Source organism: Vipera ursinii (genome assembly GCF_947247035.1).
Source record: "Vipera ursinii genome assembly, chromosome: 1".
Lineage (NCBI taxonomy): Eukaryota > Metazoa > Chordata > Lepidosauria > Squamata > Viperidae > Vipera > Vipera ursinii.
The window spans coordinates 152,853,334-153,095,933 of NC_139512.1; the positions used below are offsets into that span (position 1 = coordinate 152,853,334).

The following is a 242,600-nucleotide window of genomic DNA, read 5'->3' on the forward strand; positions in this document are numbered from 1 at the left end:
GGGCGATTATCTGCGGACGCGATGAGGGTGGAAAAGTAGTTGGATTTTGCCACCCTTATCGCAGCGAGATAAGACATGGTGAGGATTCTTAATCGCAATCGGTCGGATTCGGATCGACTGGATCTCCAACGGCTCTCTAGGCCCCGTCTCCGACGCTTCATTTCCCGGAGCTCCGCGGTGAACCATGGGGCTCGCTGGGATCTGCGCCGGGTCAGAGGCCGCAGGGGTACAACTCGGTCCAGAGCCTCCGTGGCTGTCTTCTCCCAGGCTTCCACTAAGGCATCCGCCGAGCTGTGAGCAGGGAGTGCATGTGCGTCCCCAAGCGCTGCCTGGAACCTATCAGGGTCCATTAGGCGCCTAGGGCGGTACCATCTGGTTGGCACCGCGTACCCACGGCGGGGGGTGGCAAAGGGGAAGTCTAGCCGCACGAGGTGATGATCGGTCCATGACAGGGGCATAACAGTCGTGGCACCCCCACCGATATCATCGCGCCACCGTCCAGACAAGAACACCAAGTCTGGGGTGTGGCCTCTCTCATGAGTCGGTCCAGAAATTATTTGCGACAGGTCCATGGCCGCCATGGAAGCCATGAACTCCCGAGCCAGATCGGACGATCCTCCCAGGGACGGTAGATTAAAGTCGCCCAAGACCATGAGTCTTGGGAATTCAACCACCAACCCTGAGAGTACATCGAGTAGCTCGGGCAGGGCTGCCGCTGCACGATTAGGTGGTAGGTATGCCAGCAGCAGGCCCAACTGCGCCCCCGGGCCGTATCTCAGTAGGAGAGACTCACACCCGACCATCTGAGGGACGGTGATCTCTCGCGGGCTAAGGGATTCCCTGATGATAACTGCCACTCCCCCGCCCCTCCCATGGGTCCGAGGCTGGTGCAGCACCTGGAAACCTGGCGGGCAGAGGTCAACCAGAGGGACACCACCCTCTTGGCCCAGCCAGGTTTCCGTGATGCAAGCCAGGTCCGCGTGCTCGCTCTCCACTAGGTCACGAACAAGGTGTGCCTTGTTAGCTATGGACCTGGCATTCAGGTAGACCAGCCTTAGCATAGGAGGCTGCACACCTTCGCTCCCAGGTCCTCCGGGGAAGTACAGAGGGTCGGAGCGTCTCACCACTTGTACAGAGCGGAGATGACACTCCCGGTGACGATACGGCCCTCTGTTTGTGCACCTTCTGCCGTTCCCCACCATCCTGGGAATAGGATGTTCGACAGTACGCCATCGGTTATTGTCGGCGACTGGTCCTCGTTTCTCACCATCGCGAATGGTCGTAAGCCTGGCCTGCGTTATGGCACCCGGAAGGCCTGCCTTCCCCGAGCAGCCATACTCTTTTCCCGCCCCCCTCCCTAACCCGACAAAAAACTTAACAAGAAACTTAACCAGGGGCCTCTTGTTGGTCTTGTGATGGAGGCCCCTGACCCTGCCTGGCCATCTCTCAGAGGCCCAATGGTCGGGCCCGTCATCGAGGTTTGATGTATTGAAGGCAGGACGAACCCAGGAGAGGGGGGAACTCCTGAGGGCGAGTAGATCTATGCAAGAATATTGAAGACGCATAGGGAGCATTGGGGAGCATTGGGAAGGCGGTCCCCTGGGTGGAGCATTAGAAGGAGGGTCTAGTCGGGTAGGTGGGTATCTGGACCGTCACCCAGCCACTTGGTTGCAAGGAATGAAAGTTTATAAAGAGAAAGAAGGGGTTGGGCCCACTTTATGGAAGTGAGAGTTGGCTCTGTCAGGTGATATGTGAAATTAAGTGGAAATGGTTTACTTCAGGGGTGTTCAAACTTGGCCCTTTTATGACTTGTGGACTTCAACTCCCAGAATTCCTCAGACAGGCATGCTGGCTGAGGAATTCTGGGAGTTGAAGTCCACAAGTCATAAAAGGGCCAAGTTTGAACACCCCTGGTTTACTTAAAGTAGCATGTGTAGTAAAACACAGAGATAGGATTGATAATGAATAAGTGCTGAATGAATGTGGACTGAATAAGAAAGTGAGTGACCAGTACAGAAGATACAGGTTGGGGTGATTTGGTCATATGGAGAAAATGAAGCAATCGCAAAACAAACAAGTGAAACTGTCAACCAATGGAGAGGAAGTGAAAAGCTGAGAAACTCATGGGTAATGGAGTTGCTGAGATATTCAAAAAGAACAAGAAGAAAAGTTTAAGGAACAAGACAATGTTAATTAGTGGCTTATGGTAGAAGCAGAGATGTTTCACAGTTTGTCGGGATAGAAAAGTAAAAGTGCAGTGAATGAAGTTGCTGTAAATGGATTTCCAGCTATATTTACTGATCACCTCTTTCGTTTCTGCAGCTTACTGCTTTCTTACACTTTTTCTGTGCTGTTCCTCATAATGTCGCTTACCCTAAAAGGGAGTAGCCTAATGTAAGTTTATATGTTTACAAATGCCGTATTTGTCACTTTCTCGTGATCAGCGTCTCCTTAATGAATAAATGCAGCTTGGTAGGCTGTCTGTGATCAGAGACTGTAAACTATTTGGGGGAACTTCACACTCCTGTGTGATTCACATCCTCGAATGTGGCATCGCTGTTAGAGCATTTAATTTAGTGTGAGATACAACTATGAAAAGAAAATCCAAATTTAGGTTTCATGAATTGAGTTCTTCTCCCTGCTATGCTTCTTTCGGAAATGTGTCAAAAATGCAAAAAGCAAGTTCCTGTCCTATTTTGTGCTCTTTGTGGTGACAACGATGAGAAATTTGATTGTGCCCTTCTGAGTTCACTTTGTTCCCATAGACATCTAAAGAACACAACTGTTAATATTTGCTTGGAATGAGGTCCCCACACGGCCGTCTCAGGACTTAAGAGCCAGCCCCAGAGAGCTTGGTGTCGTTCATCCTTCCATTCCCCAACATCTAGTCAGAGCTGAAGAAGCTTCTTGGATGAGAAGCGAAACATCTTCAAAGCAAAACAAGAAAGTCCAGTTGCCACCTTTGGGACCCCATTTGTTGTTGGCTGCAGAAGTCAAAACTTAAATTTGTTAAATTTGTATCTTCAGAGATATTTATCTCTGTAGTGCATCAATATTTCACTGAATTTCTTTGAAAAGAAAAATGTTACACCACGCTAGTATTTGTGAGCTACCATGAGATTAAGATGTATTAGTGTCTTAAAACAGGGCTTTTCAACCAGTGGTACGGGTACCACCTGTGGTACATTGGCACCTGGCAGGTGGTACGCGACCATCCTAGGAAAGCGGTAGCGGGGGAGGGGAATGAGCTGAACCGGTGGCAGCACCGCACAAGCCTGAGCGAGAGACGGCTGGAGCTGCAGGGCTGTCAGGGCTCAGCGGAAGCGCCAGGATCCAGCTGGATCTCGGCGCTGATCCTGGCGCTTCTGCTGAGCCCAAAAGCGCTGATCAACTGGAATGTTGCAGCATCTCCAGGGTCTTGATTCAGATGCTTGGCAACTGATTCATATTTATGATGGTCACCGTGTCCCATGGTCATTTGAAGTGACCAAAACCTGCTGCAACCACCCAGCAGACGGGGGGGGGGGAAATAAAAGCCAAACACCCCCCACCCCACCCCCACTGCCAATCCTCAACAGAAATGCTTACAACAATGAAAACCTCGGATAGGAGGAAAAGCGTCGCCGGGCAGGCAGGCAGGTGTCTTCCTCGGCTGTGGCTTGGGGGGGCACTTTTTTCAGTGCCATTGTAAGTTCGAACAGTCACTAAGCGAACTGTTGTAAGTCGAGGACTACCTGTACTTCATCACTTTTTTCGCTTTTTTTTTTTGACACCTTGCTAGGCAACTGGTGGTACTTGGATGTTGCCATATCCTAAAAGTGGTACAATGGGTGAAAAGATTGAAAAGCCCTGTCTTAAAATACATAGAAAACATAAAATGTTTTTGGATGGTGGGGATAGCAGGGTAGGGCAGTGTATTGTGATAGAGTCAGGGAATGGGAAATGTGGTGGGAGACAAGAGGCAGGCCCCTCAGTCTTCAGTACCAATCTTGTGCTCCGGCCCCCTTACACTCAACCCACTTACCTGGTCAGCAGATCTGTGGGGGCCTGGGTTTTAGGCTTTCCTGCTTTTAAATGCCAAGTCAGTCCTTTCTTGGCCAATAGACCCTCCTCACAATTATCCACACCCTAGTCCTCTGCAATATGCTGTACGTGGAGTTGCCTTTGAAAAGCATCCAGAGCCTCTCATTCAAAATGTGGCGGCTCGTATAGCTCTGTGCAAGTTTAGATTTGCACATGTCGCCTCTCTTGCGGGAGGTGGCTTTGGTTGCCAATTTGCTTGCAGGTACAATCCAAGGTGCTGACTGTCACCTTTAAAGCCCTACACGACTTGGGGCCAGGCTATTTGAAGAGTTGTCTTTTCTTGGTTACCTCTACCTGATCCATCAGTGTGAGGAGGTAAGGTGTTTTCATGGATCCCCTCCATTAAGAAGGTCCACCTAGTCTAGTAGGACCAAGAAGAAGGGCCTTCTCTTCTCTCCCTGAAGAAAGAAGACTGGCCCCCGTATCGATACACTTGTAAAAGGCCCCGGAGACATGGTTTTGCCAGCAGGCCTGGGGAGCCCAAGGTAATACAGAGCATCAAGTGGCTTGTCTGATTGTTGACAAGGGGGCTGAGGGTGTACTGGGTTTTGAAATTGGGCTCTCATTTCTGCAAGCCGTGTACATTTTCTAAATAAAATAAAATGAAAATATTACTACTAGAAACAACTGAAGCATCTCATGCAATTAATTACCAAAACATTTCATCAGTTCTTAAAATTCAACCAATCAATCACAATAGAGCTGGAAGAGACCTTGGAGGTCTTCTAGTCCAACCCTCTGCTCAATATACTATGCTATGCTATGCTATACTATTTCAGATAGATGGCTTTTCTTAAAAACCTCCAGTGATGAAACACCCACAACGTCTGAAGGCAAGCTGTTCCACTGGCTAATGGTTGTCATTGCTAGGAAGTTTCTCCTTAATTCCAGGTTGCTTCTATCCTTGATTAGTTTCTTGTCCTGTCCGCTGGTGTTTTGGAAAATAAGTTGACTCCCTCCTCTGTGTGGCAGCCTTTCAAATATTGGAATACTGCTATCATATCCCCCCTAGTCCTTTTCTCTAGGTCTAACCCAACCCATATCCTACAACCGTTCTTCATATGTTTTAATCTCCAGGCCTTTAATCATCTTAGTTGCTCTTCTTTGCACTTTTTCTAAAGTCTCAACATCTTTTTTGTGATGTGACCAAAACTGGATGTAGTATTCCAAGTGCGGCCTTACTAAGGCTTTACAAAGCGGTAGTAATACTTCACGTGATTTTGATTCTATGCCTCTGCTTATACTACCAAGGACGGTATTAGCTTTTTTGGCTGCTGCTGCACACTGCTGGCTCATGTTTAAGTGATCGGCCACTAGGATTCCAAGGTCCCTCTCACAGTTGCTGTTTTTGAAACATAAAATAAAAATAAAAATAGAAGTTTGAAGCCTAAAAAGTATTCCGCCTCCTTGTTGAATATTACAAGATGAAAATAGGTCAGCTTCGAAAGAAGAGACTTTAAGAAAAGCTATCATTGAATAAATTAATCAGGTAATAACTTAGAACAAAACAATTGATTTATGCTTTGTGTTAAAGCAAATTCATACAACTAGTGTATTATTCATAGACTAATATAAATTAGCCATATTTGGACTAGCAGATTAGTTATGGTTTCATTGTCTTAGGATTTATGGGTTCCAGAAAACTTCACAGTCTCTGCAAGGGAAAAACATCAAATTTCATGGTCAGATCTAAGGTAGCCAATTGTTCTTGCCAAACAGCCTGTAGCTCAAAACACGTTACAACAGGTTTTCCATTATAGCACAACCACTTTTGGAAATCAATTATCTTTCCTCTTTGGAGTGCAGTTTTCCGTTTGTTTTATGAGTGTGTAGCCCTCCCTTCTTTTCCCACCAAGGCAGGCAACTGGAGACGTCTCTGTATTATTTCTCCATTCAGAAATGAAATGAAACCCCACAGGAATCATGCCACAGGAAGGTCAAGCAATCCAGTATCTCTGTCGGTGGCAATTAAATTATAGCCGTGAGAACTTCAGAACCATTTGGCAAAGTGGCATTCCTTCGCCGAAGGTTGAAATTTAACATCTTTTCTGTCTGCAGCCAGTCCCGTGTTTGGCAGAGTGAGCACTACCACTTACGCTTATGGTACATTTTGCCCAAACTCGTGCGACTAATTTCTGACTGAAGAGGCTGGGGGTCAGGCTTTAAATTACATAGTGTAATTAGAGATTGGCTTTTTAAGTTCATGAGTTACAACAACTTGAGTAAAAAGCTCCTAGTTACCCCACCCCCACCCCCTGCCTTCCTCCCAGCATTTTCAATACGAGAAAGCTCATTCCAAAACCACGAAGCGCCATAGCGATGGGTGGTTCACACAGAACGCTCCTTTCATCCAGTTGGACGATTACAACAATTTTGTCTACTCTTACCAGCATTATTCCTTAGGTTCTTTGACATGACAGGTTTTTTTCCAACTTGCTTCAAGAGAATTTTTACGGAGGGTAATAAATGTGTAATAAATGGAGTATCTTGATTTACTTGCATGGTTTCTAAACCAAAAGGATGTTGGAAAGAAATTGTGGAAAGAAACTCAGGGTTCTCTCCAAATGGAATGGAATCTGGTGTGGAGAGAGAAGCTGGGGAAAAGTTTTGGAAATAGACTGGATCAAGCTATGGAGAAAAGAAGAAAAAAAAATAACCCAGAAAAATGTTCTCCAGCACCTTCCTGTGGGAGAGGCAGCTGAGAATAGTGTTGACTTCTCAGTGCGTTCTTCCTCCTGGCAACCCAGAGCTGGACACAAAATGGCAGAGACCACCCTGGGCTTCTAGCATGTGCAGATGCATGCAGAGTCCCTGGGGGTGGTCGCAATTGTGAACTTAATAAATAAATGTACACATCGCATTACTTTCTACAAAGAAAGATCAAACACCGTGTACGGCCACTCCTGGTAAAGGGTTGGAAAGAAGTCCAGATGCCATAGTCTGTATTTTCTTTCTTTTTTAAAAGAGGGTTTTCATTCCCTATATTTCCTAAGATGACCTAGGACAGGGGTCAGCAACCTGAAACAGTGAAAGAGCCACTCGGAACCGGTTCCCTCACAAAAGGAAAAACTGGGAGCCGCAAAAAATGTGTGCGCATGTGTGTACATGCGCACATGCACAGAACAGGGTTTGACTGAAGAGTGGAGCCAAGGCGAGATATGCACCTACCCTCCATATTTGAATTGATTGGTTGAACTTTTTTAGTCCCACTTTTTTTGGGGGGGACTGCACATGGCAGAGGACTGGGAGCCGCAGGAGACGGCTGAAAGAGCCACGTGGCTCCAGAGCCGCAGGTTGCAGACCTGTGATCTAGGAAAACAATACATTTGTTAACAAATGCCTATCCAGTTGCATTTTTTTCAGCATATACTTTTTCTCCCCACTGAATTGCAGTTAGTGTATTTAAATAGTATAAAAGTGTGACCACAGGTTTCCATTAAGCTAGTACCGGTAAGTGACCTTCTTGGATGCTGGGACTTCCCTCCATTCTCCCTCCATCACCCCATCTTTCTAGGCATATCTAAAATCCAATGCAGAGTGTCCCCCATCTCTTGACCAGGGATCAAGAGGATCATGGCAGAAGGTGGGACAATCTGTTCTGCTACTAGATGCTGCTTGAGTGTTGTCTCCCCCAACACATCGAGATTCCTGAGTAAGACGAGATATAATTTGCCCCCTTCCCTGTATATCTTCTCTCTGCTCCTCGGGAGGAGGTCACACTCTGACTTTGAACAAATCATGAGCTGAATCAGGAGAAGTCAGATAAATTCAAGAGATACACAAACTTAAAACAGATCAAATTGTAACACTATTGAAACTTTAGAACCGGAGAACTCAAAATCAGAGAGATTGCAATCAATTTACTGTAATTGCAAAGATGGATAAATTTCTTTTAAGCTTTCTGTGTAAGAAAATCATCTGATGTGTTACGTTTAAAATCCATGGTGGTTTTATCAGAGAGCTATATAGTCAGGGCTTTGGAGAGAGGCTTTGCCGGTGTTCAGCGTTCTTTGCCAGTTCTCTCCAGGGAGCGAGAGAAATAGGATCTACTGTATTGATTATTTTTCATTATCTCTAATTTCTACAATTATGGAATTTTAAAGCCCATGTTTTCTAATAACTTTCATCTAATTGTAAAATTTGCTTTCCAGAGAGGTGATTCTACAAGCAAATTGCTTGGCATTTCCATGATAATGAAAGCCCTTATAATATCGAGACATTTTAAAATTCTGTAGACAATTGGTTTTCATTCTTTTATATGTTTCTTATTCTGAACCGTCTGGCTGTGTTTTCATGCCATCCAATTTAAATACAGGTAGTCCTTGAGTTACGAGCAGAATGGAGCCTGCCCATTCCACTTGTAACTTGAAAACTCCTGGGAGTGAATCTTGTACCCCGAACAAGATCATTCCCTTGCTCATTAAGATGCACACGGCTCATTAAGTGAATATGAGGTATCTCAGGGTGGGGAAGGCCATGGAGGGCCTAGTGATGGACCAGGCCCCCAAGGCCTTCCCGACCCACTAAGAAACCTCATCCTTCCCCCTTCCTTCCTACCGCACCAGACTCACCTTTAAAAGTTCTGTCTCCTTTCTGCTGCGGTTCCTGCTGCCACCCAGATCTGAGGTCAGGGGATGCTTCCACGGCCCTCCGGCAGCCAGATCCAGGAGCCGGATGCCTCCTCCAGGCTGCTGCCACACGGATCTGAGGCTGGGGGACACTTCTGCAGCCCTCTGGTGGCCCGTTTCTGGGTGGCAGCGGCCTGGAGAAAGCCTCCGGCGCCTGGATCAGGCCACCAGAGGGCTGCGGAAGCATCCCCCATCCTCAGATCCGGGCGGCAGCAGCCTGGAGAAGGTGTCCAGCGCCAGAATGCCACAGAAGAATTCCCCGGCTTTGGTTCCATTCTCTGTTGCAGAGAACAGAGGTCTAAAGTACCATGAGTTCACACGAGATCAGAAGCGTGAGATCTTGTCACACTGATCTTGCGTGATCTTGCGTTACTTTAGGTCTCCGTTCTCTGTGAATGCATGAAGGCCTGGAACAGCCAAGAAAGCGAAGGATCTCGATCTTTGCAGGGTATTGAAGGTCTGGTTCTTAGGGAGACCTGGGGCGGGGGTGGGGAGGGATAACCAGGGTGACTGTTGCAGTGCCACTGCAGTCACTTGTAAGGGTGAACGATTGCCATGGTGCTGCAATATCCATAATTTCGGGACTTGCTCATAAGCACTAGAGGGTGCTTATCATGTAATTTCAAACAAGTGTTAAGTGAATGCTCATAACTCAGGGATTACCTGTATTTATTTAAACTCTATGTTCATATTCTAAAGCTTTCTAATTTTATTCCTTTGTTGCTTCTTTTGTTCTTGGAAAAATAAGTAGATAAGCTAGATGAAGGTAGGGATTATATAGTGGATGCATGGATAGAATCTGCATCCATTTGGTGATGTATTTACATGCTTTAACTATAGAATTGGATTATTTCGCCTCTGTTGTTTTAGATTTGTATTCTCAACAGATTAGGTAAAAGTAATCCCAAATTGCTTTCTTTCTGTAGTTGCTCAGACACCGTGACAGATGATGATGAAAACATTGGCGTTATACTATTGGATCACTGGATAGGGTGTTTTTTATATTATAGTTTGTAAAAGTATTAGTATGTATCTTCTAGCATTCTATACTTAATCCTGAGACTCATTTTACATGTACTGTATATATCAAGAGCATTGGTCATGTTATTTTATTTTCTGGCACAGTGGTATGATTATTGTATACAAATCTAGCTATATGTAGGGCAGAAAGAATGATGTGTAATCAGATTAGCAAAAAAGCAGCTATATCAGTGAAGAGATAAATTATGGCACTTTCCCAATTTTGCATTACATAATTTTTTTGACAATATTCATTGACCCATTCAGATCAATACAATGCAACTCACTGCATAGAAGATTTTGAAAATGTTTGGAAATCTTTGTTAAAAACTGATCTGATCAAAACTTTTTTAAAATATCAAAAGTTGATGGTTTTCAAAATTATAATTCAATATGATTCAAGAATAAAACTAAATACCATTGCTTTTATCTGAAAATACCATGAGTTATTTAAAAGTAAATTAAAAATATTCCATTATTTGCAATGCATATCTACAATTTATTGCTTGATCAGAACTAGGGTCACAAACAGATTTTCAACATAGAAATGCAACATCAGTAAGTCAAGATTGGAAGAAAAAGATGGACAGACAGTGACAAAGCAAAACATCTATTACTGAGGATTTGGTTTTCTGCTCAAGATAATGTTTTTTCCATAGTTGATTCTTAAATTCTACAATGTTAGAAATACATACTCACAGAAGTAGTTGACTGACAATATTTCTAAAACAAATTTGAACTGGAGAAATTGTAACCAATACCTCTTCCTTAAGAGAAAGTGAAGCCCATTTCCCCCTATAACCATATACTGAATTTCCTGAATGTCAAAAAAATATTTTAAAAATTAACAAACATAAAAACAGCTTGCTTTCATGAATATTGAAGAAAAACTGCATAAAAGTCTGCATTCAACTCCAGCTTATCTATTTTCAAATACATTATGGCTACTCTAGGACACTGCGACTTTTGCTTGAGATCTCCTCAAGCTATACCTGATCCACAGCTCAATGTCTTGAAAATTTATATTCAATGCCAAACAAATACCCAGAATCTTCTGTCCAACCCAGAGCTGGATTGTGAATGCTTCATGTCATCTTAAATAGATTCCAAATTTATTTCCAAATATATGTCCTATGAGTCCGTCTTTGCCAAAGATCCTTTCCCAACATCTGCTTAGATACTAAATTTACAAAAAGATGTGGGTAGAAGTTACTGAAGCTCAGTACTGGTGAATCAAATCCATAAAGGACTTTGAATGAGGATAGGAATGCTGAATTATATGCCTATTTTTGAGATATACAGTTCAGAGACTACATGGACCTGCTCTTTGATACCACCCTAGAACAGGATGGGACATCTGTGACTTTCCAGATGTCCCTACACTGCCCAATTATTACTATCTATCCTCATTGGCCATATTAGCTAAGGTTTTGGGGACACCCATCAGCAGCATGAGTGCACTCCAAAAGTATTCACGGGTTGCTATTTTCTATAATTTGGATATGGATTTACAGCTGCTTTTGGGAAAAAGAGATCTGATCTCACTGGCGGCATTGTTGCAACACATCACAGACAGAAGCACTCTAGCACTGAGACTAAACATGTTTTAAATAAGGAAATTCACATATAGTGTTAATAAGTAGGTGCCAGGAGATTTCTGTTTTATTATTATTATGTTTTATTATTTTTCACTTTGATACTAGAAGCAAACATCAACCTAAATAGGCATGATCCAGCCAAAATTAAGCACCTTTAGGTTCTACTACTTTAAGTAAGGACAATAAGCAATTAAACTGATTTAGAAGTATATCTTTAGATGTATATCATCTACATGACTTTTTTACTAGAAAACCTGCCCATCAGAGTTTCTAGATAATATTTAGCTAAGTGCAATAATTAATTTCAAATTTAACATTCAAGGCAACAGGTGAGAAGAACTACATTTAAATTCAGATATTTCTGAACATAATTATTAAGCAGTTACAAACATTTAAGATGAATCTTAACATTATACAACACATTGCTACTCATCATTTGTTATGGATGAAGTGGAAATTAACATATCTGATTATTACAGCAGCAAAAATCTACAACTGTTCTGCGTCATGGAATATGTTCTGAAGCAGCATTTTTAGTTTTAAAGAGAAAAGTCAAAAAAAGCCATAAATTATATATTTTAAGAATTCTTTTGAGGCATCCATTAAATGTCTGTGCTTTACTCTTGACAATATATACCCACACAATCCTGCATCTATACATAAGTCTTCAATAATATGCAGGTTACTGTGAAGTAGATTTATGCAGTAGATCTATGCAGTTGTGATTAAAGTGCAAAATATTTGGTACAAAGTCTTAATGACTACTGTATCTTGTTTCAATGGACACTGGAGAACTGAGACTGGATCTTCCATTGATGGCAATAGTGTTTGATGGAGGTGCAACCTGGAAAAGAAAGTATTGTCAGGATCATAGAAAAAAACTAGGCCTGGATATCCATCCGCCATTTCAACATGCATCCGTCTTAAAAGCTATCCCTGAGCAACATCTACCGTGTTACCCCGAAAGTAAGGCCTATCCCGAAAATAAGCCCTAGCTTGATTTTTGGGGGTGGACCTAATATAAGCCCTACCCCCAAAATAAGCCCTAGTTTTGGGGCAGGGCATACGCTTAAAAATCAAGTGGGGGTGCGGCTGTGGATCTGCCTCATGTGCCCCACACCCACTTACCTTGCAACCAGGCCTCTCCTCGCTGGCCCACTTCTTCTGCAGCCAGGCCTACATTTCTCAGTCACAGGCCTTTCTGGAAGGCCTCTGCAGCCAAGAACAAGCTATGGATTGAATCCATAGCTTGGTTCTGCAAGACCTCTGCAGCTGAGGACCGACCTATGGATTGAATCCATAGTTTGGTACTCGGCTACACAGGGCTTCTGGAAAGGCCTGACTGCAAAATACAGGCTGGACTGCAACTGCAGAGTGAAGCTGCTCCTTTGGCTGCAGAAGAAGTGGACCTGCTAGGTGGGGCTGTCAATGCCAGAGGTGAATAAGACATCTGCCAAAAATAAGACCTGCTGCCTCTTTTAGAGGCAAAAAAAAAGAAAAAAGACCCAGTCTTATTTTTGGGGAAACCCAGGTAATTATCAGGATGAGATGTCTACTCCCACCCCATTCAATAAAGAAGTGTATACAGGTTTGATAAAAGACAGCAATGTAATATGATCAGCGAAGAGTGAGAAGATTAATCAAACATTAATCAATCTTGACATTCAGTGGGTGTCTCTGGACATTATTTTACCAAACAGCGCAAAATGGTAGGACAAGATGAGATGGAAGAAGCATATCTCCAAGATTAAAAAAACAGGAGACCAAGAGGTTAAAATATGAAAGTACGAGATCAAACAGAATTGAAGAATAAAACAGGTTTTAAGATCGAGAAGAAAGCAAAAGATTTGGGTATCGCCATGACAATTCTGTACAGTATGCTGCTTCAAAATAGTTATGTAAAAAACATGGAGTGAAATTAAAAAGATGTGTTAAAGATGGAACAAAATACAACTGTCATTTTTGAGGAATGAGTGAAGTCAAGAGACACATGGATAATAATAATAATAATAAAGTTGGAAAGGACATTGGAGGTCATCTAGTCCAACCCCCCCCTGCTCAGGCAGGAAACTTATACCATTTCAGGCAAATGGCTGTCCAGTCTCTTCTTAAAAACCTCCAGTGTTGGAGCATTCACCACCTCTGGAGGCAGGTTGTTCCACTGGTTAATTGTTCTAACTGTCAGGAAGTTTCTCCTTCGTTCTAGGTTGCTTCTCTCCTTGACTAGTTTCCATCCGTTGCTTCTTGTCCTGCTTCCAGGTGCTTTGGAGAATAGCTTGACTCCCTCTTCTTTGTGGCAGCCCCTGAGATATTGGAACACTGCTATCATGTCACCCCTCACTCTTCTCTTGGTTAAACTACACATACCCAATTCCAGCAACCGTTCCCTATATGTTTTGGCCTCCAGCCCCTTAATCATCTTTGTTGCTCTTCTCTGTACCCTTTCTAGAGTCTCGACATCTTTTTTACATCGTGGTGACCAAAACTGGATGCAGTATTCCAGGTGTGGCCTTACCAAAGCATGAGGTATACATTTTGCTTTTTAAAAGGAAATGTTTTAAATAAAGCATTACCTTAATGGGGAGAGACTAGTCATATGATGGAAACATTCTGGAGAGATAAATAGCTTCAAGCCTTACCCTCTTTTGATCCCTTTGATTAGCAATTAATGAAGGCTTAATTCAACAGAAATAAAACTGCAGCACAACAGGCCACAGAGTTTGGCTCTGCACCCAAACAAGATATTAAAAAGGAGGAAAATGTTTGGCTGACAGAAGAAACAGTTTTTCTGCCTCATTTCTTAAATACTTGGCAGTTAGTGAGAGCACCTGACAGACCTTTTACCTGATTTACTAGAGTAAAGCATTGGCCCAACATCCCTTCTCCTTGCTCTCCGTACACAAGGGAACCGAGGAGCCTGCCAGCCTGCTGACATTCTCTCACATGCAAACATCCCTTGTTTTAAAAAGCTAAAGTGACATTTTGCAGCCACAGCCTGACATCATCTTCACAAGAGGCACAAAAATAAAATTTGATACTGTGATTTTCTCATCCAAGTTTCACTTCCTCACATTGTTTGATAGTGCAAAAGTCTCATCAACAGGCCATGCTTTTTCCGGGGGGGGGGGAGAGTGGGGAGGATGTCTCTCTTGAATGGAGAACAACTGAGGAAAATAAAAAAAAAAAACTTCTAAAAATGAATGGATCTAGGTCCATCCTGACCATATTAGTTAGCCTTAGAGCCCATTCTCTTTTCAACGCACAATTTTAAAAAAGAATGGAGGCATGCCTTAAGTTACTCTTCATTTTTCACTATTTACTTATTTAATCAAACCGGCAGAGGGCCTCAAAGCAGTCAAAGAAAAACAAGTGACAATAGAAATGCTAAATACCCAGAACTTCACAGCTCATTATAAGGACAACAGAAAACATGCAGGAAGCCAGTTCACATTCCACGCTTCCACAGAATCTGCTGGAAAACCTTTATCTTCAAAAAAAACCACAACAGATTTGGGGTCACACAGACATGGGAAGGAGAGCCGTTCCAGAGAGCAGGTATGTCTACAGAGAAAGCCCTGCAAGATGGCACGGCTCTACCAGGAGGACTTGAGAGTGAGCAGACTTTCCAGATCTTATCAGATGGACAGAAATAACAAAAAGAGGCCAACCCAAAGGCATCCAAGCCCCATGAAATGACAACCAGCCTTTTGAATTGCAACTGGAAGCTAAATAGTGGTCAAAATAGTGGTGTAACACAGTAGGAGTATGAAACAATGATGTTACACAGACACAATGAGTTATGACCATAATTACCTCCATCCCTGTATTTTGGACCAATGCAGTTTCTGAGTAGACTTCAAGGTAGCCAAATGTAGAGTGCACTGCAATAATCCAAACAGGTGGTGATTAAGGCCTCCCAAGTAAAAAATAGGTAAGGTAAAGGTAAAGGTTCCCCTGCACATGCGTGCTAGTCATTTCCGACTCTAGGGGCCGGTGCTCATCTCCGTTTCAAAGCCGAAGAGCCAGCACTTGTCCGAGGACGTCTCCGTGGTCATGTGGCTGGCATGACTGGACGCCAAAGGCACACGGAACGCTGTTACCTTCCCACCGTAGTGGTCCCTATTTTTCTACTTGCATTTTTATGTGCTTTCGAACTGCTAGGTTGGCAGAAGCTGGGACGAGTAACAGGCGCTCACTGTTACGCGGCACTCGGGATTCGACCCGCCAAACTGCCAACCTTCTGATCGACAAGCTCAGCATCCTAACGTTGTAATTGGAGTACCAAATGAAATCTCTGGCCGTGGCTGCCAACTGTTTGTTGAGTTAGAACGTAGAGTCTATGGACCCACCCCCACATCGCACAGAGGTTCTGCCTGGAGAAGTGCAACCCCACTGAGAACAGAAGTTGAAAAATACTTGAAGCCAAAGCCATTTGGTCTTGCTACGCTGGAGCTGGGACTAGACCTTAATGGCACTGCCACGTTGGGATTAACACGTAAATCTGGGTGTCACCTGCATGCTGATGTGGGAAGTCAGCTCCCCAGAGAAGGAAATATTAAAAAGGCAGAAAAATATATTTCCTAAAAAGAAATTGAACCAGGAAAGTATGATGAGTTTTCTTAATAGCCCAAGTCTCCCTCCCCTCAAGCAGAAACCAACTCTATAGAAATGCAGATGTAAACCATTCAGGAAGGTTGAAGCTAAGAAGACTAAGACATCTAAAAATCTACATACCCCAGCCCCAGGGAGGTGGGCTGGGATATACAAACAGCAAAATTCCTAGAGAGGAACACCTAGACTAAGGACACACAGAAAATAGCCCCAAACAGGAACCGGAAATCACTCCAAACAATAGAGTCCAGGGGGTATAAAAACCCACTACCCACATGCGGTCAGCCCTTTTTTTCTCTATTGGATCCATCTTTATGTCTGGCTTTCCTCTGCAATAAACTACAACCTTCTTCCCAAAGCAGTTGCCATGTTTATTCCCCGTTTGGAGGCACCATGATGAAGACTTTTCTTCTTACACTGATAATACCTGAATCTGTGTTAATGTAGATGTTAAATACCATTGAGAAGATGATGAGCTATTCCAAGGAATCCTGTCCTGTCCCACTCTCTACCAACTCTGGCTGGAACTGACCCTGGAGAAAGAAGGGTCACTACAATTCAGAACTTCCCATCTCTAACCCCTGGAAGTGAAGGGCACAGAAGGCTACCGTGCCCAATGATCCTGAAAGCTTCTATCAGCTGCATTAGGCAATTCAGTCCAGAAAACTTACTCCACTAGAATTACATTCTGTTAAGATTAAGATTTATTAAGCTATAGTAACAGAACCTTGCAAGTTTGATTCTGCTGTCCTTCCTCTCCATCTTATATCCCAGTGAACCAGGGAGCATCGGCCTGTGCCACTTCCACATAGTATCTTGCTTTCTAGGACTTAAAAGAGTGTTTCAGTCCTCTTTGTCTAGATCTGGTATAGTTCTGTCAAGGTCATCTCTTTTACTTTCTACAGCTGCTGAGAGATTAAGCAGTAACAGGAATGGTCCCGCCAGAAGTCACCCACAAGCACAATCAGTGATGTCTCAATGCTATATCCAATCCCTGCCTGTTAAGATTTCAGATAATGCTTTTCCTCCAGAGTCTGCTTTAGTTACAGCCAAGAGAAGCAGGCAGCAGCAACAATTAAAACCACAATGGTAGACTTGTTTTAACAACACGAGAGAACACTGGAAAAAATATATCTTAGAATGGCAAGCTGTGCAGTCGCAAAGCTTGCGTGAGAAAGATGAGTTCATCTACTCCAGGCATGTCAAATTCACGATGTCATGTGACATTGCGCGACGTATACCAACTTTTTCCCCATTGCCGGCAATGGGGTAGGCACGGTTTCGGTGTGATGCATCCGGCCCGCGGGTCAGCAGTTTGACATGCCTGATCTACTCACTTAAGTTCTCTGTATATAGATTTTGTCCTATTAAGAACTAGAGCAAAAAAAAAAATCTGTAAAACATATGCAAAATATTCTGCTGTATATACATGAAAAATATCCAGTACGGTTTTGAAACCTGAAGCCTACAAAACTGATGCCACAACCTTTCTGCTTTACTGACTTGATTTTTAAGAAGTTAACCATCTGATTCGAAGGCTGAAGAGATTTAGAGAAGGTGGAAGTGCAGGTATGAAGCCAGATTACGAAAGACTTTAACTTGGAAAGTACAAATGAGCAAGGGAACTGAAAGAGGTGATGGAAGAAAGGAGAAAGTGACCAGGCAAATAGAAAGAGGGAAGCTAAGGGTACAGAGCAACCTGATATCCTTTAAAATGGGTTAGTTGATTACGGTTTCCATAACAAGAGAGTAATGAAATATACTAGGTTGAGGTTAACCGGATCAAGGTCAACAGTTATGAACACAGATCTATTTCCTATTGGCATAGTTAAAAATAACAATAACACATTCACAAGATTCGCTCATGGTATTCTGATTACTAGGCTGACTTTGAAAGAAGCCCTGTAAATCCCCTGCTGTTGATTCAATGCTAAGCGGGAGAAGGGAAGATAGCGACTCACCCGCCTCAATTTGGCAGCAGCCTCTCCAGAGCGGATTGCAGCCAGCAAGCTCTGGTGGATCTGTTCTGGGTCAGGGTGTTGGACTGCTGCAGCAAGGCCTCTCTCATAGACAGCGGTGGCTGGATGGTTGAATAAAGGGGGTGCCTGCCTGTTTTGCTCATAGCTTGCATCGTTAGTCTTCTGCTGGGTTAAAACATTGCCCAAGTAAGGTTAGCTGAGTGTGTTACCATCATTCTGAGCACATTCTCAAAGAGCTATACGTTTCTAATGACAAAGCACTGTAACCCCTAACACATTTATTAAGCTTTCATGGATCCAGAAAAATAAATCATTAATTTATTGTTATCGGAGGAGGGGTGGGGTTAGGGTTGCCACAAAATTCAGGTAACACACGTTTGGATAAATAAGTTAAGTCAAATATTCCAGTAAGACGAGATGGAAGTGGGGGTGGGGGAGACGCAATGCCATTATGAGTGCATGTTAAATACAAGTTTTACCTTGTCTGTCAGGATCTGCTGTGTCGGAGTTGTGGGACTCGGTGTAGGTGAATAATCCTTTACTTCGATGTTGGATGCTGATGAGCTGAGGTCAAGAGAAGATTGTTCTTTTAATGGTCTGGTTGTGTTGGCGCTTTTTTTACTGAAGGACTGTGACCTTTTAACTGCCGATGATACAGCAAGAGCAAAAGGTGAAGGTTTAGGGGAAGAATATGGTTGTGGCAAAACAAAAGTCCTCAAAGTTTTCAGTTGTAATGGAGAAGGCAGGGATGAAGGAGAATTCAATGGTTGAGATACTTTTACGGGAGAAGTGGTGACTTTTGTCTCTTCTTCCTTACATCCGTTTTCAGTAGTTTTCTCAGGCAACTGAGAAGGAACAGCAATTGGTTTAGGTAGTGGAAAGCCAGGTTGCTCTGGAGATGCCACTATTTTCTCCATCTCCATAGTCTTAGCTTCACTCTGAACAGGAGAAGTGGTGACTTTTCTCTCTTCTTCCTTACATCCGTTTTCAGTAGTTTCCTCAGGCAACTGAGAAGGAACAGCAATTGGCTTAGGTGGTGGAAAGCCAGGTTGCTCTGGATGCGCCACTTTTTTCTCCGTCTCTGTCATAGTCTTAGCTTCACTCTGAATCGGGCTGCTTAGAGAACCACTTCTTGCAATTGCAGAAGTTACATAATGATCGGTGGTCCTCCTCTGTATCTGTAAATAAAAATTGCTCGGCCTTATTGGGGGGCTCAACATTTTTGGTTTTTCTTGCACTGCAGGTGGAGAACTTTTGTTTCCTGAATTTAGAATTAAAGGAGGAATTGGGTGGTCTTGATGAGGCCTGGGATGTTCTACCTCCATTTTCTGGCCTTTGGCACTGGAGAAGGACACTGGGCTATGATCAGCAGCCGGGTATGTTTTAGGCGGGGAATCCCTCCTTACCTCATATAATGTAAATTCATTCTTAAAATCAGGTTCCGTTTGATACGGTCTTTTTGAGATATCAGCCGTCTCTGTTTGTGTACCAAATTCTTGGGAATTGGGAGATACCGCTGCTTCTTGGTGTTCCACAGGATCCAATTCCCGATTCTTCGCTGTGTCCAAAAATTTGGGAGGTACTATTTTGTAAGTAGTCATTCCAACTTTGGGTATGTAGTCTCTGGTAATTTCATTGGAAGGCTTGGGCTTAGGCTTTGAACCTTGTCTGTAAAGTGGGTACGTTTTTGTAGAACTAATTGGGCTTCTGACGATTGTCTCTGGGAGAACTTGGTTCTCATTTACCAACGCATTATGGACGCCATTAGGATTCACACTGCTTTGGTCTGCTTGTCCTGTGGGCTTATTCACCATAGTCAGGGCTCCTGAGGAATGGTTTTTCTGTACTGGCTTGTGTACATGAGTTGAATTTTTGCCAGGGCTCAGCGTGCGACCCTGATGATTGCTGTTTTCACTTAATGCAGTCTGACCAAAATTATCTTCAGATGTGGTCTGAATTGCGACATCCTGAGTCTTTATTGCATCGACATTGATCTGATCACGTTTTTGATCGTGCACATTCAAAGACAGGTCCCCATTTAGAGAGGTGTCCTCCAGTGTCTCAGGCTTGTTACTTTTTCCTATTTCTTCCTTACTGAGTTTGTCAGAAGGCAGAGGATATGTTGCTTCTTTATGACCTTTTTTTAAAAAAGGGAAACATAATTTTGACATTAGCACAGAGAAGAAAAATTCTTTGAATCACACATCGCTCTTCTGCATTAAAATGGTACTAAGCAAAAGAACTGCCCTAATATAAAATTCCATTGATTATACCGAACTGCCACGTGTCGTGCTGATTTCACAATCTACGCCTGGCAGACCCCAAATGGCTTATTAACATGATAAAATGGTAACTGCAGGCAGGACTTTATGATTGCTGATTTATACGGCTTGAGAACAACCACAGGGAGAATCAGAAGAATTCCTCGGTGCCAATAAGCTTAATTAGCATTCCCATAATATTAAGAGGGAAAATTTCCTTGCATGAGATACTGCAACACTCTCTACATGGGGCTGCCCTGGAGGACCACTCGGAGGCTTCAACTGGTGCAGAATGCGGCCGCGCAAGTTGTGATGGGGATTTCCCGATACTCCCATGTAACACCTCTACTCCGTGAGCTGTACTGGCTTCCGGTTGCCCTCCGGGTGAGATTCAAGGTGCTGGTGATGACCTATAAAGCCCTAAATGGCTTGGGTCCGGGATATTTAAGGGAACACCTGCTGCCAGCATCAAGTTTCCTTCGTCCATTGCGCTCGCAGAGGGAGGGTCTTCTCAGGGTGCCGCCGATAAAAGATTGCTGGCGGATAGCACCCAGGGGGAGAGCCTTTTCTGTGGGTGCGCCTGCCCTCTGGAACCAGCTGCCCATGGAGCTCAGAACTGCCCCTGACCTACGTTCATTCTGCCGAGACCTGAAGACTTGGCTCTTTGAGCTCTCTGACCCAGGCTGAGAATTTTAACTGGGGTTTTATTTTCAGGGATAATTTAATCTTTTATTTGTCTTTTAACTTGTATTTTGTATTGGTATGATTTTAAAATGCCCTGTAAACCGCCCTGAGTCCTCCGGGAAAGGGCGGTATATAAATCTTATAAAATAAATAAATAAATAAATATTCAGAGAGAAAAAACTGCAAGGATCATTTCCTGATTTTTCAAGGCATTACATGAAGGACAAGATAATAATTCTGATTAAGAGAAACTCACCAATATTTGTGTTTGGCTGCAATGTACTATGTGCTGTACCATTGGGAATGCTAATTCTTTCACTCAATATTTCACTATCTTGGGCTCTGCAAAACAAAACAGAAATAGTAGGGAGAGGACTACTGACAAACAGATGAAGAAAGCCCCACAAAGAAGAGACAATTCGTTTTGACAGAAAAGGAGCCAAAGGCAGAATAGAATACAGGTAGTCCTCAGGTTATAACAGTGGCGAATGAGGAGGACTTACAATGGTTCCTTGGAATTCTAGCCATTGCAGCATCCCAGCAGTCATGTGATCATGATCCCAGTGCTTGGCACCCGGCTTGCAAATATGATGTAGCAACGGGCCATGATTATGTGTCTGTGATTTCCAAAGTTTCCTGCTGAGTTCCCACAGGTAAAGTCAGTGGGGAAGTCAGCAGGAAATCAAAACTCACTGTCACATGAGGTCCTTGTTTAGTGACCCTTATCATCCTTGTTTATGACAGCACAACAGGTCTGCTGGAATTACTGTCACTAAGCAACTCAAGTCATATGATGCTCTGCTTTCCAACAATGTCACTTAACAATGCAGTCCCAATAATCCCATAATTACCCTATGGTAAAATGGGCTGCCAATAAATCAGATGGTTAAGTAAGTAAATAAGTAAGTAAGTAAGTAAATAATCAACCCTAGGATTACCTGTAATGATAATAACAATGAATCATAAAATAATAATATGGTCTATATGCTAAAATGTAGACATAAAAATCAAGAACTAAAGAAAACAATGAAAACAAAAGGACTTTAAAGACTAATATATTTTTATAGCTTAGGTTTTTATTGGTTGGAGTTATTCTAGCTGGCAGATATATAAGGATATTGAAAAGACAAATACAGCTAAAGAAAATCAAGAAATGAAAAAATACAAATTGCAATAAGATATATTAAGCTTTAAATTTAAGTAAAACAAGCATAAATAAGTAGTGCTCATTGAAGCCCAAGCCTTCTGGTATAGATAGGCTAACTAATCATCCATGGTGTGATAAAAAAAATTACTTTGAGGACATAGGTGAGAGAATCAAGCTTCTGGAAAGCTTAAACCTGCATCTCCCTTGACCAAATCTTTAGATGATACTGGTAATTGTGACTATGTGGGGTCCTTGGTGCTGTTTTCTTGCAGATGTTTCATCACCCTAACTAGGAACATCATCAGTGCTAGTAAGGAGTGCTGTTTGCTGTCTGTTTATATTCCGGTGTCTTGCCTGTCTTGGTGGGTGGGGGCGGTCTTAGGGATTCTTTGTTTGGGCTGTTTACTAATGGCTGTTTGGCAGTTTCTTGATTGGGGTATTGCTTACTTGACTGTTGGTCTGAAGTTGACTATCCATGGTTTGTGAGAAAAGTAAAAATGCCCAATCCTGAAAACTTGTGCTATCAACTCCTGCAGGCATCGCTTCAGTACATTTCTTTTAGGTTCTTAAGAATGTAAACTGTATTAGGTAACTTGGTAGAAACACAGTATATAAATGTAAAAAGTATATAATCTTAAAATTTGTTGAGATTTTAGAAATAAATTAGAGCAAGAGTTGTATATACTGGGGACCATAACGATTCGTTACAAAGAGCTGCAGATAAGTTTTATTTTTTTGAACTTTTTATGGGTTTGGGTCTCAGATGGCCACTGGAGGTATGATGATGATAAAGGGGATACACTTGAGATTCCTGGCATGTTTGATAAGGAAGGTTTGTATTTTGTTTATATAGGTAAAGGTAAAGGTTCCCCCGCACATGCGTGCTAGTCATTTCCAAGTCTAAGGGCCGGTGCTTATCTCCGTTTCAAAGCCGAAGAGCCAGCGCTTGTCCAAGGACGTCTCCGTGGTCATGTGGCCGACATGACTAGACGCCAAAGGCGCACGGAACGCTGTTACCTTCCCACCATAGTGGTCCCTATTTTTCTACTTGCATTTTTACATGCTTTCGAACTGCTAGATTGGCAGAAGCTGGGACGAGTAACAGGCGCTCACTCTGTTACGCGGCACTCGGGATTCAACCCGCCAAACTGCTGACTTTCTGATCGACAAGCTCAGCATCCTAACCCACTGAGCCACCGCGTCCCTAGTTGTTTATATAGGTAAGACTTAGTCCTACGATCATTCATTCAGTGACCATTCAAAGTACCACTGTACTATATGAATGATGGCTGTGGCTGGTCCTTGGAGCCCCAGTCATCTCAACACACCTGCAGTCACATGATCAAAATCTGGATGCTTGGCAAGCATTCCCTGTTACAACCTTGCCACATCTCCCTTCCACCCATACGCAACTTCTTGCCTTCATCTGCACCACATCGACTCCTCCTCTCACAACTTGGCAGCCAACTCACAACTCTCCCCACTCTGCACCACTTCTTACATACCCCCCTTGCATCTTTGCGCACCTTCCCCAACCCTTCCGTGTATCCCCATGCTCCCCACCTGAAAACAGTTCCCACCAACTTTGGTTGTGGAAAGCCAACAAGAAGGTGCCTCACCTAACCACACCATGGGATTTGGTCAACAACTGGAACTGTAGAGATTGCATTGCTAAGCAATGCAGTTGTGCTTTACAATCGTACTACTAGGCAATGGAAATTCTGGTCACAATTGCTGTCATAAATCAGGGCAAAATAGCTGAATGGAGTCGAATGGAGGCTTAAGCATTTATTTTAGTGTTTACATGTTTTTTGGGGGGGAAGGTAGGTTAAAAACAAAAACATTATAATGCCATCCAAACCCAGAACTAATTTTTCTACCAAGCGTCAGTGGTCTGTTGCTGGGGGCTCCATTCCACCCCACAATGAACTGGGGAACTGAACCATAGGCTGCCAATCTTTGATACATTCACCTGCCGCAACACTTTTCTTTTTTAAGAGAAGCACTGATTAAGCCTTATTTTGCTACATGAGGCATTAACAGTACTGTTGGTAGAGAATGTAACTTTTTAGCCCTAGCTTTAGAACTCCCATCCCAACAGTGACAGTAATGGCAAAAGCACTTAGACTTATATACCGCTTCACAGTGCTTTACAGCCCTCTCTAAGTGGTTTACAGAGTCAGCCTATTGCCCCCGACAATCTGGGTCCTCATTTTACTGACCTCAGAAGGATGGAAGCCTGAGATGGTCAGGAACCAACTGGAATCGAGCTCCTGGCTGTGTGAGCAGTTAGCCTGCAATACTGCATTCTAACCACTGCACCACCACGGCTCCCTACAGTAATGTGAGATGGTGGAACCCAGCTTGGATGAATTACTCAGTTCCTTACTCTGATATACACATAAAATTGTACTAAACGTAGCTTTACTTACTTATCTCCTGCACTCATATTTTCTGTTTTCTCTTCATTAGACTCTTGTGCATTGTCTCCAATATCAAAACCTGGATCAGAAGCAGTTTCATGTTTTTGAACATCTAGTGGAACCTCAGAAGCACAGAGAGAGTCATCATGTATTTCTTCCTTCTCATCTATTTCCTTTAGGCTATATTCAGAACCCATGTCAGCTGTGCAAAAAAAAAAAAAACACCAAATACACACAACACACACAAGGAGTAATCTTTGGAGAGTTTCAGTATACAAAAGTATATTGCTTTTTTAAAAAACGTTTGAATGCTTGCTTACTAAGGCATTTGCTATGCTGGTAGGGGAACTTTGCCCTATTATTTAAAATCACTATAAATAAAGTAGGGAGAACGTAATATAGGAAACACTTATATATTAATAGGAGATGAGAGTTTGGCAAATATATTTGAAAGTACCATAAAAGCAATGTTGTCTTCTTTAATTAAACACATAAGAGAATAAACCGACAGGAACATAGGGAACTGCTTTATATAGAATTTAATATATTTAGACATTCTGTGGAAGAAAACAGAAAATTATCTAACTGTATTACCATAATCAGAGAAAATGTCCCTGCATATCTTAGTTTCTTCTTGGCTTCATTAATAAACTAACATTATCATATGACTTCAGCATAAATGTGCTGTATTATAGAGTTATCTTAAGACAAATACAGCAATGGCATTCTTCAAATCATCAAGAAGAGAATAAGTAGGCTACACCATAAGCCGCCCTGAGTCTTCGGAGAAGGGCGGGATATAAATGGAATTTTTTTTTAAAAAAAGCAGGCACATGAAGCTGAACAGAATGGAAGATCTTCCTTTCCTCCCCAAAACATATATTAAACGGCATTTATTATTCTCAGAGAGCTTATGTTAAATGAGACTAGTATGTATAATTTAGTAAATTAGTTCCAAAGAGAAAACATGACAGCCACCTACATTTGAGCGACACTTCAGATTCATCTGGAGTATCAGTATTAACCAAAACTCTACTTTCATCTGCGACTTGCCAGACATTGTTTTGATCATGATTGGTTGGATCAAAGCTGGATGAGGTACCTGCTGCCACTGGGGTCCTGGTTAGATCAACTACATTGCCTAAGAAGCAGGTTAGGAAACAATGTGTGAATTAACTTGATTAACGTGAGAATAAAACAAACACGAGAAGGAAAAAAGCAGAGGGGGACAATGTTAGTCAAATCAAAATGTTTTCAAGTCATTTTTGGTAATATTAATAGGGTTGCCGCACTTAGTTAACAAACGCAGTCTAATTAACACCTTTCTCTACTCAGCACTGGAAAGAATTGCAAATGTGTCTGATCATCAAGGTATCAGTTCAGGAGGTCCTCAACTTTTTCCCTCTCATACAAACAGAACTGCTATCTCTTCCAAAATACTGTCAACTGAAATTGCCTGTGCTTCATTTAAAAACAAAACGAGGGCACTTATTTTTTCCTTTGAAATTATAACTTATTCATAGCCACCCAGATGCAAATGTAACCAATTAATCAATGAAATCGATGTGATTAAGCAATTACCAATTCTTTTTCCCCCTAGAACCATTAATTGTACACTAAGTTGTAGGGCTCTGCACAAAGCCAGTGAAGCACCATTCTGAGCCCACATTTAAGTGTTCCCTTTCTCCAAGGCTCAAGGTCACCAGCCTTCTCCCACTCCAGCAATCCTTTTTCCATCGGCACTGCTGCCCAAATGAAGCGAGCTGTTCTCTATGCTTGCACGCTCGTGCCGAGATTAAGTGGAAAAGAACCTCAGAGCTAGTAGCGGACCTTGAAGAAACAGAGCCACCTTGACACTCTTGAGGAGTAGATTGGGGACGGGGTGAATATTGGTCCCTTTGGAAAGGCCAGGCTCTAAAGTGGGGACGTAGAATGGTGAATATATTTTAATATGCAAAAATGCAAAAAAAAAAAGTCAAGGACACCTCTGACTTGATTAGGGAGAGAGAAATGGAAAGAAAGAAAACACAGCTCTGCTGAAAACTCAAATCAGGAAGCCAACAAACTGAGCTGCGGAGATTAGCTGTAGTTGTAGGAGGAGCTGCGTGCCGAGCAGTCCCAAGTTATTTTTCTTTTTATTTGTAAATAAAGAGATTGTTTTTGCTTCAGCGGGTATCATCTTCCTCCGCATCGCACAACTATTTAAGCCCTTCTCAGCCTTCATAATGGAAAGAGGACATGTGACTGGACCCTTTTCCCTGAACGTTTCACAGCCGTCACTCCTATAGTTGATGGGGGTTATGTAGACTATTATTCAATCACATACTCTATTAACCTAACATATTGAAAGACCGGGACTGTGGTGTACATAATGGGAACAAATCACATCCCTCTTTATCTCTAACAAGGTATCAAATTATTATTTGAACATTATTTCCAAGAGGAAACTAATGCAGAATATAAGGCTTTAGTCCCCCTTTTCAGAGTATTGATCTGAATGATATTTCACTGTAGTTGCCTTTCTTAGCTTTATAATTAAAACACCAACTGTAGTATAAATCAGTGGATTTACAGATATTTCAATATTTATGTTGTCTCTAAATCAACGTGTCTGCTTAAAATTAGGGGGGAGGGGGGGAAGATTGCTAATGATATGCTTGTATGTATGTGCCTTGAAGTCCGTGTTTATTTCTGGTGACCGGACAAAAAATATTGACACAATTTAATAATGCTTGATTTTATACATTTTAAAGCCCAATTCAAGTAAATTAAAATGAAAGCCATTGTTTTGGGTTAATTTAGAATAATATACTAACAAGGGCAGAGAAAAGGATGAGAAAGGGGCAAAAAGAATTTTGTGGCTATACTAGCAGATATAGCTGGGTTTGTTGTTTTTTTTGTTTTAGTAAATGTTGCATTAAAAATACCTGTTAGAGACTGCGCTTTTGAGTATTTTCCTTTGTCAATGCTTTCTGTATGAATTGATTCTGCAGATTCTGATCCTGAAAAATAAGATTTTGGATAGGCAAAAATGGGCATTTTGGAAATACTTTCTTCTTCACGGCAAAACTGAAGCAATGCCCAAATATCTCTTACCCAAGGTATACAATTGTCAGACTATTATCTTTCTTGTAATACTGTTTCTTTGGCAACAAAGCACAGGCTGCATGCAATCTACAGCTAGTCCAGCTGTTGACACAACAGTTCATTTAGTGACCATGACAAGCTACAACAGCATTGAAAAAATGACTTATGACTGTTTTTCTTATTAGCAACCATTGCAGCATCCCCAGGGTCACGTGATCAGAATTTAGACACTTGGCAACTGATTCATATTTATGACGATCGCAGTGTCTCGGGGTGATGTGATCATCTTCTGTGACCTTCTGATAAGCAAAGTCAATGGGGAAGCCAGATTCACTTAACAACCCTTATACTAACTTAACAACTGCAGTGATTCACTTAACAACCGTGGCAAGGAAGGTCACAGAATGGGGCAAACCTCGCTGAAGAAATGTCTCAGTAACAGAAATTTTGGGCTCAACTGTAGCCATGAGTCAACTGAGTAATAAATAGTAACTTTCCCATCAAATTTCAGTGGTAAGAATAATACAACAGGCCACACTGCTGGGGTCTGCAGATCTACCACAAGGATCCATTACAACAGCCTAGATTCTTGGGAAGACCTTGATGAAGATCAAAACCAGAGCTAAACAGGAGACAACAATGATTTCACATTTGGGGGTACAAAGTAATAATAAATAATTCAGTGAGCCGATTCTGACTAGACGTTAAAGAGAACAACTGCTCCAAAGTCATTACTTTACCTGAGGGCAAAACTGTTTCAGGTTTTGGGTACCCAATTGTAAAATGCCGTGTTTACCTGTGTCAATGCTAGGGTCACTTTGGCCTTGCAGTTTTCTGCAAGGTGGAGAAGGGGCCTTGCGCTTGGTGCGCCTTAAAGAAGAATTAACTGAAGAGGTGCCACTGAGATGAAGAGAACCGGATCTCTCTCTTCCCACGCCCGAGAGTCCCTGGGGAGAAGGTCAGAGCAGAAATGAAACTAAAACAGAAACATTCAACAACGTAGCCAGACAGTAATCATTCACTGTTAAAATACAAAAACTCTTTCAATATAATCAAGACATAAATTCAGCTGCACCAACAACTCCATGAAACGATGTATGTATTTTGTCCTTCCTGAATCAACTGATTATTTCCAACGTAACACCAACCCAAGACTAAGCATTAATTTGGAGTTACGAAAATATGAATATATTTCCCCCACAAACATAAATAATTAAATTCTAATGATACATTTAAGTGACTGTAACTTAATCCGAGGGCTTTGTAGACATTAACATCTGTTGGGGATCATAAACCTTCCCAGTCTAGACACAATGGAAAAGTTGCTAGCATTTGCTGTAAAAAAAAACCCTGCCAAAAAACGGCCACCTATATTTTTATTCATCCTAGATTTTATTCTACCAAGCTATATTTAGCCGAGGGAAAAATCTACTTGCATGTTGTTCAGAAAAAAATAAACCTTTAAATGTTACCGTGAACTAAAGCTTTAAAATTTATCTGCCAGAGCAGACCTCGCTCATTATTTAACAGTGAAGTGGCAGTACTTAGCAGACCTTGGATGATCTTGAAAAAGCTTGTTTAGTACTCAGATGGGAAAGCATCAGGAAATCCCAGGGTTTGTAGGTTAGCCCGGAAAGTCAAAAAAACATCCCAGAAGCCACCAGGGGCAAATGACTTCTATACTGTTACCAAGGAAACAATATGGACATGCCTGACTCATCACCAGATGTTGACTTAAGGGAGACTTCATCTTCAAATTCCAAATTAGTAAGTTCCTAAGCTAAGAAGCAATGTTAAACAATACAACTGAATAACTAGTCAACCGTAGAACACACACACACACACACACACACACACAAACAATTTCTCAGTGTCCTCAGTGTCATGCAACAATTTCATGTTATTATGAGACCGAGAAGATGGGATTCCAACTAACTTCTTCATGACTTAAAACAAAACAAAACACAATCTCCTGCATTTAGAAAAATAGCATGTCAGGCAAGCACCCCGTCTTCCAAGTTGTACAGGCAATCCAAAATTACCTCTGGTTGTTCTTTGTGATACTTGGGGGGGGGGAGAAACTGTGTGTAGTTCTGAAACCACCTGAAACTTTCAAGATCTTAAAAGCAGCCTTTCAGATGTACTGGATTATAGCTCCCCAAATGTCTGGGAATTATGGTAAGCGTAGTCCAACACATCTGAAGAGCTATAGCTGGTAAAGGCTGATTCAGAGCAATTTTATTTTGCATGTCTCATTTGCTTCTCAAGTAAGATGAGAAAATTCAAAGAAGATAATCAAATTCTTATATTTTCCATTTAAAATCAAGAAGGCAGACTATAATAAGGACTGCCCCCAACCTCCATTCATTCCGCCGGGACCTGAAGACCTGGCTCTTCGAGCTCTCTGGCCCAGGCTGAGAATTTTTTAATTTTTAATTTTAATTTTAACTGGGTTAAAATTTTAATTTTTAATTTTAACTGGGTTTTTAATTTTTTCTCAGGGTTTTATTTAATCTTTTTTAATTTGTTTTAACGTTTGTATTGATTTTCTTTTAAATACCCTGTAAACCGCCCTGAGTCCTTCGGGAAAGGGCGGTATATAAATCTAAATAAATAAATAATAAAATAATAAGTGAAACTGTGGAGGCAGTTAGCTGGCTTCCCTTGCCAGTGTCTGACATTACCACTTTAGCCTGGATAAATGCTTTGCTTTGTCAAAACTGTTCAGCTGGGACAAAGGTGTTTCAGTTTAGTCTAGTATTAAGATAATATAACAAGTCACTTTGTATTTTCCTTTTAAGTTGCATCTCAGCAATTGCTGTATGAGACAAGAGCACAGCCTCAACACTCTCTGAAATACGGGACACAAAGACACAGGGGTCAGATAATCAATCCACTGAATTTTATTAGTCCCCCCCCACTCTAATTAGCAAGGAAGAATGCTGAACTTTCAATTTTTTCTCAGGGTTTTATTTAATCTTTTTTAATTTGTTTTAACGTTTGTATTGATTTTCTTTTAAATACCCTGTAAACCGCCCTGAGTCCTTCGGGAAAGGGCGGTATATAAATCTAAATAAATAAATAATAAAATAATAAGTGAAACTGTGGAGGCAGTTAGCTGGCTTCCCTTGCCAGTGTCTGACATTACCACTTTAGCCTGGATAAATGCTTTGCTTTGTCAAAACTGTTCAGCTGGGACAAAGGTGTTTCAGTTTAGTCTAGTATTAAGATAATATAACAAGTCACTTTGTATTTTCCTTTTAAGTTGCATCTCAGCAATTGCTGTATGAGACAAGAGCACAGCCTCAAAACTCTCTGAAATACGGGACACAAAGACACAGGGGTCAGATAATCAATCCACTGAATTTTATTAGTCCCCCCCCCACTCTAATTAGCAAGGAAGAATGCTGAACTTTCAAATAAGAAAAGGGACGATTTAGCTAGTAAAATGTTACAGGGAAGTCCCTAGCATTGACAAGAGTTTTTTACATTTTAGAAATATATTTATAAATTGCAAGTTTTAGGACAGGAGAACTTGGATGGATAGTAATGGGCAATTTTAATTCAGATGTTTCTATGTAATTTTCAGGATATGAAACCAAGTCCTAGACAAGGATTTACCATTGGATTTACAAAAGAGGCTTCCTAAAGACTTGCAAGAAATCCCTTGAGAGGAGGGAAAGAAAGTTCGAAAGAAGATTCAGTCCTATGTAAGCAACTTGAGGAATTAAAGATAAGACTGTCAGAAGTAAAAGAAAGGAATATAAAGTTGCTTGTCTGATCCAGGTTAAAATATGAAATATTTCTATATATTCTATAAACACTTGATGGGACTTTTTGACAATACTTGGACAGAAATGATAATTTTTGGACTTGTGAATGGATAGTGGTATCGTAAGAAGCTAATTATGTACGCAATCTTATGGGGTGGGAAAATTAAATATTAAATTCTCCATCTGTTTCAAGGAAGACTGAGAATCACTTCTTTAAATATTCTATATTCTATTTCTTTTCTTTTTATATATTGTATTTCTTTAAACAATTCTTCTCTTTCTGATTTCAGTTTGAATTATCTTTTTAGTATTATTAAACTCTTTAACAAAAAGTATTTTTAAAAAAGGATATGAAATCATATGAGGGAATGGAATAGCCTAATACTCAAGGAAGAGTACATGTTCCATTACATCTCAATGAACAATAAGCATATTTAACAACACTTGTGGATATTCACTTAGCATCTATGTTATAGAATGTACAATGTTGCACTTAACATAAAATGGAGGCAGGCATAGAAGAATGTTTTGGCAAATTATAAAGTGTTTTTAAATGAAACATCTAACGAAGGTGTAATAGTACAAGTCAGTAATTAGAAAACTGAAGCTGGAATTACTTAGGGCAAGGTCAATAATGTAGGAGCTAAGTTTATAGAGTTTTGGGGAAGAGAATTTTTTTATTATTGCAACATCTCCTGCAAGGAATATAAATACAAATATAAATGTTGGGACATTAATGAATAAACTACATTGGAATTAAATTTACTACACAATAGGAAATAGAAAACTAAGAAGTGTAATCCAGTCAGCCAGGCCAATTCCAGGTGCACATTGTGGAAGAGACCATGAATCACTGACACCGTATATTTAGGAAAGTAGGTTAAAGTAAAGAGAATAGCAAGATTTGATCTGCAGAACATTCAGTCGGAATGTGAGATCAATCTATGGAATACACTCAGTGACCGCAAAAGAGTAGCTGAGGAGCTAAAGAAAGGGATAAGAGACATTGTGAAAACCAAAATAGAAAGTAAGCATTTCACAGAATAAAAATTTCAAGTGGCTTTCAGAACCAAAGTATTATGATTTTATATCCCACTACTGTATGATGGGGAAATCATCATTCTGAATGTGACCTACCAGCAACCCTTGTCGGAAAGCAGTGGTTAAGTAGAGACTTGACTTGAAGTCCCTCACAGGCTGCTAACAGTGTGGGCCACTGGCTGACTGCACCTTCCAGTAGCTAGTAATGAAGAGAAGAGGGCTAGGGAGCTTGCATAATTTGATGGAAAGCAGATCAGAGGAAAAAAACACGAACAATTTATTGTGGAGAAATATATAGAGAAACAACTGGAAAATTGGGGAGAAGTGTAAAGGAATTTGTAAAGGATAGAAAGGAGAGCAATGGAAGTCAAAGGGCAGAAATATATGCATGAAAATGAAACAGTGGGAAGCAAAGAATGACAAAATAGAAGAAATGGGGAGACGTGGACAAATTAACCAGTTGGAATGGCCGAAACAGACATAAAGATGATGAATGAAGAGAGAATGTCCTGTTGAGAGGTTTTGCATTAAGAGATGAGGTTGAAGATAATCAAGTAACGAATCAGCGAACACTTGGAGGTAAACAAAGTCATTACTGAAAACCAACATGGGTTTGTCAAAAACAGATCATGCCAGACAAATCTTATTGCATTCTTTAACCAAGTGACAAAATTAGTGGGCCAGAGGAATTCTGTGGATATAATTTACTTGGACTTCAGTAAAGCATTTGATAAAGTAGATCACAACTTACTACTTGATAAGATATAAAAATCTTATCCATCACCACCAGATGGATTCGTAGATGGCTGACCGGCCGTACTCAGCGTGTGGTCCTCAATGGAACTGCATCTACATGGAGGGAAGTGAGTAGTGGGGTGCCCCAGTGCTCTGTTCTAGGCCCAGTGCTCTTTTACATCTTCATCAACGATTTGGACAAGAGGATAGATGGGGAACTCATCAAATTTGCAGATGACACCAAGCTGGCAGGACTAGCCAACACTCCAAAAGATAGGCTTAAGATACAGGAGGATCTGGAAAGACTTGAACATTGGGAGCTACCTAACAAAATGAAATTCAGTGGTGAAAAAAGTAAGGTTCTACATTTAGGCAAGAAAAACCAAATGTACAGGAATACTGTAGTATAGGTGGTACCTTGCTCAATAGTAGTGACTGTGAGAGGGATCTTGGAATCCTAGTGGACAATCAGTTAAATATGAGCCAGCAGCGTGCTGCAGCTGCCAAAAAAGCCAACACAGTGCTAGGCTGCATTAACAGAGGGACAGAATCAAGATCACGTGAAGTATTAAGGCCACACTTGGAATACTGCATCCAGTTTTGGTCACCACAATGTAAAAAAGATGTTGAGACTCTAGAAAGAGTACAGAGAAGAGCAGCGAAGATGATTAGGGGACTGATAAGGAATGGTTGCTGGAATTGGGTATTCTCCAAAGTGCCTGAAGGCAGGACAAGAAGCAACAGATGGAAACTAATCAAGGAGAGAAGCAATCTGGAACTAAGAAGAAACTTCCTGACAGTTAGAACATTTAACCAGTGGAACTACCTGCCTCCAGAAGCGGTGAATGCTCCAACACTGGAAATTTTTAAGAAGAGACTGGATAGCCATTTGTCTGTAATTGTACAGGGTTTCCTGCCTGAGCAGGGGGTTGGACTAGATGACCTCTAAGTTCCCTTCCATCATCATCATCATTAGACTTGACCTTGTGTCTGGAGGCTGTGACCGACTGGGTCGAGGAAAACAAACTGAGAATGGAAGATGGAGCTGCTATGGGCACAAATATTATCTGGTTCTACGAATGCTTCATCTATTGTTCTAGAGTTGGTGCGTTTCCCAGGACATAGCTTTACCAGGAGTCTGGCGAAGTATAAACTAGACTAAGACATCTGGACAGGCATAAATGTATACCTGCTTTACACAGATGCTGCTTACAGATTCTTAACTGGCATAACCAGTATACTTTGATATTATTTGGAGAATGCACTGAGATGGCCGCTGACTTTTCCCAAAGGAAGACTTTTTTTTTAAGATAGATACAAATTTCCAAACCTCTGTTAAACAGCGCACTCTTGTGGTTAAGGCTTTATAAAAAATAGAAATAATATACTTTAAGAGAAGAAAACTACTATTCACTGATTGCACTTATGTTCCATTCATCTACTGGGCCTGGCTTTCCTTTGCTTCTTTTCCCCTCTCTTCATCTGTATAGCGTGCTCATATATTCTAGGATATTAGAAAAACGCCTTTTATTCTAGATTCAAAGTGTTGTCTCAGTACACATATTCCCATTTACGCTGATACACTTAGCTTTCATTTTTAATTGGAATTCACAACTGACAAATTTATGCTTTACTAAGATATTAGTAACTGCATTAATTTCGCCCCTCAAACTATGCTGGAATAAATTCAGCATGTATGGGATTTATATAGATAGATTTGACCTGGCAGCCTCTTTTATAACTTCATTAAAATGCTTTATTATAGAAGCAGGCAAGGTTATTAAGATAAAAACATTTTAAACATCCCATGTTCTCCCACTAAGTAAAATTTGATTTTCTTAAGGATTGAACATGTTTCTAATAATGCAGTGGTTTGAACTGCTTGGGAAACCCTTTCCCAGTAATGTATTTAACTATATTTTTCATAAAGGGATGAGAAAGACAATCTGGAAAAGACAGAAATGGTCAAATGTTTCTTCATTTTATACTTAAACTATACTTTTTCACATTTAATGAAAATACAGAAACTATCTGTTTTATAGGGAAAGCTGAATTTGAATTGCAATTTAATATTGCTTCAAAATACAATTTTTAGCAACCAATGCAACTAGCTAAACTTATGATTACTGAACTATTTTGATCACATTAAGCTTTTCCAGCCTTTAATATTAAGATTTAACTTCAATCTACAAATTAAAGGTTAATATCTAAAGCCACTGCTTTAGAAGTCTGATAATAAATGCTAGTTTGAGTGAAGGGGGATTCTATGAATAATGAATTCCTCCCTAAGCACAGTTATCAGATGTCCACATACTTCACTTGAAAATATAAGAATATACACTTTGAATTGGAAGTTCTTTTTTGAAGGATTCTAATAGGAGCAAAGTTTTAGCATGTTCCTCCATGTCTTATTACCATACAGTAAGTGTAAAAAAACCTGAAACACAGGATTACATCCTAAACTCATACAATATATTTCTGATGATCTACCCCAGGGGTGTCAAGCTGCTGGCCTGCAGGCTGGATGCATCATAGTGAAACTGCGCCCACCCCATTGCCGGCAATGGAAAAGAAGTCGTGACACGTTGCAACATGTGACGTGATGCTGCAAATTTGACACCCCTGATCTACCCTGTCTGCATGTCTGATGTGTTTATCATCATCATCATCCTTGTCTATCCATTGCAGGATGAAGGCCTCTTCCGCATGTTTCCAGCCAATTCGGTCCTGAGTTTTCTTTTGTCAATTGGGCTGGCAATACTTGATGTCGTTGATCCCTTATACTCAGTGTGAAATCTGAACATAAAGAAGTAATTCTGTGGCTATGGTTGATTTCAGAAATATCTAAATGTGGCTCAAGTCAACTCTCACAATTTAATTGGAAGGTATGGTGGTGATTATTCTCATTAAACTGTTTCATAGGTATTCAGACATTATTTTAAAAATTATCCCCAGAGTGAAATAGAGGTTAATGACTAACCTTATCGGTTTCATCTACACTACTGGATTTCAGCATACAGATCTTAGGTTTGTCCTGGCTTTGAGCAAGATCCTGGGGCACACTTTGAGAAGCAGGCATGGGAGGCAAAGGTGCTCGGCGCTTTTTGGGCATCTCAGAGGGCAAAGTGCTTGAGTCATACTGTTTCGAAACAGAGCTGGATCTCACAGAAAAGGCTGGCCTTGGCTTGTTCATGAGTGGTGTTGCAGGAGCACTGGTCGTCTTATTGGGGTTGGGGTGGAGATAAGGGAAAAAAATGATTTGATTAGATCTTCAACCATCCGGCTTCTTTAAACCAAGGCTCATTCACATTTATTACAAGACCAGATTCAAATGTAGCATACATAGCCCAGGAAGTTCTTTTCTTGTAGGAAGTTCCCCAAGAAGCTCAATGCAGAAACCATAAGGAGATGGACTAATACGAAATATTGTGTGCTGCCACCACGTGGCTGTTTTGGAGAAATTACAATGTGGGCAGTCAGACCCTCCTAACCTATGATGTATTTCCTCTTCCCTCCCTTTCTGGGATGGACTTCCTCCTCCTTTGTCCCTGGGAGAATCCCATCCTCCATTATTCAGCTAACATGTGACAACAGCAGACTTACACAGACGCTGGGAATATTACTATTTTCTGACTTTGGGGACACCTTGGAAATATCTTGGAAATGCTGTACAATCATTATCTTAATGCACCCCACCTGCTGTATTCGACTCTACAAGCAATAAAGGTATTTCTATATGATAAAAGGTGTTTTCACGAGTTCAAACTATCTGAAGAGAGCTGTTAATGTTAAGGAAATCTGCTTATCTAGACCATAGAGGTCTTAGGTAAAGGTAAAGGTTCCCCCACACATGTGTGCTAGTCGTTTCCGACTCTAGGGGCCGGTGCTCATCTCCGTTTCAAAGCCGAAGAGCCAGCGCTTGTCCGAGGACGTCTCCGTGGTCATGTGGCCGGCATGACTGGACGCCAAAGGCGCACGGAACGCCGTTACCTTCCCACCGGAGTGGTCCCTATTTTTCTACTTGCATTTTTACGTGCTTTCGAACTGCTAGGTTGGCAGAAGCTGGGACGAGTAACAGGCGCTCACTCTGCTATGCGGCACTCGGGATTCGACCCGCCAAACTGCCGACCTTCTGATCGACAAGCTCAGCGACCTAACCCACTGAGCCACTGCGTCCCTTATAGAGGTCTTATCAAGAGATTAATTAATACACAATGGCTTGGATTCAGAATAGTCAGAAAATGGTAATATTCCCAGCATCTGTGTAAGTTTGCTGTTGTCACATGTTAGCTGAATAATGGAGGATGGGATTCTCCCCAGGGACAAAGGAGGAGGAAGTCCATCCCAGAAAGGGAGGGAAGAGGAAATACATCATAGGGTAGGAGGGTCTGACTGCCCACATTGTAATTTCTCCAAAACAGCCACATGGTGGCAGCACATATTGTTTATATTTCATCAATAAAAAAAATAATGCTTTTGCTATTCTGGGTTGGCCAAAATGAAATTGGAATGAACGGGGTAAGGTGGGGCATTGCAAACGTCCCCCCATTTTGTCTATTCTTCTTCTCTCTCCTCCCTATTTTATTTCTAGCAATGTCCCAGCGTAGTATATCCTTCTACCTCACCTGTTCCAGATATTCCTAGTACATTCTATCCTTCTATTCAGGTTCTTTGCTGTCACCAATGTTGCAATGGAGCCTATCCCATTGACTCATCGGTCCTCCTGTATCTTCCCTACCATCTTCCCTCAGCTGCCACTGCTGATGCTTATCTGCATATCCCATTAGCCACTCCATCTCCTCAATGCCTTTCTTCTTCTTCTCCTCCTCCTCCTCCCTTAGGCCTCCGTCCTAATTGCTATACGTTATTATGTATTTCAGCAAGCTATCTCCCACTTCCCAGCATCTTACCCTATCTCCTTTTCTTCCTCTCAAGATGCCAATATCCCATGCTCCCTACACACGCCACTTCAACCAAAATAGCCCTACTTCAGACTATGAAGTATGAATAAAACAGCCTCATTTCCCTCCATTCTTGGATCAAAATGACCAAACGTGTGTTTTGATTTGAGCCCCAAACCTCCCATGAATGCACAGAACATTTGATTATCCCTGGGCTACCATAACAACCTAAAAATCTACATTCACTATCTCATTTATCGAAAGAAAAATGGGATTAGATTACAAAATCTTGAAAATAGGAGATGTGTGGTTTTTTAGCCCAGGGGTCCCCAGCCTCCGGTCCGTGGACCAGTACCGGGCTGCAGCATTCCAGCAACCGGTCCACACAAACAAGCAAAGCCCCATCCACAGGATGCAGGCTGTACATAAAACCACGTCCCCTCTGGTCCATGGAAAAATCTCTCTCCCTGGTGCCCAAAAGTTTTGGGACCTCTGCTTTAGCCTCTCTTTTATCAGTTGAAGCATAAAAGCAGGCTCATCCTTGATGCCTTTGACCTTTTCACCCCACCTTTGATCTAAGGGCTAGGACACAACTTTTAACACCCATCTATTCTTATTTATTTATAATTTAAATTGAATTAATGTAAATCTCCACCTATCAACAATTTCCACTGCTTCCTTTTGTCAACAATTCTGTTCTATTCTGATTCTGCAATATTTTGCGAACATTCTTATTCCCAAGCTCAGACAATCCATTACATCAAATAGGAAGAGTAAGACAGAACCACAGCCGGGCTTAATCTATAGGCAAGGGGGAGATGGCGATAGTATTAACATTTGCACAATGCTAAAAAATTTTTTTAAAAAAATTAAAAACATAGGGTCATCAGAGCTTGGATGGAATAGGTTCCTTAGGTTGCAATCTTAGGATAATAAGGAAGAGCTGAGATTGATATTGTGAGGATGCATGTATGGGCATTATGTGTGTAAGAAAGTAATTCCTGGAAGCAAAGAAATAGGGATACTCCATGACTTTTGATCAGGAAAGATCAGGAAATATGGGCCTGTTCACTCTATGAGAGAAACTGAAAGAAAAAATAATCCTTTGTTAACCACTCCAGTTAACTTTAACAGGAGAAACTGTCCAGGCCAGCAAAAAAAATAACCTACTCAAGCTTACATTCTACCTTACCATAATTATAAACATGTATATGTTTATTACCTGTTGTCGTTTCTTTTTGCTTCGTTGAAAAATGCCAAAGAATCCTTTCTCCTTCAAATTCTCAGAATTTTGGGCGTTCTGAAAAGAGTCTTTAAAAAAAAAGTACTTTCATGTCACAACTTCTAACTCCTATTCATATTTTCCTCACTGAGTCTCTCCTCTTTCTATTATATAATAGATCTTTGAAAATCAGTACGATATTCAGTAGCATCAATGGAAAACTATTTCATTTATTTATTATCTATACAGATAATAAATCTTGAACAGGACATTTTAGTCTGACACATTTTCTGCAGTTTTAGATTCAAACTATTATCTATATCAAAGCAAGATGTAATCTGCATATCTTTTTCTGGTTAATATATAAAATAAAAGCTGTTTAAAACTCAGAGTTGATTTGTTCTATGCATAATTCTCAAAGAATTGTCCTTAGCAAGATTTATTGCAAAGAAATGAATGGGGTTATATGAATCTGAGCAAATGAATTAGTTTGCATTTTTAAAATCAGACATGATCTCAGAATGATTGAACTATATCTTTCAAAGATCCTGGAGCACTGGGAAACTACCAGAGGACTGGAAAAAAGCTGATGTAAGTTCTATCTTCAAAAAAGGAAAAAGAATAGATCCAGGGAAACTACAGACCTATCAGCTTGACCTCAATACCTGGGAAGATTCTGGAAAAGATAATCAAGCAATGAATCAGTGAACACCTAGAACTAAGGAGAAATTTCCTGACAGTTAGAACAATTAATTAGTGGAACAACTTGCCTCCAGAAGTTGTGAATGCTCGAACAATGGAAGTTTTTAAGAAGAGACTGGACAGCCATTTGTCTGAAATGGTATAGGGTTTCCTGCCTGAGCAGGGGGTTGGACTACAAGACCTCCAAGGTCCCTTCCAACTCTGTTATTCTACTCTATCAATGCATCAGAGCAGAGGCTTTTTTTTAATTCTAATAGCCTTCCTGTGAGGTGGTGGGCATTTTCATTGATAACAGAAAAATGTTCAATTACCTGTTTATCTAATAGTCTCCTCAATTTTCATTAGTCTGGGAAGTAACTATTATACCTATATCATAATTCCTTCTAAAAGCTGATTACTGGGTATTTTTTCATTAGTGGATTTTTTTTACAATAGGAATAATTTTTAAAAAATGAATAAGTCAATTCAGGCTCTTTGCAAACAAAGAGACAACGGGTAATAAATAAATGATCTAGCACAGCAAAAATTACTTCCCATTGCAAATAGCGCTAGATAGATAACACTGTCCAAAGTTGACAAACAGGCATGCTGCATTTACTCTAAAGGAAGCTGGCTCTGAATGAAAGCCATTCCAACAGAAAGAAAACATAAAAGTCGGTAATATCTAACATCCCCATTTTGTCATGGTAGGATTATCAATAGCAACTAAAACCAATCCTGAATATCTCATTTCTCTGGGCCCAAATAAATGTATGTCAATTTCTATGTGCTATATACAGTATATTTCCCTAAGCCCCCAAATTAAAGCAATAAATACTAATTATAACTATATAATATTTTATCTAACTTATACAGACAGACATATACACATACACACACACATACATATACACACACATTTATATGTTCATTTCTATATATAAAAGAAAGCATAGTGTGGAAAGATGAGCAGAATGTCAAATAGCTACTAAATTAAAAACATACATAATTGTGAAGAATGTTATGAATGCTAGAATATAATTTGGGTGTTGCTGCAATCTAAAAGGGGTCTGGAGTCTGATTCAAATCACTGATCAAAAGCTTATTATACACATCTTGAAAACAGTTGTGCATAATTCTGGAGAATCTGTGATCAAGCACATAGATTCAGGAGTACCAATTGGTCATAATCAAAGAACAGTCTTTATTAAAAAATCTTTCTTTAACAAACATTTTAGAAAATCTACTAATTAAAATGGCAATACTTCCTTCGTGTTTAGAGTTGTTACCTACATGAACTTTCATTACCCAATCTTCCTGTAAAAGCTAGCTATTTCTAGGTAAAATATGAGTCTCCTCAAAAAGTAAGCAATTTCAGTTCCCATCTCTTTATAATAACCAACACTTGATTATCCTTAGCTGGAACCCTACTTTTTAATATTACATGATACAAAGGAGACTCCACTGTTATTAATATTTTAAAAAGTAAAAATATTATGTCACATCTGTCCATGTCCTACTTCGGTTCTACTGAAACAAACTGGGAAAAAAGTGCCATCTGTCAACATTTGAATTAGGATTTGTTTTTCCAACAAAGGAACAAGATAGATTTTTGAGCAAACAAATCCTAATCTTCAGAACAGTAAATAATAAGTTTTCTGGATACGTGTTTCTCCTTTCTCTCTTTCATTTTTAATCATTATGATTATTCATTTTATACAAATACATGCTATTTATTACACTTTTTCACATTTATTAATTTGTGTGAGACAGGTCAAAAATTAATCTGAGTTTCTCCAAAAAAGATAGGTACTTCCAGTGATATAGTAGAAATTTTTAAGAGTGGAAGGTCATGTATTTTTTTTCCTCCTCCATTCTTTATGCCACTTCTCAGGTAACTCCAAAGAAAGAATTAGGCACAATTACTCTATCATTGTACAACAGTTATCTGATCATTGAACAGTAATCCTATATTAGATGTACTACACGAGTTATGAAATACAACTCAGTGTTATCCCATTTAGATAACTGCTAATTAGTATTGTGGATTCTAACATCATTAAACAAGAATAGTTGTGTGTCTCAATATTTTATTGTTTGTATCTCTATGTTCAAGGTGACTCACCTTGTAATGAAGACAAGCTGTGTTCAGCAGTTGGCGTGGCTAGAGACACAAAAAGAAATGCAAATTTAATTCTATTTGAAATGCTTCTTTACAAAGTTTCAGCAGAACATCTGAAGGCTACAGAGGCAAGATGTAAAAAAAATCTATTTGATCATATCTAGAAAGAAAAGATTTATTGTAAATGAGTGGACAAAACTACTGGTGCAGTATACAATGTTCCAGAAGCATATAGCCCAACCCACCTCGCAGGGTTGCTGTTATGGGGAAATAGGAGGAAGAAGGTCTGTTGGAAATGTTCATTGCCTTGAGATATTTGTTAAAACAATAAAGGTGGGATAGAAATGAAATATTCCTTAAACCCACTCACGGAAGCCTTAGGAAACAAAAGAGTATTTTCTTAAGATTCTCATATACCAAATTTCTTCCAATATATGCGATAAAAACAGCCAAGAAATAGATTGGGCTGAGAAAGTGGATGACGTTAGGCCAATCATTCTGAGAATCTTTGGCAGAGGAAGGAGTTGAATCTTGTTTCACCTGGGTCCAATTCCAATACTTTAACCACTATACTATGTTGAGATAGTCCTATTTTATGGCTTATCTGACACCACTTGCACTGGTTTCCCCGTGCCTTTTATGGTCAACAATCCCAGGGATGGGGTTTTACCAGAAAGCTGAAAAGGGAGAAATAGAATAGAATGCGAGTTAATAAAAATAAGGGAAACTGTCTGATTTGGATTCCAGAATTAGCAAATATGGACTACAAAATATTAGAAAGTTACTTGATCTAGCATGATATAATGAGGACAATTTAGCAATGTAAATGGAAAATGAACTTATCATATTATTTATGCTATTTTTTAAAAAAATCAACCTTTTATTTTAGAACATTAAATACTTGGAATGCAGAAACAGGATTATAGCAAAAGAAGTACTATATTTACAGCTATACTTCTTTACAATATATTTCTTTCAGCAACAGCTTTGTAGACAGACAAACCTTAATTAAGCCTTACCTCTGCTGACATCCATTGCATATAATTCTCTGAGTCCAAGGACATTAAGGGACTTTGTCAGGTCAAGGGTCTCTCGAGATTGATAGGTCTTTAGCAAAACAGTGTGTAAAGGATCAAAATCACATTTGCTGCTGATAATATGCACAATTTCTTGAAGTGGTGCATGAGGACTAACTCGGACAACTGTCTTCTGTGTCTTCTTGTAATTCACCACAACTCTCACAGTTTGCTAAAACAATATAATTTTTTAAAGAGTTTAACACACTTGCACTATAGCTCTACAGAGCCCATTAATACAAAACATGTTTGCAATACTTAACACACAAAAAATATCATAGAATAGTAAATAATGGCTGCCCTTGAGGACCACTCGTAGGCTTCAGCTGGTGCAGAATGCAGCCGCACGAGTTGTGATGGGGGTTTCCCGATACTCCCATGTAACACCTCTACTCCGCGAGCTGCATTGGCTTCCGGTTGCCCTCCGGGTGAGATTCAAGGTGCTGGTAATGACCTATAAAGCCCTAAATGGCTTGGGTCTGGGATATCTGAGGGAACACCTGCTGCCAGCATCAAGTTCCCTTCGTCCAGTGCGCTCCCACAGGGAGGGTCTTCTCAGGGTGCCGCCGGTAAAAGATTGCCGGCGGGTAATGCCCAGGAACCAGCTGCCCGTGGAGTTGAGGACTGCCCCCGACCTCCGTTCATTCTGCCGGGACCTGAAGACCTGGCTCTTCGAGCTCTCTGGCCCAGGCTGAGAATTTTAATTTTAATTGGGGTTTTTATTCTCTCAGGGACTATTATAATCTTTTTAATTGTTTTTAATTTTTGTATTTCTTGTTTTAATTCCCTGTAAACCGCCCTGAGTCCTTCGGGAAAGGGCGGTATACAAATCCAATTAAGAAATAAGAAGAAATAATTCCCATATTTCTTCAACTCTTCTAAGAATATAAGAAAATTCCATTACACTTTACTGTTTCCTATAAGAAGGAGCAGGGTTATTTTTAGCTGTTAATATTCTTTCCCCTCAGGAAAAGGAGAAACAGTCATAAGTATGACATCAGGAGCAAGTTGCTCTTATTAAAAGGGAAAGGCTGCAAGTATCAATTTTTAGGATATAATGGAGAAGATGCAAGCAAACAGAAGCAGCATCCATCTTCTCTAGGTAAGAAGAATCCAAATCAAATAACTGCAGCCTGAATAGATATGGATAAAATATCCATAAAATATGATCAATGGATTTTTTTTATGCGTCAAATGACGTGACTTTTAATTTTGTTAGGTGTCTTGATGATCTGCTTGAGTAGTATAAACTTTACAAATAAATAACACATTATAGGTCAAAATATTTTTAACTGCATATAATATTCCTGTTATTCTTGTGAGATTTTACAACTGCATCTCAAAACTTTGCACAAGGATATAACATCCCACATGATTACAGCACTCTTATCTCAAATAATGTGGTAAGGCCACACTTGGAATACTGCCTCCAGTTTTGGTCACCACAATGTAAAAAAGATGTTGAGACTCTAGACAGAGTACAGAGAAGAGCAACAAAGATGATTAGGGGACTGGAGGCTAATTGGGTATGTGTAGTTTAATGAAGAGAAGGACGAAGTGTGACATGATAGCAGTGTTCCAATATCTCAGGGGCTGCCACAAAGAAGAGGGAGTCAAGCTATTCTCCAAAGCACCCGAAGGCAGGACAAGAAGCAACGGATGGAAACTAGTTAAGGAGAAAAGCAACCTAGAACTAAGGAGAAACTTCCTGACAGTGGAAAAACCTGCCTCCAGAAGCTGTGAATGCTCCAACACTGGAAGTTTTTAAGAAGAGACTGGACAGTCATTTGTCCAAAATAGTATAGGGTTTCCTGCCTGAGCAGGGGGTTGGACTAGATGACCTCCAAGGTCCCTTCCAACTTTATTGTTGTTGCTGTTGTTGCTGTTGTTGCTGTTGTTGCTGTTGTTGCTGTTGTTGCTGTTGTTGTTATTATTATTATTATTATTATTATTATTATTATTATTATTATTATTAAATGTTACGTATGTCACTTCAGTTCATCTGAATTTAAAAAATAATTTTGTGGAATCACAAATGTTGACTGTGCAGTCTTTAGTTGACATATGGCCTAAAGCAGGGTATTATTGCTTGTAAGTAATATATAATGAAAAATATGTGAAGTAGAGGAATGATAATAGTAAGACTTTACGGATTCTCTCACCTCAGGGATGATAGGAATAGGCTTTTTCTTATCCATTTGTTTTGGCTTTAAAATCACTTGCTCAACTTCAAGCATCCCAATAGGTGTATTAGGTTTGAATTTGATTGGTTTCTTCTCAGCTGACATCAGATCAATAATATGGCTTGCAGGATTTAAATGGTATTGTGCACAAAGGTATACCAATAAGTCCATCATTGGTTTGCTAAAATAAAAAATGATAGATTATTATATGGAAATATTCAATACACTACATCTTTTATTTCAGCCAAGTTTATGGATCAGAATATAGACAGCAATTCAATCTTTTAATTTTTCTAGAGCACAGTATATTCCTGCAGCACTGAAGTTATACTCAGCTAAGACTAGGACCTTATTCCTCTTTTACTCCTCTGGAACAGGCAATCCAAATTCCTAAGAGCATATTTCAGGTATTCCCAAATGCAGTACTAAGTAGGGAGGCAGGACTAGCCAAAACTGAAACAGATGCATGGATTCACATTTTTGTACATTGGTTAAAACTACTCTTTTACCCTTAGATTTGAGTTCTCTCCTTATACAGGTAGTCCTCAACTTACAACAGTTCATTTGGTGACCGTTCAAAGTTACAACAGCACTGAAAATGTGACTTATGACCATTTTTCACACTTTTGACCACTGCAGCATCCCCATGGCCACATGATCAAAATTCAGATGCTTGGCAATTGTCTCACATTTATGATGGATGCACTGTCATGCAGTGTCCTGACAAGCAAAGTCAATGGGGAAATCAGATTTACTTAACAACTGTGGCAAAAAAGGTCGTAAAATGAGGCAAAATTCACTGAACAAATTTCTCACTTAGCAACATAAATTTTGGGCTCAATTATGGTCGTAAACTGAGGACTACCTGTATAACACAATTTTAAATTAGTATGGTTCAGGACCAAACTCCAGTATTTTGGTTTCTCCAGGGAAGTGCTTCTTCTTCCTTTTTTATGTTTTATTGATTTTTAAGAATTACAGTGCTTAGTAAGCAACATGTTGTCTGGGTTCAGATATTTAACATTTACTTCTTCAATATAAATCTGTTCAGTACTACACAATCCATTTTTCCCTGATCCTCCTTTCTTCCCCATATTTTTTCCATTTTACCCTCATTACACATTTACAATTTTTGGTACTGTTGATGTATACAAAGTTAGATATAAGCATCTTCATCATATTTTACTAATGTCATACAAATAATATCAATTATAAATCAATATCCTGTTTTTTATGCTCTTAAGGTTTGATTTCCCATCAGTATTTGAAATATCTTTGTCAGTTATAATTTTCTCAATATTAATTATATTTATATAGCTAAGTTTTATTCATACAAATCCTGTTATTTTCATATTTCCCATATCAAAAAAGAAAGAAGGAAAAAACGCTATTTTAGTTCAAAATCATATATTTCATTATAAGTCTAAATATATCTAAGGGTCATCCGTTCTTTTAATCTTATTCAAGCAAGTATTTAAACATATAATGCCCCCTCTAATAGGTCAAATCTTCCATTTTTTAAATCTAACTTTTGCTTTCTTTCTTTGCCAAATAGCTTTCCAAGCCAGGGCAATTAGATTGCCCATGAATTTTCTATTTTTGTGAAAATTACTTGGCATGAGGAAGACAATTTAGGTAGGGTATTTTGGGGGGGAAATTCTGCCCATTTATATTCCTTAAGCAACTCCTAGTTTCTTTCTCCCTCGATTTCTCTTTTCATTCCCTGTGTCCGAAGTTGTGACATTTCCCCTAACAACTCTATATTCCATTTTTTAAAATCTTCTTCCTTGCCATCAGTTGTATTTTGTAGACCTAAGGCAGGGGTCAGCAACCTGAAATAGTGAAAGAGCCACTCGGAACCGGTTCCCTCACAAAAGGAAAAACTGGGAGCCGCAAAAAATGTGTGCGCATGCACGTACATGTGCGCATGCGCAGAACAGGGTTTGACTGAAGAGTGGAGTCAAGGCGAGATATGCACCTACCCTGCATATTTGAATTGATTGGTTGAACTTTTTTAGTCCCACCTTTTTTTTTGGACTGCACATGGCAGAGGACCGGGAGCCGCAGGAGACGGCTGAAAGAGCCGCATGCGGCTCCGGAGCCGCGGGTTGCAGACCTGTGACCTAAGGGTTAAAGGATCTTTTGCATTTTCATTGTTATGGCTAAGTCTTGCAGTATTTTGTTTGTGTATGGTCGTTTATATTTCCCTTCTTTTATCTCTTCCGTCTCTAAATCCATTTCCTCAGTTTCGTCTTCTTATTTCTGGTTTATTTGTTCATACTTTGTGGTCATTATATGGGAACTTTCTAGTTGTAGATTTAATTTGGAGATTTGCTCATTTATATTATCTAAATTGTTTTTAGTCTCATTATGATTTCTTTTTATGTCCTCTTTGTATGCAACAATTGTTTGGTGAATTAGTTGTAGCATAGAGTATATTTCCTTCTAAAAAGTGTTTTTTTTTTCTTGAGGCATCGTTCCTGGAGATCTTCTAGTATCACCAATCTCAGTAAGAGTAGATCAAATCTTCCTCCAGTTTTCTGGTCTTTATATGTAGCCTTTATAATCCAATAGATTTCAGAGTATAGGTCCAGTCCTGAAAGGAATATTTTATAGTGATCCTTTGTCTCAAGTATCGAAAAATTGTCAGGCAAAGTTGTAATCCACAATATTCAAAATGTTCAACCTCCCTGAAAACAGCTCAAAAGTCTCTCCCATCCAGGCATAGTCGAAGGTCTAATTTTTCTCTCTCCTACTAACTCCTGAGGTTAAAAGTCCAAGCTCAGTAGGTATTATAATCCAAGGTCAGGGTGATAAGTCATACACAAATCCACCACTAGGTGTCATTTAAAGTCTATTTTCCACTCTTAAGACAAAGGATTGATTTCTTATATTTCGCCTCAATGTTTGTTTGTTTTTCCAAAGAGAAAATCTTAACAGTTATCTCAGTTTTAAAATTTATCATAACTGTAGGTTTATGTTACTTCCACTTCAGTGTTGTTTGTTTCTGTCCCTCATAAAATTAAAACACCGCTTTAGGAGGTTTTTAGCTTCTTGGGAGTCTTTCCCAGTAAATTCAGTTGTAAAATAGTAAAGAGAGGATCAGTATTGTCACCCAGTCCCAAACATGCTGTTTACGATGGGTTAATTGGTGCTTTTTCTTCTTCGGTTGTCAGCAGCTAATGGCTGGCCACTAGAATGTAGTCAATCTTTCTCCTGCCAGTTTGGAGGGCTTTCCTTGGATTGAACAGAAAGACTGCTGTCTCTCTGTGATTAACAAGGCACCCCTCCTCTTCATCGCCTCTTCGGGGCAGCTTTAGGCACTTTTTAGGGCCCTCAGCAGGGTGCAAACTGGCGCATCCCACCGCAAAACCGGAAGTCTCAGGAAGTGCTTCTAAGGATAGGGTATGAGTGTGCACTTAGTGCACTTACACAATGTATTGAAAATCTGGAAATCCGACAAGATTGGGCTGCTCTTCCCAAGAATGTTTATTTGAGCAAACTTCCCCCTTTAAAGCAGTGAGATATTTATATCAAATAACCATTCCAAAAATCCAAAGGGTATTAACCTTAGTGCATTGAAATGAACTTCCCACAGCAGTTTTGGAGGGCCAATACAAAAAAAATACCATGTGAGCCGAGATTGTGCTCCTGTGGACAAGGAGCCATTGAAACTGTAGCTCACATCCTGCTGTACTGCATCTTCTATAAGGACTCACAGACTCAATTTATAACACCTTACCCACAAAATATCCAGGAAATCCTGATCTGCTTTACGTGCAACTATCAGATTAGTATGAAGTAGTTTCTCTCAATGTGGCCAAACACTGCTGTCTGTAAAAATTAGGCAAAATTTAACTGCCCACTGTTAATCCACCACCAATCACTATATATTATTGTTTTATTTTTATTTTTTACTATATTGTTTTAATCCTTTTATTTGCTGGTCTGTGACCATAGTAAAATTGATTGATTTCATTACACCGTGACAGCATTAATGTGAAGACATCAGTACATGCATCATTGTGGTGGAGCAGTGGTTAGAATGCTGTGTTGCAGGCTGACTCACTGCTCACTGCCAGGAATTCGATCCTGACCTGAGTCAAAGTTGACAAAGCCTTCCACCCTTCCGAGGTTGATAAAATGAGGACCCAGTGTCATGGTTCCAACAGACAGGGATGAATAAAGCAGAACTCCAGAAAGTTGAAAATTCCTCAAAGAACATGTTTATTAGTTACAAAGAATTGGCACGGTCAAAAGTGAAACCACGTCTGAATACAGAAGTAACAATTGCCAAGTTACAAATTACAAAGTTCAATGTCCCACCCACAAAATCATGCAAGCAACTACGTTCCCCAATACTTAATTGGTGGGCTTTTTATGGTCTTGGCAGCAGCATATGACCTTGGTTCCCATGGGACAGAAGATTATTTTGACTAACAAAGGACCTGGGCAACCCTCCTCCCTCCGTTCTATGTGGCAATCTAGAATGAGAAATAAAAGTGGCTGCAGTCATGCTCATTGTAGAGTTGACACCCAGATTGTTGAGGGCAATATGCTGACCCTGTAAACTGCTTAGAGAGGGGCAGTAAAGCACTGTGAAGTGGTATGTAAGTCTAAGTGCTATTGCTAAGTGCTATCACTCTAGCAGCACTGCCATTTGCATTGGAAGCCACTGCATAATAGCATGCTGCCTTGACTAGAAAGGATTATTTTTTCAGGCATGAAGCTTCTTACATTCCTAAACCTTTAAAGCATTTGAAAGAAATTGATTGTATCATTCATAAAGAAATTCCTGCAGTGCAATCCCCACCCACATTAACAATACTTACAAATTACTACACTTCTTGTTTGTCAGAAAGGTAACTAGCATTGTTTCAGACTGGGGTTGATGTCATCTGTGCTTTAAGTTCTTCTATCAGCGCCTCTTAAGAGATTAGTCACTCTTTTGCTTTTAATCTGTTCAGGTGTTTGTTTTGATAAAAGTGATGATTTATTTCCAACAGCTGGGTACTTGCAGACAAAAGCCAGCTGCCTATATTGATATCCCAAAATGCAATTGTACAGAGGTATCTGAACATCTGGGCAAGAAAAAAAACCTTTGTAGAAATGTCAGTAACTATTTTTTGAAATAGGAAAACCTTTCTGAGTTTAATTTTCCATATATAATACTGATATTCAGTACAGAGGTTTTTTACCATAATCTGTAACTTTAAAGTAGTGCTTGGCTCAGTCCTGATAATGAATAGCAGAGATGATCATGAAATCCATTTCTTACCTCCTAAGAAAAGCTTTCACCCACAATGATAAGGGCCTTACTTTAAAAAAAAATCTGATTAATTTGGCTTTGCATCAACTAATTGCAAACAGAACTGGTATTCCTGAATATTTTACTCACAAAATAAACATTCATAATTAGTAAGCCTTTTAAAAAAATAAACAGGGATCTATAGAAAAGCAAAGAATATACGCAAATTGAAGCATTTCCCTAGAAAACTATAGAAACTATTTAATAGGAATGAAAGATGACTTCTGACAGAGTCCAGACAAGGATCAACTAACTCGAGGAACTAATATGGAAGGGCTCACATTTCAACACATCAAAGTGGCATCTACAGCAACAGCACGGAAAAAAATGTGTCAAATGTCTACTCAATCCTTGGTTAAAGACATATGGCAAGGAACTGAATCCGTTATCTCTCCAGTGTAAGGAGATACCTTGTGTGGACAGAAGCTGAACTTGTTTCAGTCTGTGCAAGAACCAAAGGTTGGAAAGAAGTATTGGTATGTACAATAATATCTGTAAATTTTCTTTCAAAAGCCAAATTTAGAAGGGAGAGCATCAAAGTCAATGGCATTCAAGGTGCTGGTGATGACCTATAAAGCCCTAAATGGCTTGGGTCCGGGATATCTGAGGGAACACCTGCTGCAGGCATCAAGTTCCCTTCGTCCTGTGCGCTCCCACAGGAAGGGCCTTCTCAGGGTGCTGCCGGCAAAGGATTGCCGGCGGGCAACACCCAGGGGGAGGGCCTTCTCTGTGGGCACGCCTGCCCTTTGGAACCAGTTACCCGTAGAGCTCAGGACTGCCCCTGATTTTCGTTCATTCCGCCGGGACCTGAAGACCTGGCTCTTTGAGCTTTCCGGCCAGGACTGAGAATTTTTAATTTTTAACTTATTGTAATTGGGTTTTTTAATCAGAGTTATAGGGGTTTTAGATTTTTAATCAAGGATAATTTAATCTATTTTAATTGTTATTAACTTTTTGTATTGTAATGTTGTTTTAATTGCCTTGTGAACCGCCCTGGGTCCTACGGGAGAAGGGCGGTATATAAGTTCAATAAATAATAATAATAATTTCTCTCAGCAAATATCCAGCAATCTGGTCTAACGGTTTTGTCAGATTCTCTAAAGTGAGCCAGTGTGCCTCCAAACACGAGGCTGTGAACAGGAAGGGGGTGATAAGACTAGTTAAAAATAAAAATTTAGATTTGACCTCAACATCTCTATGGGGGAAAAAGAACAATTCTTGAAAGAATGAAAAGATCATACAGGTTTCTGTCTAACAGTTTACGGTGAGCAGTAAGGCTGAAAGCATTGCTTAGAACTGTACAGTTGCAAGAAAAAGTATGTGAACCCTTTGGGATTACGTGGAGTTTTGCATGAATTGGCCATAAAATGCGCTCTAAACGTCATGTAAGTCACAACAATAGAAAAACACAGTCTGTTTAAAATAATACTACACAAACATTAGCTGTTGTCATGTTTTAATTGAACTTAAGATGGAAACATTCACAGTGCAGGGTGGAAAAAGTATGTGAATCTTTGGACTTAATAACTGGTTGACCCTCCTTTGGCAGCAACAACCTCAACCAAACGTATCCTGTAGTTGCAGATCAGACCTGCACAACGATCTGGAGTAATTTTGGACCACTCCTCTTCACAAAACTGTTTCAGTGTAGCAATATTCTTGGGATGTCTGGTGTGAATCTCTCTCTTAAGGTCATGCCACAGCATTTCAATCGGGTTGAGGTCAGGACTCTGACTGGGCCACTCCAGAAGGCGTATTCTGTTCTGTTGAAGCCATTGTTTTGTTGAATTACTTGTATGCTTTGGGTCATTGTCCTGTTGCATCACCCATCCTCTGCAGAGCTTCAGTTGGCGGACAGATGGTTGTACGTTTTCCTGCAAAATGTCCTGATAAACTCTGGAATTCATTTCCCATCAATGACAACAATCCGTCCAGGCCCTGAGGCAGCAAAGCAGCCCCAAACCATGATGCTCCCTCCGCCATGTTTTACAGTGGGGATGAGGTTTTGATGTTGGTGTGCTGTGCCTTTTTTTCTCCACATATAGTGTTGTGTGTTTTTCCCAAACAACTCAATTTTGGTTTCATCTGTCCACAGTATATTTTGCCAGTAGTGCTGTGGAACATCCAGGTGCTCTTTTGCAAACTTCAAACGTGCTGCAATATTTTTTTGGGACAGCAATGGCTTCCTCCGTGGTGTCCTCCCATGTACTCCATTCTTGTTTAATGTTTTCCTTATTGTAGATGTGTCAACAAAAATGTTAGCATGTGCCAGAGATTTCTGTAGGTCTTTAGCTGACACTCTAGGATTCTTCTTTATCTCATTAAGCATTATGCGCTGTGCTCTTGCAGTCATTTTTACAGTACGACCACGCCTAGGGAGAGTAGCAACAGTGCTAACCTTTCTCCATTTGTAGTCAGTCTGTCTTACCATGGACACATGAACATCAAGGCTTTTGGAGATACTTTTGTAACCCTTTCCAGCTTCAAGCAAGTAAACAATTCTTGATTGTAGGTCTTCTGAGAGCTCTTTTCTGCGAGGCATGGTTCACATCAGACAGTGCTTCTTGAGACCAGTAAACCCAAAACAGGTGTGTGTTTTTAAAGGGCAGGACAGCTGTCAGCAACACATCCAATATCATCACACTGATTGGAGTCAAGGTTGGCTCACTCCTGGCTCCAATTAGCTCTTGGAGAAGTCATTAGGCTAGGGGTTCACATACTTTTTCCACCCTGCACTGTGAATGTTTACATGTTATGTTCAATTAAAACATGACAACAGCTAATGTCTGTGTAGTATTATTTTAAGCAGACTGTGTTTTTCTATTGTTGTGACTTACATGACGTTTAGAGTGCATTTTATGGCCAATTCATGCAAAACTCCACATAATCCCAAAGGGTTCACATACCTTTTCTTGCAAATGTATCTGTAGTTCCTGCAACAATGCTTAGAAGAGGAGGAATGCTGGTTAGTTGATGACATAGAGTAGTGTTGCTCTCTAATATTACAGTACAGTATTCTCTCCCCAATATTGTTTCAAGGTTGACTTCCGGTGGCTGCGCGGCGCCGGAGACAGCCTTCCCGGGCTGCCCGCGGCTCAGCTGAGTAATTTTCGCCCGAAACAGCGCCGATCAGCTGTTCGGGCGAATTTGAAGCCCCCTCCTTGGGAGAAGAGGAGGGGGTGAGGCCCCAGGTAGGGGTCGAGTTCTCCGGGGCCGCCTGAGCTTCTAGCTTGGGCGGCTGAAGGATCGAACTCCCCCGTAGCCTGGGTCGCTCCCAGCTGGTCAGCGTCTCTGCTCCGGATTTCTTGGAGCAGAGCCAGGCGTCTGCGACCACCCCTGCCTGAAGGAAGGACTATGGAATAAAGGGAGCAGGCAGAGCGGTACAAGAGGAAAAGGTGAAGAGGATTATTTTATTTTACTCTCGAGCTTGATGAACTTTTTTAAACTTAAAGTGAAAGTGCGTCACAATTGAAAGTAAAAGATGGCGGCTAAACCTCCCCCTAAAACTCTTCGGAGTGCTGGAACTTCTCCGGTGCAACAATCATCATTGCAGGCGTTGCATCCTCCTGATGTATTGACACCGAAGGATTTACAAGATGCTCTTGAAAAACATGCCCAGGTAATTTTGGAATCAATGGGTGATAAATTTGCACAGATGGAGGAGAAATTGGAGAAATTGGAGGAGAGAATGGAAGAGAGGATGGAACAGAAGTTCAGTGTGATGAAGGTAGACATTTTGTCTTCAGTGCATAAAGTGGCTGAATGTGTGGAAGATTTGGACGAAAAAGTGGAAGATCTGACTCAAAAGAATGCCATATTAGAAGCAAAAGTTTTGGAGAATGAGGATTTAAGAGACAAAATGGATAAAGAATTGAGTCTTGCTCAATATTACCAGATGCAGTTTGCTGTTAGAATCAGAGGTTTAAAAGAGGATATTAAGGAAGATCTAAAGCATCTGGTCTCTGAGGCTCTCGAAGTGGTATTGAATCAGCCAGCATCTGAAATAAAAGGAGGCTTGGACAAAGTGTTTCGTGTGAATTCATGGATTGCCAGACAGAGAAAGCTGCCTAGAGATGTGGTGGTTTATTTTGCAAAAAGGGAAACTAGAGATGAAGTTATACAAGCTGCCTATGATACTAAAGTTGTGATTGCTGATCAAGAAGTTTTGGTTCTAAAAGAAATTCCTCCAAAGATTTTAAGAAGGAAGGATTTTACATTTCTTGTGCAAGAGCTCAAGCAACGAGATATAAGGTTCAGATGGGAGATCCCAGTTGGGTTGATGGCGATGCATGAAGGTAAAAGGTACCGTCTGGTTACTGTGAAGCAAGCGCGTGATTTTTACAATAATGTTTTAAAAGCAACCCCATTATCACTTTTGGAAGCTGCAAAGGGATCTGGAAAAGGAGAACATCAGGAGGATGAAGATGGGCAGACAGAGGAGATTGGTGCTGGAGGAGATCAAGCTACAACTTCCTTGGATGATCCTAGAGAGCAGAGGGTGACGCGTGCTGCTTTAAAACGATCAAAAAAGACAAAAGAACAAGATCAGCAGAAGTCTATGGAAATTCCACAACGTACTTACAGCCAAGCAGTGGGAGGAGCACGGCCTAAAAAAGATAGTCCTATCAAAGCAGTGCTCCAAGAGCTTTGGGATGACATGCATGGCAACTAAATTCTTAACTTGGAACGTTAATGGACTAAATTCATCACAGAAGAGGAAGAAAGTTTTTCAATATCTAAAACAATTCAAGATAGATGTTATATGTTTGCAAGAAACGCATATTAGGGTTGTGGATCAAAAGTATTTATCGAACTCAAGGTTGGGTACGCAATTTGTCACTTCTGCAATGAATAAGAAAAATGGAGTGGTTGTTTATGTTAAAAGTGCTCTAACAGCAAACTTAATCGAAGCAGATAAGCATGGAAGATACGTTATGATAGAGTTGCTGCTAGAAGGTAAAAAGACGCTTTTAGTTGGATTATATGCTCCTAATCAACAACAAGCTGACTTTTTTAGTTTACTTCATACAAAGCTTACCCAGTTGGATTATAAATCTTTTATTTTTATGGGGGACTGGAATGGTGTTTTGGATGTACAGATGGACAAGGCTGGAGCTTTTAAGCGCATTCCAAGTCATGCTAGACTGCCTAAATCTTTTTTTGAAATGAAGGATGACTTGGAACTGCGAGATATTTGGCGCGAGAGACATTTGCAGGAAAAGGATTATACTTTTTATTCCGACAGACATCAATCTTTTTCCAGGATCGATTTTATTTTGTTGACTAATGATTTTTTTTAAGGACTAAAAAGGTGAAGATTTGTGCAAGAACTATTTCTGATCATAGTCCAGTTTGGCTAGAGATTGATAAGGAGAATAGAGACAGGCGCTCGTGGCGCGTAAATGAGAATTTGTTTAGAAATCAGAGAAATGTGGAAGAATGCAAACAGCGGATGAAGGATTTTTTTGAAATTAATATGAATAAGGGCACTTCTATGGACATGGTTTGGGATGCTAGCAAGGCCTATATGAGGGGGGTGTTGATATATATGAACAATAAACATAGACGTGCTGTGGAAGCTAGGAGGAAAGAACTGGAGAATGAAATAAAGGAAAAAGAAAAGGCTTTGATTTTGAATTCAGAGGATGTGAAGACTAAGGAGGCTATTAAACTGTTAAGAGGACAATTTGATAAATTAATGGCTGACCAAGTGGCAACCAATTTGCGGTTTGCCAGGCATAATACTTTTTGCAACGCTAACAAACCAGGTAGATGGTTAGCTTATAGATTGAGGAAAAAACAAATGGCTTCTAATATAGACAAAATTGAGTATAAAGGAAGGGTTGTGTTTCAACAGGATCTTATCAAGGATGCTTTTGTGGATTTTTATTCTAAATTATATGCTAAGGAGAAGATTAATGAAAAAGATATTGATATATATTTGGAGAATGCTAGCATCCCGGTTCTTACGCAAGTACAAAAAGAGGAGATTAATCAATTAATTACAGAAGAAGAAATTTTTACAGCAATTAAGGAATTGAAGGTGGATAAAGCACCAGGTACGGATGGTTTGTCTGCGGCTTACTACAAAAATTTACAATTAGAGATGTTGAAACCGTTAAAGGAACTGTTCCAGACAATCCAGAGGGGGGGAAAGGTGCCACCGTCTTGGAGAACAGCTTTTATTTCTTTGATTCCGAAGGAAGACCAAGATGCTACTCAAGTTAAAAATTATAGACCGATATCGCTTTTAAATACAGATTACAAGATATTTGCTAAGGTTTTGGCTAATAGACTGATGAGGGTTCTGCAACAGGTGATTCATGGGGACCAAACGGGGTTTATTAGTGGTAGGCAAATGAAAAATAATGTGAGGCATATAGTTGATGTGTTAGAGTTTTTGGAAAGGAACAACCAGATCCCTGTGGCGCTAATTTTTCTAGATGCTGAAAAAGCTTTTGATCAACTGAATTGGCAATTCTTGATGAAAGTTTTAGACAAAATGGATTTTGGGGAAAAATTTTTTACAACCGATTAGGGCATTATATCAAAAACAAACTGCCCGAATTATAGTTAATAATAGTCTGACAGAAGCATGTAATATTGAGAAGGGCACAAGGCAAGGGTGTCCGTTATCGCCCTTGTTATTTGTGTTAACATTAGAGATATTATTGGTTAAAATTCGGAATTCGGAAAAAAATAAGGGGATACAAACGAGAGATCAGGACTATAGATTGAGAGCATTTGCAGATGATCTGGTTGTTACAGTGACCCAGCCAGAGAATTCTGTTGTGGACCTGATGGAGATAATAACACAATATGGGAAGGTTTCTGGATTTAAAGTTAATGTACAGAAAACTAAAATTTTGGCTAAAAATATGACAGCATCGCAAAAGGCCCTTTTAGAAGGGTTAACTGGATTTGAGATTGTTAAAAGGGTTAAATATTTGGGGGTGTTTTTGTCGCCCTCTAATACAAAATTATATAAAAATAACTATGAAAAATTATGGGGGAAAATTCAAAAAGAATTGGAGAGTTGGGAAAAATTGCAATTGTCTTTGTTGGGACGGATCGCAGCAGTGAAAATGAATGTCCTTCCTAAATTTTTATTTTTATTTCAAATGATACCGATTCTTAAGAAAGATTCTAATTTGGAGGAATGGCAGCGAGGTATCAATAAATTTGTTTGGGCAGGGAAAAGGCCACGAGTTAAACTTAAGATTATGCAGGATACTCGTGAGAGAGGTGGTCTTAAAATGCCTAATCTTAAACTATATTATGAAGCTGCTGCGTTAGTAGGAATAAGTGATTGGATTAATTTGACACAAGAGAGATTATTAAATCTTGAGGGCCACGACTTGTTGTTTGGCTGGCATGCATATTTGTTGTATGACAAGAAGGTAGACAACGTGTTTAGAGTGCATACTTTAAGACAGGCATTGTTGAGAGTTTGGAAGAAGTATAGACATAAGCTAGATTGTAAGACACCACTGTGGGCAATTCCAAAACACGCAATAGAAAATATACATGCTGGATTCAAACATGAGGTGACTACGTACAAGGAGATCCTAAGCTTGGAAAGAAATGTTTGGTGTTTGAAATCATATAGCCTCTTGCGAGAAGAGAAGGTTGTTCAAAATTGGTTTCAATATACTCAGTTACGGGCCAGGTGGAAAGAAGACCAGAAAAATGGTTTTACAATGACTGATGAGAATTTGATAAAGCAAATCAGAAATCAGGGACCAGCACATATTAAACGGATATATCTTGCGTTGATAGAGATTGACTCAGAAACAGAACTTGTTAAGGATTGTATGATAAAATGGGCCCAAAACATCCAGGAAGTTATTACAATGGACACGTGGGAAAAGATTTGGGTGAGGAATGTAAAATTTACACAAGCTCAAAATCTAAGAGAGAATTTTTACAAAATGTTTTATAGATGGCATTTAGATCCTAAAAAGCTTGCAAGTATGTATCCGAATTATCAGCCTAAATGTTGGAGGTGCGGTGATGAAGACGCAACATATTTTCACATATGGTGGACTTGTAAAAAGGTTAAAGCCTTTTGGATAAAAGTCTGGTGGAACATGCAGAAGATTTTTAAACAGAGGATAAAGTTTTGCCCGCAACTTTTTTTGTTGGGAATAATTACAGATGCTACAGTTGTGGACACTAAGTTGATGTTGAATTTAATTACGGCAGCAAGACTTTTGATAGGTCAGTATTGGAAGAAAGAGGAACTGCCGACTATAGAAGAGTGGACTTTAAAGGTTTCCGACCTGGCTGAGATGGCGAAGATTTCGGCCTATTTGAAAGATCACTCGCAAGAACGCTATATTATGGAATGGAGAAAATGGATTGAGTTTATCCAGAACAAGTATAGGGTTAAGAAATTTCATGTAGCATTTGAATAAGTCTTCTTTCTTTTTTTCTTTTTCTATTTTGGTTTTTCTATATATATTTAATATTACTAAGGTTTGTTTTATCCTATATAAGCTAGAGAGTGATGGATTTTAGAGTTTATGGTTGTTAGTATATGGTTGTTTATGATTGTTTTTTTTATATATACCTTGTATTTAGCTCTGGGAAGTCCGGGGGGGGAGGGGGGAGGGGGGAGAGGTAGGGGGGGAGGGAGAAGGGAGGGGGAGGAGGGATTTTTAAAGAAAAAATTGTATGTTAAAACTTTTCAATAAAAAAAAATATTGTTTCAAGGTTCACTGATAGACTATAAGCATGATTTTTCAATGCCAATATATTAACAGCAACCAGTATTTTGAAAAACATGACCTACTCCTCAGAGAGACAGCATGGTAGACTCCAGCACTCAAAAATGGTTTGTATGCTATGCATCTTGTATTACAGGGGTCCCCAACCCCCAGTCCGTGGACCAGTACCAGGCCGCAGCATGCCAGCAACCGGGCCGCACAAACAAGGAAAGCCCCATCCGTGGGATGCAGGCAGCACACAACACCAGACCCCCTCCAGTCGGCGGAAAAGCCTCTCTCCATGTAACCGGTCCCTGGTGCCCAAAAGGTTGGAGGCCTCTGCTGTATTAGATGTATTAGCCAAAGCCAGGGCTTGTTTTCTCATAGAACGTTCAGAATGGAGTTCCGGCACCTTTTTTGGACGGAACCTTTTAGGGTAGGCAAAGTGGGTTGTATGACGTGTGAGAGTTCCGGCACCTTTTTCTTTTACAAAAAAAGCACTGGCCAAAGCCATACTTGTTTCTGATCCTCCTTATCATTAGAAACAATCAGTTTCCAAGTGCAAACTTGAACTTTGACAAGTGGCCATCACTACTAAGTATAACTTTGTATTATTGTTAAGAGGGGATCATCTCAAAAGATAGGAAGAAGATTTTATATCTGTTTCAAAGTATTGAACCTGTACAGTAATTGTTCACATAAAGGCAGATATCCTCAAAAGGGAAGCTGATCTTCTTACAAGTCAATCAGATGAAGGCAAAAAAAAATATATGAGTTATCTAGAGCTTAAGAAATGAATCAGTCCATTAATGCAATCTCAAGATCCACAACTACCAGTATGAAATCTGAGTGGATTACAATAATCAAAGATTGGTAAGAAATATCAATGAAAAGATTAAAAGTATTCTGAAGGGGGAAAGAGACCCAAAGATGATGTAACTGTAGCAGACTTGTGTAAAATTAAGTTCTGCGCTGCCATATCCAAAGGCAGCCCAGGAGTAGCCTGTATTATGGGGGCTAAAACAGTATTTGTTGGGAGGATCAAAGGAGCTGGTCTCAAAAACATTGAAGGAGCTTTCATCAGTAATAAAGATTCTCTATGCACCTAAGAGAGTTTCTCTAGATCTTGAAATTATATAAAAAATAAGAGCTGCTCAATTGGGGTTTATGAGGCAAAGGCAATCTTATGGTGCGAAACCCCAAGAAACCTACAATGGCCCCAAGGCCTGAATCCTGAATAATAATAATAATCTTACAAGGTTGGAAAATTAAATGCCAATAAGATGATTTCTACGGAAAGCCTGGGTGAAGCAAACATTGGTCCCATTCCTCAAATGATGTTTGAAGTTGTCGTATATCACAAAATATACATTTTGAAAAGAGACAAAAATGGAACAAGTTCAACATCCTTCCTCAGAAATTTCCACATCTTCGTCACTGCCCAAAGTTAACTCTATAGATGTTTTGCCCAACTGAAAATGAAGTTCGTTTTTAATCTTTTTGCTCATTTCTGCTGAAGGTGTTTGATGTAATGCAACTCTGATTAAACTATTCTAACCATCCTGAATACAGAAGATGGCACTTTTGGTCAAATATAATTCATATCGAAAAAGCTAAATAGCGTAGCATTGGAGCTGGTTAGTATCTGGATGGAAGAGTATTAGGAAATCCTCCAGTTGTCAACTAACCTGGAAAATTTTAAAATCTGTAAAGGTGACAATCACAAATGTCTTCCATATCACTGACAAAAAAACATGGGCTTGTCAGGTGTGAAGTTTAATGTGAAAGATTTCCACCTTGGCACTAGTACTGAAAGTCTTAGAACCTGTGTGTGAGATGGGCAGCTATGTAAATCATTTAAATAAATTATAAGTGTGTGTATATACACACACCCTTCTGAAAATCCAGTTTTCATCCACAACACAGCTTCAAATTTTTGTTCAACATACCTGCCGTTAACATTAGTAGTCTTGATCACCTCTCCAGGAAGAAGCACAGACAGCTGAATGTCTCTGTCAATCGCATTTTCTTTTTGGTCCATAGTGCAGTTAGCTAGTTCTAGATCATCAAAAGATGAGCAATCAGTAATTTTAGTTTCAGGTGGAGGAAGGGGAGCTTTTGACTTGGCTTTCCGCCTATAATAAAACAAAAAATTGAAAAAGAAAAAAAATTAGACAAAGTAAATTCAATGGGAAATATTGGATTTCCCAATACTGGGAAATGAGACACTAGTTGGATACTTAAAATTAAAAGAAACTATATAAACAGAGAAAGAAAAGCAAGTACATAATCAGTAAACTTTACCATGTATTATCAAACAAACAAGACAATGTGGCCAAATTAAGATGGCATCCAAATATCACAAATGTACATCCTAAAAAGACTTTTACTTGATTACGCAGTGCAAGCATGGGTTCCCCACCCCCATATCTGGGATTATGTTTAACTAAATGCTGAAATTTCTAATTCTCTCAATCATACATTTTAAATTATGCGATGAAAACATTTAAGGGTGTAAATAATTTGCTGCCGTAGTTTACTTAATAAAGCATTCTTGTTTTATTAACATTTTGCCATCTACATTTAAATTTCAATTGAATATGTTTATTCAAACATTGCTGTGCAACCTTTTGGGGTTCCACAAATCCTTTTTTTTTTTTTGCAACTCCTGGAATTCTCTCTGCCTATCATTGCCAAAATTAATGCGTAGCATGATTTCCCACTATTTTGAGACCTGAAATACACAGCAATTTTAGTATAAGCCTTGTTGATAGAGAAAACTAGAATTCCACAGGCTTAATAGGAGTTGGAAAGGGGGAATCCTGCTTTATATTTTTCTCTAGGCCGGTGTTCTGCAAAAAAGCCCCTTCACTCTTCTACAATCACCAACCAAGCCCTCACTCACAATGCACCTTCTGGTGCCTCATGGCTGATAAGTTTATATATAAGCTGGCTACATCTCCTTCCTGCTCTTCCCTTGACAATTCCCATACCAGAATGTTTTTTCCCTGTCTCTTACACGATACTTCTTAACAAGAGAGAAGCCGAAAATTGTTGCCACTCTGTAAGAAAGAACAGAAAAAGAGCACTACTGGGTCTGCTCCAAAGCCCCTCTAACTGCATCATTTTATTCCCACAGTAGCAAATATGACACCCATAAGCTTACATGTGAGGCACTCATACAACACCACACTCTCACAAAGTGAGAGTAATGGGTAATCAGGAACATTAATGCCACTAGGCCAGGGGTCAACAACCTGAAACAGTGAAAGAGCCACTCGGAACCGGTTCCCTCACAAAAGGAAAAACTGGGAGCCGCAAAAAATGTGCGTACATGCGCGCATGCGCAGAACAGGGTTTGACTGAAGAGTGGAGCCAAGGCGAGATATACACCTACCCTGCATATTTGAATTGATTGGTTGAACTTTTTTAGTCCCACTTTTTTTTGGGGGACTGCACATGGAAGAGGACTGGGAGCCACAGGAGACGGCTGAAAGAGCCGCATGTGGCTCCGGAGCCGCGGGTTACAGACCTGTGTACTAGGAGAAACAATAAATAACTGTGGTGACTAATAGCCATTGACAGCATTATCTTCCATGAATTGGTTTAAAATGTTCAAATAAACAGCCATTGCTATATTTTAGACAAGCTAATTCCACACTAAGATATAACTATGCTCTGGTCAAAATACCATTTTTTCTGTCCTCCCTCTCCAATCAAGGAATGTTATTGGTTGATCCTGGATTCTAGCATCCAACTACATCATACATGTTTTACATGCATCCAGCATGTCTGCCTCACCTCTCTGTCTTCTTGCTTGAAGCTAAAATCCTCAAATGTTGTAATCTTTCCTCACAGGATAGTTACTGCAATCTCCCAACTGTTCTGCAAAACTGCTCTTTTCTGTGGAATTTCCAGCTCTACAATACTCCCCTTGATGTATGTCAGCAAAAACTCAACAGAAATTTCCAAGTCTGTTCATGCCAACGTGTAACTACTCTTTTCTACTAGAATTAAGTATAGAATTTGCATTTCCGACATTCCTTCAACAGTCAACACTCTATGAGCAACCTAATTAAGATATTTGGCCTCTAAAATATGGGTCCGATGTTCCATCAATCTCATCAAATGAAATTTTAAGTAATGAATGGCAACATAAAAGGAACCAATAAGGGAGGCTCTCATGTTCAAAAGAATTTAGTCTATTCGCATTTATAACCTGCTAAATAAGCTATGGGGAAAAACAGGCTAACAAAGCATTTACAATAGATGTAAAAGTATATTTAAATTCCAATAGAGGCATGAATGAATGTTATGATCCAGATTAAATATTAGTACATAAAAACAGCAGCATTTTGGATTGTACCTAGAAGCCTATAGGCAGCCAATGTGGGACATGAAACATAGGTGCTGTATACAGGTACGAACCTAATGGAGCCTGTCTATTAGGTTGGTAAGTCAAAAAAATTTGTCAAATGAATCAGACTCAATTTTACAAATTTTTAAAATCAAATTCGTTAACTGAATTTGTTAAAGGAATGAAGATCTGACTTACCATTTCCTCCAATTTGTTAACTGATGGCTGCCACCAGGCTTTTACAACCATCCATCATCAGCTGTTTCCACTGCAGCCCACTCAGGAACTAAACTGCCTCCCAAGCAGGGCTTGCAGCCATTGCAGTTGCTTTTAAAAAAAAAAAAACACAACTGTTGCTAGTTAGCTCAAGCATCTTCAGCTGCCCAGAGCAAGTGCTTTTAAAAAAAAACACTTGCCACTAATTAGCTTAAGACTTTCCAGCCAAGCACCCAGAGGGAGATGTGGGAGGGATTTGCAGAACTCTCAGTTTGCAACAGTAATAGAGATGGAATTGACCTTGAGGTCATCTAGTCTAACCCACTGTTCTCACAACAGAGTATTTTTTATAAATGCCTATTCTCAGCCCTGTCTAAAAGAGCAGGAAATAACGCAGCCTGAACGAGTGCTGAGTGCACAGGAAAGGTTTATTGCAAAGCAAACAGCAGTCCAAAGGAAAAACGAAGTAAGCGATAGGCCCGACACCTATCCAGTCTCTTCTTAAAAGCTTCCAGTGATGGGGCACCCACAACCTCTGGAGGCAATTTAAATTTAAAACCTACAAACTACAGTAATATACACTAATCTCCAAAATAAAAGCAAGGAACACATTATAGAATGCTTTGTGTAGATCCTGGCTATCATTTCCACAAGTAGTTTCGAGGAAAATGTAATATTTTTAAAAAAAAATTAGAAGCAGTCCTCAAGCCCAGGCAGCAGCAGATTCTCCACGCAGCACACACAAAAAAAGCAAAAACAAAAGCAAAAACAAAGCGGTGTGGGCTCTGCTCTTGTTTAGCCGTGTGACCAGGGGAAAAAAAAGAACAACCCTTCCGGTTTTAGGAAATTGTATTCGTAGCCCTACCAGCCCAGGCAAGAGAGTCAAAAATGGCCGCCGCTACAGCAGTAACCAAATCCAAGTCACATGGCTACAAAGGGCTCTTTTTGTTCACAATTTTGAATTTCTAATGTAAGTACCCTTTCTGAAGAAATACGTTTTTGTGAAAACTCGCTAAATGAACATTCGTACCTGGGGGATTACCTGTACTTCTGGCGGCTAGCACATGGCAGTAAAAGCAATCACCTTATTTTAAGAAGACTTCATTGGTGTATTAAGCAACAAACATCTAGAAGTATGTGTTGGGCTAACCCTGTCTACCCCGATGGTTATAATCCCTTGAGTTGCTATCCTTCTCAATGTGTGGTTATGTATGACTAATAATTTTGTGGCCTTTACTGCTCTTGTGATCGTTTAAACACTTTATGTAAGACACTCAAGCAAGGGTGTCCATGGGGAGGGTGACAAAAAAAAATCAAGATGGTGGCCACAGTCATGCTATTGAAACCCTACCACCCTTTTTTATATATGTGTCAGGATTTGACTGTATATTTTTACTTGCCACCCTGCCATAAAGGATTGCTTTTTCTGACACCCTGCTTGCAGACACCCTTTCATGTTCTTCTTCGGGGATCTCAAAAATAGAGATATTGGACCGGGAGCCAAAGGAAAAACAATAGACAGCAAAGTCAATCAAATTAAGAACTTACCATCAGAAAAAGCTCAATTAAAAAGGAAACATTTATCTAGTGAAACAAAGGAACCAAGGGCCCGGTGGATTTCTCTTGTCAGAATATTATGGAGAAGGCCCTGCATTTCAGAGCTATTTCTCCAGCTTTGGTTCATACAAGAATAGGGAGCAGGCCCAGCCTAAAGCATTAAGTGGAGAATTTTCAGGTGAAGCCCAACCAGTTGCTGTGATCGTGTTCAGCCTTCTTTTCAGGAGGCTCTCTCGAACTATAATCAGGTTTTATTAACAGTCAGCTGAGCGGAGACTTTGAGGAACTCCTTTCTGCAGTAGGCGGATACCTGGGGAAAGGACTGCGCAATAGCAGTGACACAAAGAACTGGAGCTACGTGGTATAACAATGTCTACACTGCAATTCTCCTTCGCAAGCTGTGGCTTTTTGTACCCCTAAACCAGGCATGTCAAACTCGTGACGTCACGTGACGTATCGGAACCTTTCCCCCATTGCTAGCGATGGGGTGGCCATGGTTTCAGCGTGATGCATCTGGCCTGCGGGCCGGCATTTGACATGCCTGGCCTACTTCTCATTAGGGGCAAAAGACAGAGTTAGCACAGGATTCTTCACTTTTATCTCCTTTCCTTGTCTAAAAAGCTTCTTTGGCTATCTTTAGGAAAGAAGCCCCTTATTAGTCAGATGGCTATTATCAGGACTCTTATCACTTCCTTCCTCTTTCACTTCAGCTTTCTCCTCTTACCCTGAGCTGCATAGTTCAGGTTCTCACCCAATTCCCACTTTCCCTCACCATAACTCTTAGTTGTAAGGTAGATTAAAAACAACTCAGGCTTCCCATGTTAATTCCTAAATAGAACAAAAGCTCCAGTTTCAAGAATATTTTCTTATAAACTGCACTGCTAACTTTAGTGGGAGGTTTTCCTACATTTTGTATAAAAGTCTGGAGATCCACCAGCCTAAGTATTGTAGAAACCCTTTTCAAGTAAGCTTGGGTAGGGTTTTTGGTAGGTTTAGACCAGGGGTAGGCAACCTGGGCTCTTTTATGACACATGGACTTCAACTCCCAGAATTCCTGAGTCAGCTGACTCAGGAATTCTGGGAGTTGAAGTCCATGAGTCATAAAAGGGCCCAGGTTGCCTACCCCTGGTTTAGACAGAAGGGCAGTAATAGCTATTTAAATAAAGGTCAGCTGTGAGGGATTTTATGCTCCCTCCCTCTCTTCTAAAATGTAGTGCATTGGTAACTATCAGCTACTCCACAAAAAAACCCTTGCAAAATGGCTTTTTTTAAGGCTTTGACTGAATATATTTTGGGGGGGGGAATGCAATTTCTTCATTCTTTCATTAGACATTTTTTAAAAATGCTAAATATGTAAATACTTGTACAAACATCCCTGGAACCCTACAATAGTAGAGGAAGTGCTACAAGGAAATATATACATAAAGTTAAAACCGCACAATAAAAGTCTTTGCAATGCCTCAAGGGGATTTAAGTCTAGAATGTAGCAGCACTTAACAGTTTAATTTCTTGGGGGGGGGGAGAAATTAAGTGGTTCCTGGAATTAATGAGCTTTATTACAAGACATGGCCTAATAGAAATTGTGAGAAAACTGCTTTTGCAAAAGTATTTTTTGCTGAAACAACCATGTCAATAATGGATTGCTCCTGGTCATGGGTGAACCTTCAATAGATTTCATTGCAATTGTTAACATGTCAGACATATTAAAATTACCACATCTGAGTAGAATTCACTACTAATGACAAGACTAATACGAATGTATTGCCAGTTAAATCACCTAAATAATCTCAATTATCTGATCCCAGTAATGTAATCTCTGCAAGTGAAGCAGGAACTTTTGTAGTAGAATAAAACACACACACACACACACAGTTCCCATTCTGCATCGGTGCTTACTTGGGCCTCAAAAGTAAATAGGGAAAGTGGTTGGGAAAAACTTCATTTCTAAGAGAATTAGAAGAAAAGCAAGAATCTCAAGACATAGAGTTTCCCAATGTCTTGCAAATTTTGAAATTTGTCCATGATTTATAAAAAAAAAAATTAAAAAGCAAATTTTTGAAAGAAAAAAAGTTTCTTACTTACATTAGATTCTTGCTGCCAATAATATTAAATCTACTAAAAAAATAATTAGACATACAAAGTTTAAAAAGGGTATTAGAATAGAATATGTACATTCTCCAGAACAACCTTCATTACATAATTTATAGTAATATCATTCATCTACTTACATTTTCATACCATCACACTCTGTCAAGACCCCCATATTAAAATAAGCCAATACATAATAAACCTAATAAAAAAATCCACCATATGAAAGAAATATTGTTCATCTCCCTTCTAGCAACAATCTACGTAGTAAAAATGTTACAAAACAGCTGTTTTCACCTGTTCCTGAATGTCAAGAGACTGGATCCCATCTGGAGTCATACTCAGGTGGGATCTTCACTTCCATGAGGGATGTCCAGATCACATGTATAGGTTTTATTTGAAGCAGGTTGACCTAAGGACTAACTGCTAAGGCACCCAAAAACCAAGCCATCTAAGACTTTATAGATCAAAACCATACACAGACAATTTTGTACATAATTACATATTACCTCTTAAAAAATAACCTAGAGATCTGTTCTACAAGAAATATTTTTGCTTATACTTTTTGTTTTTAACTTGTTGAAGCAACAGCAAAGCTTAGGATACTTTTTCATCTTAGACTTATGATAACACAGAAATGTGGCAGCAAGCATTAAACTTGAATTTCGGCAAAGATGATATGAGGCTTGGTCAATAATGTTAGGAATACCAAGGATAATTTTATCGCTAGTTAAAAGTTTCCATTTGTGCACGGCAAGGCAGTAGATTTTTATAAGGAGAGGACGAGAGATCATCAAATTATGCTCTGGACAGCTGCTCCTTGCAAGGAGAGTGGGATAGCAGTTGGTCCCAGTAGTGGGATTCATCTGGTTCGCACTTCGGCAGAACCGGTAGCTAATTTTTTGTTGCCCAGGCCCAGAACGGACTTCCGGAAGCAGCATCCACACAGAGAACCAGTTGTTCACATATTTGAATCCCACCACTGGTTGGTCCTATTGGTCTGAGCACCGGGAGACGAGGAAAGCCATCAAGCTCTCAACCATGGTAGAGCCTTTAAGGACACTGGGTTCAAGCATCGCAATTTCCAACCACTTTTCGATTTGCAATTATTTTACAGTTAAATGAGACTTTCCAAACAACAGGTCTGAAAAACTACTTAGTGAGTAAAATTTCATCCCATAATAGAAGAAAAGTTAAATAGTATTTTTTAAAAAAATTGAATAAAAATCAAAAGGCAAAAAGCTGCATAAGAATTTTATTTTAAAAAAGTTTAAAACAGATTAAGGGACCAGACCAATTTGGAATATTAAGACTTTTGTTAAGATTTCTGAAAAGTTGAGTAAACAAAACAATATTTATGTGAGAATACAAATTGTTTTGTCTACCAGGAAACAGATTATTGTCTGAAAGCAAAAACAAAGTAGCAGTGAAACCTGAGACTTCATGAATATAGAAATGGGCCACTAGAGGGACTAAAGTTCTAGGCAGGAAGAAGAAAAATTAAATTGTAAGTAAGATCAAGTAAAATGACAAGTAAAGCACACAATAAGATACTTGAGACATTTCAAAGGAATGGGAGAGAAGCTTATAATCAGCAATTTTACCTCTGTACCAGTAAATGCATTCTTTGAAGGACATTGCAAAGTCGTGAAAGATGTGACACAAAAATACAGAAGAATTTATGGAGAGACAGGATGAAGAGGGGGTACAAATCCTAACTCATGAAATATTGGAAAAATACAAGAAATTGAGGATTAGAAAAAGAGGCAACAGGGTGGAAACACAAATGACAAATCAAGAGTTAAAAAGGACTTAAAATTGGATTTTCAAAAGAGGGTTTCTAAAACCTTGAAAAAATCTTAGAGGTGGGAGAAAACAGTCTGCACGGACATTCAATCTTAAAACACCAACTTGATGAACTAAAGGTTAAGATTGCTAGAAAAAAACAATAGAATATAATGTTGGCTTGCTTGACCAGGGCTAAAATATGGAACATCTTTGTAAAATTCTGGGAACTCTTTATCAGTTTTTATGACATATGGACCAAAACGACAATAATTTTTGGATTTGTGAATTGAATTGGGAAGAAGTGAGGTATGCATATGACCACATAATGGGTAAGGGAACTATTAATTTGCCTGTATTCGTTTGCAAGGAAGATCAGGAATTGCTTCTTTATTCTTTTTTTCTTTCTTCTTTTCTGTTCCTTTTTGCATTTTGCATTTCTTCTTTTCTATTCTTTTATTTTTCTTCTGATTTCAATTTGGGTTATCTTTTAGAATTGTAAAACTGTTTAAAATTTTTTTTAAAGATAAAACCCGAAATGTTGGGTGCAGGAGAGAGAATGAGGGAGGATCTGATGAAAACAAAGTGGTTTTTTTTCACTAAGTGCAAGCGAGTGCAAAACCATTGGCAATAAACCACTTATATTTGTAGTAATCTGTACTTTATGGGTGATACTTCCTGATCTTGCAAGCACAAAGATAAATGTTTCATAAATTATGCGGCAGCCTTACATAGCAATAAAATAATCACTGATCTTTAAGTTGCAACCATTACACTAAAATATTTTTATTTAATCCTAAAGATTTGTATCATGTATTCCCTTTAAGGAGTTAAATACATCTGAAAGGAAGAGCGGGTTAATTTCATCAATATAGAAATCAGTCCCGTAACTATTTACTACTGGATTTAAACCACAGGGTTTACCAAAATCCTGGAAAACATTTTTTGTATCCCTCTGGAACTTGAAGTCTTTCTCTTGAAACAACTGTCTTCTGTAGATCTGATAAACTGACCTTTGCACAGCAGCAGTCTTGGAAACCGAAAATCTTTTCAGTCAGCTCCAAGTCCAAATGACATTTTCTTACTTTAAAAGGCCAAAAACCATCCTTTGAGCTGTAGGTTGTAGCCAAATCTGCTACAGATATTTATGCTTTGAGCCAGGGTTGTTACGGCATTTCAGGAAAGCATGTCAATCAGCTGTTGATGTAAGAGTCTTTCTTATGTTATCTCATTGCTGAAGGAAGCTCTAGCTGCTCTATCTTGATAATTTAACACAAGCACTTTTTAAAAACACTTTTTGAAAAGCATCACTTTTGCAATCGTAATAAAACCGTTTTGCAAATGCCAATCCTTATATAGTCATAATGGCATCATCCACAAACCAAAGAGGATACAGAGGCAGATCTGAAGGGGAAAACAGCAAAATAAGCCTGGAGTGACTTGGAAAAGGAGAGGGGGAAACCATGAATTGGAATATTATAGGAAAGGGAAAGTTTGGCTCGTAACTGAATCCTGCAGCATATTGTTGCAAGTCTCATCTGCATCACGTCATTTATTACCAATAAAGAAACCCATTTCAAGGATTCACCTGTATTTCTTCTCAACAGTTACAAGGGCAGGGGAGGCTACAACATCTTATGAAAGAATACATTCCTCCATATATTAATACCCAGGGATAAGATTTCAATCATCTCCAGCCTATCGGTAACAACAGTCACGATGAACTATTATGTTAGAATCAACTGGACACAACCATTTTTCTTTTTTATTGATGCCCCAAATAGTTACAGCTGTTTTTCAGAAAGGTAAAATTGGATATACAATTAAAATGTGAGGTAAAAGTTGCAACAGAACTGACAGTTGCAGAACGGTTAATTAACAGTAAAAAACTGGAGATGACTTTGCCATTAAAATGGTCACAGAGACTTGAGTTCGGCAGTTTTATAAATGTGAGAGTCGTTTGTATTCTTGATTAAATAAGACACTGCTCAATCAATTTCTCAAATTATACATAATCAGGTACTGTTTGGAAGAGGGGTTGTTTATCAGTATCATCAGGGAGTCTCTTAAAGCTTTCTGAGGAGAGGGAATAAGCAATTAATGTTCGGTCCTCCACTTTTCAAAATATAAAATCAAGCAGTTACCAATTTCTATCCTATGAGAGATACAGAGGCCTCTTCTAAGAAACAGCAAATGAATAAGCATTCATTCATTCTTTGTGAGAAATCAGTGCAATATAAATATGTCTTATTCTGAACAATTGCCACTGGTTGGATTCAAAAGGTCTACCAACTTTAGGCTTAAAGGAGAAAACGTCAATTGGAAAAGTCCCCCCCCAAATAATAATAATTAAATAATAATAATAATAATAATAATAATAATAATAATAATAATAATAATAATAATAATAAATCTACCTCTGGAAAATTAATAAAAATGAAAAACTAAAAGCACAATCTTGGGGCACATTTATGAGAAGTAAAGCTTATTGATTTCAGTCAGGTTTATGCTTATAGGAGCCTAAGAGCTGAACTTCTACTATCTTGTTTAATGCACAATTCCTCAATATTCACAACCTATGTAGGTTCCCAAGTTAAGACTGCAGACAACTGGTGAACTTTTCCTTAACACCTCTCTTCCTAAAAATGTTTTTTTTCCTCTCGAAAATTCACCCTGGGCATTGAGATTGTTCTCCAAACCAGAACTAGATTAAGGACATTTTTATCTGACAAAGCATCTTCCACTGCATCTGAAAGGTGTACGATAACTGAGCTACATGCTCTCTAGTTATTCCCTCCCAGCATCTGCTGCTTCACAGTAGAACCAGTCCTGTGTCCAAGTGGTCACCCTCTTCAACTCTGTGGTACTTACTTTCATGTACACTGTCCTGAGGACATGCCACATTCCTCCTATAAACAAGAGCATCATGGGATGAGGGCCTGCACTGTTGACTTGCCAAGAATACCAGGAATACTTGTCAGAACCCATTCCTTTAGTGGGGGCTTAGTTCTGTTCTTTTCTGGTTTCTTCCTATCGATTCTGTCCTTCTCCTGGGGGGAGCAGGGAGGCTCTGGGAAATGTATGTATTCTCTCTGCCTTTTCTATCTGCTTGCTCTGCTTGCTCTTTGAACTGTTCCCCCTTGTTGTCAACCTGAGGTGAGAAAGGAATGTGCCTCCGGCCATCTGGCTTATCTCTCACTGCGGAAGGGAAAGGTGCAAAGTCCCAACAATGTCTTCACAGGCATGGGAACGAACTCCGTTATCAGCTTCGTTCCCATGGCGGATTTAACACCTAGGGATTGGCTAGTTCAAACTGACCAGATGAACTGTTGGGGTGAGGTTTGTTTGATGCTCCTTTAACCTATTGATCTGAACACGAAACCCTCTGATCCTGCATTCTTTACCTGCTGTCAACTTCTCCTAACAAAAGTTCCTTTTGGAATGGAATTGCTCCAAGAGTCCTGATTTCTTGGGATGAAGTTTTGAAGCGGGTCCTTAAAATACTGTTGGATTGTCTAGGAAAAGCTCATTCTTCCCTCTTTCAGAAATTAAAAGGTGAGTATTATATGGCAAACAGATTATTAATAAATACAATAAGGATTATAACTCACAGCAGAACACAGAGTAAGAGTAGAAAGGATTTCCGGTACATCAAAGAGGTTTTGTTTTTTTAAAAGGAAGCTTATACAAAGTAGTAAATATCATTTCACATAATTGAAAAGTCCCTATTTTACACATTCTTTTAGTGTCCTGATTGGAAACTGATTTTGCCAGCTACAACATTTTTATAGAAATTGCATTTCACCCCCACCCTCCCATATTGTAAAGAAAGTCTGTGCTACTGAAAAGTAGCACAAAGCAATTATATATAGTAAAAAAAATATTAAAGATGTTTGTTAACACAATACAATCAAACTAAGCTTGAGTGTTACTTTCCTGAGCTTTACCAACAAGTAACATATAAAATGATGCCACACACACCCATGTGATCTTAGACCAAAGGCTGAGAAGTGATAATAACTTGTGAAGCATAATAACTATTAAAGAAGAACACTTTTGAGCTTAAAAATTCCACCACAGACAGCAAACTGCTCTTACTCTGAATACGTGGCTAACCTAAGTAGGATAAACTAGTGCCCAGTTGCTCTATCTATCTGTCTATCTGACAAGTGATGTAGTAGTCATGGAGTTAGATTAGGAGATTCAGAGTTATGGTTATTCTCAGGCATAGAAGTTCACTGGGAAACTTTGGGTTAATTAATCTTTTTCACTCCATTCTACCTCACAGGGTTGTTGTTATGAGCACATAACTCTGAGCTCCTGGATGAAGGGCAGAATATACATCTAATGGGAGCATTAATAGATGCAGCATTATAATATTAATACTAGGGCTGTGCTGCAGGGAGTCTTCCAAGCCAGCCACACAATCTTGAAAGGAGACACACCTGCTTTAATGAGGCAACAGCTACTGCATTCACACTCTAGCACATTCCAGAGCACTTCCTACGAAATGAATCTGGAGCTCTGCACACCCCTACACAACACCACAGGTGAAGAAACCCACAAGTGCTAGAATGATACCCAAAGAACACAGCAATTTTTCAATGTTGATCCACCCCGAAACAATGAATTCACTGTTACTACACAGAACTGGTATACACGCAGTGTGGGCATATCTATGCAAAAAAAACAAACAATGAATCATTGATTAAACATACACAGTACAGCTGGGGAACGCCATAATATACACAGTATATTTTTGCCACCTTCGCTACAAAAAATGATGCATGTTTCTGTCTTATTTAGAGCTAGGATTAAAGGTTTTCTTGCACATCACCCTATGGAAAGGATACTGGATGGTAAAGGGAGTAAGTATATCTGTATTACAATACGCTGCTTATAAACTTGAACGGGGAAAAGACGTATGACTGCCACTTTGTTTTATTCTCTCTCCCATGCTCCTGTACACCAGAAATGGCAGAACAAGACAAAGGAAGCACCCAAAGTTGTAATGAATACCACATGCATCCAAAATATAGTTTCCAAGTTAGCTAGTAATCCAACAGGTTAGGTACTCTCAATATGAACCAATTTAAATGCATTTGCAGCCTGAGCTGAAGCATGTTTCTTCACAATCCATTTGTGGAGCTTCCCCCAAATGAGTGCATTGGGTGTGATCTAACAGCTAATTCTGGGCAGAAGGCCACATCTGAACTCTGAGTGATGTGCTGCAGGCAGACATGTACAAACATAATGATGGGGAGAGGCGAGATAAAAATGAAATTTCACCCAATTCACATAGATTTAATTATTAATAGATGTTATTGCACTCCAGTCCTCTTACTGTCACTGTAAAGCTTACGATTGGAGGATTCTGGGGCTGCCTCCAAAGTTTTCTGAGGAACATTCCAGTTTGTGCCTCTCTGCTCAAATTAGAACGGACTGGTCTGATTGCTATGCAAAGTAGAAAGTCCCTCCGTGCTTTAAGTTCCCAGTAGCTGGAAATGCCTAGCTTAGAGTAGAAGTGTATCTTTTATCAAATGGTACGAACTGACGCTGAGAATGTTCAAGAATTATCAGTTGTTTGCATAATGATAGGTTGGCTGGAATAAAGTAATTCAGTATACTGCATGTATCCTCTATAGCCTTGCGTACACAGGCACAGAACAACCTTTCAAGGGCATCTGTGTTGCCTTTGGTGTGCTTTACACAGCCTAACAATGACGTAGGAATCCAGCTTCATTCCATGATGCTGCTATTTTTTTTATTTTAATCCCATTTATATCCTGCCCTTCTCCAAAGACTCAGGGCGGCTTACAATCTAAGCACAAATCAATGTGCTTAGCAATAGCCTTCATTCTATGTATATGCCTGATTATTAGGGCTTTCGCCCCCCCCCCCAAGCGGCATTATTACAAAGTCAGCTTAATTGCCCCCAACAATCTGGGTCCTCATTTTACCTACCTCGGAAGGATGGAAGGCTGAGTCAACCTTGAGCCTGGTGGGACTCGAACCTGCACTAATTGCAGGCAGCTGGTGTTACTTAAGGAGGCATTAGCCCACTGCTCCACCAAGGCTCTATGCTATAACATTAAAAGTCCCAGAACTACCTACGAGAAACCCCAAAGGTGCTTTTCAAAAGGCAAATTGGTTTTTTCCCCCCTTGAAAACGTTTTGCTTCTCATCCACGAAACTTCTTCACTTCTGAAGAATGTTTATCCCAAAGTGCATGGCTAAAAGTCTATGGAGATTCTCTATCATCCAGGTCATGGTTATCCCAAAGATGCTTTTCAAAAGGCATCTGGACTTGTTGTTGTTTTTTTCCTTGAAAATGTTTTACTTCTCATCCAAGAAGTTTCTTCAGTTTCCTTCTTGGACGAGAAGCGGAACGTTTTCAAGGAAAACCAGTAAGTCCAAGCCTTTACACAGGCTCAGCTGTCACCAAAATCTTGGGTCAGGCAATTATCATAGGCTCTAGGACAGGAGAACAGAAAAACAGTTTCTAGTTTGATCATTACTGAAACACTCAGTGATCACTTGTAAAACTTTAGACAGGTATATAAAGCCATTCATTGTATGGAAATTAATTTTAAACACAATAACAAATCCTTGTCTCGACTGGCTCCCTAATGTTTGCAAAAAAAAAACCAACAGAAAAAAAACCCTCAGACTCCTTCACATTAATATAACCTGCAAGTGATACATGCCAAAACAAACAATTTCTGTAGGGTTTCAGTCGTGGCGCATACAATTCAAAGTCTGCAGAATGAGGCAACTACTTCAAAACAAGGAGATCAAACCTTTTTACCTTACTAAAAAAGCATGTGTTTAGACCTGACCAATTGTGCCCCAGATTAATTAAAAAGACTGTATTATTTTTACCTTTAGCTCCTGCAAACTAATTTTTATCGAGTATCTGATACCATAACCCAGTCACCAATTACTCTGTTTTCCAAAGATAGGTTAAACCTGTGGAATTATTCACATATGAGTAACACAGAGAAAACTGTATAGATTTTAAAAACTTACTATTAAATTTATACTCGGAAACCAAGGAAAGAAGATGGGGCAGATACTGACCCTTCGTTAATCTTGTTACTATTTGGCTCCTGCAAATGTCAGCTAAGAGAACTTTGTAAGCTCTTAAACTGAAAACTACAGAAGAAATCATGTGTCTCCCAGTACACGATTAGCTGGAAAGTGTGAAGCTGATCTACACATGGCTGAAATTAATCAGGAATTCCTACAACATGACAGATAAGAAAAAGTATTATTTTATGCAAATTATGTGCATTTGCAGACACCACTGCAAAAGGTGAAAGTCATTTCTTGTGTTAAATTCTTGCTCCATGTTTTGGAAAAGAGTATAAGCAGGCTTGCTTTTACTCAATCAGCACTCTCTGTCTAGGAGACATTACTAATGAACGGGCGACTTGCAATCAGGAGCTGCGTTGAACAGGCTGTGTCAATTGTAGTAACCTATGATGATTCTGCATATACTATGTTTACCAGTCTTTCAACATTTCTTACTTAATTATCACTGCAGAGGTATTAATCGCAGTAAGGTGATTCTCCAACAGGAGACAAGATTCTTAAAAATTCATGTGACTGTGGAAGCTGGAGCCCCTTTCATCCATGGCAAAAATGGTGAGTTTGGGGGAAAAAGGAACTGGCTGAATGTTTTGAAAAATAAGAGAATATACCAGCAAGATATATGGGCTTCCATTTACTTAGCCCAGGGGTAGGCAACCTTGGCTCTTTTATGACTCGTGGACTTCAACTCCCAGAATTCCTGAGCCAGCCATGCTGAGGGGAAAGGGAGAGGTTTCCATGCTTGAGCCATGCTGGCTCAGGAATTCTGGGAGTTGAAGTCCACGAGTCATAAAAGAGTCAAGGTTGCCTACCCCTGATTTAGCCCATTGGATGTAGTGGTTAAGGCACCAGGCTAGAAACTGGGAGAGTGAGGGTTCGAGTCCAATCTTAGGCACAAAGCCAGTTGGATGACTATGGGCCAGTCACTCTCTCTTGGCCCTAGGAAAGAGGTACTGGTAAACCACTTCTGAAAGACCTTGCCAAGAAAATTGCAGAGACTTCTCCAGGCATTTGGTAGGACTTGAAAAAAAGGTTTATTCACTCCTGCTTGCATTTAGCTTCTTCCCCTTAGTGGTATAACCAGCTAAAGCACTGAAATTGTTTGTTTACCACAAAAGTATATAGTGTGTGACGTTCTAAACACTGCTGAACTACCTCCCAAAATCTTTCACAACTGGCCACACAGACTAGGCCTCCTGGAAGTTGTAATTAAACATCTGGAATGCAACGTATTTTGATTTAAGATTTGGTTCGATCCTGGGCTCCTAGCTTCTTACTTTTCTCTCTAGATCAAAGTGTGAATGTTCAGCGACATATAGAAATCTCTTCTTAACACTTAGAACACCTACACGTAGAAAGGTGCTATAGAAAAAAATCATGCAAGGTTTGAGGTATTGCCATCTACTATTTGTGTTTCTCAATCCACACAACGCTGTCAATGAACATATTTCAACACAGCTTTCTTACAACACTTGGTGAATTACTTGTTTATATATCAAAGTTCTGGGGTTGCACTTAAGTATCATCTGGATAGCATTTGAGAAATAAGCTTTCTCAATATTCATGTATGCCAGTGGCTTTTTATCTCAAGTTAATTTGCTTCTTAAATAAATGGGACTGGTGTTATTCTTAAAATGTAGTGCACACAGTTCTATAATTAAGGTAATTTAGAAAAATACTTATCCACAAAGATTATACACTTGGGATGGCTGTTTTTCTCTTGATTTTCTGGCTTTCTGAATACAAGGAAGAAATACATCTGAAATCTGAAAGGGTCAGTTCAGTGTAGGACAGTAGTTAAACTATTGTACTTAGAACAGAGAGATCAAAATTCAGGTCCATGCTCAACCATGGAGCTGACTGGGTGCTTTATCTCAGTCTATCTACTTTATAGGCTTATTATTGTAGGAATACAATGTACACTCCCACGTGCACTCAAGAAGAAAGAAAATATAGAAATACATTATTAAAATGAATACCTCTGAAAATTGGCATAATCCCTATAACCTCAACTAAACACAGGAAACGTAAGGATTCTATCGATACCATCTGGCAAGGCTATCATTTCCCATACCTGGTGATGTCACTGGTAGCATGTCAGTTAAACTACAATCCCAAAGATATGTCTACTGTGTTTTTTTAGACTACTACTGTTAAACATCACAGTGCACAACAACAACAAAAATCTTTCTCCTATCTGATCTTACTTAATATTATTTGTCAAATAACTTACATTGTTCAACTGTGGCATTCATTCTACAAATCCTATCATTTATCAGCAATGTATTCCAACTATTATTCATCGCTTGTTGGCAGACATTCTAGCTCTGACTGCTACTACTGTATATATTGGTTGATTGAAATTTTTTGTCCTGTGTTTAGTTCCATGGTAGGCCCACTATTTCATAGGAAACTCATAGAATATAAAATACTGCTTAAAATTAGGAACATCCTTGAAAATTTATTTATTTATTTAGTTAGTTAGTTACATTTATATACCGCCCTTTCCCTGAGGACTCAGGGCGGTTTACAGGGAATTAAAAAATCCACCATACAAAAGTTAAAAAAACCAAATTAAAAAATATTAAATTGACCCTGTACACTTAAAACCCCAATTAAAAATTTCTCCTCAGCCTGGGCCCGAGAGCTCAAAGAGCCAGGTCTTCAGGCCCCGGCGGAATGATCGGAGGTCGGGGGAAGTTCTCAGCTCCACCGGCAGCTGGTTCCAGAGGGCAGGCGCTCCCACTGAGAAGGCCCTATCCCTGGGTGTCACCCGCCGGCAATCTCTCACCGGCGGAACCCTGAGCAGACCCTCCCTGTGGGAGCGCACTGGGCGAAGGGCGTTTGATGCCGGCAGCAGGTGTTCCCTCAAATAGCCCGGACCCAGGCCATAAATATTTTAAAATGGTATTGATTAAGTATGCCAATACGGACTTCTAAAAATGTGCTTATAAATCAAGGCCATGTTAATATACCCTACTAAATACCTATAAATCTAAAAAGCAAAAATATACATCTAATATACCGTATTTTTAGGACCATAAGACACACTTTTTTTTCCCCAAAAGTGGGGGGGAAAACAAGGGTGCGTCTTATGGTCCGAAGGTGATCCGTATGGCCAGCCCCAACCTCTGCAAGTGGAGTACGAATCGGCACGTGCTGAGAAACGCCGATCTCACGCTCCTGCAATCTGCCTCGCTCGGTTTCAGCTTCCCTTGCTACAAGAGAAAGCAGTCTGAAACGGAGTGAGGGAGATTGCCAGGAATGCGAATCGGCTGATCTCGCTCTGCTGCAATCTCCCTCGTTTCAGCCTGCTTTCTCTTGTAGCAAGGGAAGCTGAAACTGAGCGAGGGAGTTTGCAGGAGCGCGAGATCGGCCGATTCGCATTTATGGCAATCTCCCTAGCTCCGTTTCAGCTTGCTTTCTGCAAGAGAAAGCCGGGCCACAGGGCCGCCTCCGCGGGTACTGCTCTAATGCAGAGAGGGAAGGACAGGGAGGGAGGGAGGGAGGGAAGGAAGGAAGGAAGGAAGGAAGGAAGGAAGGAAGGAAGGAAGGAAGGAAGGAAGGAACAATGGGAGAGGGAGGGAGAGAAAGAGAGAGAGAGAGAGGAGAAAGAAATAGGGAGGGAGAGAAAGAGGGAGAGAGAGAGGAGAAAGAAAGGGAGAGAGGGAGAGAAAGAGGGAGAGGAAAAGAGAGAGGGAAAGAAAGGGAGAGAGAGAGAAAGAGGGAGAGAGAGAAGGAGAAAGAAAGAGGGAGGGAAATAGAAGGAGAGAGAGAAGGGAGAAAGAGAGGGAAAGAGAAAAATAGAGAGAGAGAGAAAGAGGGAGAGAGAGAGGAAAAAGAAAGGGAGGGAAATAGAGGGAGAGAGAGAAAGGGAGAGATAGAGGGAAAGAGAAAAATAGGGAGAGAAAGAGGGAGATGGAGAGAAAGGGAGAGAGAGAGGAGAGAGAAAGAAAGAGGGAGGGGGAGAGAGGGAGAGAAAGAGAAGGAGAGAGAGAAATTAAATTAGTAACATGATTGTTAAGTGAATCTGGTTTCCCCACTAACTTTGCTTCTCAGAAGGTTGCAAAAGGCGATCACATGACCCTGGAACAATGTAACCATCATAAATATGAATCAATTGCCAAGCATCCGAATGTAAATCTCATGACCCTGGGGATGCTGCAATGGTCATAAGTGTGAAAAATGGTCGTAAGTCACTTTTTCAGTGCCATCGTAACTTTGAACAGTCACTAAGTGAATCATTGTAAGTCAAGGACTACCTGTACTTTATCATTTTTTTTTCTTTTTTTGGTGGGGGGGTCAAGTTTTTGACACCTTGCTGGGCGACTGGTGGTACTCGGACATTGCCTTGTCCTAAAAGTGGTACAATGGATGAAAAGGTTGAAAAGCCCTGTTTTAGTATACCGGTACTATTTGGTTCAGAATTTTTTTTTCTTGTTTGCCTGCTCTAAAAACTGGGTGCGTCTTATGGTCAGGTGCGTCTTATGGTCTGAAAAATACGGTACTCCTTTCCTACCCACAATAGGAGAGTCAGAATAGCAAAAAAGAGCACAGAATGTAGATGAAGAGATAGCTAAAAGGAAATAAAATGATCATGTGCAAGCAAGGAAAAGATAAAATGAAACTTATGACACTCAAAGAAAGCACAAATGCTTCGATTTATAGCCCAATTTTATACTCGTAAATCAGTTTCCTCTATCCCAATATGCTTATTTCTATCTGAGCTTGAATGACACAAGCCAACACAAAATTGAAATAAGGTTTCTTTGTTACTGAACTCAAATAGATAATAGCTATGTTCTTCTTATAATGCCTGTAAAACCTACTATTTTATTTATGACTTTTCACCTTCATCAGTAAGAGTAAAGCACTTAAAACACGCATGCACACACACACACAAAAACAGAGAAAGACAGGGGTACGTACCTTTATAGTTTTAACATCTGCACATCTAGTCTGACAATAGGTATTTTCCCAAAATAGGTATTGTACCAGCACCAACCCTGACTGACGTATGGCTCTAGGGACGCATTTCACTGTCACTTTACTGCATGTGGTTCAGAGCACAGTTCAAAGTCCTATTTAAATAAAACTCCACAGCCCCTTTTCTGAATTGATGTTTTTGCCTTTATGCCAGTTGTTCTCCTTCTCTTTGCTGTTACCCTTGCAAAATAATCAGAAAGTATTTATGAAAGGGGCACAGTCCTTTTTTATTTATTGCCTATCTTGCTTGACAAGATGAAAAAGGTTTTTCTCTGTTTACTGTATGCAAGCATAGGAGCACCCAAATATTTATTCCCTGCTTCTGATTAGACACTTCCACACCCCTCCCACTCTTAGCTGAATTCCTGTTGAAAAGGGGTGAGTCCTCCCCCCAAAAAATCCCCCACATGATTCTCCAGTCACACAAACCTTAGCAGCCCTTGGAAACTATGAAAGTGTCAAAAGCCTATCCCATTCTGGCAAGACACACTCCCAGCGATCTGCAAAACCTGTCTCACAGCCAAGCTTTGAGAGAAAAAAAGAGAAGTAACAGACCATAAGAATCTGAGGATCAGGCAAGTACCATAACTGTAATCTGCCATGATAATACAGTTGGCTAATTTTCCAACCAAAACTTCTATGCTGGTTTAACAACAGAGATATGCAAAATATGAACAGGATAAATGTATTTTAAATGATTTAAAACATTTTGGGGAAAGAACCATTTCATCAAAAAGTACATACACACGCAATAGTAATTAGAAATGATTACCACTGTGATGTTTTAGATAAAACTTTAAAAGTGAGAAAAGTGTTTATATCAGTATGAAACATGTCTGTGTATGTGTGTGTGTGTGTACAGTATGTATGTATGTACAGTAAGTATATGTGTGTGTACATACACACATATATACATATATAAAAAGGTAAAGGAAAAGGTTCCCCCGCACATGCGTGCTAGTCGTTTCCAACTCTAGGGGGCGGTGCTCATCTCAGTTTCAAAGCCGAAGAGCCAGCGCTTGTCCGAGGACGTCTCCGTGGTCATATGGCCGGCATGACTAGACGCCAAAGGCACACGGAACGCTGTTACCTTCCCACCGGAGTGGTCCCTATTTTTCTACTTGCATTTTTATGTGCTTTCAAACTGCTGGGTTGGCAGAAGCTGGGACGAGTAACAGCCGCTCACTCTGTTACGCGACACTCAGGATTCGAACCGCCAAACTGCCGACCATCTGATCAACAAGCTCAGCATCCTAACCCACTGAGCCACCGTGTCCCTATATATATGTATATATCAATCACCAAATTCAGTTATTAACTTACAGATCATCTTTGCTTAACAACCATTCATTCAGTGACAATTCAAAGTCATGATGGCGCTGAAAAAAATGATACTTACATCGAGCCCTGCAGTAGCCTGGCAATTACATGAACAAAATGTGGGTGCTTGGCCACCTAGGACTAGCAACCTGCTGCCAGCTTCCTCATTGCCTTTGCTTGTTGGAAGATGGCAGAAAGTCATGAGTAGGTCCTTGTTTCACAACCTGCAAGCCTCACGTAAAATGGCCCCATAAATGATGAGGTCATATGACATTGCATTTTATGACACCACTGTTTAATAATGGAAATTCTGGTGCCAATTACCATTATCAACCAAGGACTACCTATAATCTATATTATTCACATTTTAAGGCAATAAAACAATTAATGATATCACTTTTTCAGAATGAGCATCAACTGGCTACATCACTTTGATTTACGGAAGATAGAAACATCAAAAATTATAACACAATTTCATAAATTCAAGTCTGGAACATTTTAGTTCTTTGAACAAAAAAAAAAGATAATTGGGGTCCCCCTATCAAAAATATTTCTACTCATAGTTGTAGTCATCATGGAACAGAAGCCCTTAGATGTTATTTGAGGTTTTATATTTTTTAGAAACAATAGTGAATGAGCAATATATTTATTGTCTATTAGTGGGCCTCCAGCCAGCAGCTTGGTCCAATTAAATATACAATAAAACTGACAGAAAATTCCTCAACCTAGTATTTAACATGGCATTCTGACTAAATAACAAACAACATATAAGTCTACAGGCACAAAAAAACCCCAGAACATTATTTTCCAATTAACTTATGTAAATTCAAAAAAAAAAGAAAGAAAAACAAATGAATTAATCTGAAGTACCGCAGCAGTCTTATGTACTATTCAAAATTAGATATTCAATTTACCGGTATATTGTTGGGACTCCCCCACCCCTTTTTCTCTTTTTAATCAGCAGAAGGGAGTGGTTTGAAATATACACTGTCATTGCACCAAATATTACTATCCCTAGGGAAATAGATTGACTCTGAAACAAAGGACACTTGCATTACATTGAAGTAGTCTGATTGTATACAATTCTGCAACCTGTGTTATTTTAAGAACAAGCTTTTGTTTAAACTGGGTGTTTCTTTGGCAAAGTCATTTTTTGTTATTATGGTGAGATTCTTGATAAAATATGTCATTTGTTTGCAATGCTTTGAAAAACTACATTATTTGAAATGTTACAATGCTGAGCATATATATTTAGATGGTGCAGTCCAGGCATCATTCATATATATTCTTAGCATATTTTTTTAAAGCACATTGTTTCCATAAGCTGGCTCCATAATTATGGAATCTTAGGCTTGTATTATCTACAGGTTGGGAAAGACTGATATTCCCAAAATAAGTCTGCAACTGAAAACTTATATAACCTAATAAATTTTTTTCCTGTAACTAAATATGAATGTAAGGTTGCCATATTTATTATGTTTCTATGTCATAAAACTAATAAAATCAGTGGCATAGAACTAACAACATTTTTCAAGCCAAAAAAAATGAAACATCTGTAAATTAAAAGGCTACCTTGCAATGGTTCATCGCAAAATTATTTTTGTGCTGTCTACAGTAATTTACTTCTCGGTTGGATGTATATCCCACCTTTCCTCTAGAAATCTATGACAGTATACACAGCACCTTCTATTTTCCCCAAACAACAACCCTGCAAGGTAGATCAGACTTAGAGAATGACTTGCCTGAAGATACCCAGTTAGCTTCCATAGCCAAGCATGGAGTTGCAATCTGGATTTCCCTGATAACTATCCAGTGCTATACCACAATGATTCCCTGTGACTGTTTAAATCTACTGATAAATCATGGGCTGCAAGAACTTTAATGTTTGTTTCCCAATAATGAATACATAAGGTCTTGCACTTTAAAGGAACTTCAAAATATTGTAGTTCGTATATAAACTGTAATTCAGAATATTTTCTTTATCATATAAGCATAAACTTCAAAGAATTAAATGTTAGCATTAAAACAATGAAAAACAAAAGTTCAAGAACATGTACTCGTACAAGAGTCGTAACTAGGTATGGCACAATTAAAAGTATCAGCCCTCTGTAGCTATTAGACAAAATCTGTCTTCATTACCAATATGGATGCTCTGTTTAAAGTATTAGTATTCCTAATCATAGCATGTCTTCTGCTTACCCAAATGTTGAGACACAGAATGTTTTCTCTATATTGTAACCACTCAAACTCCCTCTATAGCACACGTATATTGAAGGAGGCGGTGGTGAGACCCCTTCTCAAGAAGCCTGCTTTGGACCCAGCTGCTTTAAACAACTATCGTCCAGTCTCCAACCTTCGCTTTTTGGCGAAGGTTGTTGAGAGTGTGGTGGCGCATCAGCTCCCTCTGTTCCTGGAGGAAACTGATTATCTGGACCCGTACCAATCGGGTTTCAGGCCCGGACACAGCATGGAGACGGCATTGGTCGCGCTGGTGAATGATCTCTGGAGGGCAAGGGACAGGGGTTGCTCCTCTGTCCTGGTCCTATTAGATCTCTCAGCGGCTTTCGATACCATCGACCATGGTATCCTGCTGCGGCGTCTCAGGGGGTTGGGAGTGGGAGGCACCGTTTTACGGTGGTTCTCCTCCTACCTCCAGGGCCGCTCGCAGTCAGTGTTGACGGGAGGGCAGAGATCCGCCCCGAGGCCTCTCATTTGTGGAGTCCCTCAGGGGTCGGTTCTCTCGCCTCTCCTGTTCAACATCTATATGAAGCCGCTGGGCGAGATCATTCGTGGCTTCGGGGTGGGGTATCATCAGTACGCTGATGATACCCAACTTTTTCTTTCCACCCCGAACCAACCGAGTGATGCCCTCGCCGTGATGTCCCAGTGCCTGGAGGCGGTTCAGGTCTGGATGGGGAGAAACAGGCTTCGTCTCAATCCCGCCAAGACTGAGTGGCTGTGCATATCGGCATCTCGGGCTAACCAGGTTATTCCACCTCTAACGATGGGGGTTGAGGTGTTACGCCCCGTTGATAGGGCTCGCAACTTGGGCGTCCTCCTGGATTCACGACTCAATTTTGAAGATCACATAGGAGCCGTGACCAGGGGGGCTTTTGCACAGGTTCGCCTGGTGCGCCAGTTGCGTCCCTATCTGGACCGAGACGCCCTACGCACAGTTACTCATGCGCTTGTGACCTCCCGTTTGGACTACTGTAACGCTCTCTACATGGGGCTGCCCTTGAAGACCACTCGGAGGCTTCAACTGGTGCAGAATGCGGCCGCGCGAGTTGTAATGGGGGTCTCCCGATACTCCCATGTAACACCTCTACTCCACGAGCTGCATTGGCTTCCGGTTGCCCTCCGGGTGAAATTCAAGGTGCTGGTTATCACCTATAAAGCCCTACATGGCCTGGGTCCGGGGTATTTGAGGGAACACCTGCTGCCGGCATCAAGTGCCCTTCGCCCAGTGCGCTCCCACAGGGAGGGTCAGCTCAGGGTCCCGCCGGTAAGAGATTGCCGGCGGGTAACACCCAGGGATAGGGCCTTCTCAGTGGGGGCGCCTGCCCTCTGGAACCAGCTGCCAGTGGAGCTGAGGACTGCCCCTGACCTCCGATCATTCCGCCGGGGCCTGAAGACCTGGCTCTTTGAGCTCTCGGGCCCAGGCTGAGGAGAAATTTATTTTAATTGGGGTTTTTAATCGTACAGGGTTGGTTTAATCTTTTTTAAATTGGTTTTTAACTTTTGTATGGTTGATTTTTAACTCCCTGTAAACCGCCCTGAGTCCTCAGGGAAAGGGCGGTATATAAATGCAATAAAATAAATAAATAAATAAATAAATAAGTATAGTAAAGTACTAACTACATTGTAGCTGCTCTCTTTCTGTTCAGATAGTACTCTATCATTTAAGCCTTTCTATTTATAATTTCCCTGTCAGACCAAAATAACCTTGGAAGCATGTATATATACATCTGTTATCATTGTTTTAGCTTGTTTCAAATAAGTCTGGTCCTCATTCTGTAATTGTATTATATTGCTGTGTAGGTTTTTCTCCCCTCTCAGTGTAGATCCCTTTGAAGCCCCCCCCCCAACTTGACAAAAAGCATCTCAATAAATTAACTGCTGGTAATCCTGACATATCCACTTCAGCTAATTTAAGAACCTACATTAAGCAGCTTTACCATTTTTAAAATAACCTAATTCAGTAATGGAATAATCTGCTCTACACAATGGAAGTCCGCATTCAGATCAACTTAATTGCAGTGTTAGATATCTCAATAGCAAGAAGTAGCAACTAGAGATATTGTTGTTTCAGTGGTGTCCCCCAGTTTCTGCAACTCCAATTCCACTTTATTGGCTTTTAAATGGATTTTTTTTAATGTAAATTTTATTGGTTTTTATAAGAGTGGGGAGGAAAATGAAGGGATAGGGTGTGGGGTTGGGATAGCGGGAAAGTTGGGGGAGGGGGTGGGGTTTCCCCCAATTACATTCAATATTTAGCAAATAGCATATTGTTTGGGTTGATATACATCAATAGAAGTAGTAAGAATAATAATTGATAACAATAATAGATATGGCAAACTATAGTAAACAATGTTAAATTTTCAATCTATAATATTTTTATTAGTAAAATAAGGTCAAAAAATAAGTATCACATTCCTTTCTCTCTAATTCGTTTATCTAGCCATTGATAAAATTTATTCCAGGTTCTACAGTAGACTAAATGCTCTTGTTCTTTAATCTGTAAAGTTAATCTATCCATTTCTGCACTGTCTAATATTTTCTTGATAAGCATTTCTTCAGTTGGTAAACTCTCATTTTTCCAGTATTGGGCATACATAATTCTCCCTGCTGTTAATACATGTAATATTAAATACCCAGTCTCTTCATCATAATTGGGATCTATCATTCCTAACAAAAACAATTCTGGTTTAAGTTCTATTTGTTTTTTAACCATCTTCTCCAACCATAAATGTATCTTAAGCCAAAACCTTTTAGCTTAGAACATGTCCACCAGAGACATGTCCACCAGAGTGGCTGTTCGTGCCGGCATCCCAGGAAATTCCGATTATTCCATCTCTGGCCATGGGGGGTGAGCTATTACCCCCCGTAGATAGGGCTCGCAACTTGGGGGTCCTTCTAGATTCGCAGCTCTCTTTGGAAGAGCATATTGGAGCTGTGACTAGGGGGGCCTTTGCCCAGGTTCGCCTGGTGCGCCAGTTGCGGCCCTATCTAGACCGGGATGCCTTGCGTACAGTCACTCATGCGCTCGTGACTTCTCGTCTAGACTACTGTAATGCTCTCTACATGGGGCTTCCCTTGAGGTCCACCCGGAGACTTCAACTGGTGCAGAATGCAGCCGCGCGAGTTGTCTTGGGGGTTTCCCGATACTCCCATGTTACACCTTTGCTCCGCGAGCTGCATTGGCTACCGGTTGCTCTCCGGGTGAGGTTCAAGGTGTTAGTGATGACTTACAAAGCCCTTCATGGCATGGGTCCGGATTACCTACGGCAACACCTGCGGCCGGTGTCAACTTCCCTCCGTCCAGTGCGCTCCCACAGAGAGGGCCTCCTCAGGGTGCCTCCGATCAAAGAATGCCGATTGGTGGCCCCCAGGGGGAGAGCGTTCTCTGTGGGCGTGCCAGACCTACGGAACCGCTTACCGGTCGAGCTCCGGATGGCCCCCGACCTTCGCTCCTTCCGGTGCGATCTCAAAACCTTCCTTTTTGAACAAGCTGGCCTGGTCTGACGGGATGGGGTTGGGTTTTTATAATTAGTTTTAATTTTTAATATGTATTAATTACCACGGGCATAGTTATTTAATCACTTTTTAATTTTTGTATTCTGTTTTTTATTATGTATTGCCCTGTTCACCGCCCTGAGTCCTTCGGGAGAAGGGCGGTATACAAATTAAATTATTAAATTATTAAATAATAGGTACCTGGTCTTTGGCAGGCTTTAAAATGGATTTTGAAAAGCTTTTTAGCTGCTTTTAACTAATATCCTGGGCTGAGTATTCTACATTTTAACTGCCATTATACAAGATGTTTATGTTGTATAAACACATCCTTTCAAATCAAATAATGTGGAGTTGCAAAGCACTGCTGCTACAACTAGTTTTCTTAAAATGAAAAGGTACTAGAATACAATAAGTAGAATGAAGTAGCAGGATGAATAAAGGTGCAGCAAGAACTGAAGACACCTGGGTTGTCTAGACTCTAGTCTAGAAGATTGACATGTCGGGAGTGTCTTTGCCAAGATTAGTTTAAATCCTAGCACATAATAGCAGATTTCATCTATTTGGACACAAAAGGCCATGGTCCACTTCAGGGCAAATCTATCACTTTTTGCAATGGAGATGAGTTGGTATTCAGACAGCATGAATAGTAATAATCACAATAATAGTGAAGTATTGCATAAAGGAAACTTCAGCTGCTGCCTACAATGTTTAAATTACTCAGAAGCATAACAGCAGACAACATCCAATATTATTTAGAAGAAAGTAACAGAACAGAAAGGAAATAAAAGGAAAAGCAGGACATTTTGTATATCAACTTCTGATTGATAAAATCACCCTTATTATTTGCCATGTAGCTGCAATGTTCATCTTTGGGTGATTTTGAAGAAAACATATATTGGTTATCAAACAGTGAAAAATGCTTATAAAATCTTAACATTTGCTTTGAATGATTTGAAGCTTTATGGAAAATTAGAAATCAAAATTCAGTCACTGACCAACACTGTAAAACTTTTTAGCACAGATATAGCAATCGAATTTGACCTAGAGAAACGTCCTACATTAGCAATAAATTGAGGTAAAATTACAAATACTAATGGAATTGAAATATCAAATCGCCGAACCATCAGGATGAAGCCTACAAATATCTAGGGATTTTATAGTTGGATAACATTAGCATGGGTAAGTTAAAAACATGATTAGTAAAGAATACATCTAATGAGAAAATTGCTAAGGACAAAATTGAATGCCTGGGCCATACCCGTGATACAACTCATTATTTGAATTATTAACTGGGCACAAGCTGAACTGGACAGCTTGGACTGAGAAACAAGAAAACCCATTACTATTCACCATGCATTATATATCCCATAGAGCAGGGGTCTTCAAACTTGGCCCTTTTACGACTTGCGGACATCAACTCCCAGAATTCCTCAGCCAGCGTGCCTGGCTGAGGAATTCTGGGAGTTGAAGTCCGCAAGTCGTAAAAGGGCCGAGTTTGAAGACCCCTGCCATAGAGATATTGACAGATTATACCTGCCCCAGAGAAATGAAGGCAAAGGTTTGCTTTAGGTCAAATAAACTGTCGAACAAGAAAAGCATGAATTGGCTATTATATCAAAGACAGCCAAGAACTAGTCAATTTCTACAAAAGATTAAGAGGAAAGTGGATAAAGGTAAAACCTGGCAATGGCTTATAACTGGAACATTTTTTCAAAAAAGGCCTCCAGTATGAGGGACAGGGTGAGAGATAAGCAGGGAGGAAGCACTGCGGTATACCTGCAATCTTTCATAAAGGCAAATGACCATGGGGGTGCTGCTGTGGCCATGACTGTGGAACCTGGTTCTAAGTAGCTTTTGGGGGGGGGGCATCCATAACTTTGAATAATCGCTAAGTGACCTGTCAATAAGCAAGGACTATACCTGTATCCTTGTGTCTGCCTTCCCTTTGCATTTTTTACTGTATATTGGCAGAACTTTTGTATATTTTATCAATATCCGTATAAGTTATGATTCCAAATCAGCTGACTGAACAGAAAGCAGGCTGTACTAGTTGTCCACCCAGCCATCCCAATTCATAATTTTTAATTCCATCCTAATTTCAATTCCACGTGGGTCTTGCCAGCGTGAATATATACCCCAAGGCTTCTTTGTTTTGCCCTCCCGCTCTCCTCTCCTCCTTAACTAGGAGGAAGTCAAGAACTTTTTTAAAAAAAAACACCCTATTTTTTATAAATTAGGAAAGGATCTACTTTTACTACATCTCTGGGTTTCATTTTGGTGATAAAAAAATTACGAGAGAGAATAAAAATCTCGTCTGAAAACCCTGAGAGCTTCACTCAGTTTCTGTGGCTATAAGGCAGCGTTATACAGGTAGTCCTTGATTTACGATCAGGTGCTTAGCAGTCATTTAAAGTTACGACAGACCTCCCCAAGTCTACTTATGGATTTCCCCCTGCCATCACATGATTGCACTTTGGATGCTTGGTAACTTTTCAGCTGTTTGTAAAATTTTGTGGTCACAGGATCGTGAGTGATGATTCCCCCCCCCCCCCGGAAACTGGAGTTTACTTCCAGTTTCCAGCAAAATACACCCATTGTGAACAATGAATTTGCTTAACGACTGCCACAATAAAGGTTGTAACATTGGATGCAATCACATAGTGACCCATTTAATGACCAGCACAACTTAGAACCATAATTCCTGGCTCGATTTACAGTTGTAAATCAAAGACTACCTGTATCAAATCATACTATTAGTACATTTCACTGGCCAAATGCCATCCCTGCAACTGTATAGAACAGGGGTCTTCGAACTTGGCCCTTTTATGACTCGTGGACTTCAACTCCCAGAATTCCTCAGCCAGGCACACTGGCTGAGGAATTCTGGGAGTTGAAGTCCACGAGTCATAAAAGGGCCAAGTTCGAAGACCCCTGGTATAGAAGCTAGGAAAAGACTGAATTAAATTATACTAAAGGTCTGACTGCATATATGAACCATTTGTACATCCCAAATTTCCAGTGTCCAACTATAAACCAGCATCTAGCAGACCTTAGATAAGCAGTTAGAATGGTGATATTTTTATGGGAAACTCCTTCGGAACCCCAGGACTTCAGAGTAGACTAGAAAATCAGAAAGCTTTCTAGAAAAAAGGCAATGGCAATCTATTGATGCTAAGAAAACTATTTGGAAATATCTATGAATTCCTGAGGTTGAGTTGAACTCAACTTTACCTTTACCAGCAGTTAATTACTATCAATATTAACAACCTACACAAATGTCTAATCCAGTGTTGCTTTATTCTTCAATAATATAAATCAGTTTATTTGGTGTCTGAAAATATTCTGCAAAGTCTCTAATACAAACTTATAATTTTTGTCATTTTTACCCTCAGAGCTTGAAAAAAACAAAGGCAGAAAAACAAAATAATGAATTAAATAAAGTGTTGTGCCAATAGTGACTACAGATTGTGAGAGCCAATTCACAGAAAGTTGCCCTAATTAACTTGGTTAGACATAAATCTGAGATGAAGGGTTTTGCCCCTGATTCTAGCCCCCAGACCTGTTAAGGTACACTTCAGAATGAAGCACCACTTTTGTTTTCCAAGAATTATGACAGCATTGGGAAACAGCCATGCTTCAAAGCAAACTGCAAGCTTCCAGCACAGGAATTGGCACACTGCTCTGAAATATGCCAGAAGTATTTCCCTTTTCTGTTTTTGATCTAGAACAGGGGTGTCAAACTCGCAACATCACGTGACGTGTCACGACGTATCACGACTTTTTTGCCATTGCCAGCAATGGAGTGGGCACGTTTTTTGCAATGATGCATCCAGCCCGGGCCAGCAGTTCGACACCCCTAATCTCGAATAATCTCTTTAAAAAGTATGAATTGATAGACACTAAGAAAGATAACCACAAGTACTTAACACTCATGGATATCAGAAGCAACGTTCTGAAGTATGACTATCAACAAAACTGCTTTTTAAAATATTCTAGTGTGTGTGTACTCATAGAAAATAAGGCAATTTTCTAATTTGTTGTTTCATGCAAAAATGGGGTTTGCTGTATGCATACATAATGTCATAGTGTGTGTCTGCTTCTTTTAGAAGTGCCACACGTGATCAATTCCATTGTGGATGTTAAATAAGGTAAGTCTGCATTTCATTGTATTGTATGTCAAAAACATGGCTTAATATTAACCATAATATGGCTTAATGTTAAATAAGGACTAGAATTGGATATCATTTGGACCAAAGGAAATTGGTTTTTTTTATTAATTGTATTCATTTGTAACATAAAATGTGAAAATACAAAAGCAAATAGTAGGGGACAACAGTAGAAAAAGGGAAAACAAAAAAGGTGTGAAGAAAGGGAGGGGAAGAGACAAAAGGCATTGACTTCCGACTCTCTCTGTTGCAGTAAAATCAGACGTTAAAATCAGATCTCAACTTTTTATATTTCTATAATAGTATGCACTAGCTATTTCTATATAGGGAAATCAGTCTAATCAGTTAAACCCAAAATCATGATATCATTTTTTTCTCACCTCAAGCACAAAGTCCAGAAGGGGTTTCCAAGCAGAAACAAAAGTACTTGCGTTCTTTTCTTTTTTCAGCTCAGTCAATTTGACCATCTCTGCTAATTTTATCAGCTTTTGTAACCATAGTAGGAATTGAGGCATCCTTCTACTTTTGTGCATAGAACTGACGTCCCCATAAATAAAATCAGAGTTCCAATTTTTATTTACAGTTCTCTTTCCAGTAGACAGATCTTTGGTAAAACATTCATTTTAATTACTGAAAATCTGCCCAGCAATGATAAATGTAGTTTGTCCCATCTTTGTAAATCCTTTTTTTATATCATTCCAAAGAGGTACATAATTATTTTGAAAGAGCTTTGTATTTGTGTTTGTCACCATAACCCCCAAATATTTCACCTTTTTCTCAACCTTGAAACCAGATCTTTTACTCAACATGTCACCATCCTGGGAGGATATATTCTTGATCAACACTGTTGTTTTCTGTTTATTTTAAAAGCTGCTAGAACCCCAAACTCATTTAATTTACTCAACATATATTCTATCTTATTTTTTTGGGTTCTGCAGGAATATAACCAAGTCGTCAGCAAATGCCCTCAATTTGTAAATTTCCTTCTTGATATTTATACCCATTATTCTCTCATCTTGCCTAATGTCTCTATTTAAAACTTCCAACACCAAAATAAACAACAAGGGAGACAAGGAAAATGTTGATAGAAAGGAAATTGCTTTATTTGCTATTCTATTTGAGCTGGAGGGTTTTTTTTTTAAAAAAAGAAAACTCTAGTCATATACAAATTGCTGGAACATAATGGAAACGTTAAAGGATTCAAGACAAAGTGCAAATGTTGACCAAGAAATTAAAGTTATCAGGAACAGTCAAGAGTTTATTCACTTTCACTACTCCTTTAGAAGAGTCACTAAAATACAAATTATTGGATGTATTTAAAAAACTTCTAGTTCAAGACTCCTAGCATGCCAATTGCATAAACTCCCATTCAAAATTAAATTATGGAACGTGTGGATTTATAATGGATCTAGTCTCACCATTGTAAAGGTTTCCTCTATCCAGTCCAATACACAGCCAACCACAACACAAAAACAAGTCCTGCCCATACATCAAAGGAACATTCCAAATGGCTGCCAGAATACTGCAACCCTTAGGAATAATGATAACTCACAAACCCACATTTATATTCAAAAAAGAGCTATCTAAAGACAAAATACAGAAGGAAGACAACAGCAACATAGAATACAAAATTAATTACAACAATTGTAACCAGTTATGTGGTACAAACAGGAAGGCAATTGAAAACAAGAGTTCATGAACATCAACTAGCAGTTAAACGGAACGACCAAAAATCCCTCATCTCAAACCACATTGATAATGAACACCAGTTCAACTGGGAAGGAATAAAAATCATTGGGCACGCCAACACCCACCACACACACGAATTAACTGAAGCCTGGTATTCTACCAAAGGAGTAATTAACAAGCATATTGATTAAGACCTAGCATACGAATATGAAAGAAACCAGACCATTGGAACTACCAATCAACAAAAGGACCAATCAGCTGCTCAGAATTTAAATATAGCCAGGCACACAAGACATTTATAAGCTAAGAAAAACAGGACGAGAAAATCTTGCTGATGATGTTACCTAGTCTGGTAAGTTCAGAAGCTAAAGTGAAACCAGCTTTGAGAGCAAACCACTGCCAAAATGCTCGTCTTCATTTTTTCACCAAGGGAGCCGGTCTTGTCCAAAGACATTTTCTGTGGTCATGTGGCCAGTAAGATTATACGTTGAGGCGCACAAAATGCTGTTACCTTCCCAGTGAAGTGGTACCTATTTATCTACCCTTATTTGCATGCTTTCAAACTGCTAGGTAGGCAGGAGTAATGGGAGCTCACCCCATCGTGCAACACTGGGGTCTTGAACCCTGTCAGTTTTCCAGCTGACAAGCTCAGGGTCTTTAACCGCTGAGCCACCGTGTCCTCCTCACCATTATAGTGAACAGCAATTCTTTTCCACTTTAATCAAATGGATGCTATGCAAACCTTCATATTTACAAAAATGACTGAATGTCATTTTTATCTGATTTATACAGCTACTAATCTCACACAAGTGGCTCTGGAGGCCCTACCGAAAACCCACCACATCTCATGCTAGGCTCATTTTAGGAAAAATGGGGTTTTGTTTTTTTCTTCTTCCTAGTGCAGGGTCTGCTTACATTGCTTATGACCACGAATTGACCAACCACCATATTGTCAAGTCTCACGTCATGGGTTGAATGAGTGGCCCAGAATCACCCAGCTGGCTTTATGCCTAAAGTGAGGTTAGAACTCAAGTGTTTCTGGGTCTCTAGCCCGCTGTCGTAACCACTAACCAAACCAGATCTCTTTAAGAAACCAGAATCTATGCAGCTTTAAATTGATAGGTTTAGGTTGCGATATAGGGGATTGAATTCTCCTTTATTTTAATGGGCAAGAAAGCTCTGAAGTAATTTGCACAAGTTCAACTGTAAATACCAGAAATCTTGAGAATAAAAAGTGACAGTTTTACCCAAAACACTGCCACTTGCAGAGCCACAAAGAACTTTACACCAAAGTGTGGAAGAAAATGCGTTCTGTGAAGTTCATGAAGAGTATCTAACTCTGGAATTTTCCTGTTGTGGAAAAACTGCATTTTTTTTTGGTAATCTGTATAATTGTTTGTTTCAAGCTTTTATTATATGAAATTAACAGTTTAAAACAGCAGTAATCCTTCACTCCCATCTCATGCATTTCACTTACACGCTAACTACAAACACATTCTTAACATTCCTTATCCTGGGTAAAACAGAGCATGTAGGTATACTGGGGGGGGGACTAGCTTAAGGGTTTTTTTTTTGCAAGCACCTGGTCAGAACCATCCAATCAATCAGAATAATCAAAAATCTTAAAAACTGGTAAACTGCTGATTTATGCAAGGGAACCTGGTTATGCTGTTCTGAAATATGAGTACTTGACCTTTCTTTCTCATTAGCATTTTGTTAAATTGCAGTAATGGCAGAGCATATTTTGAACATAATACTTCAATATGTCAGAATAAGGGAGTAGAAAGGTCACACACTGATTGTTTGTGTGATAATTCTATTCTGATTGTCACAATCATCCATGTCTACGAAAATCAACTTCTCACATAAAAACAGATTAAAAGACACAAAATGGCACCTGCTTTCAAACCTGATGCTAGTAAATTAAATCTAGACAGGCTTTGGGCAAGCCTGTTTTCACTCCCTACTATAAATAGATGAAAAACAAAACTAGTTAAAGAACTTTGCAAAGACTTGCATAGTTGTCATTATCCGAAAGCAGAGGAGTGTGTAGCAGTATGATGTAACATGGCACCAATTTTAGATACTAGGAACAATGGACATTATGCAAGTGACCTTTCAGTTCTGCAGGCAGGCCTTCCTTTGATCTTCTCTCAAACTCCATGTGTACAAGCCAAACCAGTTCAAAAGGAAACCTGAGGACTTTTCAGGGATAGAAAAGGGAGCAGAATGGCCCATTTGATGCAATTCATGACTAGGAGAAGGGATTAGGATTTTATTCTCTTCTTTTTGAAGCTAAACATGTTGCTGCAAATACTAACCCAGGGTTCGTAAGTAGAGCCAGAAACTGATTTACTAATCATAATTAGGTCTAATGCTCAGAAATTCTTAATGTTGGTACTATATAATAGTTCACCATTGTTATCTGAGAAAAGGAAATAAAAAGGGAATCTGAACACAATATATTAGCCTTAAGGCAAATTAATATCAAATATAATTCAAAGCAACAAACATTGTTGGAGAGGGGCATATTGGCATTCTGAATTCCAATTATAATGCTTAAACTCTTTCTTATTGGAAACTTAGCCTTTAACATGCTACTCCGAAGAAGCCAGAACTTCAACTAAAAGCATTCAAATCCAGAGATTAATGGTACCATCTGCTAACAATTTTTCTGCCCTAAATAGACCTTGCAACCCTGCCAAACCTATAGAATCAGTTGCCAACTGATTCAGAAATGTTTACTATGAGGTTTGTAACCTATAAGTACGGTACCTAAATCAACTGAATTTTGCTACAGTGTAATCCATTTCCTCATTTCTTTCTGGTGTTATGATTCTTAAACCTATCCATCATTTATTTATTTAAAAATATTAATAGCCCACCTCTGGGCAGAGAACAAGTATAAGGTCAAAAAAATATAAAAACAAAGCACAAAAGCTAGTCCTCATTTCATGTCTCCCTCAGGTAGCCTCTACTTACAGTTATGATGTTGGGGGGAAAGGGTCAGGTATAGGAATGGAAGCTACATCTGAGAAGACCTGTAGTCTGGACCATGCCCTTAGGGCAGGGGTAGGCAACCTCGGCTCTTTTATGACTCATGGACTTCAACTCCCAGAATTCCTGAGTCAGCTATGCTAGCCGAGGTTGCCTACCCCTGCCTTAGGGAAAGGTGTGGTTTTCAGGAGCAGGCTCCTAGAAGTAATATGGCATATTTCCTTCTTGAGCATCTAACTGGTCATTTTATGTTTCAGCCACAAGAAGCATTTGAAAATATTTAAGGCTCCAACCAACTGCACCATGAATACATAACTTCAATTCACCAATTTGCTAGAAGCTGGGGATAATGTAATAAGGCCACTGAAAAGCTAATTCACCAAAATGCTTAAACAACATCTTAACAAAGGGGAGAAAGGGTTGAGAAAATACAAACATAAAAAAACACCCCGCGAGTACCTACTGTATGTTTCAAGATACAAACTTTAATTTCAAACTACAACTCACTCATGCCAACAAGAGACTTTTCTTGAACTCTTGAGATGATCGTTGTTATTCTGGGAATTACCTTATTACTCATCACAGAGTTAATGGAAATGATCGCACAGCAGTTTCATAGAGACAAATGCCTGCAGTTTTGGAAAACTTAAAAACTAACCCATTGCATTTATTGTGAGCGGATGATATGTTGCATCGAAGTATACATTTTCTCTCACTTATTAAACTGCCTTAGGTATGGGAAGACACTTGATTTATTTCATCTTATTTAGCATATTCTTGACACCCTAGAAGGACAAAGTAAACCAAGCTGTGATTAACATGCTTTTCCTAATCTCATTTTCCATGGGGCCTCCTAAAGAGAAAAGATCACACGCCTTAAGAATTTCCCCCACAAACTCAGGGAAGTATAAAGATGATTGTTCCATTTTTCAAGTCTTTATTGGGGTGTGTATTTTCCACACATGGTGGCAAAGGAGATTTAGATTATTATTAAAATCTATAGAAAGCTAATATGTGGACAGGTAACTATATAGTTATTTTTCCTACCCTTCCACGCACATAGTGCAAAGCTGAAAAAAACGGCTCCTGCCCTTTATTTATCTTCAGAACAATTTTGGAAGACTGCAAATTGAGACAGACAGACAGACGGACAGAGATCCCAGTTGGTGTAGCCTGAGGTTGTTGTATCAAATGTAGGTAAATTTGAGTCCATCAGATGGTTTAGATTTCCCCCCCCCAAAAAAAAAGATGATCTGCACTTTGTAGCATAACCAAGATTCAAAGATTCATGTATTTATCAAATTTATATGGCTTTTTATCTCATAAAAATATACTGTGCAGCATATAATAAAATAAAACATTCTATAAAACCAGCTAAAAGTAATAAACATAAATTTGGGCTGGTGGGTAAGGTACCAGGCTAGAAACTGGGAGACTGAGAGTTCTAGTCCTGCTTTAGGCATGAAAGCTAGCCGGCTGACTAGCCCAACTCACTTTACAGGGTGGTTATGTGGAAAATAGGAGGAGGAAGGAGTATTATGTATGTGTGCTGCTTGAGTTGTTAATAAAAATAAATAAAATAGTAAATCATGAGAGAGGGACAATATTACATGCAATATAATACAGCCAAAAATCAGGCTCCTCATTACTAGGGGATGCTCAGGCTTGCTGGAAAAAAAAACAACTTTTGTAAATATCAAAGATCCCTAGCTCCAAACATCTAGAATACATTAGATCAGACATGTGAAACACAAGGCCCGGGGGCCAGATCCGGCCCGCGAAATGGTTTCATGTGGCCCGCGAAGCCATCCTGGAAACAGTGAGGGAACGGCCCCCACTGCCTTGGCCCTGGCCCAGAGACCCTCCTTCTGCCAGAGACCCTCAGATCTGCCCCACTCCTGCCCAGGCCCCCATAGGCACCCTTGATGCGAACGATGTAGAGCTGGCCACACCCACCCAGTAGGACATACGCACTCTAGCCACGCCCACCCAGTAGGCCACGCCCACCCAGCCCCTTGAGGGCAACCGCAATGCTAATGTGGCCCTCAATGAAATTGAGTTTGACACCACTGCATTGGATTGTTTTCCCTACATCTGACCATATAGTGTAACCACAGAGCTGATCATCAGCTAAACACTATCCAATATTCAAACTGTAGGAGAATCAATCCAGACTGTAAAGGAATGTATCAACAATTGGTTTCAAAAAAAATTAAGAGCAGGTAGTTTCCTTTTCAAATGGAAAGAAAGAGCTCTTTAAACATTAATGGCTGTGAAAGAAAACAAACGTTTTCAGCAAGAATCTAGCTAACCTGTCACCTGATGGATCCATCAGCATAATTCTACACAACCCCACACACAAACACTACATCCAGATACAAAAACCTATGTCCAAACCCTCCATAACTATATATCACTACGGCCTAGGTTTCCATTTTCACAATCTGGGGAATGTCCCTGCATCTTTTAACAAATGCACAGTAAGGCAGTTTTCATCAAGGGCTATTACTTCCTTCTCAACAAGACTAGGATGGAAGCGTGAGTTAACTTTCTTTCTGTGCAATTCTTAAAATTACAACCACTCTCTGAACGAAGCCGGAAAGATAAGTAAGAGACACAAGTCATTCTACGCAGAGGCATCTTCAAAGGAAAGCAAATGCCAATGTTTATATTCGCTCCTTCCGGCGCGATCTAAAAACTTATTTATTCGAGCAATCTGACCTGGTTTGATGGGTTAGGGTTGGGGTTTTAATATGTTTTTAATTACTGTTTTAAACGTGGGCATAATATTTAATCGTTTTTTAACTTTTGTATTCCGTTTTTATATTTATTGCCCTGTATACCGCCCTGAGTCCTTCGGGAGAAGGGCGATATAAAAATATAATTAATAAATAAATAAATAAATAAATAAATAAATAAATAAATAAGAAGTGAAACTTCCTTTGTGCTATCTGAAAGTTGTTTTTTGGTCATTTGGGTGAAAGCATCAGATAACCGAGGATATCTCTTGAGTCCACATCTATCCTATCCGTATACAGCAGGGGTGGGGAGCAATGGCCCTTTTATGACTCGTGGACTTCAACTCCCAGTATTCCTGAGCCAGCCATGCTGGCTCATGAATTCTGGGAGTTTAAGTCCACAAGTCATCGTTCTCCACTTCTGATATATAAGGTAAATCTTGGGTCAAGCAGGCCAAGTCCTTTTACTTCCCATTCCCTAAGTAGCAGCACGGTTCTGCAAGCTGCAGATCTTCGTAAAGAGACCTGACCTTGAACTCATCTCAATTTCTTTTCTCTGACCAAACCTTCTGTTCACAGATGAGTTGCAAATATATTAAGGCTTAAATATGAGTCTGAATTGAATACTTTTAACTTGTGCTATTAAAAGGTATAATAAGTGCAATCACCTAAAGGAGAGTTTATTCAGTAAAACAGAAAACAGATAAAATTAAAATCATCTCAAAAAACTGGTCCAACTTTTTCCTGTTAAGGCATGGGTGTCAAACTAGGTGGTGTCACTTGACATATCACAATATTTTTTGCCTTTGAGGAGCCGGGGTGGGCGTGGCCTGCACGTGACGCATCTGGCCCATGGGCCGCCAGTTTGACACCCGTGTGTTAAGGAAATACCTAATCATGTAACAACATTCTTTCACAATTAAGCTACAAGATTTTTTTAAAATGCTTTTTTACTTTATCTTCCCAAAATTATTTAAACAGATCTGCTTCCAAAATACACACAGAAAACATGCTCTTGCTCTAACATATTACAAAACTTTCAAAGTTTCACGCAATGAGGTAATTGAGTTAAAATGTGTCAGAACGTTTTAATGTGTCAAACTACTTCTAATTCTTCCTATCCCAAGGGGCAGCCATTCTGAGAAGCAGAATTTCTTTACTCAAACAAAAAAAATTCCAAAGCTCATTGCTGATGGTACTGACTGCCAACTCATGGCTTTTTTAAAAATGAAAAAAGTCTGCCAAAAAAGTTGTGAAAAATTAGATCCTAAGCTGGACGAACTCAGAAACTCTTGGTAGATTGCTTTGCAACCAGAATGCTCAGCAAAATACTGATTGAGAGTTATTTGAAAGAAATCTCAAGAAAGGTAAGGTTCATCTGGTAAATTAATAACAGGAGCTCCTGACCAGCAGTTCAAAGGCCTGATTCCTCCAGAGAAGTCAAGAAAAAATCCATCTAACTTATAGCATGTCTTATTAGATGAAATGTAACATGCACAAATGCTAAAGAAAACATTACATTCAAAGAAAACTTAAAGACATTCAGTAGGGGGTTCCACTATGCAAATATATTATAATGCATGCATTCTTGCTTGATGTTATATTATTTTATTTATTTAAAAGATTTATATAGCCATCCATCTTATGTATCATCATCCCAGGTAGCTACGACAATAGTAAAACAGTAAGTGTACTGGTAAGTCCTGGGCTCCAGCCACATACTACCCCAAAGCTTGTGGGAAGGGCCAAAACCTCAGGAGTTCTCAGAAGGCCAGGAGGGTATGGGCCTGTCAGAACTTTTGTTTGTTTGTTTGTGTGTGTGTGTGTGTGTGTGGCTGTCTGTCTGTCTGTCTGTCTGTCTGTCTGTCTCTCTCTCTCTCTCTCTCTCTCTCTCTCTCTCTGTGTGTGTGTGTGTGTAAGGGAGGGGATGCTATGGAGAAGGCATACTGACTAAGTCCCAATAGATGGGGCCTGGAGCATGTCCACCCTATCAGCCCTGATAGAATGGGTAGATATAGGACAGACAGTCCCACAATGGTCCCAGACCATTTGAGGCTTTGAAAGTGATAACCAGCCCCTTGAAGAGCAGCAGAAAAGAAATGGAAGACAGTGTAGCTCCCATAGCAGCAGCGAAACATAGACAAGCCATAGGCAGAAACGCATGCTCCCCTGCATTCTAGATGGTAGCTCCCCACCCCCATAAAACATTACAGTAATGCAATTGGGAGATGATCAGGGTGGGAATGATTGTGATGAAGGCCTCCCAGTCCAGGAATGGGTGCAACTGGAGCACAAAATAAATCTATGCAAAGTCCCTCCTGCTACAGCAGCTGCCTGCTCCCTGTACAGTGAATCTTATTTAAAATAGATATTTAAAGGTTCTTCAAGTCATTTGGAGAAATTAGCATTGAATTGGCTTTCTGAAAATGAAGTTTAAAAATATTCCACCGAATTTAATTAGAGGCAGATCAAAGGGGAATGTCAATTTTATACAAACACCTTAAATACTATTTCACAGATACATTTTGCTATGACGAGAAATATTTTTCTTCCACTGCTTTCTTCAGCAAATTTACCCCTCTGGATTACTGGCATGAAGATGGTTAGTTCCATCTTTCCAAACTACTCAGTATAGGTCATGTTGACTTTTCCCAAATAAAGAGAAAGATTAAACACCTGCATACATGAGTTAGAATTACTGAATATTCAATCCCCTTGCATTGTTGACTTACTTTTATTATGTATTATTTAAATATCATTTATTAATATTTAGTTAATAGTTAATATTTAATTAATAGTTAGGGTTAATATGACCAGCTAACGTGAATTTTACAGATGTAACGAATTGAATTGAACCGAATTGAAGCTTGTGGTCAGCAATGCTTGGTGCTATCTAGACATGAATCCACATATCTATGTTAATTGTAGAGATGGCTGGGGGGGCAGGGGGGGCAGTCTGAGATAAATAACCCAAACAAGCTCCCTTTTCTATTTCTGTAGTTTGCTTTGCTGACAAGGAGCCAGACAAAGAAGATAGCTTTGCTTCTCATGACGGAGGGAAAGCCCCAAAACCTTCCCAGATGACTTGTCAAGATCAGAAACGATTCCAGGAAGAAGAATTTGAGCCATGGAGCATCTGGCTGGCAGCTAGAGACCCCACAATAGCTAAACCAGATTAGACAGCTTTAGTAGTAGCCGTTGAAGATGGCAGGGTTTTCTTTCAGTTTCTATCCAGAGTAAAGATGGCTGGTAAATCTAAGATGGGCTGAGCAACTAATTCCAATTAGGATTTATGAGATTTGGGTGGGTGAGACTAGGTAGGAGAACTGCTGAAGTGTATAACTCTAGACAGGAGAATGTGGAAGGGAAAAAGTGACAAGGTGGCTAGGTTCAACTAGAGTTGAACACGTCAGAAGGTAAGAAAAAACAAAATCAAAGCTTGCCTGCCTGGTTCAGTTGCCTTTCATTTCTTCAGTTTAAGAACAAATAGTACAATGCCAATTATTAAATAAGCCATTTCCTTAGACCAGGGGTAGGTAAATTTGGCTCTTTTTATGACTCGTGGACTTCAACTCTCAGAATTCCTGAGCCAGCATGGCTCAGCATGGAAACCTCTCCCTTTCCCCTCAGCATGGCTGGCTCAGGAATTCTCGGAGTTGAAGTCCATGAGTCATAAAAAGAGTCAAGGTTGCCTACCCCCCTGCCTCAGACCTAGAGAGAGAGGTAAATAGGAACACCATAGTATCAGTCTGGAGGTGGGAAAACACCTACTAAAGAATGCAAGCCAATAACTGAAGTCAGTGAAATGTGAAACTATTTGAACATTCTGATGAGCCTTGGCTTACATCCAGACTGCTTATTTTCTCTTTTTATTTCTGAGTAAAATAACAGAAAAATCTGGGAGCCATGTGGTCTTGCTCTGCCCCCATCAGATCTTAATCTGTGACTCTGCTAATGATTTACTTTAATGAACAAAATCTTCAGGACATGGGACAAGAATTTTATCTAGGCCTGCTTTATCACTTTCACATACCACACATGGGAATGGATTAGAAACCAGGCCCTATTCCTTGTTCAAAAGCGAAAGTGATTGTCCAGGGTTAAGTTTCTTCTTTCCACTTGAGGCTGCACACACACAATCCGCAAACAGTTGTGAAATCTACGCAAGCTCCCCCCCCCAATAAGTAAAATAAATACGTACTGTAATTCAACTCTCCACCATCTCAGACCAAAAGTAAAGTTTAATACTTTAGATCCTTCCATAATAAAGTGGTATAACGTTGTACTACAGTAAAACCTCCTTCAGCCTGCAGCCTGCAGGTTGCTCTACTTAACAAATAAAAAAAACAAACGCTGATCCACCTTTTAACTGCTATTATTTATTTTTCTTTTGCTTGTACTGAACAGAGAAATTCATATGTGCAGTATAGTATGTTTGTTTATTGCAGGGGTGTCAAACTCAATTTCATTGAGGACCGCATCAGCATTGCAGTTGCCCTCAGGGGGTCGGGTGGGTGTAGCCTGGGTGGGCGTGGTCTACTGGGTGGGTGTGGCTAAAGTGCGTATGGCCTACTGGGTGGGCGTGGCCAGCTCTACATCGTTCGCATCAAGGGTGCCTATGGGGGCCTGGGCAGGAGTGGGACAGATCTGAGGGTCTCTGGCAGAAGGAGGGTCTCTGGGCCAGGGCCAAGGCAGCGGGGGCAGTGTGATATTTCCCCTAACCGCTCTATATTCCATTGTTTAAAATCTTCTTCCTTATCATCAGGTATCTTTTGCAGACCTAGGGGGTAAAGCATCTTTTCCATTTTTGTTGTTATGGCTAAATCTTGCAGTATTTGATATATATATGCTCTAGTATCACCAGTCTTAAAAAGAGTAGAACAAGGTTTCATCCAGTTTTCTGGTCTTTATGTGTAGCCTTTATAATCCAATAAGTTCCAGAATATGGGTCCAGTCAGGTGTCCAAGAACTGTCGGTCAGGCAAGGTTGTAATCCACAATGTTCAAAGTATTCAAAATGTTGAACCACACTGAAAACAGCTCAAGTCTCTCCCAGCCAGACATAGTCAAAAGTCAGTTTTTTCTTTCTCTCCCAATTGTTCTTGAGATTAAAAATCCAAGCTCAGTAGGTGTTTACAGTCCAAGAAGATCAGGGTGATAAGTATGCCAAAATATTTTCCTTTATTGCCAGCTGTTCTCCATTAAGCTAGGAGTCACCAAGCAGCCATGAAGCTAATGGTAGTGCTATACTCAAATCCATCATTAGATGTCATTCAAAAGCCATTTTCCACTCTTAAGACAAAGGATTGGTTTCTAATATTTCACCTCAATGTTGTTGTTGTTTTTTCCCAAGAGAAAATCTTAACAATTATCTCACTTCTCAAATTTATCGAAACTGTAGCTTTATATTACTTCCATGTCAGTATTATGTATTTCTGTCCCCCATAAAAGAAAAACGCCGCTTCTGTTCATGTTCAGAGGTTTTAGCTTCTTGGGAGCCTTTCCCAGGAAATTCAGTTGTAAAATAGTAAAGAAAGGATCAATATTCTCACCCACTTACAACCATGCTGTTTACAATGCTAATTAGTGCTTTTCTTCTTCGGTTGTCAGCAGCTAATGGCTGGCCACAGGAATGTAGCCAGTCTTTCCCCTGCTGATTTGGAGGGTTTTCCTCAGATTGAACAGAAAGACCACCATCTCTCCGTGATTGATGAGGCACCACTCCTTCTTCATCACCTCTTCAGAGTGACTTTAGGCCCTTTTAGGGCACCTGGCAGGGTGAAATCAGGCACAGAAGGCAGAGTCCTGCCTTCCAGCGTCCATCTCGCCATGATGCAAAACTGGAAGGACCTGGATAAGACTCCTGATACCATGAACAGCTAAGTAAATAAACACATAGATCATAAAATAAATCAATCCTGAGTTCTCACTCAAAATACAAATGATAAGGCTCAAATTATAATATTTTGGACATATTCTATAAAGACCAACTTCTATAAGAAATCCATAATGCTGGGAAAGGTAGAAGAAAAGACAGTAAGAGGATGACCACCTGGATGGACTCAATTAAAGTATGATGGGTACACTGCTGAGGATCTAAAGGACCAGGTGGGGACATATCAACCTGGGGAAGGTCTGCCTATGTAAGTTGCTAAGAGTCAATATACTTGAGAGCACACAATTCATCAATCAAAGCTGTTCAGAAATTAAATCTGACTGGGGAAAAGACATAGGAGGAATCCAATATTCTATTACAACAAAACTATTCATATCAATCAACCTTCAGTTCCTCTGTATCATGTTGCCCTCTTCAAAGGGCCTGCTCTTAAAGGTCCCCCAACTTACAGAGACCTTTTGGTGAGTTCCCGTAATGTTGCAAAGAATAACAAAGAACTGCTTCCTTCCTATTCTTCACAGATAACCAGTTTTGCCATTAGAGGAAATGTATTAATGTAATGTAATTGACCAAACTTTCAATTGTTTGGTTCTGTATGTTATTTTAAACAGGCATACAGTTTCATTAAACATAAAATGCCATGATGAAACATTATTCAAACTGCATTTATCCAGACGCTTAATAAATGATGTGCTACTGTTCTGCTCAGTCTGCATTCTATGGCAGATGTTTTTTTTAAAAGATGAACAGTAAATAAACTCAAATGTCTGACTAGTAGCTGCTTCCAATTATCTAAATGTAATGTGATCGTAAGATGAGCAAGAATGCCTCTTAATGCCTGCCATATAAAATCAACTTGGGCAGATGCTTCAGATGGAAAACTCTGTGCATTGCGTGCTCATGCCAACAGGGTGTTTACAACAATTTATCTGCCTATACCATTTCAATTTCAAAAACTAGTAGAAAGAAAAAACAATATTTCAATTTCAACTAGTACATTTGATTTCAAGACTCTTTAATCAAAATAACTTCCTAACAACCTGGTTCACTTGCACATGGTTATTTTAACTCAGGGGTCAGCAACCTGAAAAAGGAAAAGAGCCACTGGGAACCGGTTCCATCACACATTAAAAAAAGTGGGAGCCGCGTCCGTGCATCCATGCACACGCATGCGCAAAAAAATGTTTTGCACATGCACAAAAAGTTTTTTTCTTGCACATGCGCGGTTGCCATTTTTTTATGTGTGATGGAACCAGTTCCCGGTTGCGCGACAGCGACGGCCCGTTTGCAGAGCTACCGCCTTCGGCAGCCTGCAAACATGCCACGACAGCTTTCCCAAAGAGCGGCACCGCTGCCCGTTCGCGCGGAGGTGCGCGCGCACCTCTCCAAAGGTTTGGGGAGGTGCGTGCGCACCTACGCTCGTTCGGAGAGGTGCGCGCGCACCTCTTGGAATGGGCAGCGGCGCTGCTTGTTGGGAAAGCTGTCGCGGCCCGTTTGCAGAGCTGCCGCTTTCGGCAGCCTGGAAACGTGCCGCGGCACCTTTCCCAAAGAGCGGCGCCGCTGCCCATTCGCGCGGAGGTGCGTGCGCACCTCTCCAAAGGTTTGCGGAGGTGCGCGCGGACCTCCGCCCATTCGGAGGTGCGGACGCACCTCTCCAAACGGGCGGTGCCACTCTCCATTTGGAGAGGTGCGCGCGCACCACTGCCCGTTCGAAGAGGTGCGCGCGCACCGGGCGACTGAGAGCCGCAGGAGACAGCTCAAAGAGCCGCGTGGAGCTCCGGAGCCGCGGGTTGCTGACCCGTGTTTTAACTGAATGCTGTTCCATAGTTCCTTTGCCCTTAACAAATACTTAAGTTAACATTTACTTTCAAATACCGACCATGCTGAACATGTAATATGGAACAGCATGATCGTCTGGCCCAAGCAGCAAAAGGATTTGACTGTCTCTACCTGATAACTACTCGTATGAAATTTTCTACCTAACTGGACAGTAAAATGAAGACCTCACATTAAAGTAACAGAAAATAATTCTCTTATATCAGAACAGCAGACCTTAAAACCCCAAACAATAGTGGTTTTCTTAGCAGGATGAAATGACCAACAACGAAGGAAGTGGGTCAAGGCTAATAGAGAAGACTATTCTAAGCAGCAGAAGCTCAACAGAGTCCCATCTTTCTCATCACCTGCTTCCTGCTACTTCTAACTAATGATTCCAGGAACTGTACCCAGAATCAGTACAATGCATGAGGAATGGGTATAAAGAAAAAAACACACATGTATATTCCAAGATCTCATAAGGCAGGCAGCATGTGAAATAAGCAGGGATTTAACTCCTCGATGTCTTGCGTGGCTTATTTAGAGCAATGTGCGTTCAACGGTAATAACACAACAGCTCTTTATTCTATATTTTCACCCTAGCTAAAACTTTCAGAAATTTCTCCTCGTTTCATTTCTGGTTGGCAAAATTCTAAGACTCTTTGGAATGGGAGAGGGAATCTTTCCTAACAGGGAAAATGTATTTAAAAAAGCATCTATATAAGCAGCCTCAATATAAGGTCGGGATAAATGATGTGGCTGATAACTGATTTTCCACAAAATCTCTAAGGGGGGGGACAAAATGAGTGGAAAGATCTGAATTGGAGATATTTGGTTGGAAATATGGAGAGGGAGAGGGAAAGAGGAGAGAGAGGGAGAGAGGGGAGGGAGAGAGAGAGGAAGAGTTAGAGATTGCTCCTCTTTCCTGTTTATGTTTAAATCATTTGAGCAAATAGGAATACAGTACATAAAACATTTATGTAATTTATTTATTCAACCTCTACCCATCTCAGCCAATGTTTCCGGACAGCTTATCATTCATAATTAAGACTTTGAAATGAAACATACTGACAATCTTTATAACCAAAAAAGTCTTCCTCTGTTTAAAAGCATTCTGTAAAAACCTGTGCTGATGGAAGATTTTGTCATCTGTACTTTATAAGAAATTCCATTCATTATGGATATGAGAGCCTTTAAAAAAAAAATTAGCAATGAATACTTGAAAATACTTGAAAAAGAACAGCTTATCCTTGCAAAGCATGGAAACTACTAGTACTCATCTGAATTTAGTAAACTAAAAGAGAACTAACTCTTCCTACTATAAATAGAAGCATATCCTTTCATTTATACTGTAATTTTTTGCATAACTAGCATCCTGTTTTCTCTAAGTAAATGCAGCTATATAATTAGAATGCAGGCTTTATGTAACAACTTCCACATATTCCTTACAATTTATACCTTCCAATTTTGCCAGTTATTTTATTTTGGGCAGAATTTGTTGTTGAACCGCTAATTCCTGTTTTACAGATATGGGCTAAACTCCTCTATCTTAGCCTTGCCTTAGGAGAAAATGTACCCATCCTCATCATTAAACTATCACAGAGGTCTTCAAACCTGGCCCTTTTATGACTTGTGGACTTCAACTCCCAGAATTCCTTAGCCAGCATGCAAAGCTGGCTGAGAAATTCTGGGAGTTGAAGTCCACAAGTCTTGAAGTTGCCAAGGTTGGAGACCCCTGCTCTAAATGTTGAACTCCAATTTCCACAGCTTGGTCATTAGTCTAATGTTCCAGGGAGGCACCAGATTAGGGAAGGCTATACTGTATTACTTCTCTCAGTTACTGTAAGAATATGCCATAAAGACAAATAAACTCTATGTATTTATATTAATATATTAGTGAAATCCTCTCCCGTGACATTTGTTTATTTGCTTCTTTTTTTGCAGCACCACAATTCCAGGCAGCTCTTGGCAATCTCTACATAATACACTCTTGTAAAGCTGCTGAGGAGCATTAGTAAATAATTATGTAATAGAGCTAAAATTTATTTGCAACTGATACAAAACGTTAATTTCAATATACGTAAGGCTTTCAACACTGTTCCGTTGAAAACAGTTAAAGAACAATGTAGTAACAAAAATAAACATTTTATTGAGAATTCCATTCCAAATGTATACAGAAAACATATTCCACCTCTCTTATCAGCTCCCATTATATAAATAGGATAGATTTTATACACACAGACACATAAATAGCCAAAACCCAGCTCAAATATACATTATACTGAACAGTTACATCTTTGAAGTTATAAAGACATAGCTCATGTTTTGATTTTTTTTTTAGAGCAAACTATGGTTCCAGGAGCAACTTGGCAAACAGTCCAGTAGGAATTAGAAATCAATCAAGACAGGCTTCTCCGAAACTCTACTTATGCTTTATAGTTGGCACTGAATCATAGCTTCTCTGTAACAGATCTTTTCCTAAACTGGTTTATCAACATTGTTTTCTTGAATGCACCATAGAACAGAATCACAATAAGTAAATAAACCCAATGCAGCACTAGTGTTAATGGCAAGTACAGGCAATCCTCGACTTACGACCACAATTGAGCCCAACATTTATGTTGCTAAGCAAGAGATTTGTTAAATGAGTTCTGCCTCATTTTACGATACCACAGTTGTTAACTGAATCAGTGCCGTTAAGTGCCTAACATGGTGGTTAAGTAAATTTGGTTTCTTCATTGACTTTGCTTCTCAGAAGGTCACAAAAGGTGGTCACGTGACCCCGGGACACTGCAACTGTCATAAATATGAGTCAGTTGCTAAGCATTTTAATTTTGACCAAGTGACCATGGAGATGCCACCACATACGGAAGCATGAAAAATGGTCATAAGTCACTTTGTTCAGTAGTGTTGTAACTTTCAATGGTCATTAAATGAATTGTTGTAAGTTGAGGACTACCTATATATTCCAAAAGGCTTTCTGTCTAGTCACTGCATATAAAATCAATTCAAAGCTCAATATTTCACAATACAGATATAATAATCCAGGGGTTCCCAATCCCCGGTCCGTGGACCAGTACCGGGCCATGGCATGCCAGCAACCGGGCCGCACAAACAAGGAAAGCCCCATCCCTGGGATACAGGCAGCACACAAAACTAGGCCCCCTCCAGTCGGCGGAAAAGCCTCTCTCCATGTAACCGGTCCCTGGTGCCCAAAAGGTTGGGGGGAGCTCTGTAATAATCAATAGGTTTTGCATCCATTTGTTTTAAAACTGCTCCTAATAATTTATGTGCACAAAGATGCTTAAGATCAACTCAATCTCACCTGCTCAATCAATATGCAAGCTGTTGATTGTTCATGTTTAATATTAAGATTTCAAATTCAAGTCAACATCGTAAGAATATTTCTGAACTTGCTTTGTTGAAATCTTTCAGTAAGGTCATTTCACATTCATGTGAATCATCTGAAAAGGTATCCTAATGCAGTTACTTTAAAAAACCTCATTCTTAAAGCTTTTCTACAAGTACCAAGTTAGACTAGTTTACTAGTGAAAAGTATGTCACACTGTTGTGAGATCTGAAAGAGCCAGTTAGGGATAGATCGTCACAGAAAAAATCTATCTGCATAATTGCAAAGGAACAAAGACAACCTGATGGCACTTAATCAATTAAAAAAATACCTTTAAAGATGGGTTGTGCTAAAAGCAAAGTTTTCAAGTTTCATGGTCAGGCAATGGCATTATCTTGGAAACATCTGGATCTTATCTTCATTCTTTTGCAACAGAGAACAAATTCTTCATAAAGCCAGTGTGACAGTAAAATGCCAAAATAAAGCCATCTGTTACACATCAGAAATTTAAGTGCAATCCATTTTAAAAGGTGAAAAAGCATAAGCTTATATAAACATATTTAAAACATGTATGATGCAGGAGTTCCAGCAGTGGTGGAAAACTCCTATTCTCATTGGCCAAAGCTCTCAAATTCTTATTCCATTCATTGGTTAAAGCCCTCTGTGGTCTCCCACTTAAACACCAAGATCAAATTCTGCTCAGTTTCCAAGTCCAAATAAAATTAGTGAGGCACTACCTAATCTTAAGACACTAAATCCTGGTACTGACAGGTTCATTATTACTGGTAAGGTGTTAAAATCTCATGTTATATTTTAAAGTCCTAGGTGAAATAATTTAAATGTCAGTTTCATGCCAGAATATCCCTTAAGAAGATCATGTCAAGTAAAATGGCAGGCTAAAATGCCACTTAACTCATTTCATTTCATACCTTATGATATCAGAGTTTTATGTATGAATATATTTTATATTTACTTATGGGATAAAAGGCTATATCAGATAAAGAGGAAGAAAGGAAAAAAAAGTTCCACAGAACCAGATAGGAACCCAGGATCAATTTGTTTTATGACAGACATATTTGATGACATTTTATGCTGCCACTCTATTACAGGGCTTAAAGATGTCAGACAAAACATTTTTTCCACTGTGATACTCCATCATCCACCAATAGCCTTCTCTATTCTACACAGAATAAATAGGCAAAACCTTTTCTGCATAGCGATGAGACAATTTTCAATCTCCATAAAGTAATAAACATTTCCCTTGCTTATTTGTAGAGCCAAAAGTTACAGTGGTTAATAACCCCATCAAGTATATTTATCTTGAACATAAGCAGCTGATGATAGTATCCGAAAACATATATTTTTCATTTTTCTTCTGATTTGGCCCCTCATAAATCTAAACTAAGGATAAGAAAACTGAACATTACACTGGGGGGAAAAAAATAAAAGAACCAGTCCCATTTTTTGCTCACCAATGCTAACATCATATCATGTTGTCATCAAAGCCTCTTTTTAAACCCCCTAATTACAACAGATGTTTCCAAAAATATTATTGCAAACACATTTTACAAGAAGCATAACAAACTGTATAATTGCAGTATACAGATACTGTATTTCTAAGTGGCATCATTCTTGGATAGATTGAGAGCACAAATACAAATGAATGAATAAAAGCATTGTAGCGATCACTCTGAAATGACAGCATTATAGTGAAAAATCCCAGCTACTTACCTCCTTGAAAACAAGCAAAAGTTTTCACATGGAGCAAGCAACATCTACTTGGATAATGAAAAAGGGGAGGGGAAAGCTTAAGAACTATCCCAACAAAATACACTCTTTCATCAGTAACCCCAGAGGGTAGATGTTGAGTAAACTCTTCAAGCTGTACCCATTTACCACACAAAGCCTGCCTATTGCAAACCTGCAATATTGCAAAGGCTGAAGTTTCAGCTGTTGGTTGAGGTGACGTGATTTCCAAATATGCAGAACTATGCCATAAATAAATTTGCTCTGGGCTGAGTTTTGGCAAGCTGAGAATCTTCCACCACCATCTCCTATGATTTTGTTGGCTGATTTTCAGGGTAAGAAACTACAGAAAGAAGAACTTATCTGTTCAGAGGATGGGAATGAATTAAAAACACAAGGACCACACGGCTACAAATGCAGAAAGTAGAGAGGCCAGGTGTTTTTCTAAGCCAAGTAATTTTTAGGTGTGTTCCTTTTCATCCCAAGCAAAAAAAAAAGTCTTGTTTGTCAAGCTATGTATTCATAGCTACAATACCTGAACTGGAAAGGGCTGGAAGAGCAAGATCAAGGCAATGCTTGCATAATTATGGGGGAACAAAAGGATTTCTTAGCACGCTGATAAGCATCACAGCTCCATATTAACATTTAGCCATTCAGATAAGCAAAGAGCAGAATTCAAAAAGAGAAAAACACTTAGGAAAAATGATCCTACAAAGTAATTTTCTTAGAACAATAATGAATGGCAGGAAATGCTTAAAAGTTAAGGTTGGTGATTCAATGCTGTTCTCTTAAGAAGACCAGAAAAAGAATCACAGCCATAATAAAGGTTAATGACTAAGAAGTAAAAAGTTTCTGAAAATATAAAATGGTAGTTCTACTTTGTTCAAGTTAAGAAAATTTATATGGCCACCCAAGTCCCTGTCAGTGACTCTGGGCAGTTTACAAAGATAAAAACCCAATGTAAAAACAAGCAATAACTCTCCAAATCCCCACCCCAGTGACATCAATCAAATAAGCCACTTGATGGACCCATCCCACTTTGGGTCCCCAGGTGTGTTTGCAAAACCAGGTTTTCAGGGTCTTCCGAAAGAGTGTCAAAATGGAGGACAATCTTAGCTCTTTGAAGGTGATGTTACAAGGAGACCCATACAAGGCCCTTCTTCTTGATCCCACTAGATCAAGGGTAGGCAACCTCGGCTCTTTTATGACTCATGGACTTCAACTCCCAGAATTCCTGAGTAAGCGACTCAGGAATTCTGGGAGTTGAAGTCCATGAGTCATAAAAGAGCCGAGGTTGCTTACCCCTGCACTAGATGAATCTTTTTAGGACCCATAGCATTCCCTGCCTCCCCACTCTGGTGGGTCAGGTAGGTGTGACCAGGAAAAGACAGTCATTCAGATAACCTGGTCCCAAGCCATGTAGGCTTGTATGAAACAATGTCACTTCATCTGACATCTCATATAAACCTAAAAATGCTTCAGTGTGGTTTCAGTTATCTCCCATCTTTGGAAAAACAAAAATTTAGCAAGAATTTTGAATTGCACATTTCCTTGTTTTTATATTTACTTGTCACAGAATATCACCACCATATTTGTGTGCTTCAATCTAGGAACTAAAACCAATGCTGTGCTGAGAACTAACTCTAGTGTTTCTAATAAAATGTACATAACTGAACCTGAAATGGCAAATTATTACTAACCTTGCTTTGCTACCCATCTCTATTTCATATTAGCTTGTGTAATAGCTTAACAAGTGGGAACAGTGCTTTCCATGGTTTTATTATATTTTCCAAAAGGGACTGAATTTCTGTGATGGAAAAAGAGCATAATGTGGCAAACCTAACCTCTTACAATGGAGCATCATCTCTGTTTTTAAAGCATGTATCATGTGAGGCAGGATGTACACCTTTTCCTATGCATAGGAGCAATTGTTACATAATGAGGAAACTTATGCACATAATGAACAATGCTATAAAGGCAGGGGAGAAGCAAGTACTCCATATCCCTTAGAGACAACATAGCCCTTTTTGCTGAATTAACTGCATTTCTTGTAAAGACTATACTCTATACTGTACTTTCAATGGAGATCTACCCAAGTTCAAGCAGGAATGATTACCTTAGGCATAGCTTATCATACTGCAAATTAACTGTAGATATTTAGAATATGTATTTTAAAGAAAAATAGGAACTATTTAAATAATTTGAATGATTTCAAATTTTAATAATTGCAGATGTCCAAAGCAACATATAAAAATATTTAAGTAACAACTAGTGGTTGAAAAAATGTTTTCCCCTTTAAATATTTGCATAATCATAATCTTACTTTAACCTTCACTTTAGTGTAGTTTTATTTATGTATATGTATTCCTTTATACTTGCTTTTTGCTTTCTGTTATTTTACTTAAATAATAAAATTAGTAAGTCCTCTGTTACTTTGTTCTTACATGCCACACCAAAAATATTTGGGTGCTTTTCAAAACCATTTGCCTTTGCAGAATCTTATTTATGAATTCCTTCTCACCTTACTGTAGGTGACATACATAAATATGTGAATATATTACAAGGGTTGCATGAAAAGTTATGCTTCCAATGTTAAAAATCACCAACAGATGGCAGTTGTTGTTGTTGTTAGCTGTGAAGTCGTGTCCGACCCATCGCGACAATGTTCCTCCAGGCCTTCCTGTCCTCTACCATCTTCTGGAGTCCATTTAAGCTCACACTTACTGCTTCAGTGACTCCATCCAGCCACCTCATTCTCTGTCGTCCCCTTCTTCTCTTGCCCTCAACCTTTCCCAGCATTAGACTCTTCTCCAGTGAGTCCTTCCTTCTCATTAGGTGGCCAAAGTATTTGAGTTTTAGCTTCAGGATCTGGCCTTCTAAAGAGCAGTCAGGGTTGATCTCCTCTAGGACTGACCGGTTTGATCGCCTTGCAGTCCAAGGGACTCGCAGGAGTCTTCTCCAGAACCATAGCTCAAAGGCCTCAATTCTTTGGCGTTCGGCCTTTCTTATGGTCCAACTTTCACTGCCATACATTGCAATTGGGAAGATCATAGCCTTGACTATATGCACTTTTGTTGACAGGGTGATGTCTCTGCTTTTTAGTGTGCTGTCTAGATTTGTCATGGCTTTCCTCCCCAGGAGCAAGCGTCTTTTAATTTCTTGGCTACAGTCTCCATCTGCAGTGATCTTGGAGCCCAGGAAAATAAAATCTGTCACTACCTCCATTTTTCCCCCATCTATTTGCCAGCAATTGAGAGGGCCGGATGCCATGATCTTGGTTTTCTTAATGTTTAGTTTCAAGCCAACTTTTGCACTCTCCTTCTTCACCCGCAACAAGAGGCTCTTTAGTTCTTCTTCACTTTCTGCCATTAGAGTGGTATCATCTGCATATCTTAGGTTGTTGATATTTCTTCTGGCAATCTTATTTCCAACTTTTGATTCATCTAGCCCTGCCTTTCTCATGATGTGCTCTGCATATAAGTTAAATAGGCAGGGCAACAGTATACAGCCTTGCCAGACTCCTTTCCCTATTTTGAACCAATCGGTGCTTCCGTGTCCAGTTCTCACTGTTGCTTCTTGGCCCACATATAGGTTTCTCAAGAGACAAATAAGATGGTCTGGTACGCCCATCTCTTTAAGAACTTGTCACAGTTTGTTATGATCCACACAATCAAAGGCTTTAGCATAGTCAATGAAGCAGAAGTAGATGTTTTTCTGGAACTCTCTAGCTTTCTCCATGATCCAGCGTATGTTGGCAATTTGATCTCTAGTTCCTCTGCCTCTTCGAAATCCTGCCTGTACTTCTGGTAGTTCTCGATCCACATACTGCTGGAGTCTAGCTTGTAGGATTTTAAGCATAACTTTACTAGCATGAGAAATGAGTGCAATGGTGCGATAGTTTGAACATTCTTTGGCACTGCCTTTCTTTGGAATTGGAATGTAAACTGATCTTTTCCAATCCTGTGGCCACTGTTGAGTTTTCCAAATTTGCTGGCAAATTGAGTGTAGCACTTTTACTGCATCGTCTTTTAAGATTTTGAACAGCTCAGCTGGAATACTGTCACCTCCACTTGCTTTGTTGTTGCTCAGCATTTCTAAGGCCCACTTCACTTCACATTCTAGGATGTCTGGCTCGAGGTCAGTGACCACCACATTGTGATTATCAGGGACGTTAAGCTCATTCTTGTATAGTTCTTCTGTGTAATTTTGCCACCTCTTCTTAATCTCTTCTGCCTCTGTTAGGTCCCTGCCATTTTGGTCCTTTATCATGCCCATTTTTGCATTAAACGTTCCCTTCATCTCTCCAATTTTCTTAAAAAGATCTCTGGTCCTCACTATTCTATTGCTTTCTTCTATTTCTTTGCACTGTTCATTTAAGAAGGCATTCTTATCTCTTCTAGCTATTCTCTGGAATTCTGCATTCAATTGGGAGTATCTTTCTTTTTCTCCCTTGCTTTTCGCTTTCCTCCTTTCCTCAGCTATTTGCAAAGCTTCCTCAGACAGCCATTTTGCTTTCTTGCATTTCTTTTTCTTTGGGATGGTTTTGGATGCTACCTGTTGTACAATGTTGCAAACCTCTGTCCATAGTTATTCAGGCACTCTATCAAATCTAATTCCTTAAATCTATTTGTCACCTCTACTGTATATTCAACCGGGATATGATTTAATTCATACATGAGTTGCCTAGTGCTTTTCCTTACTTTCTTCAGTTTAAGCCTAAACTCTGCAATGAGAAGCTCGTGGTCTGAGCCACAGTCAGCTCCTGGTCTTGTTTTTACTGACTGTATAGAGCTTCTCCATCTTTGGCTGCAGAGCACATAGTCAATCTGATTTCTGTGTTGACCGTCTGGTGATGTCCATGTGAAGAGCCATCTCTTGGGTTGTTGGAAAAGAGTGTTTGCTATGACCATCGTATTCTCTTGACAAAATTCTATCAACCTGTGCCCTGCTTCATTTTGTACTCCAAGGCCAAACTTGCCTGTTATTCCACTTATCTTTTGGCTTCCTACTTTAGCATTCCAATCCCCCATGATGATAAGAACATCATTTTTTGGTGTTAATTCTATAAGGTGCTGTAGGGCTTCATAAAATGGGTCAATTTCATCCTCTTCAGCATAGGTGATTGGGGCATAGACTTGGATTACTGTGATATTGAATGGTTTGCCTTGGATTCGAACTGAGATCATTCTGTCATTTTGAGGATTGTATCCCAGTATTGCTTTTCCTACTCTTTCATTGACTATGAAGGCTACTCCATTTCTTCTGAGGGATTCTTGCCCACAGTAGTATACCTGATGGTCATCTGAATTAAATTCACCCATTCCTGTCCATTTTAGTTCACTGATACCTAAGATGTCGATGTTCAGTCTTGTCATCTCTTGTTTGACCACGTCCAGCTTTCCTTGATTCATGGATCTTACATTCCAGGTTCCTATGGAGAAAAAATCTTTACAGCATCGGACTTTCCTTTCACCACCAGACACATCAACAGCAGAGCGTCCTTTCGGCTTTGGCCCAGTCGCTTCATTCTTTCTGGTGCTACTAGTACTAGCCCTCTGCTCTTCCCCAGTAGCATATTGGACGCCTTCCGACCCGAGGGGCTCATCTTCCAGCATCATATTGTTTTGCCTTTTGGTACTGTCCATAGGGTTTTCATGGCAAAGATACTGGAGTGGGTTGCCATTTCCTTCTCCAGTGGATCACCTTTTGTCAGAACTCTCTGCTATGACCTGTCTGTCTTGGCTGGCCCTGCACGGCATAGCTCATAGCTTCATTGAATTAGGCAAGCCCCTTCACCACAACAAGGCAGTAATCCATGAAGGGGATAGATGGCAGAACTGACATACTAAAAACTCTGACATGTTCTTTAGCATGTCTTCATTTCAGTGGGTGGGAAATAGCTATTATTCATAAAATGCCTGCAGCAAGTTGCTGCATTTTAAGCAATATGCCATAATTGAATTTCTGATTGCTGAAGAGGCCTTCCAGTTGAAAATGACTCCTGAAGGAAGGTTGCTGAGCTTAAAAAACTGTAATGTCAGTGAGCTGAAAAGAGCTGATTTGTGTGATCAAGAACAAAGTGGTTAACCTGATAGCAAGTTTCACAGGAAAAAGTCTGATGAGTGACTTGTGCATTACTCAAAGAGCATTTACTGTCAAGCTTAGCACTTCACAAGAATTTGTGGGACATGTTGCTGATGTTGTGTAATATCAGAAAATTTGTTCAAGATGAATTTTTTACATGCTGACCAGAGAGATTAAAACCTCAAGCACTGAAATTTGCCAACAATTGCTGCCAAGCTAAGAGAATGAAGGTATGGAATTTCTTCACAGTATTGTTCCAGGTAATGAAATACGGACTCATCATTCTGACTCAGAAATGAAGCATCAGCCTATACAGTATCATCACAAACCTTCACCTGCATGGGAAAAAAACCCAACCAAAGCCCAGGATTCAGCAGGAAAAAATCACAACTACAGTTTTGGGGGCTCCAGAAGGTATTGTTTACATAACCTGGCACCACTTTATACTGCAGCATTCAAAATACTGAAACAATGATTAAGTTCAGATGTATAAGAGGACATGTTGCTGCAATATGGCAACACTAGACCTCATATTTCATGAGCCACCCAAGAGACAATTGCAGAGTTGGCTCTGGTCAGCTTACCCCATTCACCATATACTCCACACTTGTCATGCAATTTCTACCTTTTTCTAAAATGTAGTCATAATGTTGGCGGGGGGGGGGATGTGCTTGACTCAAATGAAAAGGTGGAATGGACTATCAGAACCTGATGGAAAAAATACAAGTGTGGAGTTCTTTCATGATGGCTTTAAGAAATCCATAGTTGGTAGGAGTGTATAGTGAATGGTACTTAATAAAGAAGCAATCACAGGTAATGAAGAGCTAACTTCTGTATCATTTATTAGAATATGCCTACTAAGTAAAGTTATGGAGGCGGAGACATTACTTTTCACTCATCCCTCACGTATCTCGTTCATTACTTTTCAAAATTCTGCTTTATATAATTAAGCCCACAATTCAGATGACAAACATGGCATGATGAAGCACAGTGGTATGTTCAAGCAAATATTAGTTGAATATCTTGGACATATGACATTGTTTACAAAAAATATAATTTCTTGTTAGCATATCTGATTTATTTTCATTAAAATGCAAACATAATGCTGATGTTCTGACTATGTCTGCAGTTGTTCAAGAAGGATTCCTGGCTTCAAATTATTTAACCACCATAATAATATTATCCTTATTTTAAGATACTCTGGAACCAGAAAATGTGCAAGTAAAAAAAGATGTCTAAACTGCATTTGAGTTCCAAGAATTCACAACCTGTTGAGTCCTTGGTGCTCTCTGAGCTTGTTACCTCCTCTGGTAAGAAAACATCCACAAGTAAACAACCAAACTCAAGAGAGCACCAGGAACTCCACCAATATAAGACACATATATTCTCTTCTATTGGTAATTCAAAATCTTACCAAAGTCTGAACTAGACCACAGAATTATTGAATTACAGACGCTAAGCATCAGGTTAAAAAAATGGGTGGATTCAGGTGATTAATAGAGGTTTGTATTATGTGCTGGATCCAGGAAGCTTGACATTTGTTCTCTCCACCCTAAAGGCAGAAAAGACATGGGTATCTGCTTCATAAGATTGTCCTTTTGTGTGATAGATGTAAAATATCATCTGTACTGACAAAAATAAAACTGTGGTGCTTTATCCTACATGAAGTCAACTCCCTTTTCCAAATTGCATTCCAAAGGGAAAGTATAAAGTCAATCCATCACTCTGCCAAAAACACTTTTTCTAATACAGAATAAAAGAACAACTGGATTATATTTCATTATAAATACATACCATAGAATACATCTATCTGGCTTCTAATATATTTGTATAAAAGTCTTCTCCTGAGTCTACTTCACTATGTGTTTTGAGTTATACCAGGAGTAAGCAAGAGAGGATTTTGAAGCTGCTGCTGTAAATGAAAGTTGTTGTCATGGTTAACTGGTACAATGACAGGAGAATGCAAGAAACAGCAGTACCGCTTATAAATGCTGATGGGAGCCTTACTCTTAAAACAAGACAAGAGACACAGGTTTTTTTACAGCGAATAATATCCAATGATTTATGTAATGCAAGCCACATCCCAAAGTGTACAGTGCTTTGATAAACCACCAGGCAGTGTCACATTAGGTTTATTTTATTTTACTATTCTGTACATACTCTATTAAAATGCACCAGTTAGCATTAAGAATTGTTGCTTTTCATAAATGTTTCTAACGATGAATTTCAGAGCCCTGCATTTTTCATAAAACCTGGTAAAATGAGGCTCGTTTCACGTAACAGTTTTATGTAATCAACAACATAATGGATACAGCTGCCTAGCAAGCGTTATTTGCCAGCATATCATATCTACTGCCCTGTTTTAAGAACTTTATGTATAATGTTTTAAGAACTTTATGTATAATGTGGCTCATGTAAATCATGACTTATGCAAAAAGCGTAGAGTTGTCAGCCAGATTTGTAGCAAGGGGATATTTATTGACTGATCTGTTGTTGTTTCTTAATTCTGCCTTTTATCACTTCATAGGTAACTCAAGGCAATGAACATACATAACATTGCTTCCTCCTCCTATTTCCCCCACAACCACCACTCTGTAAAGTGAGTTGGGCTGAGAAAGAGTGATTGGCCCAAGGTTGCCCACCTGCCTTTCATGGCTAAGACCAGACTTGAACTCACAGTCTCACACTTTTTAGCCTGGTGCCCTAACCACTTACTTTTTTGCCTTAAACAGTAGATCAAACTGGCTCCCCTTCTAGTCAGGTTGGGCTACTAGTAATTTAATGACTTTTTTTTCCATGAGATTTATGTTTTCTTCTGACAAGAATCCAGAACGGTCTTGGAACTAGCTTTGGGGGGATAGTTTATTCAACATCCAAGTAATGACCAGAACATCCGTGTCAGCCAGATGATGCCACCTATTGTAAGAGGTAATAATAATAATAGCAAGCCGACTGCATGCTATTGTATTGCATAAAGTAGAAGTTGCATTTTTCAAAGCCTGGTTCAGCAATGACAATGTTATTTATGTTTAATATCACTCAAGTTAACATTATAGTTCACTGTTATGCAAAACTTAAGAGCCGTTTTAAATATTGGGTAGTTTTGGCCCCTCTGTCCTCTGCATAGATTGCTTCAATTGGCTCCATTAATTACTTAATTCCCTGAAAGCTAGAAGTTTTTCAAACACAACAGCCCAAAATGTTTTCTTCCTTGAGCTAATATTTCATTTAACTTAATGCAGGGGAAGCATTACAAAGCTGATTCACTTCTGTTTAGAAGGGGGGGGGGGAATCACAATGAATACCTGAATAAGTATTTTTTGCAGTTTAAGCTGCACCGGTTGCCAAAAAATAAAGTAATAACTTGGTCACATAAATATATTAACACAATGGACCAGATCTTAAAAATTAACACTGCTCAGGATCCTAATTTAATTAAGCACAATGTTAAATCGTTTGTCTAGAGCAGAAGTTCTTTAATCACTGGAATTTTAAGAAATGTCAAAGCATGATTACTCTTACACTAACACAGAGCAAGCATTGTTCATACTGTTCTGGAGCTGTTCAAGGAAACCTTTAAACGATGACTGAGACACATTTCCCATACTAACATGAAATAATTACATTCTGGCATTTTAATGAAAACATTATTTACTCTCTCATTTTATCTATCAAATCATTTGCCAAGTATCATCTTATCTTACCAACTGTAAGTTATTGCATATGTGCTAATGATTATTATACTGCAATGTATATTAGACTGTTTTTTTCCAGGGCCTGTTGGAAAACACTCTATAAAAACCACTTTGAAAATGTTGAAGTAATTAGAGAATAACTTTCTCTGTGGCTAGTCTTATGGATCTTTTGTTTAATTATGGTTGACTAGATTATCCAGGCATTTGACATTCATATGTTATTCAAAATAGTTTGGAATAACTACTAAGCAGTAATAAATCCCTGTACTGAATAAGATTGCCAGCTTGGTCTAGTCTAGTGGTTAAGGCACCAAGCTAGAAACCAGGAGACTGTGAGTTCTACACCTGCCTTAGGTACAAAACCAACTAGGTGACCTTGGGACAGTTACTTCCTCTCAGACCTAGGAAAGACACAAGGGCATCCTATTTCCAAAGTATTGCCAAGAAAACTGTGGGGACATTCATCAGGCAGTTACCAGTAGTCAACACTGACTCAAAAGCAGAAAAATAATAATAGTTGAAGTCTATTTTGGGACTGTTATTGATATCGGCCTGGACCCATCACTGTAGCTTTGCACTGATCCAGGTTGAGTTTCAGAACCTCATTTCTCCCCACTGGTAGTTTCCAGATAAATATCGAGAAAGAATTTATAGGGACATAGCCTGAAGGTAACATCGAGAGAAATAGGGAAATATTAACATTTTCCCCCATAATAGTAATTGTAATATTTGTTCAAAGAAATACAGTACACGTGCACGCAATTTTCTGAATGCTGGGATTTGACTTTCAGTCTTTTCAAGTGAGCCTTGGGGCTTCAAATCCCCAGAATTTCTGATCTAAGCTGCCACACTAAGCTTGAGTGTGCCATGCCCTCTTCCCAATTCTGCTCAGAAAAGCCATGCAGATAACACCTAGCTAATGACTTGTTGCAGTTATTATGGAAAAATTACTTATAACCTGATTTCTAAATAATGGCTGCTGCAGCACCCCTGTGGTCACATGAACAAAAATCAGGTACTTGGCAATTTGCCCACCGGCCACAGAAATGCTGCAGCAGCCCCGTTGTCTGTCTCCACCCCCATCCTGCCCACTGTGTCCCCACAGACCTTGGGACTGCTTCCTACCCAGCTGGGTGCCACCCTCCTCCCCACCCCTGTCACTGGTCGGTCACTTTTACTGTAGATCTCCTTCTGGATCACACAGCCTTCCTACATAACTAGAGGCTGCATGGCTCCATCCTGGAAGCAGGTGCCAATTTGGGAGAGGACACAACTAACTGTGGCTGCTGCTAAACTGTGGTGCCTGTTTCGGAGATGGAGCCATGCAGCCTGCCCGGAGATCACATTAGGCAAGTAGAGCAGGCTGTTTGAACTTCAAGGGCCATTCAGCTGTTCTCCATTCAGCAGTTGTTCCAAGTTCTGATGGCATTAAAAAGGGAGATTTCTGACTGGTTCTTGAACTTTCAACCACCATAGTGTTCTTGCAGTCATGTGATCCTAACTCAGTCCTTTGCAATTGGTGCATTTACAATAGTCACAGCATCCTGCGTGACAGTCACATGACTGCTTTATGTGACTTTCAGAGCCAACTTCTGACAAACGAACTCAATGGGAAAGCTGGCTAAATTGACTCCTTTGACAGCAGCCAGAATTGATGTCTTAAGTCAAGTCTGGTTATGTGATGTTTCACTTTACGATTGTGTTGTTTAGCGATGTAGTTGCCAATTGCAATCAGTAGTGAGGCCTATCTGTATTAAAGATTCCTCTGAACCAAGCTTAAGTTTTCATGACATCATGAACACATCCCCTGTAGTTTTCCTGATAATTATACAGAAATAATTGGCCATTGTCTTACTCTAAGATGGTAGTTGATTTGTCAATTTAACATACAACCTTGGTTTCTCTCAGATAGCTTCTCATGACCTGATCTTGCTCAAAAATAAAAGTGAGTACAGGTAATTCTTGATTCACTACAGAAACTGAGACCAGAATTTCTGTTGCTAAGCAACATGGTAATAAAAAACACTACATGACTACATCACGGTAACGGAAGTCTTGGCACTTCCGGTTACCATCATTAAGCAAATGATCATGGGTTGTTAAGCAAGGACATCATGTGATCACTATTTGAAACTTCCTGTCAGCTTCCCCATTGACTTTGTGTGTAGGAAGCCAGCGAAGGTCACGAATTGTGATCACATGGCTGTGGGAAATTGCATCATCATAATTGCAAGGCAGGCGCTTGGATCATGATCATGACTGACTTAAGTATGAGGACCAGCTGTAACTACTCAGCAGCATTGTATATTTGAATAGTTGCTGAACAGTGGTCATTAAACATGGATCACTTTTATCAGCTCTGTGCTACCACCTAATGGCTGCGCTATATTATTAGTGTCTGTGATATTTGGGTGTTTTAGGCTCAAGTTTCCTGCAGCTTTCCTGTCAACATTTTGGGGAAATTTTATTTATTTATTCATTTATTTGTCTCATTTATATTACCACCCATCTCACAAAAAGTGATTCTGGAAAATGATTGTCCCAAGGTCATCCATCTGATGTGGGTTTGTTTTTTTTCCTAAAACAGACTCAGCGTCTCCCATTTTCTATTCCGATGCTTTTAAACACTACACCGAATTCCTTCTCAGATACAAGATACAATCTCCAAATCTGTCTTCTTTCAGATATACTCAATCACAACCTCTATATTTTTTCCCCAATTTATTTATTTAAAAGACTTAGATGGCTGTCCATCTTATATGCTATAATTCTGGGCAATTTACAAAACAGCAGTAAAGGTTATAAGAAAAAAATATTCAACATTTTAAATTACCCATTTTTCTCTGTACATATCGGCATCTTTACTATTCCCAACATGTTTATGTTGTTGTCACATTACATAGCCTGCTAAAATTCTCTTGATCTAACTCCCATAAGCAGATTCTCCTGGTATGAAAATCTACGTCAACAGCCTCAATGATATTTTAAGCATGGAATGATGGCTTATGGCTAGTATTCCTAAGGATTAAAACAATTCGTAAACAGAATTAGAAGCCCTACGATACTCTTATTGCTTTACGGGATTATTCAGTGTTAGTTTATTTATTTAATCAAATCTATAATCCACCTCAGTTGCAGTCACAACTCTAAGGACCTTACAAAATCTAAAATATTGAAATAATAATCAAGGAGAATTACTAGAATCACTTCTACTAAGAAAACAACAGGAGCAATTATAACACCACAGAAAACATAGATCAGAAAGCAGGATGAGAGTCCAAAGCCTGCTGAAATAACAAGGTCTTCAAGGCTTAGCAGAAACAGCACAGTATCAGAATCACAAGGATTTCCAAGAGCAGACACACAGAAAAGCCCATCTTTAAGACTTGCAAGATGGCATTGCTTTACCAATAGGACATAGAGTAAGCCAACCCTACAAAAAGAAGTTGCAGAAAGAACAGCAGAGAGACAATGTAATAAATATCTGGACTTAAGCCACGTAGGGAGAGCCAGTTTGTTGTAGTGGTTAACGTACCAGGCTAAAAAACAGGAGATTATACTGTAAATTTTAGTCCCACCTTAGCCACACAAGCAGATGGGTGGCTTTGGGCCACTCATTCTCTCAACCCTAGAAAGAAGATAAAGACAAACCACTTTCCAAAAGCTTGCCAAAAAACCTGCAAGAGCTAGTCCAAGCAGTCACCAGGAGTCAACATTGATTTCAAGGCACAAAAAAGAAAAATAAGCTACGTACGATTTTATAGATCAGGGGTCCCCAAACCCCGGTCCGTGGACTGGCACCAGTCCACGGCATGCCAGAAACTGGTCCATGCAAACAAGCGAAGCCCCATCTGCGGGATGTGCCCCCTCTGGTTTGCGGAAAACCCTCTCTCCATGGAACCAGTCCCTGGTGTTCAAAAGGTTGGGGGCCTCTGTTATAGATGACAACCAGCTGGATTGTACCTAGAAGCCAGTGAGAACAGTTTTCAAATATCCTTGAGTTGGGGTTTGCCTAGGGGCCTCTTCCCATACAGATGTACCTTATAAAAATGTTTTCAAGTACTTTTCCATTCAACATTCAGATGTGGCTCAGAGGCTTTTCTCTGCCTGACAATGAGAGGCATTTTAATTGTGAAAATGTCAGAATAGAACTCTTGAGTCAAAATCCTTCGTAAGTTATGAAGCTTATAAGGTTGACTTTATCGATCCTTACCCCAGCCAGCTTAGAAGCTTGCATGTGAGAAAAAAGAACAATGTTCTTAGAAATTTTGTGAAGCGAAGCAAGACAAAGTTGTAGTAGTTGAAGTATTTATAGAAAGGAATGCAGGAACACATAGAATATAGTGGCTTAGGCAGACTTAACTTGCCTGGTAAGTAAATCCCTTCTTCTGTAATTAATCATGTACAGTACTAGGAGTTTTGTCTTCAAACAGCTATGGAACTATTGAGGAAAAGCTAAAAGGGGGCTGAGGAATATAGGAATGCAAACTAAAAAAAATGTGCCTTATCTGAAAACACTGTAAGATCATGGCATAATCTGAACTGACAAAAATAGTTTTCAAGGTTTGCATATAAATTTTAAAACCAACTTATTTTTGGTGTTTTAAACAATTATTTTCTGACTCATGGTTGGTTGTTAAAATTGAGAACAAAATATACATGATGTACGTATTTCTTAGAACAATGCGGGGTTTTTTTCCCCTGGAGATCTAATTATTCTGAAAGTGTCATTTCAGAATCCAGGTGTGCTGCATTTATTGCTCAGTATGGTAAGCCCCTGACAGCACGGTAACTGTGGAAGAAATGGTTCTGATAGTGTCTGCCAAGCTACTCCTAAACTAATCCCAGGATTTGGGAGCATTGTGTTTCAGTAGTTTTACTGCTTTCCTCGGGTTAGTTTCAGTCACAGAATCATAGGATTGGAAGGGACCTCAGAGGTCTTCTAGTCCAACCCACTGCTCAAGGCAAGAGCCTTACACATCCCTGGCAAATGGTTGTCCAGTCTATTTTTGATAGCTGCACACAGTCCCAGGAGGCAAGCTATTCCATCAATTTATTGCTCTCACTGTCAAAAAATTTCTCCTTCTAGGTTGTATCTCTCTTTGATAAGCTCCCACCCATTACTTCTTGTCCTGCCCTAGACAATAAGTCAATCCCCTCTTCTTCTGTGATAGCCCCTCAAGTACTGGAAGGCAGCTATCATGTCCCCCCAATCCTTCTCTTTGATAGGTCAGACATAGGTCCCTCAACAGTTCATCATATGATTTAGCCTCCAGACCCCTTATCATCTCTTTTGGTTGTCTCTGCACACTTTCCAATGTCTCAACATTTTTTTTTAATCATGGTGACCAGAACTAGATGCAGTAGTCCAAGTATGATCTCACCAGCACTGTGTAAAGAGGTATTATCAATTCTCATTGTCTTGACGCTATCCTCCTATTGATGTAGCCTAGGTCCGCATTGGCTTTTTTGGCAATGGCAGCATACTGCTTGCTCACACTTAAATGGTGGTCCACTAGGACAGGGAATACTGGAATATACTGGAATATAAATTTAATATTGCATCATGGTGGAGGGGATGTATGAATTGTTAGCAAACATGCATCACATCCTCACCAATAGACCCATACAGATAGTCCTCAATTTACAACCATTCGTTTAGTGACCATTCAAAGTTACAACAGCACTGAAAAAAAGTGACTTATGACTGTTTTTCACACTTACAACCATTGCAGCATCCCCATGGTCACGTGATCAAAAACTGGACACTTGGCAACTGGCATGTATTATTTACGGTTGCAGAGTCCTTGGGTCATGCGATGAGATTTTGCAACCTTCTGACAAGCAAAGTCAATGGGGGAAGCCAAATTCATTTAACAACAGTGTTGCTAACGTTAACAACTGTAATAATTCACTTAACTGTGACAAGAAAGGTCGTAAAATGGGGCAAAATTCACTTGAGAACTGTCTTGCTTAGCGATGGGCTCAACTGTGATCATAAGCCAAGGACTATCTGTAAACTAGACAGAAACTGCACTGTTGCTATTGGAATACCAATACTATATTTCTCTTTTCTCAACAGTATCCAATAATTTATCCAATAATTTAAACCACCCAATAGCTGATGCTCGTAACGTAACTTTACCATATACCAACTTTCTTTCACTGGCCCAGCTCTCTGTAACCAATATTAAAGATTCATACCAGGGAACAACACTGTTAAGCATTAGGATTCAGTCCGCAAGACAAGAGGGTGGTCAGAAAAGAAGTAGTTTACTGAAATGCTGTGGTCTCTGTAATTGCTAATTATAGCTCCACTAGAATAGATGCTTACAATCATCATCGCTGCATTTAAATATAATTGTAATTTATTTTTAAAATAATTCAAGGATACAATTAAGAGCAAAGGTTCTGCTTAGAATGTCTCACAACTGTATTCTAGGCAAAACTACAAGAGATAATTGGAAAACAAAGAATTTGCTTATCATTTAAACTGTCATCAGTTTAAAACCAATCTCTGCATCAAAATATAGATGGGACCTTACTATGTTTTTAGACATCCATTCAGAAGAAGTTGCTCTCTCTTTTTGTGATTACACAATTTTTCCAATAACCTACTTCAGCGACAGAGGCGTGGGAATCTTGTGCTACAGTAAACCATTTCAAGAGAACAAATTTACTAGTTAAATAATTATACCGGTAATCAAAATATTTTTTTGAAAAACAAAGTGGACAGCAATTTAGAATAACCTAGGGTTAATATGAGTGGACAAAATTCTTGGGAAACACATTTATTGCTTAATTTATGACTTTAAAAGATAATGCTGATTCAGTTGATCTGACAAGTCAATGGGCCTCTGTTTTCTACAAGCACAAGTCATTATAGTAGCTATGACAGCTACAAACAAATAGCAGTAAAGTGGAGCAACAGTAAACTGAATATTTCTTTTTCAACATTTTATCTGAAAAGAAAGAAGGGAATTAACGCATTTCTTAAAAACTATCCAATACGTTCAAGGAGGGATGTCTACTTTCTGTCAGTGCAGGCCTCTTAAAGAAACAGCTCTAAAAGCTTATTTAGGAGACAGGTGTACACTATTTCAAACTTACAACAGATGAAGTGAATATACTCATTGTACCTGTTCATGATTCCTTAAGGAGGTATGTATTTTTCCAGGCTCCCAAGACAGCTGCAGGATTCCAGAAAAATACATGTTTGAATCAAGGAAGTAAAATACCAGCTTTCATGCACACAGAATTACTCATACTCTTTCCTACTCCCATACACAGAGCTGGGAATCACTGGCATGGTGCAAGTATTAATTTTGCAGGCTACATATACAGTCATTATTCTTAATCATCCTTTTCTGAATTTCTATCTTTTACTCAATGTGTTTCCCACATATGAAATTATTTTATACAGTTCAAATGACTGGTCCACATATACTTCTGTTTCATCCAAAATACATCTGTAGCTATCTAGGATATGGTAAAATAAGATATACATGTTTTAAATAAATAAATAGAAGTCATTTGTCTTGCAATTGGCTTTTCTTCCTAATCCAATCTCTTTATGAAGGAGTTGATCCTTCAGCATTCCCAGTCAAGATAGAGGTATAAATTACACAGAAAAGAAAGAGACATCCATATATCTGAATTTAAGTTCAAAGCAGTGGCAACAACTAATATTCACTAAATAGTAAACCATATGTATGTTTTGTTCACTAGGGCTATGCGCTGCTTGTGAATAAAGCCTACAGCATCTACTTGGTCCTTTTTAAAGCAGTGGCACTTTTTTCCTGGACTCATGAAATATCTACTTTAAAGAGTTGTGGGTTAAGTACTATATTAAGTCTTGTATTCTCTTCAGTACTTTGTTTGGAACAGAATCCAGTACTATGCAGTCCTAGTATTTGTATTAAAGCTAGGGAAGTTATTTCAGAGGGCTCTGAGCACTCCTCCAGAAGCAGATGTTCCAAAGCACTCCCACACCTCTCCAATGTTTGAAATCCTACCAAATGATTTATATAGGCCTAATTCGTACTTTCTTCTATGGCGATCAGGGTGGTTTTACATATGGTTCCCAGGTGGTCTATTTTCCAAGTACTTAGAGGGCCCAGATTGCCTTTCCCACATTGCAGCTTTACTTTCCTTGAACAATGTTAACACACCTTCAGGTCATTCAAATATACACACTGGTCCTGAAACCAGATAACATGCTTTCTATATTAATATCATATCGAATGTAAAAAAACAGGCAGCATTTAGAATATAATTTTCCTTTTTCCATTAGTTCAGGGGTGTCAAACTGACGGTCCACGGGCCGGATGCATCCCACGGAAGCCACACCCACCCTAGCTCCAGAAAGGGGGGGGGAATCACGATACATCATGACATGTCAAGTGATGCGGCGAGTTAGACACCCCTGCATTAGTTTGTAATAAAGCATGGGCAACAAACAAGAAGCTGATTCATTTCCCCACTTCATTTTGGCTTTTTTCTGTCTTACATGCATTACTAATATTTTTCTGCAATTTTTCAATAGTTCAGATACCTAAAAAGAGTTCTACATAATGAGCCTTTTAATATAGGTTTGGTGTCCAACAGATTTCCTACTTATTAACATGAGCAGGTTCCGGCCTGATGCTTAAAAAATAAATTCATATCATAATCTACAGGAAAATGAAGTCTGCAAATATAATTTTTGTGCTACTACTACTAACACTACACATAAGCACCATACAAAAGATTAGTAAGATTATTTGCAAAACAAATAAGTACTCACTCACACTTGCCTTCATTGTTTAAGCCACTTTGTAGAGTACAATATACAATGTACTATGTATGTAGAGGGGAAACTACTTGGATCAACCACCCCCTTGAGATCTCAGGCTCAGAAGTATGTGCACCAGAAACAACACCTATTTGTTTCAGAATATTTTCAGATTGACAAGCTGTCATGTGCTGAACTACCTGTTCTTTATTTTGTGTACACAAACATAAAGTGCAGTCGGTGCAACTGTTAACTCCTTACACTGTTTCTCCGAGAATGTAAGAGAGAGAGAAAACATAGGACTTCCCCAGTCTGTCCAAACTGCATTTCAGCTTCCGCGACATCCCTCCACCCTCAAAATCCAGAACCAATCAGTTATATTCCAATCCTACACAATAGAAACAAATCCCCCCCAACACACATACACGCACTGTTTGTGAAGAAATTAAGAATTTCTTTGAAAGCTTTTTCAGCACCTGTCCCTGCATAAAAAAAGGCTTAAGGAAAGGTCACCAATTTCTTATTGGATTTGGAAGTACTTAGAAGTAAGTAGCAAAAGTTCCCACTGCTTTCCAGTGTCTCAAAAGCCCACCAGAAAGGCAGGATCCCATCCTTCTAGCTTCTCAGTGCAGAAATCCCTAATACGTTCCAGTAAGTTTCAAAAAACGACACTTGGAAGCAGAAACAGCTAATGTGGATCCTCAGAGGGGTCACTGTTCCTATAATAAGGTTTCTGTACTTCTGTCAGCTATGCAATTCAAATTTTCTGCACTGCTATCAAGCAGCCTGGCAGTTTACCTCTGAGTAAACAGGTATTTTGCTTATGGCATTTGTACTTTAGCGCAACAAGCAAGCACTCGCCCTCTAAATAAGTTAAGACATTCGTAATATTAAAACTTGATAGGTGTTCTTAACAAGAAATTCATAATAGTAGCATCACACATACATTCCACAAATACTTATGATATTTGCACAACCACTTGGCTTTGCAGTTCTTGTCTTCTTAAACTGATGGGAGACCGAAACTGACCCACATATATCCCCAATAAAAAAGAACAATATTGTCGGAGTACTGAAAAACTCAGCCAAATGGGAAAATGCAATGAAAATAATATTGGCCTTCATGCAAAGAAGTAACAATTTGTTTGTACTATGCACAAAATGTATACTACATTCTTTTAGTTAAATTATTGCTAAGCAATTTTAAACGGTTGCATTACAATATTATTCTAAAATATTTGCTTCTACTACCCTACTTCTACATGTTCTCTATTATCCTCCCCTCCTCTCCCCACAAGATTTAAGGGCATGTGAAATAGTTCAGATGGAATTTGCATGTTATGAAACTTATCACCTTTGAAATAATGTTTGGGTTTAAATTCTCCAGTGAATCAAAAAGAATGCTTCACACTTCCTTGTTACACAGCATTTGTTTTAGCTTTCCATAGCTCTCCCCAAAACCAACCAAGGAAGATAAAACACAGAAATCTAATACTCTTGTGCACTTCTTTGCACTAAATTATCTGTACAGTAAGCCAAAAAATAGTTTATGGTTATAATTAGCACACCTGTTTCCTCCATTAACATGCAAATGCATTTTCTTGTTCAGAGGCTGCATGAGAGATTTCCCAGTCCTTGTAAAATATCACATTAAATCCATATAACTTACTCAAGTTTGTTTTCAAGGTGCACAAGGCAGGCACTATCTTTCAACACTTAGAAGTCCAACAATAAGCTTTTTTTTATCAAGTTTAGCTGACTTGTCCTTTCCAGAACTAAGGTGTATTGTTTTACCCAAGCTAACAGGAATGCTTTGCAAGGTGAATTACTATTCCACCAGCACAGCATACCATACTCACATTCCTCTCTCTCTGCCAAGGGTTGCTAACTTATCTTCGCTTTCCAAACTGAGCTTTTTTCTCTTCCCCCAATCTTTTAATAATCATTCCCCACTGCCAAAAAAAGGTGAATGGCAACACAGGCGCAGCTTTCAGGGCACTGACAATAATTCTTCCCAGTTTCCACACCTCACAGAAAACTGAAGCCTGCTAAGGAATAAGGAGCAGGTAACCCAGCTGAATTTGCAACCAAGTTTCGGGTCCTCATATTTTGTACTTTTCCAGCAAGGCGCACAATACAACTGCTAAGCTTGTAAGCCGCCCTGAGTCTTCGGAGAAGGGCAGGATATAAATGGAATTAAAATTAAAAAAAATAAATAAAATAAAACTAACTGTATGCACGTTTATCCAGAAACTCAGCGTCTTTATTAGGAGACTCTCTCCTCTAAAGTTCAGCCAGACTTGCCATTCCCGGTCAAAAACACCGCCAAGGCAGAGGAGACGGCTCCTGGCCCTCCCAAGGGCGGCAGGTCAGCGTCTCTCCCAGGTCCATCAATCCCCAAATCTGCCCCAGGTGAAGCACCGATCTCTTAGCCCAGGGGTCTTCAAACTTGGCCCTTTTATGACTTGTGGACTTCAACTCCCAGAATTCCTCAGCCAGCGAAGCTGGCTGAGGAATTCTGGGAGTTGAAGTCCACAAGTCATAAAAGGGCCAAGTTTGAAGACCCCTGTCTTAGCCAGGTCAGGTTTTTTTTTATTGTTTTAAGGAAGGGGGGGGGAGAGCAGCAAGAGGTGGGAGGAACAGTAAGAGCCACTTTACTACCTGTTGGAACTTCGCGGATCTGCTCAACCGGATTCGCCTTTGGCCTCTCGGCGACACACACAAAAAAAACAAAACTTCCCTTTTGGAAAAAAACCAGGAAGGAGAGCGGGCGCTGGCTTACCTGCCAAGAGCCACGTCGCTCGAGGCCGAGCAGGTCTGACCGTCCATTTCTCTTCAAGACCGACCGTAAGCTCCAGGTCCGAAGTCCGGCGGAGGGCGGAACGCAAAACTACGCCTACTCCCCTGCAGGGCGCGAAGGAAAGCGCCTGGGGTCTCAGCTCCAAGGCGGCCGCCTGCCCGCTCCCCGCCTCACCTGTCCGGAGCTGCCGGCGGCGGCGGCGGCGGCCGAAAGCTTAGACTTTGGCGGGGCTGCTGCGGCTGCTGGAGGTGGCGGTGTTGGTTTCCCGCCGTTTCGGCGTCCCCGAAAGGAGACTCCACATTCTCCCTTCCCCTCCTGCCCCCTTTCTCCCAAGTGGCGAGGCGCTTCTTGACGCCGGTTGCCCAAGCTGAGGCTCTTCTGGTCCTTCCGCGGAGCTCAGCGGGAGCCGGGCACAGCGCGCCTCCGAGGGGATGGGAGGCCGCTTTGAAAACCACACCTTGGAAAACTTCGCCGGGAAGGGAGGCGGGGAGAGTGACGGCGGAGAATAATAATAATACTAATAATAATAAAGCCGGCAACGCGGCGCTTTCCCGGCTGCAAACGCCAGAGGGAAACCGTGCGCTTTCCTGCCGAGCGAGAGCAGCGCTGCCGGGGGAGCGCTCCACCGTGGTCTCTTCTTCCCAGGGTTTTGTGTCTGTGTGTGTGTGTGTGTATGTGGTGGTGGGGTTGGGAGGGCGGCGGGAGAGTAAAGGCTCCCTGTCTCTTCTTCCAAGGGTTGTGTGTGTGTGTGTGTGTGGTGGGGGGGTTGGGAGGGCGGCGGGAAAGCAAAGGCTCCCTGTCTCTTCTTCCCAGGGTTGTGTGTGTGTGTGTGTGTGTGTGGTGTGTGTGTGTGTGTGGTGGGGGGGTTGGGAGGGCGGCGGGAAAGCAAAGGCTCCCTGTCTCTTCTTCCCAGGGTTGTGTGTGTGTGTGTGTGTGTGGTGTGTGTGTGTGTGTGGTGGGGGGGTTGGGAGGGCGGCGGGAAAGCAAAGGCTCCCTGTCTCTTCTTCCCAGGGTTGTGTGTGTGTGTGTGGTGTGTGTGTGGGGGGGTGGGGGGTTGGGAGGGCGGCGGGAGAGTAAAGGCTCCCTGTCTCTTCTTCCAAGGGTTCTCTGTGTGTGTGTGTGTGTGTGTGTGTGTGTGTGTGTGTGTGTGTGGTGGGTTGGGAGGGCGGCGGGAGAGTTAAAGGCTCCCTGTCTCTTCTTCCAAGGGTTGTGTGTGTGTGGGGGGGGGGATTGGGAGGGCGGCGGGAGAGTTAAAGGCTCCCTGTCTCTTCTTCCAAGGGTTGTGTGTGTGTTTGTGTGTGTGTGTGTGTGTGTGGTGGGGGGTTGGGAGGGCGGAGGGAGAGTAAAGGCTCCCTGTCTCTTCTTCCAAGGGTGTGTGTGTGTGTGTGTGTGGTGGGGGGGTTGGGAGAGTAAAGGCTCCCTGTCTCTTCTTCCAAGGGTTGTGTGTGTGTGTGTGTGTGTGTGTGTGGTGGGGGGGTTGGGAGGGCGGCGGGAAAGTAAAGGCTCCCTGTCTCTTCTTCCAAGGGTTGTGTGTGTGTGTGTGTGTGGGGGGGGGGGGGGGGGGGGGGGGGTTGGGAGGGCGGCGGGAGAGTAAAGGCTCCCTGTCTCTTCTTCCAAGGGTTTTGTGGGGGGGGGGTGGTTGGGGAGGGCGGCGGGAGAGTTAAAGTCTCCCTGGTTGCTTCCCGGTTTCCCTTTCTGCGACCTGCCCGCCTTCCTCGAGCTGCTTTTCGCCCGGCGAAGCGCTGGAGCAGCTGTTTCCGCCAGAGGCTGCAGCTGCCCCCTTTCCCGCCGCCGGGGACGGAGAGAGGGGAGGAAAAAGGGCGCGCGGGCACGCGACAGAGAGAGCCGGCCTGAGAAAGAGCCCCTACAGGTGGTCGTCGGAAGAGGTTAATCCCGTGATCGTTTTCGCACGGCCCTTTCCAAATCCCCCCCCCCCGCTCCCTGCGCGGGCCACCCTCCTGTTTAACCTCTTGTTCCTTCCCGGCTTCGGCTGTCTGGGAAGAAGCGGCTTGGCCTCCTCGGCAGCGGGTTGCCGCCTTTCAGGACGTACCGGGCTGAAGGTGCCACGGCCCGCTTTCCGCTGCCAGGAACGGGGGGGGCCGCCACACCCCCCACCCCCCACCCCGCGAGTAGGTTTGTTTTTTATTTATTTTATTTATTTTTTGCTGCAAAGCCTTAACGGTACCGGCTTCGCTCGATTTGGTAGTTTCGTTCGAGAGATGGAAAGCCGGAAGGAGGGTTGCCTCTTCTTCCCTTCAACGCCCCAAAGCCAATTTTGGATCTCTGATAAACTTGGGTCTTTCTATCTTGCGCGATTTTAGTTTTTCGGAATTAGGAGGGGGGGAAAAATCGTAGATGCCTCTGAACAGACTGTCTCTAGAAAAAAAGCAGATGTACTTTCTCTCGGCCCTAGGAAAGCAAGGACGAGTCACTTTTAGAAAATCTTTGCCAAGAAAATTGCCCGGACTTGTCCAGAGAATCGCCAGGAGTCTAGAGTGATTTGAAGGCGTATATATACTGCTCAAAAAAATAAACGGAACAGAAAATAAGACATCCTACCATTAAATACAGTACATTGTGTTGTTTAAGTGTTCCCTTTATTTTTTAGCAATACACACACACACACACACACACACACACACACTTGCTAGCCCCAAACACGGGACAAAGGGTATGGCTGACTGACTGATGAGAACAAATGAGTTTGAAATGGCCATATTAGTCTCCCTTTAATTCTTTGTTAGCAATCCTAAAAATTTACACACGCACACACATATACACACACACACATATATATACACACACACAGAGAGAGAGAGAGAGACAGAACTGATGGTTGTATTCTAATAGGCACGCTAAATACCATTGGGGAAGAGGGGGGAATCTCTTAAGCCTCTCAAAGTTTTAGGGCCTTTCCCTTGTTACTCCTAATCATGCTGCAAACGTACCCTAGCAACATTTTTTTTTCTCATGGCCTCTTGACATAGCTGTCAGCTCATCCCCCATCCCTTGAGACACAGGGTTAAGCCTTCATTATCTGTACTTACGCTTAAAGTAGTGTTTGGGAACTTATTCTGACCCTCAGAGAGTTCAAAGTCTATGAAGTATTGTCTCCCATTTTCCTCACTGTCCTGACAAGAACAGCAGACAAGAGAGGCAGAACAGAGATCACAGGTTTCCTGTTTTCTGGCAAGTGAAAGATGGATAAAGAACACTTCATCTCAGCACTGGGAAACAGCTGTCAAAAAGTAGGTCCTGTGGACTTCACTGGACTACCTGCATAAAAAGCACAACAGGATCTGTTAACCAGCATTAGCAATGCCAAAATTATCATAACAAGTGACTTGGAGTACAGACAGTCCTCGATTTACAACAGTTCATTTAGTAGCCATTTGAAATTAAAACAGCAGGGGGGAAAGTGACACATGACCATTTTTCACACTTATGAACGTTGTAGCCTCCCCATGGTCACATGATTTGCGTTCGAATGCTTGACAACTGAATCACATGTATGACAGTTGCAATGTCCCGGAGTCATGTGATCCTCCTTTGCAACCTTCTGATAAGCAGTGGGGAGGCCAAATTCACTTAACAACCAATTTAACAACTGCAGTGATTCATTTAACAAATGTGTCAAGAAAGATTGTAAAATGGGGCAAAACTCACAACAAATTTCTCATTTAGCAACATAAATTTCGGGCTCAATTGTGGTCATAAGTTCAAGACAACTTGCATACACACATTTTAAAAAGCTGAAAATTTTAAAATGTACAGAAGCCCTGCCTGTGCAGAATGGCACAGGTCAATCCCAAGAATTTCTGAATCAGGTTTACATGGTAGTAAATTTGTCAAAAGCAATTGGTGCATCTTACAACTCATTTTTTAATTATAACTTAATCACATTTAACTTAATTTTACACAAGTAACATTCTATTGTAGAGTTGCATTTTTATTAAACGAATGAACATGGCTAAAAATGATGTTAGATCAGCTTTGCATTTAGTCAGCTGAAGTATGATTAAATGAGACTAGTACAATATCATACAAAATGGCTAATTGTCTGGATATTGCATAACTCCTTTAAAAAAATTAAAACTCAACCTAATCTCATCTTGAAAGTTCAGTCATTACTTTTAGAATAAATAAGTCTTTGTTCAAATTATATTTATAGTATGAATTACATAATAAAAGGAAACTGGCAAATAATTATTTTTATTACGCTTGTTGGTATTTCAACTTGCTATTTGGTAACAGACATGAATGGAGTAGAATTTTCCACTGTGCAGGATAAATCAACATAAGGAAAGCCCTGCATTATTAAGTGTTCCCTCTATAAATTGTTTTTTTTTCTGAAGTTCCTAGCTAAGACATCAGCCTTCCCCCCCCCCCCGCCCCCCAATCTTAGATTGGCTCTGTCTCTACCGGCCTTTAGGAAGGTAGCAATAGCAATAGCACTTAGATTTATGTACTGCTTCATAGTGCTTTACAGCACTCTTTAAGTGGTTTACAGAATCAGCATATTGTCCCCAACAATCTGGGTCCCCATTTTACTGATCTCCAAAGGATGGAAGGCTGAGTCAACCTTGAGCCCCATCAGGATCGAACTCCTGCCAGTGGGCAGAGTCAGCCTGCAATACTGCATTCTAACCACTGTGCCATTGCACCTCCTAAAGTCCCTAAAGACATGGCTGTATGACCATGCTTAGTGTCAGGCTTGTCTCAACTCAGACATTTAGGAAAGAAAGAGCCTCAAGTCCATTGTTTGAAGTGAAAAATTCTTTTACTGAAGTTAAGTGGTTACAGCAAAAACAAAGCTGGATCTGAGTATTCCTGCCTAAAGGTTTAGTTTTCCCCCCTTTTCTCAGCCCTCCCCCCTTGACGAGTCCATCAGTGTCCAATAGCCTTCGTTTCTGATGTTTTGGGAATGGCCTTGAGGTTTAGCATCTCTCTGGTATAGTTTCGCATTTCATTCTGTCCTTGATCAGCCGGTCTACCAATAGTGGGGAGTTTTTACACTGGCTTTGTAAAGGCGTTTGATGCAAGGATGGACTTTGGTCACTGCCCATGGTTATTCTTGTGTTTTAAGTGGTTTCTGATGTTTTATATGTTTCTATATTCATTTTTAACCTTTCAGATTACCGTTTTAACTGTTACAAGCCCCTCAGAGGCAGCTAGGTGAAATGGGCAGCCCTATAAATCAATCAATAAATGCATACATTATTCAGTGTAGGTGTTTTCTGGAAAGTTACAGCCTGATTTCAAGTTTACTTATTTATTAATCAAATATATAAGGCTGTCCCTCACACCGAAAGTGAGTCTGGGCAGCATACAACATTTCAGTAAAGCAAATTATTGCTGGACACATTCGGTTGTGCAGACCCAGTGCCTAGATCAAGATGAAAATGTCAGAATTTCCATTGGAATTTTGTTCTCTGATAGAATAAGAAGAGGGGGTGGTGGTGGTTTCTACAGCTGTATTAGATAAACAGTCCTGGAAATAACAAATGGGATGAGTGGGAATGAAAATTAGCTATATGGTGACCAATAGCTGTACTGAAACTACTTTATATTGAAGAAAAATGTATTAAAGTTGCTTATTTGGATTCCTCTGTCTTTCAGAGCAGAATTAAATAGCGTGCCCAGACTTACTGTGATTACTTAAACCTGTTTTAATTGGAAAAGTCACTTTTTTTTGTCCCAGAGGGAAGAACTTTTTAATGAAAGTTTCATGTGTATGTGATTCTTGCTCATCTCAGTGATGAAATGGCTGAAGAACATATTTTATGAGTATCCTATCTTTTGTTGTACAGTCTGTTGCACAAGAGAAATTATCATAATATCTTTTGTAGAACTTTTACAGATCAGAAAGCAGAGCCGTCCACAGGACATGCAGAGAGACTGAAAGATGGGTAAGAAGTAGAGAACGAAGCCGCCTTACAACTATAAAAAGTCAAAGTCACTTTCCCAAGAAATTCTCAGTCACCCTGAGAGTTAAATAGTTTATTGAAAGCCCTTCCTGTCAGCAGGAAGAATATGATGCAGGTTATTATACGAGTATAATATAGAGGAAAAGCTTGTAATACATGTCTACAGTACTATGATGTGTTGCCTGCCCTGCTTCATATGCTTTTTTTAAAACTCCCACAAGAGAAGTCACATTAGCATTATTCCTTTTAATCATTTGATGATGAAATATCCATATTTGCAATAGTGGTGAATTATCCATATGCCAAGCTGTGAGGAAATTCACAATGTATACAGGAGAACATCCTTGTCAACTGTGACAATTGAAAGTTCATTGTACAGTATACAAGTAGTCCTTGACATACAAAAACAATTGAGATGAGAATTTCTCCTGCTAAGCAAGGTGGTTAAATGAATCACATCTGATTTTACAACTTTTATTGCCATGGAAGTTAAGTGAATCATGTGGTCCTTAAATGAATCCTGCTTTGCTTGTCTGAAGCCAGCTGGGAAGGTTGCAAATGGTGATCAAGTAACCTGGATAAATTCATTCCGGTTACCAGATGCCCATGTGATATGTGGTTGCTGGGATGGTCATAAGTTGGAGGACTAGTTATAAGTCAGGGGTTTTTTTGCTGCTGTATCTTCAAAGTTGCTAATCAAATGGTTGTAAGTTGAGAACTACCTGTATATATGATTTTGTTTTCTTTCCCAGAGACACAGGAAGGCTTCTGGATTGCAGGCACAATGGATGTCAGTTTTCGTTAAAGTCTTTAAAAATTCATTTGCATTTTTCTATAATTGCAGGAAATATGGGACACATGATAAATCTGAAAAGTGATCCAGGGGGGTTCTCTTCCTTTATGACTTGTTTCAGTCAGTGTTAGTGGATGCTGTAAGGCTCAATGCTCTTGCCCTTTCTGTTTAATAAAACTGCTGGGTACAGTCATCCAGTGGTTTGAGATCAGGTATCATCAGCATATCCAATTATACAGCTGATGTGAAAAGGCAGCGGAACAGGCAGCGACAGCCATGCCTTATTATGTCCATGTGACCCCACTGTTCCACAAAAGCTGTACTGGTTACAGGCTGGCTTCTGAATGCAATTCAGGATGCTGGTTATCGCTTACAAAGCCCTTCATGGCATAAAAGCTTGACTATTTGGGAGACTGCCTGTCTCCCATTGTTTGTCTTCCTCCAGAGAGATTGGGCAGAGCAGGTGTCTTTTGACTCCTATTTGAAATAAGCAGTTCATATTAATGAGCCAGTATAATAGTGAAGATGCTGGCCTAGAAACCAGGAGACAATGAGTTCTAGTTCTCCCATAGGCAGGAAAGCCTGATGCAGGGTGTTGTGGGGAAAATAGGAACCAAAAGTGTTAGGTATGTTCAGTGATTTGGGTCACATATAAAAAAGGTGAACTAAAAATTGAAGAACAATAATAATGGAGATTGAAACTTAACATTAAGAAAACCAAGATTATGGCATCCGGCCCTCTCAATTCCTGCCAAATAGATGGGGAAGAAATGGAGGTAGTGACAGATTTTATTTTCCTGGGCTCCAAGATCACTGCAGATGGGGACTGCAGCGAAGAAATTAAAAGATGCTTGCCCCTGGGGAGGAAAGCCATGGCAAACCTAGACAGCACACTAAAAAGCAGAGACATCACCCTGCCAACAAAAGTGCGTATAGTCAAGGCTGTGGTCTTCCCAGCTGCAATGTATGGCTGTGAAAGTTGGACCATAAGAAAGGCTGAGTGCCAAAGAATTGAGGCCTTTGAACTGTGGTGCTGGAGAAGACTCCTGCGAGTCCCTTGGACTGCAAGGCGATCAAACCGGTCAGTCCTAGAGGAGATCAACCCTGACTGTTCTTTAGATGGCCAGATCCTGTAAGTTGAAACTCAAATACTTTGGCCACCTAATGAAAAGGAAGGACTCACTGGAGAAGAGCCTAATGCTGGGAAAGGTTGAGGGCAAGAGAAGAAAAGGACGACAGAGAATGAGGTGGGTGGATGGAGTCACTGAAGCAGTAGGCGTGAGCTTAAATGGACTCCAGAAGATGGTAGAGGACAGGAAGGCAACTAACAACAACAACAACAATAATGGAGACAGCAAAATAGAAGAGAAAGAACTGGAGAAAAATCACAAAATGCAAAGACCTGCAAACAGAAGTGGAATGAATGTAACAGAAGGAAGCAAAAATATTACAATAGCAGTAGGCACCTAGGATACAATCCCAAAACATCTGGACACCATAGGCATCGACATCATAGGGCACTGAACAAATCACCACCAATAAATTGCAAAAGGAGATTTGAACAGCTTGCATCCTGCAATGATATATGTAATACTATTAAGCAATAACATCTGCCTGAGATCCTTGGAAAGGACTCAAAATGCCAAATCCAGTCTAAACTAGGTATGTGACCAACCAGAATAGTAATAAATTCTCAAACAGTATTGAATTGAAGAAATGGTGCACGATATCTACCCAGGGAGGTAAGAGATTTACCTATTTACAAGAAGTATATGGTTGCAGTTATTGTAATTAAAGATGATGCAGCCAATTATTGAATGTAATACTGAAACATCATATATTGGAGGACTTTGTTGATTAAGTAACTGATCTTTGAAGTTATTTGTCCCCTAGAAATCTACTGATTTTGTCAATGTAGTGGCAAAATTATGCAATAATTCAGCAAATCCAAAAGAAGCAAAAACATTTTCCCCCAGAACCATATACGAATGCATTGTGTCATATTCAGATGAAATAAGCTAGGATGTAATGCAGAGTTTTTCAAATTTGGCAACTTTGAAAAACTCTGCATTACATCCTAGCTTATTTCATCTGAATGTGACACAATGCTGAGGAATTCTGGGAGTTGAAGTCCACACACCTTAAAGTTGGCAAATTTGAAAAACACTATTAATGCAGGATTAAAAGGACCAAATTTCCTTTTAGGAAATTAAGGAGGTAGTGATTTAAAATGCTTTTGCATTGTATCGTATATCTTTTCTTTGTCCCGATTTTAATTTGAAAGAAATTATTTGAAGGATAATGCTAATAGATCTGTTATGACATTATGACACTTATCCTATGATCTCTATCACAGTAGTAAATCAGCAGATTATAGCAGAACAGAAACTCTTTGTTTTCAGTTATCTGTGCATACAAGTTTTTTTGCGTCTGACTGCCAGCTGTAATGTTTCAGGCTGGTTTAAGAAGTGGATTTGATGCCATCTGCTGAATCATTTATTAATTTCAACTATGTGTAGTTCAGGCATAAAGGGATAAAATGCAAAGATTTCATTCAGGTTTTCAACTTTCTTTAGAAATCTAACTATATTTTATTTTTGTGAGAAGCTGATACATATTCTTCAGGCAAACAAACAGTATAGTATCACTTTGATGAATATGTACATGCAAGAACATGCCACAGAAAGTATTGTCATGAGCCAATAGTTTTAGTGGCACACTTTTTTTATTTTAATCATTCACCCATTGTACTGTAGCCATTTAATTTGGTGTCACAAATATTTCATCAAGATGATGATGATGCATCTCTTACTTATTTGTTGTTGTTAGTTGCGAAGTCGTGTCCGACCCATCGCGACCCTATGGACAATGTTCCTCCAGGCCTTCCTGTCCTCTACCATCTTCTGGAGTCCATCTAAGCTCACGCCTACTGCTTCAGTGACTCCATCCAGCCACCTCATTCTCTGCCGTCCCCTTCTTCTATTGTCCTCAACCTTTCCCAGCATTAGGCTCTTCTCCAGTGAGTCCTTCCTTCTCATTAGGTGGCCAAAGTATTTGAGTTTTAGCTTCAGGATCTGGCCTTCTAAAGAGCAGTCAGGGTTGATCTCCTCTAGGACTGACCGGTTTGATCGCCTTGCAGTCCAAGGGACTCGCAGGAGTCTTCTCCAGCACCATAGTTCAAAGGCTTCAATTCTTTGGCGCTCAGCCTTTCTTATGGTCCAGCTTTCTTCATGTCTTTTACTCAAATGATTTGCAAAAGAATGGATGGTGACATCAAAGGTCCATTTCAAATTGCTATCATGTAGTTAATCCTGTTTAGTCAGTGGCAAGACTTATTGGGTAGCTAGTTGGTATTCTAAAGAGCAACTGAACCAAAAGTCCACAAGGACTGTTGCGTAGGTGTATTTTGGCTTCTAGAAAGTTAAATAGACATTGCACGGAATCAAATTTTGTTGATACTACTACAACTTCTGAAGTGCTGTGCAAATCATCTTGCCATGGGACTTACCATCAAACTCATATGTCCTTGTGGAAATTAGTATGACACTGTGATCAGGGTATGCAGCTCTCTTGCAGAGCATTTATAAATCAGCTAATGCTCATAAATAATCAACTACATGAGTAATTGCTTATTTTTGTGTTCTGAATCTGCTTCAAAAAATAACTATGTAGAAAAATCAAATGTATGCTGCTGCTGTCTTCTACCAGTATTTTTAAACATACACCTTTATGAAAATTTCAGTTCTAGAAACAAAGTTACACCAAGCCACAAATTGAAACCCAAGTAGAAATATTTGCATGGCTTCTCCTTTATTCCTTAAAATGCTTGAAGGAAAAAAAAAACTGCCTAAAAGGTTACACAATGCCCAATTCTATTAGTCAAAGACTAAAATTACAGTTTTGTACTTCTTATCTGATTATAATCACGTAAGTCGTAGCCATATGATAATCCTTATTCTAAGAAGAGTTTCTACCATCTAGAAATTATTTCTCAAAACACAGTAGCTCTACAGTAGTAGTTAGTTGGCTTCCTCAATGTTGTTCAGATAAATAATTTTCTCCTATTTTCATGTCAGGCAGGGTGATGCGGAATGGACTGTGATCCTCTAGATTAGGGATGGGGAATTGTGGCCCTTTTATGACTTGTGGCCTTCAACTCCCAGCATGGTTGGCTCAGGAATTCTGGGAGTTGAGTCCCACAAATCATAAAAGGGCCATAGTTCCCCATGCTTGCTCTAGATGTTATGCGTTAGTTCACATCATCTATTGGCCGTGCTGGCTGTCATCTTCCAAATTCTCTAGACTGTCACAAGCATTTATGCATCAGGTTTGATTCATACACACATTTGGCAATTCCCAGTGGCTGGTTCTCTTATTGCCCAATGGTCCCGTTTGTTTCTTCAGTTTTGAACTATTGCATTATTATGAGCACAATCAGTTCTTACTTCCACTTATTTTTCAGCAAAGTTTGCTTGCTGTGTTCTTCCTGATTGCAAGTCATGTTACAGGATTATATTTTCCTACTCAGAAGTAAGATCCATACATGAAAGATTGCAAATTGCTTCATTATCTAAAGATTGCATCTAATATTTCTTCAAAAAATGACATAATTTGCTTTCATTACTGATTAATCCTTTCCTTTTCATAACCAGTGTTTTATGTGTGTGTGTGTGTGCGCGCACACACACACACACACACACACACACACACGGACACAGTATATATGACAGGAAAATCTATAAAAAGGATGTAGTCTTATAGACATTTATCCAGTGGTGGGATTCAAATATGTGAACAACCAGTTCTCTGGGTGGATGCCGCTTCCGGAAGTCCATTCTGGGCCTGGGCAACAAAAAAATTAGCTACCGGTTCTGCCGAAGTGGTGCAAACCGGCTGAATCCCACCGCTGCATTTATCTGAGAAGAGTTTTATTGAACTAGTGAAATAGGAATCATATTTTGGAATAGGATTATATTAGACAGTGTATTCCCATCACAATAGAAATTAGCAGAAAAGGGGCAATTAAGAGATCTAACTCTTTAAACCTCTAATAAGAGTGAGCAATAATACTTTATTCCTACTTAAAGATGTAATAGCCCAGAAAAATATTAGGATTTTGGTGGTGCTAAAATGTGTTTTACTCCAGATCTCACTTCATAAAATATAATCATATATGAGATCAGGAAAACAGCTTAAAACACCAAAGAGGAAATATATATATGGCATCCATTTAAATAAACAGAATATAGCAATTCCCCAAAAAGCTTAAAGTTTGGAAACTACCTAAAACTTTGAAAGTAAATCCAATATAGAACTGTATTAGTTGCAATTCTTAACTGCAATCATACAAAATGGTGTTCTATAAAATATATAAATAATTGCCAATGTTATTTTTCTCTCCCAAACTATGCAGATGTGTTATTTTTTGTTAAAAGAACTGTGACTAACATGCTGCACCAAAATCATCTTTAATCCAGAGCAGCTTATTCATGTTTGCAAATTTAATTCTAATGCTTTTAATGGTCATCAAATCTATAAATGGCAAGGAAGGTTTTGTTGCTTTTTTTTAAATTTGACCAGTAAATTTTTATTTAGTAATAAACAGCACTAATTTATTCCTCTCCTCTGACGTTTGAATTTTCACTTTTTCATTGCTGTTTTAATTCTTACATTAATGATAAAAATATTCTATCATGCAGGTGATTTATCAATACTGCAAACAATCCAAGGGAAAGATATATAAGTCACTATATCTTTATCTATTTTACTGTGATACAACAAAGGCAATCTTTAATTAAGTAACCGGGGGAAAATAAAATTTCCTGCATAGTCCTTGGTGTTCTCTGACATTGGTTGTTTCATTATCCAGCTACGTAACATCAGGTTACTTATTTGGGTAATGAAACATCTCCAAGCAAATAACTAAGCTCAGAGAACACCAAGGGCTCCACAGCTCAGCTCTGAGCTACAAATATTTTACTCCAGAAGTGTCAAACTGGCAGCCTGCAGGCCAGATGCCTCACACACAAGCCACGCCCACCCCGGCTCCACAAAGGCAAAAAATGTCATGATACGTCATGATACATCACATGATGTGATTAAGCTTGACACCCGTGTTCTACTCTATTGGAATATTTTATGTCAAAGTCAACTGATAGACCTTTCTTTGCAACAGTACAGAGGTAGATTGCATTGCCTCCTTCTGGGATGTTTCCAATTTTCCAGTTTAGTCCTGGGATTCCCTGAAGATATATCCAAGCCAAGTTAAGGGAATTTAGGTCCTTCCACCTGCTTAGACTTGAAGCAACAACTACTCTTGCTAATCTGGACATTATTCTTCTCACTATTACATTTAATTGTGTATCCATTATTATATGATATGCAGTAATACAGAGAATTATTATTGGAATTGTTAACTAGTAAGCATACAAGATGCTATTAGCAGCAATATGCATTTCTTACTGTTGTTCGGATCTGTTGAGAATTCTCAACTATTTGAGAGTTCAATTCCCAGTACAGAGTTTGAACCCCATAAAAAAAATCTGGTTACTTGCACCTGACAATTTCCAATAACGATGAAACAACCATGCAGTGCCCAGTGGTGGTCAATATGTCTGAAAAATATCACATTGGAGATTGATTGACTGATTGATGTTGTGATGTCAAATTGTTGTGAACCTTTAGTGATCTCATAGATAGGGACAGACTGTCATGGAGGAAATCTAACTTGGTCTTTCGCATCTTCCAAATGTACACTCTTAATTTCTGTAACTGATCTGTGTTGCTGCTGGCCGTCCTCTTTCTTTCCACCTTTCCCAGCATTAAGAGCCTTCTCCAGAGAGCTAAGTCTTTGCATAATGTGTCCAAGATAGGATAATTTAAACCTGGTCTTCCGTGACTCAAGTAAGAACTTTGGGTCGATTCGTTAACATTCCACTGGTTTGTTTACTCGGTTGTTCACAGTATTCTAAATTGTCATCTCCAACAACACAGGATATACCCTATGTAAAAATAGAGAAATAAAAGTCATGTAAAACCCTGTACTGGGGGGACATGACATGAACATCTGCTTTTGCCCTACTCTGGAAACTTAAAAAAACATGGACTGTATATATAATTCCGAGAGCCTTGGGGGATACCAGGTTAGAGAAAGTTATGGATGCTCTACCTGAGAAGTCAGTCTTCATCCAACTGATCACAGAGCTTTCAGGCTGCCTGCCTGACTTGTCATCCTCCAGATCAAAATTAGTGTACCAAGAATGTAGGATGATTGACTTACTTGAGCTTTACCATAAGGCTCCTAGTTTTGCTGACCAATAAATGCCCCCAGGCTATTTCACAATTTCAGTATCCTCTTTTGCAGTCCTTGGTATTTATTTACTTATGGAAAGCATTTATATGGCCCATCCTACCATAAATATTAAAAATTGGTGACATGATTTCTTGCCATTTTGAGATAGGTAATACACACCAAAATAATATGAGCCGATAGATAGATAGATAGATAGATAGATAGATAGATAGATAGATGATAGATAGATAGATTGCTCTCTGAACTAAGCAATTTTATACATTTACTCAGAAGTAATTTCCATTTATTTAAATCATGGTCTACATGGTGCTGGCCTAAAGAGTATCCGAACACTATAGCTCAGGCATGTCCAAAGTCCGGCCCGCGGGCCATTTGCGGCCCGCGGGGTGGTTTAATCCGGCCCTCTAACAGCCCTCCCTGCTCTGTGCAAATGCGGCCCTCCCTTCTGATTGAGGGTGGCAAGCAGAAGACTGTCTGCCGCAGGAGGGCGGTGAGAGGGCCGCATCCTGACGTCACTGCCCAAACTTGGAAGACGAGCGGCGCAGGCGCGGGGCGGGCCTGGCGGGACTCACTGCCCTACTACAAGTGCATCAAGTTCGCGCTCTCGCCGTCCTCCGTCTCCTCCTTTCCCGGAGGTAAAGCTAACAACTGCGGCTGCTTGCTGCTGCTGCTCCTCCTCCTGCTGTATTGACTCTCTGCTACCCATTCCGAGAGGTGCGTGCGCACCTCCCCAAACCTGCCGACGTTTGGGGAGGTTTGGGGAGGTGCGCGCTGGGGAAAAGGCCAGGAGAGAAGGGGGTCCGGGCTGGGGGGGAGGGATGGGGTGGGGGAGAAGGAGGCTTCCCGGGCTGGGGGGGAAAGCAGAAGCGAGGGATCAGGACTCCTCCCGCTTGGCTGCTGCCGCCGCCGCCACCACTCCTACGGCCGCCGCCTGCTCTCTTGGCTGGTTGCTTTCCGCTTCTCTCCCCCACCGCCTGCCCTCCTTCCTGCCTTCCTCCCCTCCGCCTCGCCTTCCCCGCTCCCGCGTTTTCCCTCTCCCCGCCTCGGATTCGGGGTGATTCCCCGGGAGAGGGCGATGGGATTCCGGTGAGCTTTCAAGCCTTCTCGGCGGTCTCCGGCACGGCTCAGGAAGCGTTTCTGCGCCGCCCGGCCGGAGCCTTTACCTCCTTCCCTCCCCCAAGCAAGGCGTCCTTTTTCAAGTTGCAAAACCAAGCGGGGTGAAGCGGGCTGTCGGGAAAGACATTCAGGAGGGTCCCCCTGGAGAGGAGCGGGAGCGGGAGAAGGAGGAGGAGGAGGAGGGAAAGGAGGAGGAGGTGATCGACTCGCCCAACCCAGTCCGGGCTGGCCAGCCCCGTAACGTCCGAACTCGCACTGCGGGCGGAGAGGCAGGAAGCCGAGAGGAAGAATACTCGCGGCGGGGACGAGCGCGATCCAGCAGCAACACCCCGGGTCAGGCCCCGGTGGCGGAGGAGGCAGTGGCGGCGGCGGAGGCGGCCACAGCACCGGCAGCCTTCCTAGCAGCGGCGGCGACAGAGACAGAGGCGGCGGCGGTGGAGGAGGAGGAGGCGGCGGCGGCTGCAGAGGCAGCTTCCTGGCGGTCTTCTTCCTCTCGGCTTCCTGCCTCTCCGCCCGCGGTGCGAGCTCGGACGTTACGGGGCTGGCCGGCCCGGACTGGGTTGGGCGAGTCGATCACCTCCTCCTCCTCCTTTCCCTCCTCCTCCTTCTCCCGCTCCTCTCCAGGGGGACCCTCCTGAATGTCTTTCCCGACAGCCCGCTTCACCCCGCTTGGTTTTGCAACTTGAAAAAGGATGCCTTGCTTGGGGGAGGGAAGGAGGCAAAGGCTCCGACCGGGCGGCGCAGAAACGCTTCCTGAGCCGTGCCGGAGACCACCAAGAAGGCTTGAAAGCTCACCAGAATCCCATCGCCCTCTCCCGGGGAATCACCCCGAATCCGAGGCGGGGAGAGGGAAAACGCGGGAGCGGGGAAGGCGAGGCGGAGGGGAGGAAGGCAGGAAGGAGGGCAGGCGGGGGGAGAGAAGCGGAAAGCAACCAGCCAAGAGAGCAGGCGGCGGTGGCCGTAGGAGCAGCGGCGGTGGCAGCAGCCAAGCGGGAGGAGTCCTGATCCCTCGCTTCTGCTTTTCCCCCCCAGCCCGGGAAGCCTCCTTCTCCCCCACCCCATCCTTCCTCCCCCCTCGTCTCGCGGCCTTTTCCCCGGCGCGCACCTCCCCAAACCTCCCCAAACGTCGGCAGGTCTCCGGACGGCGGCGGCTTGGAGAGGTGCGCGTGCACCTCCGCCCTTCGGAAAGGTGCGCGCGCACCTCTCGGAACGGGTGGTGCCACTCTCCATTTGGAGAGGTGCGCACGCACCACTGCCCGTTCGAAGAGGTGCGCGCGCACCGGGCGGTTGGGAGCCGCAGGAGACGGCTCAAAGAGCCGCATGTGGCTCCGGAGCCGCGGGTTGCCAACATAGTGAAAACTCAGCTGCCAGTTGATCTTAATGTTATAAAATGAAAAGTATGCCATTTGCAATTAACTTGGCATAAAATAATTCATTTGCATTTAATTGCAATTGTTCAAAGAATGTTCGGAAAAATGTTCGGCCCTCCAGCATGTTCACTTCATCCAATCTGGCCCTCTTTGAAAAAAGTTTGGACACCCCTGCTATAGCTGGTGCAGAATGCAGCAGCACATGCATATAAATTTGTTTCTAGGAGAACCCTCTACTCTGCTCTGGTTACCAGTCTGTTTCTGGGTCCAATTCAAAGGACTAGTTTTAACCTTTAAAGCTCTACATGGCATGGGCTTGGGTTATCTGAGGGATTACCTCTCCCTCATTCCACAAGATCCAGAAGAGAGAAGGAATACTGCAGGTCCCATTGTCCCTGAAATCATCAGAAGATATTTTACTTATCAATATGTTTAAGGTTTTATACCCATTGTTACTGATTTCACCAATCCTCTAATGAAAACTTGCTAGACACCAACTCTTCTAGATACCACCAGGTTGATCTGGCAGTTCCCAATCAAAGCATTTTATTTCATTTCCAGCTTTGTCTTGCAACTTGTTAAAAATATAGGAAAACATTTTTAGAATAGCTTTTGGCAGGCAGGGAGTATAGAGCTGTGATAACAATTTTAGGAGAAGATGCCAAGTGACTGTGGTTTTCTCATTCTAATCATTGCCACAATAAAATAGTTTAAATTGTTGTATTAGGGCTGGTAGAGTCCAGAGTTAAAAACTCTCACCTTAGGAAGCTCTCACAAGGTGATGCAGGGATAGTAAGACATAGCTGAAAGATTTATGTGTTTTCTCTTGAACTTTTTTGAGGAAACAGAAAATATCCATTAAACAAACAAGTGGATTAATTTAACTGCCAACTGATTTCACAAGAATTGGTTACATAACAAATCAATGTTCAACATTAGTGTCAAAGGCCTTTTCTCCTCCAAAGGGATTTTTTTTTTTGACAGGGGCAGCCATTTTAGAAAATTGGCTGCTGAAATGACTGGTGCATTTTAGATAATTGATGATGTACATTGCTGAAACCAGAAATGAGGAAAAACAAATAATCTTAATGCAATAAGTAACAGCTGTGAAACCATAACCCATGCCAATCCTGCCCTTCGGTTATTTAATGAATGCGTTAGCAGTGTTTTCCTCTCTGTGAGCACAGGCATTCTCCCTGAAGTATATTTTAGTGACGAAAACAGTATTGAAAAGATGCAGCCTTGTGTCCACAGCAGATCTGTTCATGGCAAGAAGCTTTTCAGGAGGAATCAAGCATATTTCCACCTCACATTACTTCGATGGGAATCATAAGCCAATCAGCTGCTCTGGTCGAAAGCTATTTTATGGATCTACTTAGGGGTTCAACATTTTCCTTTCCTGACTTGATGACACTTATGTATCAGTGCAGCATGTTGCTTGATGTTGACCCGATGTCTGGTTTCCTCTTTTCTATCCACCATAACTTTGGAAGAGCAGCAAATGTCAGTTAAATATCTCTTAAGGAAAAATTTTAATTGGAAAATGGGAATCAATGACAATTTTTTAAAAATCTAATATCTTTCAGAGGTAGGATAAAATTGATTAATTTTCAGGCAGGTCATGGAAGTGATGATACAGCAGAGGTAGGTACTTCTGTTGTTTCTTTCTCAAGCAGTTTTCCTGGCTGTTTCTTCCCCACACTCTCCCCATGATACAATATCATTTTACAAGGCATTTTGATGCCTCTAACCAGCCAACTCTTGTAGTGGAGGGAAACCTCCATAGAAAACCCTAATATTCTACCCATGCCCATACCAAGAGCCTTGGTGGAGCAGTGGGCTAATGCCTCCTTAAGTAACACCAGCTGCCTGCAATTAGTGCAGGTTTGAGTCCCACCAGGCTCAAGGTTGACTCAGCCTTCCATCCTTCTGAGGTAGGTAAAATGAGGACCCAGATTGTTGGGGGCAATTAAGCTGACTTTGTAATAATGCCGCTTGGGGGGGGAGGGCGAAAGCTCTAATAAGCAGGCATATACATAGAATGAAGGCTATTGCTAAGCACATTGATTTGTGCTTTAAATTGTAAGCCACCCTGAGTCTTCGGAGAAGGGCGGGATATAAATGGGATTAAAATAAATAAAATAAATAATACTCACCAGCCTAGCAAGTTAGGCTTACACATCAGGATAAGCCATGGTTAGCTTCAGTCAAGGATTGTTAAATACGTCACAGGGTCTTGGTTCCATGCCACATCTAAAATTGGCTTATTTGGTTCCTGTTTACTTCATTCGGTTGCTTCAGACTCTTTGTGATCTGATGGAGAACAATTCAACCAAACTGTATAATTGTCACTGTTCATTTGCGTTTTCATAAACCTGTGCTAGGGACATTGGTGAAAAAGTCTGATCATCTTTTGCATCTTTTAGTGCCTTCAATTTTTTTTTTTTGACCAATATGAGGGTCTTTTCAAAAGACTCAGACTGTCGTATTGTGTTTCCAGTATAACATTTAAGCTTTAGCTTCATTAGTAGGGGCTCTAGTAAACTAAAGCAGCAAATTCTTGATCAAAGTAGTCCTGCTACTTCCTGCTTTTCTGAGTTTTGGTTGAGAAGTTCCACAAAATTTAAAAACATTCACCTTACTTGCATAGCTGCTGCATTTTTAGAGTCTCGGTGGGTTCCAACAACAAGAATCCTTTTCTCAGATCTGGTTTCTTTTTATTTTAACATTTTCCCCATACTATCACACCTCATCTCAGCATCAGGTAGTCAATATTTTAATTGTCAGATTTTATACCCTTTGTCTTAGGCCACGGGTCTGCAACCTGCGGCTCCAGAGCCGCATCCGGCTCTTTCAGCCGTCTCCTGCGGCTCCCAGTCCTCTGCCATGTGCAGTCCAAAAAAAAAAAGTGGGACTAAAAAAGTTCAACCAATCAATTCAAATATGCAGGGTAGGTGCATATCTCACCTTGGCTCCACTCTTCAGTCAAACCTTGTTCTGCACATGTGCACATGTACGCGCATGCGCACACATTTTTTGTGGCTCCCAGTTTTTCCTTTTGTGAGGGAACCGGTTCCGAGTGGCTCTTTCACTGTTTCAGGTTCCTGACCCCTGTCTTAGGCCATCATTTACAGAATAAGCAACGTATCTCATTTCACATAGAATATAGACAGTCATATAGTTTGGGACGCGGTGGCTCAGTGGGTTAGGACGCTGATCTTGTCGATCAGAAGGTTGGCAGTTTGGCGGGTCGAATCCCGAGTGCCGCATAACAGAGTGAGCGCCTGTTACTCGTCCCAGCTTCTGCCAACCTAGCAGTTCGAAAGCACGTAAAAATGCAAGTAGAAAAATAGGGACCACTACGGTGGGAAGGTAACAGCGTTCCGTGCGCCTTTGGTGTCTAGTCATGCTGGCCACATGACCACGGAGATGTCCTCGGACAAGCGCTGGCTCTTCGGCTTTGAAACGGAGATGAGCACCGGCCCCTAGAGTCGGAACGACTAGCACGCATGTGCGGGGGAACCTTTACCTTTACCTTTTATAGTTTGGCTAATGGAATATGACATCTCTCAGCTCCATCGGTCGCCCCGGTTCTACCCCGAATTAAGGGATTACGGGGTCGTAAAAAGAGAGTTTAATGGAATAAAACATCTGGATTCATATGGATGTTAATCCAAGCAAACCACAGTATGGCTTATTGTAAACCAGCCAACATCTTGACTTGGTGTATACAACAGGGAATTAAAATATAGGTCCATACATCCTCACGGAAGCAAAGCCATCTCCAGCATCAGAATAACCTAATAACACTAAGAAAGAGCAGTGCATTTCAAGACACTAAGAAAATCATCTCCACAGAATCTGACTGAAATCTGTGATGTCTTTGGTAAGTTGTTTAAACTGTATGTTGCATGTTAGCAATTGCCTACCCTCGGTTAAGACATATACAATCTCCTCAATGTATTTGAGGATTGTTTTGGATTCCCCCTCTTTAGGATGTTTAGCATTGTTATCACATAACTCCTCCTCAGCTTCAGGTTTGTTGAAGAAACACCTCGAGCTGAAGAACTTCATCCAAGGAGAGGACTAAACGAATGCAAAGGTTCCCTGTAGTCATAAATCGGCTGAAACCAATTTTCTTGTAATCCTTCCTTTACCCACACTTTCCAGGATCTGCTGTTTCTTCGCTCTTTCTTCCCATGCTTTACCCTCATGGTATATGAGGCCAGAATAATATCTGTAGTAAACAGTGTTATTTGAGCAATTACTGTGACCCATTTTTCACTCTCCGTAGCAATAAACATTACCAACATTAATGGACTGGACTGGAATGGAACAGAACAGAATAGAATAGACTTTTTATTGTCACTTTAAATGTACACTAATCAGCATACATTAACATGAAATTTCATTGCATTAAGCTCTCAAAAAAATACCACTGTGCATATCCCCACATACACACACATATATGACACAGAGAAACATCACAGTCTAGCTCGAATATATACATATGCATGACGGAAAAACAGAATTCACTTTTGTTCCTGCATTCTTTTGGGAATATGGCCCTTGATATTCAGTTTAAAGTCCTTTGGCCCAAAAAATGTTGTGTATCCCACAGATACAGCATTGCTGAGTTAATATTTACCATATGAACAAAATTTCTTACTAGGATTTGCTTGGCATGGTTACATATTTCTTGCAGATCTGGATGAGAGCTGTAGGTTAGAAGTCATCTTCATTGTACCTAATTGATCGATGCGGTCTTTCCATGCCAGATAAGAATGTTGCCAAACTGAGACAATTCTTGTGTGGATTTGTAAATAGCCTCATATAACACATCAGTCTAAGCTTCAGCTGCCCATGGGAACAATACAAAACTACAGAGAGATTAAAAAAGAACTGAGTTCACATTGATCTTTGTTATGCTTGACCTATAGCAGGGAAGCACAACCCTCATGATTCTACTTAATCTTTTCCTGGCCTTCAGTATTATTGATCATGGAATCCTTCTGGATTACCTGCAAGGATTGGATCAAAGGCACTATGTTGGGGGAAGTTCAAGCCATTTGGCCCTCCATTGTGGGGTGTCATATTGTTCAATGTTTTCTTCTGTAACCTTTACATCAGACATGTCAAACACAAGGCCCGGGGGCCGGATCCGGCCCGCGAAGTGGTTTCATGCAGCCCGCAAAGCCATCCTGGAAACAGTGAGGGAAGGGCCCCCACTGCCTGGGCCCTGGCCCAGAGACCCTCCTTCCGCCAGAGACCCTCAGATCTGTCCCACTCCTGCCCAGGCCCCCATAGGCACCCTTGATGCGAACGATGTAGAGCTGGCCACGCCCACCCAATAGGCCATATGCACTCTAGCCACGTCCACCCAGTAGGCCACGCCCACCCTGGCCATACCCACCCAACCCCCTGAGGGCAACTGCAATGCTGATGCGGCCCTCAATGAAATTGAGTTTGACACCCCTGCTTTACATAAAGCCAAGGGCTGAGGTAATCTGCCAACACAGGCAGGTATCCTTAACATTCTGCTGATACTCAATTTGTCATCTCCAATGCAGGCAGAACCGTGATGCTCTGAAGGCCTTGCCCTGGTGCCTGGAAGTTATTATGATCTGGAAAGGGATAAGCAGGCTTAAATCTAAATGAATCAAAGTCAGAATGTCTAGCTTGGGGATGGGGGAGTGTAATAATAGGATAATAAATTAACTAGTCAAGCTACTCTTTCATGCCACCCAAAACCTGCTGCCTCAGTCAGACTAATGGCAGAGATGTCTCCACTGATGGGAGGAAGAAAAAAAAACTACAAATAGATTTTGATGATGAACTGCAGACTAGATTTCATAAGCTATCCACCCCTGCCATAAACCTTTGTAAGTGAATACATTCAGTGTGTTAAGCACAATCAAATTAATTGCATCAAGGTTTAGTATCATGCAAACCCCAGGGATTTGTCTTCTGTTCCATCACAAATAACACATTTGGTCCAACGAATTGAAGCAGGCTATAGAAAACATTCTGTGTATTATTAATTAGTGATTACATGGCCATTGCCATATAATTATTTAAAACGTTACCAGGAATATAATTTAACTAGAAGTATTGATACGCTCTCTCATAGTCTGCCATCAAGCATCTGTGAGTAATACTTTGCAAAGTGAAACCATTTGTATGTGTTTTCTCGACTGATGATAAAGCGTAATCCTAAAATGGATGTATGCTCAGAGACAGAGCAGTTAGAAGAGATATGCAATAATAATTAAACATTGCCCTTTAAATGCACAGGAGTATGAAATACACCTAGAAAGATAAAAGCTTAGTAGGTTCCTCAAGTAATATAGATGAGATTCATAAAATAAAATTTCTAGGAACTATACTCTGACATTTATTACTGCTTGGTTTTAATAAGTGAGTCATCAGTGGTTTGTTTATTTGTTTGTTGTTGAGCAGTTGCCAAGACTCCAGCAATTAATGTTAACCTTAAGAGAATAAAGTCATTCTTTCTCTCTCTCTCTCTCACCCCCGTCTGTGCGGTAGGTGGAATGTAGCACTATGCCGCTCCTACTATGTACTGGATTATACATGCAAGAATTAACAAATGGGTGATTCGTTCTTTTTGCTTCTCTTCTTCTTCCTTTTTACAACATGCATTTATGAAATATTGGAGATTGAATAGTTTAAAAGACAGTACATGGAACTGGTAGAATTCAACCCATCTTGAAGTTTATGGAAAATCATTACAAAACATTAGCTAATTTTACCTAAACTGTATCTCACCTTTCCACAGTAGGAAAGGAAAGCAGTACCAGCATATTTTTTTCCCAATGGACTGTATTTACTAATACATAATTGTCTGGTGGTGAATAACACATATTCTGCATGCCATGTAGTTCTGCAAAGCTATGAACGGACATCTATGCAAGATGAAATGGGTATAGGCAGGAGAGTTTGTTTTAGAGATTTTAGTTTATGCAACATATGAAAAATTCCTGCATGAGCGCATCTAAGGAGATTTGACAAGGAACTATTCTCAAAACATGACATGATTCTCAAAACAAGAGATATTGTACTCAGATGGAAAAATACCAAGAGGCATGAGAAAAGTTAACAAGGTGGGACTAGCCAAATCTTGTCAGAAGTTATAAAAGCATTGTTGAGTCATTCCATAGCAGAAGATGTCATGCAATGTGAATTTCCTGCAATAAATCTTCTGGAATTTAAGCACCTGGCCTGGTAAAAGGTGATTAGATGTGGGCATGTGTGTACGCTAGAGAGCGAAGTGCTGAGTTCAGAAAGTGAGGAATAATATTTGCAAATCTACATTTGCTTCTCTGTATCTTGAGTTTCCAGATAAATAAAAACAAGTAGCATTGATAGTGTTATAAAGACCTTTTTTTTACAATATTTCATGTTGATACTGTCAGCTATCACACATAGGACTGGTTAGAACATAGGTTTTTAACCATGGTTTGATGAATAAGCCATAGTTGGCTGGATTCAACCATAAAATACAAATTTATGCCAAAAGCAAAGCCAAAATCACATAAATCACATTGGGTCATTTCTTCTATGTTCATGTGTATACAATATGTGAACTCAACCATTGGCTTTGTGTGTATATATATATATATATATATATATATATATATATATATATATATATATATATATATATATATATATATATATATATATATATATAGTCTTAAGTCCCAAATACAAGAAATTAAGGACAGGATGATTGTGAAGCTTTCTTTTTGGTTCAGTTTGTTTTTGTATTTTGCTCCACTGGTCTCTAGTATATTCTTTTAATAAGTTGCTTTTTAGTTATAAGCTGCACGGAATAATTTAAATAAATAAGTAAATAAACTTGGGAAATGATACAGAGGAAGAGTAAGCTAACAGAAGAGATTCAAATCGAAAAGTAAATTCCACCAAAAGAGATCATTTGCCTGTCTAAATTTTATTTTAGTCTTCCATCTTTGAGTGAGAAGCTTGTGGCGTTTCGGATCCTGGAGAATTACAATTCCCAACAGCCCCAGCAAGCCTGGCTAATGATGAAGCATGCTGGATTCTGCAATTAAGCAACATCTTCTGGAGGGTCAGAAATTCCAAACTGGGAAGCTTATTAAAAGATTTGCGTAGAGGAGGCTAGATAGATGCCCATAGGAAGAGAGTAATGCTGAGTCATCAAACTGTTTTTTATTTTGGTAGAATAATATGCTCAATTGTAATACTTTGCTGGGAAAAATAATCTTTCCCAAATTAAGATCCAAGCCAGTCTTGGATCTCTGCCAGAGGATCAAAACAGAACCACAAATAAGTTGACAGTAGAGCAGGCACTTTGAAAGGTACCAAGTCAGGAGAAACTTACGAACATTCCCCATCTTTCTTGGATGGGCTATATAGATGGCCAAGTGACCATTCCAGTACGTCTAAGGTGGTAGCAAAACCTTCATTCCAGGAACTTTGATCTCAAAAACCAACATCTCTATCCCAGGAATAAACATCGGAATCCCCAGGAATCAATGTTGCCTACATACTCCCCACGGTGCTCACCAGGATCCCTGATTTTTTTTAAAAAAAGATCTTTTTAATTAAAAAAAAGAAGGGGTAAGTTGCCGTGCTGCGAAGCAATGCCTGCAATACAGTTGAAACCATACCTTTGGGCTGGCTAAGGGTCATCGGGTGGTGGAGTGTTAATTCACCTGTTGCTAAAGGGAGTGTTTGATAACAGGTGTGACATGCTGATTTGGGGAGTGTGCATACCACAGGCTCTCAAAATTCCGAAAGCGCCTTCATCCCCCTAGCTAGCTCTCTAATTTTATGTTTATTTATAGCAAAGTTGAATTATTTGCCGCATTTCATGCATGCCTACATGTCCTCACTGTTCAAGAGGAAACCAGAAGATGCTCATGCAAGAGTCTGAAATATCACTGTCTAGTCTCGACAGCTAAAATATTCCATGCTGAAGTTTCCTTTTATAAACACAGCTTGCCTTAGGGTGGGTGAGTTGAATACCAAAGTGGATGTATATATTATCCACATTGCGAGTCACAAATCCTGCTTCCTTATGAAGTTTTGCAATCTTGTACATGCAGCATAAAACAAGAGTCACAAATTGCACCAGCCAAAGCTTTTTTAATAAGCCACAATGCCCTCATTTGCACATAACATCAAGTAATAAACCATGGTTTTTAAACCATGGTAACAGACATCTCATGCAATACCTATATACATTATAGCATAGGATGATACATGAATTCAAACAATAGGTACAGACTGTCCATACGTAATGCACTGGACATTTTACACTAAGATTAGCTCTGAGTACCGAACTATCAGAAGTATCTAAAGTAGATCCAGGCACAGAATCTACAAGCAAAGAAACTTTCTGAGGCAGTCTTGAGGAAGATATTTGTGTTGAAGAAAGATCTTGTTTAACAGAGGCAATTTTGACAGAAGTTGCTTTAGGCAATAAACATCTTCCAGCAGAAATCTAGGCTCTTAAAGAAATCCAAATAAATAAATAAAATAAAAACAATACAACACCCAACTCAGCCCAGCCTTTGTATCATGAGCTCCCATACATCCTGTATAAGGTGGTGGAGCCTGACCGAGGACACTCTTGTTTGTGGAAAGCAGAAGTACCAGATAGGACTGCAAAAAGTCCAAAGGACCACTAGAGAACCTTGATGCCATCTATCATCAGATCTTTGAAACCCAGATGGGATAATCCTATTGAAAACTCACTGGTTTCTAGGTGGGCTCAGTCAAGCAATGGACACACAGTGAGCCAATAAAGTTCTTTTGTTGCAAGAGAAAACAGCAGATTCTGTGAAAACCTAGCATAGTTTCTTTCTGTCCCATTTCATATCCCTCCCATATCAACTTGGGGTGACTTTATTTTTCACACTCTTTCTTTTCTTAAGCTGAATGATATTTTTTGAAAGTCACCCCACCCCACAATGGTTCCCTTATTGCATTCCCAAGACCAGGTCTGCATTCCCAAGACCAGGTCTGCATTCCCAAGACCAGGTCTACATTCCTGCACACGGGGTGATCTTAAACCAGTCGCGCACTCTCAGTTTAAACCATTTTACAAGGTGGTGATAAAATTGGAGATGTAAATCCAACAAACAAACAGGTGGTCCTTGACTTAGAGCCATTCCATTTAGTGACCACTCAGAGTTAACAACAGCACAGAAAAACATGAGTTACAACTGATCCTCCTACTTACAACCGTTGCAGCATCCGAAGTTGGTCATGTGAGCAAAAGTCAGGCTCCTGACAACCAGCTTGTAATTGTTGCAGGTTGCAGGGTCCCAGGCTGATGTGATCATCATTTGCAAGTGTCCTAGCTGGCTTTACAACAAGCAAAATTAATGGGGGAAGCCAGACTGACTACACAACTCACGTAACAACTGCAGGGGCATTCGCTTAATAACTGGCAAAAAAAGAGACCAAAACTGACATTTGGATGCTGTCCCTGGATTCAAATAAGGGGTTTAGGAAGAAAGGGAGATATATTTGAGAATTTAACGATGCTAAAAGGGAAGCCTGATTGGCACAAAAGGAAGGCAAGAGTTAGATTTAAAAAAACTGAACTTGTTTCTTTTTTGGGATTCCTAGAGTATAAAAATACCTTTCAATGGATTAAGGGGAATCTCTAAAAAAATGTAACTGATTTTACATTTAGGTCTTAGATCTGTATGGGAAGACAAAAGTAAGCTCTTAGAATATAATTCTGAACTATGTTATAGAATTTGGAATGATATATTAAAAGATAGTATTTTAACAATTGATGTATGGTTAAGACGATGTAAGATAGTATTTTAATAATTGTTGAACGGTTAAGACAAAAAGTATCTTCCTAATAATCGGTGATTTCTTAAGATGAAAACGAGATTTTAATGGTAAAACATAAGAATGTTTTGTAATGAACAATGTAAGTTTTGTAGACAAGAGAATTATTCTTTATTGAAATAGGGAATTGTGGGTCACCCAAAAATTAAGCTCTCTTTTTTATATTATAGGCTATTCTAGAATATTCTTTTGCGATTAGATAAAATTTAAAAACAGGATATTGATATGTATTAGTGAAAATATATTGAAAATTTTGTTAATTGACTAGGTTACAACTAGAAATTTATTAATTTGACTATTTTGACAATCTGATAATTAATGGAAGCAGAGAGGGAATCCTTGTTGATGCAACCTGAACTACTTACAAGTTGTTATTTGTTATTTTGACTACCCAACCACCGTACTGCTTCATAAATACATGTATATGTAAATATTAAAAAAATCAATAAAACTTGTGTAAAAAAAAATAACTGGCAAAAGAGGTCATAAAATCAAGCTTGGCTCACTTAACAACCAACTTGCTTAGCAACAAAAGTTCTGATCCCAATTGGGATTGTAAGTTGAAGACAAATAAAAGACAATTGTCCTCAGCTCACAGATGAGGTAGCAGTTTCTAAGCTGATGGCAAGACACCATTTGTATTTCTGGTGGACCTTATAGGCTGTTTGTGGAATGTCTACTGACTACCCATTCTGCCATTCTGTAAAGCAGATGAACATGCATTTCTGATGGAAAATAAACCTTGTAAGATGCTGTCCAAATCTTCTTTGTTATTTTTAGCTCTGTAAAATAGAATAGAATCAGTCTACCTTTCTGAAAGAAGAGGCGATGTTGGTTTTAGGTATATGCAATGAGTTTTTCTATGCTCTGGAAGGAACTACGGGTAGTCCTCAACTGACATCCACCATTTAGCCCAGAATTTATGTTGCTAAGTGAGAGACATTTGTTGAGTGAGTTTTGCCCCATTTTACAACTTATTTTGCGACATTTGTTAAGTGAATCACTGCAGTTGTTAAATTAGTAACACAGTTGTGAAGTGAATCTGGCTGTCCCCGTTGACTTTGCTTGTCAGAAGGTCGCAAAAAGGTGATCACACGACCCCGGGACACTGCACCCCGTCATAACTATGAACCAGTTGTCAAGCATCTGAATGGAAATCAAGTGACCATGGGGATGCTGCAACGGTCGTAAGTGTGAAAAATAGTCTGGTCATTTTTTTCCAGTGCCGTTGTAACTTCCATCAGTAAATGAACTGTTGTTAAGTCGAGGACCGCCTGTATTTTTCACCAGTCTCTGCTTCTGAAGGAAGTCTTCCAATATGTGCCTTTCTAAGTTCATTCTTAGAAAAGTTGTGCCTTGGTTTGCCATTACGTGCCAGAGGTGTTTTTCCAGTCATCTTAAGAATAGGTTATTATGACTATTATTATTTGAAAACCAAAAGTGAGGCCATTATTTTTAGCTAAAGCGCAGAGACCCAAATTTCTTCATAATGCTGGCCATCCTGGTCAAAGCATTATAAGCGTAAAGATCACCTAAGAACAAGTCTAATGACGGAAGAATTTTATTTTGAATCACATTCCCATTTTCAAAGGGAGAAAGTTACCCACTGTATTTTTAGCCAAAGAATGAGTAAAGTATAACTTAGCATTTTTCTTTCAAGCACAGTTTAAAGGGAAAAAGTGGCTGATTACTATACAAAAACCAACCAACCAACCAACCAACCTGTGGGGATGGGGAGGAACATAAAAACGTAAGTTTACTAAGGAATAGTATTTCCAAAAATCATGTTGACAAAATAGCAGCAGGTTAATCTTTGATCACAGCCATAAATACCAGCAAAGGCTTAATAAATATCAAATGTAATGTTGCTGCCTGAGAGGTAAGCCCCCCCCCCTTCCTCTGTATGATTAGGTTGCTACACCACACTCGTTTAATTTAACGTTCAGCACGGAGCTAAATCATGGCTGAGGTCTCCTGTGTTTCTAGATCCTCGTTGCACAAACCCGACTTAACTTTACCTTGGCTCACGTGCTATTCCATGCTACGATTTGTTTAATCGTGGTTTGTTGGTTAAGCCACAAGAGCTGCACTGACACGTTATGTCATTGTAGTTAATTAAATGAACCAGGAAGAGGCACAATGTTTAAATCCACTCCGTGCTTCCAATCATTGGATGATTTAGCCTAATACTGTCAGTCCCAGGGTTTCAGGCAGGATTTTTCCATTTTTCTTCAAGGGAAAGGCTAGAACTAGAATACGGGCTCTTCTACTCAGATAGGGTCTCCTGCTTGAGAAGGGGGCTGGACTAGAAGACCTCCAAGGTCCCTTCCAGATTCTATTCTATTCTATTCTATTCCATTCCATTCCATTCCATTCCATTCCATTCCATTCCATTCCATTCCATTCCATTCCATTCTATTCTATTCTATTCTATTCTATTCTATTCTACTCTACTCTACTCTACTCTACTCTACTCTATTCTATTCTTCTAGATGCTTGGCTGCTGAGCTAGATCCTGAAGGTAGAACAGCCACTATATCCAGTTTCTAGCTCAGTGTCTATAGAGGTCCTCAGTCATCCAGGTCATAGTTGTCCCAAAGGTATTTTTTTCAAGAGCCACTTGGACTATTTGTTTTATTCTTGAAGAAGCTTCCTCATCTCTGACTGAATGGTGGGGGGATGTCTAGCTCAAGTTAACTCTAGCAACCCTGACTGTTTAAAAGCTGTGTTCCCTAAGAGTCTTCAATCTCCTGCTAATATATTACCTCAGACATGTCAAACACAAGGCCCGGGGGCCAGATCCAGCCTGCAAAGTGGTTTCATACGGCCCGCGAAGCCATCCTGGAAACAGTGAGGGAACGGCCCCCACTGCCTTGGCCCTGGCCCAGAGACCCTCCTTCTGCCAGAGACCCTCAGATCTGTCCCACTCCTGCCCAGGCCCCCATAGGCACCCTTGATGCGAACGATGTAGAGCTGGCCACGCCCACCCAGCATGCCATATGCACTCTAGCCACGCCCACCCAGTAGGCCATTTGCACTCTAGCCATGCCCACCCAGTAGGCCACGCCCACCCTGGCCATACCCACCCAGCCCCCTGAGGGCAACCGCAATGCTGATGCGGCCCTCAATGAAATTGAGTTTGACACCCCTGTATTGCACATTAATACTACATATTTTAAGCCATCATTCAGGCAGCATGGCCAAATGAGAACAGAAAGTGAGACACAGATGTAGATTGGTTTCATCCAACAGACTATGCCCTAATATGGTTTGTTTAGTTTGGTCTACTTTATGCATAAGAGTCAATGGTTGTTTATTCAAAAGACCATGTTTAAATAAATCGTGGCTTAGTGCAATGTATCAATCCGATAATAGTTTCTTCATTTTCTGATGCCTTGGTTGGGTTACTGTATTGCCTTCATGACATAATGTTTATTTTTCTCAACTTATTTTATTTTCAACAGAATTTTTTTAATGTTGTATTTCCTTATGGATGAATAAGACTGACTGTTTTGTCTAACTTGGAAATTCTGCTCCAAAGTTCTGCCTGCCTATGATTAAACACAGAGCACCATCTGCTGGCCATTTTCTGCCTAGCAACAGTGTTAAATTGACTAATTTCAAAGGTGTTTCAAAGTTAAAGGGTCAAAAGTTCTCCAGCCTCTCACATACATTCCACACTAGCCTATTTATGAATCTAGTCAACGCTTTATAAATTCAATAACAAGCTATTAAAGTAATTAAAAATACAGCCCCTCAAGGCTTACTTATAATACATCAAAATTGCTAAGATGCTGAATCTCTAAAATATATTCCCCGCTAATGTATGGCTTTGAGATCATGGGGCCTGTCAAAAAGACAGAAAATTCAGCTCAGCACATTGCAGCCAATATGATTCATCCATAATCAGTATGTTAGTCTTACAGGTGACTCTTGACTTATCCCTCTCTTGTTATGCTTCCCAATTGTATTTGGCAGGCATAATAACAATGAGACAACTGCCAGAAAAGGAACTATCTCCAAAGTTGCAAACCCTTCAAAGCCCCCACGGCAGAGGAATTTTTGCAGATATTGCTTTCATGAGAAGTTTCCAGGACTAAGAATCTACCAAATCTATAAAACAAAATTGCTGTAAAAATTAAAATCAAAGAAAACTGTTTTGCATCTGGGTAGGGCCAGGCAGGGCCACAAGTGTAATGTTGGCAAGATGGGGCTTATCCCCCTTGGTCTTCTCATGAGTTTTAAATTGGGTTCACATTGCCCTAAACTATAGTTTAAATAAACTACAATGGATTGAATCTACAAGCACACAATCAAAACTGAATAATCCACACTAGGAATGATTAGGGTTTCATGTCACACTAAGCCATCATGTGGTTTATTTAATGTGGGTATCACACGTACAGGATGTATACCCTACTAGTGTAGTTTATAAGCCATATCCTATGTTTCATATTCTTAGATCCTTGTTGCACAAATATGATTGTTTAGCCATAGTTTGTTGATTAGGCTGCACTGATATGTTATCTAAGCAAAAGCTTACTGTGGTTTTCTATCAGTGAAATCTAAGCAATATTTAGGTAACCGCCATATCATTCTCTGAAGAGGCAATATCTCCTTGCAAAGTTCCCACATAGCCTGAGATCAGAAGGTTTAATAAAAGACTCCAGCTTTGTATTAGGAGCTTGCTAGAGATGGTACATCATCTCAGACCTCATCTATAGCACAGGTGTCCAACATTGGCAATATTAAGACATGTGGACTTCAAGTCCCAGAATTCCCCAGCCAACATGGTTGTGTTTTTGCTTGGGACCTCAACAGTCTCATCTTTACCTGTTTATCAGGTACAACTGAAATGGAATTGAGGCTTTAGAGCAGACAAAGCAACCTACCTTCCTGATTAGTTTTTCGTCTCTTACTCATCCTCCAAAACAATAAGATAAGATAAGATAATCTTTATTGTCATTTTTTTTACTGTGGGCACAATGGCGCACATCAAAAATGAAATTTAGTTGCCCGCTCTCAAAGTGAGACACATACATGACACACACCTAAAACATACTACATACAACATATGTATAGACCCACACCTCTACATATACATAATAAAATATTAAATACTGTCCATCTTGAATATATAACGGAAGGAGAGTTCACAAGGTTAATGCTGTATGGAATGAAACTATGGTTGAATCTGGATGCTCTGCTTCGGGTACCACGAAGCCTCCTCCCAGAAGGTAACAAGGAAAACAGGTTGTGAAGAGGATGTGTAGTGTCCCAGATAATCTTACGGACCCTGTTCAAACAACGCTTGTGTGCTATGTCCTGGATGGGAGGGAGGGAACTGCCAATGATCTTTTCGGCCACCCTCACCACTCTCTGCACTGCCTTCCTGTCTGAAGCAGTGATGCTTCCAAACCAGACTGTGATGCTGTATGACAGGATGCTCTCAATCGTCCCTCTGTAGAAGGTGGTCAGGACAGGGGAAGGAAGATGTGCTTTTCTCATGCGACGCAGAAAGTGCAGGCGCTGCTGTGCCCACTTAACCAGTGTCTCACTGTTGAGCAACCAAGCCAGCCTACTCGTTAACTGCATGGCCAGGAATTTGATGCTGGTAAACATCTCCACAGGTGAATCATTAATGCACAGAGAAGTGTGGCTGTGCCTGCCTTTTCTGAAATCGACAATGATTTCTTTGGTTTTACCGGTATTTAAAACTAGGCTGTTTTCTATACACCAGTTCACCAACCCCTCAACCTCCTTGCGGTAAGCTTCCACATTGGCATCATGAATAAGGCCCACTACTGTTGTATCATGTGTGAACTTTACAATTTGGTGGCTCCCAAACCCTGTTAGCTGAGGTTCATTGAGAAATAGGCGCATAATCTGGCATGCTGAAGGAACAAGTGGCTAATTATATACTTAACGCAACAAGTTTTTTCCTCTGCCATCTGTCTTAAATTAAAATTAAAACTGCATCATTATCACCACATGAATCTGTACACTGATGTTGCAGACCTAGTTGATCAAATCCACCCATAAACTAGTTTGACTATGTTGCCCAAGAGAAAATGCACTCACAAGCAGTGGAAAGCATCGTTAAATAATATCTGCAATTAACTATGAAATGTTTGCTATAATAAAAACATATTATTTACAGGACAATTATATCACTTTATACTTTTCTTTTTTAAAAAGAAAATGTATCGCTACCTTTCTGATAGCGATACATTGGACAAACAGCCTTGGGACATCGGCCAGCAAAGGCATTATGATGATCTAACCCAGAGATACTAAAAATGTTTTCAGAACCACATGATTTAAATGAGCTGCCAGTGTTTTCCAGTACAAAGAGTACTGTGAAAGGCTGAAGAAAGTTAAAAAGACATTTAGCTACATGTGACTTTTAAGATGTAAAGGAAATTCTCAGTCAACTAAAGGCCAATGGGACTTACTGTTAACAACAGCTGAAGGACAACATATAACCTTTTTTACAGAAATTGCTCTGGCTAAATATATATTTTCAAGGAATGGTAAAAACAGGTGTAATTTAAGTTTGTAAGTATGATAATAACTATTCTGTGTGCCTTATTAAAAAAGAGATATTAAATATTTAAACTTTGTTTAAGAAGTCTTTTTTGTGCTTGTCTTTCTTACATTCATCTGCCTGACATATCATATGACAAAGATGCACAGAGGTCCTTAAATTGCACATAGTTCCCCCCCAAAAAACAGTGTACAGTATCCCACAGTGTTTCTCCAACAGTCACCACTAGAGTTATCAGGTCTGGGTTAAAATATGGAATGGCCACTAGATGGCAGGAAAGAGATAAAGAAGATTTGAACTCTCTTTTGCCATCTCTTGGTCATATGTATATTTGCAGACCAGATTTGGTCCAAGTTGTTGTCAAACTGTAATGTTTAATTGGACAAATTATTAAATGTAAGGGTAGTAAATTATATAAGGATGTTTACTTAATTTTGCTTAATTTTAATTAAACTTAAGCGAAACAAATTCAGCTTTTATCCTGGATGCATTCACTTCTTTGACTTTTCCTTCATGCACAATACTTGGAATCTAGTCTCTTTTTGACCTGAAGTCATATTGCACTCATTCAGGGGAACCCAGACTTTCTATTTGGCCCATCACCAATATGAGCTGTCCATGCCTTTTTGAGTGCATGCATTTTCCAGCTTTGATTCAAAATGGCTCTTTTTCAACTAGAGCCCTTCAGAGCAGATGGTCTTCAGCCTTTTGTTTCATTCTAATAGCAGCCCAGCACTGATAGGTTGCAGTGCCTGGTGCATTTCCTCCACTCCAGTGGCTGGTTGCTTCCATGTGCAGCCAATTTTCCTCCAGCTTTTGGGCTATGTTCTCTGTGGGGTTTTTTTTAATGGCACTTAGACTTATATACCACCCCCTAGTGCTTTACAGCACTCTCTGGGCAGGGGATTTACAAATGTTAGCAAATTTCCCCCAACAATTTGGGTCCTTATTTTACCAACTTCAGAAGGATGGAAGGCTGAGTCCGCCTTGAGCCCCATCAGGATCAAACTCCTGGCTGTGGCAAAGTCAGCCTGCAATACTATATTCTAACCACTGCACCACCACGGCTCCATCCATAATCTGGTAGTTTATATAACAATGGGCCATTAAGTCATGTCTTTCCTGTCTTTCCCTCTAGAAGTCAAAACTCCCTTCAAACCTTATATCTCCCATTGGGTCCCCCCTTTCTATTTCTGCCCAGGATGTATGTCCTGCCCCTTGCTTTCTACCCACTATAGCGCAAAACTGCACTTCCCTACATTTTTGTTTTCAATCCTTCAGTTTCAAGGTAGGCTAAAAAGTCTCAATGGATGTTATTTTTTGTGTTGCCGTGAATCTCAACCAGCAGTTCTTTTTCCTACAAAAGAACTGTTTCTATGAATGTACAATGGAAGTTAGGAATATAGGAAGAATCAATTTCCTTTCCTTTGACCAGTGTAGCATTACAATCACAATGCTATAATTTTAATATGTTTTTCCCCCCAGCATCTCCAGTCTGTCTGAACTGTATTACATAGATATAAGACCTGGTGTTCTTAGTTGCGAAGTCGTGTCCAACCCATCGTGACCCCATGGACAACGTTCCTCCAGGCCTTCCTGTCCTCTACCATCTTCTGGAGTCCATTTAGTCTCACGCCTACTGCTTTAGTGACTCCATCCAGCCACCTCATTCTCTGTCGTCCCCTTCTTCTCTTGCCCTCAACCTTTCCCAGCATTAGGCTCTTCTCCAGTGAGTCCTTCCTTCTCATTAGGTGGCCAAAGTATTTGAGTCTCAACTTCAGGATCTGGCGTTCCAAAGAGCAGTCAGGGTTGATCTCCTCTAGGACTGATCGGTTTGATCGCCTTGCAGTCCAAGGGAATCCCAGGAGTCTTCTCCAGCGCCAGAGTTCAAAGGCCTCAATTCTTTGGCGCTCAGACTTTCTTATGGTCCAACTTTCACTGCCATACATTGCAACTGGGAAGACCATAGCCTTGATTATACGCACTTTTGTTGGCAGGGTGATGTCTCTGCTTTTTAGTGTGCTGTCTAGATTTGCCATGGCTTTCCTCCCAAGGAGCAAGCGTTTTTTAATTTCTTCACTGCAGTCCCCATCTGCGGTGATCTTGGAGCCCAGGAAAATAAAATCTGTCACTACCTCCATTTCTTCCCCATCTATTTGCCAGGAATTGAGAGGGCCAGATGCCATAATCTTGGTTTTCTTAATGTTTAGTTTCAACCCAAGTTTTGCACTCTCCTTCTTCACCCGCAACAGGAGGCTCTTTAGTTCCTCTTCACTTTCTGCCATTAGAGTGATATCATCTGCATATCTTAGGTTGTTGATATTTCTTTCGGCAATCTTAATTCCAACTTTTGATTCATCTAGCCCTGCCTTTCTCATGATGTGCTCTGCATATAAGTTAAACAGGCAGGGTGATAGTATACAGGCTTGCCAGACTCCTTTCCCAATTTTGAACCAGTCAGTGGTTCCGTGTCCAGTTCTCACTGTTGCTTCTTGACCCGCATATAGGTTTCTCAAGAGACAAATAAGATAATAATGATAATAATAATAATAATTTTATTTGTATACCGCCCTTCTCCCGAAGGACTCAGGGCGGTGAACAGGGCAAACATATAAAAATACAAAATAGAAAAATTAAAAAGGAATTAAACAAGATGCCCAAGTTACATCAATAGATTAAAATACATTTAAAACAACAATAAAATCCAAACCCATCCCCCATCAGGCCAGGCCGGCTTGTTCGAACAAATAAGTCTTCAGATCGCGTCGGAAGGAGCGAAGGTCGGGTGCCATCTGGAGCTCAACCGGCAAATGGTTCCACAATTCCGGCATGCCCACAGAGAAGGACCTCCCCCTGGGGGCCACCAGGCGACATTCTCTGACCGGTGGCACCCTGAGGAGGCCCTCTCTGTGGGAACTGTTCATTTAAGAAGGCATTCTTATCTCTTCTAGCTATTCTCTGGAATTCTGCATTCAATTGGGTGTATCTTTCTTTTTCTCCCTTGCCTTTTGCTTCCCTCCTTTCCTCAGCTATTTGCAAAGCTTCCTCAGACAGCCATTTTGCTTTCTTGCATTTCTTTTTCTTTGGGATGGTTTTAGTTGCTACCTCTTGTACAATGTTGCGAACCTCCATCCATAGTTCTTCAGGCACTCTGTCTATCAGATCTAATTCCTTAGATCTATTTGTCACCTCTACTGTATATTCAACAAGGATATGATTTAATTCATACCTGAGTGGCCTAGTGCTTTTCCCTACTTTCTTCAGTTTAAGCCTAAACTTTGCAACGAGAAGCTCACGGTCTGAGCCACAGTCAGCTCCTGGTCTTGTTTTTACTGACTGTATAAAGCTTCTCCATCTTTGGCTGCAGAGCATATAGTCAATCTGATTTCTGTGTTGACCGTCTGGTGATGTCCATGTGTAGAGCCGTCTCTTGGGTTGTTGGAAAAGAGTATTTGCTATGACCATCGTATTCTCTTGACAAAAGTCTATCAGCCTGTGCCCTGCTTCATTTTGTACTCCAAGGCCAAACTTGCCTGTTATTCCGGTTATCTTTTGGCATATAAGACCTAGCCTGTTCCTTTCCCCCCCATAAGGTTGCTGTAGAATCTACCTACTCCAGTCTCCACCTGTTGGTTCTCAGGGCTACTCAACTTTTTGACAGCAGGAGAGTCAGGACTCAGAGTATCAGAATATGCATTAGATATAAAAAGGTTACAAACAGAGTACAACAAAATATGCCAATGGGCATCTAAAAGAACTCTTTATGTTGCTTTTATTGACCTTATCTCTGCTATTGAGTCCATTGACAGGTCTCAACTACCAGCTGGGACAGGCTCATAGCTATATGTCTTATAAAGTCACTACCTACATTCCCATGGAATCTTTACTTTATTTTAAAGCTCTGGTCAATATTATATAATATCAGTAGCATTTTAAAAAGATTTGATGAGTAGTTTGCTGACCCCTTTGCATTTCCCCTGCTTCCACTACTAAAGCTATTTTTTTATTTATTTTTTCTAATTGTCGTGAGCTTGTAAGCTTCAGCTCATTATGGCTGAAGTTTGGTGTTTTTTTTGCCAGTTTGTCGGGAAGAATTATAGTTTCGGATGAACTGGTGTGTAATGAGCAAGGAGGTCAGCCTGTCTTTTGTATTTGGTTCCATACGATTTGCAATGATGCCTTTTAAAACTAACTAATTATAGTCAGTCTTTCTGAAGTTCATTATAGCTGAAGATCATCCTGTTTACCATTGTTACGGTTGGTTACACAGCCAGCCTGACATTTAGACTGGATTTGGCATTTTTGTCTGCCTATCGAGAGTTTCCCAAGGAGAGGCAGATGTTGGTGTTTAATATTAAAGTTAATGTGGACAGAGATAAGCTGTTCCAAGTAAAACTGCCTTTTACAATTGTCAATGCCAATGGTGTTCCAGATTTTTGGGCCTGCATCCAAAATGCCTTATTACTATTGGTACTACCTTTGCTTCCTTTTATCACAACTGCTCTACTTCGGTTTGCAGCTGTTTATATTTTGTGATTCCCTCCGGTTCTTTTTCTTCTATTCTGCTTTCTCCCTGTATTGCAATGTCTACTTTTCAGATTACCTTGTTGTCTTTTGTATCAATAGTTAATAGGTCTGGGGTGTTAAATTTCACTGCAGATGGATATTAAGTATGAAGTAGACCATATGTTTATCCTAAGATCTAGGGATGATATTTGCAGGAGTAAAGCTGGATGGATCTAATCTGAAGATGCACAGGAAAAATAACCTCTAGAAAATGAGAATCACCTTGGCTGTTGTTTGTATTTATTTTTGGGATGTTTTTTTTTACTGTTTTATTGTTTTTTATTGTTTCATTGTTTTATAATTTTAGGATTGTAAGCTGCCCACAGTCACTTGGTTGAGTTGGGTGGTTATAGAAATAGAATGAATGAATTATATAAATAAATAAATGAGAGGGGTAATATTAATTTCAGTCTCCTTCCCCCTCTAAATAGGTGATCATTTGCCTTGCTTGACGAGGATGATAAGAGTTGTAGTCCTACCTAGCTGGGGAAGACCCAGCCGTAACAATTTCAATGAAAGCTATAGATAAGAATCTTTGCAATGTTATTTCTCTTAACAGTTTCCACAATGGGCTGCAATTCTTTCTTTGTTTCTTTGATGGCCACTTGTAACTTTCATTTTCATGCATCAGTGCTTTCTATTTATGTGTTTGAAACCAAACAGGAGAGCTGGCAGCAAGAATACATGTGTGTGTGTGTGTGTGTGTGTGTGTGTGTGTGTGTGTATCTGTGGGTCTGTAAGTCTGTACAGTACATACAGACACGCATATGTATATACATATATTCTCTAACGAATTCCCAATATGTTCAAATTGATGCAAAAAACTGCATGTTGTGGCATTTCCCCCGTTTTTATCCTTTTGCTATACAGAAAACTCTCCAAAGCACAAGACAGCAGCATATTCCCAAGTGCCTTGTTAGGAATTAAAGTAGAACAGAAGAACAGACTGAAGGAAGCCAAAAGAAGCTGTCAGAGTAGAGTTTGTGTGTGGGAATTTGTTCCCCTTTTGCCCTAACCAGAAGTTAAGTGGTTAAATTTCTTCAAACCATTAAAAGCAGTTTAGGGTGACAGATGATGATCTGATAAGCCATTTTAAATTTCCCACAGATTACTCAGGCAATCATTAAAGCAAGTGGTACATGCAGTGCTTTTTTTGTAAAAGAAAAAGGTGCCGGAACTCACACATGTCATACAACCCGCCTTGCCTATCAGACAAGGTTCCATCCAAAAAAGGTGCCGGAACTCCGTTCTGAACGTTCTGTGAGGAAAAAAGCCCTGGGTACATGAAAAACATAAGCAAATCCCGAAATGTAGGAATCACTTTGGTGCAAAAATAAATAAAGAAATCTGACTCTTGTGCTATGCAAATTAAGAAAAAATATATCAGACAAGGCACTTACCCAATGACATCACCCCGATGGCTTGAATTGCATTTGGCTTGAAAATTCCCAAGGAGTGGAATCCGAAAAAGAAAACCATACAGTACTGAGAAGCGTCAGTTTATTCCGCTTGATCGGTGCGCTGAATTGACCAAAATGAGCAGCAAAGTGGAAAACACACGCTACAAAATCGAGGGCTGTTAAAAAAAGAGAGTGAAAGGGGGGGGATTTTTTTTCCCTGTGGTGCTTCAGGCTAATGAATGCTACAACTGTCTCTTTAGCCAATACAGACACGCTTCTGTGCAGGATTTCCCTTGCTGCATGCATCTGAGGTCCTTTTAAAAGACAACAGTGGCAACTATTGCCTCACCCTTGGGGTTAGCTGTACTGCTGACAAACAATGATCCAGCTGGAAAAAAAGAAGCCCACAGAGTGTGTAGAAGTTCAAATTAACATTTAATCTCTGAACTTCTTCTTGTGAATGTAGGGAGCAAGCCCCATTGATTCCTCCTAGGGATCTTGCAGTCATGTTCTGACCACAACTGGGGAAGGGAATCAGCCACATGAAAAACGATGGGACCCAGAGAAAGCGTGCTGTGGGAAACTGCAAAGAGAGAGAAATCTGGCACATGAAATCTTTAGGAAATGGTACAATTCAACTAGACTAGACCTCTGATCTGGTCTATTTCACCCATCACATGTGCTATGTTTCGGTTATGCAGGATTGGAATAGTCCACAGTTAGTTGGCTTCGTGCAATATGCGGAGACATAAATCATTGTTTATAAAACTTAACAGTTGGGTTTCTACAATATATAACAACAACAACAACAACAACAACAACAACAATAGAGTTGGAAGGGACCTTGGAGGTCTTCTAGTCCAACCCCCTGCTCAGGCAGGAAACCCTATACCATTTCGGACAAATGGCTGTCCAGTCTCTTCTTAAAAACTTCCAGTGTTGGAGCATTCACAGCTTCTGGAGGCAGGTTGTTCCACTGGTTAATTGTTCTAATTGTCAGGAAATTTCTCCTTAGTTCTAGGTTGCTTCTCTCTTTGATTAGTTTCCATCCGTTGCTTCTTGTCCTGCCTTCAGGCACTTTGGAGAATAGCTTGACTCCTTCTTCTTTGTGGCAAGCCCTGAGATATTGAAACACTGCTATCATGTCCCCCCTCATCCTTCTCTTCATTAAACTACACATACCCAGTTCCAGCAACTATTCCTTATATGTTTTAGCCTCCAGTCCCCTAATCATCTTTGTTGCTCTTCTCTGTACTCTTTCTAGAGTCTCAACATTGTTTTACATCGTGATGACCAAAACTGGAGGCAGTATTCCAGGTGTAGCCTTACCAAGGCATTGTAAAGTGGTATTAATACTTCACGTGATCATGAGTCTATTCGTCTGTTAATGCAGCCTAGCAATGTGTTGTTGGCTTTTTTGGCAGCTGCAGCACACTGCTGGCTCATATTTAAGTGATTGTCCACTAGGACTCCAAGATCCTTCTACTATTGAGCAAGGTACTACCATATTATACCTGTACATTTGGTTTTACTTGCCTAAATGTAGAACCTTTTTTCATCATTGAATTTCATTTTGTTAGATAGCGCCCAGTGTTCAAGTTTGTCCAGATCCTCCTGTATCTTAAGCCTGTCTTCTGGAGTGTTGGATATTCCTGTCAGGTTGGTGTCGTCTGCAAATTTGATGAGTTCCCCATCTATCCCCTCGTCCAAATCGTTGATGAAGATGTTGAAGAGCACTAGGCCCAGAACAGAGCCCTGGGGCACCCCACTACACACTTCCCTCCATGTAGATGCGGTTCCATTGAGGATCACATGCTGAGTACGACCGGTCAGCCATCTATGAATCCATCTGGTGGTGATGCTGTCTAACCCACATTTTTCTATCTTATCCAGTAGTAGGTTGTGACCTACTTTATCAAATCTTTCTAACCATAATTTTTTAATCATAATTGGTGGTGTAGTGGTTAGAATGCAATACTGCAGACTAACTCACTGCTCACTCCAAGAGTTCGAATCTCACCAGCTCAAGGCTGACTCAGCCTTCCATCCTTCTGAGGTTGGTAAAATGAGGACCCAGGTTGTTGGGGCCTTCCCATCAAAATTTATAAGCATTTTTTTCTCACCCTTTCTAAAATAAACAAGCAATAATTAGAATGATAAAAGAATCATGTATGTTACAATAGGGCAGGGGAGTGAAACTGGTGGCCTGCGGGCCAGATGCGTCACCCGCCCCAGCTCCACAAAGGCAAAAAAGTCACAATACATCACGTGACACGATCGAGTTTGACACCCATGCAATACGACAACAACAACAAAACCCATGAAATGAGATTGCCAAGAATCAGACCGAAGTACCAAAGATTCAAAGAACTCACTCTTCTTTGAGTATGGAAAAACAAAGGAAGAAATACAATTTCCTCGTTCCAAATGAGGAATCTGGTTCAATAGTAAGTAAAAGAGGAAGGTTTCTTGTTGGAATCAATAGGAGATGCAATAGAAGTGGAGAATGCAGGTAGCCTGCATTTTAAAATTCTGTAGGAGGAAAAGAAACACAGAATACAGACAACTTATAACAGAGGTGTCATACTGCTGGCCCGCAGGCCGGATGCATCATGCCGAAACCATGCTCACCACATTTCCGGCAAAGGACATGTCACGTGACATTGCGAGTTTGACAGACACCCCTGACCTACAATGTAAAATGCAATAGTGACATAAGCTGCTGTCACTGGCTGATCTGCAAAGCATCTGGATGCAGCTGTAGACCATAGTGGAGCCCAGCAGCTGACTTTCTTCATTTCTGCCACCAACCAAACACCATTCTCTGCCCTCAGCGTAATTTGAGTTTTAGTCTTGCCAGTTCTAGAAAGAATTCCTGCTCCAGAACACACATTTCATTTTCACATTTATGCAAAGTGGGAGAGGCATCATTATAATCCAGCAGCGGCTTTTTAAAAATCGCTTTGGAATAATAATGATGGCTGAAATTAATTCCAGTCCGCTTGTAAATAAGAGATAGCGAAATTTATAGTTCCCTTTATTGTTTTAAGCATCTGAAAACAAGTTATTTATAATGCAGTCTTACAGTCATCTATGTGGAACTAAATTCCACTGGTTCCAATGGGATTTGCTCTTAGGTCAAAGCATAGAACTGGAATATAAAATCTGTTTCTTTACTCATTTATAAAATATGTGTGGCTGGCGAAGAGATGCAATTTCCAGCTCAAACAGGACGTACCCCACACTGTTCAGGACAATAATCTAAGCCCACATTCTTATATGTGTGTTCATTTCCTTTTGAATGAATCCTAAATAGAAAGAATTCCCTGAAGTTTTTGAAACGCAGCTGCTATTAATTCTCTGCTTAAGTCCTCTTCTGAATTAAAGGTAAAGGTAAAGGTTCCCCCGCACATGTGTGTTAGTCGTTTCCAAATCTAGGGGCCGGTGCTCATCTCCGTTTCAAAGCCAAAGAGCCAGCGCTTGTCCGAGGACGTCTCTGTGGTCATGTGGCTGGCATGATTAGATGCCAAAGGCGCACAGAACGCTGTTACCTTCCCACCGGAGTGGTCCCTATTTTTCTACTTGCATTTTTACGTGCTTTCAAACTGCTAGGTTGGCAGAAGCTGGGACGAGTAACAGGCGCTCACTCTGTTACGCAGCACTCGGGATTCGACCTGCCAAACTGCTGACCTTCTGATCAACAAGCTCAGCGTCCTAACCCACTGAGCCACCGTGTCCCTTATTCTGAATTAGGAAATATTAAAAAGAAAAAAAATCCCACCTGGGTCAGCCTCATTCACTTCAGTATTCGATTCGTGCATCAAGTACCTCTAGGAAACCCAGAAGCTGAATATTATTTGAACTACCAGCTCTTTCTTATTTTCCCCAGCAATTAATTTTGACATACTGCTTAGAAGTATACTTCTCCTAATACAGATAGTCCTTGACCTGTGACCATAGCTGAGCACCAAATTTCTGTTGCAAAGCAAGACATTTGTTAAGTGGGTTTTGCCCCGTTTTACAAACTTCCCGTAAGTGAAGCTCTGCAGCTGTTAAGTTAGTAGCACAGCTGTTAAGGGAACCTGGCTTCCCTGTTGACTTGGCTTGTCAAAAGCTTGCAAAGGTGAGCACATGACCCCGGACACTGCAACAGGTCATAAATACATGCCAGTTGCCAAGGGCCCAGAATTTTGATCACGTGAAGAGTTGGCATGCGGCAAGGGTTGTAAGTGTGAAAACTGGTCACGTCACTTTTTTTTCAGTGCTGTCGTACCTTCAAATGGTCCTTAAATGAATGGTTGTAAGTTGAGGGCAGCCTCAACTTGCCATTTTGAGCATAGCCACTGAATCTCAGGAATGTGTTTAATTTTCTTAAAGCTATATTGGCAATCATCCATACAACGGTTGGTGGAAATTCCATCATTTATTTGTCGTATTTACATCCTTCCCTCTTAAAGATTGGCTCAGTTCTTTCAGTTTTACCCCCCACCCCACCCCCACAACAATAATATTGAGATAGGTTGGGCTGAAAAAAGAGTGAGTGGCCCAAAGCATCCAAATCCGTTTTCATGGTGGACTGCGGGCTTACGTTGGGCCCCTTTGAACCTACTCCAACCACCAGGGAATACTTCCTTTTATTAAACGGTCCATCTTTCAGCTTTATTGAATGATATCAGGTTTTAGCATCATCCATTTCCTCCACAACTGTGTATAGTTTTATGCACTTTTAGGCACGTCTTCTTCGAAGCTCTGTTATTAATTAAAGTCTTGTTGTACCTCTTTGTGACTTTCAGATCATGGGTGATTAATAACAAAAGCAAAAACGTACAGCGCAGCCTTTCTAACCAGTTATTTGTTCAGCTGTTCAGGTACAAGTTGCCAATGAATCATGCTTACTTGGATGTAAATCCAATGGAGCCGATCCCACCATAATGCTGACTCACCAACAAACCAAGAAACCTCCTTTCTTCCCATCCGTCCGTTTCAGTTTGCAGAATCAATTTTTCCCTGATACCTTCAGTTGGCTTAACTCTAGAACATAGGAGCTGCTTAAGGCATCATTTATTGGTTCATGTGACAATGTGGAGAAGACTTCCAGAAACAAATGTTTGCTCAGGTCATCCTTCACACGAGGATAGAAGGGAATGAATCGTAGAGTCATATAACCGGAAGAGACTTTGGAGGCCTTCTAAGTCTTCCAAATACTTTATTGAAGTCCAGATGCACTCCATCTCGTCAGGTTTCAGTATTACTAACAGTTGTATCTCCTCCTTCACGTACTAGAGCCTGGTTCTCCCTGTTTGTTCCCTGGTTCCCTGGTTTGTTCTCCCTGTTTGTTCCCTGGTTCCCTGGTTCTCCCTGTTTGTTCCCCATTTCCTGTGCAATAGTGTACAGACATCTGAGCCCTTTAGAAATGTCTTTTTTAGCTTTGCCTGATCATCTCCTGTATATTCCTAAGTGCTTCTTCCGGGTTTAGGACATTTAGGCGCCCACCTTTGGCCATTCTCACTTCGCCCCAGCCACCCACCTCAGTTGATTGACAGACAGTTTCCCCCTCTGCTGGCCCTCCCCCAGTGATTCTCCATGGCCAGTGGCCCACTGGCTCTCTGTCCCCGGCCCTTCGTCCCGGCCCTTTCCCCCAGGGACTGTTTGACTCGGGCCTTTGGCTGCACAGGACAACAGGCCACCAGCCAATTGGTGCTGGGTGGCAGTGAGCAATTGGCAGCAGGCTGGGGGGGGGCAGCACACCATCATGGGGAACATGGAGGGTGCTCTGGGCAACTGGCAGCAGAGGGCCAGGAGGCCATTGGCTGTGGAGAATCACTGAGGGAGGGCCAGCAGAGGGAGAAAGCTGACTTTCAATTGGCTGAGGTGGATGGCTGAGGGTGAAACGGGCACGGCCACTGGTGGGCGCCTAAATGTCCCATTCCACTTCTTCCTTCTTACTACTTCCTTCCTTGTTGCAAGGTTTACTGCCTTTAGACATATGCTGTGAGTATAGTTCTGAACATTGGTCTCTCTCTCCCCGTCCTAGTTTAAAGCCTTCCAGGTATGCCTTTCCAAACACTTTAGTGCAGCTCATCTTTCACCAGAAGCCCTTCCTGTAGATGGTATAGAACACAGGTCTGCAACCCACGGCTCCGGAGCCGCATGCGGCTCTTTCAGCCATCTCCAGCGGCTCCCAGTCCTCTGCCATGTGCAGTCCAAAAAAAAAAAAAGAGTGGGACTAAAAAGTTCAACCAGCAATTCAAATATGCAGGGTAGGTGCATATCTCGCCTTGGCTCCACTCTTCAGTCAAACCCTGTTCTGTGCATGTGCGCATGTACACGAATGCGCACACATTTTTTGCAGCTCCCAGTTTTTCCTTTTGTGAGGGAACCAGTTCCGAGTGGCTCTTTCACTGTTTCAGGTTGCTGACCCCTGGTATAGATCATGGCCAGTAATCTTCAGATTTTCTGATGGTATCATACCTTGAGCCAGAGGTTCACTTTCAGGATCCCCCTTTCCTTCCTCGGACCTTAAATTTTAGCTGCAAGTATGTAAGAAATAGCAATAGCATTTACACTTACATATTCTTAGTGCTTTATTCTTTAAGCGGTTTTACAGAGTCAGCATATTGCCCCCTGTGCATTCCCACAGAGAGGGCCTCCTCAGGGTGCCACCGATCAGAGAATGTCGATTGGTGGCCCCCAGGGGGAGATCCTTCTCTGTGGGCGCCCCGGAGCTATGGAATCAGTTACTGGTTGAGCTCCGGATGGCGCCCGATCTTCGCTCCTTTCGCCGCGATCTAAAAACATACTTGTTCGAACAAGCCGGCCTGGCCTGATGGGGGATTGGTGGGGGGTTTTTTTACTGTCATTTTATTGGGGTTTTAATATGTATTGATTGTTTTAGTGGGCATGTATTTAATCCTTTTTTAATTTTTGTAATTCCGTATTTTTATTCTTGCCCTGTTCACCGCCCTGAGTCCTTCGGGAGAAGGGCGGTATAGAAATATTATTAAATTAAATTAAATTAAACAATCTGAGTCCTCTTTTTACTCACCTCGGAAAAATGGAAGGATGAGTCAACCTTGAGCTAGCCAGGATCAAACTGCTGGCAGTCAGCAGAATTAGCCTGCAACACTGCATTCTAACCACTGCACCACCAGGGCTCTTGGTGGTGAAGAAAACACCACTTATGCTCCAAACTCCTCTGCTTACTGCCTAGCTCATCTCTTGATATATTTTCCAGCCTCTTTCTGTCAGTATCGTTATGTTCCAACATCTCTGAAAAGAGGGATAATGATCAGTATCAGAGCCTAATGCTGGGAAAGATTGAGGGCAATAGAAGAAGGGGACGACAGAGAATGAGGTGGCTGGATGGAGTCACTGAAGCAGTAGGTGTGAGCTTAAATGGACTCCAGAAGATGGTAGAGGACAGGAAGGCCTGGAGGAACGTTGTCCATAGGGTCACGATGGGTCGGACACGACTTCGCAACTAACAACAACAACATGCTTCATCAGTCAGGTTACCATTTCTGTCACATTCTAGATCACACCTAGGAGGCAACATCTTTTGATGTCATGTCTAGACTGCAAACTACTAACTGCTTCTCTCAGCAGTGTGTCATCCTTCCTCACCACATCTTTTTCCCCCCCTTTGGGACAGTCACCAGATTCCTCACCTCTGTGCAAGCTCAAGCTTCTCTCCTTCCTCTGGAAGACTGGGTAGAAACCATTTTCCTAAAACCTATGAGTCACCCTTCACGGGGATGATGTGAAATTTATTCCGCAGCTCCAGCAACATTTTCTTAGAACAAGGGAGAACTCATTCATTGGTTGATCATATTGCTCCTGCTGACTGCTTATTCCATACTATCAACACATTCCTTCTAGTCCAAGGGATAACAGAATATCAGAATAACAGATTTAGAAGGGACCTTGGAGGTCTTCTAGTCCAATCCCCAGCTGAAGCAGGGAACCCTATATTATTTCAGACAAATGGTTGTCCAATCTCCTCTTAAAACTTCCAGTGTTGGAGCATTCACAACTTCTGGGGGCAAGTCATTCCATTGATGGTTTGTTCTTACTGTCAAGAAATTTCTCCTTAGTTCTAGTTTGGTTCTGTCCTTGATTAGTTTGCTTCTTGTCCTGCCTTCAGGTGCTTTGGAAAATAGGTTGACCCCCATCTCCTTTGTGGCAACCCCTCAGATATTGGAACACTGCTATCAAGTCACCGCTAGTCCTTCCTTTCAGACATACTCAATTTCTACACACATCTGGATTAGACCTTTGATAATAGAGTAGTTTTCTGCAAAGCTGAAGTAAATGGCCTTGTTTTAGTCAAGTGATTTGTGGTCTATTATTTTATTGTGGGTTTTACAATCCACTTTGGCTGTATATAGTACCTATTTGTCTCATGTAATGTACATGCCAAAAACAATTGGAGTTTCGAAGATGGAAACATTCGGCAAGTTCCTTTACATTACTGCCAACAGTGAAACTGGATCACAATGAGAATATTCATTTCAAGTGTAAAATCTGAAGTCCAGTAGCAATTCAAGTTGTTTGCGACCTGGAGACCTCATTTGCTAACAGTGTCTTATGTAGTGAATGCCTAGAAATTAATGCATCATATGGCATTGACTTAGGTGAATTTCGTAAACATACGTGAGAACTTTGACCACCTAGACCAGGGGTAGGCAACCTCGGCTCTTTTATGACTCATGGACTTCAACTCCCAGAATTCCTGAGTCTGACTCAGGAATTCTGGGAGTTGAAGTCCATGAGTCATAAAAGAGCCGAGGTTGCCTACCCCTGACCTAGACAAAAGGAGATCGCCACCAACTTTTTTTTTAACAAATGGGAGATAAATGTATCTCTCACCAATGCACTGTTTGTTCAATCAATTTGCTGGTATTTCCCCAACAGGAAGTCCACTGTCACACAGGAAAGGCATTGTTTAGCTGGAAGAGTCGGTTGCCCATCTTTTTGGCACTCACTGGGTAATGTTTCCAGTTGAATACAGCTTTTCTTTTGTGAGAAGTGCCAAGAGGAAGGAAAGCTTTCCTGAATAGTTCCCATTCCTCTTCAGCTTTTGAACTCAACTAGATTGGGGGAAATCCAAACTAAAATTTAACTATTTGAGGGCAAGACCCGTACTCAGTAATACTCAAAAAAACTGCAGGCTCAAGATAAGCACATTAACATTTTACAGCCATGTACTAACTGTATTATTACATCTACATTAATAACCACACTTTATTATGTTAATGTTATGCATTGTTATGTTAAAGTTTTAGTCAAATGTGATCCATTGACCCAAGGTTTCTGGAGGACATCGGCAGCTTAATGATCTGAGGTTGTGTAACTTTGGATCAGATGCTCAAAAAGACCACAAATTTGTGTGATTGGCTTTTTCCAGATTCTGTGAGACCCAACTCTTCTTTGTTTCTAAAGCCCTCTTTCCATTCTTTATATCTCGCTTTTAATCTACTTCAGTATGCTGATTTAGTACTTTGGAAAGGAACTATCAGAGTGAGTGAGAGAGTTTCTACATATTCAAATGTGTCTCCTCCTCCCAAATGTAGGCTCCATAATGTCGTTCCAATTATACAGAAAAGATACTATGAGCACTGTTGTGTAGTGGGTTCTTTGGCGCAGGAATGAAGATGAGGCAAGTGAGTATAGGAAAACTCATGGTTTATTGCTTGCAAGATCTTAACAGAGAATTGGGCTGTAACTAGCCGCAATATATAGTCTAGCCCCTAGGTGGCAGCCAATAGGTTTGAAGCAACCATTTGCTGCCTAGGGACAGCCAATAGCAGCATCGGAGACTTGTAGTCTGGGTTGCTGGAGAGCTGTTAGCTGCTCCAGAAACCCACTTGGTATTACCATTGAGCCCAATACATAACAAGCACAGCAACCATTTCCTTCAGATGTTGAAAAACCTGATGGGAATTTTCTACGCAGGAAACTGGAAAGGAAGGTGGTAGTTTAAAACCAGACATTATAGAAGTGATGGTTGAAAGCAAAGGGGAAATTGTTATATAATTCCTCCTACATGGCCACCTACACAATATACACAGCCACTTTCACCCACTCTATGGAGTCACTTTGAAGATATTTAATCATAGTTTTATTATTATGCCTTGGAAGTATTCTATGCACTATTTATGTTTCTAAAACTATCTCACTTGTATAGATTAAATCATCTTCACCTGCAGCTTTGGTATTTCTTTTAATAGAACTAGATATCTGTTGGGAGAAATGAGAAAAGACATATTAGTTCAGCTCTGTGCTTATTCCACTAAAGATGTTGCAAAGAGCTAGATTGGTCCTATCTGCATAGGTATGTCTCCTAAAAAGTTGCAACAGGTTTTTAAAAGGGCGGATTTTCTTTTTGTAACATTATAAATGTCACTCATTATGATGGGGCACAAATGATTATGACATACCACACTAAATAATAAATTAATTAAATGGCACAATAGTTTCAGCATGAAGCCATCATATCAAAAAGTTCTCACCAGCACTGGGACTGGTGATTATTCTTTGATGAGATGTTGATTCTGCTTTCAAAGTTGACAGGAAACAATCCAAGGACACAACTTGCCCACATCTGAGTTAAATGTGAGTCTGGAAAATTTGAGAAATGGCTACTGAGGTAGAGGAATAAAAGTCATTTTTGATTCGTTATTTGGATTCTGGTTGCAGAAAATTCAAGACTATTTCTTGCTGATTTTTTAAAAAGTGTTGCATGCCCTTCAAAACAGGTGCACATTTAAAAATCAAGACCTGTATTACAATATTCGGAAGAGTGTGAAATCTGATTCTTGCATTAACCCAGATGGTGTAAATTGGGTCAGAACAAAGTAGTATCCAGAGGAGGATACTCAGAGATAATTGCTCAACACATCTAAAAGGACTTTTATGAGTCTTTGCTTGCTAAATGCAGCTAGAAGATTCTCAGCCTTTTAGCAATAGATCCCTGTATAAAGCAATGAAATGCGCTTCAAAAATAAATGCCAAAGAATAAAGAAATATTTCTGGGTTAGATAAGGCAGGTATGGTACTCGCTGCTCTGACCAATAAGTATTTATAATAGTTAGAAGCAATTTTACAATAAAATGCATCAACATAGAAGGAAGAACTGCCGACTATAGAAGAATGGACTTTAAAAGTTTCCAATCTGGCGGAAATGGCAAAGATTTCAGCGTATTTGAAAGACCAGTCGCAACAGAGATATATTGTGGAGTGGCGAAAATGGATTGATTACATCCAGAATAAATATGGGACTAAAAAGTTTCACCTAGCATTTGAATAAGTATTGGATTTATGTGATATATAAACTGCTTGTAGTTATTTTATTAAGAGTTAAAGTGCGATAGAATTTAATATTTTATTGTTGTTTGCATATTGTAGATTATGTTTGTTTGCATTTTTTATACCTTGTATTTAGTTCTGGGAAGTCGGGGGGGGAGGGGGAGGGGAGGGAAGAGTTGGGGAGGTTTGGGGAGAGGGGAGGGGGTTGGGAGGGGTTTTGCTTTTTAAAAAAATGTACTGTAAAACTTTTCAATAAAAATAAAATAAAATAAAATGCATCAACATCAAAGACCCAGCATTTTCTGTCTGAAAGTCTGAAGGAAGCCAATTGTTTTTTTTCAAAGAATTTAACATAATTTCCAAGGGTGAGTGCACCCAATCCATACTTTCTATTTGGTAAATAGTTTAAAATATGCAAGATCTATCTGACTACATGTTGAACTGGAACAACAGGAATGTGCCGAGTGAGATTGCTGCCAAGTCTCATTCTGTCTTCAAACCACATTCAGACCCAGCTACTGTCCATCTCTGCCAAAGCATCACCCAGGAATAACAAGATGACTTACAAATGTGTTCTAAATGTACGGTAATTGTCCTTATAATCCCAACAATCAGAATGATGACTGTTAAAAACACAGAAAGAAATGATACCTGTCGATACAATTAAAACATTTAATACCTAACTTTCACCAGCTGGCAATCAACTTTTCAGAATTAAATAATAATCTCATCATATATATTTTTAAAAAAAATCACGTTAACATAGTGCCTACAGCTGAGAGTTTTATAGGTATCAATATAATTATATGACTTTTTTTTAATTTAAAACATTCAGTAGGAAAAAAGAGATAAAACATAATAGGTAAAACATGGAAGGAGTCTTTTTTATTTTTAAAAGAGCCTTTATCTCGCAGAAAACTTGTGTTTCACACTTAAATAAGGTAGTAATAGATTTAGAGCAGTCTTCTTCCAATTAGTTTGTAGATATTTGGGACTGTAATTCCAATACCCCCCAACCACTGGGAATTTTAAACCCTGGGTCTTTGACTTGATTCCAGCCTTTAGGTACAAATAATGAGAACATTAGATGCAGTAGCTACCACCATACATGATATTTCAACACAACAAATCCTTACACTTTGGCATAGATAAAAAAAAATTGAGTAAATTGGCAATGTGTTTATAGTGTGTGCATGTGTGTGTGTAGTAAGAAGCTGTCCTTCAGTTATCTAAGTTTTCCATAAATATCAGTTTTGCTTTCACAACCTGTTGTCCTTGAAACATCTAGTCAGAAGGCAAGTCCTTGCAGGCCAGAAAGCTCTAGTTCTACTTCTGACAAAATCACAAGGTTATACTCCAGCTGGTAATATGTACTGAATTATAGCAGATTGAATATCAATTTTATTTGGAATTGTGTGTGTAATGTATCGGGTTCTTCATGTAGGAAAGAAGATGAGGCGAGTGAGTTCAACAAAGCTCATGGTTTATTGCTTGCAGGATCTGAACTGAGAATTGGGCTGCAACTTGCAGCAATTTATAGCCTGGCCTCTAGGTGGCAGCAATAGATTTAAAGTAACCCATTGCCACCTAGGGACAGCCAATAGCAGGACTGGAGACCTGGAGTCTGGGTTGCTGGAGAGCCGTTAGCTGCTCCAGCTAACCACGTGGTGCTACAACTGAGCCCAATACATAACAGTGTGTGTGATTGTTGCCTTCCCTGCTCCACTTTTCCCAAATAAATTCATTTTTACATTAACGTGATTGTTGTCTTATGCAGAACTACATCCAATCTGAGAAAGCTCTATCTCAAGGGTCTAATCCATCACTAAACATTTCTGTATCCACCCTGTCAAAATCTCAGCCTCTCCCTGAAGCCTTGTCCTCATCTGCGTCTTCTCAGCCTAGATGCAGCAATTCCTGTCTTTTAAGAAAAAAGGGGATCAATCAGGCCAACCCAACTTCAATCAACACTCAATCAATCTCTGCCAGAAACAACTCTCAAGTACTTAGTCTGGAGAGAGTATGTATAGAGATGAATTGAGGCTCCCCACATTCAGAGCACTTTCAAGCACCAATAGCCTGACGCTTCATTTACCCTGTCCTTTTCTCCTTAAAAAAGGAAGTTCTATGGTCACATGAAGATTATTGCATCCTAGCAAGCTTCATTGTCTGGGCTGTTAGGAAAAAGATGGAGTTCTGTCTTATTGAACAAAGTAGCAGAAGCTGCGCGTAGCTTCTGGACTACAAACTTGTGCCCTAGGGCAAGGGTCCCCCATCCCCACCCCGTGGACCGGTACTGGGCCACAGCATGCCAGCAACCGGTCCGCACAAACAAGCAAAGGTCCATCCGCAGGATGCAGACAGCAAACAAAACCACACATTCTCCGGGCCGTGGAAAAAACTTTCTTCACAGAACCGGTCCCTGGTGCCCAAAAGTTTGGGGATTTCTGCCCTAGGGGAATGCTGTTCTAGAAAAATGCACCAATAGCCAGTAGGACTTCCTACAGGCAAATAAAAGTCCCACTTGTTTTTTCAATAGGATGACATATTGGTTCTTGTGGTGTAAACCCTGTAATTGTTAGTCAGCAATTAAAACAAGTAATTATAACTTGTCTATCTTAACAGCTGTACAGGAAAGTATATATAATGTTCAGCTTATAGAGCAGGACATTTTGTAATTTTATAAAAACAAAAGAGTTTGACACGTAATAAGCTTTACTGTACTTGCAAGCCCAGCCCTGAAAATAAAAGAATTGCAAAAGTGGTGAATTGTTCACAGTGCCAAATAAAAAGAAAATCATCTCTAGGATTTTGTTCGTTTGCCAAATCACGCTATACCGATGACTAGCAGATGCTTTAGATAATGATGGGTCGCTACTAGCATAACCAATCTCATTACATGAGGATATACAATGCAGCTGACTGAACTGGAACACAGCCAGTGCTGACTATTTACAACTGGCTGTATTTGGATCTCCAAGAATAAGCTGTTTTGATGAATCAGAGCAAGACTGTTGATATACTTTTCTCTGCTCAAAAATTTTGTGTTGGAATTGCCACCAAATCTACTGATCCTCCAGTATTATTACTGGCAAATCACTGCATTCCCCTGGTTCTTTTGAAACAATACATTTCTAGCCTGAGTTTACAAAATTATTACGGTAGCTAAATTTAATATATTCTACCCAACCTTTCTTCGAACTCAGAACTCAAAGTAGCATGTATGGATTCCCTTCAGCCATATGGTTCTACCATGTTCCTTCACACCAACCCAACTCAATGTCCCTGAGATCTGTTGTGTGGCAATTCTCATAATACTGGCCAGGAGTGATGAGAACCAACTCCCAACAAATTTTAGAGGTACCAAATTGATGTTCTATTAAAATTTTTCATATGCAGTCATTTTATCGCAAATACTTGCTCTAGATTATGTTCCCCTATTTGTAGCCTAAAGCTGTAACCTAGATTTCCCTAAAATATTTCATTATTAAACAATATTTAGATCAGGGCTCTTCAAACTTGGACCTTTATTGACTTGTGGACTTCAACTCCCAGAATTCCTCAAGTCATAAAAGGCCCAAGTTTGAAGACCCCTGATTTAGATATTCATTATCTTATTTCTGTATTAGATTTATATCCCACTACCTTTATGTACAGAAACTTAAGGTAGCATACAATAGGTCCCTTCTCCTATTTTTCTCTGCAATAATCCTATGATGTAGATTGGCTTGTAAACCAACCCCATTGATAAAGAGATATAATAAGCTAATAATATTTAAGATCAGAATTCTGCTGAAGGAGTGCAGTGGTTAAAACGCAGTACTACAGGCAAAATTCTGCCAACTGCCAGGAGCTCGATTCTGACCGGCTTAAGGTTGACTCAGCCTTCCATCCTTCTGAGGTCATTAAAATGATGAGCCAGATTGTTGGGGAAAATATGCTGACGTTGTAAACCACTCAGAGTGTGCTGTAAAATACTATGGAGCACTATATAAGTCCAAATGCTATTGCTACAATTCTTTAGGAAATGAACATATTTCTGAATCAGAAAATGCTATATCATTTGTCATTTTGACAGCTAATAGCTGTTTTCCTCACCCTGTCTGCCTTAGCATTCCTAGATCTAGTTGAGCATCTTTTTTCTGGAAATTTCCTTTAATAGTAGCAATATAGTCCAAGGTTGCTTAATAAATTTTGTAGCCAACTTTTATTTATTTCTCTAAGAAAATTTATGTGGCTGCCAACTCATTCTCAGTGACTCTGGAAGGCTTACAAAAATAGAGATTGGAATATGTACCAGTCTAGCACACTAATTCTCACGTAGGAAATCTGCAAATCTGTAAATATGGTGTAGTACAGCCACAAAAACTTTAAGCAATTGGCCTTAGTTTTCAATGTTCCATATTAAAAATTGATCTGCAACTTAAGATCAACTCAACTATCCTAGGAGGTATCAGCAGGAGGGAAATATTGGGCCTGAACATGGGAAGCCTTGATTTAATCTTTGATGAGGCATCCACTTTACCACATATTTTAATATGTAATTATTCTGCATGCCTGAAATATATCATTAAGGAAAATAAGTTACAATATAAAATAATATTTAACATTATTTTGTTATATTTGAATCCGCCTTTACTCCAATAGTAATAATGATGATCCCATAACTTTTTTTGCATTAAATCATTAAATCACTGGTTCTTCTCCCTCTTTTATCTTCACAACAATTTCATGAAATAGGTGAAGTTGAATCAGTCCAGGGTTACTAAATAAATTACACAACTAATTAGAGATTGGAACATGTCCTAGTCTAACACACTAATTCTTATGTGGTAAATACAAATCTGTAACGTTCCATATGGTTTTACATATTTTCACAGTAATTAATTTTACATTTTTTCACAGTAACTAAAAAGACAGTGTCAACTTCCCAATTTAGCATGGAATGTGGGCATGATAGGTAATTTTAGTATCTGCTAATTATGACACTGATCTACAAAAAAAATATTTGCCTGATATTTAAGCCCCCATGTCTTCTTTTTTAAAGTCATCTCAACATTTTAGTGCAAATGGAAGAAGTTTGAAGATACTGAAATTATATATCTGCACTTCTTTATATTGTTCACTGGACACTTTTGAGGTGATATCTGTGCAATCCTTATATATATATATATATATATATATGTGTGTGTGTGTGTGCGTGTGTGTGTGTGTGTGTGCATGTGCATGTATATATATATATATATATATATATATATATATATATATATATATATATATATATATATATATATATATATATATGTTTCAAATGTTAACTATTTAGATTACCTTGCTAGGCCCCAAACATGGGGCAAATCTTTATTTCCTGTTTTCAGCCTATCTTGAAGGCTATCGAACAGGCAGTAGTCACACCGGACAATTCATATATTTGTGTAAATTACTAACAAAGAATTAAAGGGAAACTGAGATCTCAGTTTCCCTTTAATTCTTTGTTAGTAATTTACACACGCACACACACACACATATATATATATATATATATATATTGTATAATTATGTATGCATATATGTGAATACATGTGTGTGTGTGTAATTTTAATTACAATACTAAAATCTAATTAAAAACTAAAATGTAAAATGTATAGGGGAAAAAAAGAAAAGTGTAAAAGATTTAAAACAGAAGAAATCCATTAACTGGTACCAGAAATAACTACATCTTATTTTAACCTCAATAAAATAAACTAACCTTATATTCCTTCCTTGTAGCGGTGCAGGACTTCGATTCTCACCGGCTCCAGGTTGACTCAGCCTTCCATCCTTCTGAGGTGGGTAAAATGAGGACACAGATTGTTGGGGGGCAATAGGCTGACTTTGTAAACCACTTAGAGAGGACTTTAAAGCACTATGAAGCTGTATATAAGTCTTAAGTGCTATTACTATTTTACTTCTAACATTCTTAATGGTTAAGGTCAGGGGTAAGCAACCTCGGCTTGGTTGGCTCAGGAATTCTGGGAGTTGAAGTCCATGAGTCATAAAAGAGCCGAGGTTGCCTACCCCTGGTTAAGGTGCTGGCCTAGAAACAAGGAGACTGAGAGTTCTAGTCCCACATGAATGGCAGATGGGTGACTTTGGGTCAGTCACTCTCTCTCTGTCCAACTCACCTCACAGTGTTGTTGTTGTGAAAATAGGAGGAAGTGTGAAGAAGTATTAAGTATGTTTGCTACCTTCAGTTATTTATAAAAGCAGGATGTAAATCAATAAATAAAAATATTTAGTTCATTCAAATAATGTTATAGAATATTATTTCTTTTCATTTCTTCTTTATCCCTTTTCACAAAGCTCATCAAAGCTTTAAGAAGCCTCTTTTTGTAAATCAGAAAGAATTATCCAGGCCACTCTTTGTTTATTACCTCTATTTCCCTTTTGATTTTTAAAACATAAACTGGTTCCTTTTGCATTTCTAGTGCAACATTCTTCTCCATATTATTTTTATAACCTGCCATTTGTAGATCCATTTTCAATGGCTTCTCTGTCCTGTCAAATAGAACTTGTTTTTTTTTGACACGGTCTATCCATAGAAGCAAACATTGCTATTGAAATTATTAGTACTATTTCAAAAGTGTTCTTCAATATTTTCAGTGATAAAGTATTCTGCCTCATTTTATACATCCAATTAGTGGTTAAACAGGCTTATGTATTTTTTTTCTTTCAATAAATCTTTAGTTTCTTTTAGTGTCCAGTTTTTAAAATTACTTACCTTTATTTTGTCTTGAAAAAATCCAAACAAAACTATTTCCTGTGGGAATAATTTTTTATAATTAATTCCAAACTCGCTCTGAATAAGGAGTCTTCCGCATTGGCCTTCAAGGACACTTACAACAATTAAGCACCATATTCCTCTTAGTTTGCATATCTGCATAATTTATATTTAATGTAATTACTACTTTAGCTTCAGATATTTTAGCAAGAGACTCATACATGAAAAGTGTTTCCTTCAATGATATTTTCCAGACAGATCAAAACTTTTTCTGGAGCATTAAGGAAACCAGGCTCATTAGAGAGAAGAAGACTTTAGGACATGGGTGTCCAACCTTTTGGCTTACTTGGGCCACATTGACTGAAGGGGAATTGTCTTGAGTCGCATATAAAATATATAGTTAATGTATATAAATAAGAAACTTTCTCTTTTTAATGATTTTCTGAATCCATATTACTAGCTGTCTAGGGCAGCAGCATGCGTCCTGTGAGCAAAGTTCTACATTTGGTACATAACACAGCACTGATATTATAGTTCTTAACTATTTGGATAAAGTCATCTATAATCATCTACAGAGTTTGTACATGCCTAACTAAGAGACATAATAGCTGAACTTTGGCGTTTGTCTAAATACTCTTAGTGTCATTGGATATTTGCATTATAAAAAAGGTAAAGGTAAAGGTTCCCCTGCACATGCGAGCTAGTCGTTTCCGACTCTAGGGGCCGGTGCTCATCTCTGTTTCAAAGCCAAAGAGCCAGCACTTGTCCGAGGACGTCTCCGTGGTCATGTGGCTGGCATGACTAGACGCCAAAGGTGCACGGAATGCTGTTACCTTCCCATCGTAGTGGTCCCTATTTTTCTACTTGCATTTTTACGTGCTTTTGAACTGCTAGGTTGGCAGAAGCTGGGACGAGTAACAGGTACTCACTCTGTTACGCGGCACTCGGGATTCGACCCGCCAAACTGCCGACCTTCTGATCGACAAGCTCAGTGTCCTAACCCACTGAGCCACTGCGTCCCTAGCATTTGCATTATAAGTTATCACAAATATGTAGGAGTAGATGACACAGAAACCTAAACAAAAAACATCTGCAATGGCTTTCAGTCATTAAAAAAAATTAAGAATAGTCATTGCACTCCTCTTTGTCAATTTCAGGTTTGTATTCCAATAGTTTATTTCTGCAATAGTTTATTGCAGAAATCTGTGGTAAAGAAAATGACCTCTAAAGATTGAATAACCTTAACCTGCTCTACTGAACTCACATAATTATTTTAATGAAAACTATAACCTTCATCTTATTACAATGTATTTGGAGTTTCTATTTTGTACAGTAGGTAGGAAATGCTCTCATGACTGTCCTCAATTTTGCAAAAAGAAATAATGTGCTGAAAACTACAAGAATATAGTTTTCTAAATTACTACCCTAGAGGAGTGGAATGCAAGACAAGGTAGTCTTGTTACCCCTGAGTTGATATATGTTGAATAAAAGGGAGGCAAGTATAGATCTTGGAAGTAAATATTTTCATATGTTAAAGAAAACGTCTATTCTCAGAAAAGAGTTTTTAAGTTTATCCCTTGGGTTAGTCTCAAAAGCATCAAATAACCCATCCTTGAGTTTACCAGTATGTTTTTTTTCCTATTTAATAAAGTAATTAAAAAAACACTGGTCACAAGTTGATTATCTGCTCAAAATCCTGCCTGCTCTTCAAAATTAGAATATCTGCACAGTCCAGTCCAGTATGAAGAGAACTAGCACATATCTTGCTAATTGAATTTAGGGGATACTGGATATTAATTGACTAGATTAAGCTTTAATCTCTTCTTAGAAGCAAGGATTGCAATGTAGGTCATCCAGTCTGGGGATGTAAAGAAGACAGCTAAAATTGGGTCCCACATCCAGCATTTATTTTTATCAACTGTGGAATATTTAATCTCCTCCTCCTACACACACACACACACACACAGACACACACACACCCCTCTTTCCTGTTTGTAATAGAGTAGCCAGCTTGTCTTCTGAGGAAGTAATTCTTGACTAGACAGATAACATGTTTAAGAGAAGTTGTCAAAAGATCAAATTTGGCTGTATGGAAGTGGTGTGAATAATTGGCCAGCTTTTAAGCAACCTGCACTTTTTCAAATTTTGGATTTCAACCTCATCAATCCCAGCCTACAGTGCAAGTAACTATGGGAACTGTAGTTCAAAGCATCAAACAAACACAAGTTTGCCCGGTTGTAATATTCAGACGGTGGCTAATTTATACATAATCTAGTTTAATATGAATTTCAGATAATAAGAAATGGCCTATTAGAATTTCTGTTTGTAATAGATGCAAATAACAATTCAACAAAAGAATAAAACAGGGGCACAGTGACAGATATATTTACCTATCCCACCTGATCCTCTGAAAATGCTGATATTAAAACAAGATGATGCAAGGTTGCTAATTCCTTCCTTCTTCAGTTCATCAAGCAGCATTCTTCTTTCACCTTTTTCCTCCTGCGAACATAAAGTAGTGTTTAAGCTATTTTCAAAATCATTTATAACAACAAATCCTAGATTTATAGTCTGAGTTTCAGGGTGGAGCCTTAATGATGGTGAACTGAAATCAGTAATAACTAGAATTTCTAAGTATCCTGGATTTAAGTGCTGTACAAATTCAGATACAATTATTTTATTTACTTCAAATATTTACAGCCCACTCTTCAACTTCAGATGAGAGCCACGTATATGTACGAATAGGCAAAATATAATAACTAGGTTCCAATATAATATTATAAGGTTTCAATCAAATACATTTACCAGAAAAAAAGCCTCATTTGGAGGCAGAAGGACTTGCTTCTGGAGGGAAAAAAAAGGTATAACTTCATACTCCAAGTTCATTGTGAATAAAATAGCTGAATAGTATAGAACAGCATGGATAAAATCAAGTACAGCAGTACCACTGGCACCAGACCTTCGTTCTCCAAAATGACATATTACCTGCAAATGCTGTCCATTCCCATGCAAGTTATGTCGCTGGATATGTGAATCAGTTTTGCTTAGTCTGCAACCATCTAAATCTTTGTCAGCCAATAAAGCAGCTATATAGCCACACATCTGGAGAAAGCCAATTAGGGAAGATCAACATAGACAGCTCTGTGGTTGATTCTCCTATAGCAGGCATGTCAAACTGCCGGCCCACAGGCCGGATACGTCACGCCGAAACTGCGCCCACCCCATTGCCGGCAATGGGGGGAAAAGTCACGATACGTTGTGTGACGTCACATGATGTTGCAAGTTTGACATGCCTGTCCTATAGGCTACTCAAAGAAATTCATCTCAACTATCAGGGAAGCCATCAGTCCAAAGCTGATCTAGAGTATTTCACAAAATTGGAGAAGTTGTGGCCTCCCCATCCTACAGAGCCAAGAATGAGTTGTAGCATTTGTAGTTCAGCAACAAGTAGAGGATCTGGTTTGTGACTCCTGTTTTTAGAAGGAAATTTGGACATCTGTAGGCTTACTCTTCCAGCCTCACCTCCCAAAAGCTTCAGCCCATGGCTTTTATTCCCCTGAAGCAGAACAGGCCAAGGCTAAAGGATCTACAGGATGGAAGGCCAGCTGTCTGCTTTTCCTAATCTAGACAATGCTACATCCTCAACCAGTATTGGTCATCCAATAATTCCCTAATGTCATCCTCCTCCCGCTGCAACTTCATCTGAAATGTACCACATGCTTTTGTTTTCCAGCTTCAGTTCAAAGCCGATGTGTAGCAGTTGCCTTGAGACCTTCAGAGCAGATGGTCTTCAATGTTTTGTTCCATTCTAGTAGAGCCCCACCTCCATTTGGCTGCAGTACCTAGCACACTTTCTCCTCTTTAGTGACCAGGCAGTGTCCTGTGAATCCATTTCATGTTGGGCTGCCAGGCTGCTATGTTCCCTGCGGATCAGCAGTTGTTGTTGTTGTTTTTCAATCTTGCAATTCATCCAACAATGGCCTATTAAATCAATGAACCATCCTCAACCTAGAGATTTCTGCTTGACTCAACCCTTATTTCTCCTAGTTGGCACCTGTAGCTGTTCCAGCTGCTCAGGCTGACGAAGCATGCTTCCTTTGTTTTCCCACGGTACTGTAATGCTTCCCTTCTCCTTCCTTTACTTTTAAAATGTGTTTAAGGAATCTTCCTATTTTGTTTCCATCAAGCTATTCTATCAGGGTTTTTTTTATTACTGAATAATAAAAATGAAGGAACAACCTGTTTCCTTTACGTTGACCAGCGTAGCACCACAACCACAATACTATAGTAAGGGGGGGGGGGAGAAAGGATCTGATTTAGTGTCTATGAAGATTCTCAGTCATCCAGGTCAGTTCAGTTCTGAACTGAAGAAACTTCTTGGATGAGAAGCCCAACATATTCAAGGAAACACAAAGTCCGGTTGCCTTTCGAAAAAGCACCTTTGGGTCTGATTTAGTGTCAAAGGAGATAATGTTGGTACATAAAAGGCATCAGTGTACCTGGGTATATCTGGAAAAGCAAAGGAAAGGCACAGTGACTACTGAGAAGGGAACAATTCCTATAAGGAAAAGGCAAGCACTGATTGACAGGTCTGGGCAGGAGAAAGCCACTCAAGCCACTTGCCTTCTCTGCACAGATGAAAATAGCAAGAAGGGGAGGAACAGTCAGGTTTACAGTGGCCACAATTCAGATTAACTACCAGCCCGGTCTTGCTACCATCCCATTGCAATCTGGACTGGAATTTCTGAAGCAGCCTGGGAAGCAAGCTGCTTAAGCAGCAGCGCATGAACGGTCTGCATCTTTATTAAATTTAACTCTCCTGACCCCTAGTGGTCAGTTCTTTTCCTTCTTTTGTTTCAGCTCCTGCACCGTCGTGCACTTTCCAGCAGCACCATCTTGTACGGTACTCCTCATAACATGCTGATTTCCAAATACCTGTGTCAAATTTGCTGGACTACAGATTTTCTGACATGACCCACTTGGTATCCATCCTCTAATGCTGGTGTTTTTGGGACACACTGTACCAAACCTTATGCAAACTTCAGGTGATACTTGTCATACATATGCAGAACATTGGGCAAACTCTTGTTAAATTAACATATAATGCAAACCTGAGTCTATTAACCTTACAACCGAAACCCAGAGTCTCTGCATCTTTGCAACCTTAGCAGTCAACTCTACTGTCTGGCCAAATACACAAACTGCGTATCATATGACTCTTTCACTAATTCATTATTCAGGGCCACATTTTTACAGACAGAAAGAGATATTTGTTTTTATTTTTTGTTTCAAAGGCTAAAATACATTGACTATCCCTGAATACCAGGCAGCTGAATTTGTAAGCAGGGCAACAGTTGCTGTTCTACTACAGGAAGCAAAATGTCAAACTTGGCCCACAGATTTTTTTTCATCCATAGGAAGTTTGTATCTGAGTTCATCCCCACCCATCCCACTTCTACATGGACAAATTCAGGGCGTACATTTATTTGAATCCCAGAATGGATACATTTGAATTATCCATCCTTCTAAAAAAAAACCTTTAATCACTTTGAAATATTCTAAACCGAACTGCAAGTCAAGTCATGCCATCCCTTCACCCTAGTGTCTCCACTTGGCTTAGGTGTGCCAAACTGTAAATATTATGAAAGGAAAAATGATTCAAAAATACACATTGCACTGATCAAGCTTACTGAAGGAGTTTGATTTTAATCCATTTGAGCTTTTTAATCTGGCCCTCCACCATATCTTTCCATTAGAGTGCATCTCCCCAATAAAATATTGGGAGGAGACAGTGAGGACTGTGGCCTCAAAGGATGGCATGCCGCCACCACCACCGTACCTCCTTTTGTTGTAGTGCTGCATTTCTTCTTCAAGGAAGGGAAGACGTGGCACATGAGTCTTCCTTCCCCCCAAGTTGGAATATATATTATTTCATATATTAGCTCCCCTTATATCATCTCAACTGCCTGTATACTTCTAATCTATTAGATAATAGTTTTCCAAAGGGACTATCACTAATTCCATTTCCCGTCCTCCAGAAATCATATAAATCAGAGTTGTACTGAAAAGGGAAGTAGGGTGAGAGAGTGGCAAGAATCCCACTAAAGGGAGGCCAGAAAAAAAGTTGAGAATGTTGTGTCAAGACAAAATGGTAGTCGTGGCCATGCAATCTAAGCTCCCCCCCCCATGTACAAAAGGATGCTTTTCTCAAAGACTGGAAAATGTCTATGTATTTTTTTGCGAAAAGAAGAAAAAAAAATTGGTGATTTATGGATCTGAAAATTAAGAAAGGCACGGATTAAATGAGGGACTGAAGCAAATTATCTAACAGGACAGTGAGATGGGCAGAAAATAAATTGAATAAATAAATAATTACAATCATATTGTGCCCTTCCTCCTTCTTAGATTTATTTATCTGATGAAAAGAAGGCCAAAAAACTTTGAAGTGAAGGAGAAGTGAAATTGCTGCTCACCACAGTGGAGATTATAACAAAGAAATTTAGGAGTTGGGGGCGTGAATCCAACGCCATTCACTTTTCTGTACCTCATCACCTACTGACCACAAAGGTAAAACACAACACAGATCTATTCTTTGTCCTTTTTTCTCCATTATACTCTCTGTAAGAGATCACTAATACCGTGCTTCCCTGACAGTAAGACCCTGAAAATAAGCCCTAGCTTGATTTTTGGGGGTGGGCCTAATATCAACACTATCCCAAAAATAAGCCGTAGTTTGGGAGCGAGGCACATGCCTAAAAATCATGCAAGAGTGGGGGTGGGGTGAGGGTGGAGCTTATCATTGCAACCAGACCTCCCAGGAATTGACACTTTGTCTCCTGGCTCACTTCTTCCGCAGCCGAAGGAGCAGCTTCCTTCTGCAGCTGAGAATGGAGCTCGGACCTGCATTTCACAGTCCAGAAGGCCTGTGCAGCCGAGAACCAAGCTATTCCTTCAACCCGTAGCTCAGTTCTGGGCTGCACAGGTCTTCCGGAAAGGCCTCTGACTGTGAAATGCAGGCCGAGCTCCATTCTCAGCTGCAGAAGAAAGCTGCTCCTTCGGCCGCAGAAGAAGTAGGCAAGCTGGGCAGGGCTGTTGGTGCTGCTGCTGCCAGGTGAGTGGAAAAGACACCACCACACCCGAAAATAAGACCTAGTACCTCTTTTGGAGGCAAAAAAATTTTTTTTAAAAAAAATAACACCGGGTCTTATTTTTGGGGAATTGTGGTATCATATCACCACTCTCTACCTTTTCTCCCCCCAGGAATACATGCTTGGAGTACATGCTCTTGAAACCTCTTCTTGGTAGGGATGTAGCAAATCAGGTGCTAGTCTTTGCTTATCCTTTTAATGTTCTGTTATGGTTACATATGGCTATGGTTATACTTCACTGTTGATTTTTCAGGATCGGTTTTTGCTGTTAGGAATGCTCACATGCCCACACAAAATGGTTTAACTTCTTACACAGCTAAGGTTGAATATAAGCAAACCAGGCCTCTGTTCCATTGACATCCATTCCATCTGTACAGTGTCGTGTGGCTCCTTTAAAAAACTGTATGAAAGAATTTGTTACAATATATTTGCTAAACATAATCTATTCAAAGTCCAGGAGGTTAACTCCCTTTTGCGCCTGATCAAATAGCTGGCAGTGGCTCATTCCCAGTTGCATCTGATACATCAAGGAATAAAGCAAAATTTTTCCTCATGCAAAACAAGCGCTTTATTCCTGTGTTACGAACTCTGAACTGAAGAGAGGATTTAGGCTCCAAAAATAATAAGCTGAGAAAACTCAACTCCTGTTGCATTAAGAACTATTTGTATGGGAACACAGAATAAAATCAAAAGGATCAGTGTGTGGCTAGTATCAATGTACAGAGACGACACATGCAATTTCAGATTTGCAGTTCTAAGCATGTGGTCCTATGTGAGCAGTCTTCCTCAACTGCGAATAATAGTCACAAAAGACAGCTGTGCTGCAATAAGTTGAAGATTTCACCAGGGAGAACATGCTAATCAGCACAGTAGACCTAGTTATTTTCATGGAGCACGCATAGGAAAATCTGCATACTTACATCCAGATCTGCGAGAAGATGACGTATGTCCACTCTGAAGCTAGTCTCATGGTGTTCTGTTCAGCTTCCTCTCAGGATATTTTATTTATCAAGGGCCTATAATCTGCCATTTTGAAGAAAGTCCAGTGACTATACAGCAGTACCCAAGCTGAAATTTTGAAGGTGAATGCCATCGATCCTTTCAGTGGCAAATGACTTTTAATAACTGTGGGTAGGGATCGACTTTTATTTCTCTGAGGAGCTTTGTGTGGCTGCTCACCCCAGGATCCTGACATCAAATCAGAGCAGCCAAACAATGGCATTCTCCTTCTCCAAAACACGAGGAATGATGTGTCCACTGGCTGGCAAGGCCGGGCACCAACACAAGATGGCCGGGCCATCTCAATCTTCCCTTCAGCGCAAAGTCCTGTCAGGAGCGAAGTGCACCTTATGGCCAAAGCCTCTGGGGTGGGAGCCAGCGAGGCGCAACACAGCACGGGTCTTTCAAAACTCTGCAAAGAGAGAAAGCGGCAGTCACCCTAAAGAATGAGAACAAAATCCCACCACCAGACCTGGAGAAAAGGAAGTGGAGAGCTGGCAGCTGGGTGCCCAGGCATCAAAGAGGTTTGATTTCAACAGCTCCTAAGAATGTAGGGTTGGGAAATTGAAAGCCAGCCCAGCCCCTAAACACACAAGGCATGTGTGTATCACAATGTAACCTACAAAATCAACTGTAACAATTGCAATCAATTCTATGTGGGACAAACGTCATGCCAATTAAAAAACCAGGATCCACAAACATCAGCTGGCAGTCAAACGCCACTGTTAGGCATATGGTGTTAGCCTACAATGTTGGGTTGAAAATATATTAACCATAATGCTATGTCTTTAAGAAGTTAATTGGCCAATGGGTGTGTAAGTGTTCTCATGGCCATAAGAGGAAGCTAGGAACGTAGCTTCTCTCTCTCTCTGAATTCACTGATCTCTACTATTACTGTTTTTGCTCTGCTGTTGGTTTACTACTGTTGTAACCTGAACTGTGTATTGACCTCTGGACTGGTAAGAAGACTTTGTATTTGGATTACTCCTTGGACTGTTGCTATTGTTTATGACCTGGACTGTTTATTTTTTGACTGTGCATTTTTGTTCTTACACCACCTCAAAAGTAAACTACTTTTTGTTTTTATAACTCAGTGTATTCTTGTGTGACTTTTACTGCTCTCAGTGCCCTTCCTTGTCTGTGCAACTCTTTGGTAGCACAAGGAGACCTCTGCACAACAAATTCCTTAACACTAGTTATGGGCCCAGGCCTGTACTGAGAGTAAGTACACACAGTATTCCTAGCTGAGTTTGTGTTAGTTTTTTGGTGTAAAATGGCACAAGAACTGTTGTCAGGCATCTCCTGGATAACCCGGTTGGATGGGACAAACTATGTTTCCTGGTCCACGAAATGCTGCTTGCTTTTGCGCAAGGAAGGACTATGGACTGTTGTAAATAACCCACCAGATACTACTGCTTGGGATGCAAATGACGAAGAGGATGCAAAGAAAATAGATGACTTTAAAAGAAGCAACGAGAAAGCTCTTTGCATTATTGGACTAACACTGAATGACCAGCAGCTTGTCCATATTCGTGGTGAGGAGTCTGCTGCTAGGTGTTGGGGCATTTTGCGAAGGCTTTATGTTCGTGACAGTGTGGGTGCACATATACACCTTACACGTAAGCTGTTTAGGGCTCGTCTGCAGAAGAATGGAGATATGCTGACCCATTTAAACTACATGAAGGCAACTTTTCAAGAGCTTCATGAAAAGGAGCTGATTTTTTTCTGAGTTGCATCAGGTCTACATTATTCTGTCATCTTTGGATGAGAGTTATGATGGGTATGTTTCTTCTTTGGAAGTCCTGACCAGAGAGGAACTGACATTGACTAACATTACTGGGAGACTGCTGGAAGAGTCCAGAAGAAGGCGTGACAGAGACCAGCTGAGAGAGACACAGCTACAAGAGGAGCAGCCATTTACCACTGCTTACAACATCAAGAAATGTTATTCTTGTGGGGCTAAAGGGCATATAGCCAAATTCTGTAGAAAGGGTAAAAAACAGAATGTGAATAGCAGTGGGAAGGCAAAGAAGAGCATTGGTTTGGCTATTTCTGGTGAGCCAACATCCAGAAATAATGAATTGTGGGTTGTTGATAGTGGGGCTTCACAATGCATTACTAAAGTGAAAAAGAGGTTTATTAATATGAAAAACAGCAACCAATATGTTTCACTAGCAAACGGTTGGAGGATGAAGGCCTCTGGTGAAGGTAATTCCTATTGTCCATGCATTAATGAACAGTTACCAATGTTATATATACCTAAACTAAGATTCAACCTGTTATCTGTAAGGGAATTGGTTAAAGTTGGGTTTGTGGTAACATTCAGAGGGGAGCAATGCACTATTGAGAGGAATGGAACCTGTGTAACTGCTAATTTGAAAAATGGTTTATTCGTTCTCACAAGTAACCAGGTTAGTACAGTTAAAGCTAACTCAATATGTGAGAACAAGAAGCCACATGATGAATTTATTGCATAGGCGGCTAGGGCATGTAAACTTTAACTCACTACGTAAAACAGTTGAGTTAGTAGAAGGAATTAAACTGAAGCCATGTAGTAAGTATTTGAATTGCAATGCCTGTAATCAGGAAAAGAGTAAGGCAACTCCTGCAAACAGGTTAAACGGCTTCAAAACAACTGTACCTTTGGAAGTTGTGTTTGCTGATTTAATTGGACCCATGAAACCAAGTTTAGGAGGGTCATGTTATATTTTAAGTATATTGGACCACTAGTCTCGTTATGGATTCTGTTATCTGCTTAAGTCAAAGGCAGACACTTTCCAACAATTTTCAAACTGGCTGAAGTTCGCGGAGAGAAAAACAAAGAGAAAGGTTCAGTGCATAATTACTGATAATGGCACTGAATTTACAAATAAGCGTTTTGTTGATATGCTACAATCTGCTGGCATTGAGCATAAACGTTCAGCCCCTTATAGGCCTCAACATAATGCATTTGTTGAGAGACGTGGACAAACGTTACAAGCCATGATGAGAACCATGTTAAAAGATTCTGGCTTAACAGATAGACTGTGGGGGGAGGCAGCAAAATGTGCAAACCATGTTCTGAATATAGTTGTTAATACTTCTACTGGTAAAATACCATATACTATATGGCATGGTAGAAGACCAAACCTTGATTACCTGCACACGTTTGGCACCCCAGCTTGGGTACACATTCCTGCACAACTCAGGAGTAAAGGCCAACATAGGGCTAGGCAATTATACTTTGTAGGTTATGAAGCTAACCACAGATCATATCGTTTCTGGGAACGAGGCACAACTAATGTATATAACAGTACTAGTGCCAAATTCCTTGAGCACGTTGGTTGGGATAGGTTAGAGCAAGAAACTGTTAATACTGATCCTCTAGTGTTTGAGGACTCCTCTGATAACGTAACTAGTAATGATAATACATCTCCTGTAAATATAAAAGATGAAGAGGAGATAGGGGAGATAAAAGATGAATCAGAGAAAGAGGAAGGAAAGGAGTCAGAAATTCAAAGCCCTGTAATTCCTTGGCGTTCAACACGCATCAGACATCCACCTGATCGCTATGAAGCAAGTTTAATATGTCAAGTTAGTTCAGAGCCTTCTAACTATGATGAGATCAGGATGTATCCTGAAAAGGAACAGGCATCATGGAAAGCTGCAATGAACAGGGAGTTAAAGTCTTTGCAGGATCTTAAGGTCTATGAGAAAGCAAAACTGCCACCTGGTGAGCAAGCTATAGGTTGTAAATGGATATATAAGTTAAAGAAGGGTGTAGATGGGACCATAACCCATAAGGCACGTTTGGTTGCACAAGGTTTTGCCCAAACTACTGAGGATTATGACGAGGTGTTTGCACCCAGTCTGAGGGCAACTACTTTAAGAGCAGCTTTAGTATGGGCGGCTAAAAACCAATATATAGTTAACCATGTAGATGTTGAAACTGCATATTTACATGCTCCATTGCAACATACTATTTATTTAAGAATACCACCAGGATTGACCAGTGATAGAGACCATGATTGTTGGGAATTAAAGAAAAAGCCTCTATGGATTGAAACAATCAGGCTATGAGTGGAATAAATGTATAGTTAATGAGTTGATTGCAATAGGTTTTGTAGCCAGTAATGCTGATCCTTGTTTGTTTAGAAGAGAACACAACAGAGCATTATCTTTTCTTTTATTATTCACAGATGATATTGCAATAATAACAAAAACTGAGTTAGAAGCACGAACTATCATTTCAAGATTGGAAAATAAATTCACAATTAGAAATCTTGGAGAAATTAGCCACTATTTGGGGTTAGATATTGTGAAAACGAATAGGGGTTTTAAGATTTCGCAAGCCAGTAAAATATCTCAGTTATTAAAGAGATACAATATGGAAATGTGTACACCAGCAAAAACTCCGATGGCTATGGATTTTAAGGACACTAATGTTGAGAGTCCTGTATTTGATAAGACTATGTACCAATCTTTGATAGGAAGCCTTATGTATCTGAGTAATTGGACTAGACCTGATATTTCTTACTGTGTAAATCAATTGGCTAGGTACAACAATAATCCAACTGTTAGACACTGGCAATCAGCTAAATGAGTATTAAGGTATTTGAAACAGACTATTCACTACTCATTATATTTAGAGCCAAATCGTGAGTTAGTCCTTACTGCATATGCAGATGCGAGTTTTGCCTCTGATACAAGCACTCGTAAATCTACTTCAGGGTTGGCTATAATGTTGGGTGATTCTTTGATTGGATGGAAGTCCATTAGACAAAAACACATAAGCCTATCTACAATGGACGCTGAATTTTCATGTCTATCAGTGTTATGTACAGAACTGCTAGTGTACAAACAATTATTGTTAGATATGGGTTTAAATGTAAATGATCCATTCATTGTATATGAGGACAATCAAGCTGCGATAAAGATGGCAAATAATGCTGCAGTAAGAACAAGATCTAAACATACTGATCTTCGTTATTTAAATGTCAGACAATGTATCAAAGATAAATTAATACAGCTAGAGTATTGTTCATCTCATGTAAATATTGCAGATCATTTTACGAAGGTACAAAGTGCTGTGAAACACAATGCTAATTGTGAAAGAATGTGCATAAGATTGTAAGAGTTATATATTATTCTACCCAAAGGGGAGAATGTTAGGCATATGGTGTTAGCCAACAATGTTGGGTTGAAAATATATTAACCATAATGCTATGTCTTTAAGAAGTTAATTGGCCAATGGGTGTGTAAGTGTTCTCATGGCCATAAGAGGAAGCTAGGAACGTAGCTTCTCTCTCTCTCTGAATTCACTGATCTCTACTATTACTGTTTTTGCTCTGCTGTTGGTTTACTACTGTTGTAACCTGAACTGTGTATTGACCTCTGGACTGGTAAGAACACTTTGTATTTGGATTACTCCTTGGACTGTTGCTATTATTTATGACCTGGACTGTTTATTTTTTGACTGTGCATTTTTGTTCTTAAGGTAAAGGTAAAGGTTCCCCCGCACATGCGTGCTAGTCGTTTCCGACTCTAGGGGCCGGTGCTCATCTCCGTTTCAAAGCCGAAGAGCCAGCGCTTGTCCGAGGACATCTCCGTGGTCATGTGGCCGGCATGACTAGACACCAAAGGTGCACGGAACGCTGTTACCTTCCCACCGGAGCGGTCCCTATTTTTCTACTTGCATTTTTACGTGCTTTCGAACTGCTAGGTTGGCAGAAGCTGGGACGAGTAACAGGCGCTCACTCTGTTATGCGGCACTTGGGATTCGACCCACCAAACTGCCGACCTTCTTATCGACAAGCTCAGCGTCCTAACCCACTGAGCCACCGCGTCCCTTACACCACCTCAAAAGTAAACTACTTTTTGTTTTTATAACTCAGTGTATTCTTGTGTGACTTTTACTGCTCTCAGTGCCCTTCCTTGTCTGTGCAACTCTTTGGTAGCACAAGGAGACCTCTGCACAACAAATTCCTTAACAGCCACAATCCACAATCCTTAGTCTCTTCTTACACCAACACCAAACAGCACCAGTTCAATTAGAGCAAGACAAAAATCAGTCACACTACTACCCGCCACGCTTGTGAGTTCATCGAAGCTTGGCGCTCACCAAGCAATTCCATCAACAGACACATCAACCTACAACCAGCCTACAAACCCCTCAGAATCCAAATCAACCGCATAGCCAACCAGAGACGGCACTGACTGTCAGCCAACTCACACAAGACCCCCTCCCCCTCCCACCAGCCCTTCACCTCCCAATAACCCTCCCCTGATGTAATCTCCCTATCACAAGACCCATCGCAAGACCCTCACTGAAGACTCACACCTGACCCATCACAAGACCTACTGACCACACTTGTTTTAAATGATGAGCTAAAAATTTACCTGCGTTTAATATTGTACAGAGATACGTATATAACCCTGCCAATAGTTATTAGGATAGCTGAGTCATATAACAATAAATATTGTTATATGACTCAGCTATCCATTTTATCATATGTGATTGTTATGCAAAACTCCCCTCAAAATTACTGGAACAAAATACATAAAAATATTCGGAACAACCTAAAAATAAAAATTGAATATATATATATATATATATATATATATATATATATATATATATATATATATATATATATATATATATATATATATATATATATATATATATATATATATATATATATACACATACATACATAACAGAAGTCTGACCAAATTTAGCAAGAATGTCTTCCGTATGTAAAGCACATTACACAGCAGGGCAAATAGACATTTGGCATGTTTTTCAGGATGAAAGTTGTCAGCCTGATAAAAATATAATAAATGAAAGGATTTAAATATATACTACAGTCTTCGAGTTACAAATGTAATGGAGCTTGCCAATTACATTTGTAACCCGATAATTCATAGGAGTGAATGGCGTAACTTGACCATGATCACTCCCTGCTTTCACCCACGGATTCACTAATCAAATGCACAAGTCATTAAGTGCACACAAGGTATCTCAGGGTGGGCACAGTGCAGGGACAAGACCAATGCATTCAGCCACCAAAGGCCTCCCCACACCCATTGAGAGACTCCATGCTCCTCTTTTCACCCCTTGGGGGTCCAAAGCTGCTTGGGTCTTTCCCCCCACCCCATCACCAACCGCTGATTTATCTTTGACGCCATGTTTGAGAGCCCCACACTTCCCACAAGGGGAGTTTGGAAGGTCTGATTGAACTTTTTTTTGTCCAATGAACTTATTTTATTTCCCTGCACGTTTCTTCTGTTTCCAATGCAGTGTTTTTTAAGCCAAGAGCAGCAGTCAGACAATGGAAGTTATTTCCTATTCCATTCTTGCTTGGAGGGGAACCTGGATTAAATGGAGCGCAAAGAGCAGCTTTGCCCAGACATTTGAGGTCAGCCACCTGACCTCCCCGGGTTGCCTCCAGTTCCAGGTTAGAGGCAGAGGCCATGAATGGGATTCCAGATTGGCAGAGTCATGCTTGCAGTGAGGGGTGAGCTGGTTCCACCAACTTGCGCTGAGCAGAGCTGCAAAGGCATTGCCACACCCTGCACTTCTGAAAAACCTCCGTTTAGGGGATCTGAAAGCAAGGCCGTAGGAAGTGGAGGCAAAACTGGGCCAGCCAAGCCTCGTTCTTTCCAATCTAGAAGCTAGATGAGGGCAGGCAGCTTCCTTTGGGTGGTTTCTTCTCCCTTGTGTCCAAACAGGAGCAAGTGCTACAAGCGAGGTTAGCTGGGCGGTGGCACACCAAGCTCTCCAGCTCCGCAGCGGCAGAGAAACTCGACGGAACCGGAGAGTAAGGTTGTTTAGGAGGCCCTCTTGCCGTCTGGAAAAGGAGTGAGTGCTTTTGGCAAGCTAAGGGAGCAGGGTGGTGGTGGCGCGCCAAGCTCTCCTGCTCTGCAACAGTGCAATTTGTGAAATCTGGGCAGGTTCGGCACTCCAGCAAGTGGTGGAGCAGGGCTGTGCCTACTTGTGAAAAAGGCTGGGCTCAATGGAGAAGGGGAGAGGCCGGCCTGGCGTTTCTCTGCCCGGCTGGACAAAGGCTCTGGCACCCAATGCTGCTGAGGAAGCGAGCACAGGCAGTTCGGGATTCTCAGACAGGGCACCAAAGTAGCATGTTGCAGGGCCTCTGCGGTCGTTCGTAAGCGCAAACGACCACTGTGAAGTTGTAAGATACGTAACTTTGGGACCCAGTCCTAAGTACTTTTCGTGTACAATGTCATAACTTTGAACACTCGTAACTCAGGGACTCCCTGTATTTATTTATTAAACTTATATGCTGCCTATCTCACTAGAGACAGAGCAACTCTAATGCTTACAACATTAAATAATTGTGAATGTTTAATATAAAGCAAGCATATCTAGGCTACAGTCAGCCGTTGAGGAACTAAACAGAAAGGAAAGAAAGAATGTGTTACTGGAAACATTTTCCCATAATGTTTTTATTTATACTTTTTCTATGTTCAGCATTAGTTTCGTTCCATGTTATTCAACTGTTATTATCCAATGTAGAGTTTTTCCCCTTTGTACCTCACTATTCTAACAATCAAAATACCTTTAAAAATAGTTGCCTAGTTTTTCACCAGATTTCCAATATTTTTGTTGCCTAGGAGACCTTTGCTTCAAACACCAGGCAACCCTTGTTAATTCATTTCATAAATGATGGGCAATTTTGTTCAATAATGTCATTTCAACTTCCAAATCAGAACTACCGTATCTGGATTAGGGTGAGGGTCACTTAGAAGCCTGAGAATTCCTTGGCCTTTTAGGTGTTTTTCAAGATCACATTGGATGTGCTTAGTGCCTATATAAAGATTGTCTACTGGGACAAAGGTTATATCACATTTTTTCCCCCTCGTTTAGTATTCTGGTCCCACGTACCCGCCAGCTTTTAATAAAATCCCTACCAGCTCCAAGGAAAGCTCCACGCTAAGAAGTCTGTTTTCTGTGACTAGTCAGCTGACAGGCTCTGAAATGTCAGGAAAACTTTTCCCTTTGAGGCAGCTTATGCTATTCCACATCAGTTCTTCCCCATCACTTTGAACTATCACATATATTATACATGGAGACTGTCTGCCTTAGAAGAAACTGCAGAGGTCAAAGTGGAATCAGTTCATGCAGATGAGGTGGCCTGGAAACACTGCAGACAGATAAAGGTATCAAATCCCAAAAGCTTTTATGAATTACCTTAGCAATCTGTGATGAATCTCATGGAAGCAAATTTAAGTCCTCCATTTGCAGGTATCAATGGGATTGACAGCTACGGTACTTTGCATTTCACAAATTAGATTCCTGTTTTTTTCTTTTCTTTTCAAGGGAGGGAGGGATATGAACTCTTTGGGGGAACAATTCATTCTGACACTTAAATAACATTTCAAAAGGATGGGGGAGGCCTGTAGACCTTTCTAGTCTTCAGGGATCCCCCATGTCACACAAGAACTGGATCATGTCCTAATTGGTTGCAAGAGATGTCAGTAGGAATTTCAATCACGCCATGTAACTTCTAATTTCTTTGGGCTGAAGATAATATTGTCCACTGACAGATCCTCAACCAAAAAAGAGAGATTTCTATTTTCAACTTTAGGTTTTAGAATTTATTTCAATGACATATTCACTTCACTTCATCACTGCAAGAAAGCTGGAGATGTCATTTTTATTGTTGATAGACATCTTTCTATCTCTCCATCATTTAACAACCTACCTGGCCATTTTGATGTAGTGGTTAAGCTGCTATTTGAGGACTGGGAAATCTCTCTTGGCCATGAGAAATCATCGAGCAACTTGAATCAGCCCATCTGCAAGAATTGTTGTGGGAGTAAAATGATGGCAAGTATGCATGAGCTCCTAGAGAATAAATGAGTTACAAACCTAAGTAAATAATGAAAGGAGCCCATGGAAGGGATTTCCACCTGGTATCTTTATTAAGAACCAGGAAGCCAAGGAATCTAGAAGCAGCTTGTAGGATTATTATTATGAAAGAGAAGGTTTTCCCAACACCCATCATGCGATGGAAAGGTTTACCCCCTCCTTTGAGATTTTTAAAAATCTTTCAAGACACTTTATTTTTCCAAGCCTTCAACCTTAGCTAATTTTTATTGGCATTAATTCATTACTTCTCTTGAGTTTCTTTTTATAATTTTGATTTACATGCATTTTATAATTGCTTTTATAGTTTTAATATGGAATCCACCCAGAGATGGGATGGGCGGGCTATAAAAACTGTAAAATAATTAAACACATCGTAAAGCTTCCCCACTTCCCTCCTCCAGATAATTAAATGCAAAGTATTATAAGGATGCACTGTAAGACTGTCCAACAGAATTTTGCCAATGCTTTGAGGACAATAAGCATGAAAAGAAATTCAAAGGCACTTGCATTGTGAATGATACTCACCCCAAATTTGCTAAAAAACTTGATTTCCAAATCTTTCAAGAAGTACACAGAGTGCAGGCAGTCCTCGGCTTACAACAGTTCATTTACTGACCGTTCAAGGTTACAACAGTGCTGAAAAAAGTGACTTATAACTGTTTTTCATACTTACAACCATTGCAGCATTCCCCACAGTCACATGATCAAAATTCAAATGCTTGGCTAGTGATTCAGGTTTATGACATTTACGGTATCTCAGGATCATGTGAGCGCCTTTTGCGACTTTCTGACAAGGAAAGTCAGTGGAGAAGGCAGATTCACTTAACAACCATGTTACTCACATCGGTCAATATTTTATAAATGAATCTATTTAATTTTTAATACGACAAATCTCAACGCCATAGAAACAGAAGCTCTTTTGGAGTTCTCCTTAATTTATATCTGTCTCCAATATTAGGACACCAATATTTAAGGAGGGAAAAGCAAACACTGATAAATCTTATTAATGCTAGAATAGCATTTTGTCTCAAATTAACACGTAGATGTTATAGGGAAACATCACTTCAGATGGGTCCTGAGGAGCTAGAAAATATGTTAATTTGTATTTTAATCTTTGATTTTGAAATTTAATAAAATATTAGAAGGGAGAAAAAAAAGAAAAATAGAAACATGTTGGTAAGCATTCAAAAATTAGTTTCCTATAAATAACTCATCTAAGCCAATTTCAATAATAATAGGGATGTTTTAGTCAAGGTAACTTAAAGAAACTGTATTTAACAAATGCTGCATGATGATGGCCTGTGTTATATAAAGAGGATAATTACTGCTCTTCATTCATTTAAAAAAAAACAGGTCAAAGAGAATAGGAGATCTGTTTTCCTTTTTGTTTTGATAGCATCACATGGCTTGATTTGTCATTACTGTCTTCTCCTTTTCAGCTCTTTTATCTGATCTACATGATTTTAGACTTTCAAATCTTCACAGTGAATTTACTGAAATGGTTCGCTTGTTTTAACTTTTTAATTTTGCATTCCTGCTTTCACCCTACTTATTGATATTTCAGACAACAAATACCCATCTCATAGCTGGTTTGCACTAATATGGTAAACTCTTAACTTTAAGTATCCCAAACCCAAGTTGAGGTTGAATTGCCCCCCAAATTATTTCTGTTGCTATGTCTGAAAAACGACATTTAAGGTCAATGACATTGCCAAAATACACAGCCCAGAAACAGGCCTACTGTCAAAGTCTGAAACTCTGCTATACTGCTACTCAATTTCTATTCTATCTTATTTGAGCATGCAGAAATTAAGCATATTTTAAACATTCTTTCTCCCAAGGACTCTTCCTTTCAATTACTTCTGTGAAAGGAGAAAGGCAATCTGTATTTTCTTTACCCATGCCTAGAAACACAAACCTAATCATGTAAACCCAGAAGAATTTCGGGGAAACTGTGCACTTATGCAGTCCTATATGTGGAAAAATTGTAATGAGAAATTCCCTTTCAAAAGGCACGCAGACATAAACAAAAAATGCAACAGTCATACACAGGGCTTTTTTTCTCACAGAACGCTCAGAACGGAGTTCCAGCACCTTTTTTGGATGGAACCCTGTAGGGTAGGCAAGGCGGGTTGTATAACATGTGTGAGTTCCGGCACCTTTTTATTTTACAAAAAAAGCACTGGTCATACATGCAAAAAGCAAGAGAAGAATCAGAAATGTCGGTCCAAGTTAGCTACTGTACATATTATTGGCTTAAGCTGAATTGGGAGTTTCAAAGAAAAGGCACCACTCATCACAGAACAGGAAGTCTGAAGAAGAGACAAATGTGCTTTCCTGATGTTAGAATGATTGTGTTAAATTCTCACCTATTTAAGTGGAAGTGTTCACAGTGCCTCTCTGTGAAGGTTGTTGCTATGTTTAAACTGTCCCCCCTTTTTTAAATGACAGTCCATCAGGACATGGCACAGTAATTAAACCCTTCCATTAGAAGCAGCTGAACCAGCCATGTACAATGGTCCATATCCCAAAAAAAGCTAGTGATGAATTATGTAAGATTAACCTTCGGCGGAAAAGGGCTATAGGTCTCATGCTTGTATTTTCCAGAACAGAAGATGTCTGCTTGCAATTTAGCCTCTAAGTTGGCTGAACCTTGCAAACCTGAACCTTTGGCCAACTCATGACTAGCAACTTACATCTTAGAATTTATGGCATAATGCTTGAATGTCATTAGAGAAGCATTTGATGGAGAGCTGAACCCTTCCTTTTCTTTCTTTTCTTTTTTTGCATCCAGTAGAGGGCAATATTGGCTTTTTTCCCCATTCATTAACAGTTTGACAGACCTAAAGTATACATGGAATCAGTGGAGGGATTCAGCCGGTTCGCACCACTTTGGCAGAACCAGTAGCTAATTTTTTGTTGCCCAGGCCCAGAATTTATTTATTTATTTATTTATTTATTTATTTATTTATTTATTTATTTATTTATTTATTTATTTATTTATTTATTATATTTTTATACCGCCCTTCTCCCGAAGGACTCAGGGCGGTGTACAGGGCAATAAATACAAAACAGGATACAAAAGTTAAAAGCGATTAAATAAATGCCCAAGGTTAAAACAATAATTAAGACGTATTAAAACCCCAACCCTAACCCATCAGACCAGGTCAGATTGCTCAAATAGATACGTTTTTAGATCGTGCCAGAAGGAGCGAAGGTCGGGGGCCATCCGGAGCTCAACCGGCAAGCGGTTCCATAGGTCTGGCGCGCCCACAAAGAACGCCCTCCCCCTGGGGGCCACCAATCGGCATTCTTTGATCGGAGGCACCCTGAGGAGGCCTGGATTGATTGAGAATGGATTTCCAGAAGCAGCATCCACACAGAGAACCGGTTGTTCATATTTTGGAATCCCACCACTGCATAGCATTTGAAGCAAAACATAACATATAAGAAATTGTTGGGAGTTGTTTAGAACCCATGTCCCAGCACCATAAAGCCATTGAATCTTGTGGATTAGGGCAGCATAGAAATATTGTAACAAATAAAATTATCCCAAAGGTGCTTTTTCCAAAAAGCACTTTCTTGATTTTTTCTTTCTTTCAAAACGTTTCTCTTCTTATCCAAGAAGCTTCTTCAGTTCTAACTGACTGGTAGGGAAGTGAAGAACTGAAGAAGCATCTTGGATGAGCAGTGAAATGTTTTCAAAGAAAAAACAAACTAAGTCCAGCTCCCTTTTGGAAAAAAGTACCTTTGGGATAATCATGACCTAGAAGATTGAGAATCTCCATAGACAAGTGGAGGTTTATTTAAACAAATAAAACTATTTGTTTAAAATAAACAAAAATTGAAATTAAATATAATTAATTTCAAACCAGTTGTATGTGAAAAAAAGTAATGCTTCATGTCTTTTTTAAATAATGCAAATGGGTTTTCTTAAAAATATGTTTATTCTTTACTAGAACCAATTCCAGAGTTATTCTGTGGCTTAAAATATTTCTGTTTCCTGTTAATGTGACTTCAGGGCCTGCAGCTGCGAATCTTCAGGACCGTCACAGGTAATGTATTATTTCTTTTGTTGCTGTTGTTCTATTACCTTAAGGTCCAGTTATTTCAGTTATGAAAAGAATAAATATTTACTAAAAGCAAAGAGCAAAGGGATTTTTCTGGAATATTTCTGAGGAGTGATCCCAACACAAATTCCTTATCTAATCTACCTGACCTTCAACACATTCCAGTAATAACTATTATAAAACTGTTTTGGAAAAAAAAATATTCAAAGACAAAACTTTAAGCCTGATGTTGGAGGCTCCAGGTGCTACTGAAGTGCAACTCCTAATACAGCTCCAGTCTGTATGGCAATAATGGGACTACCGATTGCAGATCAGGAAGGGCTGGAAGCTTAATCCTAGCAGGCTGTATCGTGCATGATTGATTTCCATCCCAATTGCAAACAGACTTTTCGTTCTTTTTTTACCTGTGCAGACCCTGTTTATCTGGCCAGACCTGCCCTTACAATCAGGGAAACGTGTTGCCAATGGATAAGAAGAGCTGGTGTGACTGATAGATTTCAAAGAGACAAGGCTCTAGAAATTACTGCAGGGTTTATAAGCTTGGAACTGACATTGTCCTAGTCTCATTACCCAGTCTATTGAGACATGAAACTAACAAGAGAGCAATAGATAAGTTGATCTTCCCTAACCTGATGCCCTTCAGAGCTTTGGAACCAAGAATTTCTCTTGTGCTGGACTAGTTGGGATTTGGGGAGTTATAGTTGTAATTAAGTTGAATTTGCTTGGTTGAATAGCTAATTAATCATTGTTATGTGAACAAATAATCCCCTGTTTTGTCTTTCTTTGAATAAGGACCATGATTACAGGATTAGGAACAAAATGAAGTTCTACTATGCTCAGAATTTAAAAGTTGTTTTAATATTGCTATCCAACAGAATAAAATATCCTGAGTCATTTACTACTCATGAAGTTGATTCTGAAGTTGTCCCAGGCATTCTTCCAAGACCAAAGATAGCATTGAAAATTACAGGCTCTTTCTACACAGCAGCTTTCTTTCTTTGCGACATCCAGGCCCCACATTAACAAGTTCTAACTTTGCTCAAATTATTACCCACGCAAGATTTTCTCCAAACGGATCGGGACTAAAATGGAACTGAAGCTGCTATTAAAAATCTGTTGGACAATCCCTTGATGAAAATCATTTTTTTAAAAAAAAAGCAGAGAAAAGAAATGCTTCCCAAGTGGATTGCCACAATCAAAGCTATGTGTTGTGCCCATAGCGAATGTCTTCTTGGCCAGCAAATCTCCTTTTATTAAAATGAGTCCCACTTAAGTGTTTAACTTTCACTAGATCATATCTATAGTCATTAAAAGGCAAATAAACTGCAAGACAATTAAGACAATGTTTTCGAATGTGTGTATACAGAACAAGAAACCAGATGTTTTATTTTGTCTTTCTTTCAGGTGTTGTTATAATACAGTGATAGGGAGAAAAGTGTTATCTAAAAATAGACAACCACTAAAAAAACTGACAAGGGTCACTAATACCAACCAGCTTTCTCTCTCTCTTTTCATCAGTGATGGGAGATGTTTAGAGTTCCCAAGATCCCTTTCAAATTTGTGATTCTGTTCTGTTCTGAATGGGTGGCTGGATGTGATTTTATTGGTGACCATGGGTCAGTCACCTTCTCTCAACCCTTCTGAAAACCTTTCCAAGAAAACTCAAGTGGTGTGTCCAGACAATTTCCAAGAATTGGACACAATTGAATGGAAGGAACAAAAATCCAAACAATAGGAGTGTTGGACAGTACTCTACTGTTCTAGAAGGGGTGCACTCTTCCCAGAATTGTGGGTACTCGTTGATCCATCATTGCACATAGAGACACAAGTGGCCTCATTATTTGGAGATGCTTTTACTCAGCTTCAGTTGATAAACCTCTTTGTGCAGGCAGATAGCTGAGCCGATGTTATGTACAAGCTGGTAACCTCCTTTTTGGATCTTTGCCGATTCTTACATTACAGAACCTGCCTTTGATAGCTGGCATTAGACAAGCAAACAAACAAATAACATCCTTTTAAAACTGAGGTTTTATTTTATCTTATTTTTTGGCCTAGTGGCAAGTATTATAATACGACTTTTTTTCTGCAACAGTAGCCAGACATTTTCTGGCCTTGTGATCAGAAGCCAGTGGTGGAGCCACTGGCAATAGATAATGGTTTCAGCATTTGCATCAGTAAGCACATTTCACAATCACTTTGAACTATTCTACCATTCATTCAGCCTAGGAAATTGTTGCAGCTGTTTTAGCCACACGCTGAATTTATTTGCGAAACTTTTTATAATACATCAAGAGGCATCTATGGTCTCATATTCGGCACATCTCCTTTTTTTTCTTTTCTGGTAAAAGTCTTCATGGAAGCAGGTTTCTCCCATCTCCAATTTTCCTCTATAAACATGATCTCTCTCTCTCTCTCTCTTTTATTTTATTTTATTTTAAGCTGAAGAATAAATGCTTTGAAGAACTTGCTATATGACAAGTTTCAGCCTCAGGCCAATTTAGCACAAAGCTTTCAGCTTCCCAAAGGAAAAAAAAAGAACAGAATATTCTTGGTGAAAATGGGAATTAAATTTCATCACCCAGTCTACTGAGTCATCGTGCTAATAAGACATAGATAAGGCAGTCTTCCTTAACCTGGTGCCCTTCAGAGCTTTCGGGCTTCAATTTTAGCTGCCATTTTTAGTTAGGGATATTACCAATGGGTTGCAAGTAACTACATAACCCCGTAGATAGGGCCCGCAACTTGGGCCTCCTCCTGGACTCACGGCTCAGTTTGGAAGATCATATAGGAGCCATGGCCAGGGGGGCTTTTGCCCAGGTTCGCCTGGTGCGCAAGTTGCGGCCCTATCTGTATCGAGACGCCCTACGTACAGTCACTCATGCGCTTGTGACCTCCCGGATAGACTACTGCAATGAGGCTGCCCTTGAGGACCACTCAGAGGCTTCAGCTGGCGCAGAATGTGGCCGCGTGAGTTGTGATGGGGGTTTCCCAATACTCCCATGTAACGCCTCTTCTCCGCGAGCTACATTGGCTTCCAGTTGCCCTCCGGGTGAGATTCAAGGTGCTGGTGATGACCTATAGAGCCCTAAATGGCATGGGTCCGGACTATCTTCGGGAGCACCTGCTGCCAGCATCAACTTCCCATTGTCCTGTGCGCTCCCACAGGGAGGGCCTCCTCAGGGTGCTGCCAGTCAGGGAGTGCCGGCTGGTGGCCTCCAGGGGGAGAGCATTCTCAGTGGGCGCACCTGCCCTTTGGAATAAGCTACCTGTGGAACTCCGGATGGCCACCGACCTTCGCTCGTTTCGCCAGGACCTAATAACTTGGCTATTCGAGCTTGCCGGCCTGGACTGAGGGTTTTGGGTTAAAGTTTTAATTTTTAATTATTTTGGGGCTATTTAATTTAATTTAATTTTAACCTGTATATATTGTACTGTTTTAATTTGCCCTGTAAACCGCCCTGAGTCCCTTGGGAAAAGGGCGGTATGTAAATGTGCTAAGCACATTGGTTTGTGCTTAAATTGTAAGCCACCCTGAGTCTTCGGAGAAGGGCAGGATATAAATGGGATTAAAATAAAATAAAATAAAATAAAATAAAATAAATCGAAATAAATAAATAAATAAGTGGGAACAAAGGGGTCACAGTTTTCTGTGTCTCTTTGTTGCCATCTAGTAATAATTTGCATTTCTGCAGCCTATTTGGCTTTAGTGCTTTCCCACTATTAGCTGACCAACTCACAGAGGTCTCACTCTCAACTAATGCACAGCCGGGCAGATACACTGCTTACAATTGAGCAGGGAGAAGAAACCAGCGCCTGGGTGGAAGGTTATATTAGTCTACAGCCAACTGAGATACGTAGTTGTTAATAAAACAATCCTAACCTCAGAACCTGCCCAATTGGGTAGCGGAGTACAGAGACAGCCTTGAATAAAACAGGTGGCAACCATTGCAGAAACATCAGCTTTGAAAAAGAGACAGGAGTGAGAAAAAAAGTGAAAGTTAGCCCACCTTCATTCTTTTGGTGTTGTGGTAAAAGCGTTGGCTTAGAAACCAGGAGAGGATGAATTCTAGTCTTGTCTTAAGCAGGGAAGGCACTGAGCCACTCGCTCTGCCTCAGGCTAACCCACCTCACCGGGTTGTTGTGGGGAAAATAGGAGGAAGATGTTGTCCCTCTTGAAGTACCTATAGAGTAGTAAATGTGGGATTTTAAAAAATCTAAATAGTAAATAAAATAAATAAAGAGGAAATTGTCAGGTTTCAAGTTTCTGTTATTAACATTACCCCTCCAGAAATTAGACTGGCCCCCATCTTTCGTAAGGCCCTGAAGACGTGGTTTTGCCAGCGGGCCTGGGGAATCCAGAGTAGGATGGAGGCCATTAAGTGGTTCATTTGAGTGCATGTGGTCACCAAGAGAGGCGGGGGGGGGTATTATTTTATTATTTTATTTACTTTTTGTTATTTTTATTTTTTCCTACATTGTGTTTTTATTATCTGTAAGCTGCCTAGAGTTGCTGTGAGCAAGTAGGATGCTATATAAATTATCTATAACATAACGTAACGTAACGTAACATAACATAACATAACATAACATAACATAACATAACATAACATAACATAACATAACATAACAAAATAAAATAAAATAAAATTATACTCTTTAACAGCAGAGTTGTAGTAATTCCTGTGGTGTCAATCTCCTGATCTAGTCTCCCTCAAAGAGCTGAGTGACACAAATTGTGAGCAGCCATCATTCTTACCTCTTCTCTTCCCCTTTTCGTCAGCTACCTCTGAGGGAGGTTTTGTTTTGTAACCTGATCTTTGGACTCATTTGAGCCTGGGGACTTCTGGGGCAGCATGGCAGTGTAGAGCTGATGAATGTGGCCAAAATAGACACTCATGACGGAATTGGCTCCTCGGAGGTCCTCTCCCAATTAAGGAGGCTTGCTCATGTTTGGCTCCTTACAGATTCTACTGGCAAAGAGAATGTAAAACAGTTTTCTTTAGCGGGTCTGAGAAGTCCGGAGACTGGCGGGAATATTCATCTTGCCTAAGCCATGCTCAGCACCTTTCAAAAAGACACTGGGGCTGCCTCCTTCCTCTCTTAAATTACTTTAGAAAACTGCTTATAACTGATTTCTTTAGAGTTAAGAAAGACAAGCTGCATTGTATTACAATGGGAGATTTTCTTTCTACCCTGGATGAAAGAAGTGCTAAATAAGTTTAAGGATTAAACAAGAGAAGCTTTAATTTTTGGAAAACAGAAAAAGTGGGACTAGATATATTGATTTTGGAAAGTTAAGGGGCTAGATGGATTTGAAGGAATATTTCCTGTGGGGTGTTTTTAAAACTTTATAAAATAGGATATGAAGACTTTGAAACTAATTGTAAAAAAAAATCCTTCTGTGGGAAAATTTTATTGATTGAAAAAGCAACAGATGAAAAGAGGGGATAGGAAGGCTGACTGCAGAACACCAGAAAGAACAAAGGATTAATTATTCTTAAAAAAGAACAGACCCATTGTTGGGCTACAGCATGGAGTGCTAATATTTGACTATAGGAAAAAAAGCTCTTTTGGAACAGTTTAGTCAGAAGTTACTTACCAGATTGTTTGTTATTATAGCAGAGGATATTTAAAGAACAACAGATTTTATGGGACAAAACAGAGTCTGAGACTGATTTTAATGTGGATTTGGAGTTTTTAAAAAATGCTGGATTACAAAAATGATATGGGGAAAAATGTGATGGATCTGAAAATGGATTTTAAAATGCCAAAATATACTGTAAGTGATAGGAGAAACAATATCAAAACAGATTTACAAATGAAACCAAATGATGTCTTAATAATTAAAGGGGAGATACAAATATTAAATCAGAAGAGCCATTCGGAAAGCCTGCTTACTTTGTATTTGCAAAAGGAATGTGTGGAACCAAGGAAACTCTTTCTGAGAAGAGGCAAAGAGGAATTGCTCAAGTTGTTTATGGAAGGAGACCAAGACGGTGATAAGAAATCAACTTGTGGGCCATTACATGACAGGACCAAAGATGAAGCTTTTCGAAAGATTTATAAAACTGAATTTATTGGATAAGGATTAAAAACTGTTTCTGGTAGTTGTTAAGGAGATTTCTTTTTGACTAGGATTGTATGATGAGACCATAAACATTTGTTTATAAGTGAAGAGAGATTTCTTCTACTTTACTTCTTAGACAAATTGATAAGTTTGGATTATAAAATTATTTTTATTAAGATTAAATTTTATATATTAATATCTCTAGTGGCTCTTAATAGACTTTTGCTAACTAGAATGGAAGGCTATGGTTTGTAAATTAATTATTGATAAGGGATGAGATAGGAGAAGAAGAGGTTTGTTGTTGTTTTTTAATTGAAGCACTAGGAAAGGACCAACCCTGTGGATTTTGCTCCCCTAGTTGTAGCCAACTCTAGAGGAAGTGCTCATCTCCGTTTCAAGGGCCATCAAGCCAGCGCTGTCCAAATATGTTTCCATGGTTATGTGGCCACCATGATGTCACAGAGTGCTGAAGTACTAGAGATGGTATTAAATTATCTAAATTGTTTATACTTGTCTAGAGGGAAAGGAGAATCGTCTTTTACTGTATACTTCCTCTCTTTCTGTTCTGTTGTATTCTGTTCTTTTTTATTTTTTCTTTACTTTTTATATTTTTCTTAGTTTTTTTTGGTTTTTTATCTTTGTAAACTTTAATAAAATTATTATTAAAAAAAGAATTAGCTGAGGCGGGGAGGAAAAGATGGAAAATATGTATTTTGAAGGGTTCTAATAGAGTCTTCTTGTTGAAAAGGCCTCAAAAAGAGCCTCTTAATAAAACATTTCAAGAAATCTATTGATTTCTTTTCCCCCACTGGAGTGGTTTTCTGTCTCAACCATGGTTCATGCTTCTCAGAGGAAAGCATGTTTTTAATACAGTTCTTGACAGGGTTGTGGAACTGTATCACTGTTCCACATTATGGTGAAAATTAACTTATGCCACAAAACTGTAGGATACATTTAAAAAAATAGGTTAGAAATATTGTATGTGTTCCTAATAACTTAAACTAGCTAGTATCTATGAGATTGCCTTTGCTACTACATTTCTGGAAGACATCAAAGGCAATACCCAGCAGTATCCTAATTTGGAAGTTACCATTGCATAGATAACTCCGGTGAAATCATCTCTGTTATAAAACCTCAAGATATCTTTCTTCACATGGTAAAAGTTTTATCAATCAGTAAAATAAAGCATGCTGAGTTCTGAATGCTACTAGATTCTTGTTTCAGTTCCAACTCTTGATTTGCCAGATTTCTTCTGCCAGGCAAATACCGCTTGCTTCTATTCTGAACTAACTCAGAAGCATTTGGGAGTGGTGGGGACGTACCAAAGGGGGAAAAAAAACCTGGTAAATGAAAGCAATATCACAACCCATGACACACATTCTGCCTTTTTTATAGGAGTGTCCTGATTTTGCATGCTGTACGAAAGGGGTGGAGCCTGCAGCGCAACAATACTGTGCTGTTCTTGCCATTTGGACCAAGTGCTGGGTCTTCTGGACACCTACCTCAAGCTCTTACTGTGTTTTTCTAGGTTCTGCCTGAGCCCAACCCAACCCTGACTTGTTAAATGGACAATTATAATTCTAAACTGCTTCCTACCGATGCTTAGAAACCATAACAGAGGAAAGTAAATGTTGTCGGAGCACTATAAGGAATCTTCGTGTAACCTACAAGGATGGCAACTCTAAGAGAAGCACTGCTGAACAGGAGATGAACATGACTGACAAAAATGAATATATTGCCTAAGATTTTATTTTTATTTCAAACAATTCCGATAAAACTTGAGAAAAAATTCTTCCAAGATTTAAATTCATTAATTCTGAAGTTTGTTTGGCAAGGAAAGAAAGCTAGAATAAAGATGAAAATGTTGCAAGATGCTAAGGAAAATGGAGGGTTTGGGCTAATACAAGCATCTGTATTAACATGGGTGAAAGAATGGATAACTCTCAGGAATAAAAGGTTGTTATATCTGACATGACTTACAATTGGGGTGGCACGCTTTTCTGTGGTATCAGAAAAATAAAATCATGTATTTCCAAAATCATTATATTAGAAATGCTTTGATAACAGTACGGGAAAAAATTAAAACTAAAATATATGTAAAAGTTCCAGGGTGGCTATCAACGACGGAAGCTTTCTCACATCCAAATTTGGTAGATTTTGAAAAAATGTGGACATATAGAGATATTTTAAATACTGATGGGACATTAAAATCAAAACAAGAACTGGAAAATCAGGGTATCAACCTGTCATGGTGGGTACAGCTACAAATGCAAAATAGATATGAAAAAGATGTGAAACTGTATGGGTTTTATAAAGAACAAACTACATTTGATAAGATATTGTTAACCTCTGATGAGAAACTAATTAAGAAAATGTATAATTTTTTGTTAATTTTCGAGATGGAAAGTGAACAAACTAAAGAAACAATGACAAGGTGGGCGAAAAACTTTGGTTATAATATAGAACTAGAAAAATGGCAAAAATTATGGGAGAGAAATTATAAATTGACAATGTCAACTACGTATAAAGAAAATCTATATAAAATGTTTTATAGATGGCACCTGCCACCAGCAAGATTAGCAAAAATGTTTAAAAATATTTCAGATAGATGTTGGAAATGTAAACGTAATTCAGGCACGTATTATCATATCTGGTGGACATGTGGTAAAGCAAAGGCTTATTGAAAAAAAATACATGCTTGGTTAGAAAAAATGTTGGGAGAACATGTAGTATTTAATCCTGAACTTTTTCTATTATAGGTATAATACCAGAAAAGATTAATAAACAAAGTTTATTACAACAGCAGCAAGAATAACCTTTGTGCAATACTGGAAAAATGAAGGAATACCACCAGAGGAAGAATAATTAAGAAAATATTGGAATGCGCAGAGATGGACAGATTAACTATGAGGCTGAAAGATAAAGAAGAAACAGAATACTACCAAACCTGGGAATCATTCTACAAATGGCTAGAAGAAAGAACCAAAGATTAGGACTTGACTATGTATTAGCGCTTCTGAACCCAGACTGCACGCTGGTTGAAAAACTAACATATGTATGTAAGGAAAAAAGAACTAATAAAATCTTTTTTTTAAAAAAAAAGAACATGACTGACAAAGAAGACTATGTCATCAAGCATCCTTCAAATGCCTTCTTCCGAAGAATACCCAGTACAGGTAGTCCTTACAATTAAAACTGAACCCAAAAATTATGTTGCTAAGTGAAAAATTTGTTAAGTGAATTTTGCCCCATTTTACGAGCTTTTTGGCCACATTTGTTAAGTGAATCGCTGCAGTTGTTAAGTTTGTAACATGGCTGCTAAGTGAATCTGGCTTCCCCATTGACTTTGCTTGTCAGAAGGTCGCAAAAGGGGATCTCAGGACCCCGGGACACAGCAACGGTCATAACTATGAACCAGTTGCCAAGCATCCAAATGTAAATCATGTGACTGTGGGGATGCTGCAATGGTCATGTGAAAAATGGTCATAAGTCAATTTTTCCAGTGCCGTTGTAACTTCGAAGGTTGACTCAGCCTTCCATCCTTCCGAGGTAGGTAAAATGAGGACCCAGATTGTTGGGGGCAATTAAGCTGACTTTGTAATAATGCCGCTTGGGGGTGTGAAAGCCCTAATAAGCAGGCATATACATAGAATGAAGGCTACTGCTAAGCTTGTAAGCCGCCCTGAGTCTTCGGAGAAGGGCGGGATATAAATGGAATTAAAATAAATAAAAAATAAAAAATGAACTGATTGAAGTTGAGGACTACCTGTACCATCTTCATGGACAAATATATCTGAGTGAATATTCTGTTTGGATATATTCACACATTATGCTTTTCTCTCTCCCTTCCCCTTAGATCAATTATATGGCAAATCCATCATTCATATTAAAGCTGATGTTTTGATCATGAGGTAATTGTGAGTTCAAAAGTGTATAGGCAACCAGTCCTAAGGTGATGTTAGAAAATGGGTTATGATTGCACATGTTCCAGACATTACAATCAGATAAATTGTTAACTAAAATTCATCATGCTACCTCTCAGCTTTGCTAAAAATATTCTCTTTATTACTTCTATTGTGAACACAGTTTTAAATTGCTGTCTGATGAGAAGGAAACTAAGAGGTAAAGAGACAGCTTAGTGAAAAGTTTGAGTTCTACCAAGCATGCATTATCAGTATCTGCAAAGACTTGCCATAATCTTGTTTTCACCACCTGCCCAACTACCCATCTCTTAATACCCCAAACTAAACAGTGGCATGTCTTCAACGAAATGCTGACATGGATATCTATCAAATGACACCAAAACATCCTGCAGAAAAGTGGTTTCAGTTCATGCTGGATGGGTGAATGATTCACCTTGCCCAGACCCCTTCCCACCATGCCTTGAGGGAACTCTTCAGTTCTGCAAATGAGTCTTCTTCCCACACACCATAAGCAACAGACAATTTGTGAACTTGACTGGCAGCACCCAGAAATTTGAAATCCTGTGTCAGCCAGTTGTCTAGCTGCTCAGATGGAGGCATTTGCCTGAGGCCAAGAGTTTAGCTTGATTGATTTCATAAAGCTGGTGCCCTTTCAGCAGATTGCTTTTTGATCGCTTCCTAAAGCACTTGCTGAGACTTGCTGGTAACCCACGCACAACCTCTTTCATCTCAGATTACAGCAAGCACATTGCCTACACTAACCATTCAAAACCATGACCTACAATCAAGAAGGAATTACAGTATCCTCAATGTGAAACCTCATCTACCATTGTCAGACGGAAGCAGGCAGTCAAGGAGCATGTTGTGAACTAAAAGCCGTTGTGGTTCAAGTTCAAAGTAGGGAAAGGAAGACGTGATGCTCAAAGGTTGCTAAGTTAAAACTTTCTAAACAGCAGCCACAGATCTGCCCAGGAACCTTTAAAATGCTCAAAGATTTGGGCAAAAAGAGTGGAACTTTGATGTTATACATGTTGTTGGCAACAAGACTGATTTATGCACAAAAATGGAAGGACACTTTGATCCCCGCAATGGACAAACGGCTGCAAAAGTTGATGGAGTTAGCAGAGATGGCTATATTGACTGCTTTGATTAAAGGAAAAAAAACAATTACTTTTGTTTCTGTTTGGAAACTGCTTTTGGACTTTGTGCTTGAGGTGGAAAAAAATGAAACTTTGATTTTGGATTTTCCAATTAGATAGGTTTGCTGTTATAGAAAAGGCTAGTTTATATTATGTAAAAGTAAAAAGTTCAGGTTTGATCAGTGGTGGGATTCAGCCGGTTCGCACCACGTCAGCAGAACCGGTAGTTAATTTTTTGTTGCCCAGGCCCAGAATGGACTTCCAGAAGTGACGTCCACAGAGAGAACCGGTTGTTCACCTATTTGAATCCCACCACTGGATTTGATGCTATCATCTTATTCTACTGCACCAAAGGGAGTTGAACTCAACATCTTTTCTTTCCTTTTTCCCTTTTCCCTACATTTTTCCCTTCTCCGTCCCCTCTTTTCATAGTATTTTCTTTTATATTTTTGTATTTTATATTACAAGCTAATAAAAAATAAAAGGCTCTAGCACAGGTCTTCTTGCATTTTTAGCAATCTCCATGCCTCTGACTCTTTTGTGACATCCACCAGCAGAAATTCTGAGTTTCTCTTTGCACTGCTCCCCATCCCCACTTTGTTTCTCTCCTAGAAGGATCCTCTTTTTTATTCAGCATACAGACTCTCTGCTTGTCTCTCATTGCTTCCAGAACCATCGTACTTCAAAAGACTAAAAAGGGCTTCAGAATCATATAATTCAGGTGTCCACTTTCAATTTTATTTATTTATTTATTTATTTATTTATTTATTTATTTTATTAGACTTATATACCGCCCTTCTCCCGTAGGACTCAGGGCGGTTCACAAGGTTTTTTAAAAACAATACAACAAATTACAAAAATTAAAAACAATTAAAATGATTACATTAACCTTGAAATAAAAACCCCAATTACAATTAAAATACAATTGAAACCCCAGTTTTTGTATTAAAGCATTGATGGGATGATCAAAGCTGTACTAAACTGAAGCATGCTTCGAAGTGCTGCACATCTCCACTAAACAAGTTTTAATTTTAGCTTATAAGGTGCCTCTACATTTATCTGATCTCTACATTCTTCTCCCTACTACTCCCCCAAAAAATCTTAAATAGAGAGAAAATATTCTGTTAAATGTGGAGACATTAATCCTGCCCCATTGAATCAACAAGTGTGGAATGGCCAGAGTAGTATAACTATTCCATTCCAGTTGTTCGCCAGTGCAATCCAGTTATTCTAAGAGACTAAATCAAAAGGATAAGTCATGTTTTATCTGCTAAGGGAGGCAATGCATAGATTTTACACAGAAGACAAGAAGTCTGAAGAAAGACAGTTGGCATGATAATGGAAACCTCAGCTGCAGGACAATTGCCTGGTTACTTACAGACATATAGCCATTATATTTTTTACAATAAGTAGAATCTCATTGAATGTCTTACCCTTCTCTTATTGCAGAAAATACTGGATAATCCAACCATTTAGCAATATCCCAATAAACAATAATATAAAGCAGGGGTGTCAAACTGCCGGCCCACGAGCCAGATGCATCACAGTGAAACCGCGCCTACCCCATTGCCGGCAATGGCAAAAAAAGTCGCGATACATCGCAACACGTCACGTGACGTTGCAAGTTTGACACCCCTGATATAAAGGGATCATGGAAATATTTTCAGAAACCTAAGGAATCCCTAATGGAGGAGTCCACAAAGTATCTGTGAGTATGGTTAGTGACAGGCATGTATTTTAATTATTATAACATAGCTCCACTCAGCTGGCATTTCACTTTAAGTAATGTAATCAGGTCAGAGTTTCAGATTGGTAGGATATCTGTGCTACATCTGCCTTGCCGAGCTCTGGACAGATGCCAGGTTTATGAAATGCTCCTTGGGGAAATACATATGTCAATTAATCTCAGGGATTTTAACACTGGCTACCTTATAACCATCAAATTTATCCAGGCTGTGATGTTTATATGTGTGTGTGTGGGGGGGTGTCCATTAACAATAACAAAAAATAAGAAATATAGTAGGGTAGCTTCTGTGACAGGCTTACAGGGACAAGCCTGAGAGACTGTATGGTTCCTTTAAAAGAAATATAATTGATACAATAAACTGAATCCTGCCATCATAAGTTTTCCATAATGTTGTATCAATCCTTGTATTCTTTTCTTCCAGAGGCAAAATTCATGATTAGTCTCTCTGTGTGATTCCATTATGTTGGAGGTTGAAGTCTTCTAGATCATTATGTGAGCATTCCCAAAAGTAGAAATCCATCCTGAACAATGATGAGTTGTTCAGATGATCCCTTACAGCAGAAAGGAAATTTATTTACAGCAAATACTTGAGATAGGCAAAGCTTAATATCTAACTCACCACATCTCTAACAGGAGGAATAGAAATCTCCTAGGTAAGGTTCAAGCAAAGCAGTAGATGAAAAATGGCCACAGAGTCAATCCACAACTCACTCAATCTACACCCTTCTTCCCATGAAGGTCAAGAAATCATAAGGCATGGAAGAGTTAATTTCATTGGATCTATACCTCCAACATTATTGAGGAAGATTACAAAAACCATAGATAAAATTCTATTGTACTGTGCTTCTGCAAAGCCTAAAAAGACAATGAATTACATTGTATGTAGTGGGGGTTACCAAGGGTTATGTGTGACCTGGCAGTATTCCAGCCCACACAGCCTTCCCACCTCCAAATGTATAAGGCCAAACATTTTGGTCCTTTCTCACTTTGGGAATCTAGGAATAGTTTAAGGAGCAAAATGGGTGCTTTGCAGATTGTTTAAGAGGCTCATTTGACTCCTTAAAATTCCCAAATCTCTCAAAATTCTCAAAGCTGTGATGTTCAGCCATCCCCAAATTGCTACGTAGCCCCTGGTGCAGTCCACCATCATGTACTTCTACATTAGAAAATTGTACAAGGCAGACTTCCAGTTGGCCATTGTGGCTGCTGCGGCCGCTGGAAGGCAAGCTCCGTCTTCCATATTCAGTTTCTCACCGCTGGGGGACCCTGGAAAGGGTCGAAAGTCACCCTGTAGGGGCAACAAGCAAGGAGGGGACCCCCACTTGATCGTGGGAGGGTGGTAGCCCTTCTGCTTGATCCAGGGCAGCCCTCCAAACTGGTGGACAAAAGACCGGCCATAGAAATATGGCTCATCACTAGGCTCCAGACAGCCAAAGTCACTTACCACCAGGGACTTTTAAAGCAGCGCGGATGAGACTGGGTGAGATCTGACCTCTCTTTAATCCTAAGTATTTTCTTCTCCTGTAAAAGCTGCCCAAAGTATCTTCCCCCCCGTGAGGAGAGAGGGATGGGAATTTCTGTTGTTGTTGTTAGTTGCAAAGTCATATCCGACCCATCGCAACCCCATGGACAACGTTCCTCCAGGCCTTCCTGTCCTCTACCATCTTATCCCACTCTCTAAGAATAGTGGCGAGTGACCATCCAGGGGAGTAAAACGCTGAAACAATAACCTTAATGTAACTGGATTTATATGCTTTTAATTTGGGGGATCAAAATATTTCTTATCTTCACTGAAAACTTTGGTTTTATTTACAAAAAAGAAATAAAATTAGAAAAAGGATTATAAAAATTTGGGACTTAAAAATCTTAAATGGCAATGGTGACATCTTGTGGCCAGGTTTGATATTACAATTTGTTATTGTCTACAGTAGGGCTTTTCAACCGGTGGTATGCATACCACCTGTGGTACTTTGCCACATGGCAGGTGGTACACGACTCTCCTAGAAGACAAGTGTAGTGGTGGAGTGGAATGAGCCAAAGCAACCCAAGCCTAAGGGAGAGGCAGCTGCATGACTGTCTGGCCTAGGAAGAAGCCCCAGGAGTCGGAAAGGCTCCAGCTGATTGGCTCCAGCTTATTGGTGCTTCTGGAAGCAGCGCGGAGCTGGGGGTGAACTGAAGAAAAAAGGGGGGAGGGAGGACAGGCTATAAAAGTAGGTTGTTTGGGCAGTAAAGGGGAAAAGAAAGACAACAGGAAAAGGATTAATCCGTTTAAACAAATGTAATTAGTTTTACCCCCTTTAATTGAGTCTGTCAATGGCTTTTAGAAAGTTTTCTTTGAAAGTAAACAGGCTTAATTTAAAGCTAAAGCTTTTCACAATTTTCAGAGCCTTTCAGTCTTGGATTGCAACATTGTGACATGACATGCTTGAGGCAAAACTGGAGTTTATGTGTTTCTTTATTTTGTGAGCGTTCTTGCTTTGCACTTGATTCCTGTGTCTTTAAGGATGCAGGGAAGAGATGGGGGGTGCATTCTTACTACACTGTGGAAGAGCTCAGAAGGGAGAGAGGAAGAAGGGCTGATCAGCTAGCTCAAACTTAGCAACTTTAAACCTGTGGACTTCAACTCCCAGAAGTCCTCAAGCAGCCATGATGGCTGAGGAATTCTGGGAGTTGAAGTCCATAAGTCTTAAGAGTGCCAAGTTTGAAGACCCCTGGTAGTGGTGCATATTAATACACATGGATAAATTCATCATACATTTGTCAGTGCAAAGGGAAAGTGATTCAACAAAGTAACAGCCAAAGAAATTAAACCAAAGAAATTAAAACTGGTACTTTTCCCTTTTTTCTACAATTTGTAATATTTTATTATAGAATAAAATACAAAAATACAAAAGCAAATACTAGCACACCGTGGGGAGAGAAAAGGGGGGGGGAAAGTGAGGGAGAAAAGGGAAAAAGAACAGACTTCCTTTGTTGCAGTAGAAGGAAGCATTAACATTAAAGCTCAACTTTTTACCTTCCCATAATATTATAAACAAGGGACGCGGTGGCTCAGTGGGTTAGGACGCTGAGCTTGTCGATCAGAAGGTCGGCAGTTTGGCGGGTCGAATCCCGAGTGCCGCATAACAGAGTGAGCACCTGTTACTCGTCCCAGCTTCTGCCCACCTAGCAGTTCGAAAGCACGTAAAAATGCAAGTAGAAAAATAGGGACCACTCCGGTGGGAAGGTAACAGCGTTCCGTGCGCCTTTGGCATCTAGTCATGCCGGCCACATGACCACAGAGACGTCCTCGGACAAATGCTGGCTCTTCGGCTATGAAACGGAGATGAGCACCGGCCCCTAGAGTCGGAAACGACTAGCACGCATGTGCGAGGGAACCTTTACCTTTACCTTTAATATTATAAACTAGCCATTTCTATAACAAGAAATGAATCTAATCAGTAAAACCCAAAATCCACCTCCCCTTTTTAGTTATCATGTTTTTGACACCTTACTAAGCACTGGTAGTACAAATATTGTCATGTCCTAAAAGTGGTACAATCTGTGAAAAAGTTGAAAAGCCCTGGTCTACAGGAGACTTGGCTTGAAGCCCAGACTATAGATAAGATTTTTTCAACCTTGACAAATATCAGCTGTCAGAAGCCCAACTGTGTTCCATACTCAGTTATAAAATTATTTTCATTCTCTGACTTTAAAGCTCTCAATTTAACCCACCATCAAGAGAATATGGATGAAGACCAGAAACAGATTCTATGTTGAAACCATACTTTCAGCTGGTGATGTAATAAGATGCTACAGAAAAGAACAAGATGTCAGCCTTGATATACAAACCCAAACTTTAACTACAATTAAAGAATCAACTACACAGAACATAACAAAAGAAGTGGAACAATTAAATACTATGATAGAGGATTCAACTGACCAACAAATACAGTCAATGGAAAATTTAGGAAAGGGACTGACAACACTGAAAATGGAAAAGATTTTCTATATAAACCAGAAGAAACTTGAGGAGCAAGAAGAAGAACAGACCAAAGGGCAGACAAACATATCAGGACAACTATGGGGATCTGGAATAATAGAGAGACGATTTGCTAGCCCTTCCAAAAAAACTGGTTACTGGATGGTCTCTTTTATTTCAAGTAATATATATATATATAAAACAACAGAGGGAGATCTCTTTGATGACTTAAAAGCACTGACGTGGAAGGCGAGCTGGCAAAGGAAGAAAGCTAGAATAAGACTGAAGAAAATTGGGGTTTTGATTTATTAGAGAGGATTTTATTACTAATTAAAATAGAATATATTCAAATAGATAAGATGTGAATTTTGAATACTAGATTTTTTTATGAATTGAGATAAAGAAAATTTTGGTCATTTAAAACTTGGAAGTATAAATATTAAAATTTAAATTTAAATATTGAAATGAAAAATTGGAGAAATTAAAAATTGGAATAAATAGACAAATTGTCTATAAAGATTGAATGTAAAAGTAATTAAGATATGTATAAGCTAAAAATTTCTTGATAAATGTAATAAATATGTTTTTACTTAGTTGATATAATAAGAACTGCATTAGCTTAAATATGAGACAGTAGATATTAAGGGAAAAAGAGAGGAAATATTTGATGTTAAAATAGGGGAAATTTTGCTCATTAAATTTAAGACATTTGGAAACTAGTTGAAAATGAGGACGTTATATCGTATTATTAACTAGATGAAGTAAGATCGTGGGAAATAGAATATATTCAAATAGATAAGATGTGTATTTTGAATATTAGAATTTGCTATGAATTGTGATAAAGGAAACTTTGGTTACCTAAAACTTGGAAATTATAAATATCAAATGTTAAATTTAAATATTGATGGGAAACTAAACATTGGGAAAAGCTAATTACAGGACATTGATTGTCTATAAAGACTGAATGTTAAAGTAACTAGGATATGTATAAGCTAAAAACTTATTTATAAATGTAACAATGCTATCTTCATTTAATTGATATAATAAGAACCGTATTAGTTTAAATATGAGACAGTAGATATTAAGGGAAAAAGAGAGGAATTATTTGATGCATTAGCTTGAGATTTGTACTAAAGATTTTGGTATGTTATTGAATTATCGATTAACCCAGCCACCACGTTGCTTTTTAAATACTTAAATGTAAAATTAGAAAATTAATAAATATTACAAAAAAGAAGAAAATAGTACAAGGCAAATACACAGTTCAGGTTCCATTTTTATTAATTGAGTTGTGTCCTTTAGTTTCCATTATATCAATAAAAAATACAATTAAATACTGAGAAGCTCAACTTCTCTATATAGGCTGTCTTTATGAAATATTTATATTTCTCAGTGAATGATATGACGTATCTTATGTTATACACAGAAGTCTGTTTACAGATGACATTCAGCTTTCTATTTCATATTACCAAATGCTGTTTCCAGCAGTAACACGAAGGATATGAAAAGGATTGTTCTCCGGTGCTTGTTTAATTTTTAATTGTTTTTTCTAGGAAGAAAGCTTTAAGTAAATGCACACGCTAAAAACTAGGTCATCTTATTTATGCATAAACAGTGTGATAATGTATTAAATGAAATAGGAAGATTTTTTTTTGTAAGGATTAACAGGTGCAAAAATGTTCACAGACCAAGATCCAGGATTGATTTCATGGAGACTTTGTAACACAATTTATTTTCATTTGTCTTTGATTTGGATATAATTGGTCATACATTAATGAGATAATCATGCTAAGTGATTGTTTGTATCTAAGAAGTAAAGCATCTGGTTTCTTTATTAGCTCTCAGTCCATTCCTTGAAGTAAGTCGAAGTGCCATTCTGCAGTTGGAAGATTAACTGTTTTAATCTGGTCTGGCCATTTTATGAGCTAGCCCTTCTCTGAAATTCCTGTGTGCGGCAGGTACAATGGCTTTTCCTATGTTATATTTTTTTAAACAAAAATCTGGATGAAATCACGGCACTGTGTTTTGGTGGTGGTGGTGGTGAAACTGAAGATAATTTTAGAAGTAGAAATAGCAGCAATAGCACTTAGACTTATATATCGCTTCACACTGCTTTACAGCCCTCTCTAAGCGGTTTACAGAGTCAGCATATTGCCCCCAATAATCTTGGTCTTCATTTTACTAACCTCAGTAGGAAGGGTGGAAGGCTGAGACAACCTTGAGCTGATCAGGATTGAACCGCTAGTAGTCAGAATAATCAGCCTGCAATACTGCATTCTAACCACTGCACCACCCCAGCTCTTAGAAAGATCTAAGAAAAATCTCACAACTCCATATTGTTTAAAACATCAAACTGAACTCCAGTCCAAAATTCCCTAAGTTTATCCCAAACCCATCATACACTCAGTTCTTGCATTCTCTCCCTAATAGTCATTAATCAGCCATTTTTCTGATTCTTGTAACTTTCCCTGATCTACGTTAATTAAGCTGATCACCTTTGCCTATTGTTTCAGAGTTTGGTTGTTCTTGGCTCAACTTCTTATTTTAAATATATTTTATTGATTTATTTTAACATAAACATCTTGATATTTGGTAAACTACTTATTTTATTCTCAGGACCAGGTTGGGGACAATTCATCCTGGAGAAAGTCTACGTGATTGCTAAGAGCCAATGCTGATTTGATGTCACACAAGGAAAAAAAGTATTTGAAAGGGGGAATCAGATTTTTCATAATAAATAGTTAACCACTTTATGTGAATACTGTGGAGAAACCTTACCCTTTTGTGATAAAAAAGAAGTTTCTTAGCTCTTGGAAATTTTTCTCCATCCTTTAAATCCCACTTTGTTTTATAAACTATCTACTAAGTGTGGTTTATTTGACAGGACAGGATTCATAAATCATCTCATCCAAAAAGCTCACTTACTCTATCTCACAAGATTGTTAAGTCAGTGTTGAGTCTGCACCCATTACTATTTATAGATGGACTGAGAGGAGGATGCTTAGACAAATCCTGTCCTCAGAGGCTTTAGCTTTACCTTCCTCTTCCCAAATACGGTTTACTCACACTCCCTTAAATCCAAGGGTATGGCTGGGGAGAATTGGTACATTCTGGATCCTGTTGATTAGGCAGTGCCATCTTGCAGGATCCAGTAAACTAAGGCTGAATCAGGTTCTGATTCGGCCTTAGAACAACATTTATGAGTAGGACATAGGTGTGTTTCAAGCATGAAACATTTCAGATTTGAAGCCTTTGCCCGCAAGATACATTTATCTGTTTGCCATAGCAACTGCCTCATATCTAGCAGTTTCTAGAATATTTCTGCTGCATTGTTTTCATTTGCTAGGCACAGATAATGTTACTGAAGCCACAATATACAAGAAAAGGATGCATATGTATGTATGTACACCAAATGTATATGAATAATTCCAGCTAAAATTGGCAGAAGAGTTAAGTCTACTCCAAATATAAAGTTGTCTGTGAAATATCATTGAATAATGTACACAAGATAATATTTTGTTATGAAGGATCAAATTTAATTCATAACGAGCTCATTTTGGGGTGGTTTTTATAAAAAAATATTCATTCAAATATTTCTCTTTTGTAGCAGGCAAGAATCTGCCTGGCTGATTCTGACCTGCAGGTTGGCAAAAGACAAGTTATTTATAATAAATCCCAAATTAAACTGCTATTTAACAATTTTTTTTTAAAATGACTTGAAATCATGAGCAGTTTTGTCAGATTTGGAGCCATTTCAACAAGCTAGTGTCCCATCTCATTTTTTACTCTAGAACAATGAAGTCTGAAGCCAGAACGGGGAGATCTTGTGTAAGAACAGAGACATTTTTCTTTGTGTTGTCATCAGATGGAAAGATGACATCATCCATCATCACTAAAGTTGGGTAATCTTTCATGATTTCAAGCAAATGGGGTGGGAACTCTTAGGGCACTTGTTAGCACACTCTGAAGACAGTGTTTCTCCGGGACAAACATTAAACTTGTGAAAAATCAAAGCAAGAATGCAATGAAAAGAGCTCCTACAGCATATACTACTGTATATCTGATACTTGTTCGATAGGATCCATTGTGCTTATTCTCTTTCCCACATTGTTTCTTTATTTTGCACCTTCCCTCTGTAACTATTTTAACCTTCTTAAATAGAATATAATCATATATTTTTTTAAAAAAAATGTATTTTTTAAAAGACAGTTAATACTTCCAGTCAAGACTTGTATAAGCATTTTGGCATATATTTTTTGTTGTTGTTTTACAGAATGCTAAGGGGTAATCTGTTGTAGAGGAACACCAAGATGACCTTGGAAAAGGACCCAGGCAGAGGTAACAAAACATACGTGGAGAAACCATTGTGTGAGAAAGAAACGTCAAATTGCCTCTTGGATATAAGGGGGAGAAAAGGAAAAATGCTGCCCAGCCTTCAAGTTTCTATTATTACAGGGAATCCTCATTTAGCAACTGTCTCATTTAGGCTACCACAAAGAAGCGGGAGTCAAGCTATTCTCAAAAGCACCCGAAAGCAGGACAAGAAGCAATGGATGGAAACTAGTCAAGGAGAGAAGCAACCTAGAACTAAGGAGAAACTTCCTGACAGAACAATTAATCAGTAGAACAACCTGCCTCCAGAAGCTGTGAATGCTCCAACACTGGAGGCTTTTAAGAAGAGACTGGACAGCCATTTGCCTGAAATGGTATAGGGTTTCCTGCCTGAGCAGGGGGTTGGACTAGATGACCTCCAAGGTCCATTCCAACTTTATATTATTATTATTATTATTATTATTATTTACTGTTACAATGATGACAAAAAGAACTTTATGACCAATCCTCATATTTATGGCTTTCACAGGTTTGTAAAGCAAATGAAAGCTGAAGTAAGATAAGAAGAAAAGCGACCATTTCACTTAGCAACTGCTTTACATAATGATCAAGTTGCCAGTCCCAGTTGTGGTCACTAAATGAATACTGCCCGTGAATTCCTTACATCTATACAGCACAGCTCTTGCTTTTCTTGTGGTCTCTTTTTCCTTAACCTGCCTCCTTGAGGGGCAGACAGGATCTTTGTCTTGGGTAACTTACATACACTGCTCAGAGCCCCCTGTTCAATGCTACTCAGTGACTTACAAAAACACTAACCTTAAAATCTCACCGTTGTATGCATAAAGAACCCTTATACATTCTGATTTTGAGTTACCTCGTATTTTGTTGCAAGGAGGGGAGTAAGCCTGAAGGCCAGAAGCCATTTATTTGTTCCATACAGAACTATAAGCCCCACCCCTTCGTCCATCCTGTTTCTTTCCATAAGAAATCTCTGAATGAAGGAAAGACAGTTGCTGGACAATACTTTCTGATTGGTCCTTAGGAGCCAAACTTTCTATGTATCATTTAATAGTTTTTATAGATAAAGGCTAGAGAGAAGAAACAAGAGTCGCACTTGATGTGATCTTTGTTTCTGGAGGATCACCTTTTGACCTTTAAACCATTCAGTTGCATTGTTCATAACTTTTACTATCTCTACAGTGCTCCACAGTGATCGGTGAACTAGGCACGATTTTAAGAGCAGTCTTATAAGTGTATATTATTTCTGTGGGCAGTTTCATTTTTTTTATTCACCAGACAATATCAGACTAGGCTGATATGGTAACATGTCTCTAACATACATGACTGGCAGCAATTAGGATGGGTGGGTTGGTAGGTGGATGGATGGATAACAGAGACTGATGATAGAGATAGTGATGAGGGAGATTTGAATTTTCAGTTGTTAGAGTTGACACAATATGATTGTTATCATGTGGGTGGCATATAAAAGCACTGCAATATCTAGAAATGCAGATGTTTAGGCAGGGAAGAGTGGATGCAAGCAATTATTCAGCAGCAATAACATCAAATTTAAATAATTGTATTGCTGCAGCTTTCCACAAGGTGGCAGAATTTGGCTGCATAAATAATTATGAAGTTTAATTTTGACAAATACAGTTCTTCTGGGCATCTGTAAACACAGGACATAATCATTTTCATTATTTCGATTAGTTCCAACTGTCATCTTACATATGAGTCAATTGCATGAGTGCAATTAAGTTGTGTGAATGTGCTTTACATGAATAATTTTACTAGCCATGGAGAAACCAAAGCAGCCTTACCCCCACCATCAAAGGTCTAATTCAAAGCAACAGAGAGAAAGAGAATATTATGAAACTTTTGTCTTTCTATTTTAGATTAATTTCTTTGATGAAATTAATAGGTAGCCATGGAGGAAGGCAAGCCCATTGAAATGCTTCTGTTGCAAATGACTGCACTTCTAAACATGATTGTTGCATATTACGTTTATCATAGTTTTTGCGACACTGTGCTGCCTGAAGGAAAGCGTTCACAAGGATCCTGCACAACAGGCCGCATAACTACAAAGCCTGTGGTCAGATACAGATGCACATTGAACATATAAAAAACACCCCACAAAATCAAGCACATTTGGAGGTGAAAAAAAATCCTGCTTTCTTCTGAAATTTCAATGCAGATTTATTCATTCTTTATTCATAGTTCTTTCCTGAAAGTTCCTGCACTTATACTCAAGAACAGGACTTGGGTTTGGCTAACTAGTCTAAAGAAAAGAAGAAACAGGGGCAACATGACAGCAGTATTCCAGTATTGGAGGGGCTGCCACAAAGAGGGCATCAAACTGTTCTCCAGAGCACCAGAGGGCAAGACAATAAATGGTTGAAAATTGACCAAAGAGAGAAGCAACCTGAAATTAAGAAGACACTTCCTAACAGTGAGGACAATTAACCAGTGGGACAGCTTGCCTTCAGAAATCTTGGGCACTGGAGATTTTTAAGAAGAGATTAGACAATCACTTGTCTAAAATGATATAGCAGACATGTCAAACACAAGGCCCGGGGGCCAGATCCGGCCCACAAAGCGGTTTCATGTGGCCCGTGAAGCCATCCTGGAAACAGTGAGGGAATGGCCACAACTGCCTTGGCCCAGGCCCAGAGATCCTCCTTCTGCCAGAGACCCCCAGATCTCTCCCACTCCTGCCCAGGCCCCCATAGGCACCCTTGATGCGAACAATGTACAACTGGCCATGCCCACCCAGTAGGCCATACGCACTTTAGCCATGCCCACCCAGTAGGCCATGCCCACCCAGGCCACACCCACCCGGCCCCCTGAGGGCAACTGCAATGCTGATGCAGCCCTCAATGAAATTGAGTTTGACACCCCTGTGATATAGGTTCTCCTGCTTGAGCAGGGGGCTGGACTAGAAGACCTCCAAGGTCCCTTCTAGCTCTATTCTATTCTAACATTTCCTCCTTTCCTTTAACAGTTTCCTTTTTCTTGCTTCTAACTTTGTTCCTGCTGCATTGAAGGGAGCCAACATCGTCCATTCACATCTAACGCTGGCTGAATCTTGCCTTGATGATGGCATCCATCCATCTTGTTCACTGCTTTCAGAAAAGGGCTACTGGGCTGCCTTCGTTCTCCCTGCAGCCCCAGTTCCTCAAAGGCCATCAGGACTGTGAAGCAGATACAGACCGCAAGGTTGCTTCTATGGCCTTGATTCCATGCCTGCTGCTGTAAATAGAAGGGATGTAGGTAGCCATGGGCTTTCTGCTTTTTTCCCCAGAAATAACAGGGCCACGAAGAACAGCACAGAATCGTCTCTTGTGGGAGGTACAATATTATCTGAATTTCCTTGGACAGTCCATCTGTACAGCTGGCCATTAGAGTGCCATGAAGCAGGCCCATTATCTTACTTTTCTTTTCCTTCTTTTCACGTTCTGTCTTTTGTGAGATGTTAAACCTAATGTAGCTGGCTGAAGGCTTTCTTTCACGCTGAAGGATGTGAATCATCGTCGCCATTAATCACCCACCTCACATGAAATAAAAACTTGCAAATGTACGATGTTATATTGCTGTCTCATCTTTGAAAAATGGAAGGTTTTTCCTTTTCTGGGCTATGCCCCCTCCTGCCCAGTTAGGTCATATGCTGGATGCAGAATGTCAGCATCCAATGCCAGCTAAACAAAGTGTTCTATTCCAGTTCTCTGTCTCCATGGCAGGGGTGTACAAGTGGTGATGCCCCATCACCATGACAATCTGAATTCTACCGGGGAATCTCTTGGAGGAGGACACCCAGCTGTTGAAGCTGGGGGTAGGAAGGATCATTTGTACTCTGTAGTAATCTAAAAACCCTGATTTCAGGTGTAAAAGGCATTAGGGAATGGCCTTGAAAGGCAGGAGAAAGAGTTGCTACCGGGGCAACGATCAGAGGAGCAAGAAAAAAAGTAATTTTTGTCTCAGTCAGGATCTTCTTAGTTCTCATAAAGATAAAGGGAGGGAGAGGGGGAAGCACATTCAAATTTGTCCCTATCACTATTCCAATAAATGTAATTTGAGACCAATATGGCATTGGTTTCTTAGTCTGACGTGCTTTATATGACTGGCACCAAGAAATGGTGCAAACAAAGCAATGAGCAAACATTGATAGTTTGGCTCAGTCTAAACTCAGAAAAAGGACAGTTGAAGCTTTTGTGATTCCCCCCCAAAAGTACTTCATCACATACCAAGAGGCACAGTGGCTCGATGGCTTAATGACACTGCAGATGGTTTCTGCTCCAACGGTTCGAGTCCAAGCAGTGTATGTCGGGGTGAGCTCCCGTCATTCACCTCAGCTTCTGTCCACCTAAGAGTTTGAAAGCATGTTCTATGTGAGTAGATAAAATAGGTAGCACTTCGGTGGGAGGACGAGCTGGTGCTCCATGCAGACAGTCTGATTCCTGCCCTCTGAGCCTTTCTGGTTATAGTGCCCATTTGCGAGGTGGCTCCGGGAAGGGAGGGGGGCTTTGGATGATGAGTCCTACGGGAATAGGGCGGTATATAAATTTAAATAAAATAAATAAATAAATAAATAAATGGTACAGGAAGAGCCACTTGTCTTTCTTTCTTTCTGGTGTGAAGCCTGCTTGCTCTCTTGTAGTACACCATGGGAAGTGCACGTTTCCTACAACCGAGCTGGTACCTTGGCAGCCAAACTACTACTCCGCAATTGCACTGTAGTCTCCTGGCCAATGTAACAATAGCCACATGCTAATAAATAATAATAATCACCTACCAAGAAAATCTCCAAAGTTGGAAGAACAGAATCCCCTGCATAGAGGTACATACAGTATTTAGTAGCTATGTCCACAGAAGTGTTCAGAATTCAAGCTAGTGAGCTACTAGTGCTAGCTCCAAGATGAATTACCCAGTCAACTGATGACATTTTGAATTTGTTTCCAAGTATTTTCCCCCAACTTCTAAGCACTGACATTGTTAGTACCAAGAGATGTCATTTTCTTTTTTTTTTTTATTGAAAAGTTTTAAAAAATACAATTTTCCTTTAAGAAACCCCCCTTCCCCCTCCCTCCTCCCCTCCCTACCTCCCCCCTATCTCCCCCCCTCCCCCTCTCCCTCCTCCCTCCCCTGCCTCCCCCCCTCTACTTCCCCTCCTCCCCCCCTCCCCCCCTCCGACTTCCCAGAGCAAAATACAAGGTATATATCTAAAAAGCAATCATAAACAATCATATACTAACAATTATAAACTCTAAAATCCATCACTCTCTAGCTTATATAGAGTAAACCAATCCTTAACAATACTAAATATATATAAAGAACTAAAATAAAAGAAAACTAGCATCATTCCCATCTATGTTCTTCCACATTTCCCTATTACCTAAACATATTCTCATTTACACATAACAAACACCTATCCCTATTAACCTCTCTAGCCAAAATAGACTATAATAGATAGTTCTTACACAAATTAACCCGCATTAACCCACAAAACTTTCTTCCTCTTCCTCTGTAATAAATTGTCCATTAATTCCAAATTAAAGATTCTGTTACCATACATATCATCCCAAAACTTTTAAAAACGCAACTACCACTTGTCTATAAGTATATTGTGGAAGTTCCATAGATTTCTGCTGGTCTTATTTTTTTGTCTTTTTTGAGCGTTTTAAGGCAGCACGCGTCACCCTCTGTTCTCTAATATCATCCAAAAGAGTTGCAGCTTGAACTCCTCCTGTACCCTTCTCGTCTATCTGTCCATCTTCATCCTCTTGATGTTCTCCTTCTCCAGATCCCTCTACAGCTTCCAGAAGTGTTGATGGGGTTACATTTAAAACATTGTTGTAAAAGTCATGCGCTTGCTTCACATTACCCAAACAGTACCTTTTGCCATCATACATGAAGCTCAACCCAGCTGGGATCTCCCATCTGAAACTTATATCTCTTTGCTTGAGCTCGTGCACAAGAAAAATAAAATCCTTCCTTCTCTTTAAAATCTTTGGAGGAATTTCTTTTAGAACCAAAACTTCTTGACCAGCAATCACAACTTTGGTATCATAGGCAGCTTGTATAACTTCATCTCTAATTTCCCTTTTTACAAAATAAACCACCACATCTCTAGGCAACTTTCTCTGTTTAGCAATCCACGAATTCACACGAAACACTTTGTCCATGCCTTGTTTTATTTCAGATGCTGGATGATTCAATACCCCCTCAAAAGCCTCAGAAACCAGCTGCTTTAAATCTTCCTTAATATTCTCTTTTAGGCCTCTAATTCTCACAGCAAACTGCATCTGGTAAAATTGGGCCAGACTCTGTTCACTATCCATTTTGTCTTTTAAATCTTCAATTTCCAAAACTTTTGCTTCTAATATAGCATTCTTTTGAGTCAAGTCTTGCACTTGGTCATCCAGCACCTCCACACATTTAGCAACTTTATGCACTGAGGACAAAATGTCTGCCTTCATCTCTCTAAGTTTCTGTTCCATCCTTTCTTCCATTCTCTGCTCCAATTTCTCCAATTTCTCCTCCATCTGTGCAAATTTAGCACCCATTGACTCCAGAATTAACTGGGTATGTTTTTCAAGATCCTTCAATGTCAATACATCGGGAGAATGCAACGCCTGCAGTAATGATTGTTGTTGCACCGGAGAATTTCCAGCACTCCGAAAAGTTCTAGGGGGAGGTTTAGCCGCCATCTTTTACTTACAATTGTGACGCACTTTCACTTTAAGTTTTAAGCAAAGTCCATCAAGCTTGAGAGTAAAATAAAATAATCTTCTTCATCTCTTCATCTTTCCCTCTTGTACTGCTCTGCCTGCTCTTTTCCTTTCATAGTCTCTCCTTCAAGCAGGGATGGTCGCAGACGCCTGGCTCTGCTCCATAAAATCCGGAGCAGAGACGCTAGTCAGCTGGGAGCAGCCCAGGCTACGGGGGAGTTCAATCCTTCAGCCGCCCAAGCTCCAAGCTCAGGCGGCCCCGGAGAACTCAACCCCCACCTGGGGGCTCACCCCCTCCTCTTCTCCCGAGGAGGGGGCTTCAAATTCGCCCGAACAGCTGATCGGCGCTGTTTCGGGCGAAAAATCACACAGCTGAGCTGCGGGCAGCCCGGGAAGGCTGTCTCCGGCGCCGCGGAGCCACCGGAAGCCCCCGGTATTCTGTTAAACTACGAGATGTCATTTTCTTGACCCTTAGGAAAGAACTTTC

The 242,600-nt window shown here is 40.1% G+C and overlaps 1 protein-coding gene and 1 long non-coding RNA gene across 9 annotated transcripts; one reads left to right on the forward strand and one right to left on the reverse strand.

Moving 5' to 3' along the window:
- Positions 1-10,059: 10,059 nt before the first annotated feature.
- Positions 10,060-134,598, reverse strand: COBLL1 (cordon-bleu WH2 repeat protein like 1). Of its 8 annotated transcripts, none has more exons than XM_083365440.1 (16): positions 132,302-132,457; positions 61,221-61,406; positions 45,235-45,436; positions 43,016-43,244; positions 42,000-42,038; positions 39,194-39,282; positions 36,051-36,290; positions 28,318-28,468; positions 27,362-27,436; positions 25,417-25,575; positions 24,444-24,636; positions 21,121-21,206; positions 18,399-20,056; positions 17,902-18,084; positions 15,143-15,210; positions 10,060-12,173 (listed from the first exon to the last, which is right to left on the reverse strand). In XM_083365440.1, coding segments are annotated over exons 1-16 (3,693 nt in total). In that variant the 5' UTR covers positions 132,304-132,457; the 3' UTR covers positions 10,060-12,040. The 8 variants fall into 8 exon arrangements, with proteins under 8 accessions (XP_083221566.1, XP_083221570.1, XP_083221571.1 ...); XM_083365444.1 differs by lacking the exon at positions 132,302-132,457 and adding an exon at positions 133,025-133,758 and having other exon boundaries at positions 10,061-12,173; XM_083365445.1 differs by lacking the exon at positions 132,302-132,457 and adding an exon at positions 131,368-131,437 and having other exon boundaries at positions 10,061-12,173.
- A 1,261-nt stretch (positions 134,599-135,859) lies between these two features.
- On the forward strand, positions 135,860-198,669 carry LOC310642217. Its single transcript, XR_014492851.1, has 3 exons — positions 135,860-136,041; positions 196,959-197,173; positions 198,534-198,669. It is a non-coding gene; the product is annotated as an uncharacterized lncRNA (long non-coding RNA).
- The last annotated feature ends 43,931 nt before the right edge of the window (positions 198,670-242,600 follow it).

Coding starts and splice junctions, on each gene's coding strand:
- COBLL1 (XM_083365438.1), bottom strand. CDS start 134,184: ATGGACGGTCAGACCTGCTCGGCCTCGAGCGACGTGGCTCTTGGCAG. Junction 61,407..134,137: donor AGCGACGTGGCTCTTGGCAG/GTAAGCCAGCGC, acceptor GTTTTATTATAG/GCGGAAAGCCAAGTCAAAAG. Junction 25,576..27,361: donor AAAAGCGCAGTCTCTAACAG/GTATTTTTAATG, acceptor CCTGCTTCTTAG/GCAATGTAGTTGATCTAACC.